Below are 288,358 nucleotides of genomic sequence, written 5' to 3' on the forward strand. Positions count from 1 at the left end.
TGAAACTATTTTTTTCTTATCAACTCTGTAAAGTGGAGTCACATACCCCCACCCCCCCCCGACTTTAATATCATCACTTGTTTTTTACATGGGTATTATTTCACTTTGTTACATCTCAATATAAAAATAGACAGTTTGCCATTTTGCCATGGATTCGACTATACATGTATATTTTTTTTTATCGTTCTTCCATTTTACTCGTTTCACTTCCTATCTCAACCCCACTAGAGTACCTACGGGGGGCAGTCTGCCCCCCTGACGAGTCACAACCCATACAAAAGACATATCTCTGCCCCCCCCCCCCCCCCCGAGGAGCTTGAAGACCTTTTTTTTTTGGCTTGTCAAATTTTTTGCCGGTTTTGCCCCCCCCCCCCTCCTGAGGAGCTTGAAGACCTTTTTTTTTTTGCTTGTCAAATTTTTTGCCGGTTTTGCCCCCCCCCCCTATGAAAAATCCCAGGTACGACACTGCTCAACCCCTCATCTTCTCTTCTCCTGTTGCTATGTCAGATTTCCTCTACCCTCTCGTTCTAAGCCTACTACCTGTATCCTTCTTTCTCCTTTTCATCTCTTCCTTATGAAAAATTATTGTTCGTTAATCATTTCTCCATCTCCATTTATCTCCATCCCATACCATTCTTTGTTCTCGCATTCCATTTTTATTTCTCAGATTCTAATACCATTCGACACTGAGAGAAATCCAACAAGCGTAACACTGAAAATTTCTTCAAAATCAGATGTGAAATAATAAATTAATGTCATTTCAAAGTTTTGCTAACTTTCACAAAGTGATATATGCATACCCTGGTCAGTATGCAAATAACGGGACTGATGACATCACCCACTCAATATTTATTTTGTATTTCTTTATATGAAATATGACATTTTTCTCCTCACTTGAATGTAAAACAAAGATTTATTTCCCCTGAACATGTGGAATTTTAACCAGTAAAAAAACGTTTTGGAGGTCATTCAAGTCAGTCATTATTGCCAAATCTGTAAAAATGGAAATATTGTCTAATTCAAACAATTAAGAATACAATAGTGAGGGAGGGGCATCATCGACTTTCTCCCCTGCATATCACAGAGTTCTGCATATCAGTTTTGTAAAAATAAAATAAAAATAGTAATAATATCAAGCAATACTTTAAATGTATCAACTTTCTCACTACATGTACATCTGATTTTGATGAAATTTTCAGCATTACGTTTGTGTGATTTTCTCTATTGATTCATATCATAACACAACAGTTTTCTGGGGTGGACTTGACCTATGAAATTAATTCTACTTCATGCAACCCCTGACCCTCTCTCTCTCTCTCTATCTCTCTGAAATTTCTCACGCTATAATTTTTCTCTTAAAAACAAACGAAAATTCAAAGAAAAGAAAACGAATAATAATTAAAGACTTTCTCTTCAATTCCAACAAAATATCATAGAAATATATCTTGAATGTTTAACCTGAGATGATATCAGGTTAAAAAGAATAAGAAATAAAAGGTGGAGACAAAATTTACAATCCAAAAATTTATTTAAAAAAAAACAAGGAGATATTGATCTAGTCAAATTATTTTCAATGTCTGCAACTATGCGTTTATTGTATAAGATTAAGGATTTTTTCAATAGTATTTGTATACTTTATTTTCAAGGCTGCTGTTTGAAGCAACTAAACTCGTTGCGTTGCACTTAATTTACTGAGCTCAAATATTTTTAAAGTTGGCACTGATAGTAAATGTTTGGACACAAGTGTAAGCTGACACATATGGGGCCAATTTATATTGATTTCATGTTTTCCTTAAAGCCTTATCATATACGTAGCAAACATTATCACAAAGATACACAATTTCTGCAAGGCAGACTTATATGGCGTCGGGGTGTATCAGAAAAAAAAAACTTTATATGTTCCCCTGAGAAAAATACAAATCGATGACAACAAAAATCCCATCTCATAAAAGTTCTTCTTTAGCAATGCAAAGGTACATGTAACTTTTAGGGATAAGTAACCTATCACTATAAGTCATTGTTTTGACAATAATGAGCAAAATAGAACTTGGTTCACTTCCATACTAAAACTGGTGGACCCGGTGGGAATTCGTTAAGAATAAGAACATTAGAAATCATACTCCTTATTGTCTCATGATCTGTTTTCATTTCTGTGAGAAGATTAAGCTTCGAAAATATTAAGAAAACTGAATAGGATTTTAAGCAGAGTTTGATAACATTTACATGTATATTAAGCATTCTAGTTTGCTACCAATTTTTTTCTGGTGCTTCCCCCTTTTCTGGAAAATCCTGAATTTCTGGAAGTATGGTATCCCTGCATACATTGTAAAACAACTTCTTTTTTAGTAAGTACAAGTAATGTTGGAATTTGAGCAAATGCAATTAAAAATTAATGTGTTTCTCATTGGCACATTCTCGCAAATTATCTTTTCAATGTGCAGTGAAGTGCACCGCCTGTATATAATATGTTACTACTTTTTAAAGAACAATTGTGTTATGCCTGGTCACAGAATCTGAATTAAGGTACATACAGTGTATCTTAAGAATTTGGAACAATTTCAAGTGATATGAGTATAGTACTATATTATTAACTGGGCATTCTTGAAAGTTGGATCTCCTTTTTATAATTATCATCAATACACCGTGTACATTTATAATATAATACTTATAACATTAAGGTTTAAACAAGCTTATCAATGATGTGACAGCAAATGGGTTTTAAATACTTAAAGAGGTGACATTTATTTCTATAAATAGAATTGTTTAGATTTAAACATTGCTTCTTCATCAGAATTTAAAACGAATGTGTCCTGTATGTTTAATGATTTTCAAAACATAAAATCTTTGCATCTGCTCATTTTCTATTTAAAAAAATCACTAATAGTATGGCAGTAAACATACATTAAAAATAAAAATGTCATGTTGTTTAGTCTTTAGACCCATATAAAGTACCCCATATGTATTTAAATATTACATCAATGCCCGAGGATTGCAATAGAGTCTCTTATTCATTCAGCACTCACATATTCACTTTACCAACTCTGTGCCACGTGTTGAGCATGAATCCTACTCTAAAGTCACTAAGGCAAGCATCTTTCGCCTCCACATTTCTACATTCCCCATTAGTAATACAATTGTCTTCTCTATGGTGAAATATGATTAGCAATGGAAAGGTGCTTGCTAGATTCCTGCAGGAAAGACGCAGCTTTGACTGTTGGCGGGATGCTTTTGTTCACCAGTCTTGTGTTTGTGAAAACTCATCATCTTCACTCTCGTCTTCATCATCCCCTCCTTCCCTTGTGATATGTTGCAAAGAATCATTCAATAATAATTGCTTGGGAGAGGTCACGATCTTTGACCTATGACCCTTGCAATCTCTGACCTTTAGACAACCTTGAGAATCCATTGTGAAAGCCACCTCTTCTGATGAGTCATCTGGTGACATATCTAACATATGGCCTTTAGTATCTTTGATATCTTGTGAACCCATAGTAAAAGCAGAGTCTTCTGATGAGTCATCAGTCGATATATATGACCTACATGTATGCCCCTTGTTATCAATGACCTTTTGACCCTGTGAAGTCATTGTAAAAACCATATCTTTTGATGAGTCATTTGCGATTATTGGCCTATGAATATGACTCTTACTTTCTCGCACCCTTAGACAACCCTGAGAACCCATTGTGAAATTTACCTCTTCCTGTGATTCCTCAGATGATATTATTGACCTATGACCTTTGCTGCCCATGTCTTTTAGACTACCTTGTGATACCATTGACAAAGAAATATCTTCTGAGTCCTCTGATACTGTGGTATTTGACAGATGAACTTTACTAGCTCTGACTTTGAGGCAACCTTGGGAACCCACTGTGAAAGCTAATTCTTGTGACAAGTCCTCAGACAATATATCTGAGCCCTGATCCTTTTTACCCTTGACTTGTTGACCTTTTGAACTTGATGTGAAAGTGACATCCTCTGATGAGTCCTCAGACAATATATATGACCTATGACCTTTCTCATTCCTGACATTTGAACAACTTTGTGAACCCACTTTGAAACCTACATGCACATCTTCTGACAAGTTTTCTGAAGGCATAATATAAACTGACCTTTCATTCCTGTGACCTCTGACCTTTTGACATCCTAGAGAGTCTACGGTGAATTCTACCTCTTGGGATGAATCCTCTGATGGTATAATGTCTGAATTCTGGCTATCTCCGACTCCCAGGTGACCTTCAGAACCAACTGTCAAATCAGTGTCTGGCATTGAATTCTGCGGTGGTGAAGTATTGGTCCTACGGCCACTGCGATCTCTGACTTTAAGACAACCTTGTGAACCCATAGTGAAAGCTAAATCTTCTGATGGGGTTATATCTAACCTTTGACTCTTTTGATCTTCTGAATCAAGGGTATCATCACGACCAATGCCTATCTCCTGCTTGGATTGTATCCATTCTAAACAAACCTGGGTATCCATAGCAGGTTTGAGATCTTTTGTTACTATGTTTCTGAATTCAGTAAGAAGTGATGAAGTATTTTCAGCATCTGCTAGTGTTTTCGGAATACTCTTGGAATATAGCGAGTTCGGAGTGTCATCCAGTAAGTTGGGAGACAGTTCAGAATTGGTCATAGCAGCAGTGAAGCAATCTTGGGTAATATTGATATCATGACCAATATGTCTTTTTGTCCTTGATTGCTTGACTTTCAAGCATCCTTGAGACCCCATGGTAAAAGTGATATTATCTGACCCTTCCCTTTCCTCCAAGTCACCATGACTAAATTCAAATTTAGGAACATCCTGATACCTTTGAAAGCCATTGCTACATGAGAAGTTCACATCCTTCATGGAATGTGATGAATCAGAATCAAGAGGTTTGGTGGACACCAGATCCACATGGTCAGAGTGTTCCACAACAGTCTTCGAGCATTCTTGCGTATCAAGAGCAGTGTAGTTAATATGTCCTCTTGTCTTTGGCTCTTTCACCTTCAAGCAACCCTGAGTTCCCATTGTAAAAGTAATGTCTTCTGTTTCCTCATCCTCGCTGGATACTCTATGACTACCATGAGAAATATGACACAATTCATCAGTATCTAACTCTTGTGAAGAAGATGTATCAGTGTCTTGGGTATCGTGAAGGAGAGTCATTTCATTTGTACCACTTTTATCCGCTCTCGGAATCAAATTGGTTTCATTACTATTCAAATGATTGGAAGAATGAATCCTAGATATTGCACTTGGAGATTTGTTCTCTTCACCCTTGTGACTCCTATGAGATCCTGAGGGTCCTCCTGCTCGATGAAGTGGAGGTTCTGTCCTTTTATTCTTAGATGACTTGGTCTGTTTGGCAATACTTTGAGATGATGATGAAGCCTTAGGAGCAACATTCTCTTGACCTGCTGTACGGAAACAAACAAAAAGAGCACAAGATGTTAATTATCAACAAAAATAGGTCATTACATACATAATGATTGAGACTGCTTCGGCCAGAACTGAAGAAGCAAATAGCAATCAATTTAAAAGCTCACCTATGGATGGCCACCAACACTATAATTTCTAATATGGATAGCATATTTCTGAAAAATGTTGAGAAGAGCACATCTCTGTTCTGTCAGTGATTTCAATTCACAAATTTTCACTCAAACAATCAGAGGTAAGGGTTTTAGAAGCAACAGCTAAATCACTTATTGGTTTATAAATCCTGGAGAAGATCACACTAGTCCCTCAGAAAAGGCCTTCTTCTTCCAAAATACAGAATATCTGTGACCTTGATCTGAACAATCTTAACACCCCTATCTTTGATGAAGACATTTCATGCTAAGTTTACATTTATTGAGATGTTCTTTATACAGATCTAATGTGGAAATATATATGTTGGTCAGGTCCCTTCTTACAAAGATGCAACAAATTCATCTCACAATAATGGAAAACCAGAAAACACATACATGGAATATGGATGTTGATCTTTGAAGAAAAAAATATGAAGTAAAACCCCCTTTCAAAGGGGGTAAAAGGCTTCTTAATTCATACCTGATTTCGGCGCAAAGAAGTTCTTGATGTCTGTTTGCTTGGTCCCTACTTTGATTGGCTGAGATGATAAAACAACATCAGCGATGTTTGTCATCGGTCTGAACACTCTCTGTCTCTTTGCTGCAGGTGTCTATATAAGGAAAAGAGATGGAAGGGTTCACATTGGAACAGTAATGAATTCTCAAATTTACCTTGTGCAGGTATTGATCATTGTTGAATCACACTGATACCATGGACTTTATTAATATAACATTATTATTCGCCTTACATAAAAAAAGAAAATTGCAGACAATTCAAACTCTTCAAAGAATCAGCGCAAAATAAACTGTATTCATTTTCATGGGCAAACTGTTGGCATCATTTAATATGACTCAAAACGTAACAATTAAATTATGACAAGACTTGACATCAAGTATCAGTAGTTCTGAATCACAAGGCCACGCGAGCTCAAAAAAAACCTCCTTATACATGTTGACTTTCTCTGTGTGACTCAGGCCAAGGTCAAGGCAGGCAAAAAACATTGGCTTCAACTACATCCCTGCTTGCCATCATAATGATTTCAGTGACTTTGTCTCCTGTGCAAACCCTTCACTCCAGGTAAGGGGTCTGAATGCAAAGCCTACAATGGCTTGTGTACAGAAGGCCCTCTCGCTCAGGAGATTGAAACAGCAAGCTTTGCGCTAGTCTTGAGTGAAGACCCACTTGTTGACAAAGTTTCGACCAAGGCCTGCTGACTATGAGATTGTGGAAATCATTTCATAGCGGCCATATAAATATCTGCTATGTGTGGCTTCACTGAAATGTAGTAAAGTACAGTATGAATTTGCTGGGTTCAAAACAGTTATAAACCAGCCCAGCTCATAAAAGAAAAATAGAATTTGAAGCAAAACTTTAAAAAAGAACATGGGGCTTGACAACTTACTTGTTCTTTTTTCTGTGCTGTACTCAGCCAAACATCACATTGCTCTTGTTGGTGGACTGCAGGCTGGTGCTTCCGTTTCACCATTTTCAAACATACTTCTGTTGAGATTTTGAATCGTAGAAGCCTTCCCAAGAAATGTCTTCAGATCTGTGTGATAAGCAGATTATTAAGCACATATTGAATTGGTGAGGGAATGGAGTTTGGTTTAATGCATAGTCTAGATGTAGTGTATCAAGTTTAGCAATCTCAAGGCCTGTAACTACCTGTAAGAGTTTTAAGTCAGGCAAAGGTAACTCCCATTTGGTATAACACTTTTAAATAAACTAGAGATGCCCGGCGGGTCGCGCAGCCGAGCACGTGTATCCCCCGAACCCATCGCATCATTCTTCATTTTGAAATACATGTATAGAGCTCACACAGAAATTTGACAAATAAATACAATTATCATGCAGACAATGACCCTAGCATGCAGGTCCCCCAAGCCCATCTACCATCCAAGTGTGGTTGAAACTTGAAAAGTGACTTATGGTTGCGGAGAAAGAGAGCCTTGCATTTAAACTTCAACATTGACCTTTAACCTTACCATGTGACCTCTGATTGCAGCATAACATGCAGGGATACAATACAATAAAGCTAATCTCACACAAGAAATATGATTACACCGATTTAGCTCACGTGCAGTTGAAATACTGTCACATTATCTTACTAACAACAACCACACTGGGCAGATCAGAGCAAGACAAAGTGAAGCACCGCATGTGTATTAATTTTCTGACTGGTGATCGGCCCATTAATTGCTTAGTCTTTGGACACTAATTGTTTTCCATGACAAAAGTCAAAACTGGCAGCACTACCATCACCATCGCTCTTCTCGGCATCACTCAGTGAATTATTTGTTGCAGTTGCTTCAAAGTTTAGGCTTAACATTAACATTTTGCAAAGAAAATTCAGATTTCTTTGTCTCATTTGATAATTTGTCAACATAGTCAAACAAAACAAAGTCAAACTCAAACATGCAGTTGATGCATCTATTCTAACCTTGAACTTGTGCCTAGACTAATTAGAGTTTTATTTTGATTCATTGCAATACTGGTATAATCATGATTGTTGTGTGTTTTGGTGCATCTAAATCATCAAGCCTTATTGGCTTTTACAGATGCACCCTTTCCATTATTGCTTTAATTATATTTTGTAAAGTATCATTTGTACATACACATTCATATTTTGTATTTGATCAATTTGATATAGTTTCCATTTTTACCTGTACATGTACATATGCATTTTGAATGGAAATAAACAAAATGAATGAATGAACTTTTTAACTTAGTTAGAAGTAGAATTCTAGATATCCAGTTAAATTTTACCATCTGGTAACTGGTTTTCCAGGCTTAATTCCAGCCATTGTGTTGATTAAGTTTAGTTACTAGATGTGCAACGCATTTGTCCACTGCAACCATCTACATGTACTTGTAGATTTACACAATACACAAGATACATTTTAAAAATTCATTAAAATACCACTTTTGTAACCAAAATACTCATTTCCATACTTTTGCAATGTATTTTTAATTAGTAACTTGAGGGATCATTTTGTCATCATTTATTATCCAGACGACGTACGACCAGAACATTCAAAAACTTGAATTTGGGGCATTTTCTTTACGCCCTCTGTTGGTGGAAAATAAAAATTTCAAGAAAATTGTCATTTTTCAATCTCTTTTTTTTAATTTAGAAAAGAATCCAATTTTCTTAAGAGCCAAGTTATATGATGAATAGGGCCTAGTTGTAAATAATGGAAACTGTCAAAATCAAGTAGATCCTTCCAAAGCCAGGCAGAAAGAACAAGAGAAAATAAGCCAAACATTGCCAACTTTATTTCGTCACAATGGCCTGGGAGTACTAAAGGAATGGTGCAACAAGCGATGGATATATTATAAACAAGTGCCAGTATTAAGTGCAAGAAAGCTCGCGCTAACTCTCGACTCACTCAAGGGTTCATACATGCCACCGCGCACAGAAAAAAATCAAGCCATAGACATGATAGAAGTCGTGTGTTGTGGACACCAGAAGTGGGATCGCAACATGTGCGACCCACTAGTTAGAAATCCACTCCAAACGCTGTTCATGGTGCGAGGTTAGTATACTACGAACCTCGCAATACGTGAGTGCTCTCGAATCACCCAAGGGTTCATTACCATCCTGCCTGTGGGGAATCTACAGGTAGAACTATGGTATGCCAATGCTGTATACAGCACACAATTTAAAACAATCATTAAAATATCACTTTTGTGACCAAAAATACTAATTTCCATACAGTTTCAATTTATTTTTCATGAGTAACTTGGGCCTTTTGGGGTAATTTTTGTATTCACCAGGGCACTCAAAAACTTGAATTTTGGGCATATTTTTGTGTACACCCTCTATTGGAAAGTAAATATGGCACAACAATTGTAGTTTCTCAATCTCTAATTTTAATTAAGATAAAAAATAATTTAAAGAATCAAATTTACTTAAGAGCCAAGTTATATGATGAATAGCTGTAATGGAAACTGACAGTGTCAAAAAATCAGGCATTTGTCAGAAAGAAAAAGAGAAAATAAGCCGAACATTGCCAACCTTATTTCACCACACAGGGAGGAGTAACAGAGAACAAGATTATATCATAACCGTAATCATAGAATGAGTGCTAGAAAAAGTAGAATGAGTGCTCTCAAACCAAAGTCTTCAAACTACATGTACCACACTAGCTAGCAGCCGTCTGTTTCAAGGAGTTTTTTAACATTTTTCTATTTTTATTTCTCCTTGTACACAGAAGGCTCGCTATTGTGCACTCATGGTTTCAAATCATCTCGTGTGTGAAGGATTCATATGCACCTGGTGCACGCAAATCTTTCACACCCTTTTTACTAAAATAACTATGACTTTACATCATAGCTAAGAATTCTACTTTTTCTATAACACTTACCGAACCATATGGATCGTTTGTTGAATTCTCTTTGCTGTTTTTTTTAATAAAATACGAGCATTTTTCGTGATCTTCACGTAGATAACTTCTGCTCAGCGTGGATATCAATTTTTGCCTAAAGAGGGCGCGCGATATTATTCACCAAAGCCGGTAGGCACTTAAGAACCAAGTTTGAAAGGATACTCGTAAAATTATGTCACTCTCGCCGATGAATATTCATTAGATCGTGGTCGTGCGTGTTCAATACACACTGAGTGCATGCATGCAGAGAGTTTGTATTGAACACGCACGACCACGATCTAATGAATATTCATCGCGACAGTGACGTAATTTTACGTGTCCTTTCAAACTTGGTTCTTAAGTGCCTACCGTACCTTTGTTTACGGTGTTGCAAGCTAGCTGCATTCTAGGCGATCAGCATTATTTTCTTGCTCGTTCAATCCGCTTTCATCATCATCTTGTCAAAAGATGGCGTACTTTACCAATAAGTATATACATGAGATGCAACCTGTTGATTTTTGGTACAATTTCCTATTATGCGCTGACGACTTGAATTGAGAATGTTCGATACGAAAAATTGCTTTTCGATTGTTGTTTGCGTACTTTCCACCGCAGTATTAAGGACGGATCAAACGGAGTATCCTGGTTGAGACTTGGAGGTAAGCGATAAAAACACTTTTTATAAACAATTTCCAATTCATTTTCAAAACAAACTTAATCAAAAAATGAGAATACGATAGTGGAGAAATACTGAAACGTTTGGCGTTTTTCATTCCCTCACATTCGTGTGATGAATGAAAACGTCAAAGGAAAGTCCACTATGAAACCACATGCGTTGTGCGAGGTTAGTATTACTAACCTCGCATGTTGTGTGAGTGGCTATTAGTATTGTGCAGCCACCATCAGGGGACTTGCAATGCAAAATACCCCCGTCGGGGCTCTTCAATTTTTGTCTTTAATGAATAAGAATTTTGAAAATTAATGCAACCAAAATGCAAATTAATATTCCCTCTTGGGCTTGGCATTAATTGCCAAAAAACAGAGAAAAATCGAGTTAAATCTACGTCTACGAACAAAAACAGTGATGACTTTATACCTCGGCTGTCGTGCAAATTCACTTCCCTGTTTTATCCGATCTTAAGTACATAAACATAAGGCCATTGAGTCCCCTGTACAGATCGCGCTAGAACTTTGGTCTCTGTATTTGGTGAGTTAAACCAACGGAGTTCAGCTGAACAACCGACATAGAAGAGCTTTGGTCTAGTACCACACACGAAAATGAACGAGTGGGACGGCCAATCATCTACTCTATCATGTCTATCAAGTCATAACCAGTGGCAGAGAATCGATTAATATGCCATGTAAGCACTTATTCGATTCCCGAGTCCACTCCAGCAATAGTACAATATCAACTCATAAGCTTTTTATATGCATTTACTTCATAAAATAAAAAGAAAAACACACTTACTTCGGGTAGGTCAAGACATCGACAGTCACTCAGTCAGATCAGGGTATTAATTTTCTCAAATTTCCCGCGTTTGGTTATAGCGCCAGCTTGAGACCACACTGCATTTATGACAACCAAATACAAATGTGAGAAAGCAAGCTTTTAGTCACCGAGTAGTCAATGACTGGAACTCTCTCCCAGCTGAAGTAGTTGAAGCTCCCACTGTAGACACCTTCAAAATGAGGCTAGACCGACACTGGCAAGATAAGCATTATGATTCCCACAACTCTTAATTTGATATGAAAAGTCAATTTTCATCAACTTGCCCCACTGCCTCCTTAAATTTATTGAAGCATGAAGGAAGATGACAAAATTAGAAGATAGACCTGGAAGCTCGACTGCTCATTCAGCATTCTTCCAGTACTTGCGGTAAGGTAAGGTAAGGTAAATACAGTACCGTAAGTGAGAACAAGAAAATGGCAGGGGGGTAAACTCGAAACCGTATACAGATTTCATTTTTAGGCCTACAACGGAAAGTTCAAAGGTCAAGTCCACCTCAGAAAAATTTTGATTTGAATCAATAGAGAAAAATCAGACAAGCACAATGCTGAAAATTTCATCAAAATCGGATGTGTTAAATAAGAAAGTTATGACATTTCAAAGTTTCGCTTATTTTTGACAAAATAGTTATATGAACGAGCCAGTAACATGCAAATGAGAGAGTCGATGATGTCACTCACTCACTATTTCTTTTGTTTTTTATTGTTTGAATTATACAATATTTCAATTTTTAAGAATTTGACGACTAGGAGCTCCTTGCCTGAAGCACAAAATATTAAAATAATGGAATTCCATGTGTTCAGGGAGAAATGAAACTTCATTTCACATGTCAATGATGAGAAAATAAAAATATTTCATATTTCATATGATAAAATACAAAAGAAATAGTGAGTGAGTGAGGTCATCAGTTCCTCAATTGCATACCGACCGAGATGTGCATACAACTGTATTGTGAAATGAAGCGACACTTTAAAATGCCATAACTTTATTCTACATCCGATTTCGATGAAATTTTCAGTGTTATCCTTATTGAATTTTTCTCTTTCTATTCAAATCAAGTTTTTGTTGGGGTGGACTTGTCCTTTAACAGTTCTCTGTAGGCATAGGACTCTAGATAACGTAAGGTTGGACTGCATCTGGGTAACGTTTCCTGAAAGTTTTCATCGGGCGTTTTAATTTTGTTTGACGAATCCCGATTTATTCGACACTATATTTTTAACAATTTATAGAAACGGTGATTCCCAGTCAAAATAATAGACCGAATCGGCCAAAATTAATTGGTTGTCAGACAATATTTTGATGGACGGAATTGCATAGACTAAATGAAGGTAGAACATGTAATGTGTGGAAGAATTTGCAATTTACCGATGATATATTATTATATCTGTGTACTATTAACTTTTATCTATGTAGCACAAAAGGTTCACTTTTGGTCGGCATGCCCCCCCCCCATGTTCCTTATGGTTTCTTTTATTTTGTTGTTAGAAAGATGTTTATTTATCATGTCTAAAATAAAATGTGATTAAACAATTATAGACTTTTTTTGGTAAATCATATATATAGGCTTTCAGGCTATAGACAGAATTTAGAAAGGTTCCCTTTGTCATTCTTTCTTTTACGGATGATGATGATGATGATGATGATGATGATGATGATGATGATGAAGATGATGATGATGATGATGGTGGTGGTGGTGGTGATGATGACGATGATGATAGTGAAGATGGTGATGATGGTGATGATGATGATGATGATAATGATGATGTACTCTTTTGATACATTATCTCACTAGGCCGATTTAAAGAACTTCATTTCATGCAAATTTCGGTTTCGCCAGATATTATAGGACCCATGGGCTCGTTATTTTCATAATTCAAATTAAATTTATAATTATTATCCCACGCGGACTAACATTTCTAAGGGTTTAAAGGTTGATGGCAACATGAATGGTAGAGCGACAGTAAGTAAAATCGGATAAAATGGGAAGAGAGTGGGCAGGCGCGGATCCAGGGGGCAATGTAATGTAAAAATGCCGATAAAACCGAAATGGAAGACCCTTTTTTTCATTTCTTTTTTTTTTTTGCTTGTCAATTTTTTTCGGGAACAAAATATCCTTAATTTGTGGTTGAAAACCCTTATTTGAGGGGTGGGGCTTGTCAAAATTTTACTCCGAAAAATTTGCCCCCGGGCCCCCCCTTGCATACCATTCGGAAAATCCTGGATCCGCCCCTCAGAGCGGGGTTCAGTGTATTACCAGGAACCACAGCACGATATATGTTGATTGCCAAAATGGTTCAGAAGATCAATGAGATCGCTTCCAAGACAGTTTTGGGTGTTCCCACTATAAGCCCACAATACTTTAAACTCAAACTGTTTTGAGAACGGGGTCTAGCTGTAAATTGTGTAGCACATAATTATCTCTGAGGGCACTAATATTGTGTATCCGCGAAGAATGTGGAAGAGCGCCATCATCACCATTATCCAGGGGCCCATTTCATAGAGTTCAACTGTTGTAGCTTTGCCATTATGACAACTATATATACCATTGTACTTTATAACAGGGCTCAGCAGCCAATCAAAATCAAGGTTATCATGGTAGTTGCCATAATGGCAAAGTTACAGTTGTAACTCTTTATGAAACGAGGTCCCTGACCAAATACATTTTACTGGAAGCTTTAATTTTTTTCTGCTGGCGTATGGCGTAATGTGATTATAGAGCACGGCTTCTCGTCAAAATAGAGAAAAGGAGCAGTGTTCTAACATTTATTTGAACCCAATCATTTCATGAAGGAAATTCATCGGTAACATGCCTTTAAATTTCATAGGTAGAGATCTTAGTTCAAGGAACTAACATCGACCTACTAACAGTAAGAACTTTGGGTGAGTATAACTATATTCCCAAAATAGATCATTCTAGAAGCTATTATCAGGGTTGTGTATTTTTTTTTATTTCATTAAAATTCATATCAAATTCCTCGTATCTCCTTGTTTTTATTTTTCATTACGAATATTCGTAAAACACAGTATATTCGTACTTAACAGTAACCCCTCCATTTCTCTCTCTCTCACCCCCCCCCCCCCTTTCTCTCTCTCTCACACACACACTGACACATACTCCCCCCTCCCTCTTTCTTTTTCTCGTTCTCTTCTCCACCCTCCCCCCCCCCCCCCCCCTCTTCTCTCTCTGATCCCTTTCCCCTCTCTCTCACTCCTCGTGCTGCAAGCCCAATCTTACAAAAATGATTATAGTTGCAAATTTCCAATCGGGAGATCGATTTTTTTTCAACAGAACCTACAATTGGCCTGTCGAATAAACGATTACAATATTAAATTCTACAAAAACTCGAATAAACTAGACATATCGACAGTTCAAATGGTGTTGTAATCAGTCTCAAACCTTTATTAGAAAATAAATTACAGTGGCTCAGCTGAAAAGAGAAAATTATCGCCCATGCTCATTCTCTCATAGCTTAATCCACGGGCATTCAGTGTTTGTGCGACTTTCATACAAAATAAGAATGGGATGGAAAAACGCTGTACATAATTACTACGAAATATACACTATATTACTTGACTGTACACAACTTTCCAAAAAAATTGAATAATCTCAAGACTATTACACCGTCTATTCGATGTAACATTGGAGTAAAAGTTTGTACAGTACGGAAATCACACACGGAATTCAAAGCATGTAGATGAACAAAGTGAAAGGGCACTAAGGACACAACTGAAATATTATTAAAGATTTCTTTTCCACGACTGGAAAATGATATGAATCTTGTATGAAACAGAGGCACTAGAGTGATTAAAGTATTCTTGTGGCGTTTCGTATAAATTTCTATAAGACCAGCCGGCAAACTGACCCGATACGTTTGGTCTTTGCTTAAATCCTCTGCTTTTTTCTTTACAGAGCTATCACACCCTGATATTTAAAAGACACCATAAGAAGAAATATTATTACAACTTCTTATTGCAGCTCACGTTGATTTTACTCCAGCAACTCATGACCGGGTAGAGAAATAATATTGCCACAAGCAAATATATTTCAATTCCAAATTTGCATTGCAGTTTTATCATCGACAGTGGAGTTCAAAGCTATCTAGACTGGAGCGAAAGAAAATGTGATATACTAGATGATGAAAAATTGCACTTTAACAGCGATGCAAGATATACATATTATCTTCGTGTAACACGAAAATTAGGAGAATAATAGACTGTCAAATCCACTGTATTGTTGAATATATACATTCTTTGTATCTAACATAATCATGATAACCCATTTTAGTTATCAAACTGGACGGATACTAGGTCATTTGTCGATTATTCTCATATAAATGTCCATGGCAAGACATAATAAATATGCAAAAACAAAGACAACCGCTTGACAAAACCATAGGAAAAAAAATGAAATCGTCGAAACTTCATCAAAATACTGTATAATTCAATACTTCAAGGAGTTGTCGGCGACATTGTAATTTTATTGTATTGTCAAATTCTGCCCCTCCCCCCTCAAAAAAATATTCAGCCTAAAGATATGAAGAAAAATAGTTCGTAATCAGCCCCTCCCCTCCCACTCTCTTTCTAATTTCCCTTTCAATTTCTTGTCTTCTCCTCCATATTGTTTCATATTCATTAACTGAGTATATTTTCTTTCTGTGACGTATAATCATCATCCCGTACATTGAGAAAGTTTGTAATAATTCTTTAACCAATTTTTTAGGTGACTTTTATTTTCCTTATTCCATAACCTAAATATTCAAGAATACTTTTGATATCGGTAGCCTCTTTGTAAACACCATTTTATTTCATAAGTATAAGCTTAGACTGATTTTTTTTCTCTACAAAAAATATACCTTAAACACAACTTTCACAATGTTTTTTCAGAAAAACGTTCCAAATCAATTATTGCTTTATCATTCAACTTTGCTCACTTTAAGCATAATATACAAACGGATTACATGCATCGAATTTACCTTCAAGCTTTTAAACCTTATTGTCTTATTAGTATTTTTGTTTTCTTTCATGAAACATAATCGTTCACACAATACAGTAATCATAATTATATTCATTATTCCATTTACGTTTAAAGTAGTCTTGGTGTGGACGTGTGTTCAAGCCCTAAGTTTTAATCGATTATTTCCTCTGTATTTTAAATATGTAATGCTTTTGCTGTGTATTTTGTTTGCTATTTTCCCCGTTGTGGTGGTCGTTAGCACCCGCCATCGCAGACGATCTCCTGAACGAAGGCGTACACCATGAAGAGAACGTACATCAGGGCGAATGAGACGCCGATGATTGCGTTGAGGCGGAACCGGACGGCGGTGAAAGCCACGATGGTGAGGAGTAAAATGAGGAGGAGGATGAATCCGAATTTGGCGTGCGGGGGCATGGGGCCGAACGCACCGCTATCAAAGCGCAACTGTCAAGAACAAAAGAGAGAGATTCTTGCTTATCAATCACTTATTCAAGGTTTCCTTTTTTTCAAGTTTAGTCTATCTTTCTTGCAAATATAAATAATTTCTCACATATCTGTCATAGTTCTTTCGGTACAGTCCCAGAAAAAATCTAATTCGTAAAACTTTACAAATATCACAAATATATTTGATTTTTGTCTACGTAAGTATACATGTTTAACAATAAAACAGAAGGAAAAAGTTATGAGAATATTAGGTACAATCATTCCAATATTTTTTTTTTACTAAGGAAACAGGAATTCCTTGATTCTCCGCTTCTAAAGAAGTTTTTCTTTCATTGATTTATTGTTATTACTATAAATGGCTTCATTTTTTTGTAATAGTTGCAGCATCGTACTCTTCCCAAATAAAACCGTTAGGCATTAGGCTTTGCACTTTGGGCCTATATCTGTCACTACATTTTGAACGAATTGCCACAGCGGTTGTTTTCGTCAAAATGGAGAAAATCAGAAGGACTATTTACCTGGTCTTCGGCATTGAGGAGGGCGATGTTGGTTCCACCGTTGATGGCGATTCGGATGAGGTAGGGGAGTCCGATTCCGAGGTTGATGTCGAAGACGTTTGAGCCGATGGCGTTGGAAACGGCCATGTCGCCGTAACCGTCGCGGGCCACGAGGATGGAACTCAGGGCATCCTAGGGAGAGAGGCAGGGAAGAAAAAAATAACCGCGGTGAAGACGAAAACTTTCTTTGTTTCTCTTCTTCTTTCATGAGACACGGTGTATGGTTTCGAAAAAATATACCTTTATGACATTTTGTATTTTACGAAAAGAGTTCTAGAAATTTGCATGGGGATTCGTTAACGTCATCAATATTACGCAGAAGTGCTAAGGGACGATTTGAAGCCAATACATAAGTGGGGCAATCGTTTTGGTGCAAAAAACGCAAATGTAAACTTTTGCAATATCTTTCGGAATGAACCGAATATGTGCATCTTTCGCAAAAACGTTTGCTCGCCTGTGGAAAACACGCATTAACCAAGACTATGAAAGCTTCGCATGACTTGATGTCTCATAATAATGAAATGACGAATTCGACACAATATAGCAAGACATTTTTTATGGCTATAATAGCACCTGGTCAGGGTAGCCATGCGAGAGCTACGGCGGGGGGGGGGTAATAACAATTATGCAGCACCTCACGTTGCATTTTATGATTATCCTGATGATTATAATGGGACAGATATTTACCGGTACGCTGGTGCCGACAGCGACGATGACGAGGCCCATGGTGTAATCACTGATCTTGAGAATACACCCCATCTTGGCGACCAGGGTGACCATCCCGAAGCTGAGTGCTGCGATCCATACGATGGAGAGGATGAAAGAGGCCACATACCACTTCCTGTGAATGTCGTCGAATAGGAGAAGGAGATTGAAATGCCGTAAAAAATGGAGGAATGTTCACTCTTAATTACAAGAATTTAGCGAAATCCAGATCAGCGTCCCGTAACACAAAGGTTAGCGATTGATAAATATTATTGTTCATTGTTTTACGAAGTAAGAATCCTCGTTTGTAAAATTGTACTTGATTTGTATTACTTAATATTCAGTTGTATAATGTTTTGAATGGAAATGGAGTAAAGAATTGAATTGTAGTCAATGCAATAAATCGTAAAAATGTTCTAGAACGTACGATTGCTAAACTTTGTCTACGGGCCCCTAATTCCGTCAGTGACCAGTTGAATTACGGAGTTTGAAGTCCATCCTAGCGATTTATTGTAACATCTCACATACTTAAATGCAAATAATTAAGGTTTAAATATCAATCTAGTGTTGGGGTATTCACTACCAGCAGCTCAAGAATGACACGATTTCATTTCAGTCTCTTAAATTCACTTTGCATCAAGATTTAAAAAGCAACAACAGTTTCGGATAAGATGATCAAGGTAGATATCGGGGGCTCTCTCTCTCTCTCTCCCTCTCTCTCCATCTATTTATTTATTTATTGATATATTCATATTCCACAATCATCAAAGTACATTTCGTAATAAATCATGTTTACAATGAAAAAAAATGCATAACAAATGCAGGACTGAAACGTAGCAATGAAATGAAAAAAAGTGGAGGGGCCTACTAAAAAGCAGTGCTTGTAGAATGTAGACCCTCTATCTTCAAACAATTCTTCTTCTTTGACAGTACTCTGAAAATAATTGCAGTATGGAAGCCCCGATCTGTTAAAATAACAAGCTTAGTTTTTCTTCAAACCCCTCCACACTTTTTCATTGGTATAAGTCGGAAAAAAATAATATCCCGTGAACAAGGACTGTTTAAGATTAACATAAGCTGTCTCTCAAACATGTTGAAATTCTTCATCCTTTCAACGAATGCAAGGATAATTCAGACGGATTCCTGCTTTGACAGACTGCAGATTGCTTTAATATGTAAAAATAAAATAAATTTCAAAAATGATAATGCAATGAATATGATGATGACAACTCCAACATTCAATCTAGATTGCCGTTCCCCTGCTTGTCAAAACGTAAAACAATTTGATGTTGTGGACCTGCTCATGGAATGATTGAGTGCTTCAAACTTCTTTATGGAAAATGTAGTTTGCATAAATGTATTAAAGTAGGAATTACTCTCGGATGACAGACATTCCGGGGCCTAAATGAATGAAAACTAAATTTCATCTTTGAGTGTATTTACTTGCAATCCTCTCCGAATTGACAAATCTGGCTACTGTCGACTGTATTAAAAAGAAAATAGGTGGAACAAAAAAAAGGTGACAGAAGGTGATGGAACAAGCCTCGCATCTTCTGCAACCACTGGGGCGATGAATGTTTCTCATGCACATGCACTATAATCATGTATATTGCGGAGTCAAATTTAAATACAAATTGCTAAAGTTCAAACAAGGTCGGACTTGGTAAATGAAGGAATTACCTGAGATGCGGAACACTGCAGTTTGGGATGGTCCACGTGAAGGCACACATGAATGGAAAACTGATCACGAAGAGGAGCCATTTCAGTCCGTAGCGGAGACAACCGCAAGTGCTGTCCAAGATCTCCCTGTCAGGGTAGTACATGTTGATGGCTGGCAGGCAAGGGAAGGGACGAAGCGTCGGTTCCTCCTCAGAACCTTCCGATTTCTTGTCCTCTTCTCCTTCCTTCTCCCCCTGCAGAGAGGAACCAATGAGACATGATCATTGGATTGACTGAAATATATTAAGAACATCTACATGCTTCATCTTGATGAAAGTTAAAAAGGATTAGCTCTTTCATCGTTCATATCTTAAACGTCTTTAAGACGTGGTGGGATACTGTTTCCAAAATGAAACGTCAAACTCCAGAGACATGTGTGCCAAAACTTATAAATGGATGTACATAATAAGTCCCTATGATCTTTTCTGATATCATTTCTTTAACGCAGAATGAATGCAACTTTCCATCTTAAAATAACTTCGGTGAGGATAGGAATTAGGAAACTTACAACTGCTACACTTTGGAGAGTAATGAAGGGTGTCTCACTTACTTGAGTGTCGTGTGGCTTGTGTTCCCCGTCATGGTGATGCTCGTGGTGGTGATGGTGGTGATGGTGAAGGCCGTCCACCAGTGATTGTCTTCTCTTTGGGTCGGAAGAATCATAAGAGGGATCACAGGAAGGGTCAGAGGAAGAATCGACAGGAACGACAGGGGTGGTTCCGTGTGCGCTGTGGATCCCCGAATCATTATCGCGCGAGATCACGTTGCCTTTGGGCACACTGAGCAACTGCGTCTGGCTGCCGAAGTCGCCCTGGCTATCGCCGCCAATACTCTCGACGTCGCCCACCACTAAGTCGTCATGGACGTTCGTTCGCCCGTCATTGGCGACGACCGTCGGGACGACGCTTCCATTGGTCTTTGTGACCATGGGAATATTATTGTTATTGGCGTTCACATCGCCGTTCATAGCTACATTATTTTTGTTATAGTTTATATTTACAAAGGAGGCCTTGGAATCCGGCCGAGAGCTCAGCGCTGTTGAGTGAGCGCTGTTTGGTCTTGATACAGACCCTAACCGACTGTCCGTATCTCTGGCGAGTTTTTTGAGATCGTAACTCGACGACGTCTGCTCTCAACAAAGACGTGAAAATGTGTTCCAATTCCAATATCGCAAAACAAGTTTGATATCAATCCATAAGAGCATTTAGTTCGCGGCACAGATTTATTTTTTTTAAGAAAGCGGCATTTCAGTAGGAGCGGAGATCCACATTACAGAGGAACGTGTTACGTAATGAAATAGGGTGCATCGAAATAAACATGATAGAAATGTGCATATAGAACGATGAGTATATATAACGGGTTAAAAGGAAAACGGTAACATTCACAATATGAAAAACAGTCAAAGATGCGAGAGAAAGAAGAATGCAACACATGAAGAAAATGGTGAGGTAGGATTGGAAAAGGGGCAAAAAGAATAAAACCAGAATTAATTTACAAGCAAAATCACCTATTAATCTTAGACCAATCAATATCATTAAGGAGATTAAGAACTATGTCTCGATCCACCTACGAGTGAGTTTCGCTCAATCTTTCTTTTTTTTTGCCTGTGGCATGTGGGGGGTCATAAACGTTTTCAGCTCTGAAAATGTTAGTTTGTTACCAAAACCTTCCTCATTTTTTATTGGACAAGAAGCACTGGTCACCGATTGTGACTGTGGTTACTGTCGGAGAAAGACAGCTTGTCAGTGCTGACAACTTTCATGAAACGGCTTCAAGATTATATCAAATAAAACTATCATAAATAACCCAACAAAACAATGACACGGTGACTATAATTCGTTTAAAGAGATACCATAATTTCATCAAAACCTATCATTGTTATAATTTCTTAGCGTATCGTGGGAAAGAGGCATGTGGGATGCTTTACTTACAAAGTTAGAAGAGAGTTCTCCATGTTTGACGTGATGGAATATATGCTTGTTTCCTGGCACGGCCAATGACTGGTTGGACAAGACAGATATCTTCCGGTTCTGGATAAAAAGCAAAAGGACAATCCTTTGATTACATGCTGACCATTTTGCTTCTCGCTTTCCGTATTTTTCTTTTCATGCAAGAACGACGTCTAATTCTATAGATTACTGTATGCACTAGTCGACGTAAGATGATTACCTTATGATAAGGATACCAAACACCTAATATATCTTATTCAATGTTCGTTTATACACTTTTTCCCACAGTCTAATAAGTACAATCATCAAGCCTATAAAATTGTAAATCCGAGACAGGTTTTTTGTGGTCCATCAGATAGTATTATATCCATTACACTTGATAAAATTATATATTTGTTTACATCCTTCCACAGATTTGTCCTTGTTATCATTCTAGCAAAATTGTTTTTTCCTAAAAGGAGCCTTTCATTATATACCTTCGACATAGTACCCAATAACCCAGAATACAACCTTCGATCTGGGTAACCATGGTAACGCAGTAATATTAAGCAACCGAATAAGATATGCTAAACTGCAGCCTGATGATTTACCTCATCTGTTAGGTTTGAAGTCTGAATAGGTGGAAGCTTTCGCGGCAAGGGTGTGCCGTTGGCAGTACCATTTTGCCCAGTGTTTTCAGGTCCGTCGGTGACGGTCTGGACCTGGGCTTCTCCACCCGCCTCTCCGGCCTCAGCATCCAGAGGTGCTACCTCGTTGCGACAGAATCCACCGCTGAAAGAGAGGGTGCAAATATTAATATCTGCCACATATTATCGGAGAATTAAAGACAACAAAGAAATCTGGGTATATTGAGGTAAAAATATAGTCCGACAGCAGAAGTTACTATTCTCCACCTTATAGGTACCAAATGAGTAACATCCTTCACTGACGGATTGTTGGGTGTGGGGTACTGAGATGAACCAACGAAACCATACGTATAGTTTTAAGCATTAATCACCATTCCCACATACCTCAAAGGTATTTAAGCCGTTGGTCTCCATTATTTCTTACCTTTTAAACACACTATAGTAAAACTAACATACGAGACCTTTCCTCTAAAAACATCGTGTGCATATGCATCCGGATTCTTTGATCAAGTTGTTGAAACAGATCTGGGCGCGCAAACTATAGACGGTTCCTGCATGCCATTATACATACCACGTGATGTGCTTGGTCTTCTCCATGATGGTGGGGTTAACCTTCATCAGAACGAGATAGATGATGTAGAGGATGAGGAGGATAAGGGCCTCCCACCAGGTGAACTCCGTGTCCCAACAGAAGACGATGAAGCACACCAAGGACATGCCGTAGAAGAAACTGTCACGGATGAGAGGGCGCCAGTCTAAGTTGAGAACCTATAAGACAAAACAGACAACGGAGAGATTATGAATGCATTGGAACTGGTTTATTATTAGGTATAGAATGGTTAAGCAATATATTCATTAAACTTTTGATAAGCATTGATAAATATGGAGGGGGTTGTTTTATTGAATATTGTTCAGATGAATGTGGATCTGACAACTTTCCATGATTTTGATTTGCTGAGGTGATCTGGGAAGCGTTTCATGGAAAAAGTAAAGGGATATTTCATCAGACTGTCTGTTCGATCCTACAGTTACCAAAGTAACAGTGAGTAACAGTGACACCCCTTTGCTTCTGTAAACCATTCAAAATCAAGGAAAGTTGTCAGAACTTTGAAAAAATATATAATATAAAAATACGCTAATAAATCAATTTGCAAAGACATGTTTCGACACTGGAATCAAATATATAGGAGACAGGGGACCTTCGACGTTTAGAATCACTGTTTGCCTCTCTGACTAACCTGGCCAGCAAGAGCAGCGGTAAGTGCAATGATGATGAGGATGTTGAACACGGCCGAGCCCACGATGGTGCCGACACCGACGTCGCTTTGGAAGGCGACACCGATGACCGATGTGAAAAGTTCGGGGGCCGAGGATCCCGCCGCCATGAAGGTGGCTCCAGCGACGTCTTCCGACAGGCTGAGGGTCTCCGAGATCACCTCCAGCGAAGGCACAAAGAAGTCATCGCAGATGATTGCAATTGCTAGGATCAAGATATAGTTAAAGTGTTGGTTAATAGTTGAGTTGCGTTCTCATGGGAGCATCAACACAAATTCAAACACACGACGCTGTTCTCAAACAGGGAGATCGCGATTCTTCAATAAAATAATTTGATTTAAGAACGTGCCCCATGAACATGTTGAAACAGGTCACATTTTCACCAGAAATTCCCAAAGATGGGTCTCATATTTTCACCAAAAAAAAACAACACCTTAAGCACAATTGTCACAATTTCACGAACTGTTCCATTGATGACAAGTTTTATTCAAAATAATCGAGTTTGGAATAGGCCCCACAATATATTTCATTGACGAACTCTTCTTTTAGTTTAATAAACACCAAAATAATTCATTGGGCTTTTAATAAGTTTTATTTCCACCCAAATAGAAAAATATACAATTCTGGGATTAAAAATGTAAATAGGATATTCAAGAAACATGAAAAAGTTTGATCCAATCCCCCGCTCATACACACCAATTATTTTGTGTCGACAAAAGAAAATACAATCACCGCATCTGTACTGGAGATTATCATGTATTGACTATCTTATATAGTATTTGTTATTTGAAATCTATGTATAGAATATACGTGTAGGAGGGAAATCTCCTAAGCTTCTTAGGACTTTACAGGATGGATGTAAAGATAAAAATGCGATTACCGTGATTGCAATGATCAAAATGGCTTTGAAGATTTAGAGGTTTGTTATGTATCCGAGGGATACGGATTTAAACCCCCAACATGAGATTAAAATAGATAGGTTGTCCTCTGTTGCAACACAGTGAATGGATACCAAGGTTTAATTTCCATATCAGATGTTTGCTGTTATTTTTTTTTTTAGTTTGGACGGTTGTTTGTAATGCATAAATGTAAATCTGAATTTCTTTCTACACTATTGGGTGATTAAAAAATCTCATCCAAAATTTGGTTCTGAAATATATTAATGGGTATTAAAATGCAGCCCCGTCTTACAAAGAATGTGATAAATTCACATCAAACTACAATCAATGATGATAATGATGATGATGATGATGATGATGATGATGATGATGATAATGATGGTGATGATGTTGATGATGATGATGATGAAGACGATGACGATGACGATGATGATAATGATGATGTTGCATGGAGGTCGTGTGATTATGATGACTATGATGCGCATGAAGCATTTTCTTTCATAGTTATAATCATTTCCACATTGTATCAATAGCTTACCTATAAATAAAATGATGACAAAAACAGCGTAGAGCACCACCCAGAGAACTGGTAAGTTTGCTGCTTCGTATTCGCATGTTTCCCAAGGAGGTTTGTGATGACCACCGCTGCTTACATTGGCCAATAAACTTCTACCCACGTAACCATCTGCAAACAAAACAAAAATGTTGATTTGTTAATAACAAAGCTTATTGATAAAGAGAACAGTGTATGTTCACGTTTCCAATATCCAAGATCTACACAATTATGTTTAAAAAAAGTTTTAACAAATCATATCTTGATAAGTTATACATCACTACTATAATACTCCTCTATCTCTCTTGACATTGACCTTATCTTTCGCCTCAAGGTTAGGTCCTCGGACGAAGCCAGGACGAGGGTAGACGCGGTCAGAAAATATTTCCGACAGTATATTAATAAGTCAATAGATCTCTTTGTATTGGCAGTGCAGCTCTCCTCAAGGACCAATCTGACCATTTCTGGAGTGCATCACATCCGACCTTTATCCTGGGGAGCGTTTCATCAACATTTCTTTTTTCTGACAAGTTGTCAGATCTGACAACTATCCATGATTTTGATTGGCTAGGAAGCACTGTTGCGATGGTAACTGCCAGAAAAAAAACGTCCAAGTCATTTCGTGAAACGCACCCCCGGTAATTTTTTTTTACAAGGAACGTTATGCATGTGACCCCAATAGACAGGTATTTTAGAAGAACAATGAACAGTATAATGTACCGCTAAGCCTGTAAATCAGATCCTTTTAGATATAATGTAAAATCATACAAACCAAACACCACAAAGCCTTTATATCATTCTGTTTTGTTCTCTAATTTTATTCAATAAAGAGACATAAAGGGGGCGAACCACCTTTCGGCGTGATCACTGAAATGGATGCCCAACGTATTACTGTCAGAAGCAGCAGTATACCTTGTAACCTAATTGGATTATCCCGCTTTTCGTGATGCTAGACGACATCCAACTGCCAGGCAGCCTTCAGTAAAAAGACTCGACAGTCCTGATATCAGAGATAATTCACTCAACTCCCCAACATTATTGGTGAGATAATAGACAGGTGCACCGTGTATGGCAGTATAGCACGCTCTTCTTTTCATCAGCAACTCTTATGAAATAAAGAACATTGGTTGAACCGACTGTACTGTACAGGCGGGAAAAGGTCGACGAACACCTCCTTTCAATACAAACAGTACATAGGTATTTTAAAGTATGGAGTTTCAACTCGAAGCACAAGCCCCACTCAAAAATTTATATCGAGACTTTGTGTAAAGTACGACTATGTCCACATCTAATGCAGATCGTGTGTCCAGAATGCATACAATACACGGTGGACTGACACTAAAATGGCTTCTTCTTTCTAGTTTACAGAAGAGGCTGCAAGAGCGCAGAGAAGGGGGAAACAGTATATCCTCTACATGTAATTTTCATGCGCCCCTCCCCCGCCCCACTTTTTTAAAGGAGCGATGACGGTGTGTAAGAGCGGGTGTTATCAACCCCGCCCCCCCCCCCTTCTTCTTTCACTCTCAGACAAAAACAAATTTCGTTGGTTAACATAAGAACACAATTATGAACAAATTATTGTTTAAGAAATTTGTGTGCAAAACGGATGGAGATTTATTGTTAACACTTTCATACAGTGTGTTCCCGGTAGGCTGGTTAAACATTTCTGAGAGTGTTGAGTACCGGGGATTTCTCTGTACCGTGGACCTATTGAAAAAAAATGAATAAAAATAACTTTCAGAAAATTTCGCTGGTTTTTTTTTTTCAAGCCGGAAAGACGGTTGGATAATTCCACACTTCAAAATGAGAAAAATGTACATAGTGTATTTGCTACAACATGTACAAGAAGCGGTTCGATGTACATGTAATTTCATGGTTCATACTTTCTGAGCGCCGGAAACGAGTCGAGACAATCGACAAGGGAATTCGAATTGTTAACTCGACTGAACATGAATCGGGGAATTTCAAGAAAGATTATGTACACAATTTATCTCAGAGTTCTCCAAGTCAGGGGCATATCCAGGATTTTCGAAAAGGGCGGCTAATTTTCCCTAGGAAAATTTGACAAGAAAAATTATAAAAAAAATTTAAAAAGGCCTCACTAATGTGTCCATTTACATGAAAAATATATGTATTGACTTTCTAAAGGGGGCACACTTGTGTAAAACCGGTATATTTACATTAAGAATATTGACTATGGCTCTCAAAGGGAGGGGGCACATCCAGGCCATGCCCCCCCCCCCCCTCCTGGACGCGCCACTGCTTTAAGTTCACACATGAACGCTGTCATTACGATCGACATTGTTTTATACTCAATGAGCAAAAAAGTATTGTTGCAATAGAAAGAGTCGGCAGTTTCCACAACGTAACACAGTGAACATGAAATATTTAGGCAAAATGCATACTCACATAGCGACTGAATAAAAGTGTAAAAAATTCATCGCATTACTGATCCATTAATATTCGATGGTATGCAGATTTTTACATGCACATTATCCCCGCACCATTAATTTTCTTCGCATGTTCAAGGTATTTTGAGCTGCATTTGCTTTTGGTTGGGCACGATGAATGGTGGTATACATGTATCTAAATTATCTTAGGAATTACATGTAAATGTTCTGAGATGAGCTCTTATTTTATCATTAACCTCTAAAATACAGACCAAACTATAAGGGCTCATGACATACGGGAAGCGTTTGGAAGAGTGGAAATTTATCAGTTTTGGGTAAACCAACAGTATGACGATGTTGCCACAATAATGAGTAGATTTCAAATCTATCGTACCCTCTGTAAAGATTTTTTTAATCAGTACAGATTTTAACTTAAAACTACGTAGGGGAACCTAAAAGCAAAATGCAATAATAGGTAAAAACTTTTTTATTAGATTATACTGGGATTTTCTTTTTAAAATCAACAACTTATCAATTAGTGTGTTGGGTAATGTATGTTGGTAAAATATATTTATGTATTCTGGGCAATCATTATCAAATTGAGCAAATTCATTACCAATTATCAGTTTTTATTACCCAGTTTGGACAGATCTTCACCAATAGTTGTGCGGACAGTATGTTGCCCATGGTTGGTTAAAAGTTGGGCATTTTTGGCCCAACTGTTTTAAGAGTGTAGGCATGGTGATGTCAAGTAGAGCTTGTTGATATACCTAGTTACGGCATGTTGCTTGTCTATTTACCGCATCCTATCCCCCCCCCCCTCCACTTCCGCAACTTATCTGTCTCTTCCTAAGCATTTTATCCTTCCATTTTCTCATTATTGTGTCGTTACAACTACGGAAGAGTCACAGACTAGAAAGCTTTCAAGAGGTTTTAATTGTCGCATAGGGTTTTTATTTCAGCGATGATGTAAAAGGATAGACGACAAGCCAAGTTTAACAAGTTTTTTATTGAATAATCGTCAGGCATAAATTTGTACAGTATCCTGTAAAAGGAAACGATTTTTTTATAAAAAAAAATAATTCGAGAATGATTAGCTCAAAACACTTCCATTACCATAGAAACCAGACAAGAGTAACATCTCATGAAATATTCGTGACTGTAATGGCTCAAAATAATGACTGCATCTTGTATAATTGTTGTGTTTTATTCTGTCTCGGTAATTTGAACCTTACCGGCAGTAAACGCAGATCGGGCGTAACGAAATTTGTACCATCAAGTATATACTTTCATGCACGCAAGACTGACAGAACATAAAGAAAAAAAGACAATGTCTCATTTTCCGAAAGACATTTCACTGCGTTTTTTTACGAAGTGTGACCGTGTTTTATCTATCAGAAGGAAAAGAAATTGTGCATCAATTCGAGATGTTACATATTCAATCTGTAGTGAGAAAGGTGTATTCAATTTGCCATTTCATATTTTAAATCCCTCCCAAATATTCGGAGTTGCCATTTCAACAACATCTTTCTGAAAATAATGATCAACTGCACTTGCTCATGCATTGTATTACATGTATAATAAAATAATATGTTAAGGTTTATCGTTTCTGACAAGACTCTTAATCAAAGACGTCACATGTTGGATTCAGATGCAGTATCAAATTCTAGTATCTCATAAGACAGACAAGGGGACCTTGCCAGATCCGACAAAAACTTTCCTTGATTAAGAGTGCAGAGAAGGAAATGACTGTGTCTGATTGTTACAATGTTAAGTGTCGGATAAAACAGATTTTGTGCGGTAAAAATCCGACAAGCCCTTCCATGAAAATCTACTAGCCCCCCCCCCCACCCGATCTGCAATTATGCATGGTATAAATGGTAAAACTTTGTCATTATCGTTACTACCATGGAAACCTTGATTGTTATTGGTTGTGGGCCAATTACTATAACTGTCAGGGCAAAGCTCCAATAATATTGTAAAGAAAGACATCCTTTTTATGTAACGGCCCCTCAGATCACTGTTGATATCTTCAGCAACCCCTGACTGTTCGAAGAGCTTGTTTCGATCGCCGATAGCATTCAGAAATGCTTCTGGATATCGCCACTCGACATGCTCAAACCCAGAGCTACTGCTATCTTCTGTAACATGTCTTGATTGCCAACGTTTAGCCGCCATGATATTTGTCACTGCAGATTGTTACCTCGAAAGACTACATGCATATAAACCATCTTAACCCCCAGCAACACAACTTACGAGGGGGAAGGGTTTTTATATTCTCTTTTATTGCAATCGTTCTTGCCGAAAATTCCATTCAATGTCTTCGATCTGTAACTACCGCGAATAAAAGAAATTGGGTAGCGACCAAAGGTGAAGACCGTGAAAGACTGAAAAAAAAATCGAAGGTTGATCGCACCGTGCGAAGGGTCTTCTTCTTCGTCTTTTGTCAGAGATAAATCCCCTTTGAGCAATAGGTATTCGACTCCTTCGAATCATGCTCGTTAAAGACTTCACTGACAGTATGGCAATTGTGTTGTAATAGCACCGTAATATCGCATCCCAATAATGTTACACGTGTAAATTAAGAAAGACCTCGTTTTTTTCTTACTTAAATACTAGTACACTGTCGCGAAAGTGGCAACCTTATTCACCTTGTAAAAAGATCTACATTAAAGTACTTAAAACTTCAAAATACGTCCTTCTTCGAGTTAGAGCGAATGATGGTCTGTGTTTCATTCCAATACGTTTTATGTGATGAGAATATGAATTGAAGAGGTTACTTTCAAGCTGCATGTAACGTAATATCTAATGGACATTATCAATATCATCCATCAGTAACTGTTGAAAGATTTTTTTTCCTTAATTATCTGTCAGAAAGCTTAAACAATGAAGGCGCCAATAATGTATTGCCTATAATACCTTTTTTCCACATGATTTTTTTAGTTAGCTGTGTGTCCAAAATTTAATAGGAAATTGGGTGAAACGCCGTATGAACATTTTACATTTCATGGCTTCAAAATGAGAACAGACCGACTGTTTTCTGATGGACATTGAATTTAGAATTATAGACCAAAAATTTGGGTATCTTCAACGCTTAAAGATTTGAATTCAAATCATTGATAATTCATAAGGAAATTATTGAGGACTCAAACAAAATCGAGATTTTGACTGCAAGGGTTTGATTGTCAAAATAACCTCATGGGTTTTTTTTTATATACTCACTGTTAAGGTGAGCGAAGTGGTCCACTTTTTTTAATTTCAAGACAAGAAGTGCAGTAAGAACGCTGATCAATATCTGCCCAATTATTAAGATGATTCTAAATTTAGTTTGAATTACACAATGATTCATTATTTAAAAAAAGATGAATGAAAATCTAATTGGTTAATTATGTACATATTAACACATTAGATTTTGAATCGTCTTTAATCCGTACTTTCCTGAAATAATCATACACAGCAAAAAATGTGGTGTTAACCGGTGTACATAGAGGACCACACCATTTATTTTACACCGGTGTTAAATTGGTGGTGTTAGTTTTACACATATAGGTGTTATTACAACACCTATGGTTGTTACATTTACCCTCTTTGGTGTTATGTTCAATCTCTAGGGTGTTATTTTAACACCTCAGGGTGTGGTCCTCTATTAACACCAATTGGTGTCAGTTTTAACACCACAGTTTTTACAACGTAGTATGTTATAATTCATTCGTCTGTAATATCGTGCTAACTTGAAAAACAACTACTTCATGACACACTAATCATAATAATTATTAGATTTCTTAATATTAACAAGATAATCATGAAGCAAAAGTAAGGGCGATATGACTTTCCCTCTAACCCAATGTATAAATGCATCGAGCATTTCGTGGAAAGTGGAAATGGCGCAATGAAATTGGAAATACATTGAATTATCATTATCATTGTAATAATTATAGTAGGAACATTTATCAGCAAGCCAAAATTTATTCTCGCATCATCACACTCTCGATTATACATGCGGGATTACCAGGGCCGACATGAATTCTACACGTTGGTATTGTGTAACTTCCGTTTTAACAGTGTATATTTTTCATTTACAAAAGAATCGCATTATCTTCTAATTCGTACATCATTCTTTATTCGCGCGTGTGGGAAGTAATTTGATAAACAATGACAACCGATGAATAAACATTATGAATGCTTCGTTTACTTGTCTCATGCCAGGATTGCCCCCCCCCCTCAGTTCATTTTCTTTCGGTTTTATTTCTCAGGGATTATTATTATACAGTATAGGAGAAAATCAACTTTCAGTACTGTGTGCGGTACATAAACAAAATATAAACGTACATGTACACTGTACATGATCAGCGGCAGAACGACAGATGTGTGAGAAATTGATTTATATTTCGATATTTTGTTCGTGTGAACGTATTTACACAGACGAGAGGTTGTCTCATCGTAGACGATCTGGTTATTGTACATGTAAATTCTCCACTCCTAAAAGAAATTAAGAAATATATATGATACTAAAAAATATGCACATATTCCTTGTGAAGACATTGTATACCCGTAAACAATATTTGAGGAGAGAAGAGGCGACAATGGCCATCAAAAATAAGCTTTTAGCGGCTGCAATAAACTAAGCGTATGCCTACATAAAAACTATCTAAATATATCTACAGTATAAATCATAATGACATTGTGAACGTGAGGATTTAAGATTGTCATATTCATAACGTGAGATAAAAATAAACATATCTTCATTAAGACGATCGTAAGTTTTTTTTATGGTTTCGACATGTTTACAAAACAGAAACCTCGAGAAAATTCGATGTTTAATTACATGTATGCTTACTAGTTTTATAGTTTCACGTCTTTCTTTGTTTATTACCTCCTTTTACTTGTTTCCATGATGGTGAATGTCTTACCTGAGTCGTATTTGCCTCGCAACGTATCAGATTCTCTGTTTGAAGTGATGTACAGGATGGAAGAGACGAGGAAAAACGCCACCAAGATGGATGTTCTTGATAGCCAAGGCTTGTTGAGTGTGCCGATGTTGCTCTGGTCTCGTCCCCCGAGACCTACTCTGTGGCGCCAGGGTGGTTTCCTGAGGCGGCCAGACCTCCTCACCGGCCGAGGTCTGACTGCCACTTCTTGTGGTTGCATTGCTCTGAATGGGGACAACAAAAATACAGGAAAAGTTAATGATACCGTACAATTATTACGATTATCCCAGCAATGAAATAACGAACATTTGCATGGGGGGAGTAATACATTCTTTCTGTAGACTCAGCATCATCAGTAGATCAAGATAAGGGTACACGGTGTCGTGGTGCTGGTGATGATGATGATGGGGGCGGTGACAATGATAGTTGCGGTAGTGGAGATGGTGGTTGTGTTGTTGATGATGATGATGATGATAAAGATCATGATAAGGAGGAGGATGATGATGAGGAGGATGAGGAGGAAGATGATAATGATGATGATGAGGATGATGATGATGATGATGATTGTGGTGGTGTTGGTGGTGTTGGTGGTGGTGGTGGTGGATGCGGTGGTGAAGGTGATTAATGTATTGTGTGGTATAATGATAAAAGATACAGAAAACAGTGGTCAGGTAGAGGACGAAGGGATAATTAGAACGACATTACTAATAAGATAACTATCAGTGATTCAGAATGCAACAACAAATATTTCGGAAAACAAAAAAAAATACTAAAAACGAAACGTGCATTCTCGAACCCGAATTGGAAAGTGTACGAATTCTTGCATATTTAGGTGGTTTGTACAAATTCATCATTAACATGATGATGTTGACGACGATGGTGACTGATGATAATGATGCTGATGATGACGATGGTGATGATAATGGTAATGATGGTGATGATGGTGATGATGATGATGATGACGATGATCACGACGTTGATGATGACGACAGTGATGGTAATGATGGTGATGATGACGACGGCGATGATGACGATGGTGATGATGATGGTAATGATGGAGACGATGGTGATGATGATGATGATGATGATGATGATGATGATGATGATGATGATTACGATGGTGTGATGGCGATGATGATGATAATGAATATGAATGAATATTATGGCATATGACTGAGAAAATTGAAATTAATCATAAAAAAATCCAAGATATTACGAGATATTGCACTTTTGCAGTTGCACTTCTCGTATTAAATTTGGGGGTTAGAATGTGAGCAGATACTACTTTATTGTGATATAAATACTGATGTCCTCATCAAGATCAGTAATCATTCAATAATTTGTATCATTATTATTATTCATTCAATGATTTGTATTATCAAATGTTATTTGTTTAGTCAATTATCGTCATCGATGCTGTTGATTTTGTTGATGATATAAGATAAATAATCTTTATTTAGCACAAAATATAAAAGAAACCCCAGTTTTAGCAACTTACAAAGCCCATCTCTTTACCAAAAAACAAAATGTGCGAATTCCCTTGCCAAGCTACCCAAAAATTCAAATTTAAATCAATATGTTATTTATCGCTTAAGTTTAGATGCAAAAATGATATTGATAAAATAAGATATTCCTAAAAAATAGGATTTCCTTTTAAATCATTTTTTTAAATCAAGGATATGGCATTTAATAGGATTGAACATCAATGCCCATTGAATCTCATTCATATTTCACCTTGTTATGTATCAAATTAGATCAAGGTCTCGTTGCTTTAAACTTACCACAGGCCTAGATTGTGCAGAAATATTCTTGTATAGGTATCATTGTTCATAATTTATAATCAAACTCATGGATTCGAATGGCACTAACAAATTTGCAATATTTTTGTTCGACACAGAAGGTGTTCAGACTCATGCATATACTCTCGTCCTGTACCATCACAAAAGCCGCTTTTAATCTGGCCGGATATACAAAGTCTGGATAGCATTAGCACTATTATGACTATATAATATAATGTGCAATAAAATTTCTCTTTTCTGCGGTTTGACTTATAGGTTAATATTGTGCATGTAGACTAATCAAAGAGTACAAGCCATACCAAATGTTTTAAAAAAAATAATGTTTCACGTGTTGTCTCGGTCTTTCTTTATTCTATTTTTGTTCTATTTCATAATAATGATTTATTGGATAGGCCTTCTGTATGCCATGTCAAGCCAGCAATTTTAAGAATTTTGCAGGCAATATTGACTATTGTTTTTATCGCCCAGCATATTGGGATCACATTTCACAATCATCTCTGATATTTTGTACATAGATATTGTGAAATCTAAACGGAAAGATGGGTCGACTAGGCCTACCCCCAAAACATTCTTCGCTACCTCATTCGGTTTGCATTTTGTGCACGAGCTCAAAATGATGCGGTGTTGTGTTATCGTTACCCAATGATCTAGAATCTAGATCACATGGTGATAGGGCTATTGTTACCGTAGATCTCTACCCCCGCGCCTCCCCAAGCAAAACACACTTTTTATCATAGATCTAAACAGATATTTTCAATGATTGTTTGATGCTGAAAAATGCCATTTAATTAAAATTTAGCAATTCACTCCAATCTGAAAGCAAACCTGCTAAAATAAATTTGAAGTCTAAACCAAATTTGAATAAAAAATGAAATAGGGGCCTGATTATAGCCAGGGATAGATCGACATCTAATCTAGATCTTGACGATATCATCATGATTACAAATGTCGCCAGGGTGAGAAGGGGAAAGTCCTGCAGACGTTATCATTAAAAAAATTTAATGTTAGCCCAAAAATGATATTAATAGGGCCTAATAACTTTACTAAAGAAAAAGCGAAGCAAACCACTGTCGCGCCACAGTCTTTTTATCATACAGAGCACAATTGCAAGTCACAAAAAAAATCTGAATCCCGTTTTCTTTCTCCGAATGAGGAGAGGAATTCCCCACGAAAATCCAAAGAAAACAAAATGTTGACAGTGGAATTACTCATCTCAAGACGAGACAGAAGAGCGAGAGAAACAAGGGCAAAGGAGTGACAGCAACATCATTCATCACCGCTTCCAAAAATACAGGCACCTCCGCATCCCACGACACCAATCCTTTTTTTTAAGTCAAGAACAGCTTTCCTATCATGATTAGGAGTCTTAAAACTCTGTTTATAAATTTAGTTAACGAAATAAAAATACAAAAACACACATATACAGTTGTTATTTACCTTATTGAGTGTTCATTTCCCTTCATAAAGATTTCCTTGTTTCCTTAAAAGTAAAAGTAAAATCCAGTTATTGTCCGTGTTTGTGTATTTTGCGAGTTTCTTGTCTTTGGCGGCTGCTGGCAGGCAGTGTTTTGTGCACCTTTTTTGTGGCGGTTGCATGCATGCACGCTATGGTAAACGTATGCGCGAGCGCGTTGTCTGCTGCTCATCCATTGCCCACTGTACTGTAACAGCGCGCGCTGTAAAGACCGATCGTTGCTAGGGACAACCGCTGCACAAAATGCATGGAAGGATAACGGGACTTCATTTAATCAATTTCTTCAAGAAGTTACGTCACAAAGGAAACTCCCCGGAGAGAAAAAGGTAGATACAATAGCCTTTACAAAAAGATATATTCACGAGTCGGAGGCTCATTATTAATTAAAATTAGGGGGACGTCGTGTTTATTGGGTGCTTGGAAAAACACCGGGATCATCTCCAAGTCAGCAAATAAATATTCACGCGAGAAAATAGACTTTGTCTGCATTCTCAGGTGTCGTAAACAATAAACAAAGAATAGTTAATACTGACGTTAAATTTTCTATGGCTTTGTAATTGATGAATCGAGCATACACAGTTAAATTGAAAAGAAAAACCTGTATGTAATAATTTCCATTATCATCTTTTTTATCATTAATCTTAATGCGTTAAGAGCCATTTCCTCTTTTTCTAAAGAAATTTTCATTTTATTTTTTTCGAGGGAAGTGGTTTAATGCAAGTACTTTTTTGTGTGTTACCACGGTAATTATTATTATTTGAACTACTTTCTCTTATTTTGGTCGCTTATTCGTTTTATTTTGATATTTGTGGATTACTTGTTTTAAGTTTGTTTTCTGCGTCCGTCTCGTTTATTTTTATATAGTTGTATATATAGTTTGTTTATAATTAGTATCGAAACTACGTTTAGGGGCTTGCCTTCTCTACAAGCTTTTGCTTTTCTTGGCAAGTCCCTCCGTTCATTTCTTGTTTCTTTTCATTGATAAAATTACTGCAACAAATTGTACTTTTGTTTAATTTATATTCAACATTTGTTACGAAATTTCATATGTATTGCTACTTTGATTGTATTTTGAAAAAAAATGTTGAACGGAAATAAATAAATCTAAATCTAAATGTCTATTTAAAGCGTTTTTTTATTTCATATTCATGTCAATACGCGAATAATAATTCGTCTCTATCCAAATATGCAGGATGTTACGCAATAAAAACGCCGTTTAAATTTTCATACCATATTTACCAAACGAATTTTACAGTAGTTTTATAAAGCTTAAACGAATATTTAGAATCTAAAACAACGAAGTTTAATTTTTAATATCTAAAATAAATCATTAACATGTTTAATGAACTATAAGCATGATTAAATAAACTGTTAAACTGCTGTAGAATTCATTCTCTCTTCATCTAATCTCCCTAATAATTCATATTTTCCTCCCTCCCCTTTCATGACTATCTCCCTTGCTCTCTATACAAATATCACCATCTCTTTCCTTCTCTTTAAAGGGAGGCTCCAGGCTGGAAAATAAATAGAGCAAACTTCACAGAGGAAAATGCTGAAAATTCGCATAAATAATATGATAAGAAATTACGAAATTATTGAATTTTAAAATTTAGCAATATATTTTGAAAACAGTTAGGCCTATATGCACGTTGTCATGAATATTTATTAGATAGACTGATGATGTCGGATCCCCACTTTCCTTGTATGTTATATGAAATCATAATTACTTTATTTGTTAATACATGTGTGAATGGTTTTGCAGCAATAAATATCTAATGCAGTTAATCAGTTGTTATTCTAATAGTTTGGTTCTTGAAAGAAAAAAAAATGAATGAACCTAATTTCATATAATAAAATACAAAAGAACAAGTGGGGATATGACATCAGTGTATTCGTTGAATATTCATGAAGACATGCCTGTTTCACCGGAATAATGCAAATATTTGAAATGCCATAACTTTGTCATTCCTCGTCCGATTTTGATCAAACTTTCAGTGTTTTGTTTGTCTGATTTTTCTTAATCTGCTCAAAAAATATTATATTCAGCCTGGAGTACCCCCTTTAACCGAACCACACTCCCTCTATCTATTGATTGCTTCGCACTTTCTCACCTTATATCATTATTTCCCACAATGCCACCTGTCATGATGCCACCACTGTCATGACAGTGCGCCACAACATCATAGCTTTCTTTTTTCTTGACATTTTGTTATCTTCATTTAATTACGTTTCGTCATTACTGTCACAGGACGTCAATGAATAAATAGTTAGTGGACAGAAAACAAAAACTGACAATGCTCAAAAAGCTAATTTGGTTTTACATGTTCATGTTGTACAAAAGTGAATAAAAATAATGATTTAAAAAAGTTTCATGACAAAGTAAACGAAAAGCGGTAATTTTTCATTATATACACAGACGACAGAGAGGTAAATTGATTAGTATTTCGTCTGGAGTGAACATTAAGATCCATTCAGATGCACTGTGTAAAACATTAATCCGTAAGTTCTCTCAAATTTGATTACGGTTATGTTAGGAATCGCGGCAATTTTTACCATTGATATAAATTTCACCCCACCCCCCCCCCTGCTCCCTTTTTACCCATCTCAAATCTCAATCCCCCTCTCACTCACTCACTCACTCAAACACTTTCTAGCACATTCACAATCCATCCTAAATCATTATCAAACAGAGAAAGTGTGTATCATTATCATGATTATCAAACAGAGAAAGTGTGTATCATTCTCAGAGAAAGAGAGAAAACGCATCCATAATAGAAACAAAGTTGGACAATATTGAATTATTGAATTCAATATGAGAAGGAGGTCTATATAGTCTAGTGGTTAAGACTATCGTCTTTCAATCTGAGGGACGTGGGTTCAATTCCTAGCCATGGCGTTTTTTCCTTCAGCAAGAAATTATCTACATTGTACTCTGCACCGGATGGGTGTTTCATAAAGCTGTTCGAAAGTTAAGAACGACTGGTGATCCTTTCTTGTGGTAAATGGTATACACCCAAAATGTTCATTCATGGTTTAGCGCGAAGAGAGGTTCACCCGTTGTTCTAAAAGTCGCTTAAAAATGCGAATAACTTTATAAAACGCCCACCAAGTGAGGTAAATGGGTACCGGCAGGAAGTAATAATTCATTAAAAAGCTGTGAACACCGGAATCGGTAGACGAGCTTATATAGCCGGGTCATGGGAGGGCCTTAACAAGGTGGATATACGTGCGCTGCACAAATCCTATATTATTTATCAAAAGCATGGAAAGAAACTGAAATGGATGTTAATTCAAAATAAAAATTCATCCTAAGCCCCCCCCCCTCATTTAACTATACATTATTCATCAAACTATTGCTCTCCAAAAATATTGCCATCAGAGAATTTACGCTTCCCCGACGAACGACAGATTCAAGAACATAGAAAATGTATTGTCAATCGCCCTTCATGACAATGAACAACCAAGGAGTCTTTGTCGAAAAAAAAACATGGTGAATCAAAACAGCAGCTCCGTTGTCTGAACTCTAGAAAAAAAATTAAATCTTTTCGTCAGATCCGAAACTTAGGACGAAACTGCTAATTCGACTTACCAATTTTCGACAAAGACCTCCAGGCTGTTCTTTTACTGTAATCTGACAGGCATTTTTCAAATCTGCTGGCGTTGCAGTTGTAAAAATCCTTTCTTTCCCATAGAAAACGCAGACAACAATACGACCAACTTTTCCCCAAATGTTGATTCGGGCAAGATTCTGAAGTCAATTCACTGAGACCATGGTCAAACTCTGCGCTTATGGGAAGCCATTTTTTGGTTAACATTGGATATTTATCTTAATTTTTTTACGGTGCTTTTTCCTAATGCTGTAATGGTGATGAAAACAAATATCTTATTCATCCTTCCCAGGCAGCTATAATGATTTCAATGTCAAAACAACTGATAAATCAAACATCAACTGTTAGAGATTGTATGTCTCAATTGGCTATCCATAGTTATAGATCACAATAGACAAGAGTTAAAATTAAACCCGACTTCAGAATACGTGTATATTTATATTCTGACCGATTCCGACCACGCATCTCAATTTGATTTGTTGATTTGAACTTGGAAGAAACGCTTCCTTCCTGCTCTTTCTTTATACCTAGAAATTGATTATGGTGTCCGAGAAAAGAGAAAGGTGGAGGGCACTTTGGAAAAAATCTCGAACGAATTGACCTTTTGGTTTGAATCCCATGGAGACACCTTAAAAGCAACATTTGGACAGGAAGCGCCCTACAGGTGATTCCTGAAGGCCACGGCTAAAGTATTTAATATTCATAGCCTGGCGATAGTGGCGCAGGGGAAGGGGGTGCAGGGGGGGTATGTGTGCCCCTTCTCGTCTGAAATGGGTTCCGGTGGAAAGTGACGCGGCGGGTGAGCTGTGGCGTAATGAGCTAATATTTTGAGGGGACATACTAAATATGGATTACGAGGCGAAACTTAACAAAAAAAACCTCGCGAGAGAGCCGAAATGTGAACATTTTTATTACCCATTTTTCCAAAAGATTTTAATAATGAATATTAGAAAAATAATATCAATCACCCTTTTCTTATTTTCCTAATCAAAACTTTATAGATAGTGGAACTCTGACAACTAACAATGCACCCCCCCCCCTTCCAATATAGATTTAGATTTATATATCCCTTGCGCGTAATGAAAGTACCATAGAAAGGAAGAGATGAACATAAGCAGGGAAGGAGAAGCAGCAAACAAACAACCCAACAAGGATACAAACTGAAATACTGACCAAGGAACAAAATAAAAAAATGTTTGGGGGGCTTGAAAAAAGTTGAGGGTTTATAGGCCTACAACATCTCGAAAAGGGGTGAATGCAGCCCCCCCCCCCCCCTCTTTATATCAAGACAAGGCGGTGCCACCGAATTTGTAGACAGAAAAACAACTTTGATAAGGCAGACAAATTCAAATATAATTTTTCAAGGGTATCATTTGGGATTCGGATATTACAGAATACAAACTCGTCTGTTATTACCCCCTTCCTTTGTGTGGGTGTGTATGCGTGTTTGTCTCTCTCTCTATTTCTTTCTATCTTTCTTTTTATTCAAAAAAAATTCAATCCTTTCCGGGTTGACTCGGTATTATATCAAATGCAAATTAATAATGCATTTGAGTTTGTTGGACACACCCAGTCCCCTACTAAAAAGCTACATCTCTTCATCGAAGAATTAGTCTGAGGATAACACGCGTTAACATACTAATTCTGAGAGCTTTACTTCCCGCAATTTCTGACAAGGGGAAGGATGGCGCCGAAAGAATCGCAAGCTAAGACAAAAAGAAAAAAAGGAAGTAACGTGTATTGTTAATTGTTGAAACAACAACGGTAAATTGGGAAGGATTGGAGAAGTTTGATACCTCGGACTGTCGCGACAGACGTTGTAACAGAATCATTGGTGATAATTGCCGAGATGGATTGATGGGACAAAAAAAGAAGAGAAAATTGTTTGAATTAAAGGAGGAGGAGGGGGTAATAACAAAGATGAAATCATAAGAAGAATAACAGTAACTAGAAGAAGGGAAAGGTGATGACGGTGAGGTGGAAGAGAAGGGAGAAGAAGTTGGATATGAAGAGGGTGAGAAAAATGAAGAGCAAGAAAAACAACAATCGCCCAACAATAAGTTGATGATGGTAATTGTGTTGTTGTTGTTGCTGTTGTTGTTGTTGTTGTTGTGAGTATGAAAAGAACAAAATAACAAGAACACAATTAAGAAGAAAAGATCGAGGAAGGAGAGCTAATAAAAGGAAGTATGAAATCTAATTCAGATACAGAAAATAATTGTATCCATCACCTGCATGCATGATGTACAATGCTTTAGGATATTTTTTTTTATAAAACGAACAAAACCTTAAAATAGCCCCTTATATAGATGTAATTTATTTTTGCCTTGTGGACAGTTGTACGCACTTGCACCTGTCGTGCTGAATTTAGCACCTATTATTAGTTCAAGTTCTCTCATTTTACTCTGTGCGAAGCAGAAGGAAATAGGTGTTAATCATACAAATTAATGCAGGGTCAAAATGAAACATTAATGGGGATTCAAAAAAACAAAGGGGAAATCTATCTGAGCATGCTCTGTCAGCAGAAATTAAGGAATGTGCATGTGCAGAGCAAGTTTATCTGAATCTGCTCAATTCTCTTCGATTTTTCGAAAGTGCCCTTATGCACCTGAAAACAGATTTAAGAAACGGCCCATGCACACAAATGAAACAGTCAAGGCATTTTGAAGAAAATGGGCGTGGCTATATTCTAGGGCATAATCATTCCGTCACTTCGTTATACATTGGACGGTATTTTAGGGTTGTCCCTACTGGCAATAACACAGTGTCCCATAGTGTGTGCCACAGTGTGTTCAGTGTGGAACACAGTGTGAAATCACATTCACACTGTTAAATTCGAACATTTCAACAGTGTGAATCACATATTCACACAGTCGACTATGTGAACACACTGTGAACAGTCACACTGTCGAGGTGTCCACAGTGTGAAACTCCCTTCACACTGTTGAATTTGAGCAGTGTGCATGTTTTCACATGGTTCACTATTTGAACACACTATGATCTGACAGTGTTTTATCCAGCAGGGGAAAAAATTACATCAGCGCAGTTTATCCAACTCCCTCTCCCCCCCCCCACAAAAAAGAGAATGATTAAGATATTAGAGGGATAATCACTTTATACCACCCCCCCCCCCTTGTGTTTTATGCACTCCATACTCCAATCAACAGCATAAGTTTTTAGCAAAACCAGGCTACAAAAAGTTACAATCGTTCAGGTGACTCAAGTCCCAGTTGCTTTTTTTTACCCAACCTAAAGACAACCCGAAAAAGAATTGTGGCCAACGTTTGCCGAGAACGCGTGCGATTGTGAACCCATTTTTCTGCGAACTCAGAATTGAGTTTCCTAACCGACTCGCGTCCAGTGAAATTCAAGACTGGCAGAGAAGTGTTATGTTACCAGTCTTGTCACCTCATTCCTCGTCATCACAATGAAAAGCCTGTTTTCCGGTAATTTTATTAGTAATCAATTATACATTATATTACCATTACTACACACGTTCAACTGAATAGAGTTGGGATGTGGACTGAAAACTTCACTGTAAAGACTACGGTGTTAAAACTGACACCCGAACCAACACCAATTGGTGTTAATAGAGGACCACACCCTGGGGTGTTAAAATTACACCCTAGAGATTAAACATAACACCAAAGAGTGTATATGTAACAACAAAAGGTGTTGTAATAACACCTATAGGTGTAAAACTAACACAACCAATTTAACACCGGTGTAAAATAACTGGTGTGGTCCTCTTTGTACACCGGTTAACACCACAGTTTTTGCTGTGTTGCTTCATTCTCCAAAACTATTGCGTTCAGTTTAATTGTTTTATTTTTGTTTTGTTTAAGAGTAAAATAAATAATGAGAGGAAAATGAATAAATTTGCCACTTCCATTAATAGAGTACAAAACATGTCGTGATGTCGCGTGATGTGCATATCATTATCTGTGAAAATAAATGAATATTTACAATGCTTCATTTTTCTAATTTTACTTTTTATTTCGAAAAATTTATAAGCCTTTGTTGTTTGATTTTTCTCTTTTTTCCAATTCAAATTTCTACTGGTCCAACGGGGAATCGGCCTTGACCTTACATAGAAATGAGCAAATAAGCATAGCATTTTATGCACAATAGGCTTCTATCGCGAGGGGTCGATTGTATTTTTTTGTATATGCATTTCATTGATTACTTATAATTATTTGTTTATTATTCATCCATATTTATCTGTTTCTTTTTATATAAATACATACATACATCCATTCATGCTTCCTTTCGCATTTATACATGTATATCCTGCTTTTGTAGGCCTATATAAAGGTAATAATTTTTTTCACTCCCATTTCCAGCCTTTTTGATACACATCAAATTTATTTTCATTTGGATTTCACTCGAATTGGAGGGACAGAGAATTGACAATTTAACCTTTCGGGTGACATCTGATGTCCAGCCGTTGCACCACCCCCTCCCCAATAAAAAACAAACTCCCTCCCTCCCCCCTCCCTTCTTCTCCCTTGGACCGGTAAACAAATCATATGTTCCTCATTTCATGGCGTTAAAACATTTTGTGGCCTGTCTAAACATTGCATGTCTTCAGCCATGTCAACGCACTCTCAGAAATCTAAACTTAGACGAGAAAGTACGAGGAGAGAGATGCGAGGGTCGAAGAAAAATATACCTTCAAAATCCTCGGGTAATCCGCGGCAAAACAAACGTGCTAAGGATTTTCCCATAGATCTCATTCTCTTGAAATACATATTTCTCTCATTTTTTTTAAAGTCTGTCATGATGTATTCTAAGTGATGTAAATTTTTGGGTTTTTGAGACAATGAAAACTTGTGAAATGCCGGAATTGTTTTAGAAAAAGGGCAAGTTTGTGTACTATATTCATTGCTAGCTTAATCATCATTATACGTGATGTAACTATAAGCATAAAAAAACTTTCGCTATGAAATTCTAAATGTGCATGCAAAAGTATTATATCGAAACTTTAATATGATATAAACAAGTGGAATGCCTCTGGCCGTCTCACCTGCATCACGCGATTCAACATAGCAGCAGTGCTGACTTTGAAAACTACTATAACTCGCACAAGATGTTCAGTGATACTTGGTTACTCTTATTTCCACGTTTTATGAACTAGACCAATACACTTTACAGAGATAGGATGGTAATTCAACAAATATCCCCAATGTTGCCAAAGTTCATTGACTTCACATGACCTTTGACCTTGATCATGTGACCTGAAACTTGCAGAGGATATTCAGTGATACTTGATTACTCTTATGTCCAAGTTTCAAAAGTCAGATCAATAAACTTGCGAAGTTATGATGGTAATTCAACAGATACCCCCATTATGGCCAAAGTTCATTGACCTTTGACCTTGGTCATGTGACCTAAAATGCGCACAGGATGTTCAGTGATATTTGATTACTCTTATGTCCAAGTTTTATGAACTAGACCAACATACTTTTAAAGTTATGATGGTAATTCAACAAATACCCCCCAATTCGGCCAAAGTTCATTGACCCTAAATGACCTTTGACCTTGATCATGTGACCTGAAACTTGCACAGGATGTTCAGTGATACTTGATTACTATTATGTCCAAGTTTCATGAATCAGATTAAAAAACTTTTAAAGTTTTGATTGTAATTCAACAGATACCCCCAAATCGGCCAAAGTTCATTGACCCTAAATGACCTTTGACCTTGGTCATGTGACGTGAAACTCATGCAGGATGTTTGGTGATACTTGATTAACCTTATGTCTAAGTTTAATGAACTAGGTCCATATATTTTTTTCTAAGTTATGATGACATTTCAAAAACTTAACCTCAGGTTAAGATTTTGATGTTGATTCCCCCAACATGGTCTAAGTTCATTGACCCTAAATGACCTTTGACCTTGGTCATGTGACATGAAACTCTAATAGGATGTTCAGTAATACTTGATTAACCTTATGGCCAAGTTTCATGAACTAGGTCCATATACTTTCTAAGTTATGATGTCATTTCAAAAACTTAACCTCAGGTTAAGATTTGATGTTGACGCCGCCGCCGTCGGAAAAGCGGCGCCTATAGTCTCACTCTGCTATGCAGGTGAGACAAAAATTGAAGGACTCTTTTCTGTAGATCATCTGTCATCTATGAACCTGTGTCCCCCCCCCCCACTTAAAGTCCAGGACAGTTATTTCAGATTTATATATTTTTATTTTGTATACGTACAGTATACTGTAAGTTACGTACGGGGGTGAGATGCTAAACCAACATTGAGACGTCACCGTTGTTATTGCTCTATATCATCATTTCTGTATATAGTCAGGTCCAGATTTTAAAAAATGTGCTCAGAAAAAGTGCTTTAGGCATTTTGTGTTAATGCTGATTTATCAATTGTTTTAAGGTAATTCAGGGGTGCTGAACCCAAAAATGCTGTTTGCCAAACTTGATTCCGACGTTTTCACCCTCAAATCGGCAAAAAACAAAATGGCGGCATTTTTAATGCAGTTTCCCATATTAAACGATTTTTATGGGTGATTGTATTTAAAAATTTGGGATCTATGCGTAATTTTTGATACCCAGGGTTGCAAACATAATGTGTCCGATTGATTCGTCAGCCATCTTTAATTCCAAGATGGCTGCCATGATTCAGAGCTGCTGACTTGATAAATAATATGGCAAAATGTTTGATAATTTGGGGGCAATGCTGGCATATTCACATTGGATATCTTTAACGTGTCCGCCATTTTTTCCTCGCCTGCACTAAGTAGCAGAAGCAAGACATGGACGTCGCTTTTCCGACGGCGGCGGCGGCGGCGAAGTCAACATAAAATCTTAACCGCGGTTAAGTTTTTGAAATTTCATAATTTTTAGGGTTTAGATGTCTATTTCATGAAACTTAGGCATGTTAGGATTAAACAAAGTCTATTGACACAGGTTATAGTTACAAAACGTTGTCAAGGTTACCGGGAAATTCAACATAGCGTCCACAACGGCAGTCGTTGTACTATCAAAATTATCAAAAATAAAGTAAATCCTCAAAATCAAAATCATCAAAAAGCTTTCAAGGCAAATAATGAATCAGGACATGTTTACAAGATAGTGTGTCAGAGAATTCAAGATTACCTTCCAAAATGGCGTCTATAATGGACGTTGTAACTTTGAAATGGTCCAAATTCATATAATATCCACCTGGTAGAAATAACTTTGGGGTCTACCGAGAATAAAACAAAAATCATGATTCCAAAGGGAAAAATTACAATGGAAAAATTTCAAGGTTTATCAGTGGTGCAGTTTTGCCCCCCCCCAAAAAAAAATAATAATGATGGCTTAAAAATAGTTGCTATTTCTTAAAAATCTGGCTGCAAAGTTCATATACTATCTACCTACAATGTAAGAACATTTTTTGCCTTTCTCATGATTTCAAGGGTCATATGATATAGGTGAAGATAGATTACAGGTAACCACTGTTGTCCATTTTGTCAAAAAATTGAAGAACGCTCCAAAAATTACATTCAAATTGGCCACCATTGTTACAAAAATGACAATACTTTATATCTCATCTAGTGCCACTATTTTGGTGTCTCGGTTTCTAAGACTCATGAAATTATGTTTGACAAGAATTAGTGACATAATTAGGTGGTGGTGCAACAATAAGTAAACATCCAAAAACAAACTTTAAAAAATAAGGTACACTTTCACCTAAAAATTTCCATAATTCACTGATAAGTATATCAAGACATGTCATTTTTGTGCTCAGGACTATCCTATGGTTTCATGATTAGGGGATTGCAGTCATTTTCACGCAATTTTAGAAGTCGCTTTGGACTTTTTACGAAGAAAAGGAAACTGACCATCTTTTTTATTTGTTCCGATTTATTATTTCAGCCTTCAAACCACTATACATGTAGTGAAGATTTTGTTCACCTAATTATGACTATGTTTAGCTGATGGAAGTATTTTAAGACTCACTTTGAAAGCCAACTTTAAATAATAGGAAAAATGGACCGCTTCATACCATTGTAACTAATCCAAAAGTATTATTCAGCCCTTGAAACCATAGTGTAGACATCAACATCATATTTCCCAAGTGGATTTTAAATAGATTATGTCAATTTTTTAGTATCAGTAGCCATTTTAGACTCCTTAATTGGAAGCCATCTTGGATTTTTAGACATACAGGACCATTGATTGCCCTTGTAACTTATCCTAATGTATTACTTGACCATTTAAACCAAGGGTTAGACAAGATAATCATATACCCCAGGCGGATATTAAACAAACTATGACAGTTTTTAGTTAACAATAGCCATTTTAGACTCCAATTTTGGAAGCCTTTTTGGATTCTTGGACATGCTGGACCTCTGACTGTCCTTGTAACCTGTCCTTATTTATTACTTGACCCTTTAAACCATGGGTTAAACACCAAAATCATATACCCCGGGCTGATACTAAACAAACTATGTCAGTTTTTCGGTGAGAACGGCCTATAGACTCCATTTTTGGAAGCCATTATGGATTTTTGGACATAATGGAACCACTAACTGTCCTTGTAACTTGTCCCAATCTAATACTTGACCCTTTAAACCATGTGTTATACTAAAAAATCATATTCTCCAGGCGGTTATTAAACAAACTGTGTTGGTTTGTAATTAACGATAGACATTTTATACTCCATTTTTGCAAACCATCCTGGATTTTGGACATGGAGGACCATAGACTGTTTTTTTTACTTGTCCCAACGTATTTCTTGACCCATTAAACCATGGGTTAGACACCAACATCATTTGCCCAAGGCAGGTATTAAACAAACTATGTCGGGTTTGGGGTATTTAGATAACAATAGCTATTTTAGACTCCAATTTTGAAAGTCATCTTGGATTTTTGGACATAAAGGACTGTTGACTGTCCTTGTAACTTGTCCCGGTTTACTTCTTGACCCTTGAAATCACCAATGAATACAACCCAAATAAAAGACAATAAAATACGTTAAGATGAATTATGAATTTTTAGGCCATGGCAGCCATTTTTCCGCAATCTTGGATTTTCAGGTACCCTGGAGTGCTTATGTTCACTCTTTCCTTTTTCGCCCTCCACCATTGAATACATATATGCACCGAAAAAGGTGTCTAGGGTAGATAAAGTGCCGGTTATTTTAATTTTCAGTTAATGGCGGCCATCTTAGATGCCATCTTGAAAATAACCACTTTCCCGGATACGGATTTTGGTGGATTTTAAGTATGTTATTTTTGAGATCATATAGTACCAAAATCCGTTGACAAACATTTTTGTTACAAGTTTTGGGGTCAGAATAGAGTAAAAATGGGTGTAGAATGGCGGCCATTTTGATTTTGCCAATTTGAGGATTTTAACATCAAAATCAAGGTTGGCAAACAGCAAATTTGGACTCAGCGCCCTCAAATTATGTTAAAGCACTTCTCAATTCAGCATTAACACGATTTGCCTAAGGCAGTCTACTTTTCTCAAATCTGGACCTGACTAATATATCAAAACACGCAGGTGTTCTCTTTGTTTGATTCGCATGTTTTTCCGATGTTATTTTGGTAAATCATGCTTGTTTATATGCTTGCTTGTTCGCTTTCTATACTTGTTTACTTTTGTTCGTTTGTTTGTTTGTTTGTTTGTTTGTTAATATATCTTTATACATTCTTATCTGATCTCCGTATCACCCACTTTATACCAGGTGAAGAGAAAATACGATGACGAAATGGAAACCAAAGATGAAAAAACAGAGGGAGACGTCTTCGAAATGGACACGATGAAATTATTCGAATTTAATAGAAAGACGCATGATTTCCCCAATTATTATCATGAAGAGATTCTGGAGAAGTATCAATTTCTTACCTTCGGCTAGTAGTAATTTTCTTTAAAAGTAATGTCTTGTATTACAGAAAATTTCCGATTACCCCCAGCAATGATATCACGTGATCACGCATCAGTCCATGTCACACTTTTAAGGCACGTTGAGAAAAAAGTGGTGTAATGAGTAAAACAAAAATGGAGGGGGCTCGATCTGGCGTATCGCGTATTTTTTGGTAAGTTGCGAGAGCGGAGTGAGCGAGCAAATATTTCAATATTTTTATTCTATAAATCAAAGTTTGTGATAGATATTGACATGAATTTCAGAAAATAATATTATATATCATCCTATCGCTTTCCTTATATTTTCTTTCCTCTTTTCTTTTCTTGGTCGTGAAAATGGGGGGGGGGCAAGAGCCCCCAAACTCCCACCGTACACCAGTGATTGAAAATGCATCAGTGTTACATTAGAAAGGTGATTGCTATAGGTTATCAGGTAATATGCTAGGTTCGTTGTCAACATGGACAACATGGGTTCGTTTCCTCAACATTTTCGTCTTGACAAGTTGTCGGATCTGACAACTGTCCTTGATTTTGATTGGATAAGAAGCACTGTTACTATGGTAACTGCCAGATCAAACGGACTTTGTGGGACAAAACGTCCGACAAGTCCTTTCATGGAACGGTCCCCTGAACTGTAACTAACCGAACAATATACATTTTAACCTAGTTCCAGCCGGAGGGCCGGTTTCGAAATCGACGCGGGTTGACTTTCGAGTGCGACTGCGGGTATTCGGGGAGAGAGGTTTTTTCAGTCCTGACATGTACATGAATAAAGTGCGGATCTATTGGGGGTAGGAGTTTAAAACCCCCCCCCACTGGGTTGCCAAGTAAAATAAATGATGATGACCTACATTTTGGAGCCAACCCCCCCCCCCCTTTTTTGCTTGTAAAACAAATTCTCGGTACCAAAATGACCTTCATTCTTTGGGGGGGGGGGGCTTGTCAAATTTCTTGGTCAAACCCCTCCTCGGAAGAAAAAAGAAGAAGCTAAACCGCCCCTTGTAGGCCTACATGATAAAAATGCGGGGAAAACGCCGAAAAATTAACCTATTTTCGGCGAGTTAATGTCCGCTGGTCAAAGTATAATTGAACCTCGACTAATCTCTTCGGCATTTATCAGAAAGACGATCCACTCGTATTAATTACACAAGTCCCGGAAGCAAGCTTATGCATCATTTGATTTAAATTCATTTCTAAAGTAGGTGCAAAAATTGTTTGGGTTGTTTTTTTTTACCTTCTTAAATCTGTAAAGTACTCTTGTGATGAAAAGTATGATTTATTGTCCAGTGCTCAAAGTATTACAATTTTGATGCCTTACAAATATTTCAATCACCAGATAGTACAAACCAAGTCTATTTTAATTCCGAATTAAGAGAGATTGATGAAACAATGCAAAATAATCGAATGGGGCCTTTATCATGATTTATATTTTGGAAAAATCGGTAAAACCCAGGCGGGGATTTTGCAAACCAAAAGGATAAATCAATAAATTCAAAATTTTACATAGTAAGCAAAACATGTCCTCGATTCAAATCATTTCCAGAAATCGAATAGCTTGGTTTTTTTTTTGGCTTTGTTTGTCAACGACTAGAAAAGCACCCACATTCGAGTATTTCGTATTAATTAATCTATCGATTTAAATTCGAAATTAAGTGACTTGTTATATTTTCTGATAAATGAATTATCTCCAAGGCATAAAAATACACAATTAATAATAACAATGATAATTATGCAACATTTATATAGCGCTTAATCCATCTGTTTCTAAGCGCTGCATATTATTACGGCTTTAGCACGGCTATCATGATCGGGCGCATCGAGCTTTAAAGGAATTCCTTCCTACCGGGTACACCTGGGTGGAGAGTGGCAAATGTATATAAACGCCTTGCCAAAGAACGCGAGTGCTGCGGTGAGATTTGAACCCCGGACCTTGTAGTTCAACGTCAATAACAAGGCTATACTATTCATCAAGGTTTGACAGAATATAATGTAGGCCATCACCTGCCTCGTATTATAAGTACAATGAACTGGATGAAATTTTAGGCGTATCATACTTTAAACACGAAAGAATCTCGGACAAACAAAACAAAAGAAATTAAGAGCTACCGTACTTAAAACCAACGCGTGGCTCGTACTTTTCAGGAGAGCTTTATTCAAATTTGAACTGTGACGTCAACAGAAATCAGATAATGCTGGTTCCTTACGAGACTATACGATTACAATCTAATCTATATGTCTTAATCCTACATCATCACTGCACTTGATTGTAAGAATAATGGCCTTCAATGTCCTTTTCATTATATCACTTTCCAGGGAACGCAAAAATTGGAAATAAGAGAAGTTAGGAGAGAGAAAAATAAAGATTTGATGATGATTAATGATTACATAATGATTAAATCTCATGAACAATCGAATAGGCCACATTCGTTCGTCAAGAGTTTAAGGTGGTTTCATTATTTTGAGCACTTGCCCTACATAGCGTCGTATGGAAGTGCGCTTAATTTTATAGAGAAAATAAATATTAAAATATTAAACCTGATTGTTGCGGATTTTAAACACATGTTTAAATTGTTTAAACAACTACTGTAAGGTTCAAATATTGAATAACGTTTTATGAAAAAAAATAAATAGTGCTTTAACTGTGAAGAGCTGAGTCAACCGCCAGTAATTAAAATTGACTTTATTATGATTATATAGTTTTACCCAGGGTATGAGATTAGTATGCCGAGGGACTGAAGCCACTTTTTATGATATTCCAGTGAGGAATTAATTTATTGCATAACATATAACATGTAAAATGTACTTGACACGTTCAATCTAGGGGTTATGACTCTCGTCTTTCAGTCTGAGAGACATGGGTTCGAATCCCAGTCATTGAATGAACTTTTCCTACTTGTATAGTGCGCCATTGAATAGGCAACTAAATAATCGGCGCCTCATAAATGCTATTATCCACGTTTGAGAGATATATGCATCCAGAGATGAAAATCAGAAGAAGCACGTGTACGATACAACGTGAAGCTCGATAAGAATCATTGATGACGTGCACGATTCATGAAATGGACTCTTGAAATCTTGCAACTTGTATCTTGAATCTTGAATCTCGATGAATCTTGAATGACGATGATGACGGCCATAGCTGTGGCATATTCTTCCAGGGGCGCGCTGGTCTATAGTACTTACCGGGCGGGGCCCAAATGAGGCCACTCTTTTCCAACAGATTTTCAGACAACCCCCCCCCCCCCCAATAAAAAGGGGGTAAGATTATACAATTACATACTTCTCGTGAATTAAAAAAATAATATCCTCCGGGACCACCTTCCCCTACTACCACTACTAGTGGTCCAGTGGATTAGTCTTCGGACCTTGAAACAGAGGGCCGTGGGTTCGAATCCCAGCCACGGCGTAATTTTCCTTTGGCAAGAATCTCATCCACATCGTCCTGCACTCGACCCAGGTGGGGTGAATGGGTACCCGGCAGGATTTATTCCTTGAACGCTTTAGCGCCTATTAATACGGCGGCTTAGCTACAGCCGGATACCAAGTATCAAAGCGCAGTTGAGTATGCACATAGTAACTGCGCTATATAAATTGACATATTATTATTACTGCTACATTTTTGCCCCATCGCATCCCGCACTTTCACACCACCCTAGTTTTTCGGGTACTTCTATCTGCTATCAATGTCACTTGATGCATGAGATCTCATGAATCAATGCCTACTTCTCCGCTCAAGCATTCCTCCTCACGTCCTCTGTCCGTGCCATTTGAATCGGTGAGCATGGCGAGTGATATGTCAGGAATTTTAAAGGTAAAGTTGATCCAAGTCCCGGAATCGTATTGTTTGTTGTTGTTGTTTTTCAACGCGGGAAGTAATGGAACGCCTTGTAGATCTAGGTGGCGAGAGACCCTTGCCCACCCCAATCCCCACAGATTTTTTGACCTTATATATATATATATATATATATATATATATATATATATATATATATAAAGGATTTACCTTAGAAATGTCTCCGTGAGTGGGTAAGTTGTGCCCTGTCTACCCCTCCACCCTCTGGTAATTTCTTCAACACCCATGTGCTAAAACTTTATTATTTGCATATATGTATAAAAGGCACGATACTCAAATGGAAAAGGGACAGTTTCATACATGAAAGCTATATATATTACAAGTTTCAAGTTCCTAGTTTCATCCCGAGTTTCATTTATCTCCTCAAGAGATCAAGATCAAAATACAGTTTAAAGAATAGACAATATAAATACAATGTGCATCAAATGTAAAGAAAGTGAGGAAGGTAATGGCCAAAAAGGAAGAAACCTTGTGTGAGGCCAACCCAAAATTATCCAACATGCTCGACGCAAAAAAATCTAACCTGAAATATTTCTTGAACCATTCCCGAAGATGATCGCGTGCGAAATACCAGTTTAATTCTGTGGATTTTCCTCAAATTTCATTCAAATGTGGTAAAGTATTGTATTTCAGGTATTTGAGGCCACTCTGCTGGTATAATATTCGATATCATGATTCATGAGTCGAAATATTTCATGACATACCTATGTAGAGATGGGATATACGAGCATGTTTGTATTTTAATTGATTTGGGGGTGATATTTGTCCTCTCCGCCCACCCCCCCAAAAAAAAAAAACCTGCAGTACACGTGGAATATAATATGCAGATTTTCTAGAATAAAAAAGTAAAGTAACTAGCAATCCATAAAGGATTCAATAAGCAGACATCCAGGGGCCCTCAGCCCCTCACCCCAGCCCCCCTGGTTCCGTGGCCCCTTTTATTTTCATAATGCTTTTGGTCAACCAAGGGACCGATGAACTTAATGTTGATTTCCACCCTACAAACTGCTGGTTTTAATAACATTTTGCAAAAAAAATTACAGTGAAATATTACATATTTAATGTTTTTTGACGAAAACCAACACAAGAATAGCACATAATTAATACTTTTTGCGATGTTACATAATGGGCAGTTGCATGTATACAATAAATATTCAATGATATTCCGACTTTTGAATAATAAATTATATTTTGAATCATAACGACTAAAGCGTGTTTTAAATAATGTTTCTGATGAGAATTTGAACGCGAATATAAATTGATTTACAACGGTCTGAGAAAAGTACAGTTTGTGGGATATATTGATATTGCTAGCATGTGACGTCACGAAATCAAAATGTAAAAAAATGCATCACTCTGTTAATATTGTTCTTTGATGACTTGCCGCCAAACCACCGATTCATGTTTTTACTCTAACAAAAAAAAATAAAGCTACTTCTTATATCCGGACTTCTTCATTTATTGTCCAGCGACGCGTCATCACATTAATCAAATCGAAAACACTCTTACCATGAAGACGAACCGTTTTAATTTATGTAATAACAATAATCACCACTTAAATGTGTCTCTTTTACAAAGTGCTTTATGTTTGTATTAGCGGCAGTGATAATGTCATTTCAAACTCGAGAGCCTCGAGGCGTTTCTACATCATGGTGAAGCAATTTTATGGAGCATCAAAAATAATATTTTACATGATATAATGAGAATTATTATTTCCTAAAGAGAAAATACAAAAACCGTTTCCTTCATTAGTTGAACGATCCGGTGATTTCATTCAGAATCTATCCTGTCCGCAATGGCCTGAAGCCTAGTTTAACTATAGACCTGGGTCCCGTACAGTTGCGTAACTACGGGGGGCATGGGGGCACGTGCCCCCCCCCCCCATCGGCTGGTCACAAAAAAAAACCAAAAAAAACAGGGAAGAGGAGAAAAAGAGGGAGAAAGGGAGAGAAACGTAGTGGGAAACGAGAAATTATTGTTCATTATAATGTTATATTGTATTTATGTTATGTTATAATACATATACATTTTTTCATACCTTTATGAACCAATATTCGCTCATGCCTATGTCTTAATTGTTCCCAGTGCTCTAGTTGTCTGTTTAACGTTTTTAAGTCAATAATACACCAGATACATTTCTTCGCACTTCAACTTATTGTTTTATTTAGTGGCATATGCTTCTTTTTCAGGACTACTTAAATTGACTGCCCCATTTGAAGGTGTTGATATAAAACATTTCCTTCCGTGCTTACGTTTGCAAAAATAGATTGATGAGATATGTCTGCTCTTCATGAATTCCTGGAAATCGGTCCTTAAAATGTCTTTTTTCTGATCTGAATGTAAAAAAAATCAGCTCGCTCTTCGCGCTCACGTCATTTGGTTAGTGAAATACGCATGGTCTTAGTAAATTCTTACAAACAAACTTAGAAATAAATGCCCCTCTTCAGGTCTGAATATCGTCAATTTTCATTCCATTGTTCTCATATTTTCTCTGAATGGTGAAAATCTATTTTAGTTTTTATTCCAAAACATTTATGAATGAGTTGATCATCAAATGAGCGGACAAAATCAAACTCTATATACCTTTTGATTTTTTTTTACACAATCGGGTATCCAAACCTTTAGACCAAAGTTTAAAATAAACCCGAGTTCAAAATACGAGGAAATACGAGGAAACTTCGAAGGTTTACATTTGAATTGGTTTTAGCTATATGGGCTTAAATTGTACTAAGAAAGCAAGACACTGGTATAGTAAGCCAGCAAGCAGGCTTCCAATGGGTATACACCAACGCCATATATAAACTTAACTTACAGATTTTACATGTTTCACGTCCGTTTGGATTATAAAGATAACTTGCATATTGAGCCATTGATACGGTCCCTGTTGAATCAAATTGGGCGATGCATTCGGTTCCGTCTTCATTGGATTGATTAGCATAATTATTAGAAATTATTTGTCAATAATTGGTCAAATGAGACCAACTGACCACTGACGATTATATTATAGTGTTTTCCAGGGTTAATTGGTGGTCACCATGACCACCGCTATAAACTGTTTTAATGGTCGACAATATGACCTATATAGCCACCGGCAACTACCAAATCGAGAAGAGAAGAGTTCCCCCCCCCCCCCCAATCTACACACAGAGACACAACTGAACTCCCTATTCAACAGACAAACTATTTTCTGTATGTCACCGTCAACGATTGCCAGTGAAAATTTTGAAATCGATAATAGCGATGCAATTACTGCGAAGCGTTCTAACGTTTTAATTTGATATACCAGTTTGGGGTGGACGACGAGTTAATGACCGTATCCAGGTTAGTCGATCATGTCGATGGTTGATTGTCATGATTGTAATGGTCAAGATGTCAATACGGCTAATTGGCATCATCATATCCAAATAAATAATTTTATTACACGAAGTCAAAGGGGCGAAATAAGGCGCTAAGGCCATACCTATATACCACCCCTTCCCTCCCAGTCCCATCCATCTCCATGGCGCATTTATGGAAAAGGAAAATTCAAATCAATATGAAAATTCGTTCAATATTGGTGAGAATGGTAAAGATAGATTGATTGACTTTTATTTTTCCATGGAAATCAATAATAAAGCGTGAAGAATAATTTCCTTCACACGACTGAATATAAAACAATAAACTGTTATGTCCCTAACATCCTTAGTTCAAAATGAATTTCCACATATCCCCCCCCCCCTCTATCGTTTACCCCCATTTCTACCGAAAAGTACAAACAAAATACGAGGTTTAATGAACGAAATCTCTCAGAACTGAGGTTAATTTTCATTCAATTCAATTAACTCATAATCAGATTGCCTTTTTAAAAAAAAAACTGCATGAACGAGTTTGAGAAATGAACATCATCGTCATAATCATCATTATTATCATCATCATCCTTAATCCTCATCATCATCATCATCACCACGACCATTATCATCATTATCCTCCTCCTCCCCTCTCCCTCCTCCTCCGCCCCCCCCCCCCTTCCTCTTCTTCCTCCTCCTCCCCCCTCCTTCTCTTCCTCTTCCTCCTCCTCCGCCCCTCCCCCTCTTCTTCCTCCTCCCCCTCCCCCTCCTCCTCCTCCTCCCCTCCTCCCTCTCCTTCTCCTCCTCCTCCTCCTCCTCCCCCTCCTCCATCTTCTTCTTATTTTATGAACATAAACTAACCAGCATCAACATCCTCAACGTGTTCCGATGGGACACAGTTACAGACTGTTTCCACAACAACACAGCTTGTGTCTTGTGGCAGGGGGAAATCCCCCATTTTGAAATATTGTATGATGTACATGTACATGCAGCGGGGTGACTCAACGTAGTGGGAATGTCTTCCGAGTGCAAGTTCTCAAGTAACTTCCATGTATCCCGGCTCCGTTTGCGGGTCATCGACCCATAAGTATAGCCTGCGGTTTCCCGACATATGACACTCTGAAAGGCATAAGATGGCCAGGTTGCTTGACTTCGTCTGCTTCAATCTCTCATGTGCATGTGTGTCCATGTTTGTGTGTAATTATGATAAAAAAAAATATATAGGACGATGGTAATAAAATGATTAAACTAAGATGGTCCAATAGCTTAAGCTTAATGCAGTGCACATTGCAGTATGGCAAGGGCGGAAATCTCTCTCCGAAGTTAGGGGGACCAGGGGCTGGAAAATTTGACAAGAAAAAAAAGGTTATCACCCAAAATGTAAGGTAATTTCGACAAAATAAATTTAAGAAGCAAAAAAAAAGGTTATCACCCAAGAAGTATACGGTCATCTCGTCCAAAATACGTGTTTTATTTCAATTTATTTCTTTCCATCATAAAAAAGCCAAAAATAGTAGGGGCGTTTGATATTGTGTCCACCCCCTATATATTTTGGGTAGGGGGGCACGTCCCCCTGTCCCCCCTGGGATTTCCGCCCATGCAGTATGGCCGTATTCAATGAGACCTTGATAATTATATTTTTAATTGTACACGGCAAAAACTTTGGTGTTAACCGGTGTACATAGATGACCACACCAGTTATTTTACACCGGTGTTAAATTGGTGGTGTTAGTTTTACACCTATATAGGTGTTATTACAAGACCTTTTTTTGTTACATTGACACTCTTTGGTGTTACGTTTAATCTCTAGGGTGTAATTTAACACCTCAGGGTGTGGTCCTCTATTAACACCAATTGGTGTCAGTTTTAACACCGCAGTTTTTACAGTGTATGTCCAGTCCTGTTGAAATGGCCAAGCTTGAATATCTTCGGGATCGAATTCCATCATGGCAAATTATCTTACCTCACACCCGACCTCGATCCCTCCCCGGATGCGATAATGATAACCCCCCCCCCCCCCCCTCGCCGAAAAAATCTCTTCCAGGCTCCCTTGCATAAAAGAGGAAATGATTCGTGGTAATATGTAGTTCGGTGTCGACGACGTTGCTATGTTGGGTAATCAATCACATTTATTACACATACTTGGAACATCATTTTAACTGGCAGACAGCATTAAAAATTCGATTCAGACCAAATCCTGCATAAGATGAGGTCGTAAATATTGGCATTTTTCTCACTTCAAGTTTTTTTTCAGGTTTGAAAAGAATAACTTACCCAAATCAGATGTATTTGAATGGACCTGCAAGCCGACACGGCGCCGGAGATAAATAAGAGAAGATCCGTCCAACCCGGCTGTAGAAATGACAGGAAAATTCACTTCGCTCCGTTTACATTATTATGCATGATATTAACATGAAACTCCATCACGTGTGGAGAGAGACATTCAACGATATGTATTCATCCTTTCCGTTAATTCCATATCTTTTTCCACGTTGACAGACAAAAAGCAATAAGAAAAATGCTATAGCGAATACTTTGTCGTCTGCTGATCAAATTTTTCAGTGACAGTGCCTGTGCATTGAGCGTGCGCGCGTTTTCTCCCACTGCCACATACAGCAAGTTTAGACAGCAAGTACATCAATGCGTTTACAACAATGCTGTGAATGCACACCGTACAACTCTTGTGCTCAATGGTTTTAGAGTTTGTTTTCGACTTACTCTCTTTTTCTTACAAATGCTAATAGAGTCGAAGAAGATGCGGTCATCTTTGTTTGTTTTGAATGCGTCGATGCAAGGATTTAAAGGCAGCTTTTTCGCAGAAAGTGTCCAGGACCTGGGTAAATTTCGGACTGCGAGTCCTTAAAAAGATCCTTTCCAAAGACTCATGTTACGTGCTAAAAGACGGGCATTTTGCAGATGCCTGTACACAAATGTGCTTTAAGTTGTTGTTTTTTCTTGAATTATAAAAAGAAACAATCTAGCTTTTACTTATAAAAGGTCTTTGGTTGGTAAATGTTAATCTAGAAAATTACCATGAAAAGAAATAGCACAGCAAACAACAAGATAAAGCCATCAGCATTTTGATTATCAAAATGCAGTGGCTTTAAATTGATGCTCCTGGCTGAAAATAATATAATTTAAACAGATAAAGAAAAATCAGACAAACAAAAAACATAGGCCCGTATTCTAAAGTTATAGGTTTAAATTAGACCATGGTCTAAGTCTGTGCTAAAATTATGGGAAGCCAAAAGTGTCAGAATTTTTATTAAGTTGTATGTTTCGTATGTCTAGTGTGCTCTTTCCTGATTCATCGATGGTGGAAAAAATCATCTATTTATACTTCCTAGACAATTATAAATGATTTGAGAGCCAAATGAGCTAAATTATGATATCTCTAATGTGAAGTGATTTATGTAACAATTGGCTATCCATACTTAAACCACAACTTTAAACCTGAGTTAAAGTTAAACCCGACTTCAGAATACGGGCCTGAAAATTTGATCAAAATCGGACAATGAATAACAAAGTTATGGCATTTTAAAGATTTGCATTATTCCGGTGAAACAGTTCTAGGCATGTCTTTATGAATATTCAATGAGCAAACTGATGATGTCATATCCCCATTTGTTCTTTTGTATTTTATTATATGAAATTAGGTTTAATCATTTTTTTCTACCAATAAATAAAACAATTGGATTGACACCTGATTAGTGCATTTGATATCAATTAGTTAGATATAGTGGAGATATAGATATTAGTGGAGCGTTGTGGCCCAGTGGATTAGTCTCCGGACTTTGAAACAGAGGGTCGTGGGTTCGAATCCCAGCCATGGCGTAATTTCCTTCAGCAAGAAATGTATCCACATTTTGCTGCACTCGACCCAGTTGAGGTGAATGGGTACTCGGTAGGATTTATTCCTTGAACGCTTGAGCGCCTATTAATATGGCGGCTTACCTATACAGCCGGCCGGGGGTAATAATATGATACCAAGTATCAAAGCGCAGATGAGTATATGCACATAGTAACTGCGCTATATTATTATTATAATATAGATTAATTATATTCTGGGCCTTTTCACACGTGAATCTTGAATCATCATTGTCGTGACTGTGATTAGCGTTCGTGATTCTTTGTGCTAAATATTCGTCATAAGCCTTATTTTTCACTGGAATCATCATTCAAATTACGATTTTTTACCGTGTAAAGGGGCGGTCTGACTCTTAATACATGAAATGGAAATAATAACAAGAGACTAAAGAACCAAAAAAATCCTGATAGAAAGCATTATAATTTTTAAACTTTCCTTTGCCATTTAAAAGAATTTATTTCTTCAGTTAATTTATCTATTCATTAACAATGGTCAGATATACAAATCTTACGAGTCGTTACGACTCCATTCGAAGTGGTTAAATTATTACTCTTATTAGGGCCTTTTCACACGTGAATCTTGAATCATCATTGTAACGATGAATTCGTCTTTAGAATCATCGGACCTTTCACACACTCACTCAAAAACTGTGATTTGAATGGAAGGGAACTGGAATTTACCTCCAGAATAGAATTTGAATTCGTGACTGTGATTAGCGTTCATGATTCTAATTATGTTTTAGTTTGGTTTCACACGTGCTAAAAATTCGTAATTATTTATTTATTTATTTATTTATTGTTTCATGTGTGTTCACATCATCCACAATCTCATATATGAAAATACAGTGATACATGATTATTACATAAAGACAATATTACGTAAAGAAAATATTGCATAATCTCTCATTAACAGAGCACACAAAGGTCTTGCAACATGAGCTTGAGTCATTACAAAACCATTATTTTACACTAACCAAAAAAAAATGATGAAAGGGTATATATGCATACAGGTACATGTATATACAATATTTACATAGAAGTATACAGAGAAGATGAAACAAGAATAGAAAGGAGGGTACCCCAATTTATATGAGAATATGTGCATAATTTGTCAAGCAAATACAACGACATGAACTATCTTCGAAGAAAACATTATATGCCTACATTTACATCATAGTTTCGAGATGCTCTTAACTGCCTTCTAGCCTTATTTTTAACTGGAGTCATCATTCAAATTACGATGTTTTTTTAATCGTGTGAAAGGGGCAGCTAGAAATGCAAAATGGAGAAGATAATCTGACTGGCCGATAAATGCTTTAATCGAAGAACTTTAATGTGTTAGGCTGCATTTCGTACAGGATTTTAGTTAAAAACAAATTTCTTTCATGTTTTTTTTAAAGTACCTCTTACATAATAACCACTTTGTGTAACTCGTTAATGCGATTTAAATTTTAGGAACAATTTTTACAAACAAGATATTAAAGGAAGAATAAATCCATGCATTGTATGGTTATTCGACAAGCTCCTTGCAAAGTGGCAACAACACAGTTTTAACAGATGTAAAGGAATTGAAAATAAATGTAAAAAGCCTATCTTTGGTGAAGGTTCAATATTGTGACTTAGAATTAATCATTTTCCACGTACTTAGAATGTTGCTGTCCGAAAGCCTATTCCGTGTTTGAAAATAGATTGTTTATCTTGGGGAATGGAAAAACGCAGAAATTTATTATGATTAGGGATATTTATCTTATATCCTGCAGATCATAATTGTTTTAGTGCATAAACATTCATAATGATTTATACAGTAGCAGTAGCATTCATAATGATTTATACACTCTAAAAAAAATGTTAAATAAACATCTTGAGGGTTGGAGGAGTGACAACATGTTCTAAATGTTGCATTTACCACTTTAAATGGTTCTACCCAACACTTGAAATGTTGGATTCAGCTTTATACAAGGTTGGATGTAACATTTCGAAAAGGTTGTCACTCCTTAAATGTTGATTTAACATTCGAATTTTTAGTGTGTGTAGTCTACTAATTGGAAGAGTATTGCCCTTGCCATGCATAAGGAGTGCCAAACTTTGAAATAGGATTCACTGAAAGGCTGCAAAATTTGGCGTGACAGTGAGGCTGGATTCTATCATTAAGATCACTGGCCCATCCAGGAACGGGGCCCCTAGGGCCTGAATTTTAAACATAATATCTTAAAAATGTAAAAGAGGGCCATTGGCCACTGGCCCCGAGACCCCTGATTTTGCTTGTCAGAATTTTTATTTTGCCAACGATGACGTCACTTTCTTGCCAACAAGAACTATTTTCCCCCATTCATCTTTTTTTTTTTTTGCTGAACGAACTGATGAAAGATATTCTCAATTTATTTATGAAATCGTGGATCCGCTCCGGAGCCAAAGGGAGCTATAAGTCGCGAACTTCTGTATACACTGTTCTGTAATATACGAAAGCATTCGTAGTATTATAGAACCATGGAGCTATAGCTCCATGATAGACCCCTCACGTATACTACTGTATACGTTGTTATGTGCGTTCCTAAGATCTTGGAAAGGGATTACCAGAGTAAAGTGCGTCCTTAACTTGATCCATGAATAAAAGGGTCTTTAAATCTCCCCCGTTTCATACGCAAATTAAAGCCCCTAGCGCGAAGAAGACGATGCGTTTATAAAACAAATTCCACAATGCTGTGAACAAATGGGGACTAAGCCATGGAGATTTATTCGCGGATTTAGCAACGGAGATGAAAAGGGGGTCTGTGGAAGTAGGACTGTATGGGGATTTAGGAATATGTTCCTAAAATAGATCATAGCGGGGTTTTGTTTTCAATTCAATGTTAATACACAGCAAAAACTGTACATAGAGGACCACACCAGTTATTTTACACCGGTGTTAAATTGGTGGTGTTAATTTTACACCTATAGGTGTTATTACAACACCTATGGTTGTTACATTTACACTCTTTGGTGTTATGTTCATCTCTAGGGTGTTAATTTAACACCTCAGGGTGTGTCCTCTATTAACACCAATTGGTGTCAGTTTTAACACCACAGTTTTTACAGTGTAGGCTGTTGCGGTGCCGACCTGTTTGTAATCTGCAAGCACTGACTCAAATTTGACACTTTGACCAACCATGATACCATGTATACAGTGAACAGGTGAAGACTAGACTCCGATCTTTCTGTCTTGCATGGTCTGTGTCAAATAAGGCAGCCTCAATACATAGTGAATCTAGTCTCACTTCTTCAGACCCTCCATTATGTACTACATGAGTTACAAAAAAAACAAGGGTCTGTGCATGCAGACTACCTTGATTTTAAAGTCGGAACAATGGGGTGAGAAATAAAACAAGAAAATTATTGATATGACTTCGATATTCGAGGACAGATTATAATTACAAAATCCCATTAAAATTCAATTCCGTGTGGAAATGTTTCCAAGGTAATTGGTTATATACCAGCTTGGCGTTTACCAGCAGAAAATGCTGTCCTGCCGAGTTCCTACGGGAGTTACCACAAACAGAAACAGAAACAGAATATAAAAACCACAAACAAATGAATAAAAAGTGGACTGTTGTCATCATCCTCAACATCACCACCATTATCATCATCACCATCATCATTACCATCATTCATCATCGAGAAGGGCTCACTGGTATTTGCGTCTGCCTCTTGCATGGAAGGGCCTGGGTCTTACACAACAAAAATCGACTTTCTGCCTGTAATTACTAGATCCGTACAAGATGCTTGAAAGTAATCGGCGTGTTTAGAATGAACAAGGGTATAACAAAATTGTATTGTGCGGGCCCTTTAGTAGAAAAATAAAACACTTTTAAAACTGGCAACCCTGGGTATATAAGATTCAATGATTTTGGAAAGGTGAAAAGTTTTCAGCCATCTCCCTTTTTTCCTGTACTGACAAATTACTGTCATTATCTTCCCATCGCAGATACCGCAATCAACATTATTATCTTCTACCTTCATCTTAGCGTCTCCATGGCAACGAGAATGAGAGCAGAAGCTCAAGAGTGCGAAGACCCTGCTTGAAGGACTGTAATTGTCTCAGCTTTCCCATCTATTGATTTCTATCTCGACGAGAATACTCTTGGGACTTAAAAGACAATGGGAAGACAATGAATACACGATGCATGTAATATCCATTGTCGCATCGCCCTACGGCTGATAACACTACTACCAAAGGACGTTTATCTCGAGACCAAACTTTAGCAGAAAGGCAATCAAATCAAGATGGACACACAATTATTATTGCACGAAAAATGCTAAGTGGTGCCATGGTAAGACCGAAAGTGCACTTCGCAGAAACCCATTAAAAACATCAAACGAGTTCTTGAAGACAAGTGCCTCTTCTGCCAATTTTCAATAATATATTTTCCTGTATTAGGTCCATTTTCAAGCTTCTTGGCGTAAACGACACTCATCTCTCTCTTAATTTGTTTACACACTAAAACGCGTTAAGTGTATATAATGGTGCTCTTTGCATTTCATAATATTGTTGAAGTTCTCGGGTTTATACCCCAAAAGATCAACAACCAAGAAAAAAATAAGAAAAAGAGGTAAAATAAGATTCTATTTTATCAATATCATTTCGGAATATCTCACAAAATTAGATTTCATTTGAAAAGATGAAGAAACTAATTGCTTGCTCGCTCGCTTCACTCTCTCATATCTCGATTATTTGTCTGGGTTGTATCTGACTCCTTTCCCCCACCCATGTATAGTGCTTATTAGGGTAAAAATAATTCTAGCTTGCCCTTCATCAGTTTATTATCAGTCCGATGTCTGCCAAACATATTGCCGATATCGGTTAGAAGTGCATATGGCCCTTATGGTCTAACTCTGTGCTAAAATTATGGCAAGCCAAAATGTTTATAATTTGTATATTTCCAATGTATACTGTGATCTTTCATCATGCTTTTTAATCGTAAAGAAAACTGTAGTTTTCAGATGCTTTTGAATTATTTGATTGTCAAACGCGCTCATAAAAAATGAACCTGTATACCATGTATACGTTTAGAGATTTGGGTCACAGTTGGCTATCCATAGTTAAACAGTAACTTCAAACGAGAGTTTAAATTAAACCCGACTTCAGAATAAGGGCCCATGGGTCGGAAATCGCTTTGAAACACGCTTTAAGGCGACTGCACACCCTACGATTGGTCTGCGACCCGATTTCAGAATAAAATGTATACGGTAGAATTCGATGCTAATATTGAGAAATTGAATATCTTACTGTGTAATGTTCTAAATCATCGTACTTATACCTATGCTCAAATCTGTGACTATATGCTATCATCCTTAGAATAAAAGCGAATTTAATATCTAGTTGTAATGACGTCATAGCAGTCGTACGATTGGCTACGATTTGAAACTAATTTGGGCTTTACTCCAAAATAAAGGCTAGGAATCTTTTAAAAATGGTTATAGTAGTATTCTTTCAATCATTTTCATCCTCAAATAAAATTATATGTTCCATTTACATTTTTAGAAAATGAGCAAAATGCGATTTGTCCCAAATCGGATCGCGAACAGTCGTATAAGGTGTGCGGTGGCCTTTATAGTCACATCGGTGAAGCCTATTCCAGTCCGATCCAAGCTATTACATTATCACTAATGACATACTATCGATCGGATTGGAGTCGGTGTCATTGGTATGACCGTTGCTATACATCTCCTGTTTGACGAAAGTGTACTAAACACCTAACTAATTCTCCAGAAGCCCTTGGATATCCTCTCAAGAAAATAAAACCAAACACCCTTTAAAGAAGGGGGAGGCAGAAGAACAAACAAATTGGAGCTCTTCAGATGGGCAGTTCACAAGACATTGTGAATGCTCAGAGACCGACTCAAGAAATTGATGTTTCTTTCTATACCGTTTAGTGCATCTTCTATTTGTTTAAGCGAACACGATAACAGTAGTTCCTGTTACATATGTCACACCTTCGACCGTATTGGTTTCCGCGTTTAAAGGTCAAGTCCACCTCAGAAAAATGTTGATTTGAATCAATAGAGAAAAATAAGACAAGCACAATGCTGAAAATTTCATCAAAATTGGATGTAAAATAAGAAAGTTATGACATTTCAAAGTTTCGCTTATTTTCAACAAAATAGTTATATGAACGAGCCAGTTATACATCCAAATGAGAGAGTCAATGATGTCACTCACTCACTATTTCTATTGTTTTTTATTGTTTGAATTATACAATATTTCAATTTTACGAATTTGACGATTAGGACCTCCTTGCCTGAAGCACAAAATGTTAAAATACTGGAATTCCACGTGTTCAGGGAGGAATGAAACTTCATTTCACATGACAATGACGAGAAATTAAAAATATTTCATATAATAAAATACAGAAGAAATAGTGAGTGAGTGATGTCATCAACTCACTCATTTGGATGTAACTGGCTCGTTCATATAACTATTTTTTTGAAAATAAGCGAAACTTTAAATTGCCATAACTTTCTTATTTTACATCCGATTTTGATGAAATTTTCAGTGTTATGCTTGTTGAATTTTTCTCCTTTTATTCAAATCAAGTTTTTGTTGGGTTGCACTTGTCCTTTAAAAGGGATTTTTTTTGCACCTCGGCGGAGAACGCTTTTAAGAACATAGAAAACGTATTGACAATGGCTCTTTAAGACACTGGAGCAACTAAGAACTCTTTGTCGAAAATTGCTGAATCAAAACAGCAGTTTACTTGGTCCGTGACTCTGGACAAGCGACATATTTCGAAGTTTTCGGCAGCTACGAAACTTAGAACGAAATAGCTGTTTCGGTTAGCCAACAGAGGCGTCGATTATGGGGGGGGGGGAGCGGGGGGCGATCGCCCCACCAATGCATGTGCTAAAAATAAAATAAGATTGTAATGTTACACAGAAATCAGCAAGGGAGATTGAGATACACAACTCGTTCTTCGTCTAAAATCGTGCTCAAAGTGTCCACTTTTCAGATTGGAATATCAAAAAATTTCAGCTCACGCTTCGCGCTCGCATCATTTCTGTAACAAAAACCCATACTTTCCATGATTAAGTAAGTGAATATGGTCCCGTTTTCAGTTCTAAACCTCAAAAGAACTCCCACTTCGATTTGCAATAATCTTTTGTTGGATATATATATCTTGTTTTTTATTAAAAACGTCCATTAAACTCAATTTTTTTCAGATCGAAATATCAAAAAAAATTGGGTGTGTGTGTATATATACGTATATATGTACACATATATATATAGGCATATGTGTGTGTGCGTGTGAGTTTGTTTGTTTGTTTTAAGTGATCGAGCGCCTTTGGAAAATTGAATCATGATTTTGCCCCCCCCCCCCCAATCTGAAAAATGGATCGACGCTGTTACCCAATGAATGAATGAACGAACCAATGAACCGAAAGAAAGAAAGAAAGAAAGAACGGCCGGCCGGCAGGACGGACGAACGAACGAATGTACTGACGAATAAAATACGGAATTAATGAATCAATCTATAAATGCGACATTCAAGGATATAATATTGCTATTATTCTAAACCCTTCTATCCGTTCTTCTTTTACACTTTAAGTTCAGGCTCTTTTTTCTTTTCCTCAACTGTCCCCTAACTATTATTCCTTCGTTTTCCATTTAAAGTGCATCTTCAAAAGTAAAATGCAAAGCGAATGAATATGATATCTGTTTATCGCGCACTTGAATCCAGTAAATATCATTTACTTTTCAGTTCTGCGTGATATGTGCTGATATATGAACAGATTTAATCTCTGCATAAACTGAAACAAAGCTTACCTCGCTCTTACGGCTTCCCGTCAGTCTACGAGACAGCAATTGTTTATTCAAATCGTCTTGTGGTTTTATTCTTGGTGCCAATATAAGCAGCAAAACACAAGAAAATAATCGATCGTTTCCCTGCCAGACTGCCAGTTTTCTACTATAAAAAAGTGAACGTGCAGAATGATAGAGATTGGCAGATACACCCATCGGATGACTAGAAGGGGGCTGAGATCGGGCGGGGGGGGGGGCTTTCATGCACCCATGAAAGGATAATGTCGGATGTTTTATCAGAGTTCTGTTTCATCTGAGAGTTACCATAGTTACGGTCCTTGTCTTTTTTTTTTTAATCTGAACCAAAATGCCCCGATTTGGGGAAATCAAGGATCTATAGCACCCGGATCTAGCACCTCCGCTGAAAAATCGTCCACATGGCCTGGACAAGTCCTGTTTTATCCGACAGTTGCCATGGTAACAAGTGCTTTTATCTTGGGGTTGAAAACATTTTTTTTCCTTGTCATTTTTTTTCGTGGGATAAATGTCCTTATAATTCGGGGTCAAAATTTTCCTTGGGAAAATGTGCCCCTTTCCCTTTGGAAAATCTTGGATTCGCCCCTGGTCTTACTGTTACTATAGTAACTGTCATGGAAATGTAGGGTTTTTTCCGGTTTACCAAGATTCAGATTTTCAAGAATAAGGTACTAGTATTTGAAAAGAATGATTATATTCTATTTTAGAAGCACCATTTTCTAAATTATCCGATTCTTTACATTGTTAACTGCCAGATTGTTTAATAAAAGTGAATGCTATTTTTTTTCTCTGACTCGCTTCGCTCAATTACAAATTTTCAGGAACGGCCAAAAAATCTTAACGACCTCCAATGTTCGGTCTACTTTTGTAGAGTCTGATTTTGAAGCTATTTTCTAGGTTACACCAAATGACTTACACTGCGCTAGTAACTGTGCTTGCTTTCAACGTCTCAACTTCATTTTTTTTCACATTAATGCTGCCTGCTCGCAGTCTTTCTAAATTTAAACTATAGCCTTGGAGACGACTTAAATTTGATTAGTTCTTTCGTGTAACTCAATTGATTCATGTTACTTAACATGATGAAATTAGTAGTCTACATTGGTGAATGTCACAATGGTGGCATGATATGTATTCTGCAAGAGAGTATAGAAGGACATTTTTCTTGACTTCGTAAAGCACTATATGTAAGCCTATTTCGCGTCAATGTAGCTGGAAGAGAATAATGGTGTCTGATGGGTTTATCAATACGTTGTCATGGTTATGTCGGAACTAAATTTTCTTTTCAATGAATTTGAAGAATAACTGTGATAAGAGGATCCATTACTGTCGATTTCTTCAAACTGAGAGGGTATAATCTCCCATCAAAGTAGAACATTCTACCTTCTTCAATTTGTTACTGGCTCCAAAATATGGAACGGAATTCCGGATTACATACAAAAATATCTGTTAACAACTGGCTTTAAGTTAAAAAAATGAGGAAAAAATGCTTTTGCCGTCCTATACTGTATAATGAATATCATCCATCTTTCGTTTCCTTCTGGTAACGTACAATTGTTTTTGCATCATTTATGTTTTCCCTCGTACATTATTTTGTTGAGCACTTTTATTTTATTAAGTAATTCATGTCCTACTCTTCTTTTCTCTGCCCTTTTCTATCCCTTCGTCTTTTCTCAATATTGGTTACTGTATATGTATGTATACAGACGTATCCCGCCACAAGCCTTTGCTTTTAGGGTAGGCCTATACGCCTTCTTCTATCAAAACTTACATGTACATGTTTATAGTTTTCCTGATAAACTGTTTTTTTTTAATGAATTTTTACGAAAGATGTAGAAATTTATGAAATGGAAGAAAATAAATGTTTATTTTGATTTGAATTGAATTGAATATTTGGGGGTCTTTGGGGGGCTGCCACTCGCCAAAGAGGAATGAGAAAAATATTCGTGCAACAAACAACTCATAAGCATAATTATGTATCGACATGGAATAATTCGTTTGATGTATGTCGAAACTATCGGAATGTTTCATTCATTTCATAAAATTGATATAGGTATAATGTGTAGTCGATGAATTTAAAAGAACGAAATTAAAGAAATCAAAATAAATTGAAAACAAATGTTTCAATAAATAAACGGGTGAATATGAATAGAAATAAAGACATGAATAAAAAAAATAATGAAAAGAGGCGATAAATTCATTACATTCATTAAATAATCAATTTCCTATCAACTAATTGAATACCCCCCCCCCCCCCCATTACCGATCTATACTCTCGGGCCCGTATTCAGAAGTCAGGTTTAAAAAGGACCACGGTCTAAATATGTGCTAAAATTATGGGGAGCCAAAAATTCAAAGAATCTTTTTGCATTGTATCTTTGTTTACTATTTTGTTTCCTTTCACTTTCAAAATAAAGGAAAATACTTCAGTCGTCATTCCCAGATAACTATAAATGGTTTGAGTGTCAAATGAGTTAATAAATTGGATGTGTTCTGTTAAGGATTTGTGCTCCAATTGGCTCTCCATAGTTAAACCACAACTTTAAACCAGGGTTTGATTTAAACCAGTGCTCAGAATACGGGCCAATGTGTTGAAACAAGAGACACGATTAAAGGGAAGTGTGACCGGGGAAAAGAAGCGAGGGGGGAATTGTGTAACATAAAAAAAAATGATAAGTTAGTAGGTAACGCTCTTATGATCGAGATGGATGATAAAATGGCCTAGAATTAGTACGGATACGTAATGGATTGTTTCATAATTATGGGAAATAAACTCATTAATTAGCACATGGCCCTGGGAAGCTGCGGTGCTGAAGCAGGCCCCTAGATTTCCCTCGGGGTGCTGCATGCTTGTATTATTCTCCATAGGCAGCACCCCCTGGAATTCTGGTATCCTTTTTTTAAAGGAGAAATGTCACCCCCCCCCCTTTTTTCTTATCTTTTTCTTTTTGCTTGTCGAATTTCTCGGGGGAAAAAAATAACATTCATTTTGTATAGTGAAACCCTTTTTTCTGGTCAAATTTTTATTTTACCAGAAATTTTATAAATCAGCACCCCCTGTAAAAAACAAAACAAAACTGTTTCCAGGACCCTGTATTAACGAGAGATGTGTTCATCTATTTCCTCCTACTCATCTTTATCCACACATCATCTTCACCCGCCTCCTCTTTTTCCTCTTTCTCCACATCCTCTTCCTTCATTCCCCCTTATACTACACCACATGCTTCATTTCTTTCCTCTCCTCCCTCTTCTCCATTCCTCCTCCTTCTCCTCCTTTCCCCCTCCTCCTCCTTCTCTTCCTCCTCATCCTCCTTCTCCCCCTTCTCCTCCATCTCCTTCTCCCCCTCCTCCCCCTCTCCTCCTCCTCTCCATTTCATCTCCTCCCTTTTCTCCTTTCATCTTCTTCCTCCTCCTCCTCCTCCCCCTTCTTCTCCCCCTCCTCCTCCGCCACCTCCTCCTCCTTCTTCTTCCTCCTCTTCCTTCTCCTCCTCCTTCTCCCCCTCCTCTCCCTCTCCTTCTTCTTCTTCTCCTCCTCCTCCTTACTCCTCTTTCTCCATCTCGCCCGATCCTCTTCCAGCGCCATTATCCTCCCCTTTCTCCTCCTCCACCGCGCTCTTCTCACTGCTTCTCCTCCTCCCAATCCACATACCCTCGCCACGCCACGCCCCTCCCATCCCCCTCTCCCCTAGTCTCCCTCTTCCACACGGCCTCTATTTCTCATCCTCTCCTCCTTTATCCTATATTGTTCACCGCTTTCTTCGGAATTCGAATTATAATAAATTCCGTGCAACTGTTTTTTTTTACACATGTACGACAAGATCCGAAGAGACTTTTTTCCAAACCCATGCATAATTCAAATAAGATGAATTCTCCCTTGGGATACTGTTTTTTAACCACCATCACACCTTGATACTTTGTCATTTATTCACCAGACAAATACCGCAAAAGGCAACGCCAAAGTAGAACGACACGAGACGAAGAAACTCGAGCTGTTAATCAATGATCAATACGAGGGTAAAAAACAAAGCATCATATCAATGAAACGGCCTTGGTGATATGTAGGGCATGTATTAAAGGTCACTCATTGTTTCACAATTTGACCGCAAAACGTTATATCGTCGGCCTTATGCCAAAAGGGCCTTAACTGCTTTTGGCCATTCCGAGAGAATGGCGTTTATAAAGGTTTTGGCCTCTCTAATAATCAAAAGTTTGTGGTCGTTTTTTTGCTTCTGAAGCCAATTTCGATAAACGTGTTAAGTTATTAAGTTTTACATGAAATGTGTTAAATTTATTATAAAATATTCAGAACCCCTAAAATCGGGTTAAGGCCCTTTTGGCATAAGATTGTACAATCTTCAAAGTTGTCAACATGGGGTTGCGGGCGTCATATGATATATTTACAGGCAGAAACGTATAATGAGCCAAAACAATGTTAAGATTGCCAGACATGGCGCGTGGGGCTAACATACTAAAAAGCTGCGAGAAAGTGAAGCAAGAGAGAAATTTTTTGATCTTTTAATGCAGATATCTAATTTTGTGAGAGATTATCACATAATATTCAGAGAATAAGATTATAATTCTTCCCTTCTCATTTTTCTTTTTTATTTTTCTTTTTTTTTTTCTTCTTCAAGAAAATTGTGGGGATCTAAGCCCCCCCCCCTTCCCCTCTGTACGCCAGTGGGAGTGATCACAAGCTTAAATATATGATTATATAAGTTTTTTTTTTAAGCCTAACATTTGAGAGGAAATCAGGCACCTATATACACTCTTTGGGTTACTACCTCCCACATGATTGTTACTTCATGCATACAAACAAAAAATCATCTTTTCTTTTTAAATACATCACCATCAATTTGATTTTCAGAAATATAAGTCATTGCAATGTGGTATTGCGTTTACAGTAGGATTTGATTGGAAAATAACAGATTTTTTGTAAACAAATTATCAAATTGATTTAAGGATCTTTTTGTAAATATATCCATAATAATGATATTGCCGTTTTAATCCTTCTGACCTAATTTTCTTCCTCGTTTTTTTTTCTTCTAAATTTGCGAACAACTTGATTAATTAAACGGATGCAACACAATTCGACATTTCTCCCGATAATTTGCATATAACTGCAATCCGTTATTTTGTTCCAAGCTTCGTCATGGTGTTAACCGGGTGTGTTTTGGGTGACAACAGCACTGGTTGTATTGGTGTCTACAAATTAATACCCCCGAGTGACCCTATTGGTATCCATCCGCATCGTCAAAATAAAAGATATAATAGGATTAACTCCATATACAACATGTACAATGACCCTGGAGGAAGCCTCATCACCGCGTATACGGACGCTCATATCCCTACGCAATCAAACTGTTAAGACATTGAATTATCCTTCAAATATTTAAAAGAAAATGAGGATTGATCTTAAAGATACATATTGATATGATATTCTTCTAAATGTTCTTAAACCGCGCCCATACTATATCAAAGATTCATATAAAAGCGGAAGAAATTTAGGTACAATTTTACAGCAATCGATTTCGGTTTTTCCAATCAATAGGCCTATTCAGACCCCTCCCCCTCGAGGATTGAAGCTTAGTGGCATAAAAGAAAAGGGGTAATCACTATTGTTGCCAGACTTTCCGATGGACTATTGTGTAAATACTTATACAACTCGATACAGTTTTGACAACATAATATAAGGCAGAACTGTTGTTTGGTGATGCAGAGTTGTAGCCTTTCATTTAATTTCATCTCACCAGAATATTTATTTTCAAAACCCATTAAAATATGTATGCATATGATAACCCTACATCATATAAATCTTACATTGCCAGCTTTTTGACTGCTTTGACAAAGCGAAAAATTAAGATATAAGATTACCGAAATGAAAAACCAACAAATTGTAATTTATAAATCAAGTCACTGTTTTAAATGGGCCTTTACAACATAACCGTTCTTCTTCATATTTTATGACGGGGAACTTTACTGTAGAAATAAAAACATTGCGATACATTTACAATCACATCAGAAAACAAATTTTAATAAAAAAAATCTTGGTGTATCGCCAGACGTATGATGATTCTTGCAGTCATTTAAATTGCACTTACTGTTTTTAAGATATTAGGCATGTAGTATGATTTTTTTTTATTGATCTAAGTGGTGGGAGCGTCGTGGTCTAGTGGTTAAGACTCCCGTCTTTCAATCTGAAGGATGTAGGTTCGATTCCAAGCCATGGCGTGTTTTCCTTCAGCAAGAAATGTACCACATTGTGCTGCATTCAACCCACCTAGGTGAGGCAAAGGGGTACCGGCAGGAAGTAATTCCTCAAAAAAAAACTATGCGCACCAGAATCGGTAGACTATATAACTTAGCCGGGGTAATATAGGAGCGCCTTGAGCTGCTAGCAAGGTGGATATGTGCGCTATACAAATCCTATATTATTAGGCCTATTTTTCTAGTTTGTGTTGTTGAAGTTCCTTTATCCTCTTCTATCTCATTTTCATCTTCATATCGTACATTCATAATTATATTTCATTCTGGATTTTTTTTTGTTCTGTCTGATTTTTTTTTTCCGGGCTCCGTCCTGGCCGTTTACTTGGATTGTAACACCGATTCAATGGTCTCTCATGTCAGGGGTCGAGGAAATGGGGGCTGACCCCCCTTCCCCTCCTCTCGCGCTTTTTTAAGTAAAAGTGTACAAAAATGTAGAGGATGATCACCAAATTTATATTTTTTCCTATTCAGCCCCCCACACACACACCCCAACATGAGCACAAACTTTCCAAATCGTTCCATGACTAATAATGCCGACCCAAACAAAACAGAATTGAAAAGGCTTTTGTTTTAAGACCAATTTTGATGATTTTTAACAATTTTTTGAATCATGCTGGTATTTACCACATGGATAGAACTATCTGAACTATAAAACAACAATGTCTTTCCTTTGCGATACATTTTTAATGCGATCATGGAATAGTCGGCCTTTGTGAAACATAAGCCAATCTAACATCTAATTAAGACAATTTCTTGACTATTCATTCCGTAACAAAATTGCATCCATGCACTGTCATTACACATTAAACAGGGCTATATTATAGTCGCACTGCTGCCATGCAGCCAGCTCATTTTATTATCATACCATACAAATAAACACCCATCAGACAACATAAATACATACAATACATGCATGTGAATGTAGGCCAACTAATAGCGGGAGAACACCTAGTGTTGTTGCCATGGTGACGTCTCATCATCACCAACTCGCACAATTGCCGATCCGTGTTTTTTTTTTTTGTCGGGAGATGTTTTAAGCCGGGATAATTATGATAAGACTCGACGTGGTGATGGGTGTTGTCTGTTTTAACGACCTTGAATTATTGATATCTAGGTGATGGCGACTGTTTCTTTTTTTCTGAATCCACAAATTATGGACGATGTTGATTATCGTATGGTAGTCCTTCTATGGGTTCGGTTTATGTTCAACTACAGCATCTAGAGTTTATTCTCGATTTCTTGAATTTCATTTCTCATAATTTTATCCATGAATGAATCGTTGTCGTCTTTATCATTGCTTTTTTTTTGCCCTTGACGTTATATCTTTAGATAGCGTCATCCGAACACATGACTTCGAATGATCAATGAATTATGGAAGAACGGCGTTGCTTTCACTCAAAGGACAACTGTGCGGTGCGCATTAATTCTTTTACTTCTATTATTCTGCCTGCAAAACTATGAAAACCTCTAAAATCACCACCATCACCATTACCATCATCATCATATCGCCGTCGTCATCATCATAATCATCGTCATCATCACTATCATGATCGTCATCATCATTTATTATAATCTCCATCATCATTATTAGAATCATCGTCATCACCATCATCACCATCACTATCATCATTGCCATCATCGTTATCATTATCTTCTCCATCATCAACATCACTTTTGTAGTTGTCGTCGTCATCATCGTCAATATTATCATCATCGTCATCATTATTATCATCATCACCACCACCACCACTTTCATCTATCGTCATCATAATTTTCATCATCATCATCATCGTCGTCATCAGTTACGAACAGATGGGGGAGGCTGGGGCGATTGCGCCCCCCCCCCCCACCAGTTTAGCATTTCACGACCAAGAAAAAAAGAAAAAGGAAAGAAAAAAAATAAGAGAAAAGGATGCAATAAAAATGTCGAAATTTTGCTCGCTCGCTCAAAATATTTTTTGGGCCCGATATGCCCTGCCTGGCCCCCTCAGAACTGACTCACTGACCACCATCACCATTATCATCGCCATCATCATCATTATCATCATCCATCACCATCGTTATCACCATCACTATCATCATCATCATCATTATCGTCTCCATTTATCGTCTCCATCATCACCATCATCATCATCACTATCATCTTCATCATCATCCATCATCATCGTCATCATCATCAAGACCATCACCACCATTAGTCATTCATCATTCATGTTTCTAATTTTTGAAATGTAACTGTATGAAAGATTTTTACATGTATGTTAAATTGGTTAGCAATACATGGACCGTAGAGGGCGAAATAAATATTTCTCGTCAGTGCTACTAAATGTTATGAATTCCCTCCAACTGTCTAATGAAACAAAATAAAATCTACATCAGTGCTTGTCATCATCATCTTCGTCGTCTTCATCACTACCAACATTATATCCTTTATCATCATCGTCATCATTATCATTATCACCCATCCATCATTATTATCACCACCATCATATAATTATTTCTTATCACTTTCATGATCATAACCGCATTAGCTTCAAAACAAGATCGTCATGATCATCGTAATCATCATAATCATCTTCATCACTTCGTCATCACCACCCTGATCATGTCACTGTCGCAATCATCAATTTGTTCTCTTTCTTGTTCGCATCCTTTCATTTTCAAACATTGTAAGCACCCAGAAACTTTTTTTAAAGAAATAGGTTCAACTCTTATTAATCGCTAGTCAAACACACCCCTATCTGGGCGTTGTGGCGTGCGCCTGTAATCCAAGCTATTAGTATGTGGTGGAAGTTACAAATTGATGCAGAGGTTCGAGCCCTGATCACGTCTATCAGATGGTAACGTTAAAGGCCGGTCCTCGACGTAAATTATCATATCTGATTGATTCACGTCTCACAAAACTCAAATACACAAACACACCCGTCTAATTTTTGAATGTTTCAATATTTGTTTTTGAAGACAATTTACATGGTCCCTAGTTATAAATCTAAAATCCCCACTGTGTGAAAAACACTTTCTAATGGAGTAGTATAATAAATTAGACAGACTCCTGACTTTGAAACTGGGTGAAATGTAAGCTGTTCCTCCCAGCTGAACTGATTAGGGAAAAGTAGATCATGCGTGATTTTTCGTCAAGAGTCGGAACAATAAAATCTCATAAGTAAACCAAGACAGCCGACTGATCGAAGAATAATGTCTCTCCCTGCCCGGGTGATCGCTTAATGACCAGCCTATTACGATATAACGTTGCTCTCATGTGTTGGATTTTAATGACGGTTTAACAAAAAGCGTAGACTTTGCAAGGCTCATTAAACCGACAATTTCATTAGATTTGTGGGTATTGTTCGATCTTGTTTTCCTAATCCCTTGCTCAAAACAAGAAGTTTTCTAGAAGCAAAAGTAAAATGTCTCCCAAACCTGAGATGTGAATCAAGAAAGAGGTCAGACAACCTTTTCCTATTTGTTTTTTTATGTTGGTTCACTAGGTATGTAAGGAACAGCTGATTGACTCAGTCGTGGTAGTAACAATGCCGTGGTTTCTTGAATAACAATAATCTCAGGGGCGTTTTGTGACATTTCTCTGGTCTTTTTTACACACTGGTTGTAAAGAATTTTTGTATGTATATATATATATATATACTGCTTAGTAGGAAGTAGTAGTAGGAAGCAGTAGTAAGCAGTAAGTAGTAGTACGTAGTAGTAAGTAGTAGTAGCAGTAGTAGTAGTAGTAGTAGTAGTAGTAGTAGTAGTAGTAGTAGTAGTAGTAGTAGTAGTAGTAGTAGTAGTAGTAGTAGTAGTAGTAGTAGTAGTACAAGTAGTAGTAGTAGTAGTAGTAGCAGCAGCAGCAGCAGCAGTAGTAGTATAGTAGTAGTAGCAGCAGCAGCAGCAGTAGTAGTAGTAGTGGTATAGTAGTAGTAGCAGCAGCAGCAGTAGTAGCAGCACCAGCAGCAGTAGTAGTAGTAGTAGCAGCAGCAGCAGCAGTAGTAGAAGTAGTAGTAGTAGCAGTAGTAGTAGTACATGTTGTAGTACATGTAGTAGTAGTCATCATCACCATCATCACCAAAATCACTGCCATCCCTTTAACCATCATTAAAATCACCAATCGTTATGACTACCTTCATCACATTTATGTTCATTGATGCATGCATAACCACAGCATGCTATATCAAGAAAAAAACTTATTTTTCTGCAATATAATCATTTCTTATCCCATGCCATTCACGCTAAACCAAGAAATCTATCTCCAGGAAATAATTTATTTCAAATTGTTTTACATTTTATTCAAAAACTTGCTTTAGACTATATACAGGTATTTTTCAAAAAGTACATTTTTGGCCATCATCGAATCATACTCACTTGAATTATCTTTCTGATTCATCCTTTTCAAATAAAAGTACTAAATCGATAGAGCTGCGTAATTTAACTGCCAAATTATTAAGAGAGGCAGTAAAAAGAAAGATTTCCCTCTTTTATTCTCTAACAAAATATTTGTATCACCCTTCTACATACATCCACAGGCCCAATTAATGAAACAGTCCACAAGGTACGCATGATATTACAAAATACTTGATAATGAAATGCTAAATTAAGTAACCGATCTATCCTGACATTGCCACAAATAACAAATAATTTCATTGTGCCAAAAATGTAATTTTCCCCAAAAAAGTTAGAAAATTAGACTATTTGATTATCCCAACTTTAGCTGGAATAGAAGACGACACCTGGGACCAGTCTTGCAAAGAGCTACAATTGATCCAATCAATCACAACTATGGAAACCAGTAACATCAACATCTAAAATACATGTTTCTTCAAAATATTTGAGACATGATTGATTCGCCAGGATATCGAAAATTCTAATCGGAAGGCCTTGATGAAAGCACAACTCATTGAACGTAGAGAGCAGCAACACACGGCTGCCATTTTTTCATCTCCGCCCGAAAGCTCCCAGATGCTTAGGGGGGCGAGCAATACCTTTTCTTCTCTAACTTGTTTTTTCCTGTATTTTATCATGAAAAAGCGTACTGCCGTATTTTAAATTGATTTCCGTGTGAAATACGGAAAAATCGTACTACTTGGAACCTCTGTGTATATTCATACATTCACTGTTTACTTGACAATTTCTCTCTGTTTACAAAGGACATTGTGCAACCTTCCAGTAGAAAAAGTTATGACATTGATGGATTTCCATCGTTGAAGTTGATCGGATCAATCGTAACTCTTTGTAAGACAGGCTTAATCCTAACTCTTTGTAAGATGGGGCCAAGAAATCAATATGGCTTGCCATATTGCAATAATAAGTCATGCGTTACTTCATGTACAGTTCTATGAAACATGCAAGAGGTAGGATAGAGATCTCATATGCCAAAAATTTTAATAAACTGTGTTCCCTCAAATCATAATCTTTCCTTTGAACTTCTTTCAATCTTTGAGTATTTACTTTTCATGGTGACATATCACTTCATACTTTAATACACCATTTTCAAAAAAGAAAGAAATGCCTCGAAACGTCACCTTGAAGAATTTTGGAATGAACAAGGACAGGAATGGCCACCGTGAATACTGTTTGGCACATGAACAATATGTCAGGTGTCCCAATCTCCTTTCGCATATTAGACCACGCTATACAATTAAAATAGATTTTAAATACATGATGCAACAAAGAAAGTGGGCCGATATCCTGAAAAAAACTTTATCTGGGATGCTACATAAAATTGATACTAATGTAAGAAAATTCTACAGAATAAGCCCTTTTTTGGACACAAAATGGCATTTCTACGGTTGAAAATATATTGAAAAATAGATTTACTTTCATCTGAACAGTATAATCTCTTTTTGTAAGGAAATTTGAAATCAGGATAAAGTTACTCAGTAACAAGTTCTACCAAACATCCAAAGTGGACTCAAGATTTATGATCAGGGGATTATTGCATAAAAGCTACTATTATGGTATCTTTGCAAGCTAATGGTATCTGTAATGGAATCCTTGATTCTGATTGGCTGATTAGCATCGCTACCATGGTAGTTACCTTTGGATGGAAAGTTACTGAAATAGCAATTTTTATGCAACAGTGCCTTTGGGGTGATTCACAAAGAGTTTAAGTGTAACTTGGAGTCATGGTTAAATGCAGACGTGCTCATATGACACGCAATCTTATCGTTTAATAATCGCAATACCGCGCATCATCTTCGCATGATCTGACCAATGCGTTGGATGGAAAAGTTACTGAAATAGCAATTTTTATGCAACAGGGCCCAGTGGGGGGTTTCACATAAGAGTTCAAGTGTGACTTGGAGCATGGTCAAATGCAGACGTGCTCATGATATGTGACATGCAATATTATCGTTAAATAATCGCAATACTGCCCATCCTCCTAGCATGATCTGACCAATGCGTTGATGCCTTCTATAGCACATGCAACTAAAATTTAACTCGGACTCTACTTCACGCTTAAATCTTTGTGAAACACCCGCAGTAGCAATCATGCAATGAACTGTATATTCACAATAATGATCACTATCAGGATTTCCCCCACCACATCACATGGTAAAGTCACACAAATCAATCACATGGCTCAAGAATGCACAGAGGCAGCCAATGGATGTCAGTGGTAGGACAATATGACTGGCTGAGCCCCAAAAAATGTGAAGGGTGATTCTGGTTTATGAATTAGGGTACATTGAAGGATCTCAATTAATCATTGCTATTTTGTGATCCATTGCAAACATCCGTCTTACAGAGATCGGAGGACAGTGAAAGCAGGTCCTTTCACAATTTGGTGAGCATTTCACCAACATTTGTCATCCAACAAGTCGTCAGATCTGACAAGTTGCCTTGGTTTTTATAAGTCGAGTAGCATCGTTACTTTAACTATCACATAGAACATACTTCGTCAGATAAAACGTCTATCAAGTCCTTGAATGGATTGCTCCCCTGAAGCAATACTTCCCTGAATCTTCCAAATGCAAGGTAATGGGTGACTTGCCTCTCAGGCACAGTTTGTAGAAAAATAAAAGAACCCTTTTTCAGCTGTCGTCTTCCGCCTTCTCCTTCTTTTTCTTCTTTTTCTTCTTCTTTTCCGATGATGGGGTCTGCAATGCACAAAAAGAGAGAAAAATATTTGTTTAATATTTGAAAATTTTAGAGTTAGAAAAGTCAAGTCTCAGAATCGAACATTATTCTTCACATCCTTCACCTCTCCATATCCATATTGTTACACGGGACTGCATACTTATCAATGAGATATCGTTTTGGGTGTTTCAAGCCAGACGCACACTGAAAGATCCAACTAACACCCATTTTTTTCAACAAATCGCATTTGTATTGAAACAAAGTAAAATGATCTTACTTGCAGTTCAGAATACAAGGAATACTGAAATCTACATTTCCTTTACAGCAAGCCTTGTGGTCATGAATGAAGTCCAATTCGGCTTCAGATAGCACCTCATTGCTACGACGTTGATTTGGGATTTCACTTGATTTTAATAACTACAGGGACACTTCACATCAGCGAGGAATTTTTATGTCGATATTCCAACCATTAACTTTGATTGTTATGATTATACAGATTTTGTCCATTATTGCATAGCTAATGGACTGTGTGTTGTGCGCGCCAGGCTTTGGACTGCAGTCGAATTGGGAGGGTTTGTCAGGCTGTTAAGTTCACAAGCTCACTTGGACCAGGGAAATATTCAAGCAGTCTTACCTCAACTACTGTTTCCTGTGATTCCTCCTCTTCTGCCTGTTCGAGTTTGATCTTCTTTTTCTTTTTCTTCTTCTCTGATTTTGGTGTCTGCAGAGATAAAAAGAAAAGCAAATTCATGAGTGTAAATAGAAAACAAGACATGCAGGAAATCTCCTTAAACATCTTTACTAATATAGCTCTCAAATAAGTTATCCTCGAAGCAATTCATTCAGGATATCTCAGGAAACTGTATCAATGAAGGCGATAGGAAAGACACTGTCCAACATGAAAAAACTGGTAAATCCTTCAGGACCTTTTACCAGTATTTGAATTTTTTGTGTTTCTTCCAAGAATATTTGGATGCTTAGCTTGAAAGGGTGTAACAAATAAATATGTACATCTATTCCCATCCCACCCCATATGTGACACATTCCTGAATCAATTTTCTTTGGTTTCTAATTCAAATGAAAAATTTAAAAGCTTTCAAACGATGATGGCTCTAACAGTTTTTTAAGTTAAGATGAACGAAAATGAGTTTGGACTTGCAAACAGGATGAATATTTTACTGAATTGCCAAGAAACATCATACTGTTAATGGCTTCCTCTTCATTTTTTTAACTGTTCTTATCCCAAGAAAACTAATATGAATTGCTTCTGTTTATTCTCACCTCAGCTGCTGTTTCTTCCACCATCTCTTCTTCCTCCTCTGCCTCTGGTTCAGACTTCATTTTCTTTTTCTTCTTCTTTTTCTCTGATTTAGGCATCTGGTAAAGATATGAATGGCAAATTACAAATATCTATTAAACTGAAATATTGTATTTGTTAGAAAAGAGTTCACATCAAAGACAATGGAGTACCTTTAACAAATCGACAATTTATTTATGTAGACATCCATAACCCTAATATTCAGTTTTGTGGGAGCATCTGATTAATGAAGGACATCTTCTCCAAGGCAAAAATTCATTGGGCAACACAAATGGAATACAAGGTAGATTTTGAATGGTAGATTTACAAGCCACATTCCTAAATTTATCAATGATTTTCCAAAATCCAAAATTGGCAGCTCCACAAATGAACGAAGGAAAGTTGTTTTTTCATCTCACCTCTGCGACTGATGTTTCCATCGTCTCCTCTTCCACTACTTCTTCCTTCACTTTCTTGTCCTTTTTCTTCTTCTTCTTCTCCTTAACAGCGGACGCATCCCCGCTGGGCGTGACTGGAGGAGCCTCGGTGCTCGAGGTACTCGATTCTCTCCTTCGCTTCTTGACGGGCGTCTCCACTACAGGCTTCTCTTCCTCCACTGGCTCTTTCTTCACACTGTGGGGGAAAAGAAATATTCATTTAACAATTCACTTTTTTATTTTTTTTTTCAAAATGAGCTAAAATGCCAAGACCATCGTATTGTTAATTGGGATTAAATTAGAGAAAACTCATGTAAGCACAAGTGAAAATTCTTTTAAAATTATTTGTTTACCACGAAAATTACTGCATCTTTTTTATCACTTTGTAAGACAGTGGACAATATATAGGATGAGTAAGCCAATGTCACACACTCAACTTTTTTATGAATTTTACCAGTGAAAATATCAAACATATTGAAAAAAAAAGTACGTTTCACATTTCAATCAAATAATACTAACATAGATCACAATAATAGACTTATTGGGCACATACAACCTAAAGACAGTTCTTCAGAAACACATAATCAATTCGTTCACGACACCGACCTGTAGTCTTCATAGCCTTTGACCCAATCCTTGGGAGTGTCTGCGTTTGGTTTGCCATGCTTGTCCAGCTTCCCTTGCTTGATCATCATCTTCTTCATGCTCGCCTGAAATGAAAACAATTACAAAATACATGTAAAATCCATTTGAGACGAGTAGACTGGAGAGATAAAGCTGGTTAAAATAGCACAATCATGATATAGAATTATGGTACATGTACTACAGGCATGGTAATCAGGGTCCTTTTTCCTAAAAAAGTTAATTAACTATGGTACCTTTGCGACTATGACAACTAACATGGTAACAGTAGCCTATCAAAATAAAAGATCACATGATATTTGCTATGATGTGAGCGTTACAACAGAAGTAAGTCCTTATGAATTGGACCCCATATGACCACTTTTCGGAAGGCATACTTTCCTCCACAATAGTGCAACAATTGTTATGAGAGGGCTGAACGGTTCTTTAGTTATCTCAAGAGCAAGATATTTTGATGCGTATAACGACATTTGTGACTTTTTACCTTGATACCCCTCACCCCCCTCAAAAAAAAAAATCAAGATATCGTCACTCCAATATTGGACCAAGTTGACCCATTGAACAGTTCTTGTTATCGTGAGAACAACAGGATGGACGGACAGACAACCCGGACACATAATGCAGCCGGCAACCACCAATGGGTAGGCTGAGGCATAGAAATACATGTTCCAAGAAAGCTTGTTACTTGGGCTCAGACATCCAAGGAAGGACATTCAAGCCATCATTAAGACTGAAAAGTCCTTATGGTGGAAACTGCGAATGATTGGAATAAAATTCATCATTGCCCAAGTAAAAAGCACAAAAATACAAATCAATTACCAATGAAATTATCGTTAGTTGCTTCACATTAATTTATGCAAAAATTCTGCAAAATTCCTCCAACAGAATCAGCAAAAAACCATTGTGAAAAGAAGTGCAATGCTTGAATATGACCATAACATGACTAATAGTGAGACAGCATCAAATACGGCTAAAATAATCATGCCAGAACATACCTTTGGCCCGAGGCCCCACTTCCTGGGGTACACGTCCCTCTCCATGATGACCCTCTTCAGCTTGACCACCAGACCATGGTCAACCGTGGCCATGGTCGCAGTGGTCATCAATGCGATGCCAAGAGCGATGGCCTCTCCCTTGGTGGTCATCAGCACGACCTCCGAGTTGATCTCGATTCCGTCCTCGAAGCGGAGGACGCCGGGAAGCATGACCTTGGCTCCGTAGCAGACAGAATTCACCTGAGGAGAGGAATGGGCAGTGTAAACAAAGTATAATAATCATTATCAAAAGATCACGGCCCTATAAGTACGCTTGATTTTTACGATTGAACGTTGTAGTTAATGCAATCAATTTTAGAAAAATGTTCTTTGCCCCATGAAAATACATACTGATCTAACTAAATCAAAGAAAATTTGCCATCTACAATTTTCAAGTATTCTCTTTCTCTACCATGTGACAGCACAAACACATCAGTTTGAGTGAAGAGGCAGAACAGTAGGCCAAGAAGTGCATTTAGATTGGCAAATGCAGCGCTGGATCTAAATATGAGTCCAGGTTGGTCATTTGGGGAAGGATCCAACTCGACTGGATTTAGAGGGTGAGAATGCCCTAAGCACCAGTGTAAGTTTATTCCTCTACAAGTCTAAGTGAACAATGAATACAACAATTACACCAGGCATTATTTTCAAAAGTATATTGGGAGTTATCAATCCTCTGATGGGCTGGAAAAAATAGAAATTGCGAGACAATCCAAGGATGAATAATTTCCTCTATACTTTCTTAAAGCCAGGTGCATTATTATCATGACCAACTTACCGAGCTGTCTTTGAGTACTATTCTCTTGTGACCTGTAAGCAAGGCTTCCATCGGCTTGATGACTCTCCTGAGGTAACCTTCATCTTTATGGTTGTCATGGACCCACTGGGCATCCATGACATCGTGCATCGTCACCAACCCTTCCTGAGGATACAAAAATATCGACAAGACAAGAGATGATGACCGGTACTATACACCACTTTCATAAAGTGCAACCTTTGGTTGTCATGGACTCACTGGGCATCCATGACATCGTGCATCGTCACCAACCCTTCCTGAGGATACAAAAACATAGACAAGACAAGAGACGATGATATTCCGCTTTCATAAAGTGCAGCTTTTTGTTGTCATGAACTCACTGGGCATCCATAACATCGTGCATCGTCACCAACCCTTCCTGAGGATACAAAAACATTGACAAGACAAGAGGTGATGATACACCGCTTTCATTAAGTGCAACTTTTGGTTGTCATGAACTCACTGGGCATCCATGACGTCGTGCATCGTCACCAACCCTTCCTGAGGATACAAAAACATTGACAAGACAAGAGACGATGATATTCAGCTTTCATAAAGTGCAACTTTTGGTTGTCATGGACCCACTGGGCATCCATGACATCGTGCATCGTCACCAACCCTTCCTGAGGATACAAAAACTTTAAAAAGACAAAAGATGATGATACACCGCTTTCATAAAGTGCAACTTTTGGTTGTCATGGACCCACTGGGCATCCATGACATTGTGCATCGTCACCAACCCTTCCTGAGGATACAAAAACATCGACAAGACAAGAGATGATGATACACCGCTTTCATAAAGTGCAACTTTTGGTTGTCATGAACCCACTGGGCATCCATGACATCGTGCATCGTCACCAACCCTTCCTGAGGATACAAAAACATCGACAAGAGATGATGATACACCGATTTCATTAAGTGCAACTTTTGGTTGTCATGAACCCACCGGGCATCCATGACATCGTGCATCGTCACCAACCCTTCCTGAGGATACAAAAACATTGACAAGACAAGAGATGATGATACACCGCTTTCATTAAGTGCAACTTTTGGTTGTCATGGACCCACTGGGCATCCATGACATCGTGCATCGTCACTAGTGCTGTTGTCGGGAACAAAAATCCATGTCGACATGTCGCTTAAAAATTAATCCCGACATCGACAATGTCGACATGAAAAAGGGACCGTAATTTAGCCTAGGCTCCCTAACAAAAAAAAATCATTCGATCGTGGAACACTCTCAATCAAATGTATTCACCTTGACACGAGTGATATCCCCACACTAGATCTAGATCTATATAATACAGGCTCAGTTCGGGAAAACATATTTTCACTAAGCTAGAGTGAATTCACTTTCAAAATCACAGATTTAATCCACATCTTTTTCTGGAGAATCAAGTTTTGTACCACGATCCGGTCTCGAAAGCATTGCGCAATAACACTCGGAGCCAATTTGAGAATCACCAATTACAATAGTGATCATTGCGTATTATACGCTGGTACACATGTGCTGCAAACGCAAGCTCCTCAAATTGACAGTAAAAAATAATGAAAATCGACCGATAATTTCAGCATCACTTCCGCGGCGATCCGTGCAACGATCTCCAAACGAAGGAAGGGAAGTTTTCTGTGACTTTGTGATTTGAAATAAGCGCTCAATTGCGGCGGTCACAACTTTGACAAAAACGTTTATGTGAAAAGTAATGCATTGAGGAGCAACGTATTATCAAGCACGGTGAATAGCGATGGGTACATATGGATGGGTACGGTGAATGCTACTACGTACGCTACGCTAGCTAGATCTAGAGCGATCGTCGAGTGACAGCTCGATCGGGCAGGCCGGCCCCACTGCACTCAGGCACTGATGTATTTCTGCTGCCGCGCAGCTCGCAGGTATTTTTTCATTTAAAGTGCCGCTTTATAGCTGAATAAACCTTTTAATCGCGCCACTTACTGTGGATAAAAGCTTCTAACTTTTCAGCTAAGCTTTATACTCGTGACTTTAGGCTAGACCCCTTTTTATTTTATGTTTGCATTTCGATGTGGGTGTGTGCATGTCGACATGTCGGAAACATTGAAAATCTTTCGTATGTCGACATCAATGTCGATATGAGGCCTATCGACAACAGCACTAATCGTCACAAACCCTTCCTGAGGATACAAAAACATTGACAAGAGTTGATGATACACCGCTTTCATAAAGTGCAACTTTTGGTTGTCATGAACTCACTGGGCATCCATGACATTGTGCATCATCACCAACCCTTCCTGAGGATACAAAAACATCGACAAGCGATGATGATACTCCACTTTCTTAAAGTGCAACTTTTGGTTGTCATGGACCCACTGGGCATCCATGACATCGTGCATCGTCACCAACCCTCCCTGACGATACAAAAACATTGACAAGACAAGAGATGATGATACACCGCTTTCTTAACCCTAAATAGACTGGGCTATTTCGAAGCCTCAGAAGACTGGGGGGGGGCTGATTCAGCCCCCCCTTATGATCTCGGCGGTCGATCGTGCGATCGCAACGAAAATTGGCACACGCGTTACCTATGGCATTATCTACAAAACTACAACATCAAATTCTGCAAAAAATCTCATATCTCATTAATTATGCTAATTTATGCGTAAAATCATAAGTTTGCTCTAATTAAAAAAATAATGCCCCTGAAATGCTAATTTTTGTTTCACATACTCTAGATAGGCATCTGATCAAATTGATTAAAAAAAAATTCAAAATCACATATATTTTCTTATGTATTTTATTGTTTTCTAAATTTCTTATGTATTTCTTTGTTTTTCGACTTTTTGTTTTTTATTGTTTTTTCAATGGAAATTGTCGGGGACTTTATTTTGACCATAAATAAGATAAAATTATTTTAAGCAGTAAAAGGAAAAATAATGATACATTTATGAATTTTGGCTAAGAACACTATTTGCATTGGATTTGTACACAAATTCACGTTTTTGAGTAATTTTGGGTCTGCATGCACTTACGAAATGTTGCGTAATTTTGGAACCGCGTACCCGGGGTCACAATTTTGGTCTCAAAAGTTGCGCGAGACTTGAAATTAAAAAGTCAGCGAGCGACGCGATCAAAAAAATTCGCGGGGAGGATTTATCGCGAAAAATGTCGAGGGGGGGGCTGAATCAGCCCCCCCCCCAGTCTTTTTAGGGTTAAAGTGCAACTTTTGGTTGTCATGAACTCACAAGTGCAACTTGGGCAATACCGCAATTCTATCAATTATGAAGGTCCGACCACCTATATTTGGAAACGTCCTGAAGAAATTTTATGATTATTTGTTACCATGCATTTTTCAATTTGCTTATGTTTTGAGTTTTGCTTAAAATTTAGAAATTTTTCTATCTTTGGATAGTCTACGTTGTGGCCCAGTGGATTAGTCTCCGGACTTTGAAACAGAGGGTTGTGGGTTCAAATCCCAGCCCTGGCGTAGTTTCCTTCAGCAAGAAATTTATCCACATTGTGCTGCACTCAACCCAGGTGAGGTGAATGGGAACCTGGCAGGAATTTTGAAAGCTGCTTGAGCTACAGCCAGGGTAATAATATCCAAGTCCTTTGGAAGTGCATAGAGATGTTATTCACAATGTGTTTAATGTGTTATGCGCTATACAAGAACTATTATCATTATTCTATTAATATTAGAAATTAAAAAATAATCGTAAAGATTACCCCAAAGTCCATTCTTGCAAGAAGCTGATGAGTTGTCTCACACATGTGAATAGCTAAACTTAATGCTAAATAAGCAAGTCAGAGGAGTTGTTATACAAATATAAAGCTCCCTATAGTAACATTGGAAATTAAAAATAGCCCACTAACCTTTTCTGACTGAATACCGGATCGCACTCTCCTGAGTTCTGCCATTTGACCTCCGACCCCTAACAGGAGTCCAAGGTGAACGCATAGTGTCCTGATATAGGTTCCTGCTTCACAGCTCACCCAGAAAATACCTGTCATAAGGGGGGAAAGAAGAAAATAAGTTGAGTAAGCATTCATACGAAGTTGAAATTTTCTAAAATTCCCTCATTGACAAATTAACTCACAAACTAACTCACTCATTAAGTCACAAGAATCTCTTTAACAAATTCAAGCAAACGTCAGATTAAAAAAAATCAATCATAAGTAATGCAATTAATTGTAGATTTTAAGTAGTAGCTGTTCCGATAATTGCAAACAACAGGAAATGGGAAATAGCATTGTTGAAACTGAACTATCCATTCACTATCAATTGCAGATAACTTTCTTGCAACATCCCCCAAGACCCATAATTGACATCCACATTACTTTCATATTACTAACACTTGTATCATTACTTTAGGTACGTGTATTCATCATTAGCAGACGAGAGTTTCATGAAAATTGTCAGTGATTTTTCGGTGACTTATTTTGCTCTTAGCCAATCAGATGCCAGGATTTTCAGTAGCTTACGGTACTAAAATTATTAACAGAAATAAGGCACACTATAATTGCGACAGATCATTAACACCATCATACTTGATTAGTCAATGAAAACCTACCTAAATGTCTTTGTGGGTCGTATTCGATGAGTTTGCTTTCGTATATTGTCCTCACTCTAAGTTGTCGTTTGACGGCTGATATTAAAGGCGGTCTCTGGAACAGTGCTCCTGTCAACGTTTCAATAGCCTTAGAAATAAAATTTTAAGATTAAATTATCAATTTGAACAAAGCATATTGTGATAACTCATTCACACTCACACTCTTAATCTACAGTTCAATTGAAATGTAAAAAGAAGTTTCATAATGAGAATTAAAATATTTGAAATGAAACAAAATAATAAGTTTTAACAAAATGCTTGTATCTCTGCTGTGGAAAATCTTGGTACTTTTAAATAAAGACATATTCAATAGGATGTATCCCCATAAACAAGACTAGCTCCATACTCAACTAGAACTTAAGTCTGCACTTCTATCAAAAGCCAGATTTCATCTTTTAAACAATATTATTGCCAAAAGTATATCTACCAAATAATTCATTTAAATTTGTTTCACACTTAAATTTTCCAACCTTTTTATTCTTTTTTTTAATGAGATAGTTTTTCAATGCAAGATTACAAAAATATTTAGTTCCATTCAATAACTTGAGTGGGCAACAAGCATTCCATAAAAGCATGGATAAAGTTCACCTACAGTTGACTTAATAAAATTTGTACAAGAATAACAACCGATATGATATCTCACCTTGGCTAGTTTTGACTGGTTTTCAATAGCTTCATGTAACCTGACTATGCAGACATATTCCTTGCCTATAGACAGACAGACAAGGCATATCATGTCAATACAGGTGCTTAATGATCAGGGGACCTTGTCTCACAAGATGCTTTGATTGACATGACCAATCACAAAAAGGGAAATTCAGAAGCATTCTGATTTTTGGGCAGTACAGATTGCACACTGGTCCAACAAACATTGCTTCTAATGCAAAGGATCTATAGTTCAAATGCCTCATCGATGAAGAATCACGAAATCAATTGTTTTCCATAGTTAAGATTGATCAGATCAATCACAACTCTTGTAAAACAGGGCCCAGAAAAAGATAACAAACCAAAATATGACATTAATATTACATCTTTTAATATGGAATACAAGTACATCATATTTTTTCAGAATTTTTAATGTTTCACCATTAGACAATTTAGGGTTTTTTTACTTTCTTTAAATATTAATCTTCATTATAGAAGTTACCGTATGTATCAATCCTGAAAGCTGAAAATAGAGCTAAAATAGAGAAAAAAGCAACATTTCTGATTTTTTTTACATGTAACTTACAATACAAGATCCCCCATATTTATACATAAGAGAATACAAAATGATCAAATGACATATAGCTTTCTTTTTTTCATCAAAGATTAAGACATTTCTAATATATTTAAACAGCTGGGATTGAAAGGTCAGTTTTCACGGCTTAATCCTAATTTAATTAATCCTACCTGCACTCTGCTGTGATTTGACCAATCGTGTGGCTCGTTCTATACAGACGATGAGGCAGCCGGTGACCTTGGGGTCAAGGGTCCCACTGTGACCCGTCTTCTCGACCCTGAGAATCTTCTTGATCCATGACACGACCTCATGAGATGAAGGATTGGCGGGCTTGTCAAGGTTGATGAAACCACTCCTGAAAATTTAAAATGAAATTAAATAATCCATGAAAATATGATTACCTTTCAATGTAAGTGGAAATAGTGTGAATAGATAATTCAAATATCACAATTGTCCAGGGGGCTCAATGCTCAAAGAGCCCTGGAAAAGGGCAAGAGCCCGCAAATTCTCCATTCGCTGCAATGAAAAGCTAACCCAACATTGCAGATTTAGGCAATTTGTGAAAAGTAACACCCCAAAATAAATGATTTTTTTTGCCTGCAATTGGGCCATTGCAGTAAAAGCCCTCGGGATGGATAGGCAAGTTTTGAGAAATTACCTTAAAATCAGTGAAGGAGAGACTTTAAGGGCAGGAAAGGACACCCATAGTAATACCCTCTGTAACCTTGGACTATGCAAGACCAGGGGGGCGTTTCATGAAAGGACTTGTCAGACATTTAATCCGACAAGTCCCAATTTATCCGACAGTTACCATAGTAACAGTACCTCTCAGCCAATCAACATCAGAGAAAGATGTCAGATCTGACTTGTCGGATGAAAATGTTGACGAAACACTCCCCTGATCACAACCCATCCAGAAAAGAAATCATGTTTTCTCTTTTGCTGGTTGTTTCCAATTTTCTTTGCTTAACCACCTGAAAGAATTTGATGAGTGATGTTGTGTTACAATATTTCAAAATAACTTTTTCTTTGCTCAACTTCTACCCGACTTTTACCCAAAGTTGTTTCTCTCAATCTCTTACCAACAATCCTTTACAGGACCATTCGAACGAGTTGATACCAAAAGATGTACAATGTACACAATCATCCATGGAGCTAGAGACATTTTCTGAAGCGCAAACCAACTTTATTAATGATAGCAAGTGACTGTAGGAAGATCTTTAAATCTCGTTAAATTCATTCATAACAAAAGCCTATGATAGCATACTCACGAGATATAATCCTTGATTTCCCGTTTGAGAGGTGAGCAACCATTGGGTAATGGTGTATAATGCCCCGTTCTGATGTTTAATTTATCATAGTTCTTTAGAAGCAAGGGCCAGTGGGCCGTCTCGAGTTTGGCTACTGCCGATTCCGGTTTGATCAGGAAATCTGCTTCATGCTGAATATCCTATAAGAGAGAGACGAATTTATTGACATAAGATTGATGAACAATTCATCTACAGATCTCAGTAATTTGCTGAGTAATTTAAAGTGATTCTAAGTAATTTGCTGAGTAATTTAAAGTGATTCAAAGTTTTGCGACAACTTCTTGAAACAACTACAAAACTACTGGCTTACTGAGTAAACTTCACATTTTATGACTCTGGACTGCTGGGTTTGGAACAATATATTCCAGATTGATATAACATGTGACCACAAACTTTTTAGAACCATCAATAATAACTATCATAAACAAGAAGGACAACAAGTGGAATGCCTCTGGCCGTCTCACCTGCATCACGCGGTTCAATATAGCAGCAGTGGTGACTTTGCATACTACTCTAACTCGCACAAGATGTTCAGTGATACATGGTTACTCTTATGTCCTCTTTTTATGAACTAGACCAATAAACTTACAGAGATATGATGGTTATTCAACAAAAAACCCCAACATGGCCAAAGTTCAGTGACCTTACATGACCTTTGACCTTGATCATGTGACCTGAAACTGGAACAGGATGTTCAGTGATACTTAATTACTCTTATGTACAAGTTTCATGAATCAGATCCATAAACTTTCAAAGTTATGATGGTAATTCAACAGATACACCCAATTCGGCTAAAGTTCATTGACCTTTGACCTTGGACATGTGACCTGAAACACGCACAGGATGTTCAGTGATACTTGGTTACTCTAATGTCCAAGTTTAACGAACTAGACCAATAAACTTTCAAAGTTATGATGGTAATTCAACAGATACCCCCGATTCGGCCAAAGTTCATTGACCCTAAATGACCTTTGACCTTAATCATGAGACCTGAAACTTGCACAAAATGTTCAGTGATGCTTGATTACTATTATGTCCAAGTTTCATGAATCAGATCCATAAACTTTCAAAGTTATGATGGGAATTCAACAGATATCCCCAATTCGGCCAAAGTTCATTGACCCTAAATGACCTTTGACCTTGATCATGTGACCTGAAACTTGCACAAAATGTTCAGTGATGCTTGATTACTATTATGTCCAAGTTTCATGAATCAGATCCATAAACTTTCAAAGTTATGATGGGAATTCAACAGATATCCCCAATTCGTCCAAAGTTCATTGACCCTAAATGACCTTTGACCTTGGTCATGTGACGTGAAACTCATGCAGGATGTTCATTGATACTTGATTAACCTTATGTCCAAGTTTCATGAACTAGGTCCATATATTTTCTAAGTTATGATGACATTTCAAAAACTTAACCTCAGGTTAAGATTTCGATGTTGATTCCTCCAACATGGTCTAAGTTCATTGACCCTAAATGACCTTTGACCTTGGTCATGTGACATGAAACTCTAATAGGATGTTCAGTAATACTTGATTAACCTTATCGCCAAGTTTTATTAACTAGGTCCTTATACTTTCTAAGTTATGATGTCATTTCAAAAACTTAACCTCAGGTTAAGATTTGATGTTGACGCCGCCGCCGCCGCCGTCGGAAAAGCGGCGCCTATAGTCTCACTTTGCTTCGCAGGTGAGACAAAAATTCAAAAAATATGAAGTAAATCAAATTATATAAATTCAAGTATGTGATATCTCTGGAGCAGAGCAGAGTGCAAGTTTAACTGCATATTATTATTTTTTTTTAATCGTAAGAGGTGCACATTATATCACAATGTCAAAATTTCTTCTCACCAAACAATATTACCATTTTCAACTCCATGAAATTTGAGTTTAAATTTATCACTTTATTTTCATAATAGATATTTAATCATCCACTCACTTTACCCAAGGTAAATTCAGTATTGATTACTTTACAGTGTAGTTTTTTAAGTAGGTAAATGTAATTGATGCAACAAATCCAAATTATATTTCACTCAGTTATAAAAAAAAAACAAGTCTGAATCAAATATTACAAACAATGATCAGAAGTTGTCAAATTCTTGTGGGATTTTCAGAGAAAGGAGGGGTTGGGGAAAATAGGCAGCATGATAAAAATATCTTACCCCAAGTGATTTGGACTCCTTGCTCTTTTTACTCTTCTTGCTTGATCCTTATTGAAGAGAAAAAGAAAGAAAGTTTTTTTTCAATGTGTTTAAACAATGCACAAGCAATCACAGCACAAATTTGGTGGATACTTAATTCTGATTGATTTATGTTGATGACACAAAACCGTGTATACTTACATGTAGTTCTTGAGAGAATTTCTCAAACTTTGACCTAAAGTTCCCATTTTTATTAACAGAAGCACTAACTAACCCATTTCAAATGAAGATGTAGCATGGCATTATCTTTCCCGATTCGATGTGTCCTCTTTCAAATTAGATCACACTCATACTGAATTCAAAACCAGAACATTGTCATGACTGTTGGTTTTTTTAAATAAGCGAAATTTCAGTGAATTTCTATTGGAAATTAGAAAAATCATGAACTTTTCATTAAAAATAAGAACTTTCAGATTTGTGTTGAAAAGGGGATCGGGACAAAACATATATTGTTCAGCACAAACTAGGACTCTGGGTCTTGCTTAGAGTTGGACATAGGCCTATAGATCTGTGCAGTGTGTTCCAACTTGTAATCAGTTTTTTAAAAAAAGCTAATATTAATAAATGACAAAAATTTACTTTAATTTTAATTTCTAGTGTGCAAAAATGGGGGTTTGCCACTTTGGGAATTGGGCATGTTGGGGCTGGCAAGAAATTCAGAAAATTCATGTCCTTTCAGTATCACATTACCACGCAATCATACATCAAACAGTCCACCACCACCATCACCCTACCACTAGTACAATGTAGTTTTTGCAGTCCCCGCCCGCGCCGCTGGCCCAGATCCAACTTGAGCCACGCAGCGCAGCGGGTATAGTGAGTGCTTGTATTACCCACCGGCCTTGTATTACCGAACGCGCGCATCATATGCGTCAGAAAATAATCAAATACGCTCAAACCTTTGCAACTTCCTTCCAAAGGGAACTTAAATAGAAAAATGATGAAAAATTATCAAAAACACAATTTCGAAGTCTTTATATCCTCAAAACAATAAAATATGGTCAAAATAGCTCATCAGTGACTTTGTTTTCCCAATTTTTCCCATAGAAAACACACGTTCGGTAATACGATACCTTTTCAAGTGACCAAAATATTTCACTTGCGAAGAGGGGTCCGATAGGAAGCTGATGTCATGAAAATGAAAAACAATTTCGGCACAATTTCTGCATATTTATATTTTGTAGGTATTTGTGTATTTATGGTGAAAGTTTGGTGAATTTTATTGGAATAATGTGTTTGATATGATCAAATTCATGAAAAGTGTTCGGTAATACGATCCACTACCATACATCTTACCTCCACGATCCACCATATCACGAAAGGCAAAGCCACGTGCGCGTGGTCGACCGTTTCACCACGTTGATCACCAAAACCCACTCGCAACAGTTTATACAACATACTTCAACAACAGAAATCATACGCAATTCATGATAATGTTTAGTCACATCGAAGAACTATGGAAATTCGTACATCATACAATTAATAACAATTTAGAGCATTTTTAATTGAATATTCACCTGCGCTCCCATCCATGTTTACCCTCTAATGCACTTCAACGGAGAGGGCGTGATCATCGAATTGAAGCTGCGGGCTAGAAAAATCGGTGATGAAAGAATCTAGGATAGTTTTTATTTTATTTATTTTTCTCTTCCGGGGGGGCTATAGCAGATTCTTTTATAAATGATATATTTGAATTCCTTGTGAAAATTGTTTCCTTATTTCTCTAAATGTATATTCATAATCTTCTTTGATTTTTGTAATGTATTATCACTCAACCTTTTTATGGTAAATTGCCAACTCGATTTGCCAATAACTCGTACGTCCAGTCAGTACTCATCACATGGTCTAAGCTATTAGTCCATGTGATGAGAGGACGAGTTGGCAGTGATCGCGTGAAAATACATTTAAATAATCATAGAGGATTATGAATACAGATTTTGAGAAATAAGGAAACAATAGACCGTCTAACTTAATTTTTTCTGATGCCATTCCATCCATCAACATATCGTTTAACAATGATGCATTTGGGGATTCGGTCCAAGAACCATTTGGTCCAATTCGTCTGACCATTTTGTCTCGTATATAAGCATTTGGTCTACTATCCATTTAATTTAAGTTAATTTCGCCCAATTAACACTTATTCCAATCCCGATTCCAAAAATTATACCAAATGGTATATGGGCTAAATATTTGGCTATTGGACGAAATGGTGAGTGGACAAAATGGCAATTGTATAGACCATGCGGATAGTGGACGAACTGATGGTAGACCAAATAATAGTTATATTATTTCATATTATATTGTATCAGAGGAACTTGCCTAATTCATCGTAAGAAAAAAATGTCCTTTTTTCAAATGAAATCAATAAATCAAATCAAATACCATTACCCTTTGTGAAGTAAAACATAATACATTTTAGGTTAGATTTCTTTTTTTGGCTCGCGCTTCGCGCTCGCATCAGTTATTGTTTATAAGGTTATAATTTTGTTCGTGGTTACAAACAGTTTTTAGAATGTTCAGTTTTCAGGTTGGAATATCACAAATTTTCAGCTCGCGCTTCGCGCTCGCATTATTTTATTTTTGAACTGCATCATATTGTTCGGTCATTAGATGCAGTCCTAATCAATTTACTATTAAAAATGTCAGCTCGCGCTTGCGTAAATCTTTACTTAGTTATTCTTTTTTATTGATTGCATTTATTCTTTTTTTCATTCCAAATTTAACAAAAGTTACAATGTAAAGCATAACACAAAAATATCATATACAGAAATGAAAATAGGGAACCCACTGGAAAGCAAAGCTTGTTAGTATGAGTTCCCTGCAATAAATAGCTAAAGTATATCTTTGATCAATGAAATTCAATTCGTAAATTAAGAAGGTTTGTACAATGAAAAAGAATACCGGTGGGGTCAAGCTTTTTATGTTTACTAACTAAGTTACAATTAACAGAAAAAATGTTATATCGTGCCCCTGCTGTATAAATAAAAAAAACCCCTAAGTTCAGGAGTGTTTGAACAATCACTTGGACAAGAGAAGACGAATACTAAGAACAAAACAAAGACAAAAACAAAAACGGCACACACAAAAAACAAAACAGAACAGGACAAGACAGCAAAAAAAGGAAAAGAAACAAAATGGCACACACACACGCAAACAAAAACAAAACAGAACAGGACAAGTCAGCAAAAAAAAGGAAAAGAAACGTAACAAAACACACTACAAAACATAGACGGACAGAAAGATTGTAAAAGCAATAGAACTAGACATAAAGATGACAGGAAGAGAGAGAGAAAAAAGAAATGTGAGAGGAGAGGGAGAAAGAGAAGAAGGAAGAAAATAAGAAGGGAAGAAGAACAAAAGAGGTGGTAGCTGCTTACACAGAAATGTTTGAGTTCTGGGGTTTATACTGAAGGATAAAAATTTTCTTCAACCCTCGACTGAAACTTAAATGTGTTGGTTTGTTACGTAATGATTCTATAAGGGAGTTCCATAGTTTGATACCTGTAAAAATAAATGTTTTATTCAAGAGGATTGTTCTAGCTCTTGGTGGATGAAAGAGCCCGGCAGACCTAGTAGGATAATGATGAATATCGACATTTTTAGTAAACATGGAATAAAAAATATTTGGAAGTTCATTTTTATCTAAACTATACATGAGTTTTCCGAGATTGTATCGATACAAGTCACCAATCTTTAAAATATTATATTTATAGAAAAGTTCGTCAGTGTGTGAACGAAAATCAGCATGACAAATAATACGAATAGCCTTTTTCTGCAAAAGTAAAATTCTGTTCAGGAGGCAGTCAGCACAATTCCCCCATGCTGTTATACCATAGTTTAAATGAGGCAGGATCAAAGTTTAATTTTATTATATGTTACAACTTACATACATTGAATTGCTATGATGTTGAGTTATTTGTTAAACTGCAGGGTGCCTTTGGAAAGCAGTTTTGCATAACTGAACAGGCCTACCCTGTAGTATAAAATGAATAAAACCCCTAAAAATGATGATTTTTTTTTATGACAACAAAAAAAGTCCAAAACTCTAGGCTTCGATTCGCGAGGATGCCCTTTTTTATAGTATAATGAGCGTTATATTAACAAATTTCACAACTTCAGATTTATTTTTTTCCAAAGGATGAGGACTAAATGTATATTTTATTAGTCAAAATTCACTTCAAAAAAGCTCAGTGCTCAACTTAAAGGGGAAGTTCACCCTGAAGAAAACTTTGTTGCAAAAATAGCAAAAAAAATAGTAAAAAATATTGGTGAAGGTTTGAGGAAAATCCGTTAAAGAGTGAGAAAGTTATTAGAGTTCAAAGTTTTGGATTTGTGACGTCATAAACGAGCAGCTGCCCCATGTGTTATGTAATATAAAATGCATGAATTTCAAATTTTGCATGGTTCCTGATGACTTAATTTTGTTTTCTATTCATGATTGGGTGTGAAATGATTTGTCTATTGATGTACAAAAGGTACAATGAAAACCATTTTCAATATAGAAAATGACATTTCATTGATTTTTTACCATTCGCTATGTAGGAATGCGGCATGCATATGACGTCACAAATCAAATAATTGAAATTCTAATAACTTTATAATTATTTGATGAATTTTTCTCAATCCTTCGGCAATATTTTTTATCATTTTTTTCTGCTATTTTTACAATAAAGTTTTTGTCAGAGTGAACTTCCCCTTTAATTACTACAAACACAAAACTAATTCCCGCAGATGATAAATCTGATGGTGAAAATATCCGTTCGCACCAAAATGCCAATTTCGACATAGAAGTGTCCTTTTTGGCTTTGCCCCCCCCCCCCCCCCCCATGAAAGTACGTACTGCCGCCCCTGCCAGTAGCTAAGGCCTTAGCCAAGGGTTATCCCCCTATGTCCTAACCCAGTTAAAGCTTTCCGCTGGCTAGATTTACCATATATAGAGAACCTCTTAATGTTTACATTGGCTAAATTTCCAAAGCTACATAATTTAATATCAAAATCATTTTAAAAGGCCAGATTTTTCTGGCTCGCTTGGCCCTGGCAACCTTCACAAATTTTTCCACATTTGCATTGTTGTGCTGCCTCATTATTATCCGCAACTGCGTTGAAGTTAATGTACCCGCGATTTCATAAAAAAGTGGCCATCTGCAATGCTTAAAAATATCGAGAGGCTCCGGGCTCCTCCCTCCCCCCTCCCCGACCAGTGGCGGCACCAAGGGGGAAGCACGGGGGCATTCTCCCCCCAGTAAGATGACCCCATCCCCGAAATTTTGAAAAGTAAATGCTGTCATGATAAATTAAGCATATAGCTAGTAAAGCTGCAAAATGCTCCAAACAACTTTTTCGTTCTTTTAAATTTTGCACATTTTCTCATAATTCATTCGCTGTCAGCTTCCAACAACTTTTGTCACTAACATAAATCTTTTAGGTCAATGAGGTCATTATATAAAATTCAAAATGTCGCTTAAAAATCCAGTGTTCAAGTTATATGCTTTTCGCGATTAGCGTTTTCATTATTCGTTTTAGCGAGATACACATCCTGCGTATTCATACTTTCAAAAATTAAAAAAAAATCCAGGAAGCGCTACGCGCTTGCATCAATTGTTTAATTAGAAAGTAATTTTATATATTTTTTAAATCAGCTTGCGCTTCGCGCTCGCATTATTTATTTGGTGAGATATCATCTTCATGACCCAATGCAAACAACTAATCCTTAACTATGTTTCTTTTCAAGTCAATATGGTCTACAGGTACATGAAAAAAAAGTTCGCGCTTCTTGCTCGATTTGATTGAGAAATAGGCAAAATATTTGTGTGTTGCCCATTTGTCTCCCCTCATAGGTTAAAAGTCCTGATGCCACCATTGCCCCGGACCCGATCTCCATAACACTGGCCCCAAACAGTTCTACAATCGAGAACAAAAAAGAAAGCTGAAAGAAAAGGAAAAGAAGGTGTAAAATATGATGTTATTTTCTGATTATCATGTCAAAATCAATCTCATAGATAGATTCTCATAAAAATTTGATTTTCTTTCTTGCTCGCTTCGCTCACTCGGGTCCTATATTAAGCAACTTTTTGCAGGCTGCGTGCGCCATGCTGTACCCATTGGCGGCGGAGCAGAGGATTATCTTTTGTGTTTGGGGGGAGGGACGCAATAATAGATATTGTTGCGTCCCCCCAAAAAAAACACAAAAGATAATCCTCTGCTCCGCCGCCAATGGCTGTGCCCCATTTTTGTACTTATCACGCATTTAGCTTTGCCATAATGCTCGGGCACAATCATAAAAAAATCCTCAATACCATGATATGACCGGGAATTTTTTTTGGTCGCCAGCCCCCGGCGGCCCCCGACCCCTCACGCCCCGATATGCCTAGCACAACACTTAGCCAGATAATTGTACGAGGTGTTTCTGCTAGGGCAACTTTACCTGTATCCCTACAATGGGTAAAGTTTCAATTTCCACACACCTGTAGGCTCTGGTATCAGTATAGTGGCATTGATCCACTAATAGGCCTATTGACTTCAGAAAGCCTGCTTGAAAAATGTGGCACAATAGGCCTAACAGTGGCATAATTAATATGAGTCTAGATATTTGAGGGGCCAGATATGACGTCAGATAAAATTATAACAAATTGAGAGAAAGCAAAGTGAGCGAGCAAAAATTTTGACATTCGTGGTTTAACAAATATTATTATATTATTTTGTCACAAGTATAGGGCCAATAATTTCACCCTTCTCTCTTTCCTTCAATTTCTCTTCTTCTTTTTTTCTTGGTATTATGAAAGATTTCTGCCTAAATGAGACAGAAAATCGTGTACAACTCTTGAACGCACACACAGGTCACGGAGTGACCCTGAGTGCAAACAGCTGACTGTGTTACAACTTAGGGGTGATACATTTTCACAATAGGGGTGATCAAACTCACTGGAGGGACTTTAATTCACTTATAACAAAGAAATGTGTACTACAGTACTCCTGTTGAATGCTCTGATGAAAATTATATGAGTTTCATATTCATTTGAACGGGAGGACAAGATTATTGTATATATCGAGTGCATTATGCATAAATCATACTACCATTGCGACCCCTGCCTGGCCGATGGTTCAGGCATGACGATCCTGAGTGACGTCACCGATAGAGACCTCAAATGCCAGGAGAGCCTATTCGACAACTAACTTCATCTAAAAACACGTAGTGAAGATAACATCCAATGGGGAAATGGCTTTCATTTTCATGAAATATACATTCCATTCTTCAATAAATCTTTCACCCCGTCGTTAACTGCCCATTCATTCTCGAGCAATGGGGGAATGAATACAGAGTGTCTCAAAGTTTGTGTGAAAAAAAGGTGCATTTTCCATAGAACTTCTGCCAAAAAGCAATGCGTAAGGGAAAGATTAGCCCCAAAACACGAATAGATGAGTTAATCAAATGGGATGAATCATAAAAATCAGTGAAATATAGTTTCTCCTGTACTCATTACTGAATACCCCGACTTGATACGATGAATTTTTCCCCCTCTCCATCAACTTTTAAGAAAAAGGGTGCATATTTTCATAAAAATATCATGTGTTATATCGACGGACGCCTGTGCGTACGAGCAGGAGGAAGTCAAATGTCTCGTATTTTTCATAATACATGGAAAATTGGGAGGCAATCGCCCCAAGCCACCTATATGTACGCCATGGATTTCATATCAGTTTTCTTGAATACATACATACCTTATGTTAAAAGAGCTCGAACAATCCTCTTGAATAAAACATTTATTTTTACAGGTATCAAACTATGGAACTCCCTTATAGAATCATTACGTAACAAACCAACACATTTAAGTTTCAGTCGAGGGTTGAAGAAAATTTTTATCCTTGAGTATAAACCCCAGAACTCAAACATTTCTGTGTAAGCAGCTACCACCTCTTTTGTTATTCTTCACTTCTTATTTTCTTCTTTCTTCTCTCACTCCCTCTCCTCTCATATTTCTTTTTTCTCTCTCTCTCTCTTCCTATCATCTTTATGTCTAGTTCTATTGCCTTTATAATCTTTCTGTCCGTCTATGTTTTGTAGTGTGATTTGTTATGTTTCTTTTCCTTTTTTTTTTGCTGTCTTGTCCTGTTCTGTTTTGTTTTTGTTTGTGTGTGTCAGTGTTGTAGTGCCTTGATGCTCGGCCTTGGCCTTAAGGCGCCTTGAGGCCTATTTTTCAAAGCCTTGGCCTTGAACATTCAGGCCTTGGCCTTGAGAGGGCCTTGGCCTTGGCCTTGAGGATTTTGAGCCTTGAAATTTCAAGGCATTTTCAAGGCTTTTTCAAGGCATTTTGTATTTTGTACTTTTCATTTGTTTTATACAAGTAATTATAAATGTTTCAATTGTTCTGTACATCTAATGACACTAAATACTACCAGTCAGCAGCAGCAGAAGCAGTATGTGTACCTAGCAGTGCCATCAATTGCAATTATCATCACATAATATTATTATGTAACAAAGAGAAGTGATGAAAATTAATATTATTTATTGGTAATATGACGTAATCATGACTAATAAGGATAATGACAATATCAATAATAATGATAATAATTACGATTAGGATTATAGTCAATGGCGTAACTACAGGGGGGCATGGGGGCACGTGCCCCCCCCCCCCCCCCATCGGCTGACTAAAAAAAGGAGGAAAAGAGGGAGAAAGGAAGAGAAACGTAGTGGGAAAGAAGACAATGTTCATTATAATGTTATAATTATGTTATGTTACATTACATAAGAAACATTTTTTTCATATAAATGAAACATAATTTGCTCAGGGCATATGTCTTCATTGTTCCTGGTGCTCCCATTGTCTGTTTACCGAGATATATAATCCTGTTATACTAAAACCTCCCGTTTTCAAGTCAATATACACCAAACTACCAAATATATTTCCTCGCACTTCGAGTTATTCTTTTACATGTACAAAAGTATGCTTCTTTTTCATGAATACTGTAAGTGATTGTCCCATTTTAAGGTCTTAATATAAAACATTTCCTGTCCGTGCTTACGTTCGCAGTAGTGGATTGGTGAAAGATGTCTGCTCTCCATCAATTCCTAGAATGAGTCCTTAAAATCTTCCTTTTTCTGTTTTCTGATCTGAATATCAAAAATTTTCAGCTCGCGCTTCGCGCTCGCATCATTTGGTTAGTGAACTATATAAGTCCTTCTTGAATTCCTACAAACAAGCCTTAAAATGCCCCTCTTCAGGTCTGAATTTCCTAAATTTTCAGCTCGCGCTTCACGCTCGCAAGATTTGATTAGTGAGATGGGTATGTTAATTGTTAATCATGATTACAAGTGCTTTATGTGCATGTTTAGATGTAATTCTAACAAAATCAGCAAGCGCTTATTGGCACTCCCATTAGATGACTATGGTGAGATGTGTATAATCTTAATAGATAAAAGATTCCTAAAATATAGTCCTTAAAATCTTCCTGTTTGGGGTCAATATCTACAAAAATTTCAGTTCGCGCTTCGCGCTCGCATTATTTAACGAGACAGGTACGTATCATGATTACAAAAGATTGATTGTAATGTCCCTTTTTAGGTTTGAATATCAAAAATTTTAAGCTCGCGCTTCGCGCTCGCATTATTTGACTAGTGAGATACATGTCCGTTTATTGGCACTGTCCTTATAAAAATATCTATATTAGTTCAGAATACCTGGCAACTGGGAGCGCTTTGCGCGCTCACTAGGCAATTCCAAGTTTTTGCTGGTGCCCCCCAATGCCGTGACCCACGGTACGCCACTGATTATAGTGATTTTATGACAGGAATAATTCTGACAGATCTGACTACAATTTTGACAACAATTTTCATACTCTAAAAATAGCTTACTCTAAAGAATGATAACAAGGTTGATTTCTATTCCATTAGGTTTTCCTTCTATTATTTTCTTTGACCAACAAGAATGTTTTAAGTCTTAATGATATTCTGAAAAGATTCGGTAAACTTGAACACAAACTTCAATTTCGTCATTTCCAAATGGGCTATGGCATCAATGGCATGATGAGCCAAAAATTTTGAGGGGCCAAGCATGGCATACAGAGCAAAATTTTAGGTTTCAAAATCAACAAATTTTGGATTGTGCTTGCATAAATTATTGTTAAGTAAGGTTCGCATTCAATTTACACAAAAAAATGCTTAGAATGTCTAGTTTTTAGATCGGAATATAACAAATTTTTGAGCTCGCGCTTTGCGCTCGCATTTTTTTGATTGGTGAGTTATGTATCCTATTTATGAGTCACTAAATGCAGTCCAGAACAGCTTCCTTTTCTGGTCACTAAAAATTTCTGCTTGTGTTTTGTGCTCGCGTTAATTTGTTTAGTAAGATGCACACCTTTTTCATGATTACAAAAACAGCTCAAAATATTTAAATTTCATTTCTTATTACAACATCTCGCAAGGATGCCCTTTTAACAGTGATTGGCACCATTAAATTGACCCAAAATCGAGTTTTACAACTTCAAAATTGATTTTTTTTTTCAAAACCACTTGCTCGCTATGCTTTCTATAGCGGGAAATTAAAGCCTAAATCAAAATATCTGTCTTATCAATTAGAAATCACTTAAAAAAGCTTTGCTGAACTGCACCAAAATTCTCATTTTGACTTATACTGCATGCATTTTTGGCTTTGACCTCCCCCCCAAAAAAAAATACATTCTGCCTCCCCTGTCCCAGGTAGAGGAGAAAGACATGTTGAGAATGGGCATGCCATGATCAGATCACCTTGGTAATAATAATTATTGCAATGTGAATCGCCTAGAACAATAATGAATTGTACAAATGTAACTATATGCTGATATGTTTATTTTAATTTGATGTCTAAATCTACATGATCTATCATAAAATTATTTTCGTTTTAAATGTACAAGGGTAAAAATTTTTGCTCGCTCACACCTTTTATACATTTGGTCCTGTGTGTCATGTATGCCGCCTAAGCATTGTTGTCTTTTTTTCCATATATTGTACAATTGAAATGCCTTGGCCTTGGCCTTGGCCTTGAGGTTTTCAGGCCTTGGGTTTCCATGCCTTGGCCTCAGCCTTGGTTATTGAAGCCTTGGCCTTGGGTATTAAAGCCTTGGAGGTTTGAGCCTTGACTACAACACTGGTGTGTGTGTGTGTGCCATTTTGTTTCTTTTCCTTTTTTTGCTGTCTTGTCCTGTTCTGTTTTGTTTTTAGTCTTGTGTGTGTGCCGTTTTTGTTTTTGGTTTGTTTTTAGTATTCGTCCTCTCATTTCCAAGTGATTGTTCAAGCACTCCTGAACTTAGGTTTTTTTTATACAGCAGGGGCACGATATAACATTTTTTTTCTGTTAATTGTAACTTAGTTACTAAACATAAAAAGCTTGACCCCACTGGTATTCTTTTTCATTGTATAAACCTTTTTAATTTACGAATTGAATTTCATTGATCAAAGATATACTTTCACTATTTATTGCAGGGAACCCATACTAACAAGCTTTGCTTTCCAGTGGGTTCCCTTTTTTCATTTCTGTATATGATATTTTTGTGTTATGCTTTACATTGTAACTTTTGTTAAATTTGGAATGAAAAAGAATAAATGCAATCAATCATGCAATCAATAATGTAATTTATTATCAGCATGATCTAGGATTGATAAGATAGATTTTTACTTGACAAATAACAGATACCGTACCATTTATTTTCGTCTTTTTCTTTACTGCTAACTTCAATTTACTACTATGCGCGGCTGATTTGACTGTTCTTCCTGTGAAATTCCACCATTTATAATGAATTTAGAACGATTTCGAAACTTAGTCCGCTGTTATATTGATAAGGTGCGTATATTAATTGACTGGAAATGGGGATTTTTTTTGTAAAGTAATGAATAAGTTGGGCAGACTGGGAAGTAAAGGACGTGATCATCACGACATCAGCCTCACTCCCTCCTCACGCCTCAGGCTCTCTCCCGCGGCCGCCGGCCGCCCAAGTCCCTGCAGCGTACGGCCAAAGCCGCGGCCGGCGGGGCACTGTCTCTTGCCGCATACTCCGACTCCAAAACCAATCTAGACAGCTGGAGGCTTCTGGGGAGTAAAATTATTTCTACTATAATAACGTATGCTTATTCCCCATGAAGCCTGTTAGTGTTACGGCAAAGCATTAGCATGATTAGCGATCAGGCTTGGGAGCCAGCGCCGGGTAATCGAGTCTACCCGATTCTCAATGCCAGAGTCGGGGAGTCGACCCTGATCTCTGGAGACTCGAGTACCAAGCGGCGGCGGTTCTGAGATAAAGGGACTCGAGTCTTTGCCATGCTCTCTCATTCATGGACGAAAATCGGCCCCAGCGCCGACTCTCAGCGCCGAATCCAAGCACTGAGATAAAATAAATGTGGAATTTGGAGCCGAAGAGTCACATACTTCGAGCAGAACGTTTCTCTGTAGTATACCGTGTGCATTAGGCTCAGTGTGCATGACTGCATGTGGTATGGAGATGCATCGTGTGCATTGTGTGTACTGTGTATTTCTGTGTATGTGACTGTAAAATGCCAGTAGAGACCACGTGCGTTGTGTTGAGCGACACTTGTGATTGTATCATGAAAGTTAGTGTATTGGCATTTGTGTGTGGATTGTGTGAGAAGTTATGAAGGTGTAAGATTTTTGGTGACTGAATAGATGATTGCTACCCCCCTCCCATTTATGTACACTCTCAAGCCCCATGCCGATCCTTCCCCCAAAGCTTCTCTCATTCCTTCTTTTCTTATTCCCCTTTTATTCTTGTTAATTTCTCCTTTTAGAAGTTGTAATTCACTACGAATTTCATTATAATTTTAATGAAGTGTTTATCACCTCTTGTTTATAAATATTTTTATATATCTGTTCAAAATAAGTTTACTTTTCATTTTCCTTATTTTATATGAATCATATATTCCATGTTTCGAAATCAATGATAATCTTCAGGACATTAAGTCTCCTCTTTTATTGTCTCCCCTTTGAATTTAAATGCATTGATAAACAAGCATTCTTTATAATACTATATCTTTATTTGCATATCGCCTTCAGTGAATATCATGTTTATTAACCATCCTTTATACTTTTATTAATGATTGAAACATACACATAAAACTACGCATTTTACAGTTTGTTTGAACAGTAAAGGTATTGTGGGCTTCGAAGGTTCTACTGTATTTTTTCCTTTCCTGAATATTTCTCATCTGGAAAATGTCATTCGAGAGTGTCAAATCTTTTTTTGTGGGGAGGACAAATGAAGTAGTTTGGAGGAGATAACCCCAACTGGAGGGGGTGTTTAGCAAATAATTTCGCTTTTGTGGTCATTCCCTCCTTTCAGTTGCATTTTATTTCATTCCAAAATCCCACTGATAACGTTTGCTTGCTAGTCTTAAATGAGAGTCTTGCCTATTGGAATATTGGCGAGAAGTTAATAATAAAAAATGATGTTATTGTTCTGTCAGTAATAAAAGTAGAGATTCAACTATGGATATTTTTCAGTCATATTTCATTTAATCTTAGTTATTTTAATCCAAACATTCATTTTTTTTCAATGATGAATTTCACCTTTGGCCAGTTCGCCATTTTCTTAAGTGACTGAAAACTTAGACTAGTCCCTCAATTCAGGGACATCAACCCTCGGCAATTTGTTTACATAACTTTCTTTGTCTCCGTCATGTATTGCACAATCTTGAGAAGCACATGTTTGGAAATCTGATATTCTTGCGGTGGTGGGGGGTACGAGATTGCCGCCCTTTTTATTCTGTTTTGGTTTGGCTGCCACATGGCCTCTCTCACTGTCTGGAGAAATTAGGTCAGGTAAAATTTGCAAAGACGTGGATAAGTTTCATTTCAATTAGAGGCTTTGCGAGGCTTCCTTGATGGATGATTTGGAAATTGCCATTTTGGTTCTTGTAGGCCTTTTTAATTTGTCACGAATCTCTAACTGATACGAACGCTTAACAATTTAATGACCTTCATGACATATATCATTTGTATGAATAATTTTTAAGTCTTTTTTTTAAATGTGTCAAAATTTATGTATGAAGGATATTTGTTCAACTTCATAACATTTGCAGGTATGTCTGTATGATAAAATAAATTACCTCAGAACTGTACAAATTAAGAACTTTCTTTTTCTTTGACATTGTCTTCAGACACGAATACAGATCTTTCTAGATTAATTTGACAAATAATGGGCTAAAACACTAAATAGTAAACACGCAAAGCTCACATCAACCAAGTATCAAACATTCAAACTTGGATTAAATCATGGAGGTTCTACCTCCCATTAATCAACTCAGATATCGTTCAAGCACCAAAATCAATCTATCATCACAACACTAAAATCGGAAACAATCACTTCAAAGAAACAATGCGAAGGTCAAACCACGGTGAAACATGTGCTGTGTGTGTTATCTTTGCAGTGAGTTGATCTTGTGATGATGGGGAGAGAATTTTTGTGTGTGTGGTAACTGGTAACTGTGGTTTATGTTTGCAATGCAGTGAGTTGGATCTTGTGATGACTGGGGAAAGGACCAGGGAGTTGGGAGAAGAACCGAAACAAGCGTACACCGAGATAAAGGTATCTCGTGTAGGGGCATTGTCTCAAAGCTCATTATCGGCGCTGGGAGTCGACTCTCTCTGGAACCGACGCCTGGGGCAAGAATCGGAGTCGACTCTCGCCAAGACTAGAACCGCCCAAGCCTATTTAGCGATGTCACAATACGCATAGCGGGCGGAAATCATATCTGCCAATGTACTATGTAGTAATTGATGCTTTTAAATCCGCTTCAGTCGAAGCGATACGAACTGTAAAATATTTTTAAAATGGCAGTGTATACAGCCACACGCGTGTGTCTTTACCATCCAGCCACACGCGTGTGGTTATATCCAGAACACCTATTTGTGGATACCGCCACACGCCGCCAGTAATAACAGTAAAACGCGTATGTAGGTCTGACCGTCTATATCACGATCAAAATAACCTCATTTCTTCATTAAATTCTTACATTCTAAACCACTCTGATTTCTTTAAATCGTTTCAATTTCATTCTCACCGTTTTCTTTCCTTGCTTTTCTTGTCGTTACAAAAGGCCGCCTGTTAAATAGCAAATTTCCACACTTTTTCTACTTGTGTCGATTCTCTACTGACTCTAGGCTATGTGCGTGTACGTGCGTACGTACGAAACTCGGGATTCGTGCATGCTTAACGCTTGGTACGAAAATTATTCGTACCAAACGTAAACGTAACCCAAACTGTATATGTCTACTGCGCTGCGCTAACGCTGTATGGGTCTGCCACCGTACCGCGAAGGAAGCCAGAATCGACACAAGTAGAAAAAGAGAATTTGCTGTTAAACAGACGACCGTTTGTAACAAGACAAGAAAAGCAAGGAGAGAAGACGGTGAGAATGAAATTGAAATGATCTAAGGATATCAAAGGGGTTTAGAATGTAAGAATTTAATGAAGAAATGAGGTTATTTTGATCGTGATATAGACGGTCAGACCTACACACGTGTTTTACTGTTATTACTGGCGGCGTGTGGCGGTATCCACAGATAGGTGTTCTGGATATAACCACACGCGTGTGGCTGGATGGCATGATGGTAAAGACACACGCGTGTGGCTGTATACACTGCCTTTTAAAATACATATTTAGCAAGAATACATACCCTATTTTCATATTATCCCTATTATTTTGCAGTTTCATGATTTTTCCTTGACGAATTTTCGACATCGTTTCGATCATTCGACGATGTTTGCTGATCCGCCATTTTGGATTTGAGGATTATGGGGTAGCTATGGATATAGGTAAATTTGGGTATTTTCCGTGTTTTTGATGGAATTATGGGTACCGGAAATAGAAAGAGGAAGATTTTTTGCATCGGAAATCATAGATTCCTGTTTGCTCAACGCCGGGGAAACCTTCCGAAATCCGACGTAATCTTGAGTTTCAAGGCAAAAATCCCGAAAAAAGTGGGTTTTTATGCAAATATCTCTGATATATGGACCCTCAGAAGAAAAACAAAGGCAATGTGTTGTTCATAAAGTTATATTTAATGCTAAAATGTTGAAGTTTTTTCACCAAGTTCCTGCGCAAAGCAATTTTGTAAGTGTGTGTGTATTTGAGTTTTGTCAGACGTGTATCAGATATGATTATTTACGTCTGGGACCGACCTTTAACGTCACCATCCGAAAGACGTGACCAGGGCTCGAACCTCGACCCTCTGCATCAATTTGTAACTTCCCCACAGCTTGGATTACAGGCGCACGCCACAACGCCCAGTTGTGGGCGTTGTTTTGCCCATTTTGTAAGGGCATCACATAAGCCTATTTATAGGAAAACGATCGACGAAAATAGAATTGGCCCTGCATTCAAGGGCTCTTTTCATGTTTTTGTAGTCATTACCATTGAAATGCAAACTTATTTTGATAATAATGAGACATTTCTAGCAAACAGAAATTTATCTAAATATTGAATTTAGGAAACAATATTTTTTGCAAAAAATACATTTTGTTGTTTTAAATTATGTTACCTATATTTTAATGGTACGGGCAAACCCGCCATATTTTTTTTTACATTGTGCGCATGCGCACTAACTTTTGGACCGTATTATTTTGGTTATAGGGGGGAGATTTCAAGTTAAAGCAGAGGTAGTGGTAATATCAATAAATTTGTTTTGTACTTTTTAAACCATTTGGGGAGCTTCCAGAAATAATGTCCAGAATGTTTTTTTTCTTGTGAGTCATTACAGGAACAAGTACAATAAGAAATACCAAGTCCAGTATTCATTTAAGATATTTAATGGATAGATTTCTCTAGAGTCTAAATCGCCTGAATAGGACTAGATCTACATGCAGGCCATTCTTTTTCTCTAACAAATTGAGGTGATATTGATAAGAGGATAAAAGTATATTTGTTGTGGAATTGTAGTTTTAGTAGTTATGTTTCTTTATGTTTAAAACAATTTGGTACCGAATGATAATTTTCCACAAACTGAAAATTCTTTTATATTCTTATTATAGATCTAAATACCTTTGTTTTTACTTATGGCCATTATACTTATAACATCACAAACACTTTCTTTTACTTTTTTTTCAATTTTTTAACACCACCTAAGGCTAATGCTAATGCTCAATAATTCTTTTCTTCATATTCTTTCTCTCTCAACCACTGGCAAATCATTCGCATTCCTCATTCTCACTTCATCCTTGGCAATGCATGGTATCTTGATTCCTGCACTATCACTTGACACTTTCCTTGGCATGCTTTGAAATCATCCTTCACATCTTGCACCACATACTCATTTCATCTTGCTAAATTTAAATCCTTTATGGATCTTTCCTTGGCATGCTTACAAATGCACATCACATCTTGCTCAATTATCGTCCCTCCATAGTTTAATACATGTAACCAGTGGAAGCCCCCCAGGAATCAAATCAATCCAATATCCAACAGTTAGAGTTGTCTAAAGGTCAAGTACTTGAGTATAGAAGGGAAAATGGCAATGATGAGTGTGCAGAATGGTTGCAATCAACTTATTTGAGCAAATGGGGGTTGAATCTTGTGCAACATTGTCAGCCTTCAAAGAAAGTGTTAAAGCCCTCTTTCGTGCATTCCAAAAAGAAAATAAAAATAAATCCCGCTAAACAGATGGGCACGAAAGCTTCCTCTCATCTCCTTACGAGTTTCCTGGGAAACCAGCTGTGACAAGAAAACGTAAACATGTTGACCACGATATGGATGTTGAAGCTGGTCCAACAGTGGCATCAGTTCTGCATGTACATCAATGGAAGAAAAGGATAATAAAATAGGTCAATTAAATAGATCTCTTGAAGAGAAGACAGATGAGCTTGATGCTGCAAGGAATAAACTTGAACATCTCTCCTCCCAGCTGCAAAACTTAAAAATTCAAGAAACTTGTCATTCTTTATCCAATTTCAATATTCTTTTTTCGCATTTATTGTCTGATTTTTTGTTTATTTTTTCACACCATAATTTTTTTCGGCCTTGAGTACCCCTTTAAGGAAAAAAGTGTCTAGATCTATAGGGACAGTGATTTTCCGTTTCAAAAAATTGCCTTTTCCGTTTCAGAAAATCTCAAATTCCGTTTCAGCACGTCAGAAAACGGAAATTCCGTTTCCCCATAGACTTTGTACACACGGAAAAATGACAATTCCGTTTCCACATTGAATAGCAAAATTACACGTACACTCGCACTAGTCCAACTTTGTATCTGCTACTGTACCAACAACACAATAGAATCCGTTCTAATCGGATCTATGCGGGTGTAAATAATATTTTTACAAAGACATTTAGCATGCATACATCCTCACCTCTCATATCATTAGCATTATTTCACGGTGAAATGATTTTTCATCGATAATTTGGGGGTTTTTTTTGACATCGTTATCATCAGTCAACGGTTTTTGCCGATCCGCCATCTTGGATTTTAAGACCACGATATCGTGCTGTTACATCTTCAAACGTAGAGGGCAGCAACACACGACCGTTCATAGTACTTTTATAGTTGGAACGATCTTTGGTACAGTGCAGTGAAGCCCAACACGGCCGGCAGGCCGGGTATGTACGGGCGTGGGGTACTGTACAATCGAGTGTGCTGATGTCGGGTGCAGTCATGATTTGTGAATTGTCATGATTGTAGCGAAGTGAGATCGTGTTTTCTGGGGTTTTGTGGCCATTTAATATTCTCATTTTGTTGTGATTTTGGAGTAATTTCTGTTGCTATTCTGTGTATTTTGAGGGAAAATGCGTTTTCCGTGATTTTCCGTTTGAAATGCCACTTTCCGTTTCAAAAAGCATTTTCCGTGAATTCCGTCCGTTTTCCGCGATCGCGGAAAATCACTGTCCCTAGATCTACAGCTTATGTACAAGCATTTTATATACCTTATGATAAATTGATCACTATGTTGGATTTGCATAATTGCTTATTCAGAACCTTTTTTTCCCTGACCGTAGTTGTTGTACATGTACATGTATTTTCATAAAACTAGGAGAAATGAATATTCATTATGCGTGATCTACTCATTTGCATACCGGTACTAACTTCACATCATACTGATTAATACCATCATAGTTGACCCTTGCCTTGCAATCTATTTCTAGATCATATTTTTTAAACTTTTGATCACTCTTGAGAATTTCAGGTAATATTTTATCAATGAATAATGGTTGACAGGTGCTTTTTTTAGTATGCGCATAATTAATGAGCCATAATTTGCATAATGTATGTAATCGTTAAAAAATCGTAACCTTAAATTGTAGAGGAGGTCATACTGATCAATATGAGGTGCAGCTTGATATGGTTTGCCTGTTTTTTTATTTTTCATGTGACATCCCTAAAAGCATAGCATAGGCACTCATTCATTTATACTTTGTCCATGTGTGGCAAATTAAGGGTGGCAATGTTTGGCATATTTTCTCTTTTTCTATGGGACAAATGCTTCATTTTCTTACACTGTCAGTTTTCATTACAGCTATTCATCATATAACTTGGCTCTTATGTAAGTTTATTTTTTCTAATTATTTTTTTCTTGATTAAAAATAGAGATCAAAAAATGAAAATTTTCTTGCCATATTTACTTTTCACCAATAGAGGGCGTACACAAAAATATGCCCAAAATTCAAGTTTTAGAGCGCTCTGTGAACACAATAATTTTTCCCAAGTTACTAATGAAAAATAAATTGCAACTGTACAGAAATTAGTAATTTTGGTCACAAAAGTGATATTTTAATGATTTTTTTTAAAGTGTGTGCTTGATACAGCATTGGCATACCATAGTCCTACCTGTAGATTCTCCACAGGCAGGATGGTGGCAGTGAACAAGTTCACCTAGACCTAAATCACCAATTTTTTTTTTTTTTTTTCGCCCAAAGTTATGTACATGGGCAAGTTTTTTAATTATGTTTACCCCCATTTTTTATCATATTTGTTGATTTTCATTAAATAAATAGTAGTAAAATTGAAAAAAGTTAAGAGCAAGAGCGTTCACTCACCCCGTCTGTTTACGTCGCCATTTTCTTTTGTTATCGATACCTAGGCTAGATTCCACACGCGTGCAGAGCTGCAACTTAGATTTTAAAAATACTTGCATTTGCCGATTAATATCACGATTCGTAAAATATTTGTTTCGGTTGATAAATATAAAGTAATTTATATGATGTTTATTGATTAAAACAAATATTTTGCGATTCCTGATATCTATCGGCAGATGCAAGTATTTTTTTAATCCAAGTTGGCAGCTCTACACTGTAGAGATCTTGGATTAAAAAAATACTTGCATCGCTGATAAATCGAGACATTACAAAGTTAATAACGATAATGACGTCATTCAAGATGGCAACCTGTAAGAAAAACCGCCAGCTCAGGTGAAAATGTCTTAGATTAAAGATTTCTCGATCATCCAGAGGATTTTTATCAATAACTCCGGTCCAAGGTACGCAATTACTTATATTTTCCTGATAATGGAAACCATGAAACTGTAAATTTCGCTTAAAAACAGTTTTAAATCGCTACCTATAAAACATCACTTTTACGTTGGCTGTACGTAGGGGCCACCTAGCTCTTCAGTCTATGTATTGGTGTGTGGAGCCAGTGTAGTTCAGCGGAACAACCAAAATACAGAGACTGAAGCTTTTGGTCTAGCGAGTACCGTACTATTTGGAGACAACAGTGCAGTGACTGTCAGTGTTGCTCCTAAAATATTAGGCCTACTTGAACTTTAGCTTGCTTATCACACAATTTTGTAAATGGAAAAGAAGTTCATTTCCCCCATTAGGCACTTATAACATTATTTTTACACGAAAAATAATACAAATATTAAGAAAAATCATGTAAAAAGATGAGCAGATACTCACTGATGATATTGTCGCCATATTTCCGTCTTTGTTAGTAGCACAGTTACAAGACGCGTATAAGAGAGGGCAACGATATCATGAGCAGTGCCAATTTAAAAAAAAAATCTTCAATCGGCCAATGAATTTCGTGAATTGTAAAATACTTGCATTGGCCCATAAATATCTATTGGCTGATGCAGGGATGAGAGTGCTAAGTATAGATTCAGTGACCTTAATGTTCCCAGTAAACCGTCTATTTTTCACAACTTGCCGTCTTCCAATAATCTTGATATGGAAGCTGATATGTTGACATTGACTAACGCACTTGATTGGTGTCGGCTCTTGACAGGTGAATGAACTTTCCTAGATTTCCTGTGTGGGAAATCTGTGAAAACTGAGACAGTCCCTGTAAATTTGAACGATCTTAATTTCTGACCGGTGCCTCTACTGTTAATTTAAAAAAATAGAATGGAAATCAAAATTAAGATGGAGCGTTGTGGCCCAGTGGATTAGTTTTCGGACTTTGAAACAGAGGGTTGTGGGTTTGAATCCCAGCCATTGGGTAATTTCCTTCAGCAAGAAACTGATCCACAATGTGCTGCACTCAACCCAGGTGAGGTAAATGGGTACCGGTAGGAAGTAATTCCTCAAGAAGCTGCGTGCGCTGTGAACGCCTAGCTTAGCCGGGTAATATAGGAGCGCCTTGAGCACCTAACAAGGTGGATATGTGCGCAATATAAATACCCTATATTATTATTATATTATATATCTAGATCTAATTTGAAGTAAAATTTATGAGAAAATAACTGTTTTATATTCTTTTTTTTTCAGCATCAATATGACAGTGCAGTTTTCTGGGCTGACAAGGTTGTCACAATGTCAAAAGGTAAGGATTACAAGATGGATCTAGATCTATGCCATTTGTTTTTTTCAAACAAAGGCCTAGATCTAGCCTATAAGTAGGCCTATTGACTCTACATGGAATGGATATAGGTCTAGACCCTATAAATTGTAATTTTCTCTGCAATTAGCACACATTTTCTTTCAGGGAAGAGTCAATGCAAAAAGCAGGATATAGTGATGATGATATGAATTAAATTTGATGGTGAAACACCTCAAACCATGCCACATCTTATTCAAAGCCCAAACCTTCAATAAAGGTCAATTCTCCCAATTTGATTTAATAGCTGATAATCAGATGGATCTACAAATGTGCCAGGTCATGGCCTAATGATTTGTGTCTCGATGGACGAATAAAGAAGACATGTTCACATTGCATCAGTTAGACGTTGCATCACATTTCCAGCCAACAATGTTTATGATTTAAAGACCCCCTCTTCAAGAAACTGACTTTTTGTGTTCTATGGTATGTGTAGAGGTGTTGGTTTTGGTTATTCTTTTTTTTTCTTTATTCCCTGACATCATCAGTATCACCTTCACCATAATCTTCTTCCCCATCATCATCATCAGAAATACAAATATAATTCATCATCATCATCACCTTGTCTATCCCACTATCACCATTTTTCATCATCATTATCATCACCATTGATGTCATCATCATTATCAGCAGCCGCATCATCATCTGTACCATCATCATCATATTTACCACCACCATTATTGATGTCATCATTATCATGATCACCCTTATTGCCCCCCCCCCCCATTATCGGTATTATCATCACCATTATCATTTTCCTCACAAAGCCACCATCCTCATGAAGTATCATCATCATCATTCTTGCTATATAATCCCCATCATTCTCATCAGTTGTCATCATCATCTTCATCAATGTCAGGATTATCATCATCACCTCCATTACCATCATCATTATCACCACTATTTTCATCACCAGCACCATTGTTAGTGCCATCATTCACCACCGCCATTTCCAACATTAACCACCACCACCACCATTATCTTCTCTTTTTAGTTGTGTCATAAAAATGCACATTTCTTTTCTATGAATTAAAAAAAAATTATATTTTCTTGTTTTCTCTCTTCCAGGTGATGTCCATGATGTTTACATGTTGGCTCAGAGTCTTTACCACACCAAACAATACCACAGAGCGGCACATCTCATCAGGAACAGAAGATTGGATAAAGTAGGTTTACTCTCTCTATAGAACTGTTGTTTAGGGGAAATCGGGGTTAGTCGGAAAACGGGTAAGTTGAAACATTGTAATTTTCTTTAACGCGAGTTTATGCAATACTGCCCTCAATTTATTGCTATAAATAATACAACAGTGGTATTATTAATAACAATTAATTGAAGGCAGTATTGCATAAATTTATTTTACAGGTGTTTGAAGAAAATTACAATGTTTCAACTTACACTTCGTTCCAACTAACCCAATCTCCCTTACATCCATGAAACAAAAATACAGCAGACTTCTTTGAAGCATTCCTTTTGAAATGAAATACTTTAGAATCGCATGTATTAAAGTTACCCATTTATCATCTTATATATGTTTATTTTTGCTTTTGTTTGATTGTTTAAATACATCCCTGTTGTTTAAAGGAAATATTTATATTGATTGTTGAATGTCAACAGAGTGATATGATTAATTAGCATACTGGCAGTGCCTCGCAGCAAATGGCAGTTTTGGGGTGCAATATGAATAGCTTTTCACAGTTTGAGGCATTTTCAGAGATTATTCAAAACAAAGGCAGGCATTAAACTTTATCTCTAATGCTGTCACAATTGGAGTTATGGAACCAAATTACCCTCTATAACAGGTGTGGTGACAATTTTTTTTGATGATCCATTAAAATTACCATTTGTTTGTGGTCTAAAGGCCACCGCACACCTTCCGACCCGACTGGCTTGCGACTAAGTGAGGGGAGATGTGACGTCACAGCTCTTGTCAGCTTGAGCGTCGCAGACCGGTCAGAGACAAGTTGCAAGGTAAATCGGAAGGATTTGACATGTCGAATACTTATGACTGGATCGCAAGCTCAATCCAGCTTCCAGCCAATCAGACAGCAGAGCTGCACAACGTGTATTATGATAAACAACGCGCATACGCAGTAGTAACCGCAATTTCTCAGATGCTATGGCAAAAAGCAAAAAGCGCATGCATGAGTCGCAGATCGGATTGCAAGGTGTGCGGTGTCGAGGCTTATGACTGCCTTGCGAGTTGAGACTCATCTCCCCTCACTCAGTCGCAAGCCAGTCGCCGACCAGTCGGGTCGTAAGGTGTGCAGTGGCCTTAAGGCGTCTGACTAGACATTGAAAGTCCAGGGTTCGTGCCACGGCACCTGTGCCCGTGAGCAATGCATTTAATCAAAAGTCATATGCATTCTTGGTAAATAGGTGTGAGCATGATTTAAAAAAAAATTTACTTCAATATACGAAATTCATAAATTGTTGTGTTATTTTCAGACACACAAAGCTGGAAGATATTTGGCTGCAAAATGCTTGGTAAGTATACATACACTTTACATTACTTTACTTGTATTTGCCCTCCCACATCAATCTTATCTTCTCTTATGTTATCTGTGTGCATACATACACTGTATATGTAACAAGCTAGAGAGTGATGGTTGTGGATTTTCTAAGCTCATTGCTTGTAGGAGTCACCATAATTCTCACTATCAACAATATACAAATAGCGAATAGGCAGGAGTGCGATGGTGCGAGATTTCGCATGAGGTGAAAGAAAGATGCTCTATTCAACGAGGCATTAGCCGAGTTGAATAGAATGTTTCTTTCACCGAATGTGAAATCTTGCACCATTGCACGAATAAGAAGATTCGCTATTTGTGTTGTACAACGCCCCAGAGATAAGCGAAAATATGGGGGGAAAAAAAGAGTTTTCCCTGCAGCAATCTATGAAAAGGGAGAAAAAACGTTGAAAGCGAAAAGCAAAATCCCACAAGCACACATTACCTCGGGCAGCATTACCGAATTTCATCTTAAGTTTTACTGAACACAATGAATTTAATCATATTGTGACATCACCTCCTAAAGCTGTGCAATGGTACATTTTGGATGGTACGTTGTTTGTGCAAAGGTACAAATATTTGACATTCAGTCTGCCATTTGCTTGCGTACAACAAGGTATAAAGTAGGCATTGTACAATAACCAGTGAAAAGCAGGCATTTGGTTACCAACTTTATAAGAAGTTTTGAGTTGGCTTTAAAGCAGTACCGAGCAGCATTTTGTGGTCAATGAATGGTGATTCACTTTTTATAATCAACAATGTTTACAAAGCATATTTGTGGTTAAAAAATAGTGATAAATTTTTCATAATCAACAATATTTTGGTCTTTTTGTGTTGCTGTGACATATCAACATATAACCATTATTGAATATTCAACATTTTATCATAATCACATGATTTTGATGGAGGTTTATTCTATTGTTACTGGGGGTGCTGAGCATTGTCACAGCATCCCCAGTAACAATGGATAATCCTCCTTGGCAAGGTCCATGCAGACTGTCATCATAATGGCAGTGCCCCGCCCCGAGGTCATTGCACATCTCTTTGATTTTTGTCTCACCTGCATAGAGTGAGACTATAGTTGCCGCTTTTCCGACGGCGGCGTCAACATCAAATCTTAACCTAAGGTTAAGTTTTTGAAACGACATAACTTAGAAAGTATATGGACCTAGTTCATGAAACTTGGCCATAAGGTCAATCAAGTATTATTGAACATCCTGCCTGAGTTTCATGTCACATGACCAAGGTCAAAGTTCATTTAGGGTCAATGAACTTAGACCATGTTAGAGTAATCAACATCAAAATCTTAACCTAAGGTTAAGTTTTTGAAATGTCATCATAACTTAGAAAATATATGGGCCTAGTTCATGAAACTTGGACATAAGGTTAATCAAGTATCACTGAACATCCTGCACGAGTTTCACGTCACATGACCAAGGTCAAATGTCATTTAGGGTCAATGAACTTTGGCCGAATGGGGGCATCTGTTGAATTACCATCATAACTTTGAAAGTTTATGGATCTGATTCATGAAACTTGGACATAATAGTAATCAAGTATCACTGAACATCCTGTGCAAGTTTCAGGTCACATGATCAAGGTCAAAGGTCATTTAGGGTCAATGAACTTTGGCCAAATTGGTGGTATTTGTTGAATTACCATCATAACTTTGAAAGTATGTTGGTCTAGTTCATAAAACTTGGACATAAGAGTAATCAAGTATCACTGAACATCCTGTGTGCATTTTAGATCACATGCCCATGGTCAAAGTTCAATGAACTTTGGCCATAATGGGAATATCTGTTGAATTGCCATCATAACTTTGAAAGTTTATCGATCTGACTCATGAAACTTGGACATAAGAGTAATCAGGTATCACTGAATATCCTGTGTGAGATCAGGTCACATGATAAAGGTAAAAGGTCATGTAAAGTCAATGAATTTTGGCCACATTAGGGGTATTTGTTGAATTTCCAACATATCTCTGTAAGTGTATTGGTCTAGTTCATAAAACGTGGAAATAAGAGTAACCAAGTATCACTGAACATCTTGTGCGAGTTATAGTAGTTTTCATAGTCAGCACTGCTGCTCTATTGAACCGCGTGATGCAGGTGACACCGCCAGAGGCATTCCACTTGTTTTTAATGATTATTAATCATTTTATCATTTTTAGGAAGCTGTACAGAAATGGGAGGAGGCATTGAATGTCCTTGAAGGATGTGAGGAGAGTGACATCATGATCTTCCCACCGAGGATCGAAGAGATGAAACTAGACGACCAGAAAGATGAACTGGACAGGATCCCATTACAAAATGTAACTATTTTTAAAGTGCAATAGAAAGTTTTGAGTAGATTGCGAATATGAAACAACAGGTCTAATGATTTCCTGGTCCCCATAACATGAAGCTTTATAGCGATTGATCATGGGGCCAGTTTTGACAATTGATCATACATTATAATCAATGCAATCAATCTTTAGGTGACCGCACACACTCTAAAAAACACATGAATAAAGGCGATCACACACCTTACGACTGGTCTGCGACCCGATTTCAGAATAAAATGTAGTAGAATTTGATGCTAACAATTGAGACTTGGAATGTTTTACTGTGTAATGTTCTAAATTATTGTACGAATACCTATGTTCAAATCTGTGACTACAGAGATGCCAACCCTCCCGATTTCATCGGGAGGCTCCCGAAAATTCATCCCAACTCCCGCCCTTACGATTACCATCCTTATCCTCCCGAAATTACGATTTTTTTGCATTGATCAAATTGGATTGGAAGGACATGTATCGTCTGCTATCTTTAGCATGTAGTTAACTCCATTACGTTCGCTGCTACTAAATTCTGTGTGAAAAGTAGACAAATAAGGAGCAGCGAAAAGCTGGTGCATGTGATATGCCCAACGGGAATCCACTGTGCACCAGGCTGGTAGGCCCGGCTAGCTTCGCGAGGCGTGTGCGCTCGCGGCCACTGGATTTGTCGAGTCGTGCGGTGGAATATCGGTGTGTGATTTCGGCGTATTGATGGGTTGATATTGACACGAAATGGCGGAAAATCAACAAAAGAAGACCAAGAAATGGTCTCAGAAGTATAAGACTGAATACAGTCTCCAGTACCTGTGTGTTCGGAAGTCGGAAAGAGGAATTTACCATGCATTTTGTGCAATTTGCAGCGTGGACATTTCAGTTTAGCAGGGAGGTTGTGATGATAATTCGGAAGTACTTTCGTTCGGGAGCAAACGGAACGGCACAGGCCTACGCTACGGACATTGCGATGACAAGATCTTCGAGCTCCACTAGTACCCTGTTGTCTTTATTTCACCAAGCAAGGGACCAGCGCTGAGCTTTTCTTTACTGGATTTATAGTGGAACATAACCTGCCTATAGCCGATAGTGATAATTCATCCTTATTATTGTTGTTGAACAGGTACTTCTTTTGTCCCCTCATTTTTTATTTACATGTGAAAATGCATATTTGATATTTTTAATGTTAAAAAAGTGGGAACAATGTTTATTTCAAAACATGTGAAATGCCCCAAAATAAGGGTCAGATTGCACCAGAGAGCATCTAGAAACCCAGAGCTTCCAGGGCCCTAAGGCGGGCCCTGGACCCCGGCCGCAAGGGTCGAGCGCTCCGCGCTCGAGATGTGCGCTACGCGCACATAATTTGGTGGCAGTTGCAAATCCTCCCTAATTCTGATTTCCAAAAGTTGGCATCTCTGTGACTATGCTATCATCCTTCTTAGAATAAAAGCAAATTTATTATCTAGTCGTAATTACGTCATAGCAGTTGTACGATTGGCTATGATTTGAAACTCATTTGGCCTTTACTCCGAAATAAAGGCTTGCAATTTTTCAAAATGGTTGTATTAGTATTCTTTCAATTAATTTGAACCTCAAATGAAATGATTTGTTCCATTCACATTTTAAGAAAATGAGCAAAATGCAATTTGTTTCAAAATCGGATCGCAAACAGTCATAAGGTGTGCGGTGGCTTTCAAAAGAAGTCCAATAACTCTATGTTACAGACCCGAAGGGATATTTCACAAAGATTTGAGTGTGGCTTAGAGTTGCACTTAAATTCAAGTAGCATGCGGTATAACTCATCACCACATTGGTCAGATCATGCGCATGAGACTCACATATCGCGTATTTATTCATCAGATTTCGCATTAATTAACATGTGTGCGTTGCAGTTTTAATGTGACTCTTAATGTCACACTGAACTCTTTGTGAAATACTCCTTATGTTTAATGAATCAGGAAGAACAATGATCTTGATTGGTTATTGCCGTTTTTGAGATTGATTGCAACGTTTGTGTTACGAAGCCATGCCGTACATTATCTACATTGCGTTGCCTCACAAACTGGTGGGTGTTTCATAAAGCTGTTCGTAAGTTTTAAGCGACTTAACAAACAACTTGTGGTCCATTCTTGTGATAAATATGCACACCTGATTTTCATTGGTGTTGATGAAGCTCCTAAGAAAGGGTCACTAGTCAATCTTAAAGTCGTTCGTAAGTCACGAAAAGCTTTATGAAACACCCACCAGGTTCCATACAGATTTCACCAATATTGACCGCTGCAGAATTCACACACAAAGTCAACGGGAAAACCCGGTAGAGAGAAAATATGGTATAATATTGACTGCTGCGAAATCAGAGAATACAAATTATGGAAAAATATTGCCTTGGAAAAACAACTTGTTTGAGGAATAATAGATGATCTTGCACACATATCTTGATATTTAAGGTGGGTAGTCTGATGCTGTCTAAAGTCGGATTCAAATGAGCATGCACATTGCTACCAATATTTCTCATGAGCCTAAGGCCGTGTTTATGCTTCCACTTTTCAGGCCAGAATCAGCGTTTCCAAACGTGATTAGTCCAAAACACGGTTGCGTCCATTTTTACTTTCATTTAAACGCTGTTTCAAAACGCCGATCGTAAACTCACAAAAGGTGCGTTTGTAAACATCGTTTGACCAGAATCAGGCTTTCTGGGGAAGTATAAACAGAACCACGATCGTAAACGTGTTTAAATGACGTCATTTGGTACATGCTTCCGGTGAGATGAAAATCCGTGGGCAGATACAGTCGTATTGCTCCATGTTATCTCCACGTAGTAACAACAATCGGAAAAAAAACTTTCGAAAAAAGGCGCGCCCAATTTGACCTCGCTTTACGATGCGAAGCCAGCTGGATATCATGATTTGCTCAGAAAAGTTAAGCATAAACAGCACTCCCAGAACCACATTTATGATCAGCGTTTTGAATCATCGTTTGAAATCGCTGATTCTGTCCTCACAATGGAAGCATAAACACACCCTGAGAGTAGTGATGATGATGGTGATGAAGATCCACAGCATTTGTATTGCACCATAACTAGTGTACAGGGACTTAATATATTTTTCAGAACATTACAGGAAAATCACTTATTTTTCTCAATATCTTTCTATATTTTCTTTATTCCTTGAAGGTTGATAGCTCGATGGCACTGTTGAGGGGTCAGATCTACGAAGCTCTTGAGAATCGTATCCAGGCCTCAGAATGCTACAAACAGGCACTGTTTGAAGACGTCCACTGCTACGAGGCATTTGAATTACTCGTCAAACACCAGATGTTGACTGCAGAAGAAGGTTCGTATTGAAACGGAGCGACAAATTACATTCTGCAAATTCCCTACATACTTCAAATAGAGATCTCTGAGTTCTTGTTTGAAATAGTTGGTCTTTTTCCAATTGATGACATCACACTTTATTACAATAACATTATTTTCTGTATGTTTTACAGAAAAAGAACTCCTTCAGTCATTACCAATCAGTGAACAGTGTCCGGGGGAAGATTTGGAGTTTGTCAAAAGTCTGTACCAAAGTCTTCTAAAGAAAGTAAGTTATGCAACACTTAATAATGATGATATATTATGATGATAATGATAACAATAAAGGGTATTTGTATATATAGTGCACATATCCACCTTTTCAGGTGTTCAAGGTGCTCTAATATTACCCTGTCAAAGCTAGGCTTTAAATTCCAGTAGTCACAGCTCTTTTGAGGGATTTCCTCCTGCTGGTACCCATTTACCTCACCTGGGTTGAGGGCTGCACAGAGCAGATCACTTACCTGCTGAAGGAAATTATGCCTTGGCTGGGATCATGACCCAAGACCTCTGTTTCAAAGTCCGAAAGATTAATCCACTTGGCCACAACGCTCAACAACATAGCACTGGTTTGTTCGGGAGATGAAATAGAGTGGGATTAGGTATGGAGAATTTGCTTGATAAATAATCTCTGTTGTGGCGTTGACTGAGAATTTTTTACTGGCTCTACAGGATTATTTTGTGTGTCCTGTTGTATTTCAAAAAATATGTGTTGCTATCTGCTATTGTTTTTGTTATAGATATATTGGGAATAATTATGAATGCAATCCATGTTATATCTTTGATTTATATTGAATTTTAAGCAACATTGCTTTGTCGGCTTATTACTTACTTGCACATCACAAGCCTAATTACTTACACACTGCTAGGCTACATGAAGGCTGCTAGGCTCTACAGCAATGCTGTCATCATGCTGGGTCATATTCAAGCCATGCTAGAGCAGTTACAAAATGCCTCTATTTTTTCTTTCCCTCAATATATCAATGTTCCGTCGATAGGTAGATATCAAACACTGGTTTAAGAATAATAGATATGACTTGATGCAAAGCTGGGGTCGTATTTACGTTTCTTTTTATCATGTTAACCAGTTCTCTACTCCTTTCCTCTCCCTAGTATGACAAGCCAGTATCAACAAAGTTAGCAGACTCTTTGACAAGCCTCAATACGAATCTAGATATTCAGACCAACACGGCAGAGAGACACTACTATAACTGTGATTTTAGGACCAGTTATAAAATCACTTGCAGGTAAGTTTTTCTGAAGGTGTTTCTTGCTCTGAGCCAATCAGATGCAAGGATTTCAGTAGCTTATAACAATTGTCAATGATTTCAAATGACTATTTGTTTCATGAAATACTCCCTAGTTCATCGAATACAAATACATGTACCTCAATTTTTGTGGTGTACAATGTGTCACAGTAAAATGGAAACCATGTTGCTTTGTTATTTTCTCCAGCATAACGGCTGATTTATGATGTTTTATTTATTTATGTTATAGTAGATTTAAATTTTTCTTCTTTATTTTCAGACTTTATAATGATATGAATAGTTCATGTAAAGGGGAGCAAGTAGAATTTCAAATTCCAATGTCAAACTCATGTTTTGCTAAATAAATCGTGTGACTTTTTTTAGAGTGGGAAGGCTCATTATTTCTTTTGTGTTCTTTGATTTGTATCTTTCACTAAAATTGTAATTAGAGTGGATACAGATTCACCCATGGGTTTTTACACAAATTGTTTCTGACAGACCTTAATTTTCTATTGGTTGAAATTATCATGGTTGATTGGTTTACCAAGATCTTGATCTCAAATCAAAGTACTGTGTTGGCTATCTCTGAAAACGAGTTTCCTTTGTTGTGGGTTATAAAGTGTTTGTCTGTTAAGAATCTTGCCTTTTATTAAATCATAAATTGCATTCATCGATAAACAACCTGGGCCCTGTAACAAAGCTTTGCGATTGATCTCGGGGTTATGTTCCATGATTGATTTGCATTGATTGATAATAATATGGTCCATTTATATAGCACAGCTTTATACTTGGTATCATATTATTACCTTGGCTATAGCTGAGCCGCTATATAGGTGCTTAAACATTAAAGGAATAAATCATTCCACGTACCCACTCACATCACTTTGGTTGAGTGCAGCACAATGTGGGTAAATTTCTTGCTGTCAAAGGAAAAGATGCCATGGCTGTGATTTGAACCTGCGTTCCTCAGACTGAAAGACATGAATCGTAACCACTGGACCATGAAGCCCCAAAGTAAGTTATGATGATTGTGTATAATCAATATTTAAAATGATCAAATGTTATGGGGCCCTGGCATCTAAACCTTAAACATTTCTAGCAGCAAATATGTACTCTGTATGTAACTGTCCTTCATTGACTGGTACCATTTCTCACTGTGTATGATCTCTTCCATTACAGTGTACTTGAATCAGATCCATTCCATGAGAGATGTTTACCAGTCCATGTAGCAACGTTAGTAGAACTCAAGAAATCTAACGGTAAGAGTATGATTTCTATTCTTTGATCATAACATAGGCCCCTCCCTCGCTTAGTCTGCTGTGCAAACCCTTCACTAGTGTAAAGGGTCTGAATTGCAGTATACTCATGCCTTGTGTACTGAAGGGCTTGAAACAGCAAGTTTTGCATGTACTAGTCTGCATGGAGACACACATGTTGATCAATGTTTCAATCTGGGTCTGTGCCTACAGACTATCCTTCACCATTTAATTCAAAAGTAAACATTATGTGTAGATATTATGCAGTGAGTCCCAGTTCGTGTCTTTACTCGATCCTGTGTGTTTGTGATGTACGGTTGCAGAATAAAGAAGCCATTAGTTTTTTCCAATAAGATTTATAAAATTTGCATGAAATTATGACATCCTAACATTTCTGTGCAAGAATAAATACGTGGGGATTTTGTTGGATCATTGAGATTATGTGCACTGGCACTTACATATGACATTTACTCAGACTTAATTATCTGTGAAACCTCCCCCGGAATCAATTATTGATTGAATCAGGGGTCTGTTTCATAAAGAGTTGTAATCAAATGCAACTCAAAAATCTGATACAACTTAAATTTCAACCAATCAAAAACATGAATTGGGACTTACTCTACATTTGTTCTGCAACTCTTTCTGCAATAGGCAGAGATCACTAGTTTGATAGATTAAAAAAAAATTGAATTATATTACCTGGAGAAAAAGATAGAGAAATTACTTCAAATGTTGCATAGCTCCAAAATGCTAAACAAATGTTTCTTAAATGTTCATTATTTTACAGACTATTTTGTTTACATAGCTTATAGATGGTCTGCTGTAGGTTATTACCGTAGTGAAGAAAAACATAGAGAAATTACTGCAAAGGTACATGTAGCTGCAATATTTGATACAATTGATATCAGTCTTCTATTAAAATGCTGAATATTCTTTAATTGTCGTTATTTTACAGACTTATTTTACCTAGCCCATAGATTAGTAGATCTTCATCCTGATAAAGCAGTATCATGGTTTGCTGTCGGTTGTTACTATTATCTCGTCGGGAAAAATGAACCAGCAAGACGGTTTCTAAGGTAAAGTAAATCAGACGACCCCCAAGACAAGTGTTTAGTCCAAAAACTTACACAACTTTTCTCATTCATTTTACAACCAAAGTTGAGCTAGGTCATTCTGGAAAGATTTTTTAATGTTTTTGACGGAACGTTTCCATTGATGGTAACTTTGACATCACTTGCAACCACCTTGGAACTTTGATTTTGATAGGTTATTTAGCACTGTTGCCATTTTAGTAGTCACTTGCAACCAGCCCCATATTCCTCACTGTAATTCAATCAGTTTATTGCAACTGACTTCAGTTCCTCGCTGTAATTTATGCCTATCACATATTATACAAATAATGAATGTTTATGAGTGCAATGGACAGAATATTTCTTGAGGTGAAAGATGAAATGATCCATTAAACGAGGTGTAGCCTAGATCATTATTTCATCTTTCACCAAATGAAGTATTCTGTCCATTGCACATATAAAGAAAAAAATCATTATTAGGATTATATGACACCTAAACAAGTGGAATGCCTCTGGCCGTCTCACCTGCATCACGCGATTCAACATAGCAGCAGTGCTGACTTTGAAAACTACTATAACTCGCACAAGATGTTCAGTGATACTTGGTTACTCTTATTTCCACGTTTTATGAACTAGACCAATACACTTAACAGAGATAGGATGGTAATTCAACAAATACCCCCAATGTGGCCAAAGTTCATTGACCTCACATGACCTTTGACCTTGATCATGTGACCTGAAACTTGCACAGGATATTCAGTGATACTTGATTACTCTTATGTCCAAGTTTCAAAAGTCAGATCAATAAACTTGCAAAGTTATGATGGTAATTCAACAGATACTCCCATTATTGCCAAAGTTCATTGACCTTTGACCTTGGTCATGTGACCTAAAATGCACACAGGATGTTCAGTGATACTTGATTACTATTATGTCCAAGTTTCATGAATCAGATCCAAAAACTTTTAAAGTTTTGAATGTAATTCAACAGATACCCCCAAATCGGCCAAAGTTCATTGACCCTAAATGACCTTTGACCTTGGTCATGTGAAGTGAAACTCATGCAGGATGTTTGGTGATACTTGATTAACCTTATGTCCAAGTTTAATGAACTAGGTCCATATATTTTCTAAGTTATGATGACATTTCAAAAACTTAACCTCAGGTTAAGATTTTGATGTTGATTCCCCCCAACATGGTCTAAGTTCATTGACCCTAAATGACCTTTGACCTTGGTCATGTGACATGAAACTCTAATAGGATGTTCAGTAATACTTGATTAACCTTATGGCCAAGTTTCATGAACTAGGTTCTTATACTTTCTAAGTTATGTCATTTCAAAAACTTAACCTTAGGTTAAGATTTGATGTTGTCGCCGCCGCCATCAGAAAAGTGGCGCCTATAGTCTCACTCTGCTATGCAGGTGAGACAAAAATTGATTGTTTTTTTTTTTAAATATGAAATTCATGAATTTTGATGCAAAACATGTTCATGCGGTGCGAGTTTGGTCTGTTGATTGTTACGTCATTACAACATGCACACTGCTGGTGCCTGCGTACCTGCAGAACTTGCAGGCTATGAGCTGCAGTCTTGGTGCGCGCGTGCAATGGACAAATCGTATGGATCCAAAATTGCATGGTTGATGACGTCATTGCAAAATGGGCTGAATGAACTATATCAAACAGCCAATCAAATCACAAGGATCTCTCTTGATGTCATATATTTCTGTTTACTCCTACAGCAAAGCTACAGCAATAGACCGTCTGTACGGTCCAGCGTGGCTAGCCTTTGGCCATTCCTTCGCAGCTGAAGGAGAGCATGACCAAGCGATGGCGGCCTACTTCACCGCCTCAAGACTCATGAAAGGGTTTGTAAATCTTTCTTCTTTCGGGGGGGTTCAGCCTCGAATTTCATGGTTTTTTTTACTCATGCAGCGACCGGGGCCCTGTCTTACAAAGAGTTACGATTGATCTAATCAATCATAACTCTATGGAAATAAATCAGTGTCATAATTTTTTCTACATAAAATTTACAAAATGTCCTTTGTAAACAAAGGTGAACACACCAAATTGTGAAGAAAACAACGAATTTATGTAATTTACGTCATATCTAGAAAACATTTTGAACATTCATGCATTTTAGATGTTGACGTTGCTGGCTTTCCATAGTTGTGATTGATCGGATCAATCGTAACTCTTTGCAAGACGGGCCCCTGGATTCCATTTGATTACTTTGTTTAAGTGAAATACCTGTATATGCTTGTATAACTTGTAATTCTATCTCTATTGTATTGTATATGATGGAAAAAAATGTTTTGCCATGAACTTGAACATGGCTTATTCTCCATTATAATATGAATTCAAGTCATTACCAATGCTGTAATCTAAAGTTGTTTTATTTTCAATTGTATAACATTAATCTTCTTGGAATTTTCTTAGAGTTGATGAAGTTCCAAGATTCCATGAAAGAGGGACTCATGATTTTAGCATGAAAGACCAATATTCGACTGGCTCATTTATATTAATTACCTCCATGGGAATGGGTGCATATACATATACGTTGAAGTATCCTCTTGATTTAGCAGTAAGTCTTCTTTCAAAAGATGAGTGGGGAATAATTAAATTTCTCCCCTTCTCTTGTAGATGTCATCTACCACTTCTGTATGTTGGATTAGAGTACGGTCTTACCAAGAACTTCAAGCTAGCCGACAAGTTCTTCATTCAGGCTTTAGGCATAGCCAGCAGCGATCCATTCGTTCTTCATGAAATGGGTGTGGTGGCTTTCCATAACGGAGAGTAAGTACTTTAAATCAACTCCCAAAAATGTTGTGAAGCTTCCGAACACTTCTGCTGCTCGAAATGCGAATGTTGGACTTTGCCTCTTTTTTTTTTACATTCTTTTTGTTCACAAAACTTTTGCAAGTCCCATGAAAATTGGTCTTAACATGTGATGGAAAATATGATCTCAACCCATTTAGCCATATACCAGAGATAACTAGGGCCAGGTTCAGGTCTGTCAAAGGTTCAGTAATAATGATTGCCCTTGATATTGTTCTCTAGCTAAAGGAATCTTTTAATTTATACTGGAAAGAAACCACTATTAACTTGTGTGACTATTACTTTCATTTAAGAGCACGGCCAATGCATTGGTAAAGGGTAAAAAATATGAATAATACTAACCTATCATCTAACATACAAAATTTGAATGTTCAATTAGTATATACTGCCAAGATCTTTTTTAGCATGAAAGTTCCATAATTCTGGTTCCATTTCTAATGAATTTAGAACTCTGGGAGGGGGAAGTCTATGCAGGAATTTTCATGTTCTGTAAGTTTTTTCCTTCTGCATATTTGCTTCTTAGCTGGGAGACTGCAGTCACGCATTTCAACGAAGCCTTGGATATAGTACAGGACATAAGCAAGCAGACGCTAGCAGATAAGTGGGAGCCATTACTGAACAATCTAGGGCACGTCTTCAGAAAACTCAAGTAAGATGAAATAATAGAACTGGAGAAAGGAAATGATGTTGACGGTGGTGTGAGGATGATAAAGGATATGATGGTGGTTGTGGTGATGGTGATTATTGCGGTGGTGGGTTGATGGTAGTGGTGATGGAAATAATTTTGGTGGTAGAGGTTGTGGTGGTGGTGGTGGTGCTTGTTTTTGTAATGTCAGTGGTGGTAGTGATACTAGTGATGATGGATGGAATTGGTGATGTTGCTCTTGGTTGTGATGTTAGTGATGGTGGTGATGTTGTTGGTGGAGATTGTCTTGTTTGTGATGGTGATGATGGTAGTAATGGGCTTATGATGGTGGCGTTTTTCATGCCAGTGCTGATGGTGATGGTTAGTCTGCTGTGCAAACCATTCACTTGAGTTAGGGTCTGAATGTGCAGCTTTTTCATGCCTTGTGTACTGAAGGCCCTCTCTCTCTCAGGACTTGAAACATCATGATTTCTTTGTGCTAGTCTTTGCATGGAGACACACTTGATCAAAGTTTCAATCAGGGTCTGTGCCTTCAGACTAGGTGATGGTGATGGTGATGGTGCTAGTGGCGTCGTATGTTGGCAGTAATTTGATGACAGGGACTGTAGCAGTCATGTATCATTTACTTATATTATGGCACTGCCTGTGATATTAAAAAGGATCATGTCTTGATAAAATCACAATAGAAGAATACAATATCATGAAAAGGAGATTTACTTTACCAATTATCAATAATCAATCCAGTTTAGTCTGTCATCCATTTTAAAAACCTTAATTTTTATTGTCACAGGAGATATGAAGAGTCCCTGGAGTACCATCGGCAAGCATTGATCCTTAGTCCTCAGAATCCCTCTACATTCTCCGCCATCGGCTATGTATACGCCCTCATGGGCCAGTTCTCAATAGCCATCGACTACTTCCACAAGGTTTGTAATGATAGATTGATCCCCCTATAGTTTAAGCCGCGAGGTATTTGGTCCTCACAGTTTATGGTGTTTATAAAATAATAATGTGATTTTTTTTGCGCCGTAAATGAATTGAATTGAAAATTTAAATCCTTTCTGTCACATAAATACATTGACAAGCCTTTGTTCTTCATGGTTTTGCAGCATGTAAATTTCAATATTTTAGGGCAGGATCACTTTACTTTAGGGCATATTTCGAAATTACACCACTAAATGGGGAAAATTCAAATGGGCACAAAAAATCCCCAAAGCCCTTCAGAGGGGCATGTTGTGCATTACCTGGATAAAATAATTCCTTCAACTTGGCTGAATATTTGACTTATGATGGAAGGAAAGCTATATTTTACATTTCTTGGTTTCAGGAATCTTGGCCAGTCACACGCCTTCATTCCTTGCATTTGTTTTCAATGTTGTACATGTATGCTCCACTGATCAGTTATGTGGCCCGTTTCATAAAGGACGTACAACTGTTGTAACTTTGCCATTATGGCAACTACCTTGGAATCCTTGATTCTGATTGGCTGCTGAGCCCTGTTACCATGGTAGTTGCCATAAAGGCAAAGGTACATGTACAACAGTTGCAAGTCCTTCATGAAATGGGCCAATTTTGTGTGTTTATTCTCTCTAGGCTCTTGGTGTGGGTCGTGATGATACCTTCTCAGTGACCATGTTAACTCACAGTATAGAGCAGTACATCGGTGAGATGTCACCTTGTACAGGTAAGACCACATTCCTCTCCCCCTTCCTTCATAAATCTCGCAAATTTGTAGTTGATTACAGCAGAATCACATGATACGTGTATGTTACAAAGTTGAAGTGATAATTGCAGATCTCTTTCAATTGACTCCAAATTAGTTTCTTGCAACACCCATTTCTCTACAATGAGAAGCATATCTTCCTATTTTTTTTCACCAAAATCGTGGAATCTTTTTTTTAATTTTTCCTCCACTTTGCATGCAATCCCAGGAGGAAGCGAAACCGTCCCTGACCTGGAAGCAGTCGTAAAGGAGGAGGTCGTTGCTACCACGGAGAAGTCAAACTCAAGTGTGGACATGGAGGTGGAGATGAATCTGGAGGACTCGCCAATGCCGCAGAAGATTGCAAAATAGGATCTATAAACCAAGGACAGTATCTGTAATGATGCAAGAAATGTAAAGACAAGAATGTCCTTTATTGGATGTAAGGACACCTATTAGTGTTGCCTCATCAGCTTTTCAAAGCTTTGCAGATGATACTGCAAAGATGATCTCTGATGATGCAAGAACTATGAAGGCAAGAATGTAAACCTTTATTGGATGTAAGGACACCTATTAGTGTTGACTTCAGAATTGTCTGCCTCATCAGCTTTTCAAAGTTTTGCAGATGATACTGCAAAGATGATCTCTGATGATGCAAGAACTATGAAGGTAAGAATGTAACCCTTTATTGGATGTAAGGACACCTATTGGTGTTAACTTGGGAAGTGTCTGCCTCGTCAACTTTTCAAAGCTTTGCAGATGATACTGCAAAGATGATCTCTGATGATGCAAGAACTATGAAGGCAAGAATGTAACCTGTTATTGGATGTAAGGACACCTATTGGTGTTGACATTGGAATAATCTGCCTTATGAACTTTTGGAAGGCTACTGCAGGTGATACCAGAGACACATTTGTTGAATGCACCTACATGTAGGTAATCTTGACATCTGTTTCTTGTTCTGAGGAATGATCCGTCTCATTGGCTTTTCTAAGACTTTCAGATGATAACAAAGAGATGATTTCTGAAGATGATGATGCAAGAACTATGAAGGGAAGAGTGTCACCGTTTATTGGATGCAAGGACACCTATTGGTGTTGACATCGGAGAAATCTGCCTTATGAACTTCTTGAAAACTGTTGCAGGTGATACCTTCTAAAGACACATTGGGTGCGAGAAACCTTGGTAGAAAGTGTGGATTGATGCCATGCCAAAGGACGCTAGGCCACAGTGGGATTTGAACACACGACCCTCTGATAACAAGACGAGTCAGAACCACTACACCATGATGCTTAGGTGCAAGATCAAGAAATCTATGTAATTTTGAAATTGGTTTCTTTTCCTTAGGAACAATCTGCCTCATTGGTGTTTATATTCAAAGACTTGCAGAAGAAATAGCAAATGCCCATACATGTAAGGCTGTCTACCAAAACACCAATCGCTTGTTTCACCCTGTACTCCTTTGAGAAGATCTTAACCTAAAGAGTATAAATTAAATCTTGCTTTATGCTCCTTGTCCAAATCTGTAACATTTTTTTTCTGAACACCAACCCATATTGAGAACATGTGTAGGACTTTCGCTTTATGTGGGGACTTATGCTTGATTTGGAATTTATCATAATTTTCTTGTGATACCCCCATTTTGAAATTATACATGTCACATTTACTCAATCACAGGGTTTCTTACCAATTTCCTTTTTGCAGATATCAAACAGCAAAATGCGCAACATTTTTTACAGTGACAAAAAATGTCAGGTATTAATATTTTCACGGAATACAAGACATTGTTAACAGTAATGAGTTTGATCCAGATTGTACTTTAGCTATAAGCATTACGTGTCATGAACAAAAGTAACACATTTGGGTTTTTTGCAACTTTATGGGGTATTTCTTTAAATATCACTCCGACCCTTGGATAGGACGTTAAATGGAGGCCCGTGTACAGGAGAGTCACCACCTTTGCACGTTAAGAACACACTGCATTATTTGTATAAGTTTAGGGGGAAAACCTGGTGTAGTGGTCCACCTGTACTCCCCCAATCAGTTATAACGGAAGGAGAGACCAGCCGGTCATAGTGATTCAGATCGCTTTTCGCCTCCCAGGTACAGGTGAAGCCAAAACAATTAAATAATTTCAGGGGCTAAATTGCACTCGACTTAAATATATTTTTCACTTTTTTTGCTGGTTTACAGTGAAAATCTTAATTTTAATTTCAAGGATACCAATAATATTGTGATGACAATGGTAATAGATTGTGAAGATTTTACTTTTGAATGATATCATACATGATGATGTATACATTTTTGTACAAATACATACGCTATTGCTTAGCATATTAAATATAGTCATGATTTTATATCAACATGAAATACAGTCAGTGAATTTTTTTGTCTTTCTCAATGGATAAGGCGACAAAGAAATCATGAGTATTCTTGAAAGACTTGTGGGGTGTTTCACAAAGATTTAAGTACGACTAGTTTCGTGCAAGTCCTCTGGGTGAGTTCCGGGTGATTGCCCGCAACAAAGTTTCAGAGCTACCAAGTCTCACGCATTATGCGTGAGACTCGGTAGCATTTTGGACTCTTGTTCATCCCCTCAAATCTCTGTCTCACGCAACTATCACAGCCTATCCCCATATACATTGTACACAATATCTGTGATCTCACTCAGATTCACAGAAAATCTCACGCATAGCTGGTCTTTGAACTTGGCATCTCTGAAGTTTGAGCGTGTGCTTCTGCAGGCAACTGTGTGTGAGGTGCGTAAGATACTGCCGATGCAGGCGACTTGTGGATAGCAAGAATAGTTTCACGCAAGGCTTGATGCGACAGGGTCTAAAAATCATACTGGTACATATGGAATGAACTTTTTTGTGAATCCCCCCCCCTGAATAGCATACAGTTGTGCTCAAAAGTCAGTGAACCACACCGCAAAATGCACTCTTTCATGTAGCCCAGGGATCTCCGGCCCGCTTCGTGGGCCGGAGCCCAGGGCTCGTATTCTGAAGTCGGGTTGAACTTAAACCCAGGTTTAAAGTTGTGGTTTAAGTATGGATAGCCAATTGTTACATAAATCAGCAACAGTAGAGATATCATATTTCAGCTCATTTTGGCTCTCAAATCATTCATAATTGTCTAGGAAGTAAAAAAAAAGAAAGATTGTCTCCACAATGGATGGATCAGGAAAGAGCACAGTAAACATAAGAAACATACAACGTAATAAAATTTTTGACTCTTTTGGCTTACCATAATTTTAGCACAGAGTTAGACCATGGTCTAAGTTAAACCTGACTTCAAAATACGGGCCCAGAAGTCCACCGTGCATTTAGACATAGACACAGGACTTGGGTAGATCGGGGTCTCAATAACTTACAAAAATGTGAAAAAGAGAAATTATGCACTTACATGATTATATGGATGAAGGTCTATCGTGTGACAGCATCCTGACATCGAGGCACAGACTGGAACCGCCAAAAAAAACGAAAAGTTCTGTCGCGATATACCTCTCCTTTCAAAATTCATAATAAAATGGGGTAGGAGAGGTATCGCGAAAGAACTTTTTTTTTTTAGGTTCCAGTCTGTGCCTCGATGTCAGGATGCTGTCACACGATATACCTTCATCCATATAATCGTGGTAAGTGCATAATTTCCGTTTTCACATTTTTTTTAGTAAGTTATTGAGACCCCAATCTACCCCAGTCCTGTGTCTGTGTCTAAATGCATGGTGGACTCCCGGGGGCCGATTCATAAAGCTGTTCGTAAGTTAAGAGCGACTAAGAACGACTGGTGATCCTTTCTTACTCTGTACACCATCGCCAATCTATTTATCATTTACCACAAGACAGGATCACCAGTCGCTCTTAACTTACGAACAGCTTTATGAAACACCCACCTGGGCTCCGGCCCACGGTTATCTTTCATGCTGAGTGTTGAATGAATATTTTATCATGCAACTTCACAATGAATATCTAAAACGTGGCCGAACGTGATCACTTGAAATATGTTAATTTTCTCGTGCGGTTCACTATTTTAAGCACCACTGTAACTCCCAAGTTGTCCGTCCTCTAATTCAACAACTCCCATTTATCATCCATCTTCATTCTGCTTATCTTCTAAATCATTTCTCAATTCAATTCAAGGTTTATTGAAAACGTGAGTCACAGCCAAATGGCTGAATTGATCATGTATACAAAGTAAAAACAAAAGACTCATTACATATTTCAAACATCATGTAAAACTGACATGAGAAATATGTGTATAGGCAAGAATACTTTATATTATCTCCTCTTTTTATTTCCCTCTTCTACAAAAATGGACAACTTCAAGTCACATTCACCTTACGGCTTTCCACAATCCATCTATCTCTTCTCGCTACCACTTGAGGATGTTCCTTGCGCTCTACACTCCACACAAGAATGTGATAAAAGATGGCACAAACTGTACTTATCATTTTCTTGATTTTTTATTTTTTTAATTTTAGGATCTTTCACCAATGACCAATTTTATACAATCAATATTCAAGCAATTTATGAACTACATATCATTCTAAAAAACTTTCAACAAATTTTAAAAACAAAGAAATGCATCAAAAGATGTGACAAGGAAGATCAAACCCTATTATCAATCATGCGAAACACTGTATTAATGGCCTGTCTTCGGAACTCTGGTTTTACTTGAGCCATGGTCTAAAGTATAAAGTGGTTTAAAGGTAAAAGACAGCAAACAATTATTTCATAAGAAAGTATTTGAAATCAAGTTTAATTTGTCAAAATATTATCATACATCTAGATCTAGTACATTAGTGTAAACTTATCATTGTAAAATCATGAAATCTTGGCTCAAAAATTGATTCTGATGATCACCGACACAGAAGGGCATATGTGGGACAGTATTAATATTGCTATGAAACATACCCAGCATTTGATGGAATTCCGTTCATATTTTGCTCATTTCTCACTAATCATGCATTTTCTTCCAGAGCTATTTGGCACATATCTTTCATCTATACATGTACATACAAACACTTTGGTGGTGGTTTCACTGGATCCTGTTCGAATTAATTTTTAGATCGTTACCACAACTGTTATTCATTTCTAACTACTGGAAGCCAATGTGGCATCAACTTACCGGTACGGAAACTTTTTTTGGAATTAGATCATTAAAGATCCAGACCGGACCCAAAAATGAAACTGATAAATTATATACCAATCGAAAGCTTATAAGCTACTTAATACAGCAAGGTATGCTTTATGCATTTTCACCGCTTCCCAGCCGAGTATTTTGCTTAAGAATATTCCAATTATCGGGCTTCGAACCCCGTTTAGAAAATAGGCTTTATGTGCTTTTCACCTGCCTCGAGACCGTGACGTCACGTGTAAGAAGCGTCGTGATTCCATAGGTTTGTACACAGAAAAGCTGGGTGATTTTTTTGTTTTCCAGATAACGCATTTCATTCTCTTCACTTCTATCACAGAGGGATATCGCATATATTTTTTCCCACAAGCTTGAATTTATGAAATCTACAGTTTTGAACTAGTTTTTGCCATATTTTATTTCCTGCTTATTTGGCGCAGATTTCAATTATATCTGCATTTAGATTATGTATCACAACTTTTCCTGACATCGCAATTTAGGCCCAATAAGAGCCAAACAAAGAAATCTCAAAAAAAGGTAGTGAATAGTTGTAGGTTTACAACAATTTGAACAGTGAATAATTTTCAGTGCCATTTTCATCTGAAAATGAAAAAAAAAATGGATTCATAACATGGAAATGGAAGAAAATACCCAATGCTTTTGTACACAAATCTATGGAATCCCAACCCTCCAGACACAACGTGACGTCATCATTTCCAGGCGACGTGGGGGTGCTCAAAGCGTAATTTGGAGGAGCAGTTTCTTTGATTTCTATTTAATATTTTTAACTATTGGAAGGAGATATATGTAATATTTTTGGTATATTTGTATTGTATGAATCATTACCTTTATTTTGATATATGATTGTTTTTACACCGGTCAGGGTCTTTAACGAATCTCTCAATTTATAAACACAATACAATAGTTTCCTTCCTTGTTAAAACAAGAAGGGTCCTAGAAAACACAAGAAGCATTACAGTGTTACAAGTTCTGGACACTCATGGCTTCCCATAACCTTAACCCTGGGCCCCTTCTTACCAGGAGTTATGATTGATACAATCAATCTTAAGTATATGGAAATCCATTAATGTCATAACTTTTTCTTTAGGAAATTTGCTCAATGTCCTTTGAAAACAAAGAGAATCACACTGAATTGTCCAGAAAACAGTGAATATATGAATAAACATCATTTCTACACAAATATTTTGAACAAACATGTATTTTTTATGTTGACGTTGCTGGCTTTCCATAGTTGCGATTGATCGGATCGATCGCAACTCTTTGTAATACGGGCTCCAGATTTAGGCCATGGCCCAAGTTACACTGGACCTCAGAATTCAGGCCGTTGAGTTAGGAGAAGAACAATTTAATTTCATAAGGCACCTCAATCAAACCAGGTATACAGAAAAAATTCTTTTAAAAAAAAAATCGATACTCAAAGTGACCCTTCTTCTGTTTTAATCGTGCAATGCTACAGAAAATGTACGTGCAGGATGAGCAGAAAACCGCTCTGTAACAATCCAGCCTCTTGTATACTACTCTTAGAGTGGAGAAAACACATGTGGAGGAATACATTTCACAAATAATTCAGTGTGACTTCAATGGAGTGTTGCAAGAAACATGCGATTGATTGCAAGTCAATTTTATGTCCCCAAATCAATTGTAATTCTTGTAATTGATTGCAAATTTGCAGAACTTAGATCGATGGTCTCCTGCTTGTATCAACATGCATCAATCAGTTTGCTTTAGTTGAAATTGATTGACACCTTGTAAATTTACAGAACAACTTGCAATTTTCGGATTCACCATATCACTTCATAAAATCTTCCAGTATATTCTTACCAATATACAAACAAAAGGAAATGCAATAAACTACATTTATCTATAAGAACGACTTAAGAGAACTTTTAACATACAATCATAAATACTACAAAATTTCAGCTCTACTGTTTAGAAGACGTGGATGCAAAAATATACTGTTTTGAATTTAAAAGTATTTAGATATCATCTTCTGTAAATGTTACATAACAGTTTAATTCCCATGAAATAACATTAAAAAAAATATATATGGTGTGTACGGAGTTTGTACGAAGACTATGTACACAAATGTGGACAAATTATCAGTCTTGATTAAATTTACATTCAAGAATTTATAAGAGTGTAAGCTTTATTCTTCATTGCACACTTAATGCCACCAACACCTGCCAAGATGGCAAAATAAATGCAGAAATAAAAACAAGTGGAATGCCTCTGGCCGTCTCACCTGCATCACGCGGTTCAATATAGCAGCAGTGCTGACTTTGAATACTACTCTAACTTGCACAAGATGTTCAGTGATACATGGTTACTCTTATGTCCACTTTTTATGAACTAGACCAATAAAATTACAGAGATATGATGGTTATTCAACAAAAAACCCCAACATGGCCAAAGTTCATTGACCTTACATGACCTTTGACCTTGATCATGTGACCTGAAACTCGAACAGGATGTTCAGTGATACTTGATTACTCTTATGTACAAGTTTCATGAATCAGATCCATAAACTTTTAAAGTTATGATGGTAATTCAACAGATACACCCAATTCGGCCAAAGTTCATTGACCTTTGACCTTGGTCATGTGACCTGAAACGCGCACAGGATGTTCAGTGATACATGTACTTGATTACTCTAATGTCCAAGTTTAATGAACTAGACCAATAAACTTTCAAAGTTATGATGGTAATTCAACAGATACCCCCGATTCGACCAAAGTTCATTGACCCTAAATGACCTTTGACCTTAATCATGAGACCTGAAACTTGCACAAAATTTACAGTGATGCTTGATTACTATTATGTCCAAGTTTCATGAATCAGATCCATAAACTTTCAAAGTTAAGATGGGAATTCAACAGATATCCCCAATTCGGCCAAAGTTCATTGACCCTAAATGACCTTTGACCTTAGTCATGTGACGTGAAACTCATGCAGGATGTTCAGTGATACTTGATTTACCTTATGTCCAAGTTTCATGAACTAGGTCCATATATTTTCTAAGTTATGATGACATTTCAAAAACTTAACCTCAGGTTAAGATTTCGATGTTGAATCCTCCAACATGGTCTAAGTTCATTGACCCTAAATGACCTTTGACCTTGGTCATGTGACATGAAACTCTGATAGGATGTTCAGTAATACTTGATTAACCTTATGGCCAAGTTTTATTAACTAGGTCCATATACTTTCTAAGTTATGACATCATTTCAAAAACTTAACCTCAGGTTAAGATTTGATGTTGACGCCGCCGCCGCCGTCGCCGCCGCCGTCGGAAAAGCGGCGCCTATAGTCTCACTTTGCTTCGCAGGTGAGACAAAAAACTTCATACAGTTGCATGATAAAGTACATGTACATTATTCATACCCCAATGCCGGTATTTCAAATACACATTTTCTCCAAAATCAACCTGGCACTTAAGAAAAAAAAAATATATTCTATAATTCAGATTTCTGCTATAAAATAATCAAAAGACCTCTGGTTTTCAGGACTTTCATTCTTTGTTGCTGCACTGTACATTTAGGACAAAATTAATAGGATGCCATTAATTCAACTAAACTCAATATTTCATAGCAGGATTCCGCTTTAATTCCACCTATTGTGTAAGTACATATCCCCTAATGGGGCTGAATAAATAGAGTACAACTTACATCTATATCTTTTTAAATATGTTCTTATAAGAAACTCCAATCAATAGTTCATTACAATTAGAAAGAATATACAACATAACACCTGATTATTCAATAATTTAAAAATTAAATTAATAATACTTTAAAACTTCAGTGAAAGGAGACCTGGGGCCCGTTGCAGAAAGAGTTGCAATCAATCGCAACTTTAAAAATCAGGCGCAATTTCATTTTCGACCAATCAACAACGCTCATTTGGGACTTGCGCATGATTTTTAGACTTGCGATCGATTGCAACTCTTTCTGCAACGGGCCCCTGTACATGTATGCCAGCATCATTTAAAACAATATTTGTATAGTTATGCAGGACTATATGAACAGCTAGAGTATGGGGTGCCAAATAGGATACCAACACTTTTAATGAAACTTTAATAAAATCTGATCAAATCAGAGATATATTTGGGTCTAGACATACAAAAGATACAATCCATTTTGAGACTTAATGTAACTACTTGTTTATGGTAGATGTAAATCACGCACAAATTTACAATTGATTGTAAAAACTGATTATATCTAGTTAAGGACCCTGGGAGGTGTTTCACAAAGATTTAAGTATGACTTAGAGTCGCACTTAAATGCCTTGTTGCGCGCAGTATAAAAGGCATGACAGCATTGGTCAGATCATGCCAAGAGGACGCGCACTACTGCGTATTGATCAATAAGATTGTGCGTTGCATATCATGTATGCATCGACATTTAAGTGCGACCTAAGTCATACTTAAATCTTTGTGAAACACCCCCAGATGTATTACTTATCTGTTATAAATCTGAGTATAACACCCTAATCAAATTGCAACAATAAACCAAATCCAAACGAGCCTGAAAATGATTGAGCATCAAACATTGATTCAGAGAGAGAGATAATTATGTTAAAACACAACGCAAAGAAAAAAATCAAACGCAAGTCCCATCCGCATGTTTCTGAATGGTTGCACACCAACTTTAGTTTGATTGCAAGTTTTTGTGAAACTAGCCCATGAGAGAATCCAAGTGCTTTTTAAAAGTTATGTAGCACCCTGTTTGCATGCACCAATCATACTCACCCCTTAGTCTGCAGGCACAGACCCTGATTGATTGCATACTAAGTAGATTATTGTGTAGGATCAATCGTAAAATCCGCATGAACAATCCATCGCTAAGCTTCATGTTACAGGACCCAGCTTATTAAAAAAAAAGGTGGGCTGTATTCTGAACTTAAAGTTGTGGTTTAACTATGGAGAGCCAATTGGGGCACAAATCCCTAACAGTACATATCCAATTTATTAAAATTAACTCATATGACATCCAAATTGCTGTCCCCCAGAGATGTAAGTGTACAGGTGTTTGCGTTGCTTTTCACATTATCCAGTGTCAGCGAATCGTTCTCCTTTCCCAGTTAAATGTGACTTGACTCTATTTCTACTAGAATAAGAATGCAACCTAGTTTTAAATGGATATGATGTCATTTTCTAGCAGGCTTTCAATGGAACACATTGGCCACTGGTTGAACTACAATCTTGTGATCAAATTACAGTAGCGTTGGGGCTCGGAAGGAAAACCTGGCTTGGCCTGGGGGAAATCCCCCCAACTCGCCGGGCTCTTGAGTTCCAGCCCAGCCTGGCTCCCAGCATAAATTACGGTGTCCAAGAAAAATGATGTAATTAAAACATTATGTTAAAAACAAACTGCATGAAGGCTCCTTTTCACAGAATATGCATGACAAAATGTATGAATCATGATCCAGGTTTGTTTCTGAGTAAAAAAAAAAAATAACTTGTGTAAACACAGCCTAAAACTGCAAGGTCAACCCGAGAGAGTAAACGGCAGGAAATGTAGAACTGGAAATCAACGAGGAAGTATCCCTATTTCCCACTGAGACCATATGGTCTCTGTCCAAAGTCTGTGGGAATTGCAGAGTTCTGGAGTCGATGGGTTAATCCAATGTTTGTGATGGTCCACGCTACTCGCTTCCTGGTATCTGCTTGCGCGCGTTGGGTTGGAACGTTCCCTTTGTTGCGTTCAGCTCGTTCCTAAAGTACTGTATGGTTTTTTCGAGCCCGACGTCTAATGGAACCTGGTGACAGGAAGATAAAGGCGATTAAGGATTGGCTAAAATGATTAAATTTAGCTAAATAGATAAGGATTGAGGGAGACACTAGGTGAATATCAAGAGGATGACCATTGAAACATGAAGTTAAATCTGACATATAGTTTGTAATAAAAGCTTGAGAAAAATGGGAGAAAGGTACATGTACATGTGTCAACAAAGAATGGGTAAAAATCAATCATAGGATAATTGAGTTATCCTTTAGCCACAGATTAAAGCAGAGACTGGGGGAGGGTAAGTGTACTCCTTTCACTAAAAATTTACAATGTGCCTTCCGTTTATGAGAGCTACCTCCCTTTTTAAAAGTACTAACCCCCCCTCCACCTTATTTTTTCAACTTGTCACACATTTTTTAAAACATGAAATGGGCTTTTTGGTAATGAGAGCTTTATATGATCTGAACAAAATTGAAGAATCATCATTATCATCATCACAACAACAACCGCACTAAGGGGGCTGTTTCATCATGGACCTACCAGGTCCATGGTTTCATAAAGCTTTTCGTAAGTTAAGAGTGACTTTAAGAGCGACTGGTTAGCATTTCTTACGTGCTAAACCCATCACAAATGAACATTTTGGCGGATACCTTTTACAAGAAAGGATCACCAGGCGTTCTTAAAATCGCTCTTAACTTACAAACAGCTTTTTGAAACACCCATGTCAGACTGCTTACCTTTGGTTCCCAATTTAATAACGACCTTGCCTTGGTAATATCAGGTTTTCTCTTTTGAGGATCGTCTTCAGCAGCTTGGACATGTGAGATTACACTCCCTCCCCCTAAGAAAAATAAACATACAAATCAGTGATTATTAATATTGGTGATTAGAAGAAAGGAAGAAATGAGACCGAGGAGAGGGAATATTGACAAATCGTTGGCTTCCCGCAAAAAGAAAAAAGAAAAGAAAAAAATTCAAGAAAATGCAAATTTTGTTTTACCTTTAGTGCTTTTAGCAGCTAGTGTTTTATTTTCTGTCCTAATTCTCACACTTTCTGACAGAGCAAGATTTTTTCTTCATCGATATTTTGTGATTTTGTTTAAAATACTCTACGAACGCTTTCTAATCTTAAGACTGAATACCATATGACCTTTTTCCGGGGAACAAAAATACACACTCCACTGATCAAGCTCGTGGAGAAAAGACACTTATGCGAATGCGCAATCCAGTTCCCGGAAAAGGCCGCTAGCGCGAATCGTTCTATGCCCGTAGTAAGCACGTTGAACGAAGAATTATCTTTTTCCTGGCAATGAAATATATGATCCAGTTCCCAGTTGGTATGTTTTTCGTTTATTACCTCATAATGACGTCACATTTAGGTTCGAAAATGGTACTAGAAGAAATTTCATGACATGCTTTTTCCATTACAGCAATTAAAAAAAATATTTTTTTAAAGAAAATGTTAATAAGTCCCTTCTTGCAGGAAGCCGACGAAATGGGTAAGAAGGGGAAGGAGAGAAAGTGATATTAAAGGTGAAGGAAGGGGGAAGGAGCAGAGAAGGGGGAAACTAGTATTGGACAAGAGAAAGGAGAAAAGGAAACAAAAAACAGAAGACTCACACCCAAAAAATGAAAAAAAATAAAGAACAATGGTATGAAGAGGTTGGAAAAGAGATTAGATAACAGGTAAAAATACAAAATCGGGAGAATACAAACAGAATGAACAAGATGTAGGTGTAGATGTAGGATTTCAGTGGCCTACAACATACGTCAGTGTACATGTATGTGGCAATCATTGGAAATCAGTTTCATGAAATTCTCCACAGGTTGTGTATTGTTTTAAGATCTTACCTATTTTACTTTTTATTATTTCAGCAAATTCAAGAATTGTATGCTCTTCAGGATTACCCTGCATAAGGAAAAAGAAAAAAAAATCATCACTCTATAAAAGTATTAGTAATAATAACAAAAAACAACAACTAAAACAATAATAATAATTATATGCAAAATTTCAAGAGCACTTTAATAGAGTATTTCTAGCTGCTGCATACTATGATTCCAGCTTTAGCACAGCTACCCTATCATGTGCTCAAGCATTAAATTATTTTTCTCCACCTACCCATTTTCTACTTAACCTGGGGTGGAGAGTAGATCTATACCTTTTACTGGGGTATGGTAAAAACAACGGCACCAATCAGAATCAAATTTATCATACATCTAATCTACATAGACAAAGCTCCATTGCAGATAGTTGTTAAAGATACTATTTCATTTTTTTTTTTAAATTGATGAAGATTTTGTAAGGGAGGTAGGGAGTGCTCATTTTTTTAAAATTCACTTATAAATGAAGATTAACATGTACATAATAAACTTTTACATCAAAAACTTTACATGTCGGAAATTTATGAATTCATAAATGTGGATTGATAATCTCATTGTCAACTTGCGATTTTAATAAAAAGTACACTGAGCAAATTTTTTACTTGGATTACGTGGAATACAGAAATGATATATCAAAACTTTGGCATAACACTTGGCACTTCATACTAATTTCATTCAGAGAGCCACACACACCCTCACAAACAACTTTTGATGCATTCCAAGGTTGACAAATGTGACAACATCCCCCACATTGCTTTACGAAAGGAACATTAAAGAACACTTTACACAAAAGACACATTCAAATGTCTCACAAGCAAAGAAATATGCTATTGCATTATGTACAGTATTACCTCAGGGTGCATTTGATTTACATTCTCAACAAAGCCTTGGAATGCATGATCAAGGGTGCAAGGTTGTAATAAACCTTGGTGTATTCTCTCTAGAAGTTCAACATGACAACCTCTTTTGTGTGATCAATAATTACATCAAGGCTATTACATATCTCATGGATATTTTTTTTTCGTCAATTTGACATTCCATTCAGTAATCTTGGGGGGTTCAGTACATGCAAAATTCATAGCAGAAATGCCAGTCCATTCCTTTTTTTTAATATCCTTAACTTGTTTTATGCTCAAGTTGTCATCTTTATTATACTTGGTTGTTGTTGGGGGGGTTTTTTGGGGGGTCTATACTATTTACAAGAATGGTTTTAGTAAGAGGCTACATTCTACAAGCTCCCCCTTTTTAGCAGTCTCCGCAAGTCCCATCCTGTTCAAATGATAATCTCAACTATAATTATATTGTACATTTACTATATATATATATATATATATATATATTTATATTTATGTAAGTATATTTACTATATGTTTATTGTTTATTTCAAGACGTACAAAAACAAGCATTGAATTTTTAAATTTGAATATTGTTGGAAATGGAAATTAAACAAAATGAAAAATGGGGGGGGGGGGGAGATAACAACCGACATTGAAAAATTCCCTTCCTCAAATCGTTGAATTTCTAGCAATGTACAAGAAAAATACACACTGCATAGGAATGTGTCAAACAATTGCTTGATAACTCATGCATATTACATTAATACAATCTATTTCAAACAATACTACAGACTCATGTGCATAAAATACAATGACATGAAATAACATTAAACAAATAAGTAACCACATAACTCATCAGTGAGCTTGTCACCATGTTACCTGGGTACAGTTAGGGAAATCCCCTTGGCTTTACCTCATCCCATATTTTTCTACATTACACAAAAACTTTAATAACTTTAACCAATATGCAAGTTTTCAATATCACCTCATTATAAAAACATTTTAAATGGTATCACAAGGAAAGATTTATTCACCACATTGAATAAAAAAATCCTCGATATCATAAGAATTGCACAGAATTTGTTTGCACTGATCATAACCTTGAACCTTCCAACCCCATACCCAGCCACGCCCTCTCTCCCATTAGCAGACAATGGAGAAGAAAATATCTAAAGCTCCAATATGTATACTATTTTCTCATGACAAGGAAAGGCTCAAAACAGACAAAAACTTGTACAAGGTCAGTATAGCTGTGCAATCTTAATCCACAACTGACAGTAAATTTGTTACATTATAAAAGGAAGACCACCCTAACTATAATTATGTTTGGCTCTTTAAAACAGAATATAGCAGGCTTTTCAAAGACGCTTGTTTATTAAACTTCATCAGATCTATTGCCACCATTACATCATCACTAACTACTACAAGCCACCACCACCAACATCATCATCCTAAATGTAAATATCTTAAACACAACCACCACAACAGTTACCATCACCACCATCATCATCACCCTCATCATCAACTTTGTCATCTTCTTCTTCATAATCATCGTCTTCATCATCTTCATCATCATTATCATCATCTTCACCATCTTCATCATCATCTTCTTCTTCATAATCATCATCATCATCTTCTTAATAATTGTCATTATCATCATTATCATCATCATCTTCATCATCATCATCCTCATCATCACCACCATCATCATCACCAGCATCATTATCATCAACAAAAACGACGAAAAAAAACATAATTTTTCTTCTTCATTGCTGTAGTCATCATCATCGTTGCACATTTCATCAATATCAATATCATTCTTCTATATGAAAACTTAGGACCAAAGAATTAGTTAATATGGGAAATACCCTGTATTGAAAGCATTTTAATACTTACAATATTCACTGGCGATGAAACATTGCTATTCATGAGCGCAATAAGACCGCTCACAAGGTCACTGCAAGAAAGTCATAAGGAAAGAAATTAAATTAATAACTACGTCAAAAGAACACTTCCTGACACAGTTTACTATTATAAAAGCAAAGTATTTTTAAACAATAATACTACATTGTACATGAAGCTGAAAACACAGTAGGCTGAAAATGACAAATACAAAGAAGGATACATGGGCATGTTATCAACCAATTACAGACAAAGAGAATGCAATTTTTTTGGAAGGGTATCTTCTTTCATTGTTGATAACTATTGAAAAATAACTAATTTATTGGGACTTTAGCAGAAAAACTCCTCATCACAATAAAGACTAGGGTAATGTTGTGGGATTTTATAAAAAATATCATTTTGAGACCGTTGCGCTAAGAAAATAATTACCCTTTTTCTCCCAGAATCATTCTGCACATATACATATATAATATAATTTTTAGGTTATTTTGTTGGCTCTTGTCATAATTTTGTGATCATAAACACAATTATACTTTAAGTATAAGATTGACAGATATTTGGACCCTGAACTTCTCATTTCAGATCGTTCCTCAACCACTAGACCACGCACATATCCATCATCATTACCTGACATATTGGAAAGATCGCGTTTGCAGTCCTTTCCCAAATATCGTGATTGGTTCGTCCTGGAGAGCTTGGAGAATAAAATTACTGACGACCCGGCCGTCATTCATGTGCATACGAGGTCCAAAGGTGTTGAATATCCTGGCAACTCGGACTTCAACTTTATCCTGGAGGAATGATAAATACAGGAATAGGGTCATCATTAGATATTGTTAAGAATGATGATGACAAAGATGGTGATGGTGGTGATGATGGTGATGATGATGCTGATGAAAATGATGATGATGATGATGATGATGATGGTGATGATGGTGATGATGATGATGATGGTGATGATGATGATGGTGATGATGGTGATGATGATGATGATGATGATGATGATGATGATGATGATGATGGTGGTGGTGGTGATGATGATGATGTGATGATGATGATGATGATGAAAATGATGATGATTATGATGATGATGATGAGGATGATGATGGTGGTGGTGATGATGATGTGATAGTGATGATGATGATGCTGATGAAAATGATGATTATGATGACGGTGGTGGTGGTGGTGATGATGATGATGATGTGATAGTGATGATGATGGGGATGATGATGAGGATGATGATGATGCTGCTGCTGCTGCTGATGATGATGATGATAGTGAGGAAGAGTAGGAAGAGCAAATGGAGTACATGTAGAAAAGTGGGAGAGCAAGAATAAGAGAAAGGTGGAGATTATAAGGATAAGAAATCAGTAAGGAGACAATGCATGATTATGATAATGATAATGAAAATAACAATAATGATATAATAACATCAACCTCTCAAATAATTCTTTCTCAATCATTACTTCCTTCTCCCAACCACCCACGTACCTCTCAATCTTCCCTATTTTTTCACCCCTCCCTACCCTCAATTCATTCTCTTCCCCCATTTATCAATCTCATGTCTCTCATTGATACGCCAAGCATGACAAGCAGCTCTACCCATGTTTCTCCCTGTTTATCCAACCAATGATCTATTATCATATCACACTCTGACTATTCCCCCTTGTCAAGCCTGGCTCCTTTCAAATTTCCTTGAATACATCAAACTTTGCAACCCTGGGCTTCGATATTTTCAGCATTCATTCTAAAGGCAGTTCATACTCCTGTTTGGCACGTAGTTCAACTTCTTCATTGTATTATTCCTCCTTGCAGTGAACCATAAATCGACAATGAGCAGCCAGTCTCATTGTATTGCTAACCTAAATACCATCTCAATTCCATTGTCACTCATTTTTTATCTCTCTGTGCCATCGTATCTTTAAAATCATCTATCAAAAAGGTTGTTTACTGATGTGCCGATCACCTGATGAAGACGAAAAACAAATCTATCTCATCTTTCAGTTGATAGAATTCTACAAGTCACAAAATCATATCAAGCATTTTATCATTATGAATCAGTCATGTGCATAGGTTCATAACCTAAGCAAAGCAATTAGAATTACTGCAAGATAATGATGGTATTCCAATTTGAACCTTAAATCCATCAAAACAAAATTACTTGGAAAAAATCTTAAATATGAGAAACAGAGCGATAACATCAATTGTTGTACTGTGGAGAGCTGAATCTATATAATAATAATAGGCATTTATATAGCGCCATCTATCTAGAAATATTCTATTCCGAGGCGCGTTGTTATTATTATTACCCCGGCTTTAGCTTGAGCTGCTTCTCAGCGCTCATGCATTCAAGGAATTAATCCTGCCGGGTACCCATTCACCTCACCTGGGTCGAGTGCAGCACAGTGTGGATAAATTTCTTGCTGAAGGAAACTACGCCATGGCTGGGATTCGAACCCACGACCCTCTGTTTCAAAGTCAGAAGACTTATCCACTGGGCCACAACGCTCCACAGTATCCTGTAGTTAATTACATTTCATTATCAAAAGAAATTTCTCCTCTACAATGGGCACGGGGGAATGAGAAGTTACATACTTCACGTACAAACGAAAATGTAATCCTTCTTTCATTGTATTTTGAAAGCCCTTCACAACCTACCCCGGGGGGGGGGGGCACTTACATTGACGAGTGGATACCATGCACGACCAAAAACATGTAAAAAGGATGTCTTAATCAAGATAGGGCATGTTACGTATGTAACATAATAAGGATGTCAAAAACACTTAAACAATGAAAAAAGGGTATCTCTTTTGCTAGGAAATTTATGTGTTTAGGGTCAAATTTGAGAGGGTATAAACAATCAAGACTAAAATGTTTTATAAAAGATGTACTTTTTGCCCAAGGTGTCAACACTACGTGTTTATAGTCTACAAATGTAGACCCACATCTGCAGTGTGTGTACCTCAGCTGATTCAACGAGTCTGCATAGCAGACTAGGTCTACTGAGGCTGCTCGCTTCGCTCGCCCTTTCAGGCTGGTTTGCTTCGCAAACCAGTAGCAGATCCCACCTCACGAGCCATTCAGAGTCTGCATAGCAGACTAACGTGTTTAGGGTATGATTTGCGCGAGTTGGGCTGTACTAGACCCAATGATGTAGGTAAAGGTAAAACCGACGTCCATGTTTGAAATATCGCTGTACTTGTTTAGGGGTACAATTAAGGGAATACTTGCCAATAGTATCATTTTGTTTCCAATACTTGTTAAGGGTAGGGTTTCACAAGCCAATACTTGTTAAGGGGTGCATTTTCAGAATATGGAAAATACGTGTTTAGGGTGCTTTTTTAGATCTCATGGTCACGCATGGTATCCACTCGTGAATGGAAGTGCCCCCCCCCCCTCCGGGCAACCTACATTATTAACATGAAAAATGTTCACCGACAAGTTTTGAAATCTTACCTGCTTTGCGTACGCGTAGCACATGGTTTCAGCAACTCTTTTGCCCTCATCGTAACATGCCCTGGGACCGATGGGGTTAACATGACCCCAATATTCTTCCTTTTGCGGATGCTCTTCAGGATCTGGGGAGGGGAACAAAAAAAATGTAAAATGAAGAAAATACTGTATCATAAAAGGGTAAGTTTGCTTAAATTGAATCCATCAAGACCATCAAAATATGTTTGGCTTTAGGAGAAATTTGGCTTTGAAGCAGTATATATGTGCAAACCATGTTTTGCATAATATGATCTACAAAAAATTGCTTCGCTTAAGGCAATTTTTTAAAGATACTTTTTCAAAACTTCAAAGTTGGACTGTCTTATGTCAATAATCGCATAGATCAGTCTTACAGGTTGCACTTTGATATATTAATATTGTCCTTTCTAATTTACATTCAATCACTATAATTTTTAGCCTTCTGAAATAGCCACTCAAACAAAAGCTCATCTTTTCTTCTACACAAGCTTTTTCTCATAAAAGTGTTTCAGTCATCTCAAATACAAACCATCTTGAAAAAGGTTCATGAAATTAATGACATCATCATCTCACCTCCATATACTTCTGAAGTTGACGCCAGAAGGAGCCTCGCCCGTACCCGCTTGGCTAACCCCAGCATGTTTAGGGTTCCTAATGAACTTGTTTTGATGGTCTTAATAGGGTTGTACATATAGTGTGGTGGAGACGCAGGACACGCCAAGTGATAGATCTGATCAACTGCATAGGTGAAAACGAGAAAAAGGAAAACAAAAATTATCTCCCTAAAAATCAAGGTCATTAAAAAAATAATTTGGCACTATCGTTATTGCTGTACAGACAAAGCATGAACAAGCACCTAAAATATCACAAATTTATGCTTGTACACATGTACATGTACATTGTAAAATACAAAAATTAAGAGATTATGGTAAAGACTAAAGAGGGCATTTCTAAAACAAAATGGCAAAATTAGAAGAAAAAATCTATGAACTAAGTTCTCCAGCACTGGTCTAAGGCTGGATGAAACTCTGTACTGTACATGCATGCGTCAAGATAAGGCAATATTGTCACGTGTACAAGCTGTTATTTTCGCGTACAGAATTTCTCGCGAATCGCGGGGTCCCGACATTTTCGCGGGTTGTTAAATTCGCAATTGGAAGATGTACAAAACATTTCCACAGCATTTCTAAGAAGCAAAACTAGTGCAAATTACGTGCATATTCATACTCATCAAAGTCTCTATGCTGATGTGTCTTTTGTACATAAATATGTCCCTGTAAAAATACATGTAGTTACAAACTGTGGAAAAAAATGGCTTGAATTACACTTTTTTTCACCTTTAGATCTGAAAATTCATCATGCCACAATTTGATCTGTAATCTACAGGGTTAAGCAATCTTTGGAATTGGTGATTTGTTCGATTCATTTTTCAAAAAGTTGGTAAAAGTGAAAAAAAAGTGGAATTTTGTGAACATAATCTTCACCTCCAAGAGCTGTGGTCATGTGACTTATGAATATTAATGAGCATGCAAATAGCTGCCAGACGTGTGTATAGAGTCAATCAGATGAAAATAAAATCAAATTATTTAATGAAAAATACATTTTGATATTACAGAGAGTGTATAAATATTGATAAAATAATATTAGAAAATAGTTTAGGCTCTGATTTCGTTTGAGAAATTAAAAAAAGTGAAATTCTAGCTAACTTTTTGAATCACTAACTGTACTTTCTAAGCCTTATTTTTTTGTACATATACAGGTGCATATTTCCATTTTCTCACTATACATGATGTTTTCTACAGTAAAGCTTTGCTGTTGGGGACATTGGCACTGACTTAGAAATATGTCAATATTTTCGCGTGTTGTTAAATTCGCGGCCGATTGGCAATCCGCGAAAATAAAACCCCCGCGAAAATAACAGCTCCTACAGTAGTCAAGTGCCCTACCCCCATCTTTCATGTTTTTTAATTCTAAATGTTATTTGCATTATTGCACTGTTTGTCTGATTTTCCTTCCCCTTTCCTTTTGAGGCCTTCATCAATTTCAAGCTCTAAGCTTAAGATGAAGGTCTCCCACATTTAAAACTGTACTATGTTGATATGTGTATATATATATACATATGTGATTTTTTTCTGCTATTTTTTGTAACAATTAAAAAAAATATCAGGTAAAAATATATTTTAATTAGATTATTAGATTGTACATGTATATATGTACATGTTATTAATTATATTATTTACTTATGTTATGCTAAGAAAAAAATGATCTCACTTGTATAGGATTTTATTGGAATGTGGAAATAAATAAATCAAATCAAATCAAATCATTACAAATAATTGTTTCACTGCAGATCAAATACGTTAGTTCTGCATCATTCAGAGAGTGAACATATACATGTAGGTCACGTTTCCGAACCCTTACATGTGCCATTGCTTAATTTTCCACAATTCCAACACTTCTCATTCTGATTCACAAGTTCAATAGTACTCACATTTCCAAGGTCATTTCAAGAATTCAATTTCAGAAAAAAAATAGAATACAATACATTTTATCGAACGGTAATCATAATCTTAATGGTACAGATTACAGATAATGTGCACTTTGAAAAAAAAAGACAGAAATACTGTCACGTATGTAGTCATTTTTCTTGACAATGATGAATCCACGACCACAAGTATGTGTAATCACACTCCAGAGTTTTGCTCAAACTTTGTGAAATTCATTCGCGTGCTAGTTGGAGTCTGACTCTACCGATTTCAATTGCAAAGCCTTTCATAATTCAACACAAGGTAAATATGAACATTTAAGGACAAGGATATTTTTTTGTCAACTTGATTTAACATCTTCATGGACTCCCATCCACTGACAAAAGGAAGTGACTCTTGATTTTTTTTCAATATTGACTTTTCCTTTATTTGGAATATTTTCTGTATAACTCTGCATGTCCCCCCAATTTCTGAAATATACGACAAGTACATTGCGTCTCTATATATTTCCACATAAAACAATGACACATTTTCCTCATGCGCTTTTTCCTCATGCGCTTTTAAAGAAACTCATTCCGCAGAGTCGCTTCTTTTCGTCAGTAGAAGGCAGAATACAATGAAGATTGTAGATGCATGTACAGAAACATAATATGTTAAAGGTACATTTAGTCTACTCCTAACCTTTCCCCTTTCTTGCTTTTGACATTACTTCTCCCTCTGTATACTTTTCTTTTTGTATCCCCTTTCCAACATTATATATTAGAATACTTTGTCATTTATTTTTACTGTTTTGCTTGTTTGTTTACTGAAATTTTACTCTGTACAAATTCATGTATTGCAGCCCTTTGGCTGCGAATTGAATTTTTATCACAATAAATACCATTTATCTATCTATCAGCAGTTTGCGGTAGCAGGGGAATTGAATATTGATTTTGCACATTTTACATTGTAATACATGTACAATCATGCAGTAGGAAATGTTCCATAATTATTTGGGCATTATCCTGATTTAAGTCACCGGTCCATTCACTTGCATTTATTTTGTCAGCGCTGGTGACTTCTTTTCTCCCCCTTTGACTTTGTACAAAACGAGTGCACACACACCGACAAACACAAGAATTTCAAGATATTAAAAGGACATTTATTGGATGAAGAAAAGGATTAAGAGTAAACTATAAAAAGAAAATAGATAGAACAGTCTTATAGGTGTAAAGCAAAGATATTCATTTTCAGTGCGATACCTTCAATATTTATAGCCTACAGAATTCATATCATAATATCTAAATGAGATTTTAGTATTTGATTCTCACCATGCCTGTCTTTGAATACATGTGTGTTTAACACCAGCGTTTCATTTTATTGTTTTTTACGACTGGTGCTTGAGAAAATCTATTCGCATTTCATCCAAACATTAACTGCAAAACATGACAAACTACATGTACATTCAGGACGCTCAATGATACAATGTTCACGTACCGTACTTGGTAAAGTAAGAGATAATCAGACTAGAAAAGGGAATTTGCCCAAATGATACTACATGGAGAATTTGAAATAGTCAAGACACATTTCACTGGGTAATTTTTTTCTTAAAAGGTTGACCCCACCCCAATAAATACTGATGGAATGGGGTGATCTTGTGCGTTTATTAAAAAAATATTTCCAAAATATTAAACCTCATTCAAAATGCTCAATCAGGCTCATAGCTCAGAGAGAAAGGGGTCAAAGAAATTCACCTAAAATATGCAGCTATTATCCTCAAATATCATATAGATATAAAATTATCAAGGAAGAATGCTTTATTCAATGGAGACAGCCAAGTTGGCATGGTTCCCATATATTTTTTCCAGCATATTAATAATTGCTTCCATGCAAAATCTACATATTACATGTATGCATTATCTTAATCCTATCCCTAATTTAAGCCTAATTCCTGGATTAAGTGCATACGTATGTACACTGTTTGTGTTTTGAACATTTACTCACCATACTGATGTCAATATTGTAATGTCATTCATATTGTCAACATGTTATGTTTAAGAAGTTTACACAAAAGTCATTGTGTATGTTTTAATAATAGAATGTTATTCTAAAGTCATGCTTTTATTATTAAGATGCATACTATACCAAAAGAGTAAAAGTGTTAATGAAATTTGGCAATTTCTACTCTAAACTATATTATAAATAAACTATAATTGTACCTTACCACTTAACTTATTGAAATGTGTAATAAGGTTTTTAATTTTTCAAATAATGTTTAACACATCAATATTTAAGATGAAATTCAATACAAAATAGTACAAACAAAGTAAAGTATTTATTCTTAAAGTATTTAAGAATATTTGAAGAATTTTGACCTACAGACATACTGCTTAAAAAAAAAACAATAATACCCCCTCCCTTCACATTTTATGTATAAATAGCAGGTTACTGACCCGTGTCAATTTAATTCCAGTTTCCCCTGAATAGAACTATTATTCGAGCCATTCCATTACCTCCAATTCACCACACCCTTTTGAATTTCACGATGCTCTTTTGCACTCACCTGATAGCAAGAAATACCTAACATTTTATTCGCCGATATTCCTCCATTATATTTTTAAGTTTGTGTGTATTTCACCATCATACCTTAGTCACGTAACATTCTATTTTTGACGTTACGTTTCAATTTCATTGGAATCATGACAGAACGCAATCACCATAATTTTCTTTTTCTTTCTGTCCCCTGTCAGGTCTCCTGCTTTCCAAGGATATTGATGCATTTCTTTGAATTTTAATTTGTAGTTTTATATTTTGTATTTCTTTTGCTGAATGAAATAATGATTATATTGTTCTTTCGGTCAGCGCTGAATAATCCCATGCATGCATGCACTTACAAAGTACTAACATGTGCAACAGGGGAGAGTTTCATCAATATATTTTCATCCGACAAGTTGTCAGATCTGACATCTTTCCATGATTTTGATTGGCTGAGAGGCACTTTTCCTATGGTAACTGTCGGTTAAAATGGGACTTGTCGGATAAAACGTCCGACAAGTCCTTTTCATGAAACGCCCCCCAGATGTTGACTTTTTCCCATGAGGCACTGCCAATTTCGGCCTTTCCGCTGCAACCGATAAATGGCGCATCGTATTGTGAATCTAGCAAAGTTATGGGTATTTTTGTGATGAGGCAAGTGTGAAATGGTCGATCATATTATTCTATAAATATTGCTTCATCCTTGGAAGAAAATCACCTAGTCTGTATGCCTAAAAGCTTCTCCTTCTTCATAATTATATGCATTTTTCTCATGTCGCTCTTTTTCAATAAACTTTCCAGATTGCAAGGCAACCGCTTAACAATTACTAAAATGATATCTAAGTAGGCCTATAATAGAACAGTTTTTTCAATCCTCTTTTCAATCATTCATTCTTCCCTTTACTTTAATTTTGAAAGTAGTTTTTACAAAGGAGGTTTAAAAACTAAAAATACCTCTCCTTTTCACACTTAGCTGTTATCTGATTGCAAGCATTCTTTTCATGCTTATATCTGTTTATATCTGTCTTTATCTCCCTTTCTTTTTCACGGTTTTATCCAGTTTGGGATTCATTCAGGAATCAGGATTATCATTTGATAAGAACCAATCTCCAAAAACTGTTCTTAGAATACTTTTTGTCAACATTAGAGTAAAAGGCTTAATATATTTCACTTTTTCACCTATCTTTAAATAGTGGTTTCTGAATTGTCTCGAATTCCTTTTCTGGAGAACGAGCCTACATGTAAGTTTCTTTTCCTCTTTTACCCTTTTTACACAGGCTAAAATTTCCTTAACCCCGTACTATAGGTCGGGCTAAATTGCCATTTAGCCCCACCTATAGTACAGGGTTAAGCTTAGCCCACTTTCTTTTTACACAGCATTTTTGCAAAGTGGGCTAACCCCACCTTTAGTACGGGATTATTTGGCCCTGCAAAAAAGCAGGGTTATCCCAGCAATTGCGGTGCTAAGAGCGATAGTACGGGGTTAAGATTGCTAGTGTAAAACGAAAGTGGGCTAAGCTTAACCCCGTACTATAGGTGGGGCTAAATAGCAATTTAGCCCCACCTATAGTACGGGGTTAAGGAAATTTTAGCATGTGTAAAAAGTGTACGAGTGAAGTACTTGTACTACGAATGATCGACAAAAACCACTAGTCTGGGGTTAGCGAGTTTCGTGTGTAAAAAGCAAGCATTCCTTATCCGGGGTTAGCAATAACAATTTGGCATGTGTGAAAAGGAAAAAAAATAGTACGGGGTTAAGGATAGTACGGGGTTAGCGATAGTCCGGGGTTAAGAAAATCCTGTGTAAAAAGGGTATTTCATGAATTTGCCCTCAAAAAGTATAGATTCGGTGCAGGTCAGAATTTTGAGGCAATTTGAGCATTAAACTTTGCAATAAAAATTGCCTTTACAAATTCAGAAATAATCCATAATTATTTGAGAATCCTGTGACCAATGAATCCAAAGATGAGAAAAAGGGCAGATTCAAGTTTGGATTTAGTACTCCTGAGAAATTAGAAGTTGTTCAATGTGGGCATAGGGGTTTATTTCTATTTGGTGTATGCCAATTCGTCCAATGACCAACTTGTCTATTATAATTTGGTCTACTTTCAATTCGTCCACTATCCACATGGTCTAATTGCCATTTTCTCCACTCGCCAGTTGTTCCCATTGAGTCCATATAGGATTTGGTATAATTGGACAAAGTGTTAATTGGGCGAAATTGATAAAAAGAAAATGGGTATTACAATGTAGACCAACTGGTTATAGAACGAAATGGTAGTAGACAAAGTGGTGATTAGAAAGAGTGATTACTGGACCAGATGGTTATTGGACCAAATGGTTGTTAGACAAAATGTTGATGGACAGAAAGGCATTAGACTAAAATGAAGGTAGACAAATGTGATGAGTGGACGAGTTGGCAATAGATCAATTGGCAATTTACCCCTAGGCCTATATGCCTATATCAAAAACGTGATTGTACTTTCCATCATATATATAAAAATATGACTGCATGTCAAGTGTCATCTTTAATTTGACTTAATTAAAAAATGTGACAATGATGTTTTTTAGAAACATCATGTTTTGGGGGTACATGTATTCCTTCTTGTTTATGTTTCAATTTCCTCTTTAATACATGTACCTCCCTTTTTGGGGGGGGGGAGCCCAGGGATGTCCAGCCACAACAAGTTGTGTGAGAAAAAGACTGCTAGGCAGACAAGCGTGAGATTTTACACTTGGGCATGATTCTCACACTGTAGGCCTCAGACATGAAGACCTGTATTTTTATTGTGTAAAGTAGGTGGTGAAAATACATGTAACAAATGTTTACCTGGCACAAAAAATAATAACCAGGGGCAGTATTGTAAGGTCATTTCATCTAAAAGTACCTTATTTTATCTTTTAAAATGAAATTGGTATTCTGAGGGCACATTTTATTTCATCTTTTGGAATGTAATTGGGATTCAGAGAGCACATTATACGTGTATCTTTCAGATAAGATAGGAAATTTTATCTGTGATAGCAGACTAAAAATTTCAAATATTCTTAAATAATAAGAACAAGTTTAATAGATCCTAGATTAACATAATTCACAAAATTAAGTAGAGTTTGCACACAGTGCTATGCTTGCCTTTTGCGTGATTGTGCGTGTATGGATTACTACAAAAGTGCAAATGAATTAAATATGCATGGATGGGCTCATCAAAGACATAATTTACAGTTCATTAAGAGCACAATTCAACTGCAATTTCCCTCTGAGAAGTACAACGGTGAAGCTCATTGTTTGACACAAAGCAACAACAGGGAATAATTCATGAAGATCAAACCTGCTGGTTAAATTTGATGAGAATAAAACTCATTCACAGAGAATGTGTGTTTATTTTCAACAAATTTCTGTTGCATAAGATATTTTTATTGCGATACATGTCATGTTCTAAATGTTAAGCCACATTTCCATGGTAACGTGGCTCAAAGCTGATCAAAATCATGGTTTTCCCTGGTAGTTTCCATAATTGAAGCGTTATAGTAAAGGACTTTTCATGAAACCGAGTCTTAATTTCAACTAACATGTACATAATGCGTGGTATTATGATTAAACTGGATTTTTTTTTACTTTTAGCAGACTAAAATGTAAAGGAGAAATATATCGATTGTGAATATGGTGTTATTATATCAATGGAAAGGTTATGATGTAGGGATTATCATGTCATTTGAAAAAAATGGAAATGATACTTAAGAAGGAAATTGCCAATCAGAAAGCGCTAAAATGCCTTTCCAAAATATGCCTCGAATGAGTCGAATTGGTCTCTAAATTGATTCGAATTAAATGACGTGTATGCTTGTATGAGAGACCTGATTGGCTCGCGATATCAAGCTCCAATCGCGTGCAAAACCTATAATGAAAATGCGAGGGTACGTACGATTTCTCAGCACTGTCACTGAATAGTTTGGTCACGAAATGAAAGAAAACCAAGAAGTTATATCTACAGGGCCGTCGCCAGGGGGGGTGCGGAGGGTGCGAACGCACCCCCCTTCAGAACCAAAAAAAAAAATTAAATAAAAAATAAAAATAAAAAATAAAAAAAAAAAAAAAAATAAAAAAAACGGAGGGGGGGGTAAGGATACTTGAGGGCTCTTTTGAAAAAAATCTGGCCGGCGGGCTATATAACTGCATGAAATTGAGTTAATACGTTGTTTTTTGTGTTTTTGTGTTTTTTTTCATAAAAAGCACCCCCCCCCCCTAGAAAAAAGCTGGTGACGGCCCTGATCTAGATTTGGATTTCAAAATAAATGTTGTTGAAAAGAAGATATTGATGATGAAGATTCTAGCTCTAGTGAACAACAAAGTGACGTGGAAGAAGGAAAATTAGGGAAATCACACCAGTGATGTGAGTGGGACGATATATAACTGACATATACATGTAATTCTACTTTTAAAAAATTAAAAATATGGACAAGTTCAATCAATCCTAGATTATCATCATTCACAAATAAAAGTCGAGTTTTCAGACAGCCCTATGCTCACCACTTATTTGATTGTGCGTGTATTACAAAAGTGCAAATGAATAATTCGCATGGATGGGCTCATCAATGACATAATTTACAGCTCATTAAGAGCACAATTCAACTGCAATATCCCTCTGAGAAGTACAATGGTGAAGCTCATTGTCTGACACAATACAACAGGGAATAATTCATGAAGATCAAACCTGCATGTTAAATTTGATGAGAAAAATCTCATTCACAGAGAATGTGGTACCGCACATGTGTTAATTTTCCACAAATTTCTGTTGCATAAATTTTTTTTTATTGCAATACATGTCATGTCCTGCTGTATATAAATGTTATGCCACATTTCCAATTGTTTTCTATGGTAACGTGGCTTATACCTGATCAAAATCATGGTTTCCCTGGTAGTTTCCATAATTGAAGCGTTTTAATATACAGGAGTTTTTATGAAACCCGGATCTTAATATTTAACTAAACATGTACATGTACGGATTAAAGTTCAATCTAAAACTTGTGTGTTTAAGTTCTGTGTGTCAAGTGATCACAAATGCTTTACTTGGAAAAAAGCAGGGTCATTTGCAGAAAAACATCAAACTTCAAACCCATGATATCTTTTGGCACTATGACTTCAAATAAATTACACTCTAAATTAATACAGGGATTTGAAATAAACAATGATAGACTGTAGTTATTGGCAAATTGTTCTCTGGATTCAATATGAATCCTAAAGATTTATTTTCAAGTATAAAATGATATTCAATAAAATCTACAAGCTTTAAAAACAAAATGTTTATCCAGTTCTTGATCGATCAATGACCATGGTCGATCTGGATTTATTGGCCCGTATTCTGAAGTCGAGTTTAACTTAAACTTGGGTTTAAAGTTGTGGTTTAAGTATGGATAGCCAATTGTTACATAAATCACCAACATAGAGGTATCATATTTCAGCTCATTCAGCACGCAAATCATTCACAATTGTCTAGGAAGTATAAATAGATGATTGTCTTCACCACAGATGAATCAGGAAAGGGCACAGTAAACATAAGAAACATACAACTTAATAAAAAATTTGATACTCTTGGCTTCCCATACTTAAACCACAACTCAAAACCTGAGTTTTAGTTAAACCCGACTTCAGAATACGGGCCATTGAGTATCAAACAAAAGCAATTTTAGCAGGGGAAAATTTCTATCAAGTCTACACAACAGGCAATATCTTTCTTTTGAAAGGCTTGATAAAAAATTCACAGGTTTTCTCAAATCTGCTTACCTTCAATCATAAGAGAATTAACAACATCATGATTGATCAGTTCAAAGTTTGGATGACCAATCCAATGCTCAATATTTCTCTTACGACCCGTGAAGAAGTTGTCGACTACGGTGACCTCGTGACCTTCTAACATCAGCCGGTCGGCGAGATGTGACCCGACAAAACCAGCTCCACCCGTAATCTGTTGCAAGATGATAATTGAAATGAAAAACTATTAATCTCACATGAAATCTGAAGAACCTAGTAATAAGCTAGTTCAATTTGAAAAAACACCTGCTATAATTGGTGCAACTGTATTTCATTATTAACCCATTAGCACCTAAATAACAAAGTGTATTTACTGAGTTGAAGGCATTTCATCATTGCTCACATTTTTATATTGTTCTAATAAAGATGATACACAGTAGCCTGTAGTTTTAAAACACAGTTGCCAAGTAAATTGAAATTGACAGGCAGTCCTGGATGGTTCATTGAGTATTAGAAAAGGCCTTTGGTGGCAGTTTTGTAGGTGCTAAAGAGTTAATAAAAAAATCTTGACTTGTATTTTATATACCAGTATTTGGGTAGAGCGTATGCATGATATTCCCTCAGGTACACTGATCACAAATCCACTTTAGGGATAAAATTACAGACAAGACTGGTAAAACCATTTTCGCAAATAAAAATTATATCAAAAACATGCCATGAATATATACACAACATGTGCAATGTAAATTAGCAATAGGACACCAATGTCTAAATCTTTTGTGAATTTGTGCATTCTTGAATTTATTTTTTCTATGTACTTCATTCATCAAGTAAAATTTGTGTCCAATAATATGTAATGACCATAATTTTTACCAACAGGCACAAGCCAATGGTGATATTAACATCCTATCAATCAAGTACTCAGTTCCAAACACCTGGGAAGATAAAGGCAGTGCATTGCCAATGGTGGGATTTGAACATCCGACCCTTACATGTAGTTTTAGGAGTCAAAGAACTGAACCACTACACCATGGCACATCTTCACCAGGACTTGATAATTTAAGAGAGGGTTCAAACGAGCGCAAATTGTGTCATATAAATGCTGAACTGTCATGCTGAATTGCAATGACGCCAGATTCATCTTCCATTCACACGGCTAAGGAGGCTTTGCGAATTCTGCGGTTTTACATTTCGCACTGATAAGAGGTGTGGCTTCTCTTGAGTACCATCAATCATACCTGCATACATGTAGCCCAAATCTGCCAACTGAGCAGAAAATAGCGCCCTTTTCTGCGAGGTCACCGTAAGCTCCACCCCAAGAAATATATACGTTTTAGAGGTCAAAGCATTTACACCGTCATTTTCAAATATCCTCACTAGAAAACACCTTGATACCATCATTTGAATTGTGCATTTAAAATTACGCTATTTTCATTCACATGTTCAAACTGCATCATTTGAATGATCATCCGACTCCGAGTGCCACATGCGAGTGTGTGAAACCCCTCTAATTCCACAAAGGTCACGTATAGCATCAGATGCCCGACCCTTGGCCTCAATGCCCATCTCATAGGCCTGGGATAGTTTTTTGTCTTTTATACTTGTGTTGTATAATAAAGAAATATACCCTACAGAAAAATCACCTTCCATATTAAAATGTATCAAAATTTAAGCTATGACCCATAAAAATAACATTTATTTTGGTTAAACAGATCTAAGTACTGGGAGTCTACAAAAACAGGCGTGAAAGAAACTGATAAACCTCACATTGTCTAATTAACAATGGATTTGGACATGTGTGAGTATTTCAAATGGGGAGAAAAACAGCTATTGTATATTTTTCCTACACTAGAATCCAAATTGGTCAGGTGCCCAAATAGCAATGACAGAACTTTGAAAACACAATCATCGGATGGGGGGGGGGGGGGGTTAGGGGGGCACTTTCAAAAATTCCCCATCTCACAAAAAAATTATCAGAACAAACATGCAAAGCTCCATGCCACATTTCAAGGCAAATACATAATACATGAACTTCATTCATTCATCAAATCAAAGTAAAATTTTACTTGAAATATGCAAGATAACGGCAAAATAAATAAAGGCACAAGGGATGTTTTAACACTCCTACGACATTATCCACTTAAAAGTAAAAAACAGCCCTATTATTCAACCAATGAATCAATTTACTTAGCACTGCAACAATGAGATCGGCAAATAGCGGCAACATTTGCACATAAAGGTATGGTATACTCTCATCACTTCCAAGCTGCATATTCTACATGTACCAATGTTTACCAAACATGGTAATATTGACATTTACGCAGTACAAATGCTTTCTGATAACACCGACAGTCTCTTTTTTTTCTTTTTAATAAAGGAGAGATAGAAAGAAATCATCTCGTGCACTTGAGCAAACACTTTAATAATTTTTTGTCTTTGGAGAATGATGTTTGATGACAAAGACAATGTTAGCACTTAACTGGAGCAGACAGAACAATTCATAGCATGAGAAAAATGGAGGTAAATCAAAAGCATTCACAAATGGAAATTGGATTGAATGTTTCCAGTTCAATTTCAAACACGGAAATCGAGTAACGAACAAACATCAAAACGCATATTAGCCACAATATGCAATTTTGATAGTTTCAATGATGCAAATTATCATTTAGACTTGTATTCAATATTCAAATCCTTTGAAATTGAGTGAATGTTTCAAAACTCTATTGACTGAATCTCTGTTGATCTTTGCATTTGACAGTTTAATATCAAAATCAAAAGACTATCTGTAATATTCATGAACATGTACAGTGTATCAGCTTTTTTGATAATGGCAATTTGAACATTTCTCAAAAGTTTTTGCACACAAACAACTAACATATCAAATAATGTATCCTGAAAATTTATAGGCCAATGTCACGAGAAATACTGTAGAAGGGGAAATGGTTGCGATATATTGTAATTGTAATTTTCCCCCATGAATATCACATCTTCTGTTTAATACTACATGTATTTACAAAACCAGTATGTACATGATTTTCTATATTCAAAGTTGGATATATACTACATGTATACTTACTAATATTCTCATTCTTGTACTCTCTGGTAAATAGGCAACTTCTGGATATTTTCGTATCGTTCTGAAGGGGGGAAAATAGATATTGAATAATGGTATAGTATTCAAAATTAAAATAAAGGAATGTATACAGTAAACTACCTACACGTATTCAGGCCAAATCAGGAAATACAGCACTGTAATAAATTACATGTAATTATCAGACACCAAAAACAATGTGAATTTTAATGATAACTATGAAACCTTTCAGTTTTTTTTCTTCCTCAACAGGTGATATCAACTTACTTTACAAATAGGTTTCATAAATCAAAAACAGAAGTTATCAAAGATAAATAATGCCTACTTCGTCTGTTTCTCTCATAATGATATTAAGACAAGGGTATTGAATGATGAGTAATGATAAAAAGTGCAATCCGCAGTGAACCTTGTGGAATTTTAATGGATTTTATGGTGAAATTAAAGTTTCATTCGGCAATGAATATTTATTACCAGTATTATTGATATTATGTAATATGAATACTAAAATACAATACATATTTTGGGCAAACAGAGCATAAAAGAGGAATCCAACTTTGTATATGATTTGTGTTAAAAGGACAAAAGTTAATTATAACACAGAATAGTGAAATTTGAAGAAAAAAAATTGAAGGACAAACAATAAAGTAATATCTGCTTCAACTTAAAGTTGAGCAGAGGACATATGATAAAGTTATAAATGATTAAAAAAATTGGAGTATGTAAATATCAGATTGGTGACTTGGTGAATAGATTTTGACAGGTGGCAAGGACACCTGTGCCATTTATCATGTGCTATTCCGGAAATTAAGGTGTTCTCCTCAATTACCTTTTCCCTTAGGGCAGTATTAATGGGATATAACATGCATGTAGATAGCATATTGTTATATGGCTTCATAATATGAGGGATGTAATTAAGTGAAAAAAATGAAATAAAACTCAGGACATTTATTGCATTGGAGTATAAAAAGGAGGGGCTGTCCCTATCCCACATCACCATTAGTCTGCAGGTGCAGACCCTTGATTGAACCTGTGATCAACGAGTGGGTCTTCCCATAAGACTAGCACAGCTACAACTTGCTATTTTAATTCTTGAACTAGAGGACGGGGCCTTCTGTAGTGTACAGAAGTCGTTGGCAGGGTCAGGGACCATAGGCTGCATGTTAAATTCAGACCGTTTTAACTTGAATTATAAAGGGTTTGCACAGCAGACTACATCACAATGGAATCACCTTTGGGGCAGATATCCCCATCTACAATAGATTACAACTTTTTACAACTTTTAAAAATTCACAGAACTTTTTTGCTTTTTGGTAATAATAAATAAATATGAAAAAAAACAGAAACTTGAAATGTTGAACTTACTGTTTTTCTATGGCATCTATTCTTTGTTCAAGTGGCTGCACAGCCTGTGAAGAGGGGGAAAGATGAACAGAAAAGGACATTAGAAAATTAAAATTTCATATCAATTTTCATGCATATTGTTACTGCTAAAACAATTATATACAGTGAGTATGAATGAATTTGGTTTGCCTGTGCCATTTTTTTTCTTATTAGCTTATTATCTAACCAACAGTGAGATCTCTTTAACAAAGGAAGACATGCTAGATTTGCAGAATTTTATGCCGAAGTCACCAACTCAAGGGCCCCGTCTTACAAATGAAAATCTGCCATTTAATTCTTCTTTTTAATTTATTTCATTTCCAAGCAAGATGTTAAGTGACAAAATACAATGGAAGCAATACAAGATTAGGAGGTAAATGAGCACCAGCCAATGCCTGGGGATCATCTAAAATTAATTCAAAATTCTTTCTAGACTGAGGTTCTCCACATTTTTTATAAACAACATTGTATTAATCTTATTTCAGGACTTTATCCCGATTTCCCTTATCCTAATTGGGTCACTCACATTTTATGGTACCATAGACAAATAAGATATTTAATTCTAAAGATTGGCCAAATAAATGCCATCTAGGTAACCCTTGTGTCTATGTTTCCAAGTGCACTGACCAAACAAGGTCTGCTTCAATGATAATTTACACTTACGATAATGGTAACCTCTACAAACATTTGCCTCTCAATCTACTTTGTAAAAAAAGAGTGCGTGCTATGAAAAGAAAACTTCAGAATGCTAGCTACAATAATGCCATTATATACACAAGCACTTGAAAATAAAGGAAAACACTTAAAGTCGAAAAGGGCAAGGGTTCAAGATTTGGGTTAAATGCCATTTTAGTTCAGGACAATTACTCGAAAATATCCCAACCCTCCAAAGGCAACCCATTAAGCAAGTTGATTCATTTACCAGGTAGCAAATCTATCATATTGCCCTACCTTGACAAAAGAAAGCAAGTAACATGAACCAAAATAGATATCAAGGTCTTTATATTATATAATTTTATTCCTTTTTCCATGCTTAATTAAAAGAAATGATGCTGCTATTAAAAATATAAGATAGGGCTGGTTATATCAGGATGCCAATGCATTTTGTTCTTTTACAGAGAATTAAACTGCTGTTACTATTGTTACTACTTTACAGGTCAAGCCCACCCCAGAAAATTGTTGATTGGAAAGGATAGAGAAAAATTAAACTAGCGTAACGCTGAAAATTTCATCAAAATCGGATGTAAACTAAGAAAGTTATGACATTTTTAGAGTTCGTTTATTTCTCACATAACAGTTATATGCACAACTCAGTGGTATGTAAATGAGAGTCGATGATGTCCCTCTCTCACTATTTCTTTTGTTTTTACTTGGTACTTGGAAGGATTCCTCCAAAAGAATCCATAAAGGTGTTTAAACTGAGGTGTGTCATGTGCGGTCACCAACTTAAGGCTCCAGATTTTACTTTTAGGGCTTTTTGGAGCATTGACTTAAAGGTTCCTGGGGATGGTTGGAATTGTTTGAATTATACAATATATCCATTTTTACAGTTTTGACAACAGAAACTTGACTTTAATAATCTTAAACTGTTATTCCACATGTTCAGGGAGGAATCAAATTTGGTTCACAGGACAATGAGGAGAAAATTAGAATTTTAGCATTTCATATAATAAAATACAAAAGAAATAGTGAGTGGGTGATGTCATCAGTCTGCTCATTTGCATACCGACCAGGATGTCCATATAACTGTTTGCAAAATTAAGAAAAACTTTAAAATGTAATTACTTTCTTTGATAATTCACATCCGATTTCCATGAAATTTTCAGCGTTATGCTTGTTGGATTTTTCTCTTTCTATTCAAATCAACTTTTTATTGGGGTGGACTTGTCCTTCAACAAAATAAAACTATAACTTCCTGTTGTAAAAGTAGAGCAGTGTAAAAGACATTTACCTTTTTCTTGCTATCTCCTCTATAAGTTCTTTATTTTGCATATGTTACATGTATATTGAATTTTGATGGAATTATTTTAAAAAATCAAAGAAGATGGATTAAGTAATAAAGCAGGCAGTATACAAACATTGTAAACATTTTTGATGGGTTTATGTTTCACTGACCTTTCTAACTTGGCTTTCTACATCCATATCAGCTGCTCCTAATTTAAATAATCTGTTCATCAGGAAAAGGAGAGAATATGTCATAAAATAAACCAAAATTAATGATTGTCATTAGTTCATCAATCATCATAGTGTATAGTCCATTTGGGAATATTAACTGCCTTTACATAATATTTTATTTATCTGAATGTTGTCATATTAACATTTGCATTCACATAAACAAACCTTTTTTCCAAATCCTATTGAATGAAATACTATATTAAATGCCCTTCCAGTTCAATTTAATTAATTTATATATCTGCAATTGTACTTATTGTATTACATTTGAAATAACCAGCATTTTGATTGTGTATGCAATCCCATGATATTGTAAGTCTAATTATTCTGTGTATGTGCAGATGTATTTGTAATTTTGTAAACCCGATGTGAAAGGAATTTCCTACACATGACAATATATACTGTACATTCAATTCAATTTCTTGCATCATACATACATTTATGAATCCTAGAAAAAGTATGATGTTCTTTCAACTTCTAAAGTTTTTACATTCAAATCTCTATAATTCAAGTCTTTTAGATGAGCCTTTTATTGCTACAGAGTAAAGACGCTGTTTAAACTTTTTAAACAGCACTATTTATTACATATACATGTACAAGAACTTAACACAGTAGTTGTTCAAATTGTTCAAACAAGTCTTTAAAATCTTAAACAAAGTTCAATTTTCAACATCCAATTCTCAGCAAATTAACCATGGTTGTTAAACTGTTAAACTTAAACTGTTTAATTTTTTGAGTCTGAAGACCTTACTGTTCCCCACTCCAACACTATTGCAAGAATAACTCAATTGTAGCATTACTAGGACAGTACTTGAACTGAATGATGATCCTAAACACTGTTTGAAGACATTGAAATTTGTGAGATATTTCCTATTTTTGAGCAAGCGCCAGGAGTGCACAGCTGAGGCGGATACTGGTGCTTTACAAGAACCCATCATGATCATCATCATCTGTTAAACAACAACAGGTACTGTAAGGTTCATACATTAAACACCATGGTATAACATTTCAAACAGCGTTTTTACTATAAATAAAAAATGGACGAAGAAAATTCAGATTAAATACTCACTCTTCTGTCTCTTCTCTATGACCCTGACCCCAGACACCTGTGAAAAAGATATCAGAGGAAACAAATCAATTTGCAGAGGTCAATATATGATATTATTTCTTTGGCAGGCAATATGTATAATATGCAATTATGCATAAATTAAATCATAACCTAGAAAGCCATTTAAAAAATATAATACCTCATGAATTAACAGAGGTACATATAAAACTTATAGGAATGGCATGAATAACAAGTACCCATGCCCTCTGCCCAAGAGGTACAATACTTGTCCCGTGTGCAATAACTGAAAGGGGTACAGGTACTCCAAGCTGAAAATATTGATGTCTATAAAATAACTAGGTAAAATTTACAGAGCAAAATGCTGAAAATTTCATTGAAGTCTGATATCAAATGAGTTATCGAAGTGAAGATATTGAATTTTAAAATATTGTGTGAAAAATTTACATGCACATCATCATAAATATTCATGAGGTGGGCTGATGACATACATGTAACATCCCAACTTTCCTATTACTTATGTTATTAAATGAAATTTAATGGTTTCATTTTTTTTTCATACATCTGTGAATGATATTTCTCACATGTAATGAAATAAGTTGCAGCAATGAATATCTGTTAAAAAGACACTGGATCAGTTGTCAATCAATCATTTTTGTTCTTGGAATAAAATATGAATTTCATTTCTAATTTCATTTTTTTTAGAACAAGTGGGATTATCATATCATCGGTTTGCTCATTGAATATTCATGAAGACAGGTCTATAACTGTTTCAATGGAACAATGCAAATCTTTCAAATATCATAATTTTGTTATTCCTTGTCCGATTTTGATCAATTTTTCAGTGTTTTGTTTGTCTACTTTTTTTGCTTTGTACATGTATGTGTTAAAATATGTTTTCATTTATGTTATCTTTTTTTGTAATATTTATTGATTTTGTCCTATAGTTGTTGGGTCAATGCTCAATAAGGCTATATGCTCTTTTTTGTTGGCCCCTCATTCTCATGTTTTTAGTATGTTGTCACAATGTTTTACTTTTTAGGTGGTCTGTCATGAATATGACAGATCACCTATTATATTCGTCAGAATTTTCTTTATTTTTATTGCCAAAGCTAGTTACCACTTTATCTCAATATCGGGCATGTCAATTTTCTTCATTTTCATGTCATGTATGGCAATCATTATGGACATGCGAAACGAAACTTTTCAAGGTTATCAAATCATGATGACGTCATCTAGGCGCCATTTTGTAAAATTAAATGATTGATCATATCATCGCAACTAATCATCAAAAATCATCCATATTTGCATCATATCAAGTTCAGGTGACAAGTCATCAGGACATGTCAACAGAGGTCATGCAAAGGTCACGACGCGCACGTACGCGCGCGTCAAATTTTAAAAATTTTCCAAATCAACCGTGGTCAAGTTTGGGTACGTTTCAGGCCATTTTGAGCATGTCAAGAATTTGCGCGCGCACAGGTATGCGTGCGCGTTCTTGCTCCTACCATCGCTATGCCTCTTCGAGTCGTCATTTATTTTGTGTCTGTCCATCGTCCATGATCTTCTGATTAATTTGATACCTCATTAAGCCTCTTACGACCAATAATACCGGAATGCGCGTCCATTCAAATTTGCATTGCACGCGCGTGCAAACTCGCAAAATAAGTCATAAGTGGGCAAAAATATGCCAATATAAAATTCACTGTAGCTCTTCAGGGAGTCCGTTGACCCCCAATTTTTTTTTCCTATTCGAATAGAGTATGAATTGGAGATATGATTTTATGCCACATTTGACCCTTAAAAGCATCGTGACGTCATCAACATGGCGTCGGAACTAACAATTAGTGTTTTCTGTTTCATGATGTCACCACACTCCTGTAAATTGATTCTAATTACGTAAATATTGGTCTTTTCTTGCCAAATTTTCAATATGTTTTACCTTAGAATGTACCCTTTAGACAATACGTCCATTGTTTCATTTTACAGCTTGAACTATTCTAAAAACTGGAATTTGTTCTAGGTTTGTCATCATGACATTTTTCGACTTGCAACAATTTACATTGACAATATGTTTCCTGTTTTGCACTCCATGTCTGTCCGGAAGATCGTGGTCGACTGGATAACGCACCTGCCTGGTAACGCTAGGGTCGGTGGTTCAAACCTCGCTTGACTCTCTTTTTTTTTTTTTTTTCCTTTATTAGGTGGTCTGTCATGAATATGACAGATCACCTATTATATTCGTCAGAATTTTCTTTATTTTTATTGCCAAAGCTAGTAACCACTTTATCTCAATATCGGGCATGTCAATTTTCTTGATTTTCATGTCATGTATGGCAATCATTATGGACATGCGAAACGAAACTTTTCAAGGTTATCAAATCATGATGACGTCATCTAGGCGCCATTTTGTAAAATTAAATGATTGATCATATCATCGCAACTAATCATCAAAAATCATCCATATTTGCATCATATCAAGTTCAGGTGACAAGTCATCAGGACATGTCAACAGAGGTCATGCAAAGGTCACGACGCGCACGTACGCGCGCGTCAAATTTTAAAAATTTTCCAAATCAACCGTGGTCAAGTTTGGGTACGTTTCAGGCCATTTTGAGCATGTCAAGAATTTGCGCGCGCACAGGTATGCGTGCGCGTTCTTGCTCCTACCATCGCTATGCCTCTTCGAGTCGTCATTTATTTTGTGTCTGTCCATCGTCCATGATCTTCTGATTAATTTGATACCTCATTAAGCCTCTTACGACCAATAATACCGGAATGCGCGTCCATTCAAATTTGCATTGCACGCGCGTGCAAACTCGCAAAATAAGTCATAAGTGGGCAAAAATATGCCAATATAAAATTCACTGTAGCTCTTCAGGGAGTCCGTTGACCCCAAATTTTTTTTTCCTATTCGAATAGAGTATGAATTGGAGATATGATTTTATGCCACATTTGACCCTTAAAAGCATCGTGACGTCATCAACATGGCGTCGGAACTAACAATTAGTGTTTTCTGTTTCATGATGTCACCACACTCCTGTAAATTGATTCTAATTACGTAAATATTGGTCTTTTCTTGCCAAATTTTCAATATGTTTTACCTTAGAATGTACCCTTTAGACAATACGTCCATTGTTTCATTTTACAGCTTGAACTATTCTAAAAACTGGAATTTGTTCTAGGTTTGTCATCATGACATTTTTCGACTTGCAACAATTTACATTGACAATATGTTTCCTGTTTTGCACTCCATGTCTGTCCGGAAGATCGTAGTCGACTGGATAACGCACCTGCCTGGTAACGCTAAGGTCGGTGGTTCAAACCTCGCTTGACTCTCTTTTTTTTTTTTTTTTTCCTTTATTAGGTGGTCTGTCATGAATATGACAGATCACCTATTATATTCGTCAGAATTTTCTTTATTTTTATTGCCAAAGCTAGTAACCACTTTATCTCAATATCGGGCATGTCAATTTTCTTGATTTTCATGTCATGTATGGCAATCATTATGGACATGCGAAACGAAACTTTTCAAGGTTATCAAATCATGATGACGTCATCTAGGCGCCATTTTGTAAAATTAAATGATTGATCATATCATCGCAACTAATCATCAAAAATCATCCATATTTGCATCATATCAAGTTCAGGTGACAAGTCATCAGGACATGTCAACAGAGGTCATGCAAAGGTCACGACGCGCACGTACGCGCGCGTCAAATTTTAAAAATTTTCCAAATCAACCGTGGTCAAGTTTGGGTACGTTTCAGGCCATTTTGAGCATGTCAAGAATTTGCGCGCGCACAGGTATGCGTGCGCGTTCTTGCTCCTACCATCGCTATGCCTCTTCGAGTCGTCATTTATTTTGTGTCTGTCCATCGTCCATGATCTTCTGATTAATTTGATACCTCATTAAGCCTCTTACGACCAATAATACCGGAATGCGCGTCCATTCAAATTTGCATTGCACGCGCGTGCAAACTCGCAAAATAAGTCATAAGTGGGCAAAAATATGCCAATATAAAATTCACTGTAGCTCTTCAGGGAGTCCGTTGACCCCCAATTTTTCCTCACTCGTCGATATAGTCAATATCTCATCTGGAAATTGCATAAATATCACAAAATTACATTAAAAATAAAAATTACACATTTTCGCAACATACGACAACGTATTTATAGATATTTGACAGTATCTTTTTTATTAGTGGTCAGTTTTCTCTCAAATTTTGATATGTTGTAGTCGAAAAAAATCTCTACAAATAACGTATGAATAATTTTCACTTTTGACCACAGCATCATTGTGTTGTGACCTGTTTAAATTTTTGCAAATTTTTTCTGGGCCTAATTTTTGAGAATTTTTTAAAGAAAATGTCTTATCAATCAATTTTACGGTCTTCCTGTAAATTTCAAGCCAACTGGTTTTCCGGTTTTTCATGTAGGACATTTTTCGTAGTTTTTCCGGAACTTTTTAAGAGGTAATTTTAACATTGTAAAACATCATTTATGTATTTTCTTAGTAAACGCTACAATATTGAAACGCTATTGTGTTGAAAAATTTCATTCCGGACATTTTGGGGAATTTTCCGGATTTTTTTTATTTGGTTATTTTCACTAAATATAACATATAACAAATTTTCAGATACCTTCTGTGAAATTAAGAATTACGCAACTTACTTAAATACAAATTTTCCCGAAATTCTGCGGGGAAAATTACCTGGATTTGAATCTTTCACCTGACTTTTTTCAGTAAAATCATCAAGAAAGAATTTTCAAGCAAATGTTAAAGTCATACACAATTAATAAATGGATATTGAAAATTCTTGACGGAAAATATAATGTGAAATGTTTAGGAATTTGCAGAAATTTTGCAAACATTCCCCCCCCCCCCCAAAAAAATCTACTTAATTCTTTCATCAAATACATCACTAATGAGTTTTGAAGTGAATGCTGTGAAATTGTAGCATTGTGAAATTTCTCATTAAAAATAATTCAAATTTAGCAGAAGTTTTGAATAAAAATTTTTAAGACATTTTAGTTATCAAAAAGTATCACCTGTGAATTTTCAAGCATTCTGTGAAACTGATACCCACTGACATTGTGAAAATTCTTGCTTGAAATCTGAAAAGAAAAATTGCTGACAGAATAAAGAATTTTTAAAAATATTTTACATACAAAAATATGAAACTGTAGATTAAAAATTAGCTGCTCTGAAAATGAAGGCTCCTTTCATAGCGCATTTTTGGGAAGCCAATTTCGGTAAATCGCCCCGTCTCTTATTTTTTGAGGAGTTTTTAAGGCATTTTACGTGCTCAACACTTCATTTCGTATTTACCGTATTGCATTATCACCAACATATTTATAACCATCACGTTTATCATCACCACATTAAAGAGTGAGTATTTAGCAATGGTCAAAATTTACTCCCATGATGTCTATCATCAAGATTGTCTACTGATTCATTTCATACATTAGCCGACACATAATGAAATTTCATGACAGACCACCTAATTCGTCCTCCAACTGTCGTCCTCATGACGAATTAAAATCTAGTTTACCTTGTGTTTTTTCATGTTTTTATTGAGAGTGTAAATAAATTGAAATTGAAAAATTGAAATTTCTTTATCTGTTCTAATCATAATATTTTCAGTCTGGAGTAATACCCCTTTGAGAGCTTGCAAGCAAGTGACATTCAGTACCGGTATAATACAGTGTATAGCTTTCTCATGATGATTAAATCTAAACATTACATCAATAAAATTGAATAATGGAAGTGTGATTGCCATATTAATTTCTTGGTTGAATCTACTATTGATCACCATGTGGTTTGTATTTTTAATGGAAGTGATTGCAATAAATCTCCATGCAATCAACCATGATGTCACAAAAATGTCATCAGGTTTTAAATACTTGTTTGTTTTTTAATCTTTGTATTTTTAATGAAAAGTGGCCACAGGTTGGTTGTGTCATGCTTTTCGCATCTTTATATTTACTATTAAACTTCCCCATGGTTTTAGCTAGCACTAGATACTTAAAGGGAGCACAACTAGTACAGTTTTAAAGGGATTGTCCGGGCTGAAAGTAGTTATAACTTACATGTAATAGAGTAGAATTCACTGAGCAAAATGCCTAAAATTTCATAAAAATCGGATGACAAATGGTCATTTTCAAACAAAAGTGGACATGGGGGTGAAAATTAAAACTTGCTAGAAATCATTAGGCATCAATGTTTTTTGAAACTAGACATCTTAAAGTATATTTTTCCATTTCATTTACATAAAAGTATTAATTATGTCTTGAGATACAGTGAATTTTATGCAAGGGAAATTAAATGTTACAAAATGTTGATTTTTGCATCAAAATTCACATATTGCCTATCACAATATAAAATTTGTATTAGAAGCACATTTGTTGGCAAGATACAAGCTGTGTATTGTATCTAACTCCTAAATAGCAAAAAAAAAATTCTGTGAAGTGTTTTTCTGAAAAAAATTGGTTTTCGAAGTTTTCAAAACTGGTTGTCGTGTCACTCACGTTTTAAATGCAAAAAGTTTTCTAGAGCTGTGTATTCTGAAAATTAATTTATCCCAGTACTGGAGCAAATACAGTTTATCTGTACCTTATTGTATATAAAGTAACTTGGTCCAATGTGTTAAGGTAAAGCTAAAATTAACTGTTAAAGTTGTGTCGTGTCACTCACAATGTCGTGTCACTCACGAAATGTCGTGTCACTCACGGTATTATATTGTGTATAAAATAGGACATCCAGTAATTTTTGAAGCGTTTTACCAGGGATACAGTCAAAATGTTGTTCCTGACATCATTTAGGCCTATTTTAGGCTAATAATTTCCTCCATCTTCCTAATTTTACTCCTTTTTATGGAAATATTGAATTTGACATTGAGTTCATCTATTTTCTCTCCTCTCCGTGGTTGCCTTGGTTTAAAAAAATCCTGACAATTTTCCATTGGTGTGAAGACTCGGATCCTAATTCATATTTTGGTGAATGTACTGTGATTAAGAATATAACAACATAATCAATCAACACAAAATTATGAATGTATCAAGAGAAAAACCACTATACTTTAGCAATGGACATATTTACAATGCATAAAGGGTTGGTGATGGTGATGTTTCAAGTCATACCTAGGTATTATTCGAACATTCTCTGTCTCCATTTACAGAAATGAGCAGAAAGTTCACCTTTCTTTTGAGCAATGTTATTTCTTTGTTATACTCATAGAGCTTTAGAAAAGTCAGGGATCCTTTTTTGAAATTTGCAGAAATTTAGTGGTAAAGTAGTGTACATGAGATATAAGAGATCACCATGAACACCAAACATTTTTTCAAATTCGGAAAAGAAAACATTTTTCTTTTCCTTCTGATTGATTAAATCAACCTTTTCATTTGCCATAAAGCTTGTATTCCAGGACATGAAATAAACAAATTTGCAAGAAAACATAAACATTTCAGGTGAGAATGTACTGAGATTTGATAGAACATTTTGGATATTGCTTGAAGCAGCTACATGCCAAGTTCAAAATCATTATTTGTTCGGCCACCATTCATACCGCTAGTGATTAACTACATGTAGGGTCTGAACAGCAAACTACCGTAAGCGGGCTGATGTGTGTTCAGAGCAGATTTGCAGTTAAACATATTCATTACAACAAAATGATGCATGTTCATGTAGGTCCCAACAAGTCCCAACCGAGACCGCATTTTGATTTGAGCAACTTTGGATGGGTTGCCATGTACCAGTAGATCAATTTTTTTTTATTTGGGGGGGGGGGTACCCTGATAAGAACAGAGCTGGACCTCGAGGGGAAAAAGCTATTGAGGTATAAAGGGAGCCTGGTTGGGATGCTGAATTGGATTTTAGTGTGACATCCAAGGGCTTAGAAAAGGAAAGGCTAATGACTTGTAGTTGTTATGTAATAGTAGCAGACTGCAAGAATCAGGTACTGACTGCGTCTTTCACCTTGTGGCTTTCCCTGGATTCCCGTGGTATGGTATATGATCAAATAATTAGCAATGAAAAGGTGCTTACAAGATTCCAGCTAAAAGCATAGCTCTGAATTTTGGTACAGTGCCTACATGTACTGCCTTGGGAGGGTCCACATACAAGCAGTGTTCAGGAGAAAACCTATGCTTGTTGAGATGAATTCCCAAGTTTCTCAAGGATTTGCTGATAGTCCATCTGAAGTGTGCAGCAATGTGATTGTGGTTTGGTACCAAAAAAGACATTGAAACTGCCATGTCCTATTTGGACAATGCCTAAAATATTAAAGGAGGATAATATTGTAATCCAATATTTCAAGAAAAAGAAGTCATACATGACATCATTGGCTACCAGACCATGCCAGATGATGTTAGTGACTATTGAGAATACCTTTCTTACAAGGAAAAATTATTCCATCCGTTGTGGATGCTGAATTGTAGGAACCTGTAAACTTTCATATACAGATAGGGAGAAAGAGTTAAAGTTTTGAATGATATCAGGCCACAAAAAGAATGTTTGAGTTGATGTCAATGCCAAGACCTCATAACACCTCCTTCAAGTGCCCCCTCCTCCTCTAAAGAGGAGAGTGGTAGAAGCCCTAGTGTGACAATGTGGTATGGTATAGGGAATGTGAGTTGATGGGCAAATATGACCATAAACCAAGAATAAAACATCAGGATGACATATTATGAACTTTAAAGAAAGCAGTTATTATGTAATTAAGCTTGTTTTTTGGTTAATGGTATTTTACTCTTAGATCATGCAAAAAATACTTTCAATGTTGAGATAAATGTTGTATTTTTGCACTTGTCGTGTCACTCACGTTTTGGATGTCGTGTCACTCACGGTATATAGGAGGGTACCATTTTCCATAGAGAAGGTTTGATTGATTTTGACTATATGTGTTAGATAGGTACACTATTTATGTCCATTTACTGGTACTCACAGTACTCCATGACAACTACTTGGGCACGAATCCAACCATATGTGTTAGTGGTCAGAAACCCATGTCCAAAATTTGTCGTGTCACTCACGCACCGTTTTTTAATCATATCTACTAAATGAATTGTTGAATTCAAATCAAACTCGCAGTGGCCCATGCCAGTCCTACATTGTATATAATATAGTAGTCATGATTGATTCATAACCTTTAAGTTTGAAGATATGAGCCCTTAAACCTCTCCGATTGTTGTGTCACTCACGTTTGAAAATGACCAAATAACAAAGTTATTGAATATTAAAGTTTCTTAAGTTTTTATTATTTATTAAGTTTTAAGTTTATATTAAAGTTTAGCAGTATTTTGTGAAAACAGTCATCACGAATATTCATTAGGTTGGCTGATGTCATATCCCCACTTGTTCTTTTGTATTTTATTACATGAAATTAGGTTTATTCAATTTTTTTCCTCCAAGAACTAGAAAATTCATATTGACAACTGATTTATTATTTAGTAATTTAGTAATTCCTTAAGAAGCTGTGTGCGCTATGAACGCCTAGCTTAGCCGGGTAATATAGGAGCGCCTTGAGCACCTAACAAGGTGGATATGTGCGCAATATAAATATCCTATATTATTATTATTATTTAGTAAATAGATATTTATTGCTGCAACTTATTTCATTTTAAGGGAAACATATTATTCACACAAGTATGAAATAATGAATAAATTATGATTTTATGCAATGAATAACATACATGTAAGAAAACGGAAAGTAAGGATGTGACATTATCAGCCACCTAATGAATATTCATGACGACTGTTTTTACAAAATATTGCTAAACTTTAAACTTCAATAACTTTATCATTTGTTATCCAATTTTGATGAATTTTTCGGCATTTTGCTCAGTGAATTCTACTCTACATGTATGTACTAAGATATACAGTAAATATATTCAGCCCCGACCATCCCTTTAAAGCGTACACATACATGTATCCTGCTTCCTTGGGAACTGCTGCTTAAAGGTAAATGCTATAGTTTTGGTAACGATATCAAAATGAGTTCTTACAGAATCCAATGAAATGACCACCAAAGTGTCTGTTTGTATAAATAAAACGCATGTGCCAAAGGATTCTGGAAGAAATTGTGTAATTGCTGAGAAATCAGCAAATACGCACAGGATTCGGGTAGGGCGTCGGGCCTGACGCTCTAAGCAATAATTATACATTGTCCCACGTGTGCTTATCTGTGTTGGGGATCTTCGGTGTGAATATTTTTCAGCGTAGATTTCAAGATTCACGAAGTTCAGTTAATGTAACTCTACCAGATCTAGATCCTCGATGATATACTGACACTTAATCCTTGTTTTACAGACTTTCTCATGAAATCAGTGTTTACTGCAACTACTGGAATTTCTCTTTAAAGTGGAAATTCACCCTGACAAAAAGTTGGAAAAATTAAAAAAGAATATTGGTAAAGGTTTAATGAGAATCCATCAACGACTATCAGAGTTTTTTTTATTTTAATATTTGATTGTGCAACATCACAAACGAGCAGTTCCTTCAGACACTAGATTTATGCATGTGTGTCATGTGATACATTCCCCAAAATGCAATTTTCTTAAAAAATTGCCAATTATTTGATTTGTGTGGTGGATATTTCACCAGACACATCATTTCATTACCCCTCCTATGAAAAGAATGATTTTCATTCATCAACTTGGAATTCATAGGATTCTCATATCACATAATTGAGGAGCTACTCGTATATACAATAAATTCACAAATCAAAAACTTTAAAACTTAATGATTTTCTTTAATATGCGTTAAATCGATATATTTTCATCAAAGCTTCAGGCTTCACCTAGATGTATCTTTTATTACATGTAATATTGAGATCAATATTTGACATGGTGAACTTCTCCTTTAATAAATTACAAACCAACATCTGGTCTATTCTCATACATCATGTACATGTATGTGTACACCATCAGTATTTGTATCACACTGAACTGAAAACATTTCATTCCCGGGAACCAGAGCCACAGAAAAGACCAAAACAAGAGGATTCAGGTTCAATTCTAGGGCCTACAAGCTATAAATGTTTTGTCATATTGAATACCTGTTCAGGTGTATTCTTTTGAATGATTTGAACAAAACATACTCTTTTATGATTTGAACAAAGCATTTTCATCTATAAATGCAATTACACATGTATTGGACTATTCGCTTACACACTTTCTTCATAATTATGTAATGTACATAATGATAGCTACATGTATGCAAATTATAATGATAGAATACTCTTCTTAGACCCTGTTCTCATTACGCTTTCTAAAACTAGTTTACTGGAAACCGGTTCAGGAAACCAATTAGGAAGATGGATTTGCTAGCATTCTCATTTGACTATTAAAGTCAGTGCTGTTGTTCAATAAACGGATGTGACGTCACTCTGCCCTTGCCTGTATGTCTACAATGTACATGTATCACTCAATATTGAAAAGAAGATTCAATTTGATCCTACAACACAAAGTCACAAACCAAAATACAAGTATGATTAAAAAGACATTCACCTACAAGATGCATGATCAACATAATCTTATGAATCTAGGGATTCTTAGCATTCTTAAAACACATGATGTACAGTATGTACATAATACTTACAACAACAAGAATATTCCAAAATTGACAAAAATAGCTTATCCACAAGCTTGTGATAGATGATCACAATTTCCCACTGAGAGTGAAGGCGTGTCACCCAAATGGACACCGTATACAGGTTATGTAAGTTTGTGAATTTGTGCATGTACATGTACAGGCAGAATTGCACAAATACACGAGCGGTGGGTGTGGGCTTCTTGTATTAAACAATGTTTATTCAACCCAAACTCTTACTATTCAATATGTTTACATGTGCATGTGAATGAGAAGGATCATAACTGTCTGTTTCAACATAAAAACCTGTCCCCTCAGTGACCGAAAACTTACGAAAAGTGAGATAACTCTTAAAGTAGGCGGTTTCAAACCGCCTCGATCACAAGAATCCCCGTTAAATTACGAGAACTTTTTAAGGCTAAAAAATACCCGTTAATTATTCCTGCATTCACACCGCCCCGAAACACATCCTTTGGGATAAGTTCCCGAAGTTACGAGCATGCGCAGTGTGGTCTGATAAGCAGGCAAGGCGGGAGATTCAAAATCACTTGCCCAGCAGCCACCCACGCCGCCGCGCCCAACGACACGCTGGGATAAAAGTTCCCGTAATTTGCTTTCACATCGCCAAAATACCTGCGACCTTGGAAAAATCCCCACGAAAGTTCTCGTAATTTCGCCAAGTACCTACTATTTAGCGGGTATTTTCTTTCGGGGAAATTACGCGTAGTTTGCTTTCACATTACCAAAATACCTGGTATTTTCTGATCGGGGTAAATTTCCCGATCAGAGAATACCTGGAACTGGCGAACTTCGAGGCGGTCTGAAACCACCTAGTGAAGATGGGTTATGTAACAAATCCTTTCTGTTTTATGTACACACACAGAGGGGAAAAACAGGGAATCCTTGGTGAAAAGGGGATCTTATTGTTATGTTCTGTTTACATTGTCTCGGGTGAAAAAGAGGTATGGAACTCCACCCAAAAGTTCTTCCTAGTCTACTTCCTAAACATAAAATACTAGAGATAATGTACATATTTCAAGACATGGTGTAATGTTCACATGGCAAATGGTAAAATTAAAATTAATTTTTTTAGCATCAATAGGTCTTGTAGATAACAAGACAGTAGTATGGTAGTAGGGTACTATTTAATTCATTTGTATTGTATTATGTACATGTATAATACTATGTTCTGTACTGTACTGAACTGTCTGGGGAGAAGAGAATGATCTATTTTTATAATAGTATTTTAAACCTAGTATCAAAGCGGTTATATCATACCCTATCATATTTCACCAATATCTTGCCTTTGAACAACTTTGAAATTGTGAACCCACAGAATCATCTGAAATCACAAGCTTTGTTTAAACTTTGGTACAGTATTACTTTTATACCAAAATCATCTTATATGGGCTTTGGAGAGAATTTTCAGTGTTGAAACTCAAATCATGTTCTTCATATTGCACCAAAAACAGTCCTTAACTGAAACAAACCTTGAGGTATACAGTATCCACCAAAAATGTATTTATTTGAATTTAGATAACATTGCATACATGTGTACATGTACCTGTCCACTGTATGAACTCAGCATGGTTTTGAAAACTGAAATTCTGTTCACATGGTAAGGCAGTCATGAACTTGAAAGCTATTGTGATTGGTTTACAACTTTTTGTGGATTGGTGAATGAACTATGTGTGGTTTTGTGGTTTGATACATGGATGGATTGCATTGTTATGGTTATCATAACCACCATTTTTGTCAGAGACTATCAAAAGGGGCCTAGTAGTATAATATGCAAACATGAACTAGTTTCAGGACTGGAAATGGTTGAAACCTGTGCATTTTCCCGATTTTGTCAAAGTATGCTACTGCCATCTGATTGTTAGATCATCACAGGGAATGTACACGTACATGTACTGTATGAATATCAAAGCGCTGTACTTTTTCACTTGATTTAGACTCCTCTTCAAACAAACTACTGATCAAAACTGCCAATTAGGATATGTGTGACTGCGGATTAGACTAGTCATAAACAGTCACAAGACTTTTACAAGGTTCAGTATAAAATGAGATTTTATAGAGTACCGAAGTGTGACGTTATCATAATATCAATTTTCCTTTTTTGCAAACCATATTTTTGTAGAGCATGATTAAATACACCTCCTCGACCAAAATTAGATGAGAATCAGTCAACGTACATATAAATACTGACCTGGGCCCGTATTCCATAAACGAGATAAGATTTTTGCTTAAGTCTTAGCAATTTGTCTTAGCATTTTGCTTGTCTAAGAAATCTTCCCTAGCGATATTCCATAAACTTAAGACATTTGTCTCAAGTCAGGCGATATGGCTAAGCCAAAGTCTCAAATTCTATGACCTTCAGTGACCTTCTTAATGATAAATTGCTGCAGAGGTCACTGCAACAAACTTGCAAAAATGTGACTAAAGTTGTTTTTTCTTAAAAATTTGGATTTTATTGAAACTAATTACAACTATTGTAGTAAGAGAAGAGCATTCATCACACATATATGGTAAGAATTTTTAATTCAACATATCTATATTTTTGTTAATTACCAAAACATTTCAATCCCAAACCGAGTGACTTGCACAGTTATTTTGTGTATCAGTCCCATATATTACTTTTCATGTATTGTTTGTCAAAATATAAATTGAATATATTCCTCTCGACATCTTTACTAAACTACTTTACTCTAACTTCAGTTTAAGAAGACCTAGGCCCCCTAAGAGAAAACTTTTGTAACTTTTGAGACTAGTCTTGGGTCTAACATTAGGCCTAGATCTAGCCTAGGCCCAATTAGATCTATAATATCCGTCTGTTTGGAGGAGAATTAAACATTGTTTTTTTACTTTTTTTACGTTTTTATGAAGGCTGCAAAACGTAACTTTGTTAGTAGTAGTGGCATGCCATAGACATAATGGAGCAACCGAGACTGAAGCTATATAATAATACATCATATAGGCCTAGACCTAGGTATATTAGTATTGGTCTAGGCCTAGAACAACATTCAGGACTAAGCCTGGCTTAGCCTTACTTAGGACAGGGATAGATTTACATGTAGGACTAGAATAGATCTGACTTAGAGTTAGGCCTAGCCTAGACCAAAAGCTTCTGTCTCCGACTGTATTTTGATTTTTCTGCTAAACTACGAGTACGACACTCGACAGTCTAAGAACATTACGTTGGCCTAGACCCTAATCTCACCAATGTGATATGACAGTAAATGTCAGAAACTTTTCAATAAATTCCCAGAAACGACGGTTATTCCTGTCTACAGACATACAGTGCTACTGCTAGGCCTATCGCTATGCATTGCTTGCCAACTACGCCTAAACTAGTTAGATCTAGGCCTAGTCCTTACCTAGACATCTATGTAGATTCCAAGTAGATCTAGGACTAGGCCTAGGTCTACTTCTGTTTTAGGTCCATTTATTTGTTTGGAGGGGATATTAATTTATACATTTTGGGGAGTTTGTTTAGATCTAGGTTTCTAGAAAACAGGCCTAAAGTAAAGCCTAGTACTAGTACTAGTAGTAGTAGACCAACAGCTCAGTCTAGACTGGGGCCTAGATTTATATAAAAATTTACTTCAGGTCTAGGCGGCCTAGCCTATTATGGCTATACTTTCTTCAAATTCATTCTAGATTCTATTTCTAGCCTAGCCGGTAGCCCTAACGTTAGGACTGGCTGATCTCAGACTAGTCTACTGTTTGATCTAGAATCTCTAACGTAGGCCTAGATCTAGACGAAAAATAAGACTAAAAGCTATACCCTATCTAGATCTAGTAGAAGTAGAACTATATCAATCTAGGTGTTCATAGTTATAGGTCGAGATCTAGAGTAGAGACTTGTAGACTCTATCAAAATATAGATTCTAGTTTTTAAAAATAGTAAATGTAGGCTAGTCTAGATCTATTCAAAAAGGAAGTAGGCTAGGGATCTAGCATTAAGTTGAATCCAGCCAAATGTGAATTTTTTCTTTTTGGCTCCAAAGTACCGGTACATCTTAGTAAAATCCACATCGACTCAATCTCATTTTCTGGCCTCACTGTAAATCTGTCAAGTTCTTGTCGCAATCTCGGTATAGGCCTAGTTTTTGATTCTCACATGTCTAATCACATTTCTTTTATTTGTAGATCAGTTCGCTACCAATTGCGAAATATTGGTTTTATTAGGAAATACTTGTCTCGACCGGCCACAGAAAAATGGGTTCATGCAACAAATTTTCCAATATAGACTATGTTTTGCAGATCTATACCTCAAAATCAATGTGTGAGCCAACTTTTATAAGAATTGGTTGAAAACTAAAAAGGGTTTCAAACCACAAGATTTTCACCTAATTTCATTATAAAATATGTTGTAACCTTGCCTTGGCAACACGATTTCTGATACAGACAAAAAATATTCTTGCACATTTTTAACTCAAGACTGATGTGTGTGCCAAATTTCATGAGCATTGGTTGAAAAAGATGAAGGAGTTCGAACTACAAGATTTTCGTTAAATAATATGTTACCATGGCAACACGATTTTTGATACAGGCAAAAATATGTCTTAGACATCTTCAACTCAAGACTAATGTGTATGCCAAGTATTTAGGAGAATAGACCAGTTGAAAACTGATAAAGTAATTCAATCACAAGATTTTCATTTATATTTGGTATTTTTTGTTACCATGGCAACACAATTTTTTATATAGGCATAAAATATGTTTTGCACATTTTCACATCAAGACTAATGTTTGTGCCACATTTCAGGAAAATTGGTTAAAAACTGAGGAAGTAGTAAGATTTATACATAATTTTTGCCATTATATACCGTTACCATGGCAACACATTTTCTGACACATGCATTAATGTGTCTTGCACATCTTTCCTCAAATCCAATGTGTGAGCTAACTTTCATGAGAATTGGTAGAAAATTAAAGAAGTATTTTAAACGGCAAAATTTTGGCCATAATATATTGTTACCATGGCAACACAATTTCTGAAAAAGAAAAACATCTTCCACCTCCTTACCTTAAGACCAATGTGTGTTCAAAATTTCATGAAAATCGGTTTAAAAAATGAAGTAGGAGCTCGAAATGCAATATAGGTATAAATTGTAAAATTTTGTTGGCTGAATTACCTTGAAGGTAATACAATTAAGACAACTCACAGCTGTCTTAAAGTTAGGGCTAAATTCTTAGCCATGTTGTATTTATGAAATACAGAATCTGCAGTTTTAAGAAAAGTTACTTAGCCATTCATCCTATATCTGTCTTAGTTGCGCAAAAACTCTTAGCCAAATTCTAAGACAAAATTCTTAGCCAATTCTTTATGGAATACGCGTTTTGGCTAAGAGTTTTATCTTAGACAGAAAAATAAGACAAAATGCTTAGATTTTTGACTTAAGCATGCTTATCTCGTTTATGGAATACGGGCCCTGGTTCTTAAAGCTTGTGTATAGTTTTGGTAAATCCACCAAAATGCACCTATCACTATTCCAATTCATTGCTAGCTAATATGAATGGATATGCCCTATAACAGTTATGATGTGGAGGATATGAAATGAAAATGTGTTTTACAGGATCAATTTTGCGATTTTACATGGAAATTTAACTTGATCGGGTCACCCGATCAAATTAAAATATCTGTGTGTTTTTGTCTTTCAATTAAATCCTATTCCAAATCATGGAATGGGCTGAAACTTTCAAGATATGTTCTTTGTCTGTAACTTTTGGATATCTAATCACTAAATTTATAAGATAAGTGCTTGAATGCCCATTTTTTTAATTTAAAACAAGCATCGCCGAGAGAGGGCGCTATATATCCAAGATTTGAATATTTGAAATTTTCTCAGAGAAGTGCAGAACTTTGGAAAAATATCTAACGGTCTCTACGCTTCAGTAAGACTGTCATACAGTGTATTAGATGATATTCGATTATCAATCACATTATTGACCCTTTACCAAAGCTATACACAGGCTTTAACATTTAGAACCAAGCCAACAAATACATAAAGTTTAATGGGGGTAATAATGTATTCATGAAATCATTTCTCGGGCCCAGGGTAGGAAATAATTTTCATTTTTGACGGGGCGATCTATTTTGCCACATTGGGGTGATTGCAGAATTGTAGGGGCTATACCAGCAATTACACAGTACATGTATTAAATGCAAATATCATTATTCTGGGAATCTGCCATAGGAATAATAGAATACTGATTTTCTAAATAGTCTTGTAAAACTGTTAGTGACAGATCTTGTGGTGACTCTAGAAAGAATGGTCACCCCCAAAGCATGCATTCTGGGAGATTTTCAGGGGCAATTCAGGATGTCATGAGGGCAAAATCGGTCGTCGCCCTCATGTACAATGTATGTATTTCCTACGCTGGCTCCCCTGGACCGATTCCCACCGAATTTGGGTTGTGGAGGTATTTCTTCATCATCATGCTCTACCAAAATATGGTATCAAAAACGCTGAAATTAAAATAGAGTCTTTGTGTGACGTCATCACTTCTGTACTACATGTTTATTTAAACAGGATGATACTGAATCAGCAAATGGGAGCGCTGCTTGCAATTCCAGGTATCCAATCACCTCATCTGGGTTGAGTGCAGCGGAATGTGGATAAATTTCTTGCTGAAACTACGTAATGGCTTGGAGACTAATCCACTGGGCCACAGCACTCCATTTTCAAGTGTGACTGAGATTTGCACATGAATTCCCCGTTTCATGTGGTATAAAAGGCATCACTGCATTTTTGGTCAAATCATGCGACATGTAATCATGCTAAATCATGCCCTACTCCCCCCCAAAAAAAAAAATAATAAATAAATAAAATAACAATAAATAAATAATAATAATAATAAAATAAAAAATCTTAACCACTGTCTCCATCAGTTCCAGTCTGGCTACCGGTATTCTTGCTTCAGCTCTGAGCCAAACCAATGGATTACATGTAAAGGGCAAGCCCATCCCAACAGAAAGTTCATTTTAATATCAAATATAAAAGAAAAAAAAACTATTAACAGCATAACACTGAAATTTCATCAAAATAAAAAAAAAGTTTTGGCATTTTAAGTTTCACTTTATAATTTCAAAAAATAGTTATGTATTTCCTGGTCATCATCATATGAAAAAAAACTGTAGGGCCTACAGTACTAGTAATTTCCACTCTTCTCTTGCCAAAAACATGGAGGCCTACATAGTACAATGTACATGCATGGAAACGTCATACCAAAAACAACTTTTGAAAAGTTGTCACCACTCACTCTCTGCGAAGAAAGCTCACGATAGCCAAACAAATTATGTAAACACAGAAAACACGATGCAACCGAATGAATAATTTCAGAGATATTCTGTTGATTTTTTAATTCATTTTCCCCTAATATTGAAAAATAGGCCTTGGCGGCTAGTCCTACGGTCAACTACATGTATGCCAAACAGGTGTAGATCCACTCCCGTTTGTTCTTTATGTTGTGTTGTTTTTTCCACCAAATTTATCTGTTTTGAAAACTACAGTTTTCTTTGACTTGACTACTGTGAAAAGTCCTTGACTACTGAATCCATTTCAATATTGTTTATCCACGCTCTTTTGAAAGTGGGTCAGAGTCACTGCAAAGGTCAGAGACAACTGGAGCAAATCTGAATCGTGAAAGTTGATGGAAACAAATCAACATTCTGATTGAAAGAGAATAACTTTACAACAACTTGAAGCTTGAAGTTCAGCTGGGCTCTCATTGGAACCTTTGAAACATAGGCCGGCTACATGAGCATTAGTATCACTATCAGGAAAAAAATACACAGGGGCTAGGCCGCTTGGGTGATTTTGCCCCCGAAATTTTTTTAAAGCCCAGAAACTAAAAAAAAATCCTTGGAGTAGTCATAATCAGTAAAATGATAAAGCTTTTCAAATGTTGCATATTTGGGCAGTAAATCATGGAAAAAAGCCCTCCCCCCAAATAAAAATATTGTTCTGCCTGATGTACATGTACTATCTTTTCCCTCTTCATTTCATTTCAACCTTTCTCCATATATGGCAAAAGTGGCAATGGCAAAAGTGTGTTACCAATGCAATAAATTCACCATAAAAAAAAGACGACCAACAAAACTCTAAATTTTCATTGGGAGTGACTTTTCTTTCTTTTTTAATGAGATAGTTTGGGTTTGCATTGAAAACTCAAATACCATAGTAACCATACACAAACTTGTGAGTTACTGTATATATAGAACTTTTGTAATAGGTCCATGATAGAACAAACGTGTTTCAAAATGTAGGACATGCAAGCCAGACACTTCATTCAATCTATTCTACAGTGTACATACATGTATATCATACACAAAACAACATTGATTTATGTCTGGCTTGCCCTATATTTTGAATACCTGCTCTGCTTCCATTGTTTCCTAGTGGACTAAATTACATCATCTTGTATGAGAGCATGTAGTTCATTCAAAACAAATTGATCTCCGGATTCTGAACAATGTAGGCCTATAGATTATTACGCCTACACGCTTTTCAGATATTCATACACGTTCTGACTGATCTCATTTGTTTTCAGTTTTGAAAGAATAAAGTTGAATGTGCTATAAAATATAAATAAATAATATATATTCTACAGGCACAGACCCTGATTGAAACTTGAATCAACAAGTGGGTCTTCACATACATGTAAGACTAGCACAGATACACAACTTTCTGTTGGGGAAGTTGGCCTTCCGTATAGTAAGGCAAGCCATTGGCAGGGTTACATGTATTTTCACTTGTTCTGACAACTTTCCTTGAGTGACTACATGTATAGTACTGTTTGAGTTCAGTGGCCTTTGGTTCCCTTAACATTTTTTTCTAAATACTTTAACCCCCCCAAAAAAAAATGAATAAAAATAAATAAATAAATAAATACATGTAAATAATAAAAAATCATTGAATGCTGAAAACTTTACCCATCACCAAAAAAATCACCAAAAATCCATCAAAGATTCAAAAATTATTGTAATTTTTTCAATTTTAGATGTCACATGCCAGCAGCTAGTCCACATATGTTGTGAATTAAAAAAAAAAGATCAATGAAATGTCATTTTATCAATAAATTGAGAATGGGTTTTATTCTACCTTTAATATACCTGTACATATACACAGAAAATTACTTCACACCCCCTCCTGAAAGAAGAAACTTCAAGTCATAATGGAGCAGTTGCTACATGTATGACATCACAAATCATAAACTTGAAATTATAACTTTCTTAAGATCTAATGGACTTTTCTCAACCCTTCATATTATTTTTATCATTTTTTAATGCTATTTTTTGTTTCTTTACAATAATCTTTCCGTCAGGGTGGACTTCACATTTAACACGGGCACTATTATACAGTGGAACGTGTATCAGCATGTCATAGACATAGGTGTACATGTATGAAGCTAAAATCACTAATTAAATAAAATTAAATAAAAATCTGCTAAACTTTCCCAAAGCACTTGCATGGATGGTCTGTGCTTCTGTTTGACTAAGTACTTTCAAAGAGATGCTCCCTATTCATTACATCTTATTGCATTTAAAGGTAATTCAATCCCATTTGTACAAGTACTTTCAGTCTATTGACTATCCTCTATTGGGTGGGGTAGCTAAAATCCTCAGCCCATCCTAACCGCATTCACCCAAAAATTCCTCCCCTTTCAAATCATTCTTTCCACTGCAATGCAAATCATGCAATTCAGTTATTCGAGAGAAGGTGATGAACATACATGTACATGTACACAGAACAGCGAAGCATTTCATCAAAACTTTTTGAAGGCTAGCTAAAATACATACATTGTGCATGTATTGTTTTACATTTTAAATGTACATTGTAATTTGCATAAAAATGTACTGTATTAAAAATATCGCATGCAGGCACTAGAGTAATACTTTTACAGAGGTTTATTATCAGATAAATCCAAGAATCGCAATTCAATTGTTGTGTTGAAAGTTATATTAAACAGTATTCTACATGTATTTTACATATTGGCGGACCAAGGACTTACCTAGGCAAACATTAAAGTTGTAGTAAATATCAACATATTCCAACAAATATACCACCATAATCCACACACCTACAGTGTACATGTACATGAGCTCATCTGTGTTGGCAATTTCCAGTGCCCTTGCCAGAACCAGAACAGATCTACATGTATGTACAATGTACACTTGACATGAGAACAATAAACCTTGACTTTGATTTTAATCTAAAAAATTTAATGCCTCTACTCTGGTCATGCAATTTAGCAGGATATCACAGGATGTTGTCAACTCCAGAATTCATGTGCACATCCATCATAAATATATATTTTAAAAAATGAATTCGTACACCCCCCCCCCATTGAAATGAAATAAACAAAGGATAGTGTTAAACTTGAGATCTGTCTCAGTATAGGCATAAACTGTACTCAAGACAGTGAAAACACAGCATATGGTATAAAAAGCTAGCTATTGTTGACCTACATGTTGATTTTCATTTAATAATCTACCCATAAATTCCATATGAATTCAGCTTTGTATGCTGCCAGGCAGTGAAAGGAAAATTACCCCCCCCCCCCTTCCTCCCACCGGCCCCACACGTACAGTGTACAAATTTATCCCTGTATGTTTTACAATACATTCTAATTCTATAATGTCCAAGTTTACTATTTGACCTTTTCCCATTAAAAAAAGAGCTTTCACAATGTAGCTTTTCAAGGTTCCCATCTTAAACTTGATTTACTGCAATCCCTCTCTATTATCTTTTTTTTTTAGGTCTAAGTTACAAGTACCATAGATTCATGTTGCATTGGCTTCCTGCATGCCTCAGTGATTTGAGATGAATGTGAGAGGTGACTGTACATGTAATTCATATACCAGAGACAGATTAACCAGACATAATCACTTCATACACATACTAGTCTGTAGAATACACGTAGTTGACTCCCCTGGTTGTATTTAGGCCTAACATCTTTTATTCTGGTGTTCTGGTCCGTGCACTTATCACAAATTCATGGAAGCACCTCATCAACTGACAAATTATTAAGCATTGAGTTATTCATAGCCTAGGCCAATGTGTACATGTATATGTGTAGCCTTTTTTTACTGTTTAAGCCCTAATATTTCTTGGTGAAGAATAAATCAACAAAAGTCATTCAATACACACCTATATTCTCCCAATAGGCAACCTTCCTTTATTATTGAAAAAACGTGTTAATCCTTTAATAAGCTACATACATGTAATTCAGTGACAGGTATGCATTCCACCTCAAAGCTGCTAATACATGTACAGATACAGTACATGTATTAGTTCCTGGTTGCACAATGCAATAGCTTTTAATTGCTGAGCACTATAACCTGGTAATTTATCAAAGTACATGTAAACACACATGATTGTAGCATTATGGATAAAATCAAATTTTGCTATCTGAATGGTCATTAATAATCAAGTGCTCAGGCCTCCACAACACAAAATTTACCAATAGACCCTGGAACACTTGATAGTTTACAATCATCATTTTTTTTATGAAAAACAACATATTCATAAAATCAGATGATAACCTTTGTTTTACAATTATAGATCACTTGTACTTTAAATTTGAACTCTAGTGACCCAATGTTACTGTATGCAATTTACTGCCTTATTACATCACAGTATTCAAAGATAAAAACGCTTGTATTAGGGTTAATAAAAATTTACTGTCATTGTGTGTAAACATCTTGAAACATGTGCATTGAAATGTAATGATATCCAATCCTACATACGAAGGCTGGATCATTCCAACAGACACTGTCTATAGAGTACTGAAGTGATGATGTCACAATTTTTTTCTTCAGCTTTGTTTTAATATATTTTGGTAGAGCATGATGAAATACCACCACTACAAAAATTTGGTGGGAATTGGTCCATGGGGGCCTGAGATATGACCTCGTGAATACATAATTAGCCCCATTTTAAGTCAATGTATTATTGGCATGGTTCCTATATACATGTAGAACCAGGCCAATAATATATTGACCTTAATGGGGCTAATTATGTATTCATGAGGTCATAACTAAGGCCCCCATGTACCAATTCATTCCAAATTTCGGTATTGGATGCTTTTAATCATGCTCTACCAAAATATGGTATCAAAAATGCTGAAGTTCAAAATTTGAAAATTGATGACATCTATTTCGAGGCATAGGTTCTGTCTCATGAGTATCATCTCCGTCTCCATCTAATCAGACTTTCTTACAGTGAGATCAGAGATCTCTGGCACTGCCAAATCAAATGCTACAAAGTCTCCAGACAATATACATGTACTCTACCCTACAAGCAAAATATATTTTAAATAAGTAATGATTATGAAATAATTTGTGATTGTAATAAAGAATTATGATTCCAGTGTAAAATCCTCAAGTAAAAACTGCAGTGTTTGTCATGGATAGCAGTCACTCAGTAGGTCTGTTTATCGATGGGAAGATCAGTCGGCTACATGTAGACAATCTAAACAGCACATGGTCTTGCCTTCATGTATCTGGTGGTCGGCCCATTGATAGTATCAATTATCATAACATTGTCCATTAAATGAGTACATGGATTGCATATTATTAGGCTTATTGTTTTCCATGACAAACACCACGATGGCGGTGCAACCATTGACAATTTGACAATTCTTGCAGATCCTCAAATTTAATGTATTAGCAAATGGCAATTGATAATCAAATTTTCACCAAAAGAAAAAATGGGAAATGACTTTTGAGACCTTGTTTAGATCTCCACATGTAGTTATTTTTTGGAAACATGTGATTTATACAAAAAGGGTCAGGCATCTCAGAGATGAGACAGGCTGAGACAAGAGTAAACTTCATTAGATGGATCTAGCCCTACATCTTTACAAGGCTACATCATTATTTTTTTTTATTTTACTCTCCAAATGTTTCCTGGCTAAAACTTAACTTAAAATTTCTTCTTTATACTTATCGTCAATGACAATGTAGTGTGACATTGTACTTTCGATCAAATTTTATTGTCAGGCATTACCAGAAAAACCAGACAGACCAAACAAGAAATATTAGAGACGTGCATGAGAATGAATGGCATCTTCAATTTATATTATAAACTTGGCTCACCAATAATGATGCAGAGAACTCCGACAATGACAAAGATCACTCTGAAACGTTTCCAAACCGTCATGACTGATGCCCAGTTCATACTTGGTCTCCTTCTAAAGCACAAATTAGTCCTTGATTTTCCGTTGTGTGTGCAGGGAGACAAATCAGAAAGATCTCTGCCTGCTCTGGAAATGCCCAACCGATCGCACCAGCTGCGCGACTTTGTCCCTTGTTGTGAGTGATGCGCTGAACCGCTAGCTTCCCGAGAGTAGTCCGGCACGGCTTGGCCGTGCATGCCAAGCGGGGTTGTAGCTCACCAAAGGAACAGCAAACAGGGAAATCCAGCCGTCTAATTCATTAAGCAAACAGTCGTGTGGAACAAAGTCCATTATTAATCTCCCTTCCCCTTCATCTTGTAATGAATCAATCTAATCCTTGTGTTTATCACTCTTAAAACCACAAAATGAAGACATTTTAAGAATTTCGCACGAGAGGCAGCGGCAGATTGTCCTTCTCCATGACCAACGATAATAAGGTATCCCGAAATATGAAATGAAAGCAGATAATCGATCGCGACGTGTACAAAATGACGTATACACTAATTTTCACAGAGAAAATAAAAATATTTAATAACAGAACATGTACTAGAAATTTATGTTGGTAACTTATCCTTCCTGATTTTCAGGCGTTTAAAGTTTTTAGGTTTTCAATTACTATTTCAAGCGGAAGTTTATAGGATTACATAAAATAGAGACTCGACCAATAACCGACCAATTCAATTTTTTGGGGGGATCGGGGCTATAAAGGGGGCTATAGGCTAGATCCATTGATTAGTTTAGTTTGGCCTTTGGGGAAACCTGGTGAATAGAATTTACCAGTGATAATCATAATCATAATATGCGCTCAAATTTTCTGCCTGCACTGCCCTTTTCAATGATGTTTTATATAAACAAATTATGGAGCATATATGGGTGCTTAGTTTCAGTCAATGAAGATCTAGGGCCTTTCATATAGAATGGGGCGATGTCAGCGGCTTTCTGCGCCTCGTAGGGCCTCGGGATGCGGTGTCAAATCCAATGATCAGGGGAGGGGGGGGGAATGAAATGACTTGTCGGATGTTTCATCCGACAGTGACAGTTACCATAAGAACTGAGCTTCTTAGCCAATCAGAGTCAAGGAAAGTTGTCAAATCCGACACGACTTGTAAGATTAATGTTGGTGAACGGGGGCCGATTGCACGAAAGGGTCTTTCCAAGGACCGTCTTTCGTGTCGCCCATCTTTTATGATACGCAATAGGCGGGTTGTTTCTGAAATTTATGATAAAGAATAAGATTCGTTAGCTTGCTTTTAAATCAAATTTTATACAATTTCATGATACATCACATCATTTCATAAACAAATATTTTGTTTATTTTAAAGGACGAATGAAATATGTTTGCAGATGATTTATTTTAAATGCGTTTCACATGGCGCATCATAAAAGATGGGCGACACGAAAGACGGTCCTTGCAAATACCCTTTCGTGCAATCGGCCCCTGCTTCCCAGTGTTTGTACTTCTGATAATCCTTGTCTGGGGCATAAAGACGAAATTGCAAAACGTGTAAAGCGTCGAATCGGAGATTGGGAGGCTTCATCAACTCAGCCCCCCCCCCCCCAACATATTTTCAGTAAAAATGTTTTAAAAAAATAGTAAATAACAATCAAACCGTTATTTTAGGTATGGTGCCCCTCACTTTAGGATCAACCCCCCCCCCCCCCCCAGTGTTATTTTTTTCCAATAAGCGGGCCTTTATACAATGGTACACAGAAAGGATGTGGCCTGTTTTTAATAATAAAATTACAAGAAAAACAAAACAAAACATGAAGAGCATCGCCACTATATACGGGGTGTCGACGATATATCTGCCATTTAAAATCAATAGGGCGACCCATCCAACAAATAGAATAGAATGATTCAAATAAAACTCATAGCAATGAAAAAAAACAACATCGACCCAAAATTTGATGTAAATACAAATTGAACATTTTGACAGTTTGCATAAAAATTATTGGGATTTATGAAAACAAGGAAGCCAAATGACACACATGTGTTAATAATTTTGTGAAGTATGCGATATCCATTTTTTCTCTCCCACAAGGCCACAAGACATGTAAGTATAACGTGATTTGATTTTTTTACCGAACATAGGCAATCCACATTTTAATTCAATAAAGGTGATTTTTTTATTAAAATATACAAATGTGAAACATTTATCAGAATAAAATACTGTACCTAGCTCTATCAGCTATCTAATCTGCTTGATAGAATAGCTCTGCTACGCAAACACTGTTTGCTGAAAGCAAGGTAAACTTTTGAAGTCCCCTAACATTCATTTAATTTGAAAAATTAAAATGATTTCAGTATCATGCTTGGTGGGTTTTTGTTCCCCCGGGGGGGTTCTATTTATAACGAATCAACTTGCGATCCGGATTAGACTTTATTTTTAAAAATGATTTAAGAAAAAAGATTTTCGCTCGCAAGAGGGCACATTTAGTTCATCATAACGACCGAGCATTAATAAAGGGTCTAAAATAAATAATCGTTTACCCTATATAGATATTATCATTTATAAAGAAAATGAACCAAATTATCCATACTCGTAAGTAAGTGACTATCACAAAATCACTTAAAGCGATGGTCCGGGCTGAAAAGGTACGACATGAAGAGGATATGATCTGAAGCGTGAGGGTAAATAACTTGTGATTACATCAATTTTATTCTGCATTCCAATTGTAAATTAGCAAATTTGAAAACAGCTGAAATCGGGAAAAAATATCTGAAATTTAGGCCTATCAACAGTTTAAAGACCTTAGCGATAATTACAAATTTATATTCATAATGAAACTTGATAATGAAAGCATAATTGATAATTTCTATAAGTTCACCAAAACCATTATCAATAAGAGAGGTGAGCTTTAACATCAACTACATTTTTTTTAACTTTCATTCAAGCTATCTAAAATCCAATGTACACCAACGATATATCTCTATCATTAAATATACATGTAGTTACTTCCTGATCGATAAATAGATAACTTATGTATTGTGCTTCATAATATTGCATTATATGCTATACTTTCTGTGTTTAATTTCAATACGTCATTTCTCTTTGTATATAAATGTATATGTATAATTGCAAATCTGTGGAAGATGTATTGCTGATTTATACGACATACAGTTATGAATATTTTTGTTTATGTTATCATTCTATGTATTGTAAAACAAAATATTCATGCAAAATTAATGAAGTTTGTTAATAGATTCAAATTCAAATTGAAACTAAGATTACATATTTTCTTTATTTATTTTTCCTGGGAAAGGTAGTTGACGCACTGTACCGTACGGTGATTTATCGATTTTTCTTTACAAAAAATTCGTGGCAAAATTAATGTGAGTAACTTGTTTATTGTGAATAGACTTCTAACCTTGATCGGCTTTTCTTTTCAATATATTTTTTGGAAGAATGATTCTTGGGTAAATTATCGACAAGGCTCATGAATTTCTAAATCAACCATTCCGCTGTGAATGTGTCGATCTGAACACCTTTTCCTGTCCACGTAAAAATCACATAATTCACCTTATAGTTAGATACGGTCGTTGAACAAGAACATCATGGACCATGTGTATTGCTTCCAAATTATTATCATCAATCTCCTCGTTGGATGTAGGTCTAGTCATCATCATCATCATCATCACCATCATTATCATCACCACCATCATCATCAGCAGCAGCAGCAGCATCATCATCTTCATCATCATCATTTCAGCAGCATCACCACCACCATCACTATCAATACAGCAGTAGCAGCGCAGCATCATCATCGTCTTCCTCATCACCAGCACCAGCACCATCATCATCATCATCATCCTCTTTATCAATCACTATCATCCTCATCATTATCATCACCATCATCATCATCATCTTCATCATCACCATCATCATCATCATCACCATCATCATCACCATCATCATCATCATCACCATCATCTTCATCATCATCACCATCATCATCACCACCATCACCATCATCATCATCATCCCACCATCATCATCATCACCACCATCATCATCATCACCAACACCATCCTCATCATCATCACCATCATCATCATCATCATCATTCTCTTCATTAGTCACCATCATCCTCATCATTATCATCACCAAATAAATTCAAGCCTAAAACCTATGGCCCGTATTGTGAAGTCAGGTTAAACTTAGACCATTGTCTAACTCTGCACTAAAATTATGGGAAGCCAAGTGTCAAAAGCTTTATTAAGTTGTATATTTCTTATATTTACTGTGCTCTTTCCTGATTCTTCAATGGTGAAGACAATCATCTATTTTATGCTTCCAAGACAAGTATGAATGATTTGAGAGCCAAACGAGCTGAAATATGATATCTCTACTGTTAGTGATTTATTTAACAATTGGCTATCCATACTGAAACCATAACTTTAAACCTGAGTAAGGGCCTGCAATTTCAAAACAAAATAATAGAAATTTGATGGCCAAGCCATGAATTATGATTATGTCTCTTCTCATATTATACATCCAAAATGGTAATTAAATTGAACAAGAAAACACAACATGATTTTAAACTTTGTACAATATATTTTATTACTTCTCAAGGTGCATACATATATACAAACATATATATAACTATCATATGAACATACATTTCCTTTATTCTAATATGATTTGCCTAAATATGAAGGGAAATTAAATTTATTTAAATTAAATCATGTGAAAGGTTAAGCAAAGCAGAGTGTATAACGGATGGAAACATTTGGATTATATTGTTTGGATGTACACTTCAACAAAATAAGAAACTTAAAATACCAAACCTCTGTGAATTTTGTTTACAGCATAATCCAACTTATAATATGAAAAATATTAAGTAGAGATGAAAAAAAATATAAGGTGATTATGATTAGATTGTTTCATATTGACGGAAGTACACTCTCCTTGGAACATACATTTCATTCCCCTCAATTATTTTTATGAAAAGGAAAAGAGCGCCCTCATGCTTCAGAAACATGAACATCCAGAGTCAGTCTGAATGGCATCAGCTCCTGGGCCCTTCTGCATGCAATCAAGCATATAAATCAAATATTTAATCAAACATTTTTTTTTTCATCTTATCAAAATGGTTTCAGATTTAATGCTTACCAAACCTTCAACTCATTAATGAATTCCTAATGAAATTAGAAACATTATGGATTTGATATTATATTATAACATATCTGCTTCTCATAGAAAAATCTGAATAGAAAGTTGAAAAATACTCTCTAACAGACAGAAAAATCACTATACAACAGTAACCATGTGCATATCCGGGGTGCATATGCTTTCAATATTGCTAAGTTTTCAAGTTAAGCATCAACTCTTTAACTAATAAATCAAAATTCATTTGGAAAATGTGAAATATAAATCATTTCATAATTACCTAGATAAATGAATTGCATACAGATGAAAGCGAAGCTACTATGGACGGAGGTTGTCAACTTGTCATCGTACATTTTCAAAATGGAATTACACATTCATCACGGGCCGGGGAGGCCAGTCAAATATATTGTTGTAGACAAGCGTGACCAAAAAATACGTTAAAAGGGTTGTTTTTTTTCAGGTTTTGACGCGGGCCGCGACTGCACTCGTTAAGGGTATCAAAAACACCGATTAACAAAAAGGGGGTAGTTTTGAAAGACTGGTTAAAGGTAAATCGCAGATTCAAACGTACTTAGTGTGTTTTTTTCCAAAGCTTGTTTTTAAAGACTAGCCAAACATGTTTAGGGAATGTTTTTTTCCCCCAATCTTTTTCCCGGGGGTCATAATTTGCCGACAAGCCCACGTAAAACTGTTTAGGGGGTTATTTTGAACACAGAGAAAACCATGTTTAGGGTGTGTTTGGAAATAATCTGGCCACGCGTGTGTACAGCAATACATTTGACTCCCCCCCCCACTGCTATTAATATGTACTATAGTTTTCATTGTCACACAATAGTCAAGTATTTTGTAATACTAAATAGGTTCATTATTGCGGATTGAAATAATCGCTAGAGGGTATTCATTTGTCTCGCAATCTACTATGGTCAACAAGGAAAATCATGATCACTCTCGCAAAAAGTGTTCACTGGCTTTCTAGGAAATTTGTGATCACTCTCGCAAAAAGTGTTCACTAGCTTACAAGTTCACGAGCTTTCGAGTGCCGCTGCAACTCTTGATCAAGTGACGAAAATTGTCTGATAAGTATTTTGTAGTTTACACAAAGTTACAGTTCATATTAAAGCATAATTGTTTCTGAGCAAATGCATACAAATTCACAATGTTCTTTCACAGATTGAAACTACAATAAGACACTATACACAAAAGAGGACGGAAGATCGCTGGCAGGATGGCCACAAATGTGGAGTAGTTTTGATAAAATTTGTAAAAGATATTCAGATCAATTCTGAAGAACAGAACAATCATCATGAACACAACTATGCATAACACACATATTTCAACAATAAGAATTGATATGTGTTCATTGCAAAACTCTCTATATACTTACTTATAAATACAAATAATCATCTCACAATCAGACAGATCTGTTTACATAATAAAGATAGAGACATATGTGATCTCTCAATACATGGAAATTCAACTGTGCCTGCATGAATATCAAAGACTGTATACAAAGACAGAGAAATTAAGGTGATCTTTGTAGGCAAATGGTCTTAATAGCAGGCTTCTAGTAAAATGGAATAGATACCTGTAGTGTGGAATAGATAAAAAACTGATTTACATCACCGTTTAAAAATCTTTTCATAATAAGTCTTAAATTAAAGCATTGATTCTTCCAGGCAGGATTACACTTAAATAGCATTGACTTTGATATTATCGTTTCAAATCTTTTGATAACTATCTGTATCATTAGAGTTTGAACCTATCAGTCTCCCAGGCTGGATTACATGTAAAGGACATTGACATTATTATATATTATCGTTTCAAATCTTTTGATAATTAACTGCATTTAGAGTCTGAATGCATTAGTCTTCAAGGCAGAATTACACATAAATGCTACTGATGTTTACATTATCATTTCCAATCTTTTCATAATTAACTGCATTATTGGAATCTGAACGCATCAAGGCCAATCTATTTGATAATTAAGTGCATCATTTAGAGTCTGAAGGCATTAGTCTATTGGGTGAGATTACACATAAAGGCAACTGACATTAGTTTTTTCAAATCTTTTGATAATTAACTGCATCTTTAGAGTCTAAATGCATCAGTCTTCCAGGCAGGATTACACATAAAGGCCAATGATGTTCACATTATCATCTCAAATCTTTTGATAATTAACGGCATCATTAGAGTCTGAACGCATCAATCTTCCGGGTTGGTGGACAAGGTCAACAATGTAGGCTTTGGGAGGAAACTTGGGGTTTTCTTGCTGTATAAAAACAATGAAAGAACAATCACATTTATATTGAAAGTTAAAAGTACAAAGTATTATTATCTTTATCATTGTTGTCATGATATAGTTGTATTGAATTTATTATCATAAACATTATCATAATTATTATTATATTCCACATACTAAGAATCTTGCTATAGGATTGGTCAGAAGTCGGTCACGTGATAAAGGGTAATTATCCCATCAATCATCACTCGCAGTGATAGACCTTTTTTTTGGGGGGTCACAATGCGTTATGAATTAGTTTGAGTGCGCGCAAAGTTTGCCACTCAATTTTTTTGGGTCCATTATTCTCCATCACCTGCAGTGACGATTGCGCAAGAACTAGATGGGCACACACAGTGTACATACATGCCAAAAAGTGCATTGCCCTTCTATTGTTTTGTTGTGATGGTAAAGTTCCTTTGTGAGGTCACATAAAATCTTGTTGGGAGCAAGATCTCGGATGCTAGCGCACAGTTTACATACGCACGCTAGCATTAAAACAAGCATAATTGTCTCGATGGATCTTTTTATCAAGGAAACCTTGATAAAAAAAAAATGATTACAGAGACGAATTGATATCGGTTTCTTCAATAAGTGGTTCTCAGTGTGGAATACATAATGCATATAATCCCCTCTTGATTTCAGGTGACGAGGCAAGCTATCACTTTCTCTGCAAGCTCACTATCTTTCCTCAGTTTCGCTCAGAAAGATAGCTACATCCAGCTTACCTTGTAAGTGATAGTTTGCCTGTCACCTTCACCAACGGTGATTATTTGCTTATTATCATTATTATCATTATCATATTATGTATACTTATTATATCAGCCATTCATTTGTGTGATTCATTAACTAGCACTTGGAAATTTAATTGATATTTTGCTATGAAAATTAATAATTTTGCTTTGCAGTGAATATAAAATATATATCAGTCACTGAACCAGACAGTCTTCATACACAATGTGAAACAATAAATTCCTATAGATATGATAAAAATCTGCAGAAGATTTTCTTTTAGAATCACAATATGCCTAAAGACATCAGTAATCAAACCACATCAAACATAAAAAGTCAAAATTTCAAAACAACAATAATGAATACATCTGAATTATGAAGCGCACTGTCAATCCCATTTAGGTGTTCACGGCGCTTCAGAGCAAATTAAAAAAAAATAGAATATAGGTTCAAAGCTTTTACAATGTATGTATATCAAAATCTAGTCTGCTGTGCAAAGCCTTCACTCAAGTGGTCTGAATGCAAAGCCTACAATGGATTCTGTACTGAAGGCCCTAGCAAGTTTTATATAAGTTAGTCTTGTCTAAAGACCCACTTGTTGATTAAAGCTTCAATCTGGATCTTTGCCTGCAAACTATTCAATGTTCAACACGAAAACAATTTATGCATGTATGACTTTGAAGTAAAAAAATAATGAACAAAGAAACTTAAAACATGATAAAGTTTTATCTTTGTTTCAATGTATCTAAGCACTATATAAATGCAGAATATTTCTTTTATTATTATCATCAATATGATTATTGTCAGGTAACTTACCGAGTCTTCTTCATCTGTGAGCATAACTTCATTCCAAGCTCTGTTATAGTTGCCTCTTACCAAAGAACACGATACACCAATCCGATCAGCGAGTGCCTTCATTAAAGATATAAACATGATAAGAAGAAATCAATGATCAAATAGTTTTGGTAACAAAGGGGAAAATGGTGGAAGTAATATAATATAAATAATAAAAACAGCATCAACTTCTATAATCATTTCTTAAATGTGTTCAAGCAAAGGCATCAATCTCAAATCTGAAACTCAGTAGGAATGTAGTCAATAGCCTCGGGTTCAATTGAAACTTTGGTCTGAAGTTATGGTGTAACTACATGCACGGATAGCCAATTGTGACATAAATCTCTAACAGTAGAATTTCAATTTGTCAGCATTTTTGGTGTTTCACAAAGATTTAAGTATGCCTTAAAGTTGCACTTAAATGCCTGTTTGCGTACGGTATAAAAGGCATGACAGGATTGGTCAGATCATGTCAAGAGGATGCATTACGTGTTGCAAACCATGTACACATCAGCATTTAAGTGCAAATCTGAGTCATACTTAAATCTTTGTGAAACACCCCCCTGGAATAATACCTCAAATACTTTTCTTAAATACTTAAGTACGAGGAAAGAAGATCAACATAAAATTAAAAAAATAAAAACATCAGGGAATAATTTTGCTTTAAAAATTTGAATAGCATTTTGGTCATAAGAGGAAAGCCCTCAACTAAGTAATGTACAGTCCTATGTTATAATGTGCTATACAAAAGACTTTATGCGTAGCAGTCTTTAAAAAATGTGGAGCAAATTGCGATGCAATAGCAGGAAAATTATTCCCAATGTAATAAATGTATACATTGACACTCGGCCACCCACAAGTTTGGCACAGAGTTAGACCATGGCCTAAGCTGACTGAACTTCAGAATATGTCTTCACCATCGATGAATCAGGAAAGAGCACTGTAAGCCTAAGAAACATACAACCTAATAAAAAAATTGATACTTTTTGCTTCCCATACTTAAACCAAAACTTTAAACCTGAGTTTAATTTAAACCAAACTTCAGAATACGGGCCTATAAGTTCAATTTGTCAGCTCATTTCACAACTGATTGGGAATAATTACCGAAATGGTGTTCTTCCACAGGAGAACATGAGAATAGAGAATAAAGATACAAAACATAGAATGTAAAATGCAAGTGAAATTATGGGCTTTCCATAATTTTAGCACAGCCATGGCCTAAGTTAAACCTGACTTCGGAATATGGACCAAGGACAATAGTAGATTGGATTTTACTTCTCCATGCTATGAAAAGTGCCCATGACCTCGCAAAACTCGAAAACAATAAGTAACTCTGGGGCCCGTTGCAGAAAGAGTTGCGTTTAAACGCAAGCCTAAAAAATCAATCGCAAGTCCAAATTGCGCGCTGCTGATTGGTTGAAAATCAATTTGCGCGTGATTTTTAGAGTTGCGATTGATTGCAACTCTTTCTGCAACGGGCCCCGGGTAAGCTTCAGTATCTCCAATACTGGTAGCAAATTTGAATAGCACTACCTACTCCACTGCTCCAATGTTAGCAAGTCAATACTTACCTTAAACAGGAGAGCTCGGTGGCAATGGATACCTCGGTCAATCCGACCAATAGGGATGATATTACTCTTCAGTTCGTACTTCAGTTGACTAAGGCTCAGCTCGTAGCTGAAGTTAGCCATCTCTCCCTTCTCGATCGGTCCACCCATCTTGTTGCTGACGTACCTGAGGGGGAAGGGGAGAAAAGGGGAAGAATATCGCAAAGGTGAAATAGTGTAACACTCCTTTGTTGGAGTAGCCGTCATCATCATGAAGATTATTAAAGGTTACTGTTCCATGAGCAAATGTTGGTTCTCTTCAGCACACACTAGCCTGCATGATTGAAACACTTCAGATAAATGTTATTTTGTTGTATAATTTTCAATGGTCTGTTGCTACTTCATCTACTTATTTTTCCATATTTGCTCTATATGACTATTCCATCTATTCCCAATTCACTCGGATTCTAAAAACCCAATTTCCCCAATTTGTTTTCAGTAAGCTGAATCAGTTGTGATATTTGTTAATAGACAATAGGGGTTTACATGTACAGCAGATGGAATGCAACCAAACAGACATTAAACAAACTGGGACAATACAATGTCGCAGTTCAGCCCTCCGATGTCATTGCTAACATGCATTGCAGCATTTTTAAAAAGGATACTTACTGCGCAATCGTGATGACCTGCTCTCTTGTCGTCGGAAGACAGCTGACATCATTGAGCATGTCGCTGATGTAACCTTCAAAGACGGGATCGGCAGGAGCCTCGTACTGAGGTGGCTGCTGGGATAGCAAGGCCTGCTGCTCGGCTAATCTCTCGGCTTCCAGTCTCTCACGCAGCTCTCTCTCCTCGCGTTCCTTCTTGCTCTCTCTCTTTGACCTGCCAATACAGAAGAGCATTTCATCAATATTTCGTCTGACAAGTTGCCAGATCTGACAACTTTCCTTCGTTTTGATTGGCTGAGAAGCACTGTTACGTGTAACTTTCAGATAAAATTGGACTTGTCTGATAAATCCTTTGATAAAAATGCTTCCCAGGTTCAGATCATATCTGAATGTCTACCAAATTAGCTACAATTTGAAAATTAAAATAAACTTCTCCTGGCACTGTTTAGGTTGGGGAACAAGGCTTTACAAGAAATGCAAACAATACATAAACCCTAGGCTACACACGGCACAAGCATCTGGGTAAAAATCTCTATGCGTTTTTTCGTTTGTGTGAAAATTGATCACAGTATTAAGGAAGAATTTTTTACTGATATTTAAAACAAAAATATAACTTTTTGCATTTAAAAAAATTGCGGGTCATTATTAATTAAATAAGGTATTAGTTGAATATTTTGCTGAGGTCTTTTTTTCATGAATTTTACAAAGGAAATACAGTAACTGCAAAAAAGTTTTCACTTACTGACAAACATATACTGAGTACCAGTAAATGAAAAGGCAAATAATCATGAAAACATACTCTTATGAATGTCCCGTCTTGAAGTAAAATCTCAAAATATATTTGTGAAATACACAATGTATGCGACAACATAAATACGTACCCTTTGACGGACGATTTTGACGATCTGATGTTGGACTTGGATTCCTGTTTGACATCTAGTTCTGACGGGATTGTGGGTGCAGGAGTGACAGGTGGGCTATAGAGGGAGGCAAACAATTTGTGAGTGCGCCATGCACTAATAAATAAACAGTGACCTAATAGTAATATCGTGATATTTCACAAGTGAAGACTGAGTTCATGGTAAATAATAGTAGTATTCTAAATTAATAAACATGTAATATAATGTGATGTGATATTGTTACATTGTGATATTCTATATACAAGTATGTGAAAACATTCTGTGTAAATAAATGGTACATGTATATGATAGTAATATTCTATATATACTGTGCACATATGATAGGATGCCTGATACTACACAAACTGCTGAATAAATTTGTTTCCCACTGGAGAGAATAATTCTTTCTTACTAATACAATGTATGTGGACAGTGGCAATCACAGATCAATGTGTTTGCACAGTGTACACACAAAGTGTTGAGGATCAGTGGAGAAGTCACTCATTTCCAACAAGGCCCAAGGTTCAAATCTTACTGCAGCACTATAGCATACTGGATTAAACTATTTATAAATCTATAGAACATACATCATTCTAACAAATCATGTTACCAATGAAATTTGTAGGCACATGACACCATATCGTTTTACAAAAATAAATATACGTGCACACATTAACAATGTTTGTCCATAACTATATGCTTCTACATACATTGAAAAAAATTACATACACACTTAAAATTCAGGTGAGAGTAATATTTAGTATACACATGTAAGAATATATACAGCAATAGCAATGTGCTCATTCATGAATTTTTTTCTACTACCTTTTTTTATCTCTAAAATGAAACTACTTTTTTTTCATCACTAAAATATCACATATAGTAAGTGCAATAAACTATTCACAGATAATACCTGATCAAGTAAATCAAGCAATATAACAATTGCACAAACAAAACTATTTACATATGTGATATACAACTACCTTGTGAACCATACTTCAGTGAATACCAGCTCTGAGTTAGTCCTTGATTGTGACAAGGATGCATTCCCTACCTTTTAGAGGCTCCACAATTGACAAGTAAGATCGGCTTCTTCTGATTGACCTCCTGCTCGCTCAATTCCTCCAAGGTCGCAAATTTAGATTCTGGTCGGATCTAAGGAAACAAGGAAGACATTTATAACACAACAGAGCTTTTTTTTGTTTACAAATCCTGAACTTTGATGGATAATTTGGATTTAAAAAACACAGCCAGGAAGAGAGGAAAAAATAAAATGTTCGCAGAATGTTTCAAGGTATATGTCTAAAATAAAAATCATCATTTAACTTCTCTGAGGATAACAATTGTAAGACATACAGTTCATGGAATAAAATGGATATTTTCCATTTTAATGAAGCACTAGATAATGATTTTCAGGTGCAAATTGTTCGGGGCTTCATTTTTATAACATATCACAGACACTGGTAATGAGTGGGACCATTTTGAATGTCAAATCAATGTTTAGATGCTTGTTAATAACAAGAATTTTAATTTGAAAAGATCATAGTTCAAACATCAGTCAATGGGAATCAAAATGAGTGACAATCTGATTGAGCACTATAAAAGGATCGCCAGTCATGTACAAAGTTATGCCTAACACAGATACAGCTTTAGGAATCTTGTTGTTTTTGTTTGTTGGGTATAATGGCAACCAGTCGAGTATGACTATTACAGCCAACACGTTACTATCAGCCATCCGCTATCAGATTTGTTTGCATACCTTGCCGGCATCATAGAAGCCATCGCAGATGATATCATTAGGTCCCAGGAACCCCATCAGACTGTATTTAGCGGGTAGCATACTGTCTAGCAATCTCTCGAGTGCTACGTCACTGAAACCATTCTTTCTGGTCGATGACTGCTGGATTTCTTTCAAGGTGTCCAATCCACTACAAGAAAATGATAAAAGACAGATCACAGTTATGCAAAATACATATTTTGAAAATAAACAAGATATCTGTAGCTCATGTAATATTTTCATTATTTTTAGAGAATACTGTCTAGTGACCTGTTAAAGGCCAGACCAATGAAGCCATTCTTTCTGGTTGAGGACGACGGGACCTCTTTTAAGGTGTTCCGGCCACTACAGAGATATACCATGAATCAAAGGGGAAAAACAAGTTTAAGCTGTGAAATATACACATTTGTGACATCAAAATATATATTTCTCCCTAAATGTCCAATGAGATTTCCGCTGTCCAACTGGCAAAATGTTTTATCCATTTTTCACCATTTATGACATTTAGTAGCCACTTTTGAAAAAGCTACATAACTACTCAGAGTCAACAATATATTATAAAACAGTTCATCTGCCAACTGTTCTCTGGTAACAAGTGTTCCCTTCAAGGATTAATGTCTATCAAAAGAGAATGTTGCTCTAGTATACCAAATTAATTATCACATCCAGACCTGCCAACCTGAAAAAGAATATTTCAGTATATTTAAAGCTGAAAATCAGTATTCCGGTGAGGAAATCAGTATTTTCAAAAAATACCATAGGACCACACATACAACTGAAACTTTAGAAATCAGTATTTTACATGTAACTATCTGTATTCTTCTCACTTTTCAGTACTAAATACTGAAAATCGGTACTACTTGGCAGCTCTGCACATCCCTTATAACAAAAAAGTCATTATTCCACTGATTATAAAAACCTCAAAGATCGTTAACATCATTCATGCATTCGAAAATATCAAATATGGCCTATCAAAACAATGTCTACCTACCCGAGCTTGCAGAGTTCCGTGGCAATGACTGGATCACTAGCGCAGACAACCAAGGCCCAAGATGCAGCTCGTCTTACGTCGTCATTACTAGACTGAAGAAGCTTCAACATAGGACCTAAGCCACCTAGCCCTCTCAACTAATAAAAGAGTAATGGGAGAGATTTGTATAAGAACACAGAATGGCAAGGTGTAAACACAAAGATTCATGACTCATCAATATTACCCATTACTTATTTCTTATACTGTCGTTTTCCTGTTAGGCCCAAAATGCTTACAATATATTAATTAATCAATGGAATTAAACAATCCTGAAACTACAAACTATGAAAGAGATAGGTTTTTATCAGTGCCTTTCTGATAATTGCTAGTGATGGAGACTGTCTAATTGGCAAATCATTCCAGTAATTTGAAGCTAACAGAGTAAAATTTCTATCACTGGCTAATGTATGAATTAATGAATAAGTGAGACAGAGAAAGTCATTGGCCAAAAAAAAAAAAAAAATGATAAAGTAGTATATCAGCACAAAAAACTACAGAAACTGACACTGTATAAAAAATTTGCATAATCACTTTCAACTCATCCTTTGTGTAAGACATGGCTACCTCAAAATAAACATACAAACATATCTCTTCATTGTACAAACAACTACCAACAATTTCCAATAAGAATAACAAGATTTAAAAACAGTCCATTGCCTTTTTTGGTTGACATACTAAACAAAATATGAGTGTGTCGACTAGGAAAGGCAATGCAAAATGGTCATCCTCAACCCATTATCAAATTATTTTTGTCATTTAAATAAGTGTCAGTCTCCTCTCCTTCAAGTCTGCCATTATCATATTACATTTATTCATTCATTCGTTTGTTCGTTCATTCATTGCCTTTTATGCTTTATCTAAATTGTATTAACTTTTAAATGTATAGCCTTTTTTAATGCATTTTACTATGGTTTTTACTATGTATTTAATAATGTGCCAACACCAACTTGTAAACATGATTTTTCACAGCTCTTGCTGTTTTTTCATGTATGATTGTTAACATGTTTGATTATCAATAAAGACCATTATTGAATTGAATTGAAAATATAATCAAGAATTATGGTGAGAATAAGAACACAAAAATGTGAACAAGGATATCTTTGCTAAACCAGGATTTGAACAAAGAAACAATACAGTATGGAAAGACAAACATACATGGCAAAACAAAATGTGAACACAAAACAACATGATCGAGTAGGACTTCAACACACAAAACCATGGAAAAGTAGTCTTTGTGGTAGGGAATGTCAACACAAAGATTAAAGTTGATTAAAACAGTATGCTATGAACACAAATATTGCATAGTGAAACAGTACCAAAAAAAGCTATATTCTTTTTACCTGGTTTCTTGATTCTGTATCACAGACAAAGGCAGCTAGTGCCATTGCTGCCTTAGTTTGAACATTGGCATTGCTGAATATAGGAGAGAGAGAGAAAAAACAATTAAAAAAGATAAACATTATTTAGGCTTCAGTAATTTCATAGAAGTTATATTTAATAAATTACTGAATTTCTGTATTGTTCAATGAAATTGAGATGAAAAATGAAAATACAGGGATAAGACTTTGCAATGTTCTGACTAAATTTTCAAGATTTTTGTGAATTAATATTGCAAGTTTTTAAAACATCCTGGGGTACACTTTTGTCTATGAAGTCTACAGGTAAAGGTTTCTGATAATTCAGGATCTGTAATTTTAATCAAAAGTATTCATGTATGCACAGGTACCTGGATAGTTTTTAGAAATGTGTTGAGTTGAATGTCAAGATGAGGTAATCATATATCATGAAATGTTTAAAAAGACTTATTCATTTCCGCACACACACAGTTTAAAAGAGTGCGACTGAGAAGGATTTAAAGTATTTCAATGTCATTGGAGCAATGGTAAAATATCCCAGGGGGGCCACTTACATTGACGAGTGGATACCGTGCGTGACCAAAAAAACACGTAAAAAGGATGTCTTTTTCACGATGGGGCACGTTACGTACGTAACGTGATAAGGGTATCAAAAACACAAAAATAAGGAAAAAAGGGTATCTATTTCGCTAGGAAAATTACGTGTTTAGGGTCGAATTTGCGGGGATGATAAAACAAAATTAAAATGTTTTATAAAGGATGTCATTTTTGCCCCAACACTTCGTGTTTAGAGTCCGATTTGCGCGAGGTGTAGAAGTGGGCTCGTACTAAACCAAATAAGGTAAAGCCGACGACCGAAGGAACCGTAACAATAAAACATTCCTGTACTTGTTTAGGGGTCCATTTCAGGGAATATTTGCCAAGAGTATCGTTTTTGTTTCTAATACAGTCCGACCTCTCTTATCCGGCCTCCCCATATCCGGATCTCTCTATCATCCGGACGCACACTTGCCGAGATTTTTTTTTTTTTTTTTTAATCTAATGTAGTACTGGTACGTGAGGAAATGAGATTTCAATCTAAACTCAATCCTATACGTAAACTCACTTTGATTACCCTACACCAAACATATTTTTCATGAAAATATCTCACCCAAATCACCAAAAGAACTTTAGGAATGATAATTTCCAGTAAATCAGGGTGCAGCGCAAACATTTCATCACGTTTCTCTTTTGCTTCGCGGGAAAAACAACACATGTCTTGCTAGCTAACTTTAGGCCTCAATACGGACAGCGCCATCTATCATGTTTGAGCCTACAGTCAGTGTAACAATGGCTGACATTGTGAAGCTGCGATACCCGCCGCGATGATCTAATTTTAAAACTTGGTTTCATCGAGTCATTCTCTTTCTTTCGAGGTATGCTCGATGTATACCTCAGTCATTTTAGCAGGTAAATTATCCAAGAGTTTTGGCCATCGAACGATTTCATTTCTATAAAAACACTGCCTATAATTTGCACTGACTCTGCAGTGAATATTGTCTTTACCATACGCCCACTACTGTAGCTACCGCCGGTGGCCTGGGGAGGCAGCTGGCAGCACAGCTGCGTGTATTTAATATTGGCTCTCCCAGATCCGGATAAATTCCTTATCCGGATTGGTGCTGGTCCCAACGTGTCCGGATAAGAGAGGTCGGACTGTACTAGTTAAGGGTAGGGTTTCACACGCCAATGCTTGTTAAGGGGTTCATTTTCAGAATATGGAAATTAAGTGTTTAGGGGGCTTTTCGAGACCCCTTGGTCGCGCATGGTATCCACTCGTGAATGGAAGTGGCCCCCCCTGGTAAAATATGGACTCAAAAGAGTGTAAAAGAGCGGTGAAGAGCAAAAGCCAAAAGGGTGATGGGTTGGACCCACCTGGAATGTAGAGGAGTGAGCAGAGCTCCTACAATTCCTCTAGTCTGGATGTCCGCCCTCAAGATTTCATCCGTCGCCATGTTGGTCAAGACCTGAGCTGCGTTGGCTTGGGCGCCCTCTCTTGACGAGTTTAAGAGACCGATAAGGGGCTCGATGCCATTGCGTTCTGCCAGCTCAACACAGTTTTGGACGGTAGCCGATGTGAGGTTGGCCAGAGCGAGGGAGCTGTTCTCAGCGACATCTCCGTTTTCACTGCCGAGCAGTTTGACAAGAGGTGCTATGCCATCTATCGATTGGAGGAAAAAATAAATTGATGAAGTTGTGCACAATGCTGATTTCAACAAGTTTATCTTCAATTTGTCTAATGCCAAATCCGTCCTATTGACAACTAGTCTACTATCATTTGGTCTACCATCACTTCGTCTACAATCCACATGGTCTAATTGCCAATTCGTCCAGTCACAATTTCGTCTAATAAGCAGTTGGTCCAATAGCCATTTAGTCCACATACCATTTGGTCTAAGTAAAGTGTTAATTTTGCACAATGAATGAAAATGAAATGGATATTAGACCGACCGGGTATGAGACGAAATGGTCGCAGACGAAATGGTGATTAAATGAACTGATGATTGGACAAAATGGTTATTGGACCAAATGGTTGTTAGACAAAATGTTGATGGATGGAAAGGCATTGGACTAAATGAAAGTAGTCCATGTGGTGAGTGGACGAGTTGGCAGAAGACGAATTGGCAATTTACCATTTCAACATCTATGTGCAACTAAGAATTCATAGTTTCCATCAAATCAAATTATTTATAGATGTGTATATTGACGTATAAAGTACCTTGCCATTTATTTTGTTTAATTTCAGACATCAAAAACATTTCCTCTTTAAAGCCCTTGATACTTTCTAATTTACGTAAAACCATGTCAAAACCTTTTGATTTGAGTTTTTCTGAAGCAGAATGCTCACATGTCAAACAGTTTATATGCATATAACTTACACTCTTGTTCTATGTAGCTTGTAACATTTCACTTTTAGCTTCAGTCAGGGTCTTTAATTATTCTTTTAATATTCCAATTGCAATGAGACATAATAACCTACCATATTCAGCAATCGTCTGTCTACAGAGGGCGCTCTCTGCCATGATGGCTAGGGCCTGTGCTGTAGCGGCTTGGACTGGTGCGCTATCAACCTCGAGGAGACAAACTAACGTCTTCTCCCCCTCTTGCTCATGAAATATCTTGCAGTTCTCAGCTACAATGAGAAATGAAGAATGTGAAGAGTTATCAATACAAAAATAGGCATTTATCTCGGCACACAATACAATAATTCACACTGAAGTATTTGCAATATGTGAAATCAAAGATTAAATAAAGCTTGTGTGATCAGGCCGTCTCATAAAGTGGTTCGTAAGTTATGAGTGACCTTATGAATGATGGGTGATCCTTTCTTGTGGTACGTGATACACACCAGAATTTGAATGGTATCGATTTAGTCACCAGTCATTTGTACAGTCACTTGTAACTTACGAAAAGCTTTTTTGAAACACCCACCAGGTCATAACTAGGAATTCCAAAGAATGATGCACAGTACATACTAGAAAATGTTTGTCTTTTGCACAGTGCAAATTTAGGTAAATTTGTGGACATTATTGTTATTTTTTTATAACCAAGATAACTCTTTGCTAAGATTTTGTCTTTGGATGGAGTGTGTGCTATATAAATCCACACCATTATCATGATTACTTTTATCTTTTGTTTCTTGTCTTGGAATGAGTCTTTAAAAAAATGCAGGATAGAAGTACTCAAGCAAACCAAGAATGATCGGAGGCCTTTAACAAAAGAATGAGGCTGGTGAAATATTTTCTTAACTTAACATCCCCTTCCTACATTTATCAGTTAATATTTTTCATGAAACAGCACCAAATTCCACAGGTATTAGGGTAAATATTGCACTCATCTACACCTCATGCAATAGTGGCCCCCATGTCATGCAATGAAATAAATGTGGAATTCCATTCACCATCATCGAATATACTACTAATATGAATATGCTGCTATTAAGAAATCTATACGGTGAAAATCCACAGTAAAAGTACAGAGTAGTGATACAATTAAAATATGTTGCATCTGCATTTGTTTTTTCAATAATAATGGTGATGATGATAATAATAAGGATAATAATAATGATGGTGATGATGATGATGATGATAATAATAATGATAATAATAATAATAATAATGATAATAATACTAATAATAAAAATACTTGGTTTTTTAATAGCGCAAAGCAGATTGCATGTCCCTTATGCACTAAACAGTAAAGGAAAAGTATAAAGTTTTATTTTCTATTTTTAATTGGTGCTTACGATTCCTCGCAGCTCTCGCTATGGCCCTAGAGGCATTCTCCTGGACCTCTGATTTCTCAGACTCTGCGGCGAAGGCGAGTAGCTTCTGAAGACCTCCTGTAGTTTGAATGAGTTCCATGCTCTCGATGTCCTCCAAACAATTCGAAAGAACATTCAGGGCATGGACGTGAAGGTCTTCAAACTCCTGAAGAGAAAATAAAAAAGGGAAAATACAATTGCAGAGCAAAACAGGAGTGCAAATGACACACACACTTTTTTTTTAATCACCCATTGAACATACCTATAAACATAATGTAGCAAGATCTCACAAAACGATCACCTGCAACCCCAAAACTCTTTGCTACCCTTTATTTCAAATTCCTGGGCCCCATCTAACAAAGAGTTACAATTGATCCATACAATCATAACTATGGAAATCCATCAGTGTCATAATTTTTCTACAGGATATTCGCACAATGTCTTTTGTAAACAAAGAGAAGCACAGCAAATTTTCAAGAAAACATTGAATGTATGACTATACATCATAGTTAGATTTTATATATCGTAACTCTTTGTAAGACAGGGCGCTGGATCCACCCACTGAAATGTATCAAACTTGAATAACTTTTATTTTCTCTACAGGAATTCAATGTTAAGGATACATGTAACTCTACAAAGTTCATGGTTTACTTGGTGGACCTGTATGATGACATGCATGATGTTATTTCATCAAACACTTCAACTAAACATGTGTATAGAAGAAGGTATTATGTCTAAGCATACTTGGTGTGTCAGAGCAGTATGCTGGATTCTCTCAGAAAAAAAAATCATAACAAAAATCAGAGCCTGATCATTAATTCAACAGCACTGCTTAAAAGAATGGATTAATAATAATTCATTTTTTAACCATTAAAGTATATTGGCCTTACAAATGGCCAATGATTCAGGTTCTCTGCATTTCTTGGTGTGTGTTTTTTTTTTAATCTATTAAATTTTTTTGACTGGATTACTGGAATGTCTTAATTGGAAAGCAAAATATATTCAATTAAGAATTTGACATTGAATTTTTAAATTCTAGTTCATCTTACTTTTGTACCAACAAAGTCAACCAGCCTTTCCAATCCCTCCAGTTCTCTGAGTGCTTCTCTGTTCTCTGCATCTTGAGTAGAAAGTGTCAAGCTCTGTAAGGCTAGCTCCTGGATCACCGGATAGTCCGACTTCAAGAGTTCCAGAAGGGGTTCCAGACCACGGGCATCTCTAAGAGAACAGGGAAGATTGGAAAACAGAAATAAACTTTTTGTCTATGTGTACAAGGCAGTAAATCATTGAAATATAATTCTGATTTTACATGAAACAGTCAAGTGAGGACACAAAATCGCGTTTTCCTATTGACGTATTGATAAAGCAACTTTACGAAAACAATGTGGGAACCTTCTCAGCAGCTTTGCAAGGATGAACAAAATAAACAAACCTATTTGAATACTCATTCTGTGCGTGCATTAATGGATTTTGTAGGACTTTGCAAATTAATCACTAATAAGATTAATACGTTTAAATAGCATAAACTGTGTGATGCATATCATAAATGTATCTTGCTTGCAACCCAAAATATACATATCATACATTGTGATGAATGGCTTGCATGTTTGTTGGGTTTTCACTGTTCCAAGATCTGTTGTCAATGACAATCCCATGTTGTATCACAAAGTTACTTATATAAATGATATTGATATGTCATCAAGATTGCTTCAATTTATACTTTTCGCTGATGACTCTAATATATTTCTGTCACACCCCGACCCAGATCAATTGACGCAAATATTCAATGACGAACTAAAAAATGTTTCTAAATGGATAACAGCTAACAAACTCTCTCTTAACCTAGCAAAAACTAGCTACATGCTATTTAGCAACAAGATTACAACTGTACCAAAAGATGTAATTTTAAATGATACTGTTATTCAAAGAGTGCGATCTACTAAATTTTTGGGACTGTTCATTGACGATAAACTTTCTTGGAAAACACATATTGATAATATTTGTAAAATCATTGCTCGCAATATTGGTGTCATTAGAAAATTAAGTCACTTCTTACCCCATTATATTTTGTTATCATTATATTCAACGTTAATTTTACCTTATCTGAATTACGGAGTTGTTGCATGGGGTAACGCAGCGAATTCTCAAATTAATAGACTTTTTATATTACAAAAAAGAGCGATTCGTATTATTAGTCATGCAGAATTCAGGGCACATACAAATATTCTGTTTTTGAAAAATAAAGTCTTGAAGGTTAAAGATTTATATTCTTTTCAACTCGGACAGTTAATGTACAAGTTTATTAATAAACAATTACCGTTACCTTTTAATAATATGTTTGTAAAAAATAATACAATTCATAAGCACTTTACTCGCCAGGCGAGTTCCTTTCATTTACCTCTGAATAGAACATCGTTTGCACAGAGGACATTTGTTTTTACTGGTCCAAAATTATGGAATTCTTTTTCAAAGGATATTATACAATGTAATTCAATACAAAATTTCAAAGGAAAACTGAAAAAATATCTTCTGGATTCATATTAGATTATCGTTTTTTTTTCCACAAAGTTATGTAACTCAGAACTTAATATGTAAATGTGTTTGTTAATTTCTCTTTGTATATATGTTTAATCGTTTTATGATTTCTGTATACAGTGTATACTGATTCATTAATTTTTATTTTTATTTATTTTTATTTTTTGTTTATTTTTTATTCATTGTATTATGTATTGTTTATTTCTTTATTTTATCATATTTTTATTCATAAAATGTACTTATGAAAGGGGGCCTTCACCCTACAAGCTCTGCTTTTTAGTTGGTCTCCTTCTCTTTCGATTTCATAGCATTATTGTATTATAGAAATGATTTATGTATTATATTTTGTAAATATGTCTATTGAACTATCATTGTAAATGTAAAAAGATTGAAAGAGATAATAAATGAATTGAATTGAATTGAATTGAATTGAAAAAGTCCATAATAGCTCTCATAACTTTTTATTTAGTAACCAACCCACGCGAGAATCAGATAACACCTATCAAAATTTTACCTTATTGCTGCTCTGCTTTGATAATCCTGGAGCAAGAGAGATACTGCTTCCACGGTGTTCTTGGTGACATCGGGATCAGGGTCAGAGAGCAGTGCTATCAGAGGATCTAGACCTCCTAGTTCCATGATCTGGACCTTGCTGGAGTACTCTTGGGCCATGTTGGCCAGACACAGACTAGAGAACTCGTGGACAAGGGTGTCCTCTGTAAATAAAACAGAAACATGTTTTATCAAGACCACGGTTTCAAGGATAAAAGGAAAGGGGTGATTATGGAAAAGGCGGTTTGTGTTGGACAAGGCACAGCTTCATGGAGATTGGCAGCACTGATAAATGTGTTATTCTCCCGACTACTGAAACAGTCCAAGACCAGTTTTGATTGGAAGATCAGAATGTAGGGTTTCACTGAAAATGTCAGATCTAACAATTTAGTCAATGCAGACAACTTTCACGGGATGGTCCCTAAGTGGGTGTTTCATGGTCATTTGTCTGTTTCAGCTGACAACTTCTCCCGGGTTTTTAATGGCTGCGAAACACTGGGCCCAGTCTTACAAAGCGTTATGATTGATCCGATCAATATCATCAATGTCATAAATCTTTCTTCAGGAATTTGCTCAATCGCCTTTGAAAACAAAGAGAAGCATAATGATTTCTATTTTAAAGAAAACAGTGAATGAATGAATATATGTCATTTCTAGAAAATATTTTGAATAAACAGGTATTTTAGATGTTGACATTGTTGGCTGTCCATAGTTGCGATTGATCCGATCAATCCCAACTCTTTGTAAGACGGGCCCCTGGTCTCTACATGTGCCTATGGCAACTTTTCCACTGTAACTCCAGTCAATTTCAAAATGCAGCATCCAAAGGATTACATATTTTTATAAATGATCTACCATTTACTGTTTAAGATGACCTTATAGCCTAAAGCAAGGCTGCTGACTAGGTGGTAGCATTTCAAGGGAAATATACTGGATCCAACATGTTTTTAAATCATATTCATTAAACTCTGAATTCAAAACTTATTCAACTTTGGAAAACAGAAAGCTAAGTATCAAATCTCACAAAAGTTTCATTTTGATAACAAAATAAAAAATAGTAATCTCTTTCACACATATTGATGGACATACACTTATATTGGGTTTTTGTTTTCTAATCTACGTTTTTATTAAATATCCAATCTTACCTTCCGGAGCTAATAACTTGATAAGATTTGGGACGCAGTCACTTTTTCTTAGCAGTCTCCTGACTTCATCTATATTAGAAAAATAGAAAATAAATCAAGCTGAATGCCAGAACAATTGACAAACAAATCAATATAATTGCTTAATATAAAAGAAACAAACAACTTATTTGGAAGAAGGTACCTCACATCAAGCACTGGAATGCAGTCATGAAAATAACTTTTTGAAATGAATCCTAATTTGTTACATCAATTATTTTCTCTACTTCAAATGGGGAACTTTATCTTAGCAGGGAAATGACAAAAGAACCACAAATGGGAGTTGAGGTGGACCATGGAACAAGCCGATGGCTTTTAGTATTTTCATATTTGAATACAAAATAGATATGAAATAGAATACATTTCAAGCAATGGAATGCTTTCTTTTCTCAGAGGCACTTACTGTGAGCTGACATGACGCCTAGGGTCATGATGGCATTCCTACGGACGGTCTTCTCCTCTGATGCGATCAGCTTTAGTAGGTGTTCACCGGCACCAAGCTCAAGAAGCATTCCTCGGTTTTCATCACCTATGACAAAGATTCAATCAGGTTCAAGGGTTAAGATGAGTCAAAGCCGACTGGTCAAATCTGCTTTGTCAACTATAACAAGACTGATAAAAATTTAATAATGCTGGTGGCACTGTTGCACAAAAATTTTTGATTGATGGTAACTCCGTATAATGCCCAGGAGCCAGTTGCATGAAACCTGGGTTTAAACACAAAATTTGACAAACAATAAGCAAGTTGACTTTAAGAAATTGAGCAGAAACACACAATGGACTGTATTCAGAAGCAGTTTGACTGTGCTAAAATTATAGTAAGCTAAAAATTTCAAAATTTTCATTACATGTTTGTTTATTATGTTTACTGTGCTCTTTCCTAACTCGTGAATGGTGCAGAAAGCTATCTTAGTTGTCCTTCCAAAACAGGTAAGAATGATACGAGACAAAAAATGAGCTGATACATTGAAATTATACTGATAGAGAATTATGCCACTATTTTCTTAAACCTTACTTCAGAATACGGGCCAATGAGTGTTTGATACAAGATGGGTTTAATCAAAATTTGTGAGCAATTGACCAAAGATGTGGGTTTTTTTATTATTGTCTTGATGTATTTCTGTCAAATATGAATATTCCTCACATTTTTCAGCAAATTTGTAGAGAGCTTCACATCCCTTGATAAGTATCTCTTCCTCAGGACTCTCCAGCATGAGAACCACAGTAGCTGCTTTTTTGCTCTCAACTGCTAATGTATCAAACTGCAAAGAACAAAAAGATCAAATATGGTTAAAAGGTTCGGAACATCTATCACAATAATATTGAAGAAATGGTATAAATATCATTTGCAGAGCTCAGGGGTGTGAGAGTTCAGATTTTTATCTGATTTCAGATTTTTTTTGTTTTGATTTTCAGCTTAATTTCAGCTTTTTTTGGCTTTCCTCGGTACAAAAAGAATGGGAGCTTGTTCGAATTTCAAACTTTTTCGCCACTCCTCAGCTTTTTTCAGATATTTTTATTTGTGACCACTCACACCCCTGGCAGAGCTACAATGTACATTGGAAGGGGAGAGAAAGAAAGCAAAGGAGCAAAAGAGTGGAAGAGGTGAAAGAGCTGGAGGAAGAAAGAGGGAAGATTTGAAAGAAAGTGTCTGAGAGAAAAGGACAGACTTGGAAATACCCATACCTACTCCTATATTTCTGTTTAAATCAAATGACCACATTTCCAGTCATTAAAGTCTTGATGAAATAAATTATAAATTGATCAAATCTTAAAAAAGAATACATTCTTACCACGTCCTTTGGTGGTGCCTCCGTCTCTTTCTTGGTTTTCTTGCCCATGTTGCTCTGTAATCACCTGAATTTCAGAAAAAATGTGGAGAACTGCTAGTCAGCTCAGTACAGTGACACAACAGATATTGAGAAGATATAAATTGGCGCATCATCAATCTTTGCAAAAACTGAAAGTTTTTGCAAAAGAAATTAATTTAAATATTTTGTCAACCTTAACAGATTTAATGTCCAAAACAACCATGATCACCACTTTTATCATTAAAAAAAAATTGAAATCTGGACTTTCCTGTGATGAGTGATATTGTATGTGTTTATGATAATTTTATTGATGTGCACAATGTGTTCATTCCACTCTTCAATAAGTTTCAAAATGTTCAGTGGCTTGTGAAAATTACATTAAGGGAAGCTCAACCTAAATCTTGGTCACATAATATCACAAATTAAAAACTTTTAAAAATTTCCTATTCTGTGACAGATTTTGATCAAACCTTCAATCATATTATTTCTTCATTTCTTTGGCTTTTATCAAAACCAACTTCTTATAAGGGTGAACTTCGGAATTTGGATGTTGAATCTCGATGACATGTTGCTGAAATAAATGGGGTCTATTATGCCCTACTCCTAGGTTTAACGATAGTGAACAGTCTAAAAAAAATATCAGGCTATTTCTGTTTTCAGGATATACTCCGCCAAGACTTTGTCTGGTTCTGAGGCATTCTGTCCATCCATAGACCAAAGTATCCCATACGCACCACATTGTTGGTGGTAGAGATCGTGCCATGATACTTAAATGCAATTAGCTGCATTAGAAACATGACGACAAATGACCAGCAAACCCGACACCGGCACTTTGGAATAAAACTTTTCGATTTTACATCACGTTTCGAGAAACTGGTAACCTGATTGTATTGTTTTAAAATGTTAATTTTCATTCCAGTGCTTTGTTTCTCCCATTAAAAATGGAAAGAGAAATCAAAGAGAGGGTGAGGTAACACAATCTTTTCTCCATAAACGCTGTAGTTAAGCATCAAGAAACCACCACCACCATTACACCCAGGACCAAATCCAATTGAAACCAGTTGGATTTCCAACTGTAACATTTCAGCTTAACATTCTGAAATAAAAGTTTCAGGTGACGATGAAGACTAAATATTTTCCAGATACTATTGATATCAAACAATGTCGCGGACTTGGAAGACAAAATTGCCGGCTTTGTAAAACGGAAAGCGCTTGCCAATCTTGCTATCTCCGAAGAATGATACTAAAACGTTTAATCTTAACTTAAGCCACTCACACTATTACGAGGTTAGTATATGCTATACGAATTCAATTCAATTCATTTTATTGTCATGTTTAAAAACACAAAAATTGTCCTCGACACTTCTTAACAAAATGATTACGAGATGGATTTTAGAGTTGTCATTTACATTGCTTCATAACGTGAATGATGTTAGCCGAAACCCATTCCTCGCACAACCGACGTGATTACGCGGTGGATGTTAGAGTTGTCATTAACATTGCTTCATAACGTGAATGTTAGCCGAAACCCATTCCACTACTTACAAGGGCCTTTTCTGGTGAAAAGGTTCCATTTTCATTTTGAACCTCACACAACCGACGTGATTACGCGGTGGATTTTAGAGTTGTCATTAACATTGGTTCATAATGTGAATGATGTTAGCAGAAACCCATTCCGCTATTCACCAGGGCCTTTTCTGGTGAAAAGGTTCCATTTTCATTGTTTGAACAAATTTTTTTTTAATTTAAAAAGGACACCTTTACCTTTATTACCGGATCTACTGGAAAAATGCAATTACTAGTACTTTAATATGCAGTCGTGTTTCCAGGTCTATCACTGTTGCTATCTCCATCTAACTATTAAAATAATGTGTGCCTGTGTGCTGTGCCAGAGTTACTATTCCCAAGGGTGAGTATATTGTACTGCAGACCAGAACTTGTCTAACTGTGACTTGAATCTGTTCAACGTTGATGCAGTAACTATCTCTGCCGGCATGGAGTTCCAGTAATTTACAACTCTGGCACTGAAAGTATTTTTTTCTAACATCCAGTCTGCTTCTCTTCACATACAATTTGCATAGATGTCCACGTGGCGTCTGAGTTGATGTAGATGTAAAGAACATGTCCTTGTTCAAATCATCAATGCCATTGATGATCTTGTACGTCTGCATCATATCCCCTCTTCGCATTCTGTACTGAATGGAAGGTAACTTCAAGGAACGAAGCCTTCTACTGTAGTCTTGATCTTTCAATGATGGCACCAAGGTGGTGGCAGGTCGCTAAACTTTTTCAATGTATTTAAGGTCACAGACATACCTTGGGTGCCAAATAGCATTTCCATACTCAAGAATAGGTCTCACCAATGCTTTGTACAATTTAACAATGGTATCTTTATCTCTATAAATGAAGGTATGCCTGATCAGAGCAAGTACATGGTTGGCTTTCAGTACGGCACTTGCAACATGGGAGTGGAACTTCAAGTCAGAGTCAATGATAACTCCTAGGTCTCTCTCTTCACTGACCTTTTCAAGCACAGTGTCATCAATCTGGTACTGAAAGTGTATGCTCTGCTTTCCTATGTGTAGAGACTTACACTTAGATGCATTGAAGTTTAGTTGCCATTTCTCTGACCACTCCACCAGCTTATCTAGATCATCCTGAAGTCAGTCACAGTCACTCCTTCGCTTGATTTCACGAAACACCGGTAGTTTTGTGTCATCTGCATAAATCTTGACAATGCTGTCGACAACTTCAGGCAGGTCATTGATAAAGATCACAAACAAGGTGGGGCAGAGAACACTTCCCTGCGGAATTCCACTTTGGACAGGCAGCCACCAAGAAACTTTTCCATTAAGGGCAACTCTCTGTCTGCATCTTAAAAGGAAAGTATGTAGCCAATTCTTGATACAACCTGTAATACCATATGACTCAAGTTTATTCATGAGCCGCTGGTGAGGCATGGAGTCAAAAGCTTTACTGAAGTCAAGATAGTTTGCATCCACTTTGTATCCTTCATCAAGAGTTGACATCCAGAGCTCCATGACTTCTAAAAGCTGTGTGACATATGATCTACTTGGTAGAAATCCATGCTGGGAGTCATGCAGGACATCATTCTCAACAAGGTGCTTAACAACGGCATCTCGTATAATTGATTCCAAAATCTTGCAAATGACTGAAGTTAGACTAATTGGTCTGTAGTTCTCTACAGCACTGCGGCTTCCTTTTTTTATATGAAGATACAAAAAAGAACAAAATCGCTTACCTCGGCCTGGAAAGTGGCTTCGCACGTCTCTTCCATGGAAATAAAAGGAAAGTCGTTGGTGGCGGGGGTTCTTATTTTTATTTGGCAACCAGTCAAATTTGACTATTTTCGCCATCATACTATATTTTTAACGTTTGTTTTCTTTAAAAAATAAATGAAAAAGTAAAATTCAAATATTTATTTCTTTTTCTTCTTTTTTTTTCCTTTTCTATGTCTTTTTTTATAGGATATATCTACATGTACTAGGATTCAAAGTCAAGTAGGTGTGTCTCTCAGTTTTAAAATCAGGGCTTTTACTGAAAATATGTTATAAAGACCTACAAGTATGCAAAGAAAACCTAGGATGGAGATGACAGAGAAAGAAATGAGGAAAATCACAGCTCCAATCCTACGCCCGTACCGTATGGGGATACGTCTGTCCCGTTGATGTGAACGTACCGGAGTATGGGGATACGTCTGTCCCATTGATGTGGCGCTAATACAGTTCACAACCTTAATTCAGTTTATCAGTATTTTTTAAACTAGATTCAGGATTCATTGTATGCACAATTCCAATGATTGTTTGATAAAATAGAGACACCAATAAATGTAATAACTTAAAAAGCATACTTTTTTATTATTTTTGCTGACAATAATACTTTTTGGAAAATATTCAAAACGAAGACAAATTAAACAAAAAATATAGAAAATTCTATGTACCTTGAACGAAGCCCTGCAAGTTTCACAGGACTTTATTCTGTAAGTCCTCTTATTAAATTTTCATAAATTAATGGCATTTGTTGAATGCGCCGTGCCTTCAATTTTCCTGCAGTCGGCGGCAGAGATGTAGCCATGGGTGAACTTAGACCAAAATCTTCGGTCTCTGTTATGTTGGTTGTTCCGCTGAACTCTGTTGGCTCGACTCACCAAATACAGAGACCGAAGTTGTAGCTCGATCTGTACAGGCCATATGTATTAAGTTCGGATCAACCAGGGAAGTGGGAGTTGCGCGACAGCCGAAATATTAAAGTCACTGTTTTTCCCCCTTTAAAGTTTTTTTCTTCCTGTTTTGGTGCATTTCAGACCAAAACAGAATAATTATTTATATTTTGGTACAGTTCTTTTTATATATTCTTATGAAATAATGACAAAAACTGATGAGCCCCGGGCGTCAGGGGGATTTCGCATTGTTAATCCCTTAACGTCATGGTGGCTGCATGATAGCACTTGTTCACTGCTACCATCTGGCCTGTGGTCTCTACAGGTAGGACTATGGTATGCCAATGCTGTATTGAGTACACACTTTAAAAAATCATTAAAATATTACTTTTGTGACCAAAATTACTAATTTCCATACAGTTTTAATTTATTTATCATTAGTAACGTGGGAATATTTTTTGTATTCACCAGAGCGCTAAAAAACTTGAATTTTGGGCATATTTTTGTGTACGCCCTCTATTGGTGAAAAGTAATATGGCAAGAAAATTTTCATTTTTTGATCTCTATTTTTAATTAAGAAAAAAAATGATATAAAGAATCAAATTTAAATAAGAGCCAAGTTGTATAAATAACAGGTCTAATGGAAACTGTCAGTGTAAAAAAATAAAGCATTTGCCCCAAAGTCAGAAAAAGAGAAAATAAGCCAAACATTGCCACCCTTATTTTGCCACACATGGAGATACAACTGAGTCTGAGAACAAGTTTATATCATAACCTTGTTCATTGAATGAGTGCATGATAGTTGATAGCGAGCCATCTGTGTACGAGGAGAAATAAAAAATTAAAAAACTCCTCGAAACAGACAGCTGCTGTTTTTTAAATCTAACTAACTGTGGTAAAATAATAGGAATATTGGTATAGGATTCACCTGTTGGGAAGGAAGGAAAGGGGGTTAACAGGAGGGAAGTATCAGTGATACTTACCAAGAAAGTGATGGTGCAGGGCACGTTGAAAATAATAACCGAAAGCACGGTGAAAACAAGAACCGAAAACAGGCCAAAGTAACTTGCACGATGTGGTGATATTAATGGGATGTGACGTATTCCTGATGTAGATGTAGCTTGTAGATATAATGTACTTGTAGCTGTTGTAGATAAACTCGAAGAGCGAACGGGCGAAGCAAAGGTTGTGTTAGAAAACAGACGTCCTCGTCTCGCTCATGTCGACTCTCAAAGTGATCATTAGATCTCTTGGCTGGCCTGACAATGCAGCTCTGCTGAGTTGTGCACCCAAGCATGGATGAATGCACATGGCTTGGGGTCTATTGTTGTGTGCACACAGCCTCTATAGTACATGAATCCTCTATGTTCCAACCCATCCCACAGTACTATATGTAGGGAGCAGTCGCGCGTGCCCCAGACTGTGGTACATTTTACCACACTCCCCCCGACTTTAGAACATCGTTACTTCCCTTATTTTTGGACTGTTGTCGTCCGGCCATATGTCATATGTACACATGTGGATCTAAGCAATCCTCAGTGAAAGGAGGGAACGATAAATGTTAATCCACTGCCGCTCTCAGAAGTTTGCAAGAAACTGTCTGGAGTCGCAAGGGTCAGAGGATGAACATGCCATTTAGTCGGTATATTTATATGCCCAAATTTATTTTAAATAAAACAACTATCCAACTTCTCAGGTAAAAGGTCAAGGGGGGACTTATCAATGTGACTTTTGGATACAAGTATTTTAATCAAACAAACGCTGCCACATGATAAACTTGATGCTAATACCGAGACTACAAGAGGGATTTCTAAAGTTTTGCAAAAATATATATCAGAATGGACTGCCAGAAGAGCTAAGGTCAAGCCTTACGCCCACAAGGGAAATGGACTACCAGAAGAGCGAAGGTCAAGCCTTACGCCCGCAAGGGAAAGGAGAATACATGAATGCATATATTCATTGAAATGCTTATGAAGACTTTGTTGGTGGTTATCATCCCACAAGTCAAGATCTAGAAATCTTTACTCCTGTAAGGGAACGACACCTGAACCATTGTCTACAGAAGCCAGAAAAAATAATTCTTATGAAAAAGTTAAAGCTTTTTGAGCAGACGATTAATGGGGTAGCTCATCAATGTGAATTTATGAATGATCCTTTTAATTGATTATTGAACCCTTCACTTGACAAGCTTAACCTCATCCCAGGAATACTGGAATTTCTAAAATTTGTAATGTACATATGAACGCATGCTTGCAGCAGCCAGAAAAATAGTTGACCCAAAGGTCAACAAATTTCTATAAAATTTGTTTTACTCTTAACCCCTTCCATAAAGATAAATTCTTAGACTTGTAAGGATTTGGGGCTTGATTATTATTACTGAATAAATACAAATCTCAATTTCTGAGGCTAGTCCTTGGGCAGAATTTGGTCTGGAGTCCTTTGATGGATCTCCGCCCTTATTGCCAAGAGACGAGCAATCAGATTCAGGAGAATCTGTTAATATTTGTCATCTATCCAGTAAAAAGAGAACCTTATTGAACTCTATCAATTTGCTTGGTTTTAACGATGTTTATATCTTCCTTGCAGAAATCTATAAGTTAAAAGATTCCCAAGGAGGGTGTAACCAGAATAAAGAAAAACACATTCTGGTTGTTGTGAAGTTTAAAAATGAATAGCTCTGCACAATGATGAAGTCTGAAGTCATAAAATTCAAGACCTCATACATGTAACCTGCATAAAATAATCCCAGGAATATTGTGCCAAAGTGTTAAGTAGCATAATATTTTTCACCTGATTTGTAAACTACATGTACTCAAACATTTTGGAAGCAATGGACTGGAAACTCATTTGCTCCAAGTATAAGTTCTATTCATTAACTAATTTAAGAAAGACCACAAATTAAACTCCCATCAAAAAAGATATAGATTGAAATTATTGACAAGTGTTTATATTTGTGTAATTCTTGTCTCCAATTACATAAAAATATCAAAATAGCTTTTCAAGTTAATTAATGATTTATAGCATAATAATATTTCCCATTATTTTAAGTGACTTTATGTCAATGTTAAAGGAATTGTATTCAATGGTGTCAATGACATTCTAGGTGAAAGTAAAAATGTCAGACTTTAGAAAATGAATGTCAATTTGCAGCTACAAAGACATTGTTTAGTTCATCAGCACAAAAAATATTCCGAGGTAAGTACATGTATTTTGACCATGGACAAGCACATGGGAAATAACAAGTACTCTCAAAATAGATATGTACTGAATAAACCAAATGAATTGGAACTCCCTAGTAACACCCCTGATTAACAATTAAGATTAATTCAGACAAACTTGTCTGAACAATTTAGATAAACTAACACCCAGCCCTGGAAGATTCTTAGAGAAAGAATGCAAATTACATAACGCATTGCCCTGGAAGAGGAATTACTCCAAAGGTGAACTATTTACAATGTTTTCACCTATAGTCTGAAAAGTTTGTGTCACCCTTAAAGAGTTTAATAGATTGCCCTACTTTCTACAGACAATAGCAATTCCAACCTATTATGTACGGTATGTTCTGCAATCAGGGTTGAAGACAACAAATTTGGGTGTTTCTCAAGTCTGCTCTCAAATATTCAGAGGGTCTGCTTAAGAAACTAAACAAAAGAAATACATTTGTATTATTTGATTGAAATTGATCAATAGCTTATTTTCGGAGGCTTTCTGCAAATCCTCCAATTGACTGAAGAACCCTTGATCAATGGAAATAGCTTTCTATAGAAAGCACTGAATTAAATTATCTAAAGTATCTGCTTAATTATGGGGAGTAGTTTTGTATAAAAGCTTTGAACACAATGGCCTAAGGAATCTGCTTACAAACATTATCAATTGAAATAACTCTGAATCATTTTGAATTCAAAAGCATTTTACCCTTTTGATAAAACCTAAAGGGTGTGCTGTATGTTATATGCGCATGTTAAGCCTGGATAGAAGAAACTTAACTTCAAAAGCATTCCTCAACATAGTTATATAACTTTAAAGGGATAAAGTAACAATGTTCACAGACATGATTTATTTTAAATCAATAAAATCACTAAATATTTAATAAAATTTTCATTATTCCCTACCCCCTCCTTTTTATTTATTTTAGGTTTAAGTGAACCCAGACTTCTTCTTGGGTTTCGTTCCCCTGGAACTGATATTTGGGGGTTGTGTTCTCAACACTTTGAGTTAATTGTGTTCGAGACACCTGTGCAAATGACGAGTGTAGGATTTTGATTCTTAATCACAAATGAAAGACTATCTTCAGATTTGGATATTTAGAACACCATGCTTTTGAATTTAAATCAAATTTGGTAGAAAATATGAATACTAAGCAATGGTGTAAATTCCCAAGTCAAAACTTGAACAAAATCAAAGAATACAGATAAGTTGTCTCTGAGTAATAAATACACAAAGTAGGTTACGAGAATTCTCTTCAGTGAATACCTTGTCAAATTTGAGCAAATTAATAACAAGGTATTTTCAAATTATAGTAAAGGAAAATCATCAATGCCAAAATACAATTTCTTGAAAGTATGCAGGCAAAATAATTTACGCAATTCCATGGTGGTACCAAGGTGGTACCGTACAACCTAAAAGGATAGCAACGGTGATCTCGCGCAAAACCAAAATACAGAAGCGGGTCACTCCACCCTTGACTTTGACGCTGAAAAGCTACAACGCTATCCCAGTGCACTGCATGTGGGTTAGGATTAAACCCGAACAAATTCAACCCAATCTTACACATATTTACATCATGCCAATTCGGCTTGGATTGAACAGTAATTTCTGAACTATCAGAAATGTCATCAGAGTTGACAGCCTTATTATTTACAGTGTTAGCTCTCAACTCTGTTTTGGCTGGAGTGGCTTCTCTTTCTACCACTTTAGGACTTAAAAATAAAGGATCAGAAATAATATTTTTGCACTGCTCCTTTGCAGATTCAGAAATAATAGGAGTATTAACAAATAAGGATGGACCCTTACTAGAAAATGAGGAAACACCTTCATCTAATTTGTTATTGAAATCAAACTTCCCCCTTACTGTTGAAGTCAGTCCCTGGTCAGGTATGGATTGGGAGCCCTCAGTTTCAAAAGTTGTGGTCAAAGCCACTTCTGATTCGACTTTCGGGTCAGAACCCTCCCCACTGGATTGGGAGCCCTCAGTTTCAAGAGCTGTGGTCAAAGCCACATTTATTTTAACTGTTGGGTCAAAGCCCTCCCCATTGGATTGGGAGCCCTCAGTTTCAAGAGCTGTGGTCAAAGCCACATTTATTTCAACTGTTGGGTCAAAGCCCTCCCCATTGCCAGAGATCAGACTACCAGATTTGGGTGGATCTAATTTCTTTTTGCTTAATACGGAGCCCTGGCCTTCTGTTATTAAGGTTGAAGGTCGGCCTCTATCTTCAACCCTTCCCAGTTTGGGTGATTATCAGAGAGGGGAGTTTTGGGACATGAATGAACTGAGTTTAGAAAACGTTTTGCCACAAGTTGTGGTCTATTGTTTGACTCAAGTTCAGAAAGGGTATGAAGAATATTGTCTAACAATTTATTGTTTGATGCCATCTCTGTGGCACAATCTTCGTTAGAATCCTTAACTTCATTAGGGTGTATTGAATGATTAAAAGACTTAGCAATAAGTGGGGTAGAATCCTGCGAAACGTTAGGAACAGGAGATTGTGTGATGGGACTGGAAAAATAATATGGAGAAGAAAACTCGCTAGCAAAAGAACTATGCCCTCTTTGATGTGTTTGAACATTTTGAGGGAATGTATTAGGAGGATCATGTCGAAACCTATGTCCCAATTCAAAAACTAAATCAAAGTAATCAATTTTGGGGTTGCTTTCAAATATAGCTGCACAAAATTCAGCTGCTTGCCCCTGCAAACACAAATACAAATTATTGATTCTCTGCCTGGCGGTCCAACCTGCCTTATCGGCATACCGAGAAAATTGTTGAAGAAAAACTTTCCAACTACCATTAATGCCATCATAAATTGGTTTGTCTAAAACAGAAACTTTTTCTTTATTAAACCAAGTGGAAGAGGTCTGCCATTGACTTCTAGAAAACATGTGGTATCCTCCACAGTTTGATCAAAAGTATTTCAAACAACCATATTTCAAAAACATGAAACCCAATTGGACCTATTAACAGAAAATTCTTTGCAAATTTGCTTAGTTCAAAGATTTAAACCAATCACAGTGAAGGAATATAAGTAGAATATAAAATTCCAGGCTAAAAATACCTTCCTGCTAAATTGCATTCAGCGCAGAACAATGTCAAATTCGATGATAATGTGGAATTCCAAGCAGAAATCAAAATTCCTAATCCCACCTTGAGATTTCATAGCAAGACAATATACCGAAGAATATCAAATATATCCTGATTTCGATTCCTAAAATCAAGCTATCTTTTTTTATTATTAAACAAGGAACTTCCTTGGAAAATGGCTGAAAATAAGTATCCACTTATTTTATTTTAATCCAGAAAACAATAATTATTTCAAATTGGAAAATGTGGTGACTATACAATTTTCAACAAACTATTGAACTAATGCTCAGCCAAACAAGTGAAAGAAAACAAGCACAATGCAGCTTGGTTCATTCACTAACTGAGCCACGCCCAAGGCAAAAATTCACAAACAGAACACAGCAAGAGCATGAAAATTCAGCATTCAGAATCACTCAAAAATTACACAAACAAAATATGGGAAAGAGACTAGAAAATCAAAGTTCCAAAATCTCGCAATTTTGCGCAATGTGGGAAATATAACAAAATTGATAGCTGGGATAATCTGGAGAATTTGATACAATTATCCCACTAAAATTGGACAGTAAAATTAGTACAAGTTTAAATCCAAAAAACAAATTGCGTATTAAATACAAGGATTGACTTATGCTTTGCAAAATGTCAAAGATACAAATTTATTTCTGGAGTCTCGCTCCCATGCAAGACAACAAGCATTCAGAAAAATAATCAGAATATCACTTTAATATCACAACTCACAAGCAATAACAAATAAAGAGCACAATGTATTTTCGATCTTTTAAACACACTCCAATATCTACCCCCTTCCACAAATTTATGAAGGAAGCAGAACACTCCCAAAACACACTGAAAATAAATGAAACGAATGAATTGAAATCTAATGGGATGCCAATTCGCGCAAAGTAAGATTCGCAAGCGCCATTGTGGTAAGGAATAAAAAAAGATTGTTGGTATGAGATTAACCTGTTGGGAAGGAAGGAAAGGGGGTTAACAGGAGGGAAGTATCAGTGATACTTACCAAGAAAGTGATGGTGCAGGGCACGTTGAAAATAATAACCGAAAGCACGGTGAAAACAAGAACCGAAAACAGTACTATATGTACTATATACAGTACTATATGTAGGGAGCAGTCGCGCATGCCCCAGACTGTGGTACATTTTACCACATAACCTACATACACCCATCTCATCATGAAACAGGCCCCAGCTAACGTTAGACTGAAATTATTTCTGCTAAGTTACCAGCCGACCTCCATATAGGCAGAAACTGAGGGCCGAAAAACGGGCGAAACAAGAGCGAGATCTCGAACTAAATTTTCCAACACAAAAACATACACTCGGGACTACACGTAATAAGTCGATCAAGTTTTTTTCCTCCATAAACAATCACCTTATTTCGAACGAATACGACACCGAAAAACCACACACTTTAAATCCATCAATCGTATCACTCTAAAATATATATTTAGATGAAAATCAAGCACCAAAGGACAAAAAACATTTCTAAAAGATATATAAAATTACCTGCTCAAGTCATTCAACGAAAAAAATATTGTTTTCAGCTGTTGCTATGTTATTTTCGAAGAGGTAAAAATTAAGTCACAAATTACTCATATAGAATTTCAAACCCATTAAATTTCAAAATTAAAATAATTGATAATTAAAATGAATATTTTTTTAGTGAAAAATGTGATTTAAATATTTTTTTTACGAATTTAATTTCTACTTATATAAACAATTATAAATTTTTGTTTTATCCCATAATGCAATTCCGTAAAAATGGCATCTTACGTAAGTCGTCTGCTGCGACCATCTCGTCGAATTCTTTCCAATTTTGAGAGAAAATGTTTCGTAAGTTTTTATTTTTACTCATTTGATTAACGTTTCTCACTTAATCTCAGCTTTAGTTACTTTTTAAACACTTCTGTTTACCTTTCTAAAAGTGAATTGGAGCTTTATGTGGTCAGGAAAATGATTACGGTCCCATGTGTCCAAAATGGTGTTGCCATAAGTTAGCAGTGAAGTACTTGAGTCTAGTACTAGAGCTCTACTCTCACAATGAATGAGGCACCTGACTTTGATGTCATGTCCCCACCCTTTTATATATTATTAATCTTAATTATTTCATGTTTGTATGTATGTGTGCATGTCATGCCTCCCTTGTAAATTGCGGAAAATTAGTTGTCAATCCACTTTTTCCAATTGCATGGATTTGGACCTTTCAAATTCCTGGCTTGGATTAAATCTTGAATAATATAATTTCATATAACTGTTAGACTTTTATACAAAAGAAATAAGTTAAGATAACATCATCTGTATTGGCTTAAAGTCAAATTTGACTGGAAAGCTGTTAAAAATACCCCCCAAAAAAGTATCTGTATTGTTAAGTCGGCCAAATATCAGGATTGGCAGTTTTGGCACATCAATAATTTGCTCATCGAACATTCATGAAGACATGTCTCTCTCTCTGTTCTCCCTCTGCTACATGTGTATAAATGTTTCACCAAAGTAAATTAAGTAATGCAAAGCTTTAAAATGTCACAATGATATAAATTTGTTAGGCCTACTTCTTTTTTAATGAAATTTCCATTGTAATTTTGTTTTATTTGATTGCCAGATATCTGTTCAAATCAATAATTTCAGCTTGGAGTACCTCTTTAAACCACTATAATTCACTTTTCATTAATTGAGAAGTTTTTCGCTCTTTTACTTTTAATATTTTGTATAGATCTGTATTTTTCCATAAGATCGGCCAAATAATGTAAATAATTTGTGCCAGATGGATACATGGGCTTGGTCAGTCAGATCTAAGTATCTTTATTTCCTTTTTTTTGTATCAGGTATTAAGAGGGACGGCATTCATGAGTACATATCAGTCTCCTCCAGGTGAGCCTAGCATTCCAGAGTGGAAGCAGCCACAGAATGAAACCATTGAGCTGAAAAGAGCAAGGCTCCTTTATCAGAGTCGGAAAAGAGGGATGCTGGAAAATGGAATCATTCTAAGGTAGTTTGACATCACCATTTTCCATGGATGTCTTATTTAGGTCATTCAAATATTCACAAGTAACGCACTCGTTATAATTATGCTGCAAGGACATGATATGAAAATTGGTGATTGATATTTAAACCAAATCTTTTTTGCGCCCCCGCAAAGTCTGAGACATAGTTTTTCAGAATAAATTGAGTTGACAAAATCAAATATTGTGATATGGCTATTCTTTTCTGTAAAAAAATACCTAGCGGGTACTTTTTGCTTTTGTATTATATGTTATATATAATTAAATCAAATCATTTTTATTCCCAAGCCCATCTCTTTTGTTTCATTTCTCAATTAATTTAACTCTTTATTTCTCTCTCTTTTTCTGTATCTTATTATCCATCCATCTATCTATCTCTTTCTCTCTATCTCTCACTTTTAATACTCTTCCTTTCTTTTTCTCCTGTCTATGTACTCATATTTTTTTCCTGTAAGGCATTTGAAAAGAGCATCAGTCAAAATTTTGGCTATTACTATCCACTATCATGCTTATATTTTACAGCTGAGTGTATATGAATATACAGCTTTCTGAAAAGAGTACTTGTAATTGTATTACATAGTAAAATGATGCTGTGTATCCCTTATCCGTAATCACACATTGTTTTACAAATTGCAGCACATTTGCTGGTCGTTATTTAGAGGGATTTGATGAAGAACAACTTGACCAGTATGATAACCTGATCAATAAACCTGGCAATGATTGGGATCTCTTCTATTGGGTAGTTGGTAAGTTAACACATCGACTTCTGAATTTCAGAATTTCCATGGCCCTTGCAACAGATTTAATATGTTCTTTGCCAGATTAGCTTCCAAACAGAATAATGACAAGCATCACTACTGTGTTTGGTGAAGCACTATTAAAGGAAATGTCCAAAGAGAAATTGTCCTACCAAGCATTAAAAGAAAAAAAAATCTTCATGAGATGCAATAGAGCACTTATTTGGTTCAAATACAAACTATCTTTGAAATAAAGTAATTAAGAAAAAATAGCCTCCGTAACAATAAGCCTTTTACAAGAATTAATTTCCTTTGACCACCAATGGCTACCTTTCTTTTATATTGTTTCCTTTGTATCAATTTATGAAATTCTTTAAAAATACCCAATTGTATTTGAACAAATTATATAGAGTCACTTATAAATAAAAGCCGTGAAGTTATTTGTATTATTAATAAATTGAATATTGTTCAAACATAATAAGCACAATATAATGTATCTATGATAATGTATTCCTGAATTTTCACAGAGCACAAGGCAACACCTGAGGAATACGACCATGGAGTCATGGATCTCTTGAAGACGTTTGCAAAGAATCCTGACATGGAATCACGCATCAGGCAACCTGATCTTTCAGAGAATGAACAGAGGCACACATGAGAAAAGATGACCGGTCCAGAGAAATTATGTCCTTCTTGAGAAATGGACTGTTTGAATTAAAATAGGTCAAACCGAATGTGGTTTATATCGACTTGATCTACAAGCAGATGGTCTAATTCTCTGAATGGTTTAATTTTTTTATCATGGCTAAACCCACTTGGTCTTATATCCGTTTGGTCTAATTACCATTTGGTCCATCCATCACTTGGTCGCACTTCCTTTTTGTCTCATGCCCAGATGGTTTAAATCCACTTTTGCCTACTTAATATTTTGCAATTTGTCAAATGAAAATTTGGCTCATGAACAGATTATCAATTCATATACGCTAGGGATGTTCGACCAAGTGTATTTTAGATGGAATGTGTATAGCCTAAAAATGGAAATTAGACAAAGTGGTTGATGGGCTAAATGGCAGACCAAATAGTAGATGAACTGGTTGTAGGCTAAGTATGATTAGACCATGTGGGATGAAACCAAATGGAAAGTAGACCAAGTGGCAATTTACTACTGGGCAATTCCATAAAATATGTACGTCCAGCCCCCTATATTCATGAAATTTTCTGTCTCTGATCTCTGGTTCTTTTGACTGTCTGTAATGTTCTCAAAGGACCATGACTTGGTCAGTTAACGAAGTGAAGTAAGACTTGAAAAAAGTGGGGGTCGGACATACAAAAAGGTTGATCATTTTATCGAATTGCCCTACTGTTGTCCTAATTATTGTTTGATGTAGAAGGGAGTGACTTTCAGGTTATTTTCTGGCCACTCAAGGAGTTGGCACGGCCTGATTAGAATCTGGTATAATGAGTTATCATTGACAAAATGAAAAGTCCTCCGATAATTATTGTTGGAGAGATTTGTGAAATGGATTTTTTTGTCATCATTTTCTGAAATCTTTGACAGATATTGATAAAATATAGCAACTATGAAAATTTTTTGGTTGTTACTTTTTACCTGTTTCTTAGTAATAAGGGTGCCTTTGCAGCGAACATTTGTTACAACTTCAAAATTTCGATAAAAATGAGATCAGTCACTTCAATTCTCATGATATATGATGGTCCTTCCAATGTGTATATAATTTGTGATATGTATTCCAAAACTATTATTATTATAAATAAATACATGAAGATAATTATTTGAAACGAGAAACAATTATAACAAATATTATTCATATCCAGGTGAAGGGGAATGAATACAGATAACTCTGTTAAAGCCAAATCTCTTGGGGCTATGCGAACCTGTTCAACTGTGGAGAAATCCTGGGAGGAATCTCACTTCAAATATGTAAACGACATGATTTGATCAATCTGGTAAAAAAAAAAAAAAATATTTTTCGTAATGAATTATTGTTGATTATTTGACTAATAGGTAACATCATCCTATACTATAGTGTACTTATGCTTCAGTGGCAGAAGATAGTATGAAACATATTAGTATAAGCAGACAATGACCCCTTAGATTGCCTATGTCCATAGAATGTTCTTGAATTGTCACTGTAAGATATCTCTATGTAAATATGAATAAACAACACATATATACTGTTACAAATATTTTATTGTGTGTATTGGTGTTTATGCATGTTTCATGGTGCATTTAGACTCCATGGCCTTATTCTCAAGAGGTTTCAATTGCACCTTGGTATCGTACAAAAACATGATGGTTTATGCAGATTTCTCATATCATTCTTCCCGTTTAGCGCCTTTTGCCAGTAAGGCACATTCGGTTGGATTCTTATAGTGTACATGATAAAATATTAAGCATTACTGTATAGAAAAAAATCTGTTTAGTCCATGGTTTTGTAGTATGGTACAATTGAAACCTCTTTCAACAATACAAGCCAATGTGATGGATGCACGGGAGGGGGGGGGCACTCGACCAAAAAAGTAGCAGGTATGTGCCACGGGCGAGACAAAAACGGGGGCCTTGGAGCGGGCTTATTGTAAAAAGGGGTATCCTCAGAACGGGCTTCGGAACTACAAGTGTTTGTGAAAACGGGGGTCCTTGGAACGGGTCGCCTGTGTATGCATCCCTATAGAACGTGCATGCAGCTAGCCGGGCGGCGCGGGCGCCGGGTGCGCTAGCGCAGAGGCGATGGTAGGATAGCGCTCTGCAGCTGCTTTTCACCCCAATTGCAGCTCATTGTAGCAGATCAATGCTGCCAGAATGGCATAACAGAAAATATGCAAAGCTTTGGAGCGGATTCTTCTTTTTTTTCTCGATAAGAAGAAAATGCTATGCTTTGGAGCGGCTTTCTTTGCTCTTTTTCTCAAGACAAAAATGCTATGCCTTGGAACAAAAATTTGAGTGTAAAAATGGGGGTCCCCTCCGCGGCACATAACCACTATGCATTTTGATGATTTGGGTGGGGGGATAAAAAAGTACAATTTTTTCTCCATATTGCATTTGCTTACTTTCAAACTGATTCTGGAATTATTTTGAATTCATGATTTCTCTTATATATCGATACCACCCTTCCAGCTCTTTTAAACAAAAAAATTAAGAAACAAACTATTTTACTTGAAAATAGGAATGTCTCACATACAAGAGTTTTCATTCTAAAATAAAAAAAGCTCTCATTTCAGACCTCACATGGGTCAAAATTTGAATACTTTCCTCCAAATTTTAATTGGTTTGGAGGTTTGTAGGCTTAAATGATACACAAAGCCAGGGAAGCAATTCAGAGAGCTGATTGTAAAATAATGCATGACTGGACCCGCAATGGTGTCCTGTTCTTATGTGCCATATTAGATTTTATATCATTTTGATTCCCAACGGCTGAAATTGGAACACAATATCAGAAGTCCAGATTAAATTCTCATTAACAATTGTCTCACTGCTACATCAAATTTGATGTGCAGTGTAAGAAATTCACTCCAACTATATAAAAAAGACATGAGGCATCCCGGTCAGTACAAGATTAGGTCACATGTCATGCATAACATACAAACAACATTGTGAAACATCCCTAGGACTTTGATATATTACAAAACACTTGTATAAAAATCTCTTTAAATTTTCTATGGTAGAATATGGTGGGAAAAATTAGATTTGCTTTCAAAATATATTATTTTAAATACTTGACTTTATTCTAGGCATTTCCACAAAGAATCTCAAATATTGGTAGGCACAAATAAAGCATATTTCAATTTTATAAATCTTTAATTTCATCTCATATTGATTTTCATCACATGGAATATATACTTGATAAATTACATTTGATACGAGACATACTTTATACAAACACAATAACGATTTCCATGAATACATGACAATGGAATATCCTTCATCCACATATAAATTACTTTACTGCACATTAAGGATTGTATAAAAAAAAAATTTCAAATCATTCTTAGAAGTTTTTAACTTCTAAACAATCATAAATACCAATCGACAATTCAGAAAACACACAATTATTAGGTAAATTTACCAATATTCATAATCAATGTTTTCTTTTTTATTTAACTTTGATTTTCTTTTGTCAATAAGGGAAAGAATTTCACATTTATTTTAAAAATGTACAAAACCAAGAGGATATTGCAAGGAACTGATTTTTAATTACAAACACATTTGTAATTGATTTTAACTAAATCCAATCAATCTATACAGCTTTCTGCCATAAGAGGCACAACATTATTTATTTACCAAGTTGCAGTTCATCACACAACTTATGAATAAGTTCTTGGCCTGAAATTGATTAGGAATCCATTGCAAATGTCTTGCACCCCCTCAGAAATAATTCACTGCATGAATGTAATTTTGAATTTCCAACCATCAACTCTACCCATCTTGACTTCGTGCGAATGGTTGGAGAGTCAATATTGATTTAATTTCACAGAGTCAGCTATTCCTGGCCCCAGTTGCATAAACCAACAATTATGGTAATCTTGTCATCAGATGAGACTTCACCATGGTATTATCGTCAATGGTAGCAAGCTATATAAAACAAGGCCCTACACGGCTAAAGTCATATTTTAATTGACTTAGAAAGACCTAATATTGCATCAATAGACCTTATGAATTTTTCTAATAGGGTTCATGAATATAGCGACAATGAAAACACATAAAACATGCTACATGTCATCTGAAAGCATTAGGCACCATGTTAAAACACTAACATCGGTACATCATCAATTAAATCCAAGTGTTGGGATCATAGGCCTGAAATTTTACTACATTTTTCAAATGGTAAACCATTCTGCATTTTTCAAATGATAAACTTTAATTATACATAAGCCCAATCAATCGACTACATAAGAAGCCTGGACATTCCTGTAATAAATCCTAACCATATTACATGGAGTCAATGTCAATAGCAACCAATAACAACATGGAAAATATCACTTTCATCAATCAAAATAGGCAAGACTAATCAATCGACTGAGAATTTACTTCCACATGTGGTTTTCTTTTCCTCTTCGTATCAAGGATTCGTTCATCACGCTAACAGCTAGTGTACACAATTTATTTTCATATATATATATATACATACACCTTAAAATATACATTTGTGCGATGGCAGAAAGACAGCAAATGTGAGGTATACCAATGCAATACTGTAGGTGCATACATGTATATATTTTGAAAGGAAAGTCCAAAATTTCTTGAAAAACAGGAAAACTGTTATTGGAAAATAAAAGTCTAAAATAATTTTATCAAATTTCCTAAACAAGTTTAGGTCATTTAATATTTGAACCCCCCCCCTCCATTCCCAAGGTTTTAGACCTACTAGAATAAGCATGAATATAAGCCAGTTCGTAGTTCCTTTTTGCACATGATCAAAATATTGTACGCATGGTCAGAAGAAGGTCATTTTTACTAAAGTGACAAGTGGTTTAAAATCTAATGAGATAAGCACCAACTTCAATTTCTTGATTATTCATATATTCTTTTGAATTGTGGTTTTCATTTACCTCCACAAAAAACAACAATGCGTCCACGAACAACTGGTATTTCACAGTTTGCCAAGTACATAGTGCAACATGCTATACATTCAAAGTAGGAATGCAACAAATACCTTCATACTTCATAAAGTGTTCATTGGTGTGCTATTCTAGTCACCTGGTCTATTCAATTTCTTCATCCTGCTATGTAAGGCAAGCTATATCTTGCTTTGAAATCTGCCTATTGTAATGAAAGAAATGAAAGGTCATTTGACCAAAATTGTCCATAAAGTAACTTTGAATTGGTCTATTAAAAGCACACATTGCCCATATGTCTACCTAAATAGATTACACATAACATGATGAAATTCATTGTGTGCCAAAGCTCAGAATAACTAGATAAGGGGGGGGGGGGCGTTTTAAACTCGGAGAGGGTTCAAAACTCCTTTCAGCGTTTGTGCCTGTGAGTACATCTTATATGAAAGAAAAAAAATGTAATTAAAAAAATGCATAGTCTATGTGGTGCAGTATGCATGTGGACTTTATCAATTCATTGCCTATGAATATTAGGTCAAAGGTCATTCATTGGCTTTGGGAAGTCCTATGGAAATAGTCACATGATCAGTATGATTGAACAAAAAAAAGAGATATGTTACTAATTTTGCTGTGGGGGGGGGGGGAATTTTGTCATTTCACATACATCCAAAGCAATGATATTAAATTTCTATACAACATACACCTTGTCATGTGATCTTGTGACCTCTGTATTGGTTTTTAAATTCATACTTACTCCCACGTGCATACACGAACAAAATTGATCTCCATCAAATCGTTCTGAAGCAATTTAATGTTCACAGTGATCCTTTTACCTACTTGACCTTTGACCTCATGACTCCCAAGATTCCCAGATAGACAAAGATGAGCAGGGTTCCCAGCTTTTCAAGAAAACACAATTCCCTGATTATTCCCAGATGAAGTTGAAAAATTCCATGATAATGATTTAAACCCATTCCCAGTTTTGCATGTTTTGTATGTTGTTGCAGTGAATTACATATATTTTCAGTGTAAAATTTTGTACTGCAGTTTAAGAGGCTACACTAAAAAAATCACCATAACCAGTCATTCAATGTATGTTGATCTGATATGCAACAAAATATAACAGAGTCTGACTGACTACCATGCTTTCGACTTTTGGGCCAATCAAAATTGCCTGATTTTCTCTCGTTTGAGACATTTTCCCTGATTTGAGGTATTTTTAATCAAATTCCCTGATTTTCCCTGACTGGAAAAAAGTAAAATAATTTTCCCTGATTTCCCCAATGGGCTGGGAACCCTTACGAGGGCACACAATTTGAATAAAATAATCAGATCACCAGAGTACTGATTATCATCTTCAAACTTTGAATGACAAATTGCCACATCACTGACATCAAACACTATTCAATCCAGATTATATGGTTGTAGCACCAAATGACACTTAAATGCATCACTCTCAAACAGCGTTCTCGCCAGAAAAAAAATCACCCATGTCGGGACTTGTGCTGCCACTCCCGGGGGGTGGGTGCGGGAGGGGGGGTTCACCCCTCCCTTGCGGAGCGCGGAAGCGACGGCCTTTTCATGAAATAGAGACGCCAAGGAAGCCCCATTGTGGCGTATTTTTAAGCCCACACAAATGCACATAAATGTTAGGCCTGGGAGTAAACATCGATTGATCAAATGATTCGATTGGCATGCCGCCAATCACCAATCGATTAGCAAAATTTACACAAATCGAATGTTCGGCAGATCCCGATTATGACATTGGGAGAACTCGAATACCCAAGTAATAATAACAAAATGACAAGAAAACAATGATGGCACTTCATACAGGTTTAAAAATTATGGTACCGAGAGAATTTTTCAAAAATAATCAATGATTGTATTACATTCACAGTTACACACCAACATGAAAGCGCTCCGAATTTTTTTTAATCCCACCCAACCTTGCCCTCGATACACAAAATGAGTTCATTGTCTGCGTGCACAAAACAATAAGAAAACACAACCAAGCTCACTTGAGCTGATTGGACCTTCGGATAGCCAATGAAACTTTTGGGGAAACAAAGAAGAAGGCAGTGGGTCCCTTATCAGGAGAGGTCATGACTTCAGAAATAAATTGACCCCTCCCCCATCTGTGTGTGTGTGAGGGAGAGAGAGAAAGATAAGGGTGGGAGCCGGAGAATTCCTTTGTTTCAAAACAATAATGCAACCTTTTTTCTATCCCCCTCACACAATGAAAACTACATTCCAACATGCGCCCGTCTTCACCGGTACTTTCTCGACTAGTCTTCAAAAATAGACCCAGTTATACATGTAGGTTCAAATGATAAAAAATCATAATTTTATAAGGTATTTCAAATTAAATATTTTTCAAAATATTTTTTTGAAATACATGTGTAGAATCGTGGACAGTGCCACAAGTGGGGGCGGGGACATGGTGTGGGCAAGGGATGAAATTGTTCAAGAAATGCTCCACCTGGGGTCAGTCTCAAAGAATAGTTCATGAATGAGTTGTTTACATCTTTGGACTTTGCACTGGCTGTTCAATCTGGGCTGATTCATTCATATGCAGGGGTGTGGCACTTGGAGGGATGCATGTATAATACCTACTTTCATTTATTCTAAACATGTGACTTTGATGGAGATTTCACCATAAAGTAGGTCAACTATTGTGACTTAAAAGACCTGATTCCCAACGAACAATCGAATCATTCGATTATTTTTTCAGGAAATAATTGAATGGTAAAAATGACAATCGTCCCAGGCCTAACATCCATGCACCATAGCGGTCACGCACAGTTCTCAAACTCCTTTGCTATTCGTTCATTGTGTGCAGAGAGGGCGGGATAAAATGACAAACACAGTACAACTCCTTTGCTATTCGTTCATTGTGTGTATAGAGGGCGGGATAAATGACAAACACAGTACAAGTACATGTTCCTTGTATGTACATTCAATGCATTTATTCCAAGTTCAGTAAGCGCAGCTACCGGTAGGTCATAGAGCATAGCCGGTGTGATGTGCGGGGCAGACGGGGGAATAGGCAACGGAACGACCGTACCGTGCCGTCATATGCCCGCAATAGCAGCCGCGAGCTAGCTGGGCGCCTTGCCACTTTCCTAGCCGTAGTAGGCCTGTAAGTGGTCTTAAGTTGGTGGGACTTCGGCGCAACCCGATAAATGAAGTTGATATCACTAAGATGAGTTCATGGAGTGTATTATTTTTTCTGAATATTTCCATTTAATTTTTCCACGCATGTCGCTGAAATTTTACGCATGGTTCCACTTGGTCTCCATTTCCGCACGCATGGTGTTTGCACCATGCGTGTTATACACTGGCGAGAACGCTGCTCTCAAACTGGCTGCGACACTTTAATGAAGTCATAATTGAATTAATCTCATTTTGTCCTGAACTTGGCGGCCATGTCTTCCAGTATTGTCATTAGCTTCTCTTCGTCGCCAGCTGATGACTTGGTCCATGCAAAAGTGAGATGTTTTGACTGAGGCTTGCGATCTGAAGGAGAAAAAAACACAGGAAAATAAAATGTATATACATGTATATATATATGAGAAAACAACAAAATTAGACAATATATTAAAGATAAATGAAAGTAGTTGCAGTAAAACACTTATTTCGTGATAAAGTCTGTAAAACCAAGGTTAAGTATGACTATATCATCGTGGATCTAGGTCTGGTACAGTTACATAAACTGAACTTTGTGAAATCACAAAATCTAAGCTGAAATACGATCACACTGAAGATCACCAACACAGATAGGCACACATGGGACAGTGTATTATTATTGCTGGAATAAAGACCCGACGGAAGTGACCGAATCCGCGCTTATTTTGCTTATTTCTCAGCAATTACACAATTTCTTCCAGAATCCTTTGGCACATATTTTTTATTCATACAAAAAGACACTTGGGTGGTCATTACAGATTCTGTAAAAAGTCATTTTGAGATCGTTACCAGAACTGGAATTTATCTTTCAAACCATTCATTATCAGTATAATTGTCAACAATGAATGTCAATGGGTGGATCACTCATTTGAAAATAGTTTTAATTCATTTTCAAATTCAGAGCTACTCTCCAAAAGTAAGGACAATTTATCCACATCACTGTTGAACACAATACTTGCAAGAAATGTAAGTTATATAACACAGCATTTGTAATAAGCCAATAAATTTAATAATAACTAATACAGGGGCTGCCGAACGGTTTTTAAAGTGGGGGGGGGGGGGCTGACCATGCTAAAAATCACAATTGTATGGTCATTTTTTGCGTTTTTGTACACGGTTCCGCGGCCCCTGTAATACACCTTGTAACTTTATGTCAGTGGCTTGTTTGCAATAACAGATATGCCTAATTGTATAATTGATTATTTTCTAATGGTACTGGGGCAAAAATGATGATTTCACAACCCCCAAACAATGACCTACCCAAATAAAATCCTCCACTCTCGGCGTCCAAGGGGGCTTTCGCCAGGCACAGCCAAAGGACAGTGTCTGCCCCTTGCTCCGGGGTCCTCAGTTTGTTCTTGAACCTAGCGTAGAAATCGGGCATGGAGTTCCGCACGGCCGGTGTGTCGGCCCAGCCAGGATGCATGGTAAAGAACTTGATCTCGGGGTATCTCTTTGCCCACTGCTCAGTCATGATCACCTGCTGACGCTGTTGAAGAAAAAACAAACAAAAAACACAATGAGAAGCATATACACATTGTACAGTGATTAATCCTTGGCACGCTAATGCTGTAATTTCACACACTCATAGATTGAAATTTAACATGATAATAATCAGTCTTCTCCCTTACATTTATACTAGGAAGGTGATAAATCAATTTAGTTCTTTGGCAACAGCTACAAAATGAAAATAATTGTTAGAAATTTTTTTTTAATTTGGTCGGGAACAATCAAATGAAATAAAGTTCAAACTTCTACCAACCATAAAAAAGGTTTTTGACAAGCTTTCATTCATTCCTGTGGACTTTCTCAAGCCAAGTTATAACATACACACAATGCAGCACTGGCTCTTAGCATTGTTACCATGGTAGGTAACATTGGATCACAAAGTGACTACAAACTTTACTTTTATGCGAGGGGGCCCCCAGATAAAAATTTCAGGATGACAAACTACCCTGTGCTCTAGATAAAGACCGGGGCTCCGTAACACAAAGATTAGGGATCAATCGCTATTAATGAACTGACCAATCAATATCAATGTTACATGCGTATTTGGTTCAAAATACTGACCAGGGACCAATCAGTGCGCTTCTTTAATATTTGCAATCCATCGCAAACCTTTGTGTTACGGAGCCCAGGGCTCAGAACTTACTTTTTGGTGGGCATATGACATTGTTCCATCAAAGCTTTTCTCACTCTGTAAATTGCTTAGATCCAGCTTCTGTGTGTACATACCTCCAGAAGAAACAGTTATCTGAAAAAAGGCAAATAAATGATAATTGGATTCAAGCTTTTAAGAACCATTTACCTGTGGACGCAATCAACAGTCGCAACACAAAATTGTAATGTCTTTAATTATTCATATTGAAAAGGTCCATACAATACATGCACAAAAACCGTTTGTCAAAACTATATTACAAAAACACTTGTCTTATTGACATACCATGTTTGCTCATGTTAGGCTTGTAAGCCTTGACAGTTAAATAATTTTTTTAATCAATCAGAGTGCCATGCTTGGTATGGAATTTACATATTAACATTTATCTTATACCCATGACCTCTGAAATAATTCAAAGATTAAAAACACAACTCTGTCATTAGGGGTCCATTACACAAAGTGAACAAACAAATGCAAATCCCAAATGGGTGCTCCTGATTGGTTGTAAAGTCAAATTGCATTTGAGTGTTTGGACTTGTGTTTAATTACAACTCTTTTAATATGTGACAGGCTCCAAGACTCAGGTAAATTTCAGAGTAAATTCCTACCACTCTAGAATTCTCTGCTTTCTGTAAAACTGGAATGAGGAGTGATGTCAAGATGTATGTTCCGAGAGCATTGGTCGCAAAGTTCATTTCATATCCAGCTGATGTCATCTCCCTTGTGTTCACCATACAACCTGCATTGTTTACCTTAGGGAATAGAGTTCAATAATATTCTTAATTGATATTAACATACATACATGCACACTAATGAGTGATTCTTAAAGGTAAGTTCACCCTGACAAAAAAAGTTTATTGTTAAATAGCAGAAAATATAATTCAAATATTGCCGAAGGTTAGAGAAAAATCCATCAAAGAATTAAAATGTTATTTGAATTTTAATTATTTGATTTGTGACGTCATATGCGAGCAGCTTTTCTACATGTTGTATGATGGAAATTCCATGAAATGTCATTTTCTCAGAAAATTGAAAATGGGGCAATTCCATAAAATATATACGTACAACCCCCTATATGTGAATGAAATTTAATGAAATTTTTCGTCTCCAATTTCTTGTTCTTTAAACTCCTCTAATTTACCATGACTTTGTCAGTTTAAGAAGTAAAGTAAGACTTGAGAAAAATGGGGGTCGGACGTACAAAAAGGTTGATCATTTTAAGGAATTGCCCGATGTTTTTTTTACTGTACTTCAGTATATCGATAGTTAAATTATTTCACACCCGTTCCTAAAACGAAAAACAAAAAAAATCAGTAATCAGGAAACATTAAAACAAATGAAATTTATGCATTTTATATATCACATGGGGCAGCTGCTCGTTTATGATGTCACAAATCTATAACTTGAAATTCTAATGGAGGTTTATTTCTACCACAATGCTTCTTCTGAATCTTTCAGCTGAACTACGAGAATTATTTTTTCAACAAAGAAAATTTATTCATTTCTTTATCTCCTTTTTTTCATTTGCGGTGATGTGAGTGACAACAAATGGAATAGCTGAAATTGCGAAAGCTACTGTACAAAAGACGAAAATAAAACAAACTTGCTGAAATTACCTACACTGTATAAACCTGAACCCTCTAACAAACCCCTGATTGATCATCTTCCCAGTTTTTCTGAAGCCAATGTGATGAATTGATCATGTACTGCAAGTACAGATTTCAAATATATCCCTGTTTCCCAGGTACAGGTATGTAAGATATTTAAAATTATTTTTGAATAATGTGAATTGATAAAAATTACTAGGGCATCACTTTCAAACAGTCAAAAAGAAGAGAAAATGCTTATGGTCTTTATTATCTGCTAAAGAGTATTTGACAACATCAGGTAACTCACCAAAACATGTAGTTCCTTTCCACTTTCTGCAAATTCCCTGGCGAAATCAGACACCTTCTGTGAGTCTGACATATCGACAACATGAAGAAAGACTTTCTGGAATAGATAATGCAAGAGGAAATTTATATTTCTCTATTGTATCCATGAGTGATTATTTCCTTTAAAGAGTTGATATTAGAACAGAATATGACTCATACAGCCATGATGACTTTGTATATAATAATACAAATAATAATAGCAATATAGGATTTGTATTGCACATGTATCCACCATGATAGGCACTCCTATAAGCTTGGCAACTAATTCCGGTGCTCACAGCTTTTTGAAGAATTACTTCATGCTGGTACCATTACCTCACCTGGGTTGAGTGCAGCACATTGTGGATCAATATCTATGTACATCATCTTTATCATACACAGAAGTATAATACATAGGCATAGAACAGGTGCGGATCCTTGGGGGGAATGTGACCCTCTTTTGCCTCATCCCCCCCCCCACAAAAAATATGATTAACATGTTTCTCTTTCTTTCATTTTTACTAATCAATGGGTCGTTTCACTTATTACAATTTTTCTGATTGTCACAAACCATCTTTCTCTGCCGACCTCCGTTTATTAAGTCCTGGACTTACATTAAAATCTGCCTAATTAGTCAAATCTCTTCAGATCACAGAAGTAAATTCAACTTCAATAAATGCGAGCAATTTGACTTCTAAGGTGGAAATACTACACATCTGTATTACATGTACCAGGTATTTGCACTGAAATTTGCTTATAAATACCTTGGGTATTAGTAGGATCTGTGGAAGGCGAAGTTAAACAGACTTAACTATCAGTATCAATGGTTCAAAAAATGTTCAATATGGGTAATTTATTATGGTAAACTCTTATTGAATTTTTCCAGGGACTACCCAGTTCCATTGCAAAACAAGTTTAGTTAAACCCGGGCCCGTAACATAAAAAGAAGTGATTAATCATTAAAAATGAAATGGCCTATCAAGATCATCGTTGCATGCGCATTTTACTCAGTAGAATGACTAGGAACCAATCAAAATTGTTCTTTGAAATAAGTGATTAAAGGTAAATTCCAGTTGTGGTAATATAAAAATGAGTTTGTACAGAATCCAATGAAATGACCACCAGTGTCTGTTTGTATAAATAAAAAATATGTTGCCAAAGGATTCTAGAAGAAATTGTGTAATTGCTCAGAAATCAGCAAATAAGCACAGGATTCGAGTCAAGAGTCTGGCCAACATTCAAAGCAAAAATAATACACTGTCCCACATGTGCTTATCTGTGTTGGTGATCTCCAGTGTGAACATTTTTCAGCATAGATTTCAAGATTTCACACAAAGTTCAGTTTATGTAACTGTACCAGATCTAGATCCTCGATGACATACTGACAATTAAGCCTGGTTTTACAGACTTTCTCATGAAATCAGTGTTTACTGCAACTACTGGCATTTCTCTTTAATCACAAACTTTTGTGGTAACGGGGCCCCAGAGAGTTTTGGTCTGAAAATAAATATGTTTACCTGATTTCCTGTGGTAGTTTCAATCTCTTGTTTTGCCTCCTCTCCTCTTGTCTGATTTCTACATATCATATGAACTGTGCCACCTGAATAAAAAGGAAAGACGAGAACTATACAATTATATTGTGTTGCAAAAATTTTTGCAATCAATTGCAACTCAAAATTTGCTGATATTTGATTGATGCATCAATCAATGTAACAATAGCATATCAATTTTTAGTTCAGTACATCTAAAATAAGAGTTTTTCAACATCCTGTTTTGTTGACGATCAGCCATGCATAAAGTCTTTTGTTAACCGTGTGATAACTACAGTTGGAATTCTGTGAAAACACATAATTGTAAAAAAGGAAATTAATAGGTACATCTATAGCATTGTCATATCTTGAACATTTTCTGTGATTGAGGAATCAAACAAAAGAGTAGATTTTGAATTTCTTAGACATGTGATTTTCTTTTCCACATTCAGATACAACCCGCAAAGTGACATTTTGGTATCCTTACTTGATATTGCATGAATGAGGAATTATATACATGTACCAGGTGAAATGGAGATTTTAAGCTTTTTTTAAATGATATGTCATTTGTCTATTTTATTTGTGATTTAGTTATGACAAATGAACAATAATTATTACTGTTTATTCTTGTGGGACACACTGTACATTACCTCTTTGAGCCACAGCAAGAGCAGCACTCTTTCCAATACCACTGTTAGCGCCCGTGATGAGATAGGCCTGGTTAGATATATCGACATCTAAGGCTGTCTTGTCAAACGATTTTGCTGCATGTTCATAGCCACTCCTAACAATATATATAGAGATAAAAGAGGATTATACATTATACTTTAATGTTGATTAAAAATATTAAAGATTTTAAGGGCAATTGATCAATATCTGCAGTAGGCCTACAGTTTGTGTCAAAGCAAAAATATAAGAAAAAATGATTAAGTTTGGAATATGGGAATCAATGTTTGAAAACGGGATCAGTAACTCAATATAATTCTCAAATTTTGCAATTTGAAAATTTGATGACAAGTATCGTAGTATCCTGTTTGTTGTGTAATTTACCATCATTAGAATGCAACTTTCTCATAAGTGCACTTTTCAATTGGGAAACACAAAGAGTACACTGTTGTACATTTTGGTCCCCATAAAAGAAAACAAATCCATTAGATAAAGAAAAAAAAATCAATGGCATTGAAGTTATTTTGTGTATGAGCAAACTATAAAGGACTACCTATTCAGCCGATAAGAAAGTCTTTTAGAATAGTGAATAATACTTCTTTTTAATTTCTAACTTTCTTGTATAAAGTTTTCTGATACTTTTACTTCTGGGTCATATAAATAGGAGCAACTTAACAAACCTTGTTTACCCTATTCCAGTTTTAATTAAAGAAATAACCCTTCGAGAATTGTATAATTTGGCACTCTAAAGTTTAACACGGATTTACGTACTTGCAGAATTCTCTCAATCCTTTGACGACAAACACACTATTCCTGTAGATACTCATCACGGAACCAAACGGCCAGACACATGCAATCAAAACACCAATCACGCCCAGGTACGCTGCAGCTTTCAGAAGGTGCATCAAATAAGATCCTTTTTTTCCCTCTGTAATTTTCAGCGAGCTACATGTATAAAGAAACAGAAAATTAGTTTTAAAAATGGATTGGTAAATTGTCATTGATTTTCACTGATAGCAAGTTAGTTGGAACGGATGGAGCTGTAACTGTAAGCGCACATGCGATCATCAAAACATGTGCATTTTGGGGGGAAATCATCTCATAGTCTCCTTATTGTATCAGTGAAGGACAAAAAAACATATCATTTCCAATAATAAGGTTTGTTAGATAAAACTTTACGCCCATAAGAAGGTATGATACAAGATAAAGTCAAATTAGAGCTATTCCCAATGACCGCTGAGCTGAGATATAGGTGATAACTTTTGGACAGAATAAATTCTGGGCAAATTTTAGCTAGACTTACATAATTCGCGAAGACAGGAGAAAATTGGCATTTGCCATCAAGCTGGAGGTTAAAATATTATATCTAGCCCTAATCTAGAACAGGGGAGCGTGGAAATACATACCAAAATATGGCTTTACATCTACGTCAAAGTTTTAAAAAGGATCAAGTGCATGTAATCAGACATCTGTTTATTTAGTCAGTAAAGGGTCTGTAACTGTTAGGTCTAATTAGTCAAACTATCAGGTCATAATTGCTAAAAAAAAAAACCCTATTCCAGTATCATCAGCGCTTAATCTAAGTTCTAGCATAGCAGGAAGAGATCTTGAGTCCAAGACCAAAGAAAGTAAGGTAAGCTAACACTGACAAATTGATTGAGAAATCTGAAGTGAATGAAAACTTGAAAGGAAGTCTCAACAATTTTTGGAGTTATTTTTAGGTGGAGGGCCTTGTTCTCTATAATATTTCCTAACATTTTGTACGAAAATTGATGAAACTTCGCTTGTAATTTTTTTCCAAACGACTTTCCAAAACTGATCGTCGGACATGTAATTCGTGGAGGGCCGAAGGTGCTAGAGCCTAGATATGGAACTCTTTCCCGAGAATTGAAAAAAACTTAGACTACACTTTCAAGAATCCATGAAAAATGCAAAGCCAAGCAACACCAAATCTTTTGTTTTAATCGTAGTCTAATCATGATTGCTTCAGAATAGGGCCTTTTTATCGGGCGATATATACCGATTCTTTCCCCTACCCAGCGGTCATGACCGCATCGGCGACGGCGGAGGTTCCAATTCCCGAGTGAGCTTGACTATTGAGCTAGTTCTACTAAAAGCCGCATCCATACGGGTTCGGCTTCGCCTTACGGATAGTGCTACTTCTGTACAATCTGTACACAGTCTAAAATACGAAACGATGCAAATATTGGCTGATCGCCGTTTGTCCACTTTCTAGCACTCAAAAGCATATTCAATCAATACTTACCATAGAAATATAAAAGATAAGACTATCTCCAGTCCTCTTGTAAAACAGTAGCAGTCAAGCAAGATAATAAAACAAATTTTCAGTCATCCCAAAATAAATTTTCACCAGTACAAATTACACAACTATATCAGCTGGATATGACGTCAGATATTGTATAAGTATGACGTCATTAAAAAACTTTCCTCCAATGAAAATGATAACGATTCGGTAGCTTGTTTTCGAACGTTGTCTTTGCATTTGGAAATGAACTCTCCAGTTAAATAAATAAATACATGTAATGGGAATTCTAGTAATTTCCCAAAATATTCGAAAACTATTCAAACAGCTATCATTCGTGGCGCTTCTAAATGGGTCTCTAAATTTTTAGTTTTCAAATACAATCGTGATGATTTTCCATTGCATATATTGTAGTAAAGGTTTCTTAACTCATGATATTTGTATGGATTCTCTTTTTGTTTTCTTCGTTTTGGAAATAAAAAGATACAAAATGAACAGAATCTTCATTATTGTAATTTATTGTGATTTAAACAAGACCTTTCTTATTATCAAACCTACAAAATGAAAAGCTTTATAATATTCATATGATGAAATACAAAACGATCGTAGGTGACTTCATAGATTTATCATTTGTATTATAGTGAAAACAAACAAAAGTTTGCCTCACTTTTTTAAGGTCCTAACTGTAATGAAATGTTCAGTTGTCATCTTTTATTTTCTTTGATTTGTTGAAATCAATTTATTTTGGGGGTTGACTTCCAATCACACTAGCTGAAGTTAGAGAAGGTACACTGAAAATTCTCAACTGAAAAAAAAATTGAGTCATTGCAAAATGCTTTAAAAATGTGGTCTTATGCATTTTGACAAAATATCATAAAAATATCCATTTGCATCTCATTTTGACAGGTCATATGTTAATGTTTGAATGATCTTAGCTAGTTAGATAAACGTCAGTCTTTATCTACATGTCCCCTCTCCCTTTTTACTTCCACTAAATCATACACCGTACAAATATCATTGCATCTTATTTAGCACTTCAAAAGAAATTTTATGACAGGGTCAAAGTTAATGTTTTAATCGTATGCAGCCAGATAAATGTCAGTCTTTGTCTGCATCCCAGGTCTATGTACGTCCCCCCCCTCTCCGTTTTTCATTCTTCCCCATAGGCGGCGGAAGCGGGGGGGACATGTCCCCCCCTAAATTTGAGGAGGGGGGGACGGTCCCCCCCCTAAATTTGTTGTTGATGACCTTTGTTTTTTTTTTTTTTTTTTTTTTTTTTTTTTTTTTTTTGCTTGTCAATTTTTTTTTACTACGTCCCCCCTAAAATTTTTGGGTGGAGAACCTTTTTTTTTTTTGCTTGTCAAAATTTTTTGGTTGTCCCCTCCTGAAATTTTTGGCTTCCGCCGCCAATGTTCTTCCCCCATTTCCCCTTCCTCTCCCCCTCTCTAATATCCAAGGTTATAGCCCCATCTCCTTTTTCTCTATTTCACCCCTTTCCTTCTTTCACCCTCCCCTCCTCTACCCCTCTCTCTGTCTTTCATTCTATCCCCCTTCCCCTCTCACTCCCTGATTCTCTCCCTCACCCCCTCTCTATCTTTCTCTCCTCTCTGTCTCACCCCCTCTCTCTCTATCTTCCTTTCTCTGTCTCACCCCCCTCTCTCTCTATCTTCCTTTCTCTGTCTCCCCCCCCCCCCTCTCTCTATCTTCCTTTCTCTGTCTCACCCCCCCCCCCCCTCTCTATCTGCTTTCTTTCTGTCTCACCCCCCTCCCCCATCTCACTCTCTCTCTCTATTAACCTAATTTAGAGGCACAGGAGGAACAAGACAAATACATACAATTTCTATCTGTTTACTACAAAATCTTAAATGCTGATCCTCTCAAATCAGTTTGAACAATTCATTCGTCCGGAAAATTGCAATAACATGAAATTGAATCATTATAAATAATATCAATAAATAAGTTGTTTGGACGGTATTATTAATCCATCAAAGTTATATTGACAACAATCATGCAAAAATTCAAGATAAGTTGACTTTGTAGTTCAACTTACTCATTGCTGAAATGTAACAGAACATTGCACTATAGACTTATCTGTACAATGAATTAATTGAAACCTGATCAGCTCCATTCTTGAAATTGGCAACATCAGTATTTCCCTTTTAGTGGTCTAAAGCATCTATTTCAGATCCTATCTTGCACTCATGCAAATCTACTCTTCTGTCCAAACATAATAAGGAAAAGAAAGTTGAGGAAATTATCAGAAAAGCTTTGATGGCAACAACAGGCTCTATGAATCAATCATTGAATTCAAAGTATCAATACAGGTTTAAGCCATTACCTCTTTAAAAAAAATGGCATATAGAGGCAAAATTACATATGATTTCTGCCTTATTGATTCTTATATCCGGACATTTTCCTCAAAAAGATAAGACAGGTGTCCACTAGAATTCTAACAGTGAAATATACAGACATTAGTTATAAATACAAAAGAAGACAAAATATGGCAAATCTACTTTTCAAGGCATTAAATACTCTACAGATAAGCTGTAATTTCTAGTAGATGCCCAGAAGTGAGAAAACCAACATAATATTAAAACAAATTGTTGTGTTGGTGCAAGAAAGCCCTCAAAACCACACTTTTGTGCATCACAAGTGTGCAATAATGCTCTTCGCAGCACACATAAAGGCATTTCGTTACCAATGGAATGCGCGAAAATATTTTGCTAAGGGCGTTCTTGCACCGACACAACAAAAACTGGTACTTAATAGCAAGGTCAACCTGACATCAATTATTACAGTTTAGTGATGCCAGATTTATTGAGCATTTAGCACATCAAAACATTGTTTTCAAATGCATATCAAAAAACAAAACACATTTTTGTTATATGTGAAGGTTAAAATTGCTTTTTTGGGGGGGGAGCCATGAAGTACATGGTCCACTGACTTCACTCGATATAAGGCATTTACTTGGTCCATCTGCATGTACAAAGGAAACTTCATCACCTCCTCCTGTTTCTAAAGGCACATAATCTACAATGATATCAAAACTAACATTTCCTTTTAATTAAGGAGATCCCAACTCAAATTGATAACTTAATTTTTACAAAAAAAATTAAAGAAGCAAATATCAGAAAGTAGGAATCAGATATCAAAAAAGTGACAAGAAATTTATAATTCAGTTTATGAATTTGTATTAATTGCAACAATACCTATCTGGGTTTCATATTAACTGTACAAGTATTGTCATTATATTGTTTCATAATCTACATGATCACATTTTTTTTAAACAGCCACATCTTTCTTATTTTCGTCCAATTTCTTTCAAATTTTCACCAACCTGTTTATTTTTCCACACATATCATTTATTTCCAAGATTGGATTCCCCTCTATTAACTTTTATCTACATCTGGCATAACTTTAATACTAAGATTATCATTCATTACTTGAAATTTGCGTAGAATCATATCATTTTCTCAAGTACAAAAATAAATCATTGGAATCAATTTCATTGCACATTCATTCAAATTACATGGTTTTCTGTAGTACTGATCATAATCGAAATACAAATTTGAAATCTTGATAATTAAAAAATGCATAAATAGTGATACATTTCAAGATATTACATTGTCAAAATCTATATATACAAGATTGGGGCTAAGTTATTTTGAAAAATTTATATTTACATTTGGTGGGTTAAATAAAGTTTAATGGGAGATGAATATAAATAATTGTCCAATATAACAGCTTGTCCAATATTTTTTCATTAATAAACAAATAAGATACTTATTGCAAATTTAATAATTTAATGAACAATGAATATCATGAATGAGCAGAGTGGTATATCAAATAAATAAGTTTTAAAAAAGCTAAATTGCAATTATTTCAATACACATGAATCACAATGCACTGCATCATGGTAGCCTTTGAGTTGTTCACAAATTTTTAGGAGCTGTTTACATATACCTATGATAAATAACTTAAATGCACTTCATTAAAACTACATTGCTGTTCTTATATCACATGATTGCCTATAAAAAAAATAGAGTCAATCTATGCACAAAATAACTTCATTCGTGTTTCTTGTGTGCATCAATACACATTAAGGAAAAACTTTGGAACAAGAAAGCTTGTGTAAAAACAGAAAAATCAAAGGAACAGATCAACGAAAGTTTGAGCAAAATTGGACAAATAACGAGAAAGTTATGAGCATTTGAATATTTCTATCACTAATGCTATGGAAACCCTCCCATTGGCAATGCGACAAAGATGTGTGAGGTAACTTGTGAACAACTCTAGTATATATTTCACTTAAACTGCCTCTTATCACATCTATCAGTAGATCATGTATTCTTTCTATAGGAGGGCATGTAATACATATTTTCAACGAATAAATTTATGGATAAAGAGTTTGTATCACCATAAGAAAGAGCAAAAAGACACATTTTGGGGGTATTTTATAGTCCATCCAAGGGAAAGTTGTTCACATGTGACATTACACATCTTTGTTGTATTGCCAACCGGAGGATCTCCATAGCATTTAGTGGTCGCAATATTCAAATTCTCATGATTTTCTCATTATTTGTCTGATTTTTCTCAAACTTTCTTTGTTCTTCTTCTTTGATTTCCCTGTTTCCACACAAGCCCACATGTTCCAAAGGATTCATTCCCTTTTAAATAAGCTCCATGTAGTAGATCAAAACATTGCAAAGGAACACTGCAAAGGCTTAATGGCACTGAAAATTGTGTTCATATAAATTTCTTGATATCAAAAGCTTTTACATGTGTTCAGCTGAATTTCTTTGGTACAAGCAGAGTAATACAAAAAAAAATGGTTAATCAATACTTGAAATAGTTTTTTTTTTCAGGTAGCACATATTCCATCCAGTATGGGCTTTAAAGAGAGAATGAGAGATAGAGAGAGATATCAATATTATAAAAAAAAACAAAGGAGGCTTACAATTAGCAGAAAGAGATAAAAGAGGTCCTCAAGAAAAAAAAAGAAGAGAGTAATGACAAGGCACACATGAAAAAAATGCCCAAAGTGGCAATTTCAGACAAAAAATATCACTCTTCTCTTCTCTTTTCTTTGAATAGTTAATATAGCTTTATATCATGGAACAGTGCACTCTCTTAACCTACTTTTCAATCCATCTGTCTCTCTCTCTCATTCTTTAACATCACAGTCCTTTTCAGGGGAGCATTTCACTGAACAAATAGTCAGTGGTTTTCACTGATTATTGTTATAAGCTACTACAAAGCCTTGCATCTGTTTGGCTGAGAGCTAATTATTCAGTGAAAATCACTGGAAAAAAACTTCTCATGAAACACTCCCCTGGAAAACCTCATGTGATGTTACCATGAACTTACAGTGTATTATTCCAGTGACTGACATTTACAAGAATCATCACATCTTGCTGAATTCTTATTGCAGCTGGTGTTATGTAATCAGCTTCATCAGGGTTGCTTTAAGCTGCTTCACGGCAAGGTATCTTCCCTCCTGTGTGCTGGGGCTGCGACATTCCGAGATCTGATCTTTGACCTTTGCCCTCATGTAAGGCGAGAGGTCAGAGGGCACGCTGTGTAAGAGACCTCCATCACCGTACTTTGAATCTTTACCTGGATGGAAAGAGAAAGAATAAAATATTGGCCACGAGTGTTCAGTGATCCGTAACACAAAGGTTTGTGGCAATTCGCTGAATGGATGATGGCAAATCAAGACAAATGTATAATTTTGCTCTGCACATACCACTTCTATGGGTACAGATTCCTGTACAAGCTGCCAAAGGGAATGCCCCATCAAGTATCAATTTTCATCAATATGACAATTTCATTTTTATTTTAGTTTAATACCTTAATACCTAAGGCAACACATTGTCTTTTTTCATCATATGCATTAGTATGCATCATTTAAGCATGATTTTTTCATTGGTGTTGATGAAGTTCCTAAGAAGGGATCACAAGTCATTTGTAAAGTCGCTCGTATCTTACTATTAACAGCTTTATGAAACACCAACCAGGAAAGTAATGTTAGTCTATATGCATGTAGGTAATGAGGGCTTTGAAGTAGTCCTTAAATAGAAGGTATTCTTATAGCCAGGTTTCCTTTCATCCACATATTCAAGAGGATCAAAAATGAAGGTTTCATAGACAAGTGGCCATTGCATGTAAATAGCAGCCTTCAACTGTAAATTGCTTGTCCATTTTTCAAATTTTTGTTACCTTTTCCAAAATGAATGTAAAATATTGGTTGAGCTTTGTAGTAAGTGTGTTCAGATTGAGTAAAAGATACTTACTGAATAGCCCTTGACACACTGCATAGTAGTTATGATCACTGTAGTAATGATTACATAGATCTGTATGTGAGAACATGATACATTCTCTTCTACTTCCACATCCAGAATGTTCAGACTGGTGCTTCACATCCCAACCTGGTTTAGCATCTGAAGGGGAAAAAGAGGGATATTTGATTATCATAATGCATTCTTTCGGGCACTCTGATCGATTGGTTTACATTTTTATCACTATAGTCACCACCATTATCATCGCCATCACCATCAACATGACTAATATCACTATGATCATCTTCACCATAATCATCATCACCATTTTTACCATTTAATCATCATCATAATCATCATCATCATCACCACCATCATCATCACTTCAAATCTCATGTCCCATTACAATAATCTTTTCAGTATTCATCAAGTGCTAGACCCTCTCCACAATCATCATAATTGCCGTCTCATCACCCTCAACATCATCACCACCAACAACACCACCACCATCATCGTCATCATCTTCACCTTCAACATCACTATTATCACCATTATCACCATGATAATTACCACCATCTTCTTCATTGTAATCTTTATTATCATCATCATCACCAGCTTCATGATCACCATCGCTTCAAATCTAATGTCCCAGTAATATGATGTTTTCGGTATTTCACCAAGTGCAAGACCCACTCCACAATCAGCTTTTTCATCACCCTCATCATCACCATCATCACAATAATAATCACCACCATCATCATCGTCATCATCTTCATATCCATCATCAGCATCATTACATCATCATCACTATCATCATCTTCATCATCATCATCATCATCCTCATCAGAATCATCATCACCATCATCTCCATCATCATCTTTATCATCTCCATCATCATCTTCATCATCATCATCAGCAGCAGCATCATGACCATGATTATCATCTTCATAACCATCATCATCATCACTATCATCAGCATCAGCATCATCATCACCATCATCATCACTATCATCATCATCATCACCATCATCATCATCATAATCACCACCATTAACATCATCATCATCATCATCACCATCATTCATCATCATCACCGTCATCATCACTTCAAATCTCTGTCTCACCTTCTTTTATCTTCTTCCTGTCCACTACAATGATGTTTTCAGCATCAATCACTAGAACCTCTCCATTGCTGTTGACTGCTAGGTTGTCTTCCGAGACGTCGGTGAGATACAGAGCAAACTCTTCTCTGTTCTCAGATAGTTGTTCTGCTATCTTCAATGCCTGAGGATGAATTCAAGTTCCGACAGCATTAAAAATCAGTTGAGAAATTTTGTGTATCAATGGTTAGAAAAACAACATATCAAATTAATAATTTATCATTCAGAATTGCGACATTTGATCAGCAAGTTCTTATTTTCAACATAAAAATCGTTCAGTTCTTATATTATCACCTATATCTCAATATTCATGACTAAAATTATCCCATATGTATCAGAGCTTGGGCATAACAGTGACACCACAATCTCTACATTTCATATTAAATTTGTAAGAGTAACAACTGTAGAAATTGTAATCAATACAATTCAAGTATCTTGATAAGTGTTTCAAAAGTGACTTTTTATTAAAGTTAATGAGTTGATGAAAAAATTTAAACCCATCTTTTTCTTTTTTTAATAATTAAATGGTTTGATATTACTGTCTCATTACAAATTCATTACAAATTTTAATATCTACAAGTAAAATGTTTCTCTAATATATATTTTGTTAAAATCCCAAGACTTTATAACAAAACTGTACAGCTTATTTTGATTTCAAAAGTAGCAATCACGACAACAACAAGAATAACAATCATTACAGAATTGAATGCAGCCCAGCAAGAAGTACCTTCCACAATATATTTTGTGTAGTTTTTATACTTTGCAATTCATTTTCTTTTTGGGGGGGGGGGAACAGCACAAATTTATGACATCATCAAATGAGCCAAAAAAAAACATAATTGACCTACCTGAATGGCTAGTGCAGCTCTGACGTTGAAGTTAAATTTGTAGAAGTAGCTCAGAGTATGCCCGCTGTATTCCTGAACAGTAAACCTCCCACATGCACCCATGTACACTGGAAATGGCCAGCCTTTCCGGTTTGGAAAAGCCTAAAAAAGAGGGAATGTTAAAGGAGAATGAAACCATTGGAACAAGATAGCTTGTGTGAAAACCCAAAAATCAAAGAAACAGATCAACAAAAGTTTGAGAAAAATCAGACAAATAATGAGAAAGTTATGAGCATTTGAATATTGCGATCACTAATGCTATGGAGATAGCAAACTGGCAATGCAACAAAGATGTGTGATGTCACTTGTGAACAACTCTCCCCATTACTTTAGTATATATTTCACTTGAATTGCCTCTTTTATCACATCTATCCATAAATCATGTGTTCTTTCTACATGAGGGCATGTAATACATATCTTTTAAGAATACATCATGGATAAAGAGTTTGTATCATCATAAGAAAAAGCAAAAAGAGACATTTTGAGGGTATTTTATAGTCCACCAAAGGGAAAGTTGTTCATCAGTGACATCACACATCCTTGTCGCATTGCCAATGTGAGGATCTCCATAGCATTAGTGATAGCAATATTCAAATGCTCATAACTTTCTCACTATTTGTCTGATTTTTCTCAAACTTTCTTTATTCTTATTCTTTGATTTTTCTGTTTCTACACAAGCCTATTTGTTCCAAAGGTTTCATTCCCCTTTAAAAGGAATCGATTTCAAGCAGTAAAAGGGGAATGACAACATATTCTAGTACATGTATCAGATTAAAAAAAATTAGCACAATGGATTTATTTGATTCAAATGCATGTTTTTCCTAAATTTAGGTGTAAATGTTAACAAAGGGTGTAGTGGTGAAAGGTTTTTATGGCATTTTGGTACTCCCTAAATATCCTCATCATCACTTACATATTTTTGTAAAATGGGTATGTATATATCTTGATTTACTATTTACCTTTTGATACGTTTTGTCATTGATACTTGAGAGATGTAGAATAAATGAATTTGAGCTTGAATGAATGTGCTGCTAGAGCTAAGAGCTAGAGTTTTAGACAAACATGGAAATACACAACTTGGGAAGAAAGTAAATAGGCATTAAAAAGTGGTACTACACAAAGCGGCTATTCACCAATTTACCTGATAAATGAGTGGCTCTGGGTTGAAGGCTATGGTTGTGGCCAACATCAATTTGTTATCTCTAGCCAAAGAATGATCGAACTGCCTCTCTCCAAATGTATCCCAAATCCTGTCTAAAAGCCTCCTGGACGGACACCTAACCAAATCAGATAGTCCCATGACATCCTTCTCTTCGAGCCGATCTGCATACATGATATCTGAGAGCTTAGACTTGTAAATCTGCTGCGAGACGTCGCATCCGAGAAGGCCACTTTCCGCGTTGGTACAGAGGTCTCGGTCAAACTGGTTGTGTTCGGAGGTGTGTCCGAGCTTCTTCAAGACGACTGGTTTCTGATCGAGGTAGGTAGCGAAGTAGACGTTCTTGACATTGACGAAATCGAGGATGCGGATGGAGGAGTATGAATGGAAACGGAACTCTCCTCGACTGAAACGCTTGCAGAGGGTTGTTCCGAAGCAGGCCGGACACTTGGTAGCGTCAACAAAATATTCACTCTAGCAAGAGATGGAGGAGAGTGTACAGAAGTATCATGAAGAATGTGTCTTATTACAGACATGCGTTAATCAGGGGATATGATTGTTCACATGCAAGGGAAGGGATCGACTTTATATACATGTATACCACTATCTGTAAAATGTGCGTAAGTTTAAAAATTCCTTGATAAAGAGCAAGTTTTTTCAGGAAAAAAACCTTCTAAGAAGAGATAGAAAAATTTGAATTATGAAAATTATAGACAGAATTTGCATATATTGGTGAACATATATGAACATATATATTGAAATTCTCTTGGTGTAGGTAGGTATGAAAATTATCTTAAAAATCGAATTAAAAAACATATTCCGAGATTTCTTTAGCTCTGAAAAATCAAGAAAATCAAGTAGTTTAAGATTACATTTAACCTTTAAACTCCTTTTATCAGGGGGGGGGAATTACCTCAAGGTGATTTGTAGTGAAGTGAAGGTAAAGCTGATAATACACAAAGAGACACAATGATGACAAAACGGCAAGCCAGGTTAATTGCTGTGAGGTGGTGATGCAAAACCGATTTGCAAATTGATTCAAGTAGCGCCTTAAAGTGGCCATCTTTGCTGTTTGTGAGGAATTGAGAAGAGTCGTAGAAAGCCTGGAAGAAAAGTTACAAAGTTTGGCATTTAATACTAATTCAATAACTACATTCACAAGTTACTAATTCATTCACAGATATTTTGAGACATTTGTTATTTTAAATTTAAACTAAGCTGTATGTGAGTCAAGGGGTCCTTTTGAGGTAAAGTCCACCACAATGGCAAGTTGATTTGAACGGGAAAAAACCCACAAACATCAAAAGCATATTAGTCCTACTGAAGATTTTCCTGGCCCCTCATCGTTTTTCAAAAATGATAACTGACGGTGCCAAACCTCTGACTTTCAATTAAAAGTCTTTATCTGGTCTTGTAAATTTTAGGATTAAGTCTTTATTGCTTTGAGCTTATCCTCATATCATATCCAACATTTGTGTATTTTCAAGATTCTTTATCAGCAAAGACTTGCATTCCACCATCAGAGTTCATATTGATTCTTTCCAGTGAGGACACACAAGACAGTCAATCTAATATATGTCAATATATGTTGAAAATTACAATCTAAAGAAACAGGGAGGAATGTCTTCACTTGCTCACTGCAACCATCCTGCCTGTGGGGAATCTACAGGTAGGACTATGCATATAGTATGCCAATGCAATACACAACACATACCCGGTACTTTAAAATCATAAAAATATCATTCAAATAACACTTATGTGACAGAAAATACTAATTTCCATACAGTTGCAATTTATTTTTCATTAGTAATTTGGGAATAATTTTTTTATTCACCAAGGGCCGATTGCACGAAAATGGAAAGGGTCTTTCCAAGGACCATCTTTTGTGTTGCCCGTCTTTTATGATGTGCTGCCTATAGGCCTGGGACTTTCGGGTTTTTTTCTTTTCGGGTACCCGTGGTAATTTTCGGGCGGGTACCCGGGTACCCGAAAATCATGTCGCTCGAAATATGACTGGTGGAAACCCCATAGGTGACGTCATCAAGCCAATGCGATGCAAGCCAATTTATGAATGAAAATATAGTAAGCATGCGCATTGCAAGCCTCAGCCCAACGCAGTATTCCGTCAAAACAAGTCTGCAATACTCCGTCACCTCGTACCAAAATCGGCCTAGAAATCCACTTTTCTATATTTTATATGAAATATAAAAGGTATTCTCAGAGGATCTGTTTTCCCACCGATACTGCACTGGTAAGCAAATTTTTATTACTTCTTGCTTTTCCGTCAAAATCTTACGAAGTAGCGTCGATATTACATCGTGTTCGTAAATTTCTAGAATCTATCGCTCCGTGAACAAAATCAATTGATTTCCGGGTTTCGGAGCGTCGAATGCGCCAGCCAATCACGATCGTGTTACCATTTTCGGTTTATGATAAACTGAAAATGGTATCAAGAACGTGATTGGCTGGCGCCTCGTATGCTCCGAAACCCGGAAATCAATTGACTTTGTTCACGTAGCGATAGATTCTACAAACTCACAAAGACGATGCAACATCGACGCTACTTCGTAAGATTTTGACAGAAAAGCAAGAAGTAATAAAATTTGCTTACTTGTGTGGTATCGGTGAGAACACAGATCCTCAGAGAATACCTTTCATAATTCATATGAAATAAACGAAAGTGGAATTCTAGGTCGATTTTGGTACGAGGTGACACAGTATTGCAGACTTTTTTTGACGGAATACTGCGTGGGGCTGAGGATTGCAATGCGCATGCTTACTATATTTTCATTCATAAATTGGCTTGCGTCGCAGTGGCTGGATGACGTCACTGCGCTGCAAAAGAAACATGGCGACGATTGAACGATCTCAGTCACATCATCATCACTTGAAAAACTAATATATTTATTAAGGATATTTCGAGGGTAATTGGTGAGATTCAGAATGAGACTTGTGTACTTTTGTGATGAGTTTACAATCATGTCTTACACTACGCAATACAAATCAAATGTACGTTATACTGGTGAGCAATTTTCGGGTATCGGGTATTGATTTTTCTACCCGGGTACCCGACGCTTCCGGGCGGGACCCGGGTACCCGGGTTTTAGTCCCAGCCCTAATGTGCTGTATGCGGGATATTTCTGAAATGTATGATAAACAAATGATATATCGAATCATTTAATAAACAAAGATTTTGTTTATTAACAGATGAATGAAATGTTTGCAAGTATTTTTAGTTAAAATACGTTTCACATGGCGCATCATAAGAAATGGGTGCCACAAAGACACTTCCTTTCAATCGGCCCCTAAAGCACTCCAAAACTTATATTTTAGGCATATTTTTGTGTGGCAAGTAATATGTCTATTGGTGGAAAGTAATGTCAAGAAAATGTTCATTTTTCAATCTCTATATAATAAAAAATAATTAAAAGAATCAAATTTACTTGAGCCAAGTGTATGATGGTTAGCTGTAATGAAATCTGAGTGTTAAACAATCAAGCATATGTTCCAAAGAAAAAGAAAAATAAGCCAAACATTGCCATCCTTATTTTGCCACACATTGAGTACACACAAAGAACAAGGTTCATTGAATGGGTGAAAAACTGAAAATCAGAAACTTCAAGTCAACTTCAAAGACAAAGTTCAAGATTAAACAAAAGTCTAAAAAAAAAAAAGCTTCAAATTACAGACCTGGTCCTGGATCGCAGCCAACCAAGCCCATCTTAAGCATGTTAAGACTTGTTTTGACAATGAAATAATCAACTTAAGGGCATCACCATTACTCTCTCAAAGTCAAATTCATTCACACGCTTGTGCACAGGCCGCAGCATCAGACTTTATATGCCTCGGTCTACTAGGCCTACACTAAATTACACACATGGGACCAAGGCCAACTACATTGTAACAAAAATAACAAAACAAGTGACTATAAGGCTTTAGTGAGTTAAAATTATACATAAATTATATACCGGGCGCTCTAGCCAATTTCTATTCTTATGTTACCTTTAAAACATGGAATAAGCAACAGTTGAACGTTGGATATTTCCTTCTTGATGCCAAGGCAAAAAGCATCCCCGAATTTGAATGCGCTATGATCGATGCGGAAGCGCAGGCCGAGCTAGCATTGCGGCGGTGCGGTGGATGGTACTATAGGCCTACGGGGAGCTGCTGATGAGAAAAAGGGGAAAGGGAACGACAAAGCAAAAAGGATGCGAAAGGCACTGGCGGACCCAGGAGGCGGGGGGGGGGGGGGCTTTTGAGAGGCATTAAAAAAATTCGTAATGTAAATGTGCGAGGATCTTTTTTTTTTTTTTTTTTAGTGGATTGTCAAATGGGGCGAACCCATAGAGATGTATATCTCTATGGGCGAACCCCATCTTCTAAGTTCTATTAAGACTGGCGATTACGCCTTCTACTTTTACATGTTTTATGACTTGTGTGACCCTCATCCTCTATTATGACTGACAAACCCTAACTAAATATATACTAACTAGGCCTATATGTCGACCCCATCTACTATGACTGGCGAACCCCATCTACTATTATAAGACTGGCGATCACCCTTCTACGCAAACCCTATATAGTGCCCCCCCCCCTCCCGCCCCCGGGTCGGAAGGACCACATGTATGCGTGTTCCCAAAATATCCGGTAAAGGGGTATCTTTTAGCGGGACAAGTCCGGCCCTCGAATTGTAAAACAGGGGGTGTATTTGTATTTTCACCCGGAGATTTCTTGGAAAAAGGGGTGGGTTTTTTTCATCTCCCTCTTTGGACTCCTGGGAAATTTAAAGGGGGTTATAAAATATCTTGAATAACATAGAAAAATTGATCGAATCCCGGGATCAAATTCTAGTTTTGAAAGCTCATTCAGGATTATTTCATTAAAAAAAGTAAAGTACGGACCTTTTGTTGGAATGAGAGCTCACCTGAGATAGGGGGTACATTGAGCAGTGTTCCGGATTTAAGGGGGTCCCCAAGGCATAAAAAGCCAACGAAAAGCCCTCGAAAAGGGGGTTCAGAAATTTTGGCAGACCTTCGATGGGGTGCTTTCAAAGGGAGGAGAAGGGGGAAAATAATAAAGAAAAAATAGAGGAAGAAAAAAAAAAGGAAAACGAGTGACAGGAAAGGAGAGAGTGTGAAATGGAAAGAAAATTAGGTGGGTTTTTTTTTCTTCTTCTTCTTCAAAAAGGAAAAATAATTTTGACCCTTTACCTAAATGGAAGAACGTAACGGCTAGTCCATGCAGAGGCACAGGGCCGTTGCCCCTAACTGTGTTTTGTTATGTTTCTTTTCCTTTTTTTTTGCTGTCTTGTCCTGTTCTGTTTTGTTTTTGTTTGTGTGTGTGTGTGCCATTTTGTTTCTTTTCCTTTTTTTTTTTTTTTGCTGTCTTGTCCTGTTCTGTTTTGTTTTTGTGTGTGCCGTTTTTGTTTTTGTCTTTTTTTTGTTTTTAGTATTCGTCCTCTCTTGTCCAAGTAATTGTCTTTTCAAACACTCCCGAACTTAGGTTTTTTTTTATTTATACAGCAGGGGCACGGTATAACATTTTTTCTGTTAATTGTAACTTAGTTAGTAAACATAAAAAGCTTGACCACACTGGTATTCCTCAAAGATATACTTTAACTATTTATTGCAGGGAACCCATACTAACAAGCTTTGCTTTCCAGTGGGTTCCCTTTTTTCATTTCTGTATATGATATTTTTGTGTTATGCTTTACATTGTAACTTTTGTTAAATTTGGAATGAAAAAGAATAAATGCAATCAATCAATCAATCAAAAAAAAAAAAAAAAACTTTAGTAGCGGCACAAATATGGGATAAAGGGAGAAACTGAAAAAAAGAAGAATGGAAAAGAAAGTGACAGTGGCGTACCTAGGGTTTTTCACAGGGGGGGGGCAAAATCGTCCGCCCAAAAACTTGACAAGCGAAAAAAAAGCTTCAAGCTCGTGGGGGGAGGGATACGTTATTTGTATGGGTTGTGAGTCGTCAGAAGGGCAGACTGCCCCCCCCCCCCCCTGTAGGTACGCTAGTGGGAAGTGATGAAGAAAAGAAGAGGAAGAAAAGTAAAGAAAATGAAAGAAGGGGGAATTATAAAACTATCCCTTGAATGTTTCATTTTCAAGTCATTATAGAAAGAAATATTCTAATCCGCGTTTCGCAATTAAAAAAAAAACACATTCTGTTTGTGATTGTAAAACAGCGGTTGAAATGCCCCATTTTCCTAAATTAAAAACTGCGCATCGCACTCGCATCCCCCCTCCAGTTTTGTGAGATAGGCCTACGTATAAGCCCTAACGTATTCATGATTTTTTGTATAAAATTAACAGACCTAAAAAAGAAATTAAAAAATCCTTTTTTTATTCATACAGTGGCATACGCATCACATTTGCGATTATAGTGCTTAAAATTTATTATTTCAGGTACTGTATATCAAACGAATTCAGCTTGCTCTCCACGCATGCATTTTTTTTTTTTGCTTTGTGACATTGTACATATCGTAATTTATACAATTAAAGTACCGGTAGTTAAACCCTCTTTTGTTCATTTTATCGCATCGCACTCTCAGTTGTCTTATGGGATTATGTTTCCTGATAATGAATACAAAATCTGCTTATATTATGTAGGTCTTCTCTATTTTTTTTAGGTCAGTATCGAAGAAAATTACTGGATCCCGCTTTGCGCTCGCATTTTTGTCAATGATATACTATCATAGGCGGCGGAAGCGGGGGGGGGGCATGTTTTGAGTGATTAATGAAGAGGATACAAGTATCACCAATTGAATAATGAGAGTGCGAAGCGCAAGCTCAACATTTTTGATATTCCGACCTGAAAACTGGACAGTCTAAGCGCGTTTTTATTTAAATAAAGAACAAGCTATGTGTCTCAAACAATTAAATGCGAGCGCGAAGCACGAGCTTAATTTTTTTTATATACTGACATAATAAAGGAGCATTTTGACAAATTTTGGAAAGGATTTCCAAAGAGGACAGGTATCTCACAAATCAAACAATGCGAGCGTGCAGCGCGAGCTGAAAATTTTGATACAATTTGTGTAAATCAATTAAACAAAATAATAAATGCTCGTTGTGCGAGCTAAAATACTGTGTGCAAATTGATTCAGAACTGGATATATTAAGTGTCATTTAATCTTCTTGAATGGGATTCGTTATATACAGGCAATGCGAGCGCGAAGCGCGAGCGAAATTTTTTATATAAAGTCTATTTTCCAATTCTTCCCCTCACCTTTTGCGTGTTTCCTTTCGGGGTCGGGCCGGTCGTTACGAGGCTGTAAATTACACATCATGGAATAACTCTTTCTTACTTTCCTTCCTGTTTTTCGTAGTTCCTATCAAAGAGTACACTTTTTTCTGCAGGTTGCCAAGAAATAGGGGGGGGGGGGCGGGGGCCGGCTCGGCCCCCTCCTGGATCCACGCCTGATACTTATCTTCGTCATCAGTTCAAATGGTGCTTAAAACGTCCCGTTTTCTGCTAGGGAGCGTTTCATGAATGGACTTGTCGGACGTGTCATATCCGAAAAATCTCGTTTATCCGACAGTTACCATAGTAGCAGTGCCTCTCAGCCAATCAAATCTAGGAAAGATGTCAGATCTGAAACTTGACTGACAAAATTGTTGATGAAACTCTCCCCAAGCCTCTATCAAAAATAAATTAAGCTCAGACTTCGCGCTCTCAAAATGTTGGTTATATAATTTTTCAGTTCGTTCGTTTTTCTCCCTCGAAAAATCAGTATCTTTATTACGGATTTGATGATCAAGATTTAAAAATGCTATAAACATAAATTGTTCATTATTTCGTTTCACCATAATGTGAGTTTGGTTGCAAAAGGGGTTAGGTCCACTTTCGACCGTTCCGAGAAAAATCATGTTTTTTATTTTCACTTATTGCAATATTCTTATGCGAAACTAAATTGTCACAATCTACTACCCTATCATGTGAACATAAAACTGGGAACAAAAGAAATCTACCTGCTTTCAATTTGTTATTATATATATTTAAAAGAAAATATGATTGTGGACCTAACCCCTTTTGCAAGCAAACTGAAATCACAGCAAAAAAACTGTGGTGTTAACCGATGTACATAGAGGACCACACCATTATTTTACACCGGTGTTAAATTGGTGGTGTTAGTTTTACACCTATAGGTGTTATTACAACATCTTTGGTTGTTACATTTACACTCTTTGTTATGTTCAATCTCTATAGGGTGTAATTTTAACACCTCAGGGTGTGGTCCTCTATTACACCAATTAGTGTCAGTTTTAACACCACAGTTTTTACAGTGATGAATTCAATCTCTCTGAAATAAAAAAGTGATTTTCTTGCCACTTTTATTAAAGTTTTAATGTGAATTTCAAATTTTGTTTGGTATCATCAGACTGACTCAAAATCTATAGTTTTCGTGACAGAAAAACAATAAAATTTATGAAAAATTGACCTAACCCCTTCTGAAAATGAGATCTTCAGAAGAGTTTTGATGCAAAAGGGGTTAGGTCCACTCCAAGAAAATCATTTATTTTATTCTCCCATATTGCAATATTCTTATGCGAAACTAGATTTTCATGATACCGTACCTTGTGAACATGAATTTGGGTACAAAAGAAATCTACCTGTCCTCATATTTAAAAACAATTCTTATCCAAAATAATTCTTTGTGGACCTAACCCCTTTTGCAACCAAACTGAAATGGACCTAACCCCTTTCGAAAAATGGGTGCTTTTTTTGTTTTTTTTTTCACTTCTTTAATGGGAATTTCAACTTTTCTTTGGTATCATCTTATAGAGGAACTACAAATCTATATACATTGAGACAACAACAAAAATCAAATTTGATGAAAAAATGGACCTAACCCCTTTTGCAACGGAGCCCTTCATAATATGCATGTGCCTTTTGAAAAAAAAACTATATAGGGCTCACTGCTTAGTTACTTTGCTTCCTCGTCAATTTCCACTAAAGCAAGTAAATCAAATGTGTTTTGACGTGATTAATTTTTAAGAGTGTATAGAAATGATAATAATACTAATTTTTATTATATATCATGGATGTATTTCATAGTGCCAATATTTTCAACTAATATTATTACTAGATTTGTATAATTCTAGTTCGACTTTTTCAGATACAACTGCTACTTTGTAATTGTTGCTTCATGTATTTTTTGGAATTAGTCCAGTAAAATTTTCGACATGGAAAAGTTAAAGGGATAGTCCGGGCTGAAAATGAGCAAAATGACGAAAAATTTCATCAAAATCGGATAACGAATAATAAAGTTATTGAAGTTTAAAGTTTAGCAATTATTTTGTGAAAACAGTCGTCATGAATATTCATTTTGTGGGCTGATGATGTCACATCCCCACTTTCTGTTTTCTTATGTTATTACATAAAATCATAATTTTTACATTATTTCATACTTGTATGAATAATATGTCTCCTTATAATGAAATAAGTTGCAGCAATAAATATCTAATGCACTGAATCAGTTGTCAATCCAATTTTTCTAGTTCTTGGAAGAAAATTTTTGAATAAAACCTAATTTCATATAATAAAATACAAAAGATAAAGTGGGGATGTGACATTATCAGCCCACCTAACTGATATTCATGACGACTGTTTTCACAAAATATTGCTAAACTTTAAAATCCAATATTAAACTTTGTTATTTGTTATCTGATTTTGATGAAATTTTTCGGTATTTTGCTCAGTGAATTCTATTCTATTAAGATATAAATATTTTCAGCCCGGACCATCCCTTCAATTCTAAAAACGAAATCAAACAACTTGAAATAAAGAAATAAAAAGAAAGAAATAGATGAATAAAGAAATATAGGACGAATGAAAAGAACGAAAGAAGGGAATGTAAAAATAAAACCATGAAAAGGTGACAAAAGGAAGTTTTCAGGGGGGGGGGGCTTAAAACGAAATGGAAGAAAATTAAGGCAGGAAAATAAAACAAATTAAGAAAAAAGGGACGAAAGGAAACTGAAATAAATACATAAACGACGACGGAGAAAGAAAAAGAAGAAGGGCTATCAACGTGAACCGAAATTCTGTTGTATGACTGGCTTTATGTCAATGGTATCACTAACTAATTATTTGTGATTTTGGACCTTAAATTGCCACAATATTGATGATAATTATTCTTTTCTTCTATAGGCCTATATAGTCACCTGTCATCATGTTAGCGTTTGCTCATAATATTGACACCGAGTTCCAGATTTAGTGTTCGTTATAACGTCGGGGTGACATGTTATTATCATGGCCGTATACGCAGCAGGGAGGGGGGGGGGGTCAGTTGCCCCCAAAATTTTTGACAACTGATATATACATTTTTTAATGAACATTTTCATAAATTCACCAAAAGTATGCACAAAATCCTTTAATTTAACTGTAAAGATTGCAAAAGCACCCCAATGACAATCTTGATGCTTTGCTCCCTCACTTTCGATATTTTTTTTGAAAAGTTTGCACGTGCCCAGCGAAAAATACTGGTTATTATGACTGAGCCATGTTGGATAGAGCCCCTCTCACAAGAATTTTTATATAAACTTATGCAAATTAAAAGTGATATGTTCATTTTTCCATTCATTCATTCATTCATTCGTTCATTCATCCATCCATCCATCCATCCATCCATCCATCCATCCATCCATCCATCCATCCATCCATTCATTCATTCATTCAACTTGTATAAAGTTTTATTTCACAAAACTATACTGCCTTTGATCACAGAGGGCGCTGGTAAAATTAATTGGACCTGCCCCCAGAGATAGCTCCGAGACGAAAGGTCTTTTCGGGTTTCGGCAGCGGTTACAAAAATACACATTTTGTGGATTTAATTATATTCTGGAATATATGGATAAACTCTTGGTATTCTAGACGGTCGTAGGTATCTTGCTTATGAAAAAACAGTGATTCTAGTATTATTTTCAAGCTATTTTCGACGGAGGTTGACACACCTTTTTTTTGACGAGGAGTGAGGGCTGTGTCTGTGTGAGTGTCGAGCCGAGCAGCGGTACACGGTAACGGGTTTGCACCTGCGCCTGCTACACTCAATGCCCTGTGCACTGTCTTTCGACTGTGGCTCCGCAGCTGTAGCAGAGAGGAGCTCATTCACTGCACTGGACAGTCAATCATCGACTGAGAGAGTTACACATGCACAGTGGAACCATGCACAGTGTATGTTCTTAGATCTGCTACAGACAATTAACTGAACATTCAGGATATTTTTTTGTAGTTTTCCTCGGACAGTGTTATAACTTCGTAGTTTATAGAGGACTGGATCATTCATTTGTTGTCTCTTCATTTTTAACGTAACTTTAATTCGTAAGAAGTAATTCAAGTTCAATTTGCAGCGACGTGAGACGAGTAAGACAACCCCTACAGAACGATGGCGGATGAAGATTTGCTCTTTGATGATGTATATGAGCTTTGTGAGATCATTGGAAAGTAAGTATTTTTGCCTTTTTGAATTTTGGTATTTCAATTTCTATCTAACTTCAAAGTTCAAGTGTGGCTTATTTATTTGAATTGATGTCAGGAAAGGAATGACAGATTGTTGTGAATGTTTTGAATGAAGTTATTGTGTACCTACAATACATGTAGGCTTATGTTATATTTTACCCTTTTTAGACAGGCTAAAATTTCCTTAACCCCGTACTATTGGTGGGGCTAAATGGCAATTTAGCCCCACCTATAGTACGGGGTTAAGCTTAGCCCACTTTCGTTTTACACAGCGTTTTTGCAAAGTGGGCTAACCCCACCTATAGTACGGGATTATTTGGCCCTGCAAAAAAGCAGGGTTATCCCACCAATTGCGGTGCTAAGAGCAATAGTACGGGGTTAAGATCGCATGTGTAAAACGAAAGTGGGCTAAGCTTAACCCCGTACTATAGGTGGGGCTAAATGGCAATTTGGCCCCACCTATAGTACGGGGTTAAGGAAATTGTAGCGTGTGTAAAAAGTGTACGAGTGAAGCACTTGTACTACGAATGATCGACAAAAACCACTAGTCCGGGGTTAGCGAGTTTCGTGTGTAAAAAGCAAGCATTCCTTATCCGGGGTTAGCAATAACAATTTGGCATGTGTGAAAAGGAAAAAAAATAGTACGGGGTTAAGGATAGTACGGGGTTAGCGATAGTCCGGGGTTAAGAAAATCCTGTGTAAAAAGGGCATTTGTAGTATTGGTACTCATAGCTATCATAATATGCTAAAAATTCATGAAAGATCAGAACCACCATAATTTATGACCTGCATTATCTTCATTCCTTTTGAGCAGGTCAGCAGAACACAAGTGCGTGTTCAGTGTCTGTGTGTTTAGAATCTAGACCTCTAAATGTATTTTTTTATATTTGAAAATAAATCTATATTTTCATTTTTTATTAAAAAAAAAAATTGATGTACACTGTACATTTGAAGGGGTGCCTCATGCGTCTGTTGATACATGTATGAAAAATATCCAATGCCATCGGCTGGCCTTGGCTGCCTTTTTCCCCTGATAAATACCTTTTTTTGTTGGTCGGCATGGCCGCTTTGTCTCATTACTTGTAATTTTTACTCACACTTTTTTCTTGGTACTTCAAAACTCTAGTGTGACACCCCCCCTTTCATCTGTAGTGTGAGAAACTTCAGGAGTGATTTATGATATTTTTCTTTAGAATTGATCATGTGATCACTGCCAGTGACCTTGCATAATTATATGCCCCATCCCAACAAAGTTCTGTTTTGTGATGTAGGCTCACATGTACATGTATGGTAGCCTCCATGTACCTTAAAACTGTGCTCAGGTACAATGCCGTAGACTCTTATAGATGGTGTACAATCATGTATTTTTTTTTTGGGGGGGTATTGCGTTCATTCCAGTTTGAAAAATGTATTATTATGGAAAACTTTGTGTTCTTTTAACCCATGCAACATACTGTACAAAAGTTAGCTCCATACCTTTCAGGTGTTTGGTACAGTGTACTGTCCATGTATATTGCCATATTCATCCTACAATATACATGTACATGTATGTCACTACCCCTCCCTCTCCCTTCAGTGATTCATTCTTACTGTTCATAAATTAATGCCAGTTATTTTACATTTTACAATTACACGCATATATCAGCAGAACTCTTTTAGCAATAAGTTCATCTTTTATTCCAACAACCCTAAATGTTCCCAAACTATAGGCCTGCCACTATACAGTATGAGATTTCTTGCTTCTTTGTAGATGTCACAAATTGCATTTTGTAATGTGTATATTAAAAAATGTACAAATGCAATCCTTCATGAAGTACATGTAGTACGTACGTAGGCTGACCTCAATGCATATGGATATCCTGTATGGTATAATCTTTAGCTGTGTCTTTTCAGCACATTATTGTAAGCCTATTGGAAGTCTTAATCTGTAATCAGAGGCCTACTGAATGCAATCAGTACTTGAGATGACTGAGACTCTGAGAGCAAACAATGGCTTGACCTTTCACTCACAGACAATGGGGAAGAATGGAAGTAAAATCTGATACAAGACATCCAGTACACTAGGTCAAAGGTCACAGTGTCTTATCAATTACATGTACATTGTTATAAATTGTCCTTGGGATCCATATTGTCTTTTGAATTTTGTAGAGTTTCATTACAATTCTTGTACATGGACACACAAGGACTTGGGCCTACATGTATAGTACTGTAGCTCAATTATTCAATAAATCACTTAGGAGAACCAATCAGCATGTTTTTAATTCATGCTACATGTACAATGTATCATGTTCATGTACCTGTGTGTACACAGATTGTCCTACATACCTGTAGGCCTACATGTAGTACATGTACATGTTGCATTGTAATTAATTTCCAAATACATGTACAGTATGTACTGTGCAAGGAATAAACCAAAAAAGTAATTTACATGCAGATGAGATCCAGAATAAAGGATGCTCATAGTTTGTGGAACCATTGACATGTATTAGAACAGATACTCAATTGAGTAGTTTTCTGACCCCCAAAATCTGTCTTGATAGATTACCTCAAGATGTCTACATACATTTTACATGTACATATATGTATTTTTCAAATATGTAAAATGTGACAGTGTAACTGTACTTATAAGATAATTTGTAAGCATGTGTGAAGTTGTGCTTCAAGTGCGATTGACTGCAAACTGACGCTGTCATAATGAATGAGTCCTTATCCAAACCTCTCAAACTTCCACTCTCTGAAAATGTAGGTTGCCTCAATTATTAAATAGAGTATTGAAGGAAATGACCAGCCTGGGTCCATTCCGGAGAAGTGTATTGACCCCTAAGGGGAGACAGGTGAATACTCGTCTGCTTGGAGGAACCCTAGTACTGGGTCCAATTTTAACAAATGCACACTTTCTGTAACAAGGTTACTTTCGGCCAATCAAATCAAATGATTTGAGTTGCTTTATTATTAAAAATTAGTTACTGTAATAATTTTTTATGAAACAAGGCCCCTGTACACTGCACATGAGGTCTGAAAATTGAACTGCTCTCAATATACATACAGAGAATGACAACAAAACAAAATTCAAATTGAAAACCTAAAGTTGTATTATACATGTACATGTAAATTGAATAAGAAAAAAATATTAAGAATCTCTCGACTAACTTCAGGGACACTAAAAAAGGGTTGTCAGGTTCAGAATTTCATTATAATAAAGTTATGTACATTGTACATGTACTTGTAGATGGACAAGCCTTGAGCTTGTTACAGTGGAAATCTTGAACTTTACAAGGAAACAAACTTGAACCTTCGAAGTGATTAGAATGGGAGGCAGAGGAATCCAAGGAATGTTGTGCACCAGCCAGGGGATAAGTGAAAATTCATAAAATTTTATTCAATATTTTTCAGAGGAAATTCACCTACCCTGTACATGTATCCAGGGAACAGCGATTGAGAGTTAAAAAAATTGGGCAATCAAATCAAAACGTGTCCTTGACCTTGTGCTACAACAGTCTTTGTCATAGAACCACCCATGCACACTTTCTTATCAGGATCCTGGCTCATCCTGGTTCCAATTGGATCCTGCTTTAGCAAAAAATAATCATACAATGTACATGTACATTCAGTAAAAAGCTTGCCTGGAAGCCATCGTAAGGCTCAAGCTGCAAACTGGAATTGCTTCCGACACATGGGCAAACCTTTCATCTGCCATATCCCGTTGTCCCATGTGCAGACATCCGTGTTGTCTTGGACCCGATGGATCCTTGCTCATGAGCTTGGCACATCGTATGCTCGTCCGGATCAGGATGAATCACCAATTACCAAGTCCCGCTTTCCCAAGTCATTCATTTCCTTCGTACCCAGCTAACTGTACATTTAATCTTGTCTGATGTTGTATGATTTTGTCCAGGCTTTGCGAGAAACTACATTTACATGTACATGTACCATGAGGCTGTTCCGTAATACTACATGTAATAGCGGTGTGAAACTAATGTTCGCATTCATTTGTTCTTTCAGTGACTTGCATGCTTTTATAAAGCTACATTATGCAAATGCTTGCTGTACAGACATGATTAACAAACATGGTCAGAATTGAGAGATACTACATGTATAGTCTGCTACAACATGCCTTACGTTTGATTATTAATTTTTTTTTGAAATCTCAAATTTCTTGTTAAAATTATTTTGGTATTCTTCCCCCATCAATCAGCAAAGTTCAGCACAAATGCATGTATCATGGAGATATACATGTACATTGTAAAGGCCTGGTCACACCGCCCGAGCGTTGTTGGAGCGGTCGTGGAGCGGAGAGAAAAAAAATCATAACCGCTCGCTACCCTTCACCATTTTCGATTTCGATTGTTTTTATTTTGTTTTCGATTTTTTTCCCCAATTTTGTGAGCGAAATTCAACCCTCTCCCTCCCGCTCCACGACCGCTCCAACAACGCTCGGGCGGTGTGACCAGGCCTTAAGAGACGTCTAACTTGTGGTGGTCCAATTTACAAGTCCTTGCATCGAAAGAAGCCATTTTTTCTATTTTTTTCTGTGTACATCAGTGTACATGTATGTGAGATGGGAATTTAAAAAACGAATAGAATTTGGGCTAGCGATTGGTGTGTGCACAATGCCATATTAAAGAAAAGATGGAAGTACAATGTACACACCCCAAGGCCCTTCCCAACCTTTTATTTTGCCAATGAAAACAACGGCCCCTATTGCAGGTGGGTCTATTGATGTTGGATGTTATGAGCTTGAGTTACCTGTGAAAAGCAGTTCCAAAAGTGTGCACTTACATGTACTGTATGAAATAGAGGTGAGAACATGCATGTATTAAATGAGTTGGTATTTTGTACACTGTATCATGCTCCAAGACGTTTGTCTTTGCAGCTTTGGATTGACTGAAAGTGTATCGTTATCTGTAGACTTTACATACATGTACATGTACTGTATGCTTGTAGTTTTTGTGAAAGATATGAGTGTAGTTGTTACACTTACAGCATATTAAACTAAATTTGAAAGGAGTTCAAGATAATATTTTAAAAGAATTATTTGCCCTTTTATTATAATATAAACCAACATGTCATATATTTTTGCAATTAAATTTATATTTCAGCTGTAAAAAAAGTCTGTAGCACATGCATGTATTGAGGTACAATTCATACCTTTATAGTGTTATGTATGCAGACACAGCTATTAAAGCTGAACCACACATGCATATATTGCAACTTCCACCACTGAATGGAGTAGGCCGGGTGTTATACACAGGAGCTGTCAGGGGGGCCGGAAATATCATTAATAATCATCATCGTATTACCACGCTACATTTCCTGGAGAGACAGGGGCAGCCTAATCGCTATGAGGGGCAGGCAGGTCTCGCTTGGGCTCAGTGAGCTGGCATGGTGCCTGGCGAAGGTGTTAAGTATAGGCACTGCTAAACACATTTTCAAAGGGTCTGTTCACGTCGGCCCTCAAGCAAAATGCAAAAGTTGTTTTTCGTATTCTATGAAATGTTTCTTCTTGTAGTTGGTCAACGACCAGTTTTTGAAATATTTTTGTCGAAGCTTTTAAAAATTCTATTTCTTTAGGGCAGGCCTGCACCGGCGTGCAATCATGTAGCACATCCATTTCAATGTGAGGACATACATGTAATGATACATTGCAAACGACCAGAATCTCTCATGCGATTCTAAAGATACTAGTTTCTTTGAATATTTCTTTAATTCAAAGGCCGAAAGTCAAGTTTAATTTAGACCATGGTCTAACTCTGTGCTAAAAAGTAAAATTATGGGAAGCCAAAAGTGTTGTACATGTATGTTTCTTTAATATATTTACTGTGCTCTTTCCGGATTCATAGATGGTGAAGACAATCATTCTAAATATACTTCCTAGACAATTATGAATTAGTTTAGAGCCAAATGAGCTGAATTATGATATCTCTACTAAGTGATTAGTGTAACAACTGGCTATCCATACTTAAGCCATAACTTCAAACCTGAGTTTAAGTTAAACCCGACTTCAGAATACAGGCCAATTGTGATTTAATGAGTACATACATGTATGTACATGTACATGTACAATGTAGGTCCTGCATGTTCATATACATGTAGAACTACATAAAGTACGCTGATTCACTGTGGTCTTTAGAAGCAGTAAAACTACATAGTGTAGGGCCTACATACACATACATGTAAACCCCATCTTAAGTACATGTAATTACATGTAGCTTCATATTTTCCAGCAGTAATTGTTTTTTTTTCATTGCAAAGTGGAATGTTGAAAAGCTCAAGAGGCTTGAGCCACTGCACACTGCCCCTATCACCCTATGCGTGTCATGTATGGTATCCCCAAAGAACGTGTTTATCCTTGAGGTGTATTTCTACATGTACATACATGTATAATATGAATGAAGTGAATTTTTGAAGTGTTAAGAGGCACTGTTTGAATAAAAGGAACTGCATACCAGGGTACAATGGATAGAGTACCTTTAGAAGCTCACAGTATTGTGAGCAATTACTTTTCTTGGACATGCACGCATGATTTTTTGCAAGCATGATTGGTCACTCGCGAAGTTTGCACTGTGAAATACCTGCATGAAAATGTTTTCGAATGGATTGAACTCTTGTGTTTGTACAGAATTGCATACCGGTACTTGAAAACATCCATCTCATAAAACAACAATATACATGTACATGTAGGCCCCATGTACAGTTGCTATTAAGAATTACAATACAAGTACATGTACAGCTCTTATGATGGCAATAAGAAGGGAGATTAGATACAAATATAGGAGGAGGAAGGGAAGGATGGGGGGGGGATGGTATTGATGATGATGATGACGATGAAGATGATGATGATGACGGTGATGATGATAAATGGTGATGGTGATGCTAATTTATCAATCTTTTCCAAAATCAAGATAAATCAACATCCACAAGTCCTTTATAGGCCTATATTATGATGTATCAGATCACACGTCGCAACCATTGGCACATGTACATTAATTCATTTATTATTATTATTATTTTTTTTTTGGGGGGGCTTACAAAAAATTTTCAATTACAGGCATGTGCTTTGTGCATCCTGTTTCCTTGATATGTTTTTGCAATCTTTCTATAGCCAGGCTTCCATCTTCCTATATTTGTAAGCTGCTTCTTGTTTTTTTTAATTTTTTTTGCTTATCTATTCCCTTTTTCCTTTTTTATTTTCACTTTAATTGTGAATGATTATCATGACTTTGATGATTTGTTGTATATTGTTTTGATATCACTTCAAAATCATATTTATGCAAAAAAAAGAATGCAGGCATACATGTATGTGCATTACAAAAAAAATCATCTGTCTTTGACTCTGACAATGGATTGTTCTTGCATGCATGCATGATGCATCATGCTGTATCTATGTACATGTAGGGCTAGCAGTATACAATGCGTCATAACGGTATCATACCAAATGGCAACGAACCAGCAGAAGCTATTTCCATCCAATGATTAATGGCTCTCAAATGAATGCCAGATCACCCTTTTATCATTTTGTGCAATTGAAAATTTTTCTGGTCAGCTCATGTGGCTCTCGTAAGGGATTTTGCGTTTCTGGGCTGACTCATCTGCAAGAGGGATTCTGGTAGGACTGGTGCTTTTTTAGGCATCTATTATTCTATAAGGATTACTCATTTTCTATACTCATTTGATAAAGTGGAGTTTGCTTTTGTTTTATTTACCATGCTGTAGAAAGACTTAAAAAGAAAAAAAATTACACCCCCCAGCAATTATAAAATGTTCTGATATTACATGTACATGTACATACATCATTACATGTATTCACATGAATGTGGATTACATGTAATACAGGTTTTGATTAAATAGGCCTATTTACGGTTGATAGACAAAGTATACATGTATGTATATAATACACATACCATTCACACCCGGCATCGAAAAATCAGAATATTCTGTAGATTGCTTGGTGAGGGGAGTGGGGGTATTACATGTACATGTTAGAGGGGGCTCTCCCCCCCAAAAAAATCTCAATACGATGGTAATTTGTAAGTTTTTGTTCCGAAACAATGCCAAATTTGAATTCCAACAGCTGAAAATCATTCATTAAGCACTACACTTTTGTAATATTGATAGTATAATTTACATTACTAAATCTTACTAAAGCTTCAGACGGGCTTGTTGGATGTGTTACAAAAAATATCCTTTTTTATTTTTACTACATGTACATATAAAGCTATATGATTATAATGGTATTTCTTAATGTACATAAAGACTTCATTTGAACATTTTGCATGTACATGAATATGAAGGATGCTGAATATGTTTATGGGAAAGGGGAAGAAATGTACTTTGTCTATCAACTTTATGTTGCTAATATCCCTGGCGTCAAATTTACCACTTAAATGGACTATCTCAAGTTAAATGTTCTGGAACTTGTTTACAAATGTGCAAATGTCTTCTCTCCTCTCTCGACTTGTTCTGAAACAAGATTGAACTTTGAAAAGCTTCTTTCAGCAAAGAAATGTTTCGTTTGAGCGAAGAAATGTTTTGCAAAGTGTATAAGCTCAGAAATGTGACATTAAGTCCAGGTGCATGATTGTCTAGGAGTGGAGCTCACAAGATAATACTTTAAATTGTATTGATAAAAAAAATTAAAACTTTCCCTGCTCTGTTTCATCTTTTCTCTCTCTCACTTCACTTTAAACCATACTTCACTATAAAGGTGGTCTTTTCTGCACTACATGTATTTTGTATGATTTGTGTGATTGTTGAAATATTTATCGAAAGTTGATTGAAATGATCTAATAAAAAATGTTTTCTACTTTTGAAATAGAGTACCTGCACAATCAATAAAAGTTGACAATATTATAGTTTGGTTTAAAAATTTCAGAGTATGATATGGTATTGGATGGATGGCCAGTAAAGCATTGAGCAGTAGGCCTTCACTTGGATTCTGCAAGGTTAAAAAGTTGAATGCCCGTATGGTGAGGTTGGTATGGTGAAGTAAGGTGGAAATCGTAAACAAAAGGAAGACAAAAAATATGTGCAAAATTTTGTTGATAATTTTTTATGCAGCCATCAGAATAGGTCTTCCTTTGACATTCGGTGTTTTTATGGAGTGTGCAGCGCAAATTCAAGAACCCTTGAATACATTGTATGTTTTGAAGCCGCCAAGTGCAAAAAGTTAATCCTGCAAAAATAACAGTGTTTACACTACAGTAATAGTATGGGGTTAAGGATAGTTCGGGCTACTATTAAAGGATAGTAATAAAGGAAAGATAATGCAGTGTGAAAACCATTCTAGTAAAATTGAAATCTATAGACTTTTGGCCCATGGACTTTACTGCAATGTTTGTACAAACTCTCTTCACACATTAAAAATTGTAATAATGAGACACTTACATGTAAGCTGGGTATGCCAAAATTACTGCAGGCCTATTGCTTGATGCAACTGCAAGTCATAATAGTCCCTCCATTTTCACAAAATATTGTCATGCTTCGTAACGCTATTTAGTTCAAGTGTAATGATGATACATGTACATATTTTGCTATTGAATTCACTTGATTTTTTTATCAAACTGTATTTTTCTGATTTGTATTTTGTTGGAAATAAAATAAATGAAATGAAAGAAAAGGGAAAATTACTAGTCCTGTCCTTTTTTTTTGGAGGGGGGGGGGCCTTGTCAATTTTTTTTAGTACAAAACGACCTAAAATTTGTGGTAAAAACATTTTTGGGGGTTTGCTTGTCAAATATTTTGGGATATTACAAATTACGAAACAACATCAAATTTGTGTGAAGCCCTTCTTTTTTCTTTTAGTTGTCAACATTTCTTTCAGCTTAAATCCCCCTTTAAAAAATCCTTCATACATGTATGTACATGTTTCCAAATTCAAGTCTGTCAGACTGTATTAAAAGAAGCAGATGGCTGCTCAATGATCACCAAGGAGTATGAACGTATAACCTGGCCTTTGAAAATTAGAATAACAATTTTCACTGCATACTGTTATTTGTGTTGATAGCTGCTGACGTACATGTACAGCATGTTTATATTCATAAAGAACAAGAGATACAAGCAATATGGTCATGAAGAATGACTATAAATCCATACATGTAGCATGCAAACATGCTTGCATTTCAATGAATGTAAAGGCCTTTCTAAAGCTTATTTAAAGGGTCAGTAAAATCATACTCAAGTACATGTACATGTATCATTAAACATTACAATATTACGAAAGCAAAGTAGTCATTGCATGCATTTTTTGCCCATTAGAATTAAAAAATGTCATTTTTCCAGCTGTTTAAATTCAAATCTCGAGCACTCTCGTAATTTTTGTGGTTTAAAATAGCGTTTGAGCTCACAAATTTACATACTATTAGAAATTGACTGACAAAGATCATATCCTGAAATTTTCAGCCTATTCCATTCTTGAGAAGGTTTCTTACATGTAGGCTATATGCCAAAATGCGAATAATCTGGGGTTCTTTTTTATTTTCAAGGGCTCTTTTGGGCATTTCAGGGGCAAAATCATCCAATTCCCTGTGTAATTTTTGTCTATATTTTTTTCCCCTGCCATAGAGCCTAGAGGTATAATTCATATACATACTGTACATGTACATCCATGGTAGGGGAAGGCGGGGTAAGTTGTGACAGTTTTTGCTTTTTGCATGTTAGAATTGATATGATAAATAATCTTGTCGAAATAAGTACCTTGCATTGAAATTTAATTCTTCTGAAATATTTTCCACCTATATATAACTTTCTATCCCCACACTGAAAGTCATCGTGACCTTTGAAAAAAACGATGTCAAATGGCTCAACTTGCCCCATATATGGGGTAAGTTTGAGCCACCTTCTGGGGTAAGTTGAGCCACCAAAACTATGAACAAAATGTATGAGGGGAGAACCAGCATGTCAATTTTTTGTTTAAAGTCTTTTCACTTGCTAATTCTCTATAAATACTAACATCCTTTAAAAGGAAAAGAGCAGTCATGTAAATTTGCTCCTTTCAGCCAGCATTTCAATCGATTTTTATGGTTTGTTTGTTTTTTAAGATACATTACCATAGGAATTACCATGGCTCAACTTGCCCCATGCTGTTTGGCTCAACTTACCCCAGTCCGAACTTAGTGCGATAATTTTGTATCCACACATTTATTATGCATCCATCATATAAAAGACTATGACAAGAATGAAGATCCATACCTGGACTAATAATGTTGTTATCATGTCTTTATTATATTTAAAGACGTGTGTGTTTATAAAGCACTTATCTATTTCACACTCTTTTTTACTTTTTTGGCTGAAATTCATATTTTTCCCTCTAAAAAACGACTTTTTGTTTCAAAGTTGAAAACAATGTGGTGGGGTTAGGGGTTATGCTATGGGTCATCAATACATGACATGATGACACCACCACAATGTCTGACTCATTCATTATTGGCCTGGGGCTGGTGGCTCAACTTGCCCCTATGCTCAACTTACCCCGCCTTCCCCTACATGTACATGTATGAACACAGCCAGGAAAGCTTTAATCACTGCAGATATTAATGGTAATTAATTGCATCAGACCTTGGCTGGATGTCATATCTACATGTATACATGTATCTGATTCTGTTGTTATTCTTAACTTCTAGTGTTGCAACCATGTACATGTAATACTGATATAGTCCTTGTGCTTAATTGAGAATGAGAATTTGTAATTTAAACATATGAATCTAAAATTATACTATGCAAAATTTAACATTTTGAATGTCTCTGTCAGTTTGATAATTTAATAAGTTTTTATAGATTTGCAGTATATTTATGAAGAAAAAGATAATTGTGGTCATCATCGGGGTTTGCGACAATAGACTATGAAAGACTGGTAATTTGCGTACACGTACACATGAAGGCTATCTGAATTAAAACCGTTCTATAAAAGACTGTTACAATAAAGCATACACTAATTAGCAATCAATACGCACCTCTATTTGACTGATTGCAAAATTACTCACTATCAGTCACCTACACACACAGGCACACACACTTGAAAGCCATGCACATACCCTTGCACATTCTCCCACTCCGTGCACACACACACAACCATGATCTGTTGTGATTCACCCACCCACCTACCCACACACTCGATACACATTCTCTCTGTAAATTACTCGATATCAGTCACAAACACACACAGACACACACACTTGAAAACCATGCACATACCCCTGCACCTTCTCCCACTCCGTGTGCACACACACACCCGCTATAATCTGTTGTAATTCACCCACCCACCCACACACTCAATACACATTCTCTCTGTAAATTACTCAATATCAGTCACAAACACACACAGACACACACACTTGAAAACCATGCACATACCCCTGCACCTTCTCCCACTCCGTGTGCACACACACACCCGCTATATTCTGTTTTAATTCACCCACCCACCCACACACTCGATACACATTCTCTCTGTAAATTACTCAATATCAGTCACAAACACACACAGACACACACACTTGAAAACCATGCACATACCCCTGCACCTTCTCCCACTCCGTGTGCACACACACACCCGCTATAATCTGTTTTAATTCACCCACCCACCCACACACTCGATACACACTCGATACACATTCTCTCTGTAAATTACTCAATATCAGTCACAAACACACACAGACACACACACTTGAAAACCATGCACATACCCCTGCACCTTCTCCCACTCCGTGTGCACACACACACCCGCTATCTGTTTTAATTCACCCACCCACCCACACACTCGATACACATTCTCTCTGTGTGACAATGCATGAATCATTTTGATCAAGGCTTTTTACAGGAGTCACAACTGCCACTGTACCATGGTCGTATACTGTCTCATGGTGGCAATACTAGTATTTGAAACCTGGGATAATTTGGTTTCAGGCTACGATGATTGCAGTGTGCTAGAAAATGATTTGTAATACATGTGTGTGAGTCATTTCTGTAATAATGAAAATGCGTGGTGTTGGGTATTCTAATGTACATGGAGATCGATATTAAATTTGTTTAACATGGATATAAAGCAGCCCTTGAATTTATAGAAATAAGGCTCTGTATAAAAGTAGCATAGTTTTGTTTTTATTATTTCTATTTTGATCATTAGGCCCATTTTTTATTTGTACTATTATGGTCCCCACGTGTTGTGCATGTATTAGTAATTCCAAGCAAGCCTAAAATATTTCAATTATGATAGGCACTTTCGAATCACTTCAAACAATTCCCTTTTGAAATTAGATTTCTATACCAGAATTCAAAGTTAGCTTTCAGAATTCATATGCATGTATTTGTTCTATGACGGGATAGCTTGGTGACGATGGTTCTATTATAAACATTCTTATGTTAAAAGTCCAACATTTTAATTTGTATAGAGTGGAGTAGCCGAGTAGACTGAGCAAAGAACTTTACCAGTGACCACGAAATAACATTTTAT

General features: G+C 36.3%; 9 protein-coding genes and 1 non-coding gene across 15 annotated transcripts; 2 read left to right on the forward strand and 8 right to left on the reverse strand.

Annotated features, from left to right (window-relative positions):
- Positions 1-2,268: 2,268 nt before the first annotated feature.
- On the reverse strand, positions 2,269-7,091 carry LOC121430108. Of its 2 annotated transcripts, none has more exons than XM_041627384.1 (3): positions 6,951-7,091; positions 6,029-6,158; positions 2,269-5,394 (listed from the first exon to the last, which is right to left on the reverse strand). In XM_041627384.1, the coding sequence occupies exons 1-3, from the start codon at positions 7,032-7,034 to the stop codon at positions 3,233-3,235; spliced, it is 2,376 nt and encodes a 791-aa protein (XP_041483318.1). In that variant the 5' UTR covers positions 7,035-7,091; the 3' UTR covers positions 2,269-3,232. The 2 variants fall into 2 exon arrangements, with proteins under 2 accessions (XP_041483318.1, XP_041483317.1); XM_041627383.1 differs by having other exon boundaries at positions 2,269-5,397.
- A 7,705-nt stretch (positions 7,092-14,796) lies between these two features.
- Positions 14,797-59,008, reverse strand: LOC121429510 (sodium/potassium/calcium exchanger 2-like). Of its 2 annotated transcripts, none has more exons than XM_041626572.1 (12): positions 58,650-59,008; positions 32,425-32,666; positions 25,110-25,256; positions 23,636-23,877; positions 22,969-23,165; positions 22,362-22,542; positions 21,754-21,852; positions 20,373-20,948; positions 19,784-20,016; positions 18,086-18,239; positions 17,360-17,530; positions 14,797-16,841 (listed from the first exon to the last, which is right to left on the reverse strand). In XM_041626572.1, exons 2-12 carry the CDS (start codon positions 32,660-32,662, stop codon positions 16,632-16,634), a joined length of 2,448 nt encoding a protein of 815 aa, XP_041482506.1. In that variant the 5' UTR covers positions 32,663-32,666; positions 58,650-59,008; the 3' UTR covers positions 14,797-16,631. The 2 variants fall into 2 exon arrangements, with proteins under 2 accessions (XP_041482506.1, XP_041482505.1); XM_041626571.1 differs by lacking the exon at positions 58,650-59,008 and adding an exon at positions 35,679-35,853.
- A 21,149-nt stretch (positions 59,009-80,157) lies between these two features.
- On the reverse strand, positions 80,158-96,512 carry LOC121429453 (H/ACA ribonucleoprotein complex subunit DKC1-like). The gene is made up of 14 exons (XM_041626468.1): positions 96,433-96,512; positions 94,877-94,923; positions 92,671-92,849; positions 91,570-91,754; positions 90,821-90,885; positions 90,139-90,265; positions 89,441-89,571; positions 85,576-85,719; positions 84,759-84,998; positions 83,728-83,831; positions 83,104-83,317; positions 82,669-82,764; positions 82,022-82,108; positions 80,158-81,407 (listed from the first exon to the last, which is right to left on the reverse strand). Exons 1-14 carry the CDS (start codon positions 96,446-96,448, stop codon positions 81,342-81,344), a joined length of 1,701 nt encoding a protein of 566 aa, XP_041482402.1. The 5' UTR covers positions 96,449-96,512; the 3' UTR covers positions 80,158-81,341.
- On the reverse strand, positions 84,451-84,550 carry LOC121430420. The gene has a single exon (XR_005972034.1). It is a non-coding gene; the product is annotated as a small nucleolar RNA SNORD14 (small nucleolar RNA).
- A 10,097-nt stretch (positions 96,513-106,609) lies between the features above and the next one.
- LOC121429736 (cell division cycle protein 16 homolog) lies at positions 106,610-134,084 on the forward strand. Its single transcript, XM_041626936.1, has 16 exons — positions 106,610-106,731; positions 116,595-116,649; positions 117,772-117,869; positions 119,150-119,188; positions 121,385-121,525; positions 124,695-124,854; positions 125,009-125,103; positions 125,988-126,121; positions 127,301-127,380; positions 128,333-128,453; positions 130,189-130,314; positions 131,090-131,242; positions 131,808-131,933; positions 132,721-132,856; positions 133,524-133,614; positions 133,862-134,084. Exons 1-16 carry the CDS (start codon positions 106,684-106,686, stop codon positions 134,002-134,004), a joined length of 1,746 nt encoding a protein of 581 aa, XP_041482870.1. The 5' UTR covers positions 106,610-106,683; the 3' UTR covers positions 134,005-134,084.
- An 8,842-nt stretch (positions 134,085-142,926) lies between these two features.
- On the reverse strand, positions 142,927-196,282 carry LOC121429479 (UDP-glucuronic acid decarboxylase 1-like). 3 transcript variants are annotated; one of them, XM_041626501.1, is made up of 13 exons: positions 195,753-196,282; positions 171,058-171,094; positions 169,932-169,983; positions 167,799-167,842; positions 166,422-166,482; positions 163,379-163,559; positions 153,173-153,337; positions 152,585-152,706; positions 149,756-149,919; positions 149,123-149,183; positions 146,361-146,418; positions 145,247-145,350; positions 142,927-144,540 (listed from the first exon to the last, which is right to left on the reverse strand). In XM_041626501.1, the coding sequence occupies exons 1-13, from the start codon at positions 196,027-196,029 to the stop codon at positions 144,427-144,429; spliced, it is 1,440 nt and encodes a 479-aa protein (XP_041482435.1). In that variant the 5' UTR covers positions 196,030-196,282; the 3' UTR covers positions 142,927-144,426. The 3 variants fall into 3 exon arrangements, with proteins under 3 accessions (XP_041482435.1, XP_041482437.1, XP_041482436.1); XM_041626503.1 differs by lacking the exon at positions 195,753-196,282 and adding an exon at positions 182,657-182,852; XM_041626502.1 differs by lacking the exon at positions 195,753-196,282 and adding an exon at positions 182,654-182,852.
- Positions 196,283-202,027: 5,745 nt separating this feature from the next.
- On the reverse strand, positions 202,028-234,518 carry LOC121429555 (armadillo repeat-containing protein 3-like). The gene is made up of 19 exons (XM_041626634.1): positions 234,444-234,518; positions 222,428-222,491; positions 221,779-221,896; positions 221,038-221,163; positions 220,599-220,667; positions 219,416-219,617; positions 217,416-217,584; positions 216,349-216,532; positions 215,083-215,235; positions 213,978-214,263; positions 212,049-212,121; positions 210,670-210,806; positions 209,661-209,829; positions 208,956-209,056; positions 207,884-207,979; positions 207,004-207,216; positions 206,359-206,521; positions 204,770-204,865; positions 202,028-203,212 (listed from the first exon to the last, which is right to left on the reverse strand). Exons 2-19 carry the CDS (start codon positions 222,473-222,475, stop codon positions 203,102-203,104), a joined length of 2,514 nt encoding a protein of 837 aa, XP_041482568.1. The 5' UTR covers positions 222,476-222,491; positions 234,444-234,518; the 3' UTR covers positions 202,028-203,101.
- Positions 234,519-234,675: 157 nt separating this feature from the next.
- On the forward strand, positions 234,676-237,740 carry LOC121429879 (succinate dehydrogenase assembly factor 2-B, mitochondrial-like). The gene is made up of 4 exons (XM_041627133.1): positions 234,676-234,770; positions 235,760-235,923; positions 236,573-236,682; positions 237,201-237,740. The coding sequence occupies exons 1-4, from the start codon at positions 234,699-234,701 to the stop codon at positions 237,329-237,331; spliced, it is 477 nt and encodes a 158-aa protein (XP_041483067.1). The 5' UTR covers positions 234,676-234,698; the 3' UTR covers positions 237,332-237,740.
- A 5,328-nt stretch (positions 237,741-243,068) lies between these two features.
- LOC121430327 (dehydrogenase/reductase SDR family member 12-like) lies at positions 243,069-254,112 on the reverse strand. 2 transcript variants are annotated; one of them, XM_041627605.1, is made up of 10 exons: positions 253,963-254,112; positions 252,468-252,641; positions 251,681-251,814; positions 251,019-251,101; positions 249,485-249,580; positions 248,197-248,340; positions 247,583-247,684; positions 246,691-246,919; positions 245,606-245,760; positions 243,069-243,706 (listed from the first exon to the last, which is right to left on the reverse strand). In XM_041627605.1, exons 2-9 carry the CDS (start codon positions 252,599-252,601, stop codon positions 245,645-245,647), a joined length of 1,038 nt encoding a protein of 345 aa, XP_041483539.1. In that variant the 5' UTR covers positions 252,602-252,641; positions 253,963-254,112; the 3' UTR covers positions 243,069-243,706; positions 245,606-245,644. The 2 variants fall into 2 exon arrangements, with proteins under 2 accessions (XP_041483539.1, XP_041483538.1); XM_041627604.1 differs by having other exon boundaries at positions 243,069-243,697; positions 245,597-245,760.
- A 4,416-nt stretch (positions 254,113-258,528) lies between these two features.
- LOC121429535 (divergent protein kinase domain 2A-like) lies at positions 258,529-264,973 on the reverse strand. Its single transcript, XM_041626594.1, has 7 exons — positions 264,954-264,973; positions 264,357-264,546; positions 263,426-263,917; positions 262,246-262,386; positions 261,362-261,521; positions 260,253-260,399; positions 258,529-259,575 (listed from the first exon to the last, which is right to left on the reverse strand). Exons 1-7 carry the CDS (start codon positions 264,971-264,973, stop codon positions 259,397-259,399), a joined length of 1,329 nt encoding a protein of 442 aa, XP_041482528.1. The 3' UTR covers positions 258,529-259,396.
- Positions 264,974-288,358: the final 23,385 nt, after the last annotated feature.

The sequence above is a fragment of the Lytechinus variegatus genome, chromosome 16 (assembly GCF_018143015.1).
Source record: "Lytechinus variegatus isolate NC3 chromosome 16, Lvar_3.0, whole genome shotgun sequence".
NCBI classification, from domain to species: Eukaryota; Metazoa; Echinodermata; class Echinoidea; order Temnopleuroida; family Toxopneustidae; genus Lytechinus; species Lytechinus variegatus.

Excerpts from the sequence above, each read along its gene's own strand:
- LOC121429453 (XM_041626468.1), bottom strand. Across the intron at positions 92,850-94,876 it reads AGGAGTCCAAATCACTTGGG|GATATTCAGCATGAAGCAGA; the intron begins GTAAGATATTTT and ends TCTCTCTTATAG. Across the intron at positions 90,886-91,569 it reads CAAATCACAGCAGAGTGCAG|GCAAGGAATATGTCTGCATA; the intron begins GTAGGATTAATT and ends GTCTGTCTATAG.
- LOC121429736 (XM_041626936.1), top strand. The coding sequence starts at position 106,684 with ATGAATTTAGAACGATTTCGAAACTTAGTCCGCTGTTATATTGATAAG. Across the intron at positions 106,732-116,594 it reads TCCGCTGTTATATTGATAAG|CATCAATATGACAGTGCAGT; the intron begins GTGCGTATATTA and ends TTTTTTTTTCAG. Across the intron at positions 133,615-133,861 it reads TGAGATGTCACCTTGTACAG|GAGGAAGCGAAACCGTCCCT; the intron begins GTAAGACCACAT and ends ATGCAATCCCAG.
- LOC121430327 (XM_041627605.1), bottom strand. The coding sequence starts at position 252,601 with ATGCACCTTCTGAAAGCTGCAGCGTACCTGGGCGTGATTGGTGTTTTG. Across the intron at positions 247,685-248,196 it reads AAGCAGAGAATTCTAGAGTG|ATAACTGTTTCTTCTGGAGG; the intron begins GTAGGAATTTAC and ends GCCTTTTTTCAG. Across the intron at positions 246,920-247,582 it reads TGTCATATGCCCACCAAAAA|CGTCAGCAGGTGATCATGAC; the intron begins GTAAGTTCTGAG and ends TTTCTTCAACAG.
- LOC121429479 (XM_041626501.1), bottom strand. The coding sequence starts at position 196,029 with ATGCACGGCCAAGCCGTGCCGGACTACTCTCGGGAAGCTAGCGGTTCA. Across the intron at positions 149,184-149,755 it reads CGATCTTTCCAATATGTCAG|TGACCTTGTGAGCGGTCTTA; the intron begins GTAATGATGATG and ends ACTTTCTTGCAG. Across the intron at positions 144,541-145,246 it reads TATTAAATTGGGAACCAAAG|GTTCCATTAGACGTCGGGCT; the intron begins GTAAGCAGTCTG and ends TCCTGTCACCAG.
- LOC121429555 (XM_041626634.1), bottom strand. The coding sequence starts at position 222,475 with ATGGGCAAGAAAACCAAGAAAGAGACGGAGGCACCACCAAAGGACGTG. Across the intron at positions 221,164-221,778 it reads CTACAAATTTGCTGAAAAAT|GTGATGAAAACCGAGGAATG; the intron begins GTGAGGAATATT and ends TCTTTGTCATAG. Across the intron at positions 209,830-210,669 it reads ACGGAACTCTGCAAGCTCGG|TGGATTGGACACCTTGAAAG; the intron begins GTAGGTAGACAT and ends ATTTTCTTGTAG.
- LOC121429510 (XM_041626571.1), bottom strand. The coding sequence starts at position 35,704 with ATGAAGGGAAATGAACACTCAATAAG. Across the intron at positions 32,667-35,678 it reads GGAAATGAACACTCAATAAG|AGCAATGCAACCACAAGAAG; the intron begins GTAAATAACAAC and ends GTCCCCATTCAG. Across the intron at positions 17,531-18,085 it reads CTGTCGGCACCAGCGTACCG|GATGCCCTGAGTTCCATCCT; the intron begins GTAAATATCTGT and ends CTCTCTCCCTAG.
- LOC121429535 (XM_041626594.1), bottom strand. The coding sequence starts at position 264,973 with ATGAACTCTGATGGTGGAAT. Across the intron at positions 262,387-263,425 it reads CAGAGCCACTCATTTATCAG|GCTTTTCCAAACCGGAAAGG; the intron begins GTAAATTGGTGA and ends CCTCTTTTTTAG. Across the intron at positions 261,522-262,245 it reads GAGCTGCACTAGCCATTCAG|GCATTGAAGATAGCAGAACA; the intron begins GTAGGTCAATTA and ends ATTCATCCTCAG.
- LOC121429879 (XM_041627133.1), top strand. The coding sequence starts at position 234,699 with ATGGCATCTTACGTAAGTCGTCTGCTGCGACCATCTCGTCGAATTCTT. Across the intron at positions 234,771-235,759 it reads ATTTTGAGAGAAAATGTTTC|GTATTAAGAGGGACGGCATT; the intron begins GTAAGTTTTTAT and ends TTTTTGTATCAG. Across the intron at positions 236,683-237,200 it reads TCTCTTCTATTGGGTAGTTG|AGCACAAGGCAACACCTGAG; the intron begins GTAAGTTAACAC and ends GAATTTTCACAG.
- LOC121430108 (XM_041627383.1), bottom strand. The coding sequence starts at position 7,034 with ATGGTGAAACGGAAGCACCAGCCTGCAGTCCACCAACAAGAGCAATGT. Across the intron at positions 6,159-6,950 it reads CAGCACAGAAAAAAGAACAA|ACACCTGCAGCAAAGAGACA; the intron begins GTAAGTTGTCAA and ends TTCCTTATATAG. Across the intron at positions 5,398-6,028 it reads CTTCTTTGCGCCGAAATCAG|CAGGTCAAGAGAATGTTGCT; the intron begins GTATGAATTAAG and ends GTTTCCGTACAG.